This window comes from Spermophilus citellus, assembly GCF_964194105.1.
Source record: "Spermophilus citellus genome assembly, chromosome: 15".
Lineage (NCBI taxonomy): Eukaryota > Metazoa > Chordata > Mammalia > Rodentia > Sciuridae > Spermophilus > Spermophilus citellus.
Window position 1 is genome coordinate 5746402 of NC_138195.1, and position 288358 is coordinate 6034759.

Below are 288358 nucleotides of genomic sequence, written 5' to 3' on the forward strand. Positions count from 1 at the left end.
ATTTCTGGAGATTCGTAATTTTGGGAAACCTGGCAACCCCTTTCCATGAAAGTGTTTCTCGGCAGTCACTGCTTAGGGCTACATCAAGAGGAATCAAAACATAGAGATAGAACGTGAAACTACTTTATTGTGTCAAGTTTCAAGGAGCTAGCACAAACCGTGTTGGATTTAGAGTTCCAAATACATCTATCAATATAGGAGAAAACAGAGTGAAACCTAAAAATTCAAACTGTTACTGGAAACGAACGCTTCAACATAGAAGAAGGAAATTTGGGGAACCAAGTCGCCTTAGTGTCCTGATCATTACCTGAAAGTATCATCCAGTTTGGGTGAAAAAATATTTGCTGAGATTTCTGGAGATTCGTAATTTTGGGCAGCCTGGCAACCCCTTTCCATGAAAGTGTTTCTCGCCAGTCACTGCTTAGGGCTACATCAAGAGGAAACAAAACGTAGAGATAGAACGTGAAACTACTTTATTGTGTCAAGTTTCAAGAAGCTAGCACAAACCGTGTTGGATTTAGAGTTCCAAATACATCTATCAATATAGGAGAAAACAGAGTGAAACCTAAAAATTCAAACTGTTACTGGAAACGAACGCTTCAACATAGAAGAACGAAATTTGGGGAACCAAGTCGCCTTAGTGTACTTATCATTGCCTGAAAGTATCATCCAGTTTGGGTGAAAAAATATTTGCTGAGACTTCTGGAGATTCGTAATTTTGGGAAACCTGGCAACCCCTTTCCATGTAAGTGTTTCTCGCCAGTCACTGCTTAGGGCTATATCAAGAGGAAAAAAAAACGTAGAGATAGAACGTGAAACTACTTTATTGTGTCAAGTTTCAAGAAGCTAGCACAAACCGTGTTGGATTTAGTGTTCCAAATACATCTATCAATATAGGAGAAAACAGAGTGAAACCTAAAAATTCAAACTGTTACTGGAAACGAACGCTTCAACATAGAAGAAGGAAACTTGGGGAAGCAAGTCGCCTTAGTGTACTGATCATTACCTGAAAGTATCATCAAGTTTGGGTGAAAAAATATTTGCTGAGATTTCTGGAGATTCGTAATTTTGGGCAGCCTGGCAACCCCTTTCCATGAAAGTGTTTCTCGCCAGACACTGCTTAGGGCTACATCAAGAGGAAACAAAACATAGAGATAGAACGTGAAACTACTTTATTGTGTCAAGTTTCAAGAAGCTAGCACAAACCGTGTTGGATTTAGAGTTACAAATACATCTATCAATATAGGAGAAAACAGAGTGAAACCTAAAAATTCAAACTGTTACTGGAAACGAACGCTTCAACATACAAGAACGAAATTTGGGGAACCAAGTCGCCTTAGTGTACTGATCATTACCTGAAAGTATCATCCAGTTTGGGTGAAAAAATATTTGCTGAGATTTCTGGAGATTCGTAATTTTGGGCAGCCTGGCAACCCCTTTCCATGAAAGTGTTTCTCGCCTTCACTGCTTAGGGCTACATCAAGAGGAAACAAAACGGAGAGACAGAACGTGAAACTACTTTATTGTGTCAAGTTTCAAGAAGCTAGCACAAACCGTGTTGGATTTACAGTTCCAAATACATCTATCAATATAGGAGAAAACAGAGTGAAACCTAAAAATTCAAACTGTTACTGGAAACGAATGCTTCAACATAGAAGAACGAAATTTGGGGAACCAAGTCGCCTTAGTGTACTGATCATTACCTGAAAGTATCATCCAGTTTGGGTGAAAAAATATTTGCTGAGATTTCTGGAGATTCGTAATTTTGGGAAGCCTGGCAACCCCTTTCCATGAAAGTGTTTCTCGCCAGTCACTGCTTAGGGCTACATCAAGAGGAAACAAAACATAGAGATAGAACGTGAAACTACTTTATTGTGTCAAGTTTCAAGAAGCTAGCACAAACCGTGTTGGATTTAGAGTTCCAAATACATCTATCAATATAGGAGAAAACAGAGTGAAACCTAAAAATTCAAACTGTTACTGGAAATGAACGCTTCAACATAGAAGAAGGAAATTTGGGGAACCAAGTCGCCTTAGTGTACTGATCATTACCTGAAAGTATCATCAAGTTTGGGTGAAAAAATATTTCCTGAGATTTCTGGAGATTCGTAATTTTGGGCAGCCTGGCAACCCCTTTCCATGAAAGTGTTTCTCGCCAGTCACTGCAGAGGGCTGCATTAAGAGGAAACAAAACGGAGAGATAGAACGTGAAACTACTTTATTGTGTCAAGTTTCAAGAAGCTAGCACAAACCGTGTTGGATTTAGAGTTCCAAATACATCTATCAATATAGGAGAAAACAGAGTGAAACCTAAAAATTCAAACTGTTACTGGAAACGAACGCTTCAACATAGAAGAAGGAAATTTGGGGAACCAAGTCGCCTTAGTGTACTGATCATTACCTGAAAGTATCATCTAGTTTGGGTGAAAAAATATTTGCTGAGATTTCTGGAGATTCGTAATTTTGGGAAGCCTGGCAACCCCTTTCCATGAAAGTTTTTCTCGCCAGTCACTGCTTAGGGCTACATCAAGAGGAATCAAAACGTAGAGATAGAACGTGAAACTACTTTATTGTGTCAAGTTTCAAGAAGCTAGCACAAACCGTGTTGGATTTAGAGTTCCAAATACATCTATCAATATAGGAGAAAACAGAGTGAAACCTAAAAATTCAAACTGTTACTGGAAACGAACGCTTCAACATAGAAGAAGGAAATTTGGGGAACCAAGTCGCCTTAGTGTACTGATCATTACCTGAAAGTATCATCCAGTTTGGGTGAAAAAATATTTGCTGAGATTTCTGGAGATTCGTAATTTTGGGCAGCCTGGCAACCCCTTTCCATGAAAGTGTTTCTCGCCAGACACTGCTTAGGGCTACATCAAGAGGAAACAAAACATAGAGATAGAACGTGAAACTACTTTATTTTGTCAAGTTTCATGAAGCTAGCACAAACCGTGTTGGATTTAGAGTTCCAAATACATCTATCAATATAGGAGAAAACAGAGCGAAACCTAAAAATTCAAACTGTTACTGGAAACGAACGCTTCAACATACAAGAACGAAATTTGGGGAACCAAGTCGCCTTAGTGTACTGATCATTACCTGAAAGTATCATCCAGTTTGGGTGAAAAAATATTTGCTGAGATTTCTGGAGATTCGTAATTTTGGGCAGCCTGGCAACCCCTTTCCATGAAAGTGTTTCTCGCCTTCACTGCTTAGGGCTACATCAAGAGGAAACAAAACGGAGAGATAGAATGTGAAACTACTTTATTGTGTCAAGTTTCAAGAAGCTAGCACAAACCTTGTTGGATTTAGAGTTCCAAATACATCTATCAATATAGGAGAAAACAGAGTGAAACCTAAAAATTCAAACTGTTACTGGAAACGAACGCTTCAACATAGAAGAACGAAATTTGGGGAACCAAGTCGCCTTAGTGTACTGATCATTACCTGAAAGTATCATCCAGTTTGGGTGAAAAAATATTTGCTGAGATTTCTGGAGATTCGTAATTTTGGGCAGCCTGGCAACCCCTTTCCATGAAAGTGTTTCTCGCCAGACACTGCTTAGGGCTACATCAAGAGGAAACAAAACATAGAGATAGAACGTGAAACTACTTTATTGTGTCAAGTTTCAAGAAGCTAGCACAAACCGTGTTGGATTTAGAGTTCCAAATACATCTATCAATATAGGAGAAAACAGAGCGAAACCTAAAAATTCAAACTGTTACTGGAAACGAACGCTTCAACATAGAAGAAGGAAATTTGGGGAACCAAGTCGCCTTAGTGTACTGATCATTACCTGAAAGTATCATCCAGTTTGGGTGAAAAAATATTTCCTGAGATTTCTGGAGATTCGTAATTTTGGGCAGCCTGGCAACCCCTTTCCATGAAAGTGTTTCTCGCCAGTCACTGCTTAGGGCTACATTAAGAGGAAACAAAACGTAGACATAGAACGTGAAACTACTTTATTGTGTCAAGTTTCAAGAAGCTAGCACAAACCGTGTTGGATTTAGAGTTCCAAATACATCTATCAATATAGGAGAAAACAGAGTGAAACCTAAAAATTCAAACTGTTACTGGAAACGAACGCTTCATCATAGAAGAACGAAATTTGGGGAACCAAGTCGCCTTAGTGTACTGATCATTACCTGAAAGTATCATCCAGTTTGGGTGAAAAAATATTTGCTGAGATTTCTGGAGATTCGTAATTTTGGGCAGCCTGGCAACCCCTTTCCATGAAAGTGTTTCTCGCCAGTCACTGCTTAGGGCTACATCAAGAGGAAACAAAACATAGAGATAGAACGTGAAACTACTTTATTGTGTCAAGTTTCAAGAAGCTAGCACAAACCGTGTTGGATTTAGAGTTCCAAATACATCTATCAATATAGGAGAAAACAGAGTGAAACCTAAAAATTCAAACTGTTACTGGAAACGAACGCTTCAACATAGAAGAACGAAATTTGGGGAACCAAGTCGCCTTAATGTACTTATCATTACCTGAAAGTATCATCCAGTTTGGGTGAAAAAATATTTGCTGAGACTTCTGGAGATTCGTAATTTTGGGAAACCTGGCAACCCCTTTCCATGTAAGTGTTTCTCGCCAGTCACTGCTTAGGGCTATATCAAGAGGAAAAAAAAACGTAGAGATAGAACGTGAAACTACTTTATTGTGTCAAGTTTCAAGAAGCTAGCACAAACCGTGTTGGATTTAGTGTTCCAAATACATCTATCAATATAGGAGAAAACAGAGTGAAACCTAAAAATTCAAACTGTTACTGGAAACAAACGCTTCAACATAGAAGAAGGAAATTTGGGGAAGCAAGTCGCCTTAGTGTACTGATCATTACCTGAAAGTATCATCAAGTTTGGGTGAAAAAATATTTGCTGAGATTTCTGGAGATTCGTAATTTTGGGCAGCCTGGCAACCCCTTTCCATGAAAGTGTTTCTCGCCAGACACTGCTTAGGGCTACATCAAGAGGAAACAAAACATAGAGATAGAACGTGAAACTACTTTATTGTGTCAAGTTTCAAGAAGCTAGCACAAACCGTGTTGGATTTAGAGTTACAAATACATCTATCAATATAGGAGAAAACAGAGTGAAACCTAAAAATTCAAACTGTTACTGGAAACGAACGCTTCAACATACAAGAACGAAATTTGGGGAACCAAGTCGCCTTAGTGTACTGATCATTACCTGAAAGTATCATCCAGTTTGGGTGAAAAAATATTTGCTGAGATTTCTGGAGATTCGTAATTTTGGGCAGCCTGGCAACCCCTTTCCATGAAAGTGTTTCTCGCCTTCACTGCTTAGGGCTACATCAAGAGGAAACAAAACGGAGAGACAGAACGTGAAACTACTTTATTGTGTCAAGTTTCAAGAAGCTAGCACAAACCGTGTTGGATTTACAGTTCCAAATACATCTATCAATATAGGAGAAAACAGAGTGAAACCTAAAAATTCAAACTGTTACTGGAAACGAACGCTTCAACATAGAAGAACGAAATTTGGGGAACCAAGTCGCCTTAGTGTACTGATCATTACCTGAAAGTATCATCCAGTTTGGGTGAAAAAATATTTGCTGAGATTTCTGGAGATTCGTAATTTTGGGAAGCCTGGCAACCCCTTTCCATGAAAGTGTTTCTCGCCAGTCACTGCTTAGGGCTACATCAAGAGGAAACAAAACATAGAGATAGAACGTGAAACTACTTTATTGTGTCAAGTTTCAAGAAGCTAGCACAAACCGTGTTGGATTTAGAGGTCCAAATACATCTATCAATATAGCAGAAAACAGAGCGAAACCTAAAAATTCAAACTGTTACTGGAAACGAACGCTTCAACATAGAAGAACGAAATTTGGGGAACCAAGTCGCCTTAGTGTACTGATCATTACCTGAAAGTATCATCCAGTTTGGGTGAAAAAATATTTGCTGAGATTTCTGGAGATTCGTAATTTTGGGCAGCCTGGCAACCCCTTTCCATGAAAGTGTTTCGCGCCTTCATTGCTTAGGGCTACATTAAGAGAAAACAAAACGGAGAGATAGAACGTGAAACTACTTTATTGTGTCGAGTTTCAAGAAGCTAGCACAAACCGTGTTGGATTTAGAGTTCCAAATACATCTATCAATATAGGAGAAAACAGAGTGAAACCTAAAAATTCAAACTGTTACTGGAAACGAACGCTTCAACATAGAAGAACGAAATTTGGGGAACCAAGTCGCCTTAGTGTACTGATCATTACCTGAAAGTATCATCCAGTTTGGGTGAAAAAATATTTGCTGAGATTTCTGGAGATTCGTAATTTTGGGAAGCCTGGCAACCCCTTTCCATGAAAGTGTTTCTCGCCAGTCACTGCTTAGGGCTACATCAAGAGGAAACAAAACATAGAGATAGAACGTGAAACTACTTTATTGTGTCAAGTTTCAAGAAGCTAGCACAAACCATGTTGGATTTAGAGTTCCAAATACATCTATCAATATAGGAGAAAACAGAGTGAAACCTAAAAATTCAAACTGTTACTGGAAACGAACGCTTCAACATAGAAGAACGAAATTTGGGGAACCAAGTCGCCTTAGTGTACTTATCATTACCTGAAAGTATCATCCAGTTTGGGTGAAAAAATATTTGCTGAGATTTCTGGAGATTCGTAATTTTGGGAAACCTGGCAACCCCTTTCCATGAACGTGTTTCTCGCCAGTCACTGCTTAGGGCTACATCAAGAGGAATCAAAACATAGAGATAGAACGAGAAACTACTTTATTGTGTCAAGTTTCAAGAAGCTAGCACAAACCGTGTTGGATTTAGAGTTCCAAATACATCTATCAATATAGGAGAAAACAGAGTGAAACCTAAAAATTCAAACTGTTACTGGAAACGAACGCTTCAACATAGAAGAAGGAAATTTGGGGAACCAAGTCGCCTTAGTGTACTGATCATTACCTGAATGTATCATCAAGTTTGGGTGAAAAAATATTTGCTGAGATTTCTGGAGATTCGTAATTTTGGGCAGCCTGGCAACCCCTTTCCATGAAAGTGTTTCTCGCCAGACACTGCTTAGGGCTACATCAAGAGGAAACAAAACATAGAGATAGAACGTGAAACTACTTTATTGTGTCAAGTTTCAAGAAGCTAGCACAAACCGTGTTGGATTTAGAGTTCCAAATACATCTATCAATATAGGAGAAAACAGAGCGAAACCTAAAAATTCAAACTGTTACTGGAAACGAACGCTTCAACATAGAAGAACGAAATTTGGGGAACCAAGTCGCCTTAGTGTACTGATCATTACCTGAAAGTATCATCCAGTTTGGTTGAAAAAATATTTGCTGAGATTTCTGGAGATTCGTAATTATGGGCAGCCTGGGAACCCCTTTCCATGAAAGTGTTTCTCGCCTTCACTGCTTAGGGCTACATTAAGAGGAAACAAAACGGAGAGATAGAACGTGAAACTACTTTATTGTGTCAAGTTTCAAGAAGCTAGCACAAACCGTGTTGGATTTAGAGTTCCAAATACATCTATCAATATAGGAGAAAACAGAGTGAAACCTAAAAATTCAAACTGTTACTGGAAACGAACGCTTCAACATAGAAGAACGAAATTTGGGGAACCAAGTCGCCTTAGTGTACTGATCATTACCTGAAAGTATCATCCAGTTTGGGTGAAAAAATATTTGCTGAGATTTCTGGAGATTCGTAATTTTGGGAAACCTGGCAACCCCTTTCCATGAAAGTGTTTCTCGCCAGTCACTGCTTAGGGCTACATCAAGAGGAATCAAAACATAGAGATAGAACGTGAAACTACTTTATTGTGTCAAGTTTCAAGAAGCTAGCACAAACCGTGTTGGATTTAGAGTTCCAAATACATCTATCAATATAGGAGAAAACAGAGTGAAACCTAAAAATTCAAACTGTTACTGGAAACGAACGCTTCAACATAGAAGAACGAAATTTGGGGAACCAAGTCGCCTTAGTGTACTGATCATTACCTGAAAGTATCATCCAGTTTGGGTGAAAAAATATTTGCTGAGATTTCTGGAGATTTGTAATTTTGGGAAACCTGGCAACCCCTTTCCATGAAAGTGTTTCTCGCCAGTCACTGCTTAGGGCTATATCAAGAGGAAACAAAACATAGAGATAGAACGTGAAACTACTTTATTGTGTCAAGTTTCAAGAAGCTAGCACAAACCGTGTTGGATTTAGAGTTCCAAATACATCTATCAATATAGGAGAAAACAGAGTGAAACCTAAAAATTCAAACTGTTACAGGAAACGAACGCTTGAACATAGAAGAAGGAAATTTGGGGAACCAAGTCGCCTTAGTGTACTGATCATTACCTGAAAGTATCATCCAGTTTGGGTGAAAAAATATTTGCTGAGATTTCTGGAGATTCGTAATTTTGGGAAGCCTGGCAACCCCTTTCCATGAAAGTGTTTCTCGCCAGTCACTGCTTAGGGCTACATCAAGAGGAAACAAAACATAGAGATAGAACGTGAAACTACTTTATTGTGTCAAGTTTCAAGAAGCTAGCACAAACCGTGTTGGATTTAGAGTTCCAAATACATCTATCAATATAGGAGAAAACAGAGTGAAACCTAAAAATTCAAACTGTTACTGGAAACGAACGCTTCAACATAGAAGAACGAAATTTGGGGAACCAAGTCGCCTTAGTGTACTGATCATTACCTGAAAGTATCATCCAGTTTGGGTGAAAAAATATTTGCTGAGATTTCTGGAGATTCGTAATTTTGGGCAGCCTGGCAACCCCTTTCCATGAAAGTGTTTCTCGCCAGTCACTGCTTAGGGCTACATCAAGAGGAAACAAAACATAGAGATAGAACGTGAAACTACTTTATTGTGTCAAGTTTCAAGAAGCTAGCACAAACCATGTTGGATTTAGAGTTCCAAATACATCTATCAATATAGGAGAAAACAGAGTGAAACCTAAAAATTCAAACTGTTACTGGAAACGAACGCTTCAACATAGAAGAACGAAATTTGGGGAACCAAGTCGCCTTAGTGTACTTATCATTACCTGAAAGTATCATCCAGTTTGGGTGAAAAAATATTTGCTGAGATTTCTGGAGATTCGTAATTTTGGGCAGCCTGGCAACCCCTTTCCATGAAAGTGTTTCTCGCCAGTCACTGCTTAGGGCTACATCAAGAGGAATCAAAACATAGAGATAGAACGAGAAACTACTTTATTGTGTCAAGTTTCAAGAAGCTAGCACAAACCGTGTTGGATTTAGAGTTCCAAATACATCTATCAATATAGGAGGAAACAGAGTGAAACCTAAAAATTCAAACTGTTACTGGAAACGAACGCTTCAACATAGAAGAAGGAAATTTGGGGAACCAAGTCGCCTTAGTGTACTGATCATTACCTGAAAGTATCATCAAGTTTGGGTGAAAAAATATTTGCTGAGATTTCTGGAGATTCGTAATTTTGGGCAGCCTGGCAACCCCTTTCCATGAAAGTGTTTCTCGCCAGACACTGCTTAGGGCTACATCAAGAGGAAACAAAACATAGAGATAGAACGTGAAACTACTTTATTGTGTCAAGTTTCAGGAAGCTAGCACAAACCGTGTTGGATTTAGAGTTCCAAATACATCTATCAATATAGGAGAAAACAGAGCGAAACCTAAAAATTCAAACTGTTACTGGAAACGAACGCTTCAACATAGAAGAACGAAATTTGGGGAACCAAGTCGCCTTAGTGTACTGATCATTACCTGAAAGTATCATCCAGTTTGGGTGAAAAAATATTTGCTGAGATTTCTGGAGATTCGTAATTATGGGCAGCCTGGCAACCCCTTTCCATGAAAGTGTTTCTCGCCTTCACTGCTTAGGGCTACATTAAGAGGAAACAAAACGGAGAGATAGAACGTGAAACTACTTTATTGTGTCAAGTTTCAAGAAGCTAGCACAAACCGTGTTGGATTTAGAGTTCCAAATACATCTATCAATATAGGAGAAAACAGAGTGAAACCTAAAAATTCAAACTGTTACTGGAAACGAACGCTTCAACATAGAAGAACGAAATTTGGGGAACCAAGTCGCCTTAGTGTACTTATCATTACCTGAAAGTATCATCCAGTTTGGGTGAAAAAATATTTGCTGAGATTTCTGGAGATTCGTAATTTTAGGAAACCTGGCAACCCCTTTCCATGAAAGTGTTTCTCGCCAGTCACTGCTTAGGGCTACATCAAGAGGAAACAAAACATAGAGATAGAACGTGAAACTACTTTATTGTGTCAAGTTTCAAGAAGCTAGCACAAACCGTGTTGGATTTAGAGTTCCAAATACATCTATCAATATAGGAGAAAACAGAGTGAAACCTAAAAATTCAAACTGTTACTGGAAACGAACGCTTCAACATAGAAGAACGAAATTTGGGGAACCAAGTCGCCTTAGTGTACTGATCATTACCTGAAAGTATCATCCAGTTTGGGTGAAAAAATATTTGCTGAGATTTCTGGAGATTCGTTATTTTGGGAAACCTGGCAACCCCTTTCCTTGAAAGTGTTTCTCGGCAGTCACTGCTTAGGGCTACATCAAGAGGAATCAAAACATAGAGATAGAACGTGAAACTACTTTATTGTGTCAAGTTTCAAGAAGCTAGCACAAACCGTGTTGGATTTAGAGTTCCAAATACATCTATCAATATAGGAGAAAACAGAGTGAAACCTAAAAATTCAAACTGTTACTGGAAACGAACGCTTCAACATAGAAGAACGAAATTTGGGGAACCAAGTCGCCTTAGTGTACTTATCATTACCTGAAAGTATCATCCAGTTTGGGTGAAAAAATATTTGCTGAGATTTCTGGAGATTTGTAATTTTGGGAAACCTGGAAACCCCTTTCCATGAAAGTGTTTCTCGCCAGTCACTGCTTAGGGCTATATAAAGAGGAAACAAAACATAGAGATAGAACATGAAACTACTTTATTGTGTCAAGTTTCAAGAAGCTAGCACAAACCGTGTTGGATTTAGAGTTCCAAATACATCTATCAATATAGGAGAAAACAGAGTGAAACCTAAAAATTCAAACTGTTACTGGAAACGAACGCTTCAACATAGAAGAACGAAATTTGGGGAACCAAGTCGCCTTAGTGTACTTATCATTACCTGAAAGTATCATCAAGTTAGGGTGAAAAAATATTTGCTGAGATTTCTGGAGATTCGTAATTTTGGGCAGCCTGGCAACCCCTTTCCATGAAAGTGTTTCTCGCCAGACACTGCTTAGGGCTACATCAAGAGGAAACAAAACATAGAGATAGAACGTGAAACTACTTTATTGTGTCAAGTTTCAAGAAGCTAGCACAAACCGTGTTGGATTTAGAGTTCCAAATACATCTATCAATATAGGAGAAAACAGAGCGAAACCTAAAAATTCAAACTGTTACTGGAAACGAACACTTCAACATAGAAGAACAAAATTTGGGGAACCAAGTCGCCTTAGTGTACTGATCATTACCTGAAAGTATCATCCAGTTTGGGTGAAAAAATATTTGCTGAGATTTCTGGAGATTCGTAATTTTGGGAAGCCTGGCAACCCCTTTCCATGAAAGTGTTTCTCGCCAGTCACTGCTTAGGGCTACATCAAGAGGAAACAAAACGGAGAGATAGAACGTGAAACTACTTTATTGTGTCAAGTTTCAAGAAGCTAGCACAAACCGTGTTGGATTTAGAGTTCCAAATACATCTATCAATATAGGAGAAAACAGAGTGAAACCTAAAAATTCAAACTGTTACTGGAAACGAACGCTTCAACATAGAAGAACGAAATTTGGGGAACCAAGTCGCCTTAGTGTACTTATCATTACCTGAAAGTATCATCCAGTTTGGGTGAAAAAATATTTGCTGAGATTTCTGGAGATTCGTAATTTTGGGAAACCTGGCAACCCCTTTCCATGAAAGTGTTTCTCGCCAGTCACTGCTTAGGGCTATATCAAGAGGAAAAAAAACGTAGAGATAGAACGTGAAACTACTTTATTGTGTCAAGTTTCAAGAAGCTAGCACAAACCGTGTTGGATTTAGAGTTCCAAATACATCTATCAATGTAGGAGAAAACAGAGTGAAACCTAAAAATTCAAACTGTTACTGGAAACGAACGCTTCAACATAGAAGAACGAAATTTGGGGAACCAAGTCGCCTTAGTGTACTGATCATTACCTGAAAGTATCATCCAGTTTGGGTGAAAAAATATTTGCTGAGATTTCTGGAGATTCGTAATTTTGGGCAGCCTGGCAACCCCTTTCCATGAAAGTGTTTCTCGCCAGTCACTGCTTAGGGCTACATCAAGAGGAAACAAAACATAGAGATAGAACGTGAAACTACTTTATTGTGTCAAGTTCCAAGAAGCTAGCACAAACCATGTTGGATTTAGAGTTCCAAATACATGCTGAGATTTCTGGAGATTCGTAATTTTGGGAAGCCTGGCAACCCCTTTCCATGAAAGTGTTTCTCGCCAGTCACTGCTTAGGGCTACATCAAGAGGAATCAAAACATAGAGATAGAACGAGAAACTACTTTATTGTGTCAAGTTTCAAGAAGCTAGCACAAACCGTGTTGGATTTAGAGTTCCAAATACATCTATCAATATAGGAGAAAACAGAGTGAAACCTAAAAATTCAAACTGTTACTGGAAACGAACGCTTCAACATAGAAGAAGGAAATTTGGGGAACCAAGTCGCCTTAGTGTACTGATCATTTCCTGAAAGTATCATCAAGTTTGGGTGAAAAAATATTTGCTGAGATTTCTGGAGATTCGTAATTTTGGGCAGCCTGGCAACCCCTTTCCATGAAAGTGTTTCTCGCCAGACACTGCTTAGGGCTACATCAAGAGGAAACAAAACATAGAGATAGAACGTGAAACTACTTTATTGTGTCAAGTTTCAAGAAGCTAGCACAAACCGTGTTGGATTTAGAGTTCCAAATACATCTATCAATATAGGAGAAAACAGAGCGAAACCTAAAAATTCAAACTGTTACTGGAAACGAACGCTTCAACATAGAAGAAGGAAATTTGGGGAAGCAAGTCGCCTTAGTGTACTGATCATTACCTGAAAGTATCATCCAGTTTGGGTGAAAAAATATTTGCTGAGATTTCTGGAGATTCGTAATATGGGCAGCCTGGCAACCCCTTTCCATGAAAGTGTTTCTCGCCTTCACTGCTTAGGTCTACATTAAGAGGAAACAAAACGGAGAGATAGAACGTGAAACTACTTTATTGTGTCAAGTTTCAAGAAGCTAGCACAAACCGTGTTGGATTTAGAGTTCCAAATACATCTATCAATATAGGAGAAAACAGAGTGAAACCTAAAAATTCAAACTGTTACTGGAAACGAACGCTTCAACATAGAAGAACGAAATTTGGGGAACCAATTCGCCTTAGTGTACTGATCATTACCTGAAAGTATCATCCAGTTTGGGTGAAAAAATATTTGCTGAGATTTCTGGAGATTCGTAATTTTGGGAATCCTGGCAACCCCTTTCCTTGAAAGTGTTTCTCGGCAGTCACTGCTTAGGGCTACATCAAGAGGAATCAAAACATAGAGATAGAACGTGAAACTACTTTATTGTGTCAAGTTTCAAGAAGCTAGCACAAACCGTGTTTGATTTAGAGTTCCAAATACATCTATCAATATAGGAGAAAACAGAGTGAAACCTAAAAATTCAAACTGTTACTGGAAACGAACGCTTCAACATAGAAGAACGAAATTTGGGGAACCAAGTCGCCTTAGTGTACTGATCATTACCTGAAAGTATCATCCAGTTTGGGTGAAAAAATATTTGCTGAGATTTCTGGAGATTTGTAATTTTGGGAAACCTGGAAACCCCTTTCCATGAAAGTGTTTCTCGCCAGTCACTGCTTAGGGCTATATCAAGAGGAAACAAAACATAGAGATAGAACATGAAACTACTTTATTGTGTCAAGTTTCAAGAAGCTAGCACAAACCGTGTTGGATTTAGAGTTCCAAATACATCTATCAATATAGGAGAAAACAGAGCGAAACCTAAAAATTCAAACTGTTACTGGAAACGAACACTTCAACATAGAAGAACAAAATTTGGGGAACCAAGTCGCCTTAGTGTACTGATCATTACCTGAAAGTATCATCCAGTTTGGGTGAAAAAATATTTGCTGAGATTTCTGGAGATTCGTAATTTTGGGAAGCCTGGCAACCCCTTTCCATGAAAGTGTTTCTCGCCAGTCACTGCTTAGGGCTACATCAAGAGGAAACAAAACGGAGAGATAGAACGTGAAACTACTTTATTGTGTCAAGTTTCAAGAAGCTAGCACAAACCGTGTTGGATTTAGAGTTCCAAATACATCTATCAATATAGGAGAAAACAGAGTGAAACCTAAAAATTCAAACTGTTACTGGAAACGAACGCTTCAACATAGAAGAACGAAATTTGGGGAACCAAGTCGCCTTAGTGTACTTATCATTACCTGAAAGTATCATCCAGTTTGGGTGAAAAAATATTTGCTGAGATTTCTGGAGATTCGTAATTTTGGGAAACCTGGCAACCCCTTTCCATGAAAGTGTTTCTCGCCAGTCACTGCTTAGGGCTATATCAAGAGGAAAAAAAACGTAGAGATAGAACGTGAAACTACTTTATTGTGTCAAGTTTCAAGAAGCTAGCACAAACCGTGTTGGATTTAGAGTTCCAAATACATCTATCAATATAGGAGAAAACAGAGTGAAACCTAAAAATTCAAACTGTTACTGGAAACGAACGCTTCAACATAGAAGAACGAAATTTGGGGAACCAAGTCGCCTTAGTGTACTGATCATTACCTGAAAGTATCATCCAGTTTGGGTGAAAAAATATTTGCTGAGATTTCTGGAGATTCGTAATTTTGGGCAGCCTGGCAACCCCTTTCCATGAAAGTGTTTCTCGCCAGTCACTGCTTAGGGCTACATCAAGAGGAAACAAAACATAGAGATAGAACGTGAAACTACTTTATTGTGTCAAGTTCCAAGAAGCTAGCACAAACCATGTTGGATTTAGAGTTCCAAATACATGCTGAGATTTCTGGAGATTCGTAATTTTGGGAAGCCTGGCAACCCCTTTCCATGAAAGTGTTTCTCGCCAGTCACTGCTTAGGGCTACATCAAGAGGAATCAAAACATAGAGATAGAACGAGAAACTACTTTATTGTGTCAAGTTTCAAGAAGCTAGCACAAACCGTGTTGGATTTAGAGTTCCAAATACATCTATCAATATAGGAGAAAACAGAGTGAAACCTAAAAATTCAAACTGTTACTGGAAACGAACGCTTCAACATAGAAGAAGGAAATTTGGGGAACCAAGTCGCCTTAGTGTACTGATCATTTCCTGAAAGTATCATCAAGTTTGGGTGAAAAAATATTTGCTGAGATTTCTGGAGATTCGTAATTTTGGGCAGCCTGGCAACCCCTTTCCATGAAAGTGTTTCTCGCCAGACACTGCTTAGGGCTACATCAAGAGGAAACAAAACATAGAGATAGAACGTGAAACTACTTTATTGTGTCAAGTTTCAAGAAGCTAGCACAAACCGTGTTGGATTTAGAGTTCCAAATACATCTATCAATATAGGAGAAAACAGAGCGAAACCTAAAAATTCAAACTGTTACTGGAAACGAACGCTTCAACATAGAAGAAGGAAATTTGGGGAAGCAAGTCGCCTTAGTGTACTGATCATTACCTGAAAGTATCATCCAGTTTGGGTGAAAAAATATTTGCTGAGATTTCTGGAGATTCGTAATATGGGCAGCCTGGCAACCCCTTTCCATGAAAGTGTTTCTCGCCTTCACTGCTTAGGTCTACATTAAGAGGAAACAAAACGGAGAGATAGAACGTGAAACTACTTTATTGTGTCAAGTTTCAAGAAGCTAGCACAAACCGTGTTGGATTTAGAGTTCCAAATACATCTATCAATATAGGAGAAAACAGAGTGAAACCTAAAAATTCAAACTGTTACTGGAAACGAACGCTTCAACATAGAAGAACGAAATTTGGGGAACCAATTCGCCTTAGTGTACTGATCATTACCTGAAAGTATCATCCAGTTTGGGTGAAAAAATATTTGCTGAGATTTCTGGAGATTCGTAATTTTGGGAATCCTGGCAACCCCTTTCCTTGAAAGTGTTTCTCGGCAGTCACTGCTTAGGGCTACATCAAGAGGAATCAAAACATAGAGATAGAACGTGAAACTACTTTATTGTGTCAAGTTTCAAGAAGCTAGCACAAACCGTGTTTGATTTAGAGTTCCAAATACATCTATCAATATAGGAGAAAACAGAGTGAAACCTAAAAATTCAAACTGTTACTGGAAACGAACGCTTCAACATAGAAGAACGAAATTTGGGGAACCAAGTCGCCTTAGTGTACTGATCATTACCTGAAAGTATCATCCAGTTTGGGTGAAAAAATATTTGCTGAGATTTCTGGAGATTTGTAATTTTGGGAAACCTGGAAACCCCTTTCCATGAAAGTGTTTCTCGCCAGTCACTGCTTAGGGCTATATCAAGAGGAAACAAAACATAGAGATAGAACATGAAACTACTTTATTGTGTCAAGTTTCAAGAAGCTAGCACAAACCGTGTTGGATTTAGAGTTCCAAATACATCTATCAATATAGGAGAAAACAGAGTGAAACCTAAAAATTCAAACTGTTACTGGAAACGAACGCTTCAACATAGAAGAACGAAATTTGGGGAACCAAGTTGCCTTAGTGTACTTATCATTACCTGAAAGTATCATCAAGTTTGGGTGAAAAAATATTTGCTGAGATTTCTGGAGATTCGTAATTTTGGGCAGCCTGGCAACCCCTTTCCATGAAAGTGTTTCTCGCCAGACACTGCTTAGGGCTACATCAAGAGGAAACAAAACATAGAGATAGAACGTGAAACTACTTTATTGTGTCAAGTTTCAAGAAGCTAGCACAAACCGTGTTGGATTTAGAGTTCCAAATACATCTATCAATATAGGAGAAAACAGAGCGAAACCTAAAAATTCAAACTGTTACTGGAAACGAACGCTTCAACATAGAAGAACGAAATTTGGGGAACCAAGTCGCCTTAGTGTACTTATCATTACCTGAAAGTATCATCCAGTTTGGGTGAAAAAATATTTGCTGAGATTTCTGGAGATTCGTAATTTTGGGAAACCTGGCAACCCCTTTCCATGAAAGTGTTTCTCGCCAGTCACTGCTTAGGGCTACATCAAGAGGAATCAAAACATAGAGATAGAACGTGAAACTACTTTATTGTGTCAAGTTTCAAGAAGCTAGCACAAACCGTGTTGGATTTAGAGTTCCAAATACATCTATCAATATAGGAGAAAACAGAGTGAAACCTAAAAATTCAAACTGTTACTGGAAACGAACGCTTCAACATAGAAGAACGAAATTTGGGGAACCAAGTCGCCTTAGTGTACTGATCATTACCTGAAAGTATCATCCAGTTTGGGTGAAAAAATATTTGCTGAGATTTCTGGAGATTCGTAATTTTGGGCAGCCTGGCAACCCCTTTCCATGAAAGTGTTTCTCGCCTTCACTGCTAGGGCTACATTAAGAGGAAACAAAACGGAGAGATAGAACGTGAAACTACTTTATTGTGTCAAGTTTCAAGAAGCTAGCACAAACCGTGTTGGATTTAGAGTTCCAAATACATCTATCAATATAGGAGAAAACAGAGTGAAACCTAAAAATTCAAACTGTTACTGGAAACGAACGCTTCAACATAGAAGAACGAAATTTGGGGAACCAAGTCGCCTTAGTGTACTTATCATTACCTGAAAGTATCATCCAGTTTGGGTGAAAAAATATTTGCTGAGATTTCTGGAGATTCGTAATTTTGGGAAACCTGGCAACCCCTTTCCATGAAAGTGTTTCTCGCCAGTCACTGCTTAGGGCTATATCAAGAGGAAAAAAAACGTAGAGATAGAACGTGAAACTACTTTATTGTGTCAAGTTTCAAGAAGCTAGCACAAACCGTGTTGGATTTAGAGTTCCAAATACATCTATCATTATAGGAGAAAACAGAGTGAAACCTAAAAATTCAAACTGTTACAGGAAACGAACGCTTCAACATAGAAGAACGAAATTTGGGGAACCAAGTCGCCTTAGTGTACTTATCATTACCTGAAAGTATCATGCAGTTTGGGTGAAAAAATATTTGCTGAGATTTCTTGAGATTCGTAATTTTGGGAAACCTGGCAACCCCTTTCCATGAAAGTGTTTCTCGCCAGTCACTGCTTAGGGCTACATCAAGAGGAATCAAAACATAGAGATAGAACGAGAAACTACTTTATTGTGTCAAGTTTCAAGAAGGTAGCACAAACCGTGTTGGATTTAGAGTTCCAAATACATCTATCAATATAGGAGAAAACAGAGTGAAACCTAAAAATTCAAACTGTTACTGGAAACGAACGCTTCAACATAGAAGAAGGAAATTTGGGGAACCAAGTCGCCTTAGTGTACTGATCATTACCTGAAAGTATCATCAAGTTTGGGTGAAAAAATATTTGCTGAGATTTCTGGAGATTCGTAATTTTGGGCAGCCTGGCAACCCCTTTCCATGAAAGTGTTTCTCGCCAGACACTGCTTAGGGCTACATCAAGAGGAAACAAAACATAGAGATAGAACGTGAAACTACTTTATTGTGTCAAGTTTCAAGAAGCTAGCACAAACCGTGTTGGATTTAGAGTTCCAAATACATCTATCAATATAGGAGAAAACAGAGTGAAACCTAAAAATTCAAACTGTTACTGGAAACGAACGCTTCAACATAGAAGAAGGAAATTTGGGGAAGCAAGTCGCCTTAGTGTACTGATCATTACCTGAAAGTATCATCCAGTTTGGGTGAAAAAATATTTGCTGAGATTTCTGGAGATTCGTAATATGGGCAGCCTGGCAACCCCTTTCCATGAAAGTGTTTCTCGCCTTCACTGCTTAGGGCTACATTAAGAGGAAACAAAACGGAGAGATAGAACGTGAAACTACTTTATTGTGTCAAGTTTCAAGAAGCTAGCACAAACCGTGTTGGATTTAGAGTTCCAAATACATCTATCAATATAGGAGAAAACAGAGTGAAACCTAAAAATTCAAACTGTTACTGGAAACGAACGCTTCAACATAGAAGAACGAAATTTGGGGAACCAAGTCGCCTTAGTGTACTGATCATTACCTGAAAGTATCATCCAGTTTGGGTGAAAAAAATATTTGCTGAGATTTCTGGAGATTCGTAATTTTGGGAAACCTGGCAACCCCTTTCCTTGAAAGTGTTTCTCGGCAGTCACTGCTTTGGGCTACATCAAGAGGAATCAAAACATAGAGATAGAACGTGAAACTACTTTATTGTGTCAAGTTTCAAGAAGCTAGCACAAACCGTGTTTGATTTAGAGTTCCAAATACATCTATCAATATAGGAGAAAACAGAGTGAAACCTAAAAATTCAAACTGTTACTGGAAACGAACGCTTCAACATAGAAGAACGAAATTTGGGGAACCAAGTCGCCTTAGTGTACTTATCATTACCTGAAAGTATCATCCAGTTTGGGTGAAAAAATATTTGCTGAGATTTCTGGAGATTTGTAATTTTGGGAAACCTGGAAACCCCTTTCCATGAAAGTGTTTCTCGCCAGTCACTGCTTAGGGCTATATCAAGAGGAAACAAAACATAGAGATAGAACATGAAACTACTTTATTGTGTCAAGTTTCAAGAAGCTAGCACAAACCGTGTTGGATTTAGAGTTCCAAATACATCTATCAATATAGGAGAAAACAGAGTGAAACCTAAAAATTCAAACTGTTACTGGAAACGAACGCTTCAACATAGAAGAACGAAATTTGGGGAACCAAGTCGCCTTAGTGTACTTATCATTACCTGAAAGTATCATCAAGTTTGTGTGAAAAAATATTTGCTGAGATTTCTGGAGATTCGTAATTTTGGGCAGCCTGGCAACCCCTTTCCATGAAAGTGTTTCTCGCCAGACACTGCTTAGGGCTACATCAAGAGGAAACAAAACATAGAGATAGAACGTGAAACTACTTTATTGTGTCAAGTTTCAAGAAGCTAGCACAAACCGTGTTGGATTTAGAGTTCCAAATACATCTATCAATATAGGAGAAAACAGAGCGAAACCTAAAAATTCAAACTGTTACTGGAAACGAACGCTTCAACATAGAAGAACAAAATTTGGGGAACCAAGTCGCCTTAGTGTACTGATCATTACCTGAAACTATCATCCAGTTTGGGTGAAAAAATATTTGCTGAGATTTCTGGAGATTCGTAATTTTGGGAAGCCTGGCAACCCCTTTCCATGAAAGTGTTTCTCGCCAGTCACTGCTTAGGGCTACATCAAGAGGAAACAAAACGGAGAGATAGAACGTGAAACTACTTTATTGTGTCAAGTTTCAAGAAGCTAGCACAAACCGTGTTGGATTTAGAGTTCCAAATACATCTATCAATATAGGAGAAAACAGAGTGAAACCTAAAAATTCAAACTGTTACTGGAAACGAACGCTTCAACATAGAAGAACGAAATTTGGGGAACCAAGTCGCCTTAGTGTACTGATCATTACCTGAAAGTATCATCCAGATTGGGTGAAAAAATATTTGCTGAGATTTCTGGAGATTCGTAATTTTGGGAAACCTGGCAACCCCTTTCCATGAAAGTGTTTCTCGCCAGTCACTGCTTAGGGCTATATCAAGAGGAAAAAAAACGTAGAGATAGAACATGAAACTACTTTATTGTGTCAAGTTTCAAGAAGCTAGCACAAACCGTGTTGGATTTAGAGTTCCAAATACATCTATCAATATAGGAGAAAACAGAGTGAAACCTAAAAATTCAAACTGTTACTGGAAACGAACGCTTCAACATAGAAGAACGAAATTTGGGGAACCAAGTCGCCTTAGTGTACTTAACATTACCTGAAAGTATCATCCAGTTTGGGTGAAAAAATATTTGCTGAGATTTCTGGAGATTCGTAATTTTGGGAAACCTGGCAACCCCTTTCCATGAAAGTGTTTCTCGCCAGTCACTGCTTAGGGCTACATCAAGAGGAATCAAAACATAGAGATAGAACGTGAAACTACTTTATTGTGTCAAGTTTCAAGAAGCTAGCACAAACCGTGTTGGATTTAGAGTTCCAAATACATCTATCAATATAGGAGAAAACAGAGTGAAACCTAAAAATTCAAACTGTTACTGGAAACGAACGCTTCAACATAGAAGAACGAAATTTGGGGAACCAAGTCGCCTTAGTGTACTGATCATTACCTGAAAGTATCATCCAGTTTGGGTGAAAAAATATTTGCTGAGATTTCTGGAGATTCGTAATTTTGGGCAGCCTGGCAACCCCTTTCCATGAAAGTGTTTCTCGCCAGTCACTGCTTAGGGCTACATCAAGAGGAAACAAAACATAGATATAGAACGTGAAACTACTTTATTGTGTCAAGTTTCAAGAAGCTAGCACAAACCGTTTTGGATTTAGAGTTCCAAATACATCTATCAATATAGGTGAAAACAGAGTGAAACCTAAAAATTCAAACTGTTACTGGAAACGAACGCTTCAACATAGAAGAACGAAATTTGGGGAACCAAGTCGCCTTAGTGTACTTATCATTACCTGAAAGTATCATCCAGTTTGGGTGAAAAAATATTTGCTGAGATTTCTGGAGATTCGTAATTTTGGGAAACCTGGCAACCCCTTTCCATGAAAGTGTTTCTCGCCAGTCACTGCTTTGGGCTACATCAAGAGGAATCAAAACATAGAGATAGAACGTGAAACTACTTTATTGTGTCAAGTTTCAAGAAGCTAGCACAAACCGTGTTGGATTTAGAGTTCCAAATACATCTATCAATATAGGAGAAAACAGAGTGAAACCTAAAAATTCAAACTGTTACTGGAAACGAACGCTTCAACATAGAAGAACGAAATTTGGGGAACCAAGTCGCCTTAGTGTACTGATCATTACCTGAAAGTATCATCCAGTTTGGGTGAAAAAATATTTGCTGAGATTTCTGGAGATTCGTAATTTTGGGCAGCCTGGCAACCCCTTTCCATGAAAGTGTTTCTCGCCAGTCACTGCTTAGGGCTACATCAAGAGGAAACAAAACATATAGATAGAACGTGAAACTACTTTATTGTGTCAAGTTTCAAGAAGCTAGCACAAACCGTGTTGGATTTAGAGTTCCAAATACATCTATCAATATAGGAGAAAACAGAGTGAAACCTAAAAATTCAAACTGTTACTGGAAACGAACGCTTCAACATAGAAGAAGGAAATTTGGGGAACCAAGTCGCCTTAGTGTACTGATCATTACCTGAAAGTATCATCCAGTTTGGGTGAAAAAATATTTGCTGAGATTTCTGGAGATTCGTAATTTTGGGCAGCCTGGCAACCCCTTTCCATGAAAGTGTTTCTCGCCAGACACTGCTTAGGGCTACATCAAGAGGAAACAAAACATAGAGATAGAACGTGAAACTACTTTATTGTGTCAAGTTTCAAGAAGCTAGCACAAACCGTGTTGGATTTAGAGTTCCAAATACATCTATCAATATAGGAGAAAACAGAACGAAACCTAAAAATTCAAACTGTTACTGGAAACGAACGCTTCAACATAGAAGAACGAAATTTGGGGAACCAAGTCGCCTTAGTGTACTGATCATTACCTGAAAGTATCATCCAGTTTGGGTGAAAAAATATTTGCTGAGATTTCTGGAGATTCGTAATTTTGGGAAGCCTGGCAACCCCTTTCCATGAAAGTGTTTCTCGCCAGTCACTGCTTAGGGCTACATCAAGAGGAAACAAAACGGAGAGATAGAACGTGAAACTACTTTATTGTGTCAAGTTTCAAGAAGCTAGCACAAACCGTGTTGGATTTAGAGTTCCAAATACATCTATCAATATAGGAGAAAACAGAGTGAAACCTAAAAATTCAAACTGTTACTGGAAACGAACGCTTCAACATAGAAGAATGAAATTTGGGGAACCAAGTCGCCTTAGTGTACTGATCATTACCTGAAAGTATCATCCAGTTTGGGTGAAAAAATATTTGCTGAGATTTCTGGAGATTCGTAATTTTGGGAAACCTGGCAACCCCTTTCCATGAAAGTGTTTCTCGCCAGTCACTGCTTAGGGCTATATCAAGAGGAAAAAAAACGTAGAGATAGAACGTGAAACTACTTTATTGTGTCAAGTTTCAAGAAGCTAGCACAAACCGTGTTGGATTTAGAGTTCCAAATACATCTATCAATATAGGAGAAAACAGAGTGAAACCTAAAAATTCAAACTGTTACTGGAAACGAACGCTTCAACATAGAAGAACGAAATTTGGGGAACCAAGTCGCCTTAGTGTACTTATCATTACCTGAAAGTATCATCCAGTTTGGGTGAAAAAATATTTGCTGAGATTTCTGGAGATTCGTAATTTTGGGAAACCTGGCAACCCCTTTCCATGAAAGTGTTTCTCGCCAGTCACTGCTTAGGGCTACATCAAGAGGAATCAAAACATAGAGATAGAACGTGAAACTACTTTATTGTGTCAAGTTTCAAGAAGCTAGCACAAACCGTGTTGGATTTAGAGTTCCAAATACATCTATCAATATAGGAGAAAACAGAGTGAAACCTAAAAATTCAAACTGTTACTGGAAACGAACGCTTCAACATAGAAGAACGAAATTTGGGGAACCAAGTCGCCTTAGTGTACTGATCATTACCTGAAAGTATCATCCAGTTTGGGTGAAAAAATATTTGCTGAGATTTCTGGAGATTCGTAATTTTGGGCAGCCTGGCAACCCCTTTCCATGAAAGTGTTTCTCGCCAGTCACTGCTTAGGGCTACATCAAGAGGAAACAAAACATAGAGATAGAACGTGAAACTACTTTATTGTGTCAAGTTTCAAGAAGCTAGCACAAACCGTGTTGGATTTAGAGTTCCAAATACATCTATCAATATAGGAGAAAACAGAGTGAAACCTAAAAATTCAAACTGTTACTGGAAACGAACGCTTCAACATAGAAGAACGAAATTTGGGGAACCAAGTCGCCTTAGTGTACTTATCATTACCTGAAAGTATCATCCAGTTTGGGTGAAAAAATATTTGCTGAGATTTCTGGAGATTCGTAATTTTGGGAAACCTGGCAACCCCTTTCCATGAAAGTGTTTCTCGCCAGTCACTGCTTTGGGCTACATCAAGAGGAATCAAAACATAGAGATAGAACGTGAAACTACTTTATTGTGTCAAGTTTCAAGAAGCTAGCACAAACCGTGTTGGATTTAGAGTTCCAAATACATCTATCAATATAGGAGAAAACAGAGTGAAACCTAAAAATTCAAACTGTTACTGGAAACGAACTCTTCAACATAGAAGAAGGAAATTTGGGGAACCAAGTCGCCTTAGTGTACTGATCATTACCTGAAAGTATCATCAAGTTTGGGTGAAAAAATATTTGCTGAGATTTCTGGAGATTCGTAATTTTGGGCAGCCTGGCAACCCCTTTCCATGAAAGTGTTTCTTGCCAGACACTGCTTAGGGCTACATCAATAGGAAACAAAACATAGAGATAGAACGTGAAACTACTTTATTGTGTCAAGTTTCAAGAAGCTAGCACAAACCGTGTTGGATTTAGAGTTCCAAATACATCTATCAATATAGGAGAAAACAGAGCGAAACCTAAAAATTCAAACTGTTACTGGAAACGAACGCTTCAACATAGAAGAACGAAATTTGGGGAACCAAGTCGCCTTAGTGTACTGATCATTACCTGAAAGTATCATCCAGTTTGGGTGAAAAAATATTTGCTGAGATTTCTGGAGATTCGTAATTTTGGGAAACCTGGCAACCCCTTTCCATGAAAGTGTTACTCGGCAGTCACTGCTTAGGGCTACATCAAGAGGAATCAAAACATAGAGATAGAACGTGAAACTACTTTATTGTGTCAAGTTTCAAGAAGCTAGCACAAACCGTGTTGGATTTAGAGTTCCAAATACATCTATCAATATAGGAGAAAACAGAGTGAAACCTAAAAATTCAAACTGTTACTGGAAACGAACGCTTCAACATAGAAGAACGAAATTTGGGGAACCAAGTCGCCTTAGTGTACTGATCATTACCTGAAAGTATCATCCAGTTTGGGTGAAAAAATATTTGCTGAGATTTCTGGAGATTCGTAATTTTGGGCAGCCTGGCAACCCCTTTCCATGAAAGTGTTTCTCGCCTTCACTGCTAGGGCTACATTAAGAGGAAACAAAACGGAGAGATAGAACGTGAAACTACTTTATTGTGTCAAGTTTCAAGAAGCTAGCTCAAACCGTGTTGGATTTAGAGTTCCAAATACATCTATCAATATAGGAGAAAACAGAGTGAAACCTAAAAATTCAAACTGTTACTGGAAACGAACGCTTCAACATAGAAGAACGAAATTTGGGGAACCAAGTCGCCTTAGTGTACTGATCATTACCTGAAAGTATCATCCAGTTTGGGTGAAAAAATATTTGCTGAGATTTCTGGAGATTCGTAATTTTGGGAAACCTGGCAACCCCTTTCCATGAAAGTGTTTCTCGCCAGTCACTGCTTAGGGCTATATCAAGAGGAAAAAAAAACGTAGAGATAGAACGTGAAACTACTTTATTGTGTCAAGTTTCAAGAAGCTAGCACAAACCGTGTTGGATTTAGAGTTCCAAATACATCTATCAATATAGGAGAAAACAGAGTGAAACCTAAAAATTCAAACTGTTACTGGAAACGAACGCTTCAACATAGAAGAACGAAATTTGGGGAACCAAGTCGCCTTAGTGTACTGATCATTACCTGAAAGTATCATCCAGTTTGGGTGAAAAAATATTTGCTGAGATTTCTGGAGATTCGTAATTTTGGGCAGCCTGGCAACCCCTTTCCATGAAAGTGTTTCTCGCCAGTCACTGCTTAGGGCTACATCAAGAGGAAACAAAACATATAGATAGAACGTGAAACTACTTTATTGTGTCAAGTTTCAAGAAGCTAGCACAAACCGTGTTGGATTTAGAGTTCCAAATACATCTATCAATATAGGAGAAAACAGAGTGAAACCTAAAAATTCAAACTGTTACTGGAAACGAACGCTTCAACATAGAAGAAGGAAATTTGGGGAACCAAGTCGCCTTAGTATACTGATCATTACCTGAAAGTATCATCCAGTTTGGGTGAAAAAATATTTGCTGAGATTTCTGGAGATTAGTAATTTTGGGCAGCCTGGCAACCCCTTTCCATGAAAGTGTTTCTCGCCAGACACTGCTTAGGGCTACATCAAGAGGAAACAAAACATAGAGATAGAACGTGAAACTACTTTATTGTGTCAAGTTTCAAGAAGCTAGCACAAACCGTGTTGGATTTAGAGTTCCAAATACATCTATCAATATAGGAGAAAACAGAGTGAAACCTAAAAATTCAAACTGTTACTGGAAACAAACGCTTCAACATAGAAGAAGGAAATTTGGGGAACCAAGTCGCCTTAGTGTACTGATCATTACCTGAAAGTATCATCCAGTTTGGGTGAAAAAATATTTGCTGAGATTTCTGGAGATTCGTAATTTTGGGCAGCCTGGCAACCCCTTTCCATGAAAGTGTTTCTCGCCTTCACTGCTTAGGGCTACATTAAGAGGAAACAAAACGGAGAGATAGAACGTGAAACTACTTTATTGTGTCAAGTTTCAAGAAGCTAGCACAAACCGTGTTGGATTTAGAGTTCCAAATACATCTATCAATATAGGAGAAAACAGAGTGAAACCTAAAAATTCAAACTGTTACTGGAAACGAACGCTTCAACATAGAAGAACGAAATTTGGGGAACCAAGTCGCCTTAGTGTACTGATCATTACCTGAAAGTATCATCCAGTTTGGGTGAAAAAATATTTGCTGAGATTTCTGGAGATTCGTAATTTTGGGAAGCCTGGCAACCCCTTTCCATGAAAGTGTTTCTCGCCAGTCACTGCTTAGGGCTACATCAAGAGGAAACAAAACATAGAGATAGAACGTGAAACTACTTTATTGTGTCAAGTTTCAAGAAGCTAGCACAAACCGTGTTGGATTTAGAGTTCCAAATACATCTATCAATATAGGAGAAAACAGAGTGAAACCTAAAAATTCAAACTGTTACTGGAAACGAACGCTTCAACATAGAAGAAGGAAATTTGGGGAACCAAGTCGCCTTAGTGTACTTATCATTACCTGAAAGTATCATCCAGTTTGGGTGAAAAAATATTTGCTGAGATTTCTGGAGATTCGTAATTTTGGGCAGCCTGGCAACCCCTTTCCATGAAAGTGTTTCTCGCCAGTCACTGCTTAGGGCTACATCAAGAGGAAACAAAACATAGAGATAGAACGTGAAACTACTTTATTGTGTCAAGTTTCAAGAAGCTAGCACAAACCGTGTTGGATTTAGAGTTCCAAATACATCTATCAATATAGGAGAAAACAGAGTGAAACCTAAAAATTCAAACTGTTACTGGAAACGAACGCTTCAACATAGAAGAACGAAATTTGGGGAACCAAGTTGCCTTAGTGTACTTATCATTACCTGAAAGTATCATCCAGTTTGGGTGAAAAAATATTTGCTGAGATTTCTGGAGATTCGTAATTTTGGGAAACCTGGCAACCCCTTTCCATGAAAGTGTTTCTCGCCAGTCACTGCTTAGGGCTATATCAAGAGGAAAAAAAACGTAGAGATAGAACGTGAAACTACTTTATTGTGTCAAGTTTCAAGAAGCTAGCACAAACCGTGTTGGATTTAGAGTTCCAGATACATCTATCAATATAGGAGAAAACAGAGCGAAACCTAAAAATTCAAACTGTTACTGGAAACGAACGCTTCAACATAGAAGAACGAAATTTGGGGAACCAAGTCGCCTTAGTGTACTGATCATTACCTGAAAGTATCATCCAGTTTGGGTGAAAAAATATTTGCTGAGATTTCTGGAGATTCGTAATTTTGGGAAGCCTGGCAACCCCTTTCCATGAAAGTGTTTCTCGGCAGTCACTGCTTAGGGCTACATCAAGAGGAATCAAAACATAGAGATAGAACGTGAAACTACTTTATTGTGTGAAGTTTCAAGAAGCTAGCACAAACCGTGTTGGATTTAGAGTTCCAAATACATCTATCAATATAGGAGAAAACAGAGTGAAACCTAAAAATTCAAACTGTTACTGGAAACGAACGCTTCAACATAGAAGAACGAACTTTGGGGAACCAAGTCGCCTTAGTGTACTTATCATTACCTGAAAGTATCATCCAGTTTGGGTGAAAAAATATTTGCTGAGATTTCTGGAGATTCGTAATTTTGGGAAACCTGGCAACCCCTTTCCATGAAAGTGTTTCTCGGCAGTCACTGCTTAGGGCTACATCAAGAGGAATCAAAACATAGAGATAGAACGTGAAACTACTTTATTGTGTCAAGTTTCAAGAAGCTAGCACAAACCGTGTTGGATTTAGAGTTCCAAATACATCTATCAATATAGGAGAAAACAGAGTGAAACCTAAAAATTCAAACTGTTACAGGAAACGAACGCTTCAACATAGAAGAAGGAAATTTGGGGAACCAAGTCGCCTTAGTGTACTGATCATTACCTGAAAGTATCATCCAGTTTGGGTGAAAAAATATTTGCTGAGATTTCTGGAGATTCGTAATTTTGGGCAGCCTGGCAACCCCTTTCCATGAAAGTGTTTCTCGCCAGTCACTGCTTAGGGCTACATTAAGAGGAAAGAAAACGTAGAGATAGAACGTGAAACTACTTTATTGTGTCAAGTTTCAAGAAGCTAGCACAAACCGTGTTGGATTTAGAGTTCCAAATACATCTATCAATATAGGAGAAAACAGAGTGAAACCTAAAAATTCAAACTGTTACTGGAAACGAACGCTTCAACATAGAAGAACGAAATTTGGGGAACCAAGTCGCCTTAGTGTACTGATCATTACCTGAAAGTATCATCCAGTTTGGGTGAAAAAATATTTGCTGAGATTTCTGGAGATTCGTAATTTTGGGAAGCCTGGCAACCCCTTTCCATGAAAGTGTTTCTCGCCAGTCACTGCTTAGGGCTACATTAAGAGGAAAGAAAACGTAGAGATAGAACGTGAAACTACTTTATTGTGTCAAGTTTCAAGAAGCTAGCACAAACCATGTTGGATTTAGAGTTCCAAATACATCTATCAATATAGGAGAAAACAGAGTGAAACCTAAAAATTCAAACTGTTACTGGAAACGAACGCTTCAACATAGAAGAACGAAATTTGGGGAACCAAGTCGCCTTAGTGTACTTATCATTACCTGAAAGTATCATCCAGTTTGGGTGAAAAAATATTTGCTGAGATTTCTGGAGATTCGTAATTTTGGGAAACCTGGCAACCCCTTTCCATGAAAGTGTTTCTCGCCAGTCACTGCTTTGGGCTACATCAAGAGGAATCAAAACATAGAGATAGAACGTGAAACTACTTTATTGTGTCAAGTTTCAAGAAGCTAGCACAAACCGTGTTGGATTTAGAGTTCCAAATACATCTATCAATATAGGAGAAAACAGAGTGAAACCTAAAAATTCAAACTGTTACTGGAAACGAACTCTTCAACATAGAAGAAGGAAATTTGGGGAACCAAGTCGCCTTAGTGTACTGATCATTACCTGAAAGTATCATCAAGTTTGGGTGAAAAAATATTTGCTGAGATTTCTGGAGATTCGTAATTTTGGGCAGCCTGGCAACCCCTTTCCATGAAAGTGTTTCTTGCCAGACACTGCTTAGGGCTACATCAATAGGAAACAAAACATAGAGATAGAACGTGAAACTACTTTATTGTGTCAAGTTTCAAGAAGCTAGCACAAACCGTGTTGGATTTAGAGTTCCAAATACATCTATCAATATAGGAGAAAACAGAGCGAAACCTAAAAATTCAAACTGTTACTGGAAACGAACGCTTCAACATAGAAGAACGAAATTTGGGGAACCAAGTCGCCTTAGTGTACTGATCATTACCTGAAAGTATCATCCAGTTTGGGTGAAAAAATATTTGCTGAGATTTCTGGAGATTCGTAATTTTGGGAAACCTGGCAACCCCTTTCCATGAAAGTGTTACTCGGCAGTCACTGCTTAGGGCTACATCAAGAGGAATCAAAACATAGAGATAGAACGTGAAACTACTTTATTGTGTCAAGTTTCAAGAAGCTAGCACAAACCGTGTTGGATTTAGAGTTCCAAATACATCTATCAATATAGGAGAAAACAGAGTGAAACCTAAAAATTCAAACTGTTACTGGAAACGAACGCTTCAACATAGAAGAACGAAATTTGGGGAACCAAGTCGCCTTAGTGTACTGATCATTACCTGAAAGTATCATCCAGTTTGGGTGAAAAAATATTTGCTGAGATTTCTGGAGATTCGTAATTTTGGGCAGCCTGGCAACCCCTTTCCATGAAAGTGTTTCTCGCCTTCACTGCTAGGGCTACATTAAGAGGAAACAAAACGGAGAGATAGAACGTGAAACTACTTTATTGTGTCACGTTTCAAGAAGCTAGCTCAAACCGTGTTGGATTTAGAGTTCCAAATACATCTATCAATATAGGAGAAAACAGAGTGAAACCTAAAAATTCAAACTGTTACTGGAAACGAACGCTTCAACATAGAAGAACGAAATTTGGGGAACCAAGTCGCCTTAGTGTACTGATCATTACCTGAAAGTATCATCCAGTTTGGGTGAAAAAATATTTGCTGAGATTTCTGGAGATTCGTAATTTTGGGAAACCTGGCAACCCCTTTCCATGAAAGTGTTTCTCGCCAGTCACTGCTTAGGGCTATATCAAGAGGAAAAAAAAACGTAGAGATAGAACGTGAAACTACTTTATTGTGTCAAGTTTCAAGAAGCTAGCACAAACCGTGTTGGATTTAGAGTTCCAAATACATCTATCAATATAGGAGAAAACAGAGTGAAACCTAAAAATTCAAACTGTTACTGGAAACGAACGCTTCAACATAGAAGAACGAAATTTGGGGAACCAAGTCGCCTTAGTGTACTGATCATTACCTGAAAGTATCATCCAGTTTGGGTGAAAAAATATTTGCTGAGATTTCTGGAGATTCGTAATTTTGGGCAGCCTGGCAACCCCTTTCCATGAAAGTGTTTCTCGCCAGTCACTGCTTAGGGCTACATCAAGAGGAAACAAAACATATAGATAGAACGTGAAACTACTTTATTGTGTCAAGTTTCAAGAAGCTAGCACAAACCGTGTTGGATTTAGAGTTCCAAATACATCTATCAATATAGGAGAAAACAGAGTGAAACCTAAAAATTCAAACTGTTACTGGAAACGAACGCTTCAACATAGAAGAAGGAAATTTGGGGAACCAAGTCGCCTTAGTATACTGATCATTACCTGAAAGTATCATCCAGTTTGGGTGAAAAAATATTTGCTGAGATTTCTGGAGATTAGTAATTTTGGGCAGCCTGGCAACCCCTTTCCATGAAAGTGTTTCTCGCCAGACACTGCTTAGGGCTACATCAAGAGGAAACAAAACATAGAGATAGAACGTGAAACTACTTTATTGTGTCAAGTTTCAAGAAGCTAGCACAAACCGTGTTGGATTTAGAGTTCCAAATACATCTATCAATATAGGAGAAAACAGAGTGAAACCTAAAAATTCAAACTGTTACTGGAAACAAACGCTTCAACATAGAAGAAGGAAATTTGGGGAACCAAGTCGCCTTAGTGTACTGATCATTACCTGAAAGTATCATCCAGTTTGGGTGAAAAAATATTTGCTGAGATTTCTGGAGATTCGTAATTTTGGGCAGCCTGGCAACCCCTTTCCATGAAAGTGTTTCTCGCCTTCACTGCTTAGGGCTACATTAAGAGGAAACAAAACGGAGAGATAGAACGTGAAACTACTTTATTGTGTCAAGTTTCAAGAAGCTAGCACAAACCGTGTTGGATTTAGAGTTCCAAATACATCTATCAATATAGGAGAAAACAGAGTGAAACCTAAAAATTCAAACTGTTACTGGAAACGAACGCTTCAACATAGAAGAACGAAATTTGGGGAACCAAGTCGCCTTAGTGTACTGATCATTACCTGAAAGTATCATCCAGTTTGGGTGAAAAAATATTTGCTGAGATTTCTGGAGATTCGTAATTTTGGGAAGCCTGGCAACCCCTTTCCATGAAAGTGTTTCTCGCCAGTCACTGCTTAGGGCTACATCAAGAGGAAACAAAACATAGAGATAGAACGTGAAACTACTTTATTGTGTCAAGTTTCAAGAAGCTAGCACAAACCGTGTTGGATTTAGAGTTCCAAATACATCTATCAATATAGGAGAAAACAGAGTGAAACCTAAAAATTCAAACTGTTACTGGAAACGAACGCTTCAACATAGAAGAAGGAAATTTGGGGAACCAAGTCGCCTTAGTGTACTTATCATTACCTGAAAGTATCATCCAGTTTGGGTGAAAAAATATTTGCTGAGATTTCTGGAGATTCGTAATTTTGGGCAGCCTGGCAACCCCTTTCCATGAAAGTGTTTCTCGCCAGTCACTGCTTAGGGCTACATCAAGAGGAAACAAAACATAGAGATAGAACGTGAAACTACTTTATTGTGTCAAGTTTCAAGAAGCTAGCACAAACCGTGTTGGATTTAGAGTTCCAAATACATCTATCAATATAGGAGAAAACAGAGTGAAACCTAAAAATTCAAACTGTTACTGGAAACGAACGCTTCAACATAGAAGAACGAAATTTGGGGAACCAAGTTGCCTTAGTGTACTTATCATTACCTGAAAGTATCATCCAGTTTGGGTGAAAAAATATTTGCTGAGATTTCTGGAGATTCGTAATTTTGGGAAACCTGGCAACCCCTTTCCATGAAAGTGTTTCTCGCCAGTCACTGCTTAGGGCTATATCAAGAGGAAAAAAAACGTAGAGATAGAACGTGAAACTACTTTATTGTGTCAAGTTTCAAGAAGCTAGCACAAACCGTGTTGGATTTAGAGTTCCAGATACATCTATCAATATAGGAGAAAACAGAGCGAAACCTAAAAATTCAAACTGTTACTGGAAACGAACGCTTCAACATAGAAGAACGAAATTTGGGGAACCAAGTCGCCTTAGTGTACTGATCATTACCTGAAAGTATCATCCAGTTTGGGTGAAAAAATATTTGCTGAGATTTCTGGAGATTCGTAATTTTGGGAAGCCTGGCAACCCCTTTCCATGAAAGTGTTTCTCGGCAGTCACTGCTTAGGGCTACATCAAGAGGAATCAAAACATAGAGATAGAACGTGAAACTACTTTATTGTGTGAAGTTTCAAGAAGCTAGCACAAACCGTGTTGGATTTAGAGTTCCAAATACATCTATCAATATAGGAGAAAACAGAGTGAAACCTAAAAATTCAAACTGTTACTGGAAACGAACGCTTCAACATAGAAGAACGAACTTTGGGGAACCAAGTCGCCTTAGTGTACTTATCATTACCTGAAAGTATCATCCAGTTTGGGTGAAAAAATATTTGCTGAGATTTCTGGAGATTCGTAATTTTGGGAAACCTGGCAACCCCTTTCCATGAAAGTGTTTCTCGGCAGTCACTGCTTAGGGCTACATCAAGAGGAATCAAAACATAGAGATAGAACGTGAAACTACTTTATTGTGTCAAGTTTCAAGAAGCTAGCACAAACCGTGTTGGATTTAGAGTTCCAAATACATCTATCAATATAGGAGAAAACAGAGTGAAACCTAAAAATTCAAACTGTTACTGGAAACGAACGCTTCAACATAGAAGAACGAAATTTGGGGAACCAAGTCGCCTTAGTGTACTGATCATTACCTGAAAGTATCATCCAGTTTGGGTGAAAAAATATTTGCTGAGATTTCTGGAGATTCGTAATTTTGGGCTGCCTGGCAACCCCTTTCCATGAAAGTGTTTCTCGCCAGTCACTGCTTAGGGCTATATCAAGAGGAAACAAAACATAGAGATAGAACGTGAAACTACTTTATTGTGTCAAGTTTCAAGAAGCTAGCACAAACCGTGTTGGATGTAGAGTTCCAAATACATCTATCAATATAGGAGAAAACAGAGTGAAACCTAAAAATTCAAACTGTTACAGGAAACGAACGCTTCAACATAGAAGAAGGAAATTTGGGGAACCAAGTCGCCTTAGTGTACTGATCATTACCTGAAAGTATCATCCAGTTTGGGTGAAAAAATATTTGCTGAGATTTCTGGAGATTCGTAATTTTGGGCAGCCTGGCAACCCCTTTCCATGAAAGTGTTTCTCGCCAGTCACTGCTTAGGGCTACATTAAGAGGAAAGAAAACGTAGAGATAGAACGTGAAACTACTTTATTGTGTCAAGTTTCAAGAAGCTAGCACAAACCGTGTTGGATTTAGAGTTCCAAATACATCTATCAATATAGGAGAAAACAGAGTGAAACCTAAAAATTCAAACTGTTACTGGAAACGAACGCTTCAACATAGAAGAACGAAATTTGGGGAACCAAGTCGCCTTAGTGTACTGATCATTACCTGAAAGTATCATCCAGTTTGGGTGAAAAAATATTTGCTGAGATTTCTGGAGATTCGTAATTTTGGGAAGCCTGGCAACCCCTTTCCATGAAAGTGTTTCTCGCCAGTCACTGCTTAGGGCTACATTAAGAGGAAAGAAAACGTAGAGATAGAACGTGAAACTACTTTATTGTGTCAAGTTTCAAGAAGCTAGCACAAACCATGTTGGATTTAGAGTTCCAAATACATCTATCAATATAGGAGAAAACAGAGTGAAACCTAAAAATTCAAACTGTTACTGGAAACGAACGCTTCAACATAGAAGAACGAAATTTGGGGAACCAAGTCGCCTTAGTGTACTTATCATTACCTGAAACTATCATCCACTTTGGGTGAAAAAATATTTGCTGAGATTTCTGGAGATTTGTAATTTTGGGAAACCTGGCAACCCCTTTCCATGAAAGTGTTTCTCGCCAGTCACTGCTTAGGGCTATATCAAGAGGAAACAAAACATAGAGATAGAACATGAAACTACTTTATTGTGTCAAGTTTCAAGAAGCTAGGACAAACCGTGTTGGATTTAGAGTTCCAAATACATCTATCAATATAGGAGAAAACAGAGCGAAACCTAAAAAGTCAAACTGTTACTGGAAACGAACGCTTCAACATAGAAGAACGAAATTTGGGGAACCAAGTTGCCTTAGTGTACTGATCATTACCTGAAAGTATCATCCAGTTTGGGTGAAAAAATATTTGCTGAGATTTCTGGAGATTCGTAATTTTGGGAAGCCTGGCAACCCCTTTCCATGAAAGTGTTTCTCGCCAGTCACTGCTTAGGGCTACATCAAGAGGAATCAAAACATAGAGATAGAACGTGAAACTACTTTATTGTGTCAAGTTTCAAGAAGCTAGCACAAACCGTGTTGGATTTAGAGTTCCAAATACATCTATCAATATAGGAGAAAACAGAGTGAAACCTAAAAATTCAAACTGTTCCTGGAAACGAACGCTTCAACATAGAAGAACGAAATTTGGGGAACCAAGTCGCCTTAGTGTACTTATCATTACCTGAAAGTATCATCCAGTTTGGGTGAAAAAATATTTGCTGAGATTTCTGGAGATTCGTAATTTTGGGAAACCTGGCAACCCCTTTCCATGAAAGTGTTTCTCGCCAGACACTGCTTAGGGCTACATCAAGAGGAAACAAAACATAGAGATAGAACGTGAAACTACTTTATTGTGTCAAGTTTCAAGAAGCTAGCACAAACCGTGTTGGATTTAGGGTTCCAAATACATCTATCAATATAGGAGAAAACAGAGCGAAACCTAAAAAGTCAAACTGTTACTGGAAACGAACGCTTCAACATAGAAGAACGAAATTTGGGGAACCAAGTCGCCTTAGTGTACTGATCATTACCTGAAAGTATCATCCAGTTTGGGTGAAAAAATATTTGCTGAGATTTCTGGAGATTCGTAATTTTGGGAAGCCTGGCAACCCCTTTCCATGAAAGTGTTTCTCGACAGTCACTGCTTAGGGCTACATCAAGAGGAATCAAAACATAGAGATAGAACGTGAAACTACTTTATTGTGTCAAGTTTCAAGAAGCTAGCACAAACCGTGTTGGATTTAGAGTTCCAAATACATCTATCAATATAGGAGAAAACAGAGTGAAACCTAAAAATTCAAACTGTTCCTGGAAACGAACGCTTCAACATAGAAGAACGAAATTTGGGGAACCAAGTCGCCTTAGTGTACTTATCATTACCTGAGTGTATCATCCAGTTTGGGTGAAAAAATATTTGCTGAGATTTCTGGAGATTCGTAATTTTGGGAAACCTGGCAACCCCTTTCCATGAAAGTGTTTCTCGCCAGACACTGCTTAGGGCTACATCAAGAGGAAACAAAACATAGAGATAGAACGTGAAACTACTTTATTGTGTCAAGTTTCAAGAAGCTAGCACAAACCGTGTTGGATTTAGAGTTCCAAATACATCTATCAATATAGGAGAAAACAGAGCGAAACCTAAAAATTCAAACTGTTACTGGAAACGAACGCTTCAACATAGAAGAACGAAATTTGGGGAACCAAGTCGCCTTAGTGTACTGATCATTACCTGAAAGTATCATCCAGTTTGGGTGAAAAAATATTTGCTGAGATTTCTGGAGATTCGTAATTTTGGGAAGCATGGCAACCCCTTTCCATGAAAGTGTTTCTCGCCAGTCACTGCTTAGGGCTACATCAAGAGGAAACAAAACGGAGAGATAGAACGTGAAACTACTTTATTGTGTCAAGTTTCAAGAAGCTAGCACAAACCGTGTTGGATTTAGAGTTCCAAATACATCTATCAATATAGGAGAAAACAGAGTGAAACCTAAAAATTCAAACTGTTACTGGAAACGAACGCTTCAACATAGAAGAAGGAAATTTGGGGAACCAAGTCGCCTTAGTGTACTGATCATTACCTGAAAGTATCATCCAGTTTGGGTGAAAAAATATTTGCTGAGATTTCTGGAGATTCGTAATTTTGGGAAGCCTGGCAACCCCTTTCCATGAAAGTGTTTCTCGCCAGTCACTGCTTAGGGCTACATCAAGAGGAATCAAAACAAAGAGATAGAACGTGAAACTACTTTATTGTGTCAAGTTTCAAGAAGCTAGCACAAACCGTGTTGGATTTAGAGTTCCAAATACATCTATCAATATAGGAGAAAACAGAGCGAAACCTAAAAATTCAAACTGTTACTGGAAACGAACGCTTCAACATAGAAGAAGGAAATTTGGGGAACCAAGTCGCCTTAGTGTACTTATCATTACCTGAAAGTATCATCCAGTTTGGGTGAAAAAATATTTGCTGAGATTTCTGGAGATTCGTAATTTTGGGCAGCCTGGCAACCCCTTTCCATGAAAGTGTTTCTCGCCAGTCACTGCTTAGGGCTACATCAAGAGGAAACAAAACATAGAGATAGAATGTGAAACTACTTTATTGTGTCAAGTTTCAAGAAGCTAGCACAAACCGTGTTGGATTTAGAGTTCCAAATACATCTATCAATATAGGAGAAAACAGAGTGAAACCTAAAAATTCAAACTGTTACTGGAAACGAACGCTTCAACATAGAAGAACGAAATTTGGGGAACCAAGTTGCCTTAGTGTACTTATCATTACCTGAAAGTATCATCCAGTTTGGGTGAAAAAATATTTGCTGAGATTTCTGGAGATTCGTAATTTTGGGAAACCTGGCAACCCCTTTCCATGAAAGTGTTTCTCGCCAGTCACTGCTTAGGGCTATATCAAGAGGAAAAAAAACGTAGAGATAGAACGTGAAACTACTTTATTGTGTCAAGTTTCAAGAAGCTAGCACAAACCGTGTTGGATTTAGAGTTCCAGATACATCTATCAATATAGGAGAAAACAGAGCGAAACCTAAAAATTCAAACTGTTACTGGAAACGAACGCTTCAACATAGAAGAACGAAATTTGGGGAACCAAGTCGCCTTAGTGTACTGATCATTACCTGAAAGTATCATCCAGTTTGGGTGAAAAAATATTTGCTGAGATTTCTGGAGATTCGTAATTTTGGGAAGCCTGGCAACCCCTTTCCATGAAAGTGTTTCTCGGCAGTCACTGCTTAGGGCTACATCAAGAGGAATCAAAACATAGAGATAGAACGTGAAACTACTTTATTGTGTCAAGTTTCAAGAAGCTAGCACAAACCGTGTTGGATTTAGAGTTCCAAATACATCTATCAATATAGGAGAAAACAGAGTGAAACCTAAAAATTCAAACTGTTACTGGAAACGAACGCTTCAACATAGAAGAACGAAATTTGGGGAACCAAGTCGCCTTAGTGTACTTATCATTACCTGAAAGTATCATCCAGTTTGGGTGAAAAAATATTTGCTGAGATTTCTGGAGATTCGTAATTTTGGGAAACCTGGCAACCCCTTTCCATGAAAGTGTTTCTCGGCAGTCACTGCTTAGGGCTACATCAAGAGGAATCAAAACATAGAGATAGAACGTGAAACTACTTTATTGTGTCAAGTTTCAAGAAGCTAGCACAAACCGTGTTGGATTTAGAGTTCCAAATACATCTATCAATATAGGAGAAAACAGAGTGAAACCTAAAAATTCAAACTGTTACTGGAAACGAACGCTTCAACATAGAAGAACGAAATTTGGGGAACCAAGTCGCCTTAGTGTACTGATCATTACCTGAAAGTATCATCCAGTTTGGGTGAAAAAATATTTGCTGAGATTTCTGGAGATTCGTAATTTTGGGAAGCCTGGCAACCCCTTTCCATGAAAGTGTTTCTCGCCAGTCACTGCTTAGGGCTACATCAAGAGGAATCAAAACAATGAGATAGAACGTGAAACTACTTTATTGTGTCAAGTTTCAAGAAGCTAGCACAAACCGTGTTGGATTTAGAGTTCCAAATACATCTATCAATATAGGAGAAAACAGAGTGAAACCTAAAAATTCAAACTGTTACTGGAAACGAACGCTTCAACATAGAAGAACGAAATTTGGGGAACCAAGTCGCCTTAGTGTACTTATCATTACCTGAAAGTATCATCCAGTTTGGGTGAAAAAATATTTGCTGAGATTTCTGGAGATTCGTAATTTTGGGCAGCCTGGCAACCCCTTTTCATGAAAGTGTTTCTCGCCAGTCACTGCTTAGGGCTATATCAAGAGGAAACAAAACATAGAGATAGAACGTGAAACTACTTTATTGTGTCAAGTTTCAAGAAGCTAGCACAAACCGTGTTGGATGTAGAGTTCCAAATACATCTATCAATATAGGAGAAAACAGAGTGAAACCTAAAAATTCAAACTGTTACAGGAAACGAACGCTTCAACATAGAAGAAGGAAATTTGGGGAACCAAGTCGCCTTAGTGTACTGATCATTACCTGAAAGTATCATCCAGTTTGGGTGAAAAAATATTTGCTGAGATTTCTGGAGATTCGTAATTTTGGGCAGCCTGGCAACCCCTTTCCATGAAAGTGTTTCTCGCCAGTCACTGCTTAGGGCTACATTAAGAGGAAAGAAAACGTAGAGATAGAACGTGAAACTACTTTATTGTGTCAAGTTTCAAGAAGCTAGCACAAACCGTGTTGGATTTAGAGTTCCAAATACATCTATCAATATAGGAGAAAACAGAGTGAAACCTAAAAATTCAAACTGTTACTGGAAACGAACGCTTCAACATAGAAGAACGAAATTTGGGGAACCAAGTCGCCTTAGTGTACTGATCATTACCTGAAAGTATCATCCAGTTTGGGTGAAAAAATATTTGCTGAGATTTCTGGAGATTCGTAATTTTGGGAAGCCTGGCAACCCCTTTCCATGAAAGTGTTTCTCGCCAGTCACTGCTTAGGGCTACATCAAGAGGAATCAAAACATAGAGATAGAACGTGAAACTACTTTATTGTGTCAAGTTTCAAGAAGCTAGCACAAACCGTGTTGGATTTAGAGTTCCAAATACATCTATCAATATAGGAGAAAACAGAGTGAAACCTAAAAATTCAAACTGTTCCTGGAAACGAACGCTTCAACATAGAAGAACGAAATTTGGGGAACCAAGTCGCCTTAGTGTACTTATCATTACCTGAAAGTATCATCCAGTTTGGGTGAAAAAAATATTTGCTGAGATTTCTGGAGATTCGTAATTTTGGGAAACCTGGCAACCCCTTTCCATGAAAGTGTTTCTCGCCAGACACTGCTTAGGGCTACATCAAGAGGAAACAAAACATAGAGATAGAACGTGAAACTACTTTATTGTGTCAAGTTTCAAGAAGCTAGCACAAACCGTGTTGGATTTAGGGTTCCAAATACATCTATCAATATAGGAGAAAACAGAGCGAAACCTAAAAAGTCAAACTGTTACTGGAAACGAACGCTTCAACATAGAAGAACGAAATTTGGGGAACCAAGTCGCCTTAGTGTACTGATCATTACCTGAAAGTATCATCCAGTTTGGGTGAAAAAATATTTGCTGAGATTTCTGGAGATTCGTAATTTTGGGAAGCCTGGCAACCCCTTTCCATGAAAGTGTTTCTCGACAGTCACTGCTTAGGGCTACATCAAGAGGAATCAAAACATAGAGATAGAACGTGAAACTACTTTATTGTGTCAAGTTTCAAGAAGCTAGCACAAACCGTGTTGGATTTAGAGTTCCAAATACATCTATCAATATAGGAGAAAACAGAGTGAAACCTAAAAATTCAAACTGTTCCTGGAAACGAACGCTTCAACATAGAAGAACGAAATTTGGGGAACCAAGTCGCCTTAGTGTACTTATCATTACCTGAGTGTATCATCCAGTTTGGGTGAAAAAATATTTGCTGAGATTTCTGGAGATTCGTAATTTTGGGAAACCTGGCAACCCCTTTCCATGAAAGTGTTTCTCGCCAGACACTGCTTAGGGCTACATCAAGAGGAAACAAAACATAGAGATAGAACGTGAAACTACTTTATTGTGTCAAGTTTCAAGAAGCTAGCACAAACCGTGTTGGATTTAGAGTTCCAAATACATCTATCAATATAGGAGAAAACAGAGCGAAACCTAAAAATTCAAACTGTTACTGGAAACGAACGCTTCAACATAGAAGAACGAAATTTGGGGAACCAAGTCGCCTTAGTGTACTGATCATTACCTGAAAGTATCATCCAGTTTGGGTGAAAAAATATTTGCTGAGATTTCTGGAGATTCGTAATTTTGGGAAGCATGGCAACCCCTTTCCATGAAAGTGTTTCTCGCCAGTCACTGCTTAGGGCTACATCAAGAGGAAACAAAACGGAGAGATAGAACGTGAAACTACTTTATTGTGTCAAGTTTCAAGAAGCTAGCACAAACCGTGTTGGATTTAGAGTTCCAAATACATCTATCAATATAGGAGAAAACAGAGTGAAACCTAAAAATTCAAACTGTTACTGGAAACGAACGCTTCAACATAGAAGAACGAAATTTGGGGAACCAAGTCGCCTTAGTGTACTGATCATTACCTGAAAGTATCATCCAGTTTGGGTGAAAAAATATTTGCTGAGATTTCTGGAGATTCGTAATTTTGGGAAGCCTGGCAACCCCTTTCCATGAAAGTGTTTCTCGCCAGTCACTGCTTAGGGCTACATCAAGAGGAATCAAAACAAAGAGATAGAACGTGAAACTACTTTATTGTGTCAAGTTTCAAGAAGCTAGCACAAACCGTGTTGGATTTAGAGTTCCAAATACATCTATCAATATAGGAGAAAACAGAGTGAAACCTAAAAATTCAAACTGTTACTGGAAACGAACGCTTCAACATAGAAGAACGAAATTTGGGGAACCAAGTCGCCTTAGTGTACTTATCATTACCTGAAAGTATCATCCAGTTTGGGTGAAAAAATATTTGCTGAGATTTCTGGAGATTCGTAATTTTGGGAAACCTGGCAACCCCTTTCCATGAAAGTGTTTCTCGCCAGTCACTGCTTAGGGCTATATCAAGAGGAAAAAAAACGTAGAGATAGAACGTGAAACTACTTTATTGTGTCAAGTTTCAAGAAGCTAGCACAAACCGTGTTGGATTTAGAGTTCCAAATACATCTATCAATATAGGAGAAAACAGAGTGAAACCTAAAAATTCAAACTGTTACTGGAAACGAACGCTTCAACATAGAAGAAGGAAATTTGGGGAACCAAGTCGCCTTAGTGTACTGATCATGACCTGAAAGTATCATCCAGTTTGGGTGAAAAAATATTTCCTGAGATTTCTGGAGATTCGTAATTTTGGGAAACCTGGCAACCCCTTTCCATGAAAGTGTTTCTCGGCAGTCACTGCTTAGGGCTACATCAAGAGGAATCAAAACATAGAGACAGAACGTGAAACTACTTTATTGTGTCAAGTTTCAAGAAGCTAGCACAAACCGTGTTGGATTTAGAGTTCCAAATACATCTATCAATATAGGAGAAAACAGAGTGAAACCTAAAAATTCAAACTGTTACTGGAAACGAACGCTTCAACATAGAAGAACGAAATTTGGGGAACCAAGTCGCCTTAGTGTACTGATCATTACCTGAAAGTATCATCCAGTTTGGGTGAAAAAATATTTGCTGAGATTTCTGGAGATTCGTAATTTTGGGAAACCTGGCAACCCCTTTCCATGAAAGTGTTTCTCGCCAGTCACTACTTAGGGCTACATCAAGAGGAATCAAAACATAGAGATAGAACGTGAAACTACTTTATTGTGTCAAGTTTCAAGAAGCTAGCACAAACCGTGTTGGATTTAGAGTTCCAAATACATCTATCAATATAGGAGAAAACAGAGTGAAACCTAAAAATTCAAACTGTTAATGGAAACGAACGCTTCAACATAGAAGAACGAAATTTGGGGAACCAAGTCGCCTTAGTGTACTTATCATTACCTGAAACTATCATCCACTTTGGGTGAAAAAATATTTGCTGAGATTTCTGGAGATTTGTAATTTTGGGAAACCTGGCAACCCCTTTCCATGAAAGTGTTTCTCGCCAGTCACTGCTTAGGGCTATATCAAGAGGAAACAAAACATAGAGATAGAACATGAAACTACTTTATTGTGTCAAGTTTCAAGAAGCTAGCACAAACCGTGTTGGATTTAGAGTTCCAAATACATCTATCAATATAGGAGAAAACAGAGCGAAACCTAAAAAGTCAAACTGTTACTGGAAACGAACGCTTCAACATAGAAGAACGAAATTTGGGGAACCAAGTCGCCTTAGTGTACTGATCATTACCTGAAAGTATCATCCAGTTTGGGTGAAAAAATATTTGCTGAGATTTCTGGAGATTCGTAATTTTGGGAAGCCTGGCAACCCCTTTCCATGAAAGTGTTTCTCGCCAGTCACTGCTTAGGGCTACATCAAGAGGAATCAAAACATAGAGATAGAACGTGAAACTACTTTATTGTGTCAAGTTTCAAGAAGCTAGCACAAACCGTGTTGGATTTAGAGTTCCAAATACATCTATCAATATAGGAGAAAACAGAGTGAAACCTAAAAATTCAAACTGTTCCTGGAAACGAACGCTTCAACATAGAAGAACGAAATTTGGGGAACCAAGTCGCCTTAGTGTACTTATCATTACCTGAAAGTATCATCCAGTTTGGGTGAAAAAATATTTGCTGAGATTTCTGGAGATTTGTAATTTTGGGAAACCTGGCAACCCCTTTCCATGAAAGTGTTTCTCGCCAGTCACTGCTTAGGGCTATATCAAGAGGAAACAAAACATAGAGATAGAACGTGAAACTACTTTATTGTGTCAAGTTTCAAGAAGCTAGCACAAACCGTGTTGGATGTAGAGTTCCAAATACATCTATCAATATAGGAGAAAACAGAGTGAAACCTAAAAATTCAAACTGTTACAGGAAACGAACGCTTCAACATAGAAGAAGGAAATTTGGGGAACCAAGTCGCCTTAGTGTACTGATCATTACCTGAAAGTATCATCCAGTTTGGGTGAAAAAATATTTGCTGAGATTTCTGGAGATTCGTAATTTTGGGCAGCCTGGCAACCCCTTTCCATGAAAGTGTTTCTCGCCAGTCACTGCTTAGGGCTACATCAAGAGGAAACAAAACATAGAGATAGAACGTGAAACTACTTTATTGTGTCAAGTTTCAAGAAGCTAGCACAAACCGTGTTGGATTTAGAGTTCCAAATACATCTATCAATATAGGAGAAAACAGAGTGAAACCTAAAAATTCAAACTGTTACTGGAAACGAACGCTTCAACATAGAAGAACGAAATTTGGGGAACCAAGTCGCCTTAGTGTACTTATCATTACCTGAAAGTATCATCCAATTTGGGTGAAAAAATATTTGCTGAGATTTCTGGAGATTCGTAATTTTGGGAAACCTGGCAACCCCTTTCCATGAAAGTGTTTCTCGCCAGTCACTGCTTAGGGCTACATTAAGAGGAAACAAAACGGAGAGATAGAACGTGAAACTACTTTATTGTGTCAAGTTTCAAGAAGCTAGCACAAACCGTGTTGGATTTAGAGTTCCAAATACATCTATCAATATAGGAGAAAACAGAGTGAAACCTAAAAATTCAAACTGTTACTGGAAACGAACGCTTCAACATAGAAGAACGAAATTTGGGGAAGCAAGTCGCCTTAGTGTACTCATCATTACCTGAAAGTATCATCCAGTTTGGGTGAAAAAATATTTCCTGAGATTTCTGGAGATTCGTAATTTTGGGAAACCTGGCAACCCCTTTCCATGAAAGTGTTTCTCGGCAGTCACTGCTTAGGGCTACATCAAGAGGAATCAAAACATAGAGATAGAACGTGAAACTACTTTATTTTGTCAAGTTTCAAGAAGCTAGCACAAACCGTGTTGGATTTAGAGTTCCAAATACATCTATCAATATAGGAGAAAACAGAGCGAAACCTAAAAATTCAAACTGTTACTGGAAACGAACGCTTCAACATAGAAGAACGAAATTTGGGGAACCAAGTCGCCTTAGTGTACTGATCATTACCTGAAAGTATCATCCAGTTTGGGTGAAAAAATATTTGCTGAGATTTCTGGAGATTCGTAATTTTGGGAAACCTGGCAACCCCTTTCCATGAAAGTGTTTCTCGCCAGTCACTGCTTAGGGCTACATCAAGAGGAAACAAAACGGAGAGATAGAACGTGAAACTACTTTATTGTGTCAAGTTTCAAGAAGCTAGCACAAACCGTGTTGGATTTAGAGTTCCAAATACATCTATCAATATAGGAGAAAACAGAGTGAAACCTAAAAATTCAAACTGTTACTGGAAACGAACGCTTCAACATAGAAGAAGGAAATTTGGGGAACCAAGTCGCCTTAGTGTACTGATCATTACCTGAAAGTATCATCCAGTTTGGGTGAAAAAATATTTGCTGAGATTTCTGGAGATTCGTAATTTTGGGAAACCTGGCAACCCCTTTCCATGAAAGTGTTTCTCACCAGTCACTGCTTAGGGCTATATCAAGAGGAAAAAAAACGTAGAGATAGAACATGAAACTACTTTATTGTGTCAAGTTTCAAGAAGCTAGCACAAACCGTGTTGGATTTAGAGTTCCAAATACATCTATCAATATAGGAGAAAACAGAGTGAAACCTAAAAATTCAAACTGTTACTGGAAACGAACGCTTCAACATAGAAGAAGGAAATTTGGGGAAGCAAGTCGCCTTAGTGTACTGATCATTACCTGAAAGTATCATCCAGTTTGGGTGAAAAAATATTTCCTGAGATTTCTGGAGATTCGTAATTTTGGGAAACCTGGCAACCCCTTTCCACGAAAGTGTTTCTCGGCAGTCACTGCTTAGGGCTACATCAAGAGGAATCAAAACATAGAGATAGAACGTGAAACTACTTTATTGTGTCAAGTTTCAAGAAGCTAGCACAAACCGTGTTGGATTTAGAGTTCCAAATACATCTATCAATATAGGAGAAAACAGAGCGAAACCTAAAAATTCAAACTGTTACTGGAAACGAACGCTTCAACATAGAAGAACGAAATTTGGGGAACCAAGTCGCCTTAGTGTACTGATCATTACCTGAAAGTATCATCCAGTTTGGGTGAAAAAATATTTGCTGAGATTTCTGGAGATTCGTAATTTTGGGAAGCCTGGCAACCCCTTTCCATGAAAGTGTTTCTCGCCAGTCACTGCTTAGGGCTACATCAAGAGGAATCAAAACATAGAGATAGAACGTGAAACTACTTTATTGTGTCAAGTTTCAAGAAGCTAGCACAAACCGTGTTGGATTTAGAGTTCCAAATACATCTATCAATATAGGAGAAAACAGAGTGAAACCTAAAAATTCAAACTGTTACTGGAAACGAACGCTTCAACATAGAAGAACGAAATTTGGGGAACCAAGTCGCCTTAGTGTACTGATCATTACCTGAAAGTATCATCAAGTTTGGGTGAAAAAATATTTCCTGAGATTTCTGGAGATTCGTAATTTTGGGAAACCTGGCAACCCCTTTCCATGAAAGTGTTTCTCGGCAGTCACTGCTTAGGGCTACATCAAGAGGAATCAAAACATAGAGATAGAACGTGAAACTACTTTATTGTGTCAAGTTTCAAGAAGCTAGCACAAACCGTGTTGGATTTAGAGTTCCAAATACATCTATCAATATAGGAGAAAACAGAGCGAAACCTAAAAATTCAAACTGTTACTGGAAACGAACGCTTCAACATAGAAGAACGAAATTTGGGGAACCAAGTCGCCTTAGTGTACTGATCATTACCTGAAAGTATCATCCAGTTTGGGTGAAAAAATATTTGCTGAGATTTCTGGAGATTCGTAATTTTGGGAAGCCTGGCAACCCCTTTCCATGAAAGTGTTTCTCGCCAGTCACTGCTTAGGGCTACATCAAGAGGAATCAAAACATAGAGATAGAACGTGAAACTACTTTATTGTGTCAAGTTTCAAGAAGCTAGCACAAACCGTGTTGGATTTAGAGTTCCAAATACATCTATCAATATAGGAGAAAACAGAGTGAAACCTAAAAATTCAAACTGTTACTGGAAACGAACGCTTCAACATAGAAGAAGGAAATTTGGGGAACCAAGTCGCCTTAGTGTACTGATCATTACCTGAAAGTATCATCAAGTTTGGGTGAAAAAATATTTCCTGAGATTTCTGGAGATTCGTAATTTTGGGAAACCTGGCAACCCCTTTCCATGAAAGGGTTTCTCGGCAGTCACTGCTTAGGGCTACATCAAGAGGAATCAAAACATAGAGATAGAACGTGAAACTACTTTATTGTGTCAAGTTTCAAGAAGCTAGCACAAACCGTGTTGGATTTAGAGTTCCAAATACATCTATCAATATAGGAGAAAACAGAGTGAAACCTAAAAATTCAAACTGTTACTGGAAACGAACGCTTCAACATAGAAGAAGGAAATTTGGGGAACCAAGTCGCCTTAGTGTCCTGATCATTACCTGAAAGTATCATCCAGTTTGGGTGAAAAAATATTTGCTGAGATTTCTGGAGATTCGTAATTTTGGGCAGCCTGGCAACCCCTTTCCATGAAAGTGTTTCTCGCCAGTCACTGCTTAGGGCTACATTAAGAGGAAACAAAACGTAGAGATAGAACGTGAAACTACTTTATTGTGTCAAGTTTCAAGAAGCTAGCACAAACCGTGTTGGATTTAGAGTTCCAAATACATCTATCAATATAGGAGAAAACAGTGTGAAACCTAAAAATTCAAACTGTAACTGGAAACGAACGCTTCAACATAGAAGAACGAAATTTGGGGAACCAAGTCGCCTTAGTGTACTGATCATTACCTAAAAGTATCATCCAGTTTGGGTGAAAAAATATTTGCTGAGATTTCTGGAGATTCGTAATTTTGGGCAGCCTGGCAACCCCTTTCCATGAAAGTGTTTCTCGCCAGTCACTGCTTAGGGCTACATCAAGAGGAAACAAAACATAGAGATAGAACGTGAAACTACTTTATTGTGTCAAGTTTCAAGAAGCTAGCACAAACCGTGTTGGATTTAGAGTTCCAAATACATCTATCAATATAGGAGAAAACAGAGTGAAACCTAAAAATTCAAACTGTTACTGGAAACGAACGCTTCAACATAGAAGAACGAAATTTGGGGAAGCAAGTCGCCTTAGTGTACTCATCATTACCTGAAAGTATCATCCAGTTTGGGTGAAAAAATATTTCCTGAGATTTCTGGAGATTCGTAATTTTGGGAAACCTGGCAACCCCTTTCCATGAAAGTGTTTCTCGGCAGTCACTGCTTAGGGCTACATCAAGAGGAATCAAAACATAGAGATAGAACGTGAAACTACTTTATTTTGTCAAGTTTCAAGAAGCTAGCACAAACCGTGTTGGATTTAGAGTTCCAAATACATCTATCAATATAGGAGAAAACAGAGCGAAACCTAAAAATTCAAACTGTTACTGGAAACGAACGCTTCAACATAGAAGAACGAAATTTGGGGAACCAAGTCGCCTTAGTGTACTGATCATTACCTGAAAGTATCATCCAGTTTGGGTGAAAAAATATTTCCTGAGATTTCTGGAGATTCGTAATTTTGGGAAACCTGGCAACCCCTTTCCATGAAAGTGTTTCTCGCCAGTCACTGCTTAGGGCTACATCAAGAGGAATCAAAACATAGAGATAGAACGTGAAACTACTTTATTGTGTCAAGTTTCAAGAAGCTAGCACAAACCGTGTTGGATTTAGAGTTCCAAATACATCTATCAATATAGGAGAAAACAGAGTGAAACCTAAAAATTCAAACTGTTACTGGAAACGAACGCTTCAACATAGAAGAAGGAAATTTGGGGAACCAAGTCGCCTTAGTGTCCTGATCATTACCTGAAAGTATCATCCAGTTTGGGTGAAAAAATATTTGCTGAGATTTCTGGAGATTCGTAATTTTGGGCAGCCTGGCAACCCCTTTCCATGAAAGTGTTTCTCGCCAGTCACTGCTTAGGGCTACATTAAGAGGAAACAAAACGTAGAGATAGAACGTGAAACTACTTTATTGTGTCAAGTTTCAAGAAGCTAGCACAAACCGTGTTGGATTTAGAGTTCCAAATACATCTATCAATATAGGAGAAAACAGTGTGAAACCTAAAAATTCAAACTGTAACTGGAAACGAACGCTTCAACATAGAAGAACGAAATTTGGGGAACCAAGTCGCCTTAGTGTACTGATCATTACCTAAAAGTATCATCCAGTTTGGGTGAAAAAATATTTGCTGAGATTTCTGGAGATTCGTAATTTTGGGCAGCCTGGCAACCCCTTTCCATGAAAGTGTTTCTCGCCAGTCACTGCTTAGGGCTACATCAAGAGGAAACAAAACATAGAGATAGAACGTGAAACTACTTTATTGTGTCAAGTTTCAAGAAGCTAGCACAAACCGTGTTGGATTTAGAGTTCCAAATACATCTATCAATATAGGAGAAAACAGAGTGAAACCTAAAAATTCAAACTGTTACTGGAAACGAACGCTTCAACATAGAAGAACGAAATTTGGGGAAGCAAGTCGCCTTAGTGTACTCATCATTACCTGAAAGTATCATCCAGTTTGGGTGAAAAAATATTTCCTGAGATTTCTGGAGATTCGTAATTTTGGGAAACCTGGCAACCCCTTTCCATGAAAGTGTTTCTCGGCAGTCACTGCTTAGGGCTACATCAAGAGGAATCAAAACATAGAGATAGAACGTGAAACTACTTTATTTTGTCAAGTTTCAAGAAGCTAGCACAAACCGTGTTGGATTTAGAGTTCCAAATACATCTATCAATATAGGAGAAAACAGAGCGAAACCTAAAAATTCAAACTGTTACTGGAAACGAACGCTTCAACATAGAAGAACGAAATTTGGGGAACCAAGTCGCCTTAGTGTACTGATCATTACCTGAAAGTATCATCCAGTTTGGGTGAAAAAATATTTCCTGAGATTTCTGGAGATTCGTAATTTTGGGAAACCTGGCAACCCCTTTCCATGAAAGTGTTTCTCGCCAGTCACTGCTTAGGGCTACATCAAGAGGAATCAAAACATAGAGATAGAACGTGAAACTACTTTATTGTGTCAAGTTTCAAGAAGCTAGCACAAACCGTGTTGGATTTAGAGTTCCAAATACATCTATCAATATAGGAGAAAACAGAGTGAAACCTAAAAATTCAAACTGTTACTGGAAACGAACGCTTCAACATAGAAGAAGGAAATTTGGGGAACCAAGTCGCCTTAGTGTACTGATCATTACCTGAAAGTATCATCAAGTTTGGGTGAAAAAATATTTGCTGAGATTTCTGGAGATTCGTAATTTTGGGCAGCCTGGCAACCCCTTTCCATGAAAGTGTTTCTCGCCAGACACTGCTTAGGGCTACATCAAGAGGAAACAAAACATAGAGATAGAACGTGAAACTACTTTATTGTGTCAAGTTTCAAGAAGCTAGCACAAACCGTGTTGGATTTAGAGTTCCAAATACATCTATCAATATAGGAGAAAACAGAGCGAAACCTAAAAATTCAAACTGTTACTGGAAACGAACACTTCAACATACAAGAAGGAAATTTGGGGAACCAAGTCGCCTTAGTGTACTGATCATTACCTGAAAGTATCATCAAGTTTGGGTGAAAAAATATTTGCTGAGATTTCTGGAGATTCGTAATTTTGGGCAGCCTGGCAACCCCTTTCCATGAAAGTGTTTCTCGCCAGTCACTGCTTAGGGCTGCATCAAGAGGAAACAAAACATAGAGATAGAACGTGAAACTACTTTATTGTGTCAAGTTTCAAGAAGCTAGCACAAACCGTGTTGGATTTAGAGTTCCAAATACATCTATCAATATAGGAGAAAACAGAGTGAAACCTAAAAATTCAAACTGTTACTGGAAACGAACGCTTCAACATAGAAGAACGAAATTTGGGGAACCAAGTCGCCTTAGTGTACTGATCATTACCTGAAAGTATCATCCAGTTTGGGTGAAAAAATATTTGCTGAGATTTCTGGAGATTCGTAATTTTGGGAAGCCTGGCAACCCCTTTCCATGAAAGTGTTTCTCGCCAGTCACTGCTTAGGGCTACATCAAGAGGAATCAAAACATAGAGATAGAACGTGAAACTACTTTATTGTGTCAAGTTTCAAGAAGCTAGCACAAACCGTGTTGGATTTAGAGTTCCAAATACATCTATCAATATAGGAGAAAACAGAGTGAAACCTAAAAATTCAAACTGTTACTGGAAACGAACGCTTCAACATAGAAGAAGGAAATTTGGGGAACCAAGTCGCCTTAGTGTACTGATCATTACCTGAAAGTATCATCAAGTTTGGGTGAAAAAATATTTCCTGAGATTTCTGGAGATTCGTAATTTTGGGAAACCTGGCAACCCCTTTCCATGAAAGTGTTTCTCGGCAGTCACTGCTTAGGGCTACATCAAGAGGAATCAAAACATAGAGATAGAACGTGAAACTACTTTATTGTGTCAAGTTTCAAGAAGCTAGCACAAACCGTGTTGGATTTAGAGTTCCAAATACATCTATCAATATAGGATAAAACAGAGTGAAACCTAAAAATTCAAACTGTTACTGGAAACGAACGCTTCAACATAGAAGAACGAAATTTGGGGAACCAAGTCGCCTTAGTGTCCTGATCATTACCTGAAAGTATCATCCAGTTTGGGTGAAAAAATATTTGCTGAGATTTCTGGAGATTCGTAATTTTGGGCAGCCTGGCAACCCCTTTCCATGAAAGTGTTTCTCGCCAGTCACTGCTTAGGGCTACATTAAGAGGAAAGAAAACGTAGAGATAGAACGTGAAACTACTTTATTGTGTCAAGTTTCAAGAAGCTAGCACAAACCGTGTTGGATTTAGAGTTCCAAATACATCTATCAATATAGGAGAAAACAGTGTGAAACCTAAAAATTCAAACTGTAACTGGAAACGAACGCTTCAACATAGAAGAACGAAATTTGGGGAACCAAGTCGCCTTAGTGTACTGATCATTACCTGAAAGTATCATCCAGTTTGGGTGAAAAAATATTTGCTGAGATTTCTGGAGATTCGTAATTTTGGGCAGCCTGGCAACCCCTTTCCATGAAAGTGTTTCTTGCCAGTCACTGCTTAGGGCTACATCAAGAGGAAACAAAACATAGAGATAGAACGTGAAACTACTTTATTGTGTCAAGTTTCAAGAAGCTAGCACAAACCGTGTTGGATTTAGAGTTCCAAATACATCTATCAATATAGGAGAAAACAGAGTGAAACCTAAAAATTCAAACTGTTCCTGGAAACGAACGCTTCAACATAGAAGAACGAAATTTGGGGAACCAAGTCGCCTTAGTGTACTTATCATTACCTGAAAGTATCATCCAGTTTGGGTGAAAAAATATTTGCTGAGATTTCTGGAGATTCGTAATTTTGGGAAACCTGGCAACCCCTTTCCATGAAAGTGTTTCTCGCCAGTCACTGCTTAGGGCTATATCAAGAGGAAAAAAAACGTAGAGATAGAACGTGAAACTACTTTATTGTGTCAAGTTTCAAGAAGCTAGCACAAACCGTGTTGGATTTAGAGTTCCAAATACATCTATCAATATAGGAGAAAACAGAGTGAAACCTAAAAATTCAAACTGTTACTGGAAACGAACGCTTCAACATAGAAGAAGGAAACTTGGGGAAGCAAGTCGCCTTAGTGTACTGATCATTACCTGAAAGTATCATCCAGTTTGGGTGAAAAAATATTTCCTGAGATTTCTGGAGATTCGTAATTTTGGGAAACCTGGCAACCCCTTTCCATGAAAGTGTTTCTCGGCAGTCACTGCTTAGGGCTACATCAAGAGGAATCAAAACATAGACATAGAACGTGAAACTACTTTATTTTGTCAAGTTTCAAGAAGCTAGCACAAACCGTGTTGGATTTAGAGTTCCAAATACATCTATCAATATAGGAGAAAACAGAGCGAAAAATAAAAATTCAAACTGTTACTGGAAACGAACGCTTCAACATAGAAGAACGAAATTTGGGGAACCAAGTCGCCTTAGTGTACTGATCATTACCTGAAAGTATCATCCAGTTTGGGTGAAAAAATATTTGCTGAGATTTCTGGAGATTCGTAATTTTGGGAAACCTGGCAACCCCTTTCCATGAAAGTGTTTCTCGCCAGTCACTGCTTAGGGCTACATCAAGAGGAATCAAAACATAGAGATAGAACGTGAAACTACTTTATTGTGTCAAGTTTCAAGAAGCTAGCACAAACCGTGTTGGATTTAGAGTTCCAAATACATCTATCAATATAGGAGAAAACAGAGTGAAACCTAAAAATTCAAACTGTTACTGGAAACGAACGCTTCAACATAGAAGAAGGAAATTTGGGGAACCAAGTCGCCTTAGTGTACTGATCATTACCTGAAAGTATCATCAAGTTTGGGTGAAAAAATATTTGCTGAGATTTCTGGAGATTCGTAATTTTGGGCAGCCTGGCAACCCCTTTCAATGAAAGTGTTTCTCGCCAGTCACTGCATAGGGCTACATCAAGAGGAAACAAAACATAGAGATAGAACGTGAAACTACTTTATTGTGTCAAGTTTCAAGAAGCTAGCACAAACCGTGTTGGATTTAGAGTTCCAAATACATCTATCAATATAGGAGAAAACAGAGTGAAACCTAAAAATTCAAACTGTTACTGGAAACGAACGCTTCAACATAGAAGAACGAAATTTGGGGAACCAAGTCGCCTTAGTGTACTGATCATTACCTGAAAGTATCATCCAGTTTGGGTGAAAAAATATTTCCTGAGATTTCTGGAGATTCGTAATTTTGGGAAACCTGGCAACCCCTTTCCATGAAAGTGTTTCTCGCCAGTCACTGCTTAGGGCTACATCAAGAGGAATCAAAACATAGTGATAGAACGTGAAACTACTTTATTGTGTCAAGTTTCAAGAAGCTAGCACAAACCGTGTTGGATTTAGAGTTCCAAATACATCTATCAATATAGGAGAAAACAGAGTGAAACCTAAAAATTCAAACTGTTACTGGAAATGAACGCTTCAACATAGAAGAAGGAAATTTGGGGAACCAAGTCGCCTTAGTGTACTGATCATTACCTGAAAGTATCATCAAGTTTGGGTGAAAAAATATTTCCTGAGATTTCTGGAGATTCGTAATTTTGGGCAGCCTGGCAACCCCTTTCCATGAAAGTGTTTCTCGCCAGTCACTGCTTAGGGCTGCATCAAGAGGAAACAAAACATAGAGATAGAACGTGAAACTACTTTATTGTGTCAAGTTTCAAGAAGCTAGCACAAACCGTGTTGGATTTAGAGTTCCAAATACATCTATCAATATAGGAGAAAACAGAGTGAAACCTAAAAATTCAAACTGTTACTGGAAACGAACGCTTCAACATAGAAGAAGGAAATTTGGGGAACCAAGTCGCCTTAGTGTACTGATCATTACCTGAAAGTATCATCCAGTTTGGGTGAAAAAATATTTGCTGAGATTTCTGGAGATTCGTAATTTTGGGAAGCCTGGCAACCCCTTTCCATGAAAGTGTTTCTCGCCAGTCACTGCTTAGGGCTACATCAAGATGAATCAAAACGTAGAGATAGAACGTGAAACTACTTTATTGTGTCAAGTTTCAAGAAGCTAGCACAAACCGTGTTGGATTTAGAGTTCCAAATACATCTATCAATATAGGAGAAAACAGAGTGAAACCTAAAAATTCAAACTGTTACTGGAAACGAACGCTTCAACATAGAAGAAGGAAATTTGGGGAACCAAGTCGCCTTAGTGTACTGATCATTACCTGAAAGTATCATCAAGTTTGGGTGAAAAAATATTTGCTGAGATTTCTGGAGATTCGTAATTTTGGGCAGCCTGGCAACCCCTTTCCATGAAAGTGTTTCTCGCCAGACACTGCTTAGGGCTACATCAAGAGGAAACAAAACATAGAGATAGAACGTGAAACTACTTTATTGTGTCAAGTTTCAAGAAGCTAGCACAAACCGTGTTGGATTTAGAGTTCCAAATACATCTATCAATATAGGAGAAAACAGAGCGAAACCTAAAAATTCAAACTGTTACTGGAAACGAACACTTCAACATACAAGAAGGAAATTTGGGGAACCAAGTCGCCTTAGTGTACTGATCATTACCTGAAAGTATCATCAAGTTTGGGTGAAAAAATATTTGCTGAGATTTCTGGAGATTCGTAATTTTGGGCAGCCTGGCAACCCCTTTCCATGAAAGTGTTTCTCGCCAGTCACTGCTTAGGGCTGCATCAAGAGGAAACAAAACATAGAGATAGAACGTGAAACTACTTTATTGTGTCAAGTTTCAAGAAGCTAGCACAAACCGTGTTGGATTTAGAGTTCCAAATACATCTATCAATATAGGAGAAAACAGAGCGAAACCTAAAAATTCAAACTGTTACTGGAAACGAACGCTTCAACATAGAAGAACGAAATTTGGGGAACCAAGTCGCCTTAGTGTACTGATCATTACCTGAAAGTATCATCCAGTTTGGGTGAAAAAATATTTGCTGAGATTTCTGGAGATTCGTAATTTTGGGAAGCCTGGCAACCCCTTTCTATGAAAGTGTTTCTCGCCAGTCACTGCTTAGGGCTACATCAAGAGGAATCAAAACATAGAGATAGAACGTGAAACTACTTTATTGTGTCAAGTTTCAAGAAGCTAGCACAAACCGTGTTGGATTTAGAGTTCCAAATACATCTATCAATATAGGAGAAAACAGAGTGAAACCTAAAAATTCAAACTGTTCCTGGAAACGAACGCTTCAACATAGAAGAACGAAATTTGGGGAACCAAGTCGCCTTAGTGTACTTATCATTACCTGAAAGTATCATCCAGTTTGGGTGAAAAAATATTTGCTGAGATTTCTGGAGATTCGTAATTTTGGGAAACCTGGCAACCCCTTTCCATGAAAGTGTTTCTCGCCAGTCACTGCTTAGGGCTATATCAAGAGGAAAAAAAACGTAGAGATAGAACGTGAAACTACTTTATTGTGTCAAGTTTCAAGAAGCTAGCACAAACCGTGTTGGATTTAGAGTTCCAAATACATCTATCAATATAGGAGAAAACAGAGTGAAACCTAAAAATTCAAACTGTTACTGGAAACGAACGCTTCAACATAGAAGAAGGAAACTTGGGGAAGCAAGTCGCCTTAGTGTACTGATCATTACCTGAAAGTATCATCCAGTTTGGGTGAAAAAATATTTCCTGAGATTTCTGGAGATTCGTAATTTTGGGAAACCTGGCAACCCCTTTCCATGAAAGTGTTTCTCGGCAGTCACTGCTTAGGGCTACATCAAGAGGAATCAAAACATAGACATAGAACGTGAAACTACTTTATTTTGTCAAGTTTCAAGAAGCTAGCACAAACCGTGTTGGATTTAGAGTTCCAAATACATCTATCAATATAGGAGAAAACAGAGCGAAAAATAAAAATTCAAACTGTTACTGGAAACGAACGCTTCAACATAGAAGAACGAAATTTGGGGAACCAAGTCGCCTTAGTGTACTGATCATTACCTGAAAGTATCATCCAGTTTGGGTGAAAAAATATTTGCTGAGATTTCTGGAGATTCGTAATTTTGGGAAACCTGGCAACCCCTTTCCATGAAAGTGTTTCTCGCCAGTCACTGCTTAGGGCTACATCAAGAGGAATCAAAACATAGAGATAGAACGTGAAACTACTTTATTGTGTCAAGTTTCAAGAAGCTAGCACAAACCGTGTTGGATTTAGAGTTCCAAATACATCTATCAATATAGGAGAAAACAGAGTGAAACCTAAAAATTCAAACTGTTACTGGAAACGAACGCTTCAACATAGAAGAAGGAAATTTGGGGAACCAAGTCGCCTTAGTGTACTGATCATTACCTGAAAGTATCATCAAGTTTGGGTGAAAAAATATTTGCTGAGATTTCTGGAGATTCGTAATTTTGGGCAGCCTGGCAACCCCTTTCAATGAAAGTGTTTCTCGCCAGTCACTGCATAGGGCTACATCAAGAGGAAACAAAACATAGAGATAGAACGTGAAACTACTTTATTGTGTCAAGTTTCAAGAAGCTAGCACAAACCGTGTTGGATTTAGAGTTCCAAATACATCTATCAATATAGGAGAAAACAGAGTGAAACCTAAAAATTCAAACTGTTACTGGAAACGAACGCTTCAACATAGAAGAACGAAATTTGGGGAACCAAGTCGCCTTAGTGTACTGATCATTACCTGAAAGTATCATCCAGTTTGGGTGAAAAAATATTTCCTGAGATTTCTGGAGATTCGTAATTTTGGGAAACCTGGCAACCCCTTTCCATGAAAGTGTTTCTCGCCAGTCACTGCTTAGGGCTACATCAAGAGGAATCAAAACATAGTGATAGAACGTGAAACTACTTTATTGTGTCAAGTTTCAAGAAGCTAGCACAAACCGTGTTGGATTTAGAGTTCCAAATACATCTATCAATATAGGAGAAAACAGAGTGAAACCTAAAAATTCAAACTGTTACTGGAAATGAACGCTTCAACATAGAAGAAGGAAATTTGGGGAACCAAGTCGCCTTAGTGTACTGATCATTACCTGAAAGTATCATCAAGTTTGGGTGAAAAAATATTTCCTGAGATTTCTGGAGATTCGTAATTTTGGGCAGCCTGGCAACCCCTTTCCATGAAAGTGTTTCTCGCCAGTCACTGCTTAGGGCTGCATCAAGAGGAAACAAAACATAGAGATAGAACGTGAAACTACTTTATTGTGTCAAGTTTCAAGAAGCTAGCACAAACCGTGTTGGATTTAGAGTTCCAAATACATCTATCAATATAGGAGAAAACAGAGTGAAACCTAAAAATTCAAACTGTTACTGGAAACGAACGCTTCAACATAGAAGAAGGAAATTTGGGGAACCAAGTCGCCTTAGTGTACTGATCATTACCTGAAAGTATCATCCAGTTTGGGTGAAAAAATATTTGCTGAGATTTCTGGAGATTCGTAATTTTGGGAAGCCTGGCAACCCCTTTCCATGAAAGTGTTTCTCGCCAGTCACTGCTTAGGGCTACATCAAGAGGAATCAAAACGTAGAGATAGAACGTGAAACTACTTTATTGTGTCAAGTTTCAAGAAGCTAGCACAAACCGTGTTGGATTTAGAGTTCCAAATACATCTATCAATATAGGAGAAAACAGAGTGAAACCTAAAAATTCAAACTGTTACTGGAAACGAACGCTTCAACATAGAAGAAGGAAATTTGGGGAACCAAGTCGCCTTAGTGTACTGATCATTACCTGAAAGTATCATCAAGTTTGGGTGAAAAAATATTTGCTGAGATTTCTGGAGATTCGTAATTTTGGGCAGCCTGGCAACCCCTTTCCATGAAAGTGTTTCTCGCCAGACACTGCTTAGGGCTACATCAAGAGGAAACAAAACATAGAGATAGAACGTGAAACTACTTTATTGTGTCAAGTTTCAAGAAGCTAGCACAAACCGTGTTGGATTTAGAGTTCCAAATACATCTATCAATATAGGAGAAAACAGAGCGAAACCTAAAAATTCAAACTGTTACTGGAAACGAACACTTCAACATACAAGAAGGAAATTTGGGGAACCAAGTCGCCTTAGTGTACTGATCATTACCTGAAAGTATCATCAAGTTTGGGTGAAAAAATATTTGCTGAGATTTCTGGAGATTCGTAATTTTGGGCAGCCTGGCAACCCCTTTCCATGAAAGTGTTTCTCGCCAGTCACTGCTTAGGGCTGCATCAAGAGGAAACAAAACATAGAGATAGAACGTGAAACTACTTTATTGTGTCAAGTTTCAAGAAGCTAGCACAAACCGTGTTGGATTTAGAGTTCCAAATACATCTATCAATATAGGAGAAAACAGAGCGAAACCTAAAAATTCAAACTGTTACTGGAAACGAACGCTTCAACATAGAAGAACGAAATTTGGGGAACCAAGTCGCCTTAGTGTACTGATCATTACCTGAAAGTATCATCCAGTTTGGGTGAAAAAATATTTGCTGAGATTTCTGGAGATTCGTAATTTTGGGAAGCCTGGCAACCCCTTTCTATGAAAGTGTTTCTCGCCAGTCACTGCTTAGGGCTACATCAAGAGGAATCAAAACATAGAGATAGAACGTGAAACTACTTTATTGTGTCAAGTTTCAAGAAGCTAGCACAAACCGTGTTGGATTTAGAGTTCCAAATACATATATCAATATAGGAGAAAACAGAGTGAAACCTAAAAATTCAAACTGTTACTGGAAACGAACGCTTCAACATAGAAGAAGGAAATTTGGGGAACCAAGTCGCCTTAGTGTACTGATCATTACCTGAAAGTATCATCAAGTTTGGGTGAAAAAATATTTCCTGAGATTTCTGGAGATTCGTAATTTTGGGAAACCTGGCAACCCCTTTCCATGAAAGTGTTTCTCGGCAGTCACTGCTTAGGGCTACATCAAGAGGAAGCAAAACATAGAGATAGAACGTGAAACTACTTTATTGTGTCAAGTTTCAAGAAGCTAGCACAAACCGTGTTGGATTTAGAGTTCCAAATACATCTATCAATATAGGAGAAAACAGAGTGAAACCTAAAAATTCAAACTGTTACTGGAAACGAACGCTTCAACATAGAAGAAGGAAATTTGGGGAACCAAGTCGCCTTAGTGTCCTGATCATTACCTGAAAGTATCATCCAGTTTGGGTGAAAAAATATTTGCTGAGATTTCTGGAGATTCGTAATTTTGGGAAGCCTGGCAACCCCTTTCCATGAAAGTGTTTCTCGCCAGTCACTGCTTAGGGCTACATTAAGAGGAAAGAAAACGTAGAGATAGAACGGGAAACTACTTTATTGTGTCAAGTTTCAAGAAGCTAGCACAAACCGTGTTGGATTTAGAGTTCCAAATACATCTATCAATATAGGAGAAAACAGTGTGAAACCTAAAAATTCAAACTGTAACTGGAAACGAACGCTTCAACATAGAAGAACGAAATTTGGGGAACCAAGTCGCCTTAGTGTACTGATCATTACCTGAAAGTATCATCCAGTTTGGGTGAAAAAATATTTGCTGGGATTTCTGGAGATTCGTAATTTTGGGCAGCCTGGCAACCCCTTTCCATGAAAGTGTTTCTTGCCAGTCACTGCTTAGGGCTACATCAAGAGGAAACAAAACATAGAGTTAGAACGTGAAACTACTTTATTGTGTCAAGTTTCAAGAAGCTAGCACAAACCGTGTTGGATTTAGAGTTCCAAATACATCTATCAATATAGGAGAAAACAGAGCGAAACCTAAAAATTCAAACTGTTACTGGAAACGAACGCTTCAACATAGAAGAACGAAATTTGGGGAACCAAGTCGCCTTAGTGTACTTATCATTACCTGAAAGTATCATCCAGTTTGGGTGAAAAAATATTTGCTGATTTTCTGGAGATTCGTAATTTTGGGAAACCTGGCAACCCCTTTCCATGAAAGTGTTTCTCGCCAGTCACTGCTTAGGGCTATATCAAGAGGAAAAAAAACGTAGAGATAGAACGTGAAACTACTTTATTGTGTCAAGTTTCAAGAAGCTAGCACAAACCGTGTTGGATTTAGAGTTCCAAATACATCTATCAATATAGGAGAAAACAGAGTGAAACCTAAAAATTCAAACTGTTACTGGAAACGAACGCTTCAACATAGAAGAAGGAAACTTGGGGAAGCAAGTCGCCTTAGTGTACTGATCATTACCTGAAAGTATCATCCAGTTTGGGTGAAAAAATATTTCCTGAGATTTCTGGAGATTCGTAATTTTGGGAAACCTGGCAACCCCTTTCCATGAAAGTGTTTCTCGGCAGTCACTGCTTAGGGCTACATCAAGAGGAATCAAAACATAGACATAGAACGTGAAACTACTTTATTTTGTCAAGTTTCAAGAAGCTAGCACAAACCGTGTTGGATTTAGAGTTCCAAATACATCTATCAATATAGGAGAAAACAGAGCGAAAAATAAAAATTCAAACTGTTACTGGAAACGAACGCTTCAACATAGAAGAACGAAATTTGGGGAACCAAGTCGCCTTAGTGTACTGATCATTACCTGAAAGTATCATCCAGTTTGGGTGAAAAAATATTTGCTGAGATTTCTGGAGATTCGTAATTTTGGGAAACCTGGCAACCCCTTTCCTTGAAAGTGTTTCTCGCCAGTCACTGCTTAGGGCTACATCAAGAGGAATCAAAACATAGAGATAGAACGTGAAACGACTTTATTGTGTCAAGTTTCAAGAAGCTAGCACAAACCGTGTTGGATTTAGAGTTCCAAATACATATATCAATATAGGAGAAAACAGAGTGAAACCTAAAAATTCAAACTGTTACTGGAAACGAACGCTTCAACATAGAAGAAGGAAATTTGGGGAACCAAGTCGCCTTAGTGTACTGATCATTACCTGAAAGTATCATCAAGTTTGGGTGAAAAAATATTTGCTGAGATTTCTGGAGATTCGTAATTTTGGGCATCCTGGCAACCCCTTTCCATGAAAGTGTTTCTCGCCAGACACTGCTTAGGGCTACATCAAGAGGAAACAAAACATAGAGACAGAACGTGAAACTACTTTATTGTGTCAAGTTTCAAGAAGCTAGCACAAACCGTGTTGGATTTAGAGTTCCAAATACATCTATCAATATAGGAGAAAACAGAGCGAAACCTAAAAATTCAAACTGTTACTGGAAACGAACACTTCAACATACAAGAACGAAATTTGGGGAACCAAGTCGCCTTAGTGTACTGATCATTACCTGAAAGTATCATCCAGTTTGGGTGAAAAAATATTTGCTGAGATTTCTGGAGATTCGTAATTTTGGGCAGCCTGGCAACCCCTTTCCATGAAAGTGTTTCTCGCCTTCACTGCTTAGGGCTACATTAAGAGGAAACAAAACGGAGAGATAGAACGTGAAACTACTTTATTGTGTCAAGTTTCAAGAAGCTAGCACAAACCGTGTTGGATTTACAGTTCCAAATACATCTATCAATATAGGAGAAAACAGAGTGAAACCTAAAAATTCAAACTGTTACTGGAAACGAACGCTTCAACATAGAAGAACGAAATTTGGGGAACCAAGTCGCCTTAGTGTACTGATCATTACCTGAAAGTATCATCCAGTTTGGGTGAAAAAATATTTGCTGAGGTTTCTGGAGATTCGTAATTTTGGGCAGCCTGGCAACCCCTTTCCATGAAAGTGTTTCTCGCCGGTCACTGCTTAGGGCTACATCAAGAGGAAACAAAACATAGAGATAGAACGTGAGACTACTTTATTGTGTCAAGTTTCAAGAAGCTAGCACAAACCGTGTTGGATTTAGAGTTCCAAATACATCTATCAATATAGGAGAAACCAGAGTGAAACCTAAAAATTCAAACTGTTACTGGAAACGAACGCTTCAACATAGAAGAACGAAATTTGGGGAACCAAGTCGCCTTAGTGTACTGATCATTACCTGAAAGTATCATCCAGTTTGGGTGAAAAAATATTTCCTGAGATTTCTGGAGATTCGTAATTTTGGGAAACCTGGCAACCCCTTTCCATGAAAGTGTTTCTCGCCAGTCACTGCTTAGGGCTACATCAAGAGGAATCAAAACATAGAGATAGAACGTGAAACTACTTTATTGTGTCAAGTTTCAAGAAGCTAGCACAAACCGTGTTGGATTTAGAGTTCCAAATACATCTATCAATATAGGAGAAAACAGAGTGAAACCTAAAAATTCAAACTGTTACTGGAAATGAACGCTTCAACATAGAAGAAGGAAATTTGGGGAACCAAGTCGCCTTAGTGTACTGATCATTACCTGAAAGTATCATCAAGTTTGGGTGAAAAAATATTTGCTGAGATTTCTGGAGATTCGTAATTTTGGGCAGCCTGGCAACCCCTTTCCATGAAAGTGTTTCTCGCCAGTCACTGCTTAGGGCTGCATCAAGAGGAAACAAAACATAGAGATAGAACGTGAAACTACTTTATTGTGTCAAGTTTCAAAAAGCTAGCACAAACCGTGTTGGATTTAGAGTTCCAAATACATCTATCAATATAGGAGAAAACAGAGCGAAACCTAAAAATTCAAACTGTAACTGGAAACGAACGCTTCAACATAGAAGAACGAAATTTGGGGAACCAAGTCGCCTTAGTGTACTGATCATTACCTGAAAGTATCATCCAGTTTGGGTGAAAAAATATTTGCTGAGATTTCTGGAGATTCGTAATTTTGGGCAGCCTGGCAACCCCTTTCCATGAAAGTGTTTCTCGCCTTCACTGCTTAGGGCTACATTAAGAGGAAACAAAACGGAGAGATAGAACGTGAAACTACTTTATTGTGTCAAGTTTCAAGAAGCTAGCACAAACCGTGTTGGATTTACAGATCCAAATACATCTATCAATATAGGAGAAAACAGAGTGAAACCTAAAAATTCAAACTGTTACTGGAAACGAACGCTTCAACATAGAAGAACGAAATTTGGGGAACCAAGTCGCCTTAGTGTACTGATCATTACCTGAAAGTATCATCCAGTTTGGGTGAAAAAATATTTGCTGAGATTTCTGGAGATTCGTAATTTTGGGCAGCCTGGCAACCCCTTTCAATGAAAGTGTTTCTCGCAAGTCACTGCATAGGGCTACATCAAGAGGAAACAAAACATAGAGATAGAACGTGAAACTACTTTATTGTGTCAAGTTTCAAGAAGCTAGCACAAACCGTGTTGGATTTAGAGTTCCAAATACATCTATCAATATAGGAGAAAACAGAGTGAAACCTAAAAATTCAAACTGTTACTGGAAACGAACGCTTCAACATAGAAGAAGGAAACTTGGGGAAGCAAGTCGCCTTAGTGTACTGATCATTACCTGAAAGTATCATCCAGTTTGGGTGAAAAAATATTTCCTGAGATTTCTGGAGATTCGTAATTTTGGGAAACCTGGCAACCCCTTTCCATGAAAGTGTTCCTCGGCAGTCACTGCTTAGGGCTACATCAAGAGGAATCAAAACATAGACATAGAACGTGAAACTACTTTATTTTGTCAAGTTTCAAGAAGCTAGCACAAACCGTGTTGGATTTAGAGTTCCAAATACATCTATCAATATAGGAGAAAACAGAGCGAAAAATAAAAATTCAAACTGTTACTGGAAACGAACGCTTCAACATAGAAGAACGAAATTTGGGGAACCAAGTCGCCTTAGTGTACTGATCATTACCTGAAAGTATCATCCAGTTTGGGTGAAAAAATATTTGCTGAGATTTCTGGAGATTCGTAATTTTGGGAAACCTGGCAACCCCTTTCCATGAAAGTGTTTCTCGCCAGTCACTGCTTAGGGCTACATCAAGAGGAATCAAAACATAGAGATAGAACGTGAAACGACTTTATTGTGTCAAGTTTCAAGAAGCTAGCACAAACCGTGTTGGATTTAGAGTTCCAAATACATCTATCAATATAGGAGAAAACAGAGTGAAACCTAAAAATTCAAACTGTTACTGGAAACGAACGCTTCAACATAGAAGAAGGAAATTTGGGGAACCAAGTCGCCTTAGTGTACTGATCATTACCTGAAAGTATCATCAAGTTTGGGTGAAAAAATATTTGCTGAGATTTCTGGAGATTCGTAATTTTGGGCATCCTGGCAACCCCTTTCCATGAAAGTGTTTCTCGCCAGACACTGCTTAGGGCTACATCAAGAGGAAACAAAACATAGAGATAGAACGTGAAACTACTTTATTGTGTCAAGTTTCAAGAAGCTAGCACAAACCGTGTTGGATTTAGAGTTCCAAATACATCTATCAATATAGGAGAAAACAGAGCGAAACCTAAAAATTCAAACTGTTACTGGAAACGAACACTTCAACATACAAGAACGAAATTTGGGGAACCAAGTCGCCTTAGTGTACTGATCATTACCTGAAAGTATCATCCAGTTTGGGTGAAAAAATATTTGCTGAGATTTCTGGAGATTCGTAATTTTGGGCAGCCTGGCAACCCCTTTCCATGAAAGTGTTTCTCGCCTTCACTGCTTAGGGCTACATTAAGAGGAAACAAAACGGAGAGATAGAACGTGAAACTACTTTATTGTGTCAAGTTTCAAGAAGCTAGCACAAACCGTGTTGGATTTACAGTTCCAAATACATCTATCAATATAGGAGAAAACAGAGTGAAACCTAAAAATTCAAACTGTTACTGGAAACGAACGCTTCAACATAGAAGAACGAAATTTGGGGAACCAAGTCGCCTTAGTGTACTGATCATTACCTGAAAGTATCATCCAGTTTGGGTGAAAAAATATTTGCTGAGATTTCTGGAGATTCGTAATTTTGGGCAGCCTGGCAACCCCTTTCAATGAAAGTGTTTCTCGCCAGTCACTGCATAGGGCTACATCAAGAGGAAACAAAACATAGAGATAGAACGTGAAACTACTTTATTGTGTCAAGTTTCAAGAAGCTAGCACAAACCGTGTTGGATTTAGAGTTCCAAATACATCTATCAATATAGGAGAAAACAGTGTGAAACCTAAAAATTCAAACTGTAACTGGAAACGAACGCTTCAACATAGAAGAACGAAATTTGGGGAACCAAGTCGCCTTAGTGTACTGATCATTACCTGAAAGTATCATCCAGTTTGGGTGAAAAAATATTTGCTGAGATTTCTGGAGATTCGTAATTTTGGGCAGCCTGGCAACCCCTTTCCATGAAAGTGTTTCTCGCCAGTCACTGCTTAGGGCTACATCAAGAGGAAACAAAACATAGAGATAGAACGTGAAACTACTTTATTGTGTCAAGTTTCAAGAAGCTAGCACAAACCGTGTTGGATTTAGAGTTCCAAATACATCTATCAATATAGGAGAAAACAGAGCGAAACCTAAAAATTCAAACTGTTACTGGAAACGAACACTTCAACATACAAGAACGAAATTTGGGGAACCAAGTTGCCTTAGTGTACTGATCATTACCTGAAAGTATCATCCAGTTTGGGTGAAAAAATATTTGCTGAGATTTCTGGAGATTCGTAATTTTGGGCAGCCTGGCAACCCCTTTCCATGAAAGTGTTTCTCGCCTTCACTGCTTAGGGGTACATTAAGAGGAAACAAAACGGAGAGATAGAACGTGAAACTACTTTATTGTGTCAAGTTTCAAGAAGCTAGCACAAACCGTGTTGGATTTACAGATCCAAATACATCTATCAATATAGGAGAAAACAGAGTGAAACCTAAAAATTCAAACTGTTACTGGAAACGAACGCTTCAACATAGAAGAACGAAATTTGGGGAACCAAGTCGCCTTAGTGTACTGATCATTACCTGAAAGTATCATCCAGTTTGGGTGAAAAAATATTTGCTGAGATTTCTGGAGATTCGTAATTTTGGGCAGCCTGGCAACCCCTTTCAATGAAAGTGTTTCTCGCCAGTCACTGCATAGGGCTACATCAAGAGGAAACAAAACATAGAGATAGAACGTGAAACTACTTTATTGTGTCAAGTTTCAAGAAGCTAGCACAAACCGTGTTGGATTTAGAGTTCCAAATACATCTATCAATATAGGAGAAAACAGAGTGAAACCTAAAAATTCAAACTGTTACTGGAAACGAACGCTTCAACATAGAAGAACGAAATTTGGGGAACCAAGTCGCCTTAGTGTACTGATCATTACCTGAAAGTATCATCCAGTTTGGGTGAAAAAATATTTCCTGAGATTTCTGGAGATTCGTAATTTTGGGAAACCTGGCAACCCCTTTCCATGAAAGTGTTTCTCGCCAGTCACTGCTTAGGGCTACATCAAGAGGAATCAAAACGTAGAGATAGAACGTGAAACTACTTTATTGTGTCTAGTTTCAAGAAGCTAGCACAAACCGTGTTGGATTTAGAGTTCCAAATACATCTATCAATATAGGAGAAAACAGAGTGAAACCTAAAAATTCAAACTGTTACTGGAAACGAACGCTTCAACATAGAAGAAGGAAATTTGGGGAACCAAGTCGCCTTAGTGTACTGATCATTACCTGAAAGTATCATCAAGTTTGGGTGAAAAAATATTTGCTGAGATTTCTGGAGATTCGTAATTTTGGGCAGCCTGGCAACCCCTTTCCATGAAAGTGTTTCTCGCCAGACACTGCTTAGGGCTACATCAAGAGGAAACAAAACATAGAGATAGAACGTGAAACTACTTTATTTTGTCAAGTTTCAAGAAGCTAGCACAAACCGTGTTGGATTTAGAGTTCCAAATACATCTATCAATATAGGAGAAAACAGAGCGAAACCTAAAAATTCAAACTGTTACTGGAAACGAACGCTTCAACATACAAGAACGAAATTTGGGGAACCAAGTCGCCTTAGTGTACTGATCATTACCTGAAAGTATAATCCAGTTTGGGTGAAAAAATATTTGCTGAGATTTCTGGAGATTCGTAATTTTGGGCAGCCTGGCAACCCCTTTCCATGAAAGTGTTTCTCGCCTTCACTGCTTAGGGCTACATCAAGAGGAAACAAAACGGAGAGATAGAATGTGAAACTACTTTATTGTGTCAAGTTTCAAGAAGCTAGCACAAACCTTGTTGGATTTAGAGTTCCAAATACATCTATCAATATAGGAGAAAACAGAGTGAAACCTAAAAATTCAAACTGTTACTGGAAACGAACGCTTCAACATAGAAGAACGAAATTTGGGGAACCAAGTCGCCTTAGTGTACTGATCATTACCTGAAAGTATCATCCAGTTTGGGTGAAAAAATATTTGCTGAGATTTCTGGAGATTCGTAATTTTGGGCAGCCTGGCAACCCCTTTCCATGAAAGTGTTTCGCGCCTTCACTGCTTAGGGCTACATTAAGAGAAAACAAAACGGAGAGATAGAACGTGAAACTACTTTATTGTGTCAAGTTTCAAGAAGCTAGCACAAACCGTGTTGGATTTAGAGTTCCAAATACATCTATCAATATAGGAGAAAACAGAGTGAAACCTAAAAATTCAAACTGTTACTGGAAAGGAACGCTTCAACATAGAAGAACGAAATTTGGGGAACCAAGTCGCCTTAGTGTACTGATCATTACCTGAAAGTATCATCCAGTTTGGGTGAAAAAATATTTGCTGAGATTTCTGGAGATTCGTAATTTTGGGAAGCCTGGCAACCCCTTTCCATGAAAGTGTTTCTCGCCATTCACTGCTTAGGGCTACATCAAGAGGAAACAAAACATAGAGATAGAACGTGAAACTACTTTATTGTGTCAAGTTTCAAGAAGCTAGCACAAACCGTGTTGGATTTAGAGGTCCAAATACGTCTATCAATATAGGAGAAAACACAGTGAAACCTAAAAATTCAAACTGTTACTGGAAACGAATGCTTCAACATAGAAGAACGAAATTTGGGGAACCAAGTCGCCTTAGTGTACTGATCATTACCTGAAAGTATCATCAAGTTTGGGTGAAAAAATATTTCCTGAGATTTCTGGAGATTCGTAATTTTGGGAAACCTGGCAACCCCTTTCCATGAAAGTGTTTCTCGGCAGTCACTGCTTAGGGCTACATCAAGAGGAATCAAAACATAGAGATAGAACGTGAAACTACTTTATTGTGTCAAGTTTCAAGGAGCTAGCACAAACCGTGTTGGATTTAGAGTTCCAAATACATCTATCAATATAGGAGAAAACAGAGTGAAACCTAAAAATTCAAACTGTTACTGGAAACGAACGCTTCAACATAGAAGAAGGAAATTTGGGGAAGCAAGTCGCCTTAGTGTCCTGATCATTACCTGAAAGTATCATCCAGTTTGGGTGAAAAAATATTTGCTGAGATTTCTGGAGATTCGTAATTTTGGGCAGCCTGGCAACCCCTTTCCATGAAAGTGTTTCTCGCCAGTCACTGCTTAGGGCTACATCAAGAGGAAACAAAACGTAGAGATAGAACGTGAAACTACTTTATTGTGTCAAGTTTCAAGAAGCTAGCACAAACCGTGTTGGATTTAGAGTTCCAAATACATCTATCAATATAGGAGAAAACAAAGTGAAACCTAAAAATTCAAACTGTTACTGGAAACGAACGCTTCAACATAGAAGAACGAAATTTGGGGAACCAAGTCGCCTTAGTGTACTTATCATTGCCTGAAAGTATCATCCAGTTTGGGTGAAAAAATATTTGCTGAGACTTCTGGAGATTCGTAATTTTGGGAAACCTGGCAACCCCTTTCCATGTAAGTGTTTCTCGCCAGTCACTGCTTAGGGCTATATCAAGAGGAAAAAAAAACGTAGAGATAGAACGTGAAACTACTTTATTGTGTCAAGTTTCAAGAAGCTAGCACAAACCGTGTTGGATTTAGTGTTCCAAATACATCTATCAATATAGGAGAAAACAGAGTGAAACCTAAAAATTCAAACTGTTACTGGAAACGAACGCTTCAACATAGAAGAAGGAAATTTGGGGAAGCAAGTCGCCTTAGTGTACTGATCATTACCTGAAAGTATCATCAAGTTTGGGTGAAAAAATATTTGCTGAGATTTCTGGAGATTCGTAATTTTGGGCAGCCTGGCAACCCCTTTCCATGAAAGTGTTTCTCGCCAGACACTGCTTAGGGCTACATCAAGAGGAAACAAAACATAGAGATAGAACGTGAAACTACTTTATTGTGTCAAGTTTCAAGAAGCTAGCACAAACCGTGTTGGATTTAGAGTTACAAATACATCTATCAATATAGGAGAAAACAGAGTGAAACCTAAAAATTCAAACTGTTACTGGAAACGAACGCTTCAACATACAAGAACGAAATTTGGGGAACCAAGTCGCCTTAGTGTACTGATCATTACCTGAAAGTATCATCCAGTTTGGGTGAAAAAATATTTGCTGAGATTTCTGGAGATTCGTAATTTTGGGCAGCCTGGCAACCCCTTTCCATGAAAGTGTTTCTCGCCAGTCACTGCTTAGGGCTGCATCAAGAAGAAACAAAACATAGAGATAGAACGTGAAACTACTTTATTGTGTCAAGTTTCAAGAAGCTAGCACAAACCGTGTTGGATTTAGAGTTCCAAATACATCTATCAATATAGGAGAAAACAGAGTGAAACCTAAAAATTCAAACTGTTACTGGAAACGAACGCTTCAACATAGAAGAAGGAAATTTGGGGAACCAAGTCGCCTTAGTGTACTGATCATTACCTGAAAGTATCATCCAGTTTGGGTGAAAAAATATTTGCTGAGATTTCTGGAGATTCGTAATTTTGGGAAGCCTGGCAACCCCTTTCCATGAAAGTGTTTCTCGCCAGTCACTGCTTAGGGCTACATCAAGAGGAATCAAAACGTAGAGATAGAACGTGAAACTACTTTATTGTGTCAAGTTTCAAGAAGCTAGCACAAACCGTGTTGGATTTAGAGTTCCAAATACATCTATCAATATAGGAGAAAACAGAGTGAAACCTAAAAATTCAAACTGTTACTGGAAACGAACGCTTCAACATAGAAGAACGAAATTTGGGGAACCAAGTCGCCTTAGTGTACTGATCATTACCTGAAAGTATCATCCAGTTTGGGTGAAAAAATATTTGCTGAGATTTCTGGAGATTCGTAATTTTGGGCAGCCTGGCAACCCCTTTCAATGAAAGTGTTTCTCGCCAGTCACTGCATAGGGCTACATCAAGAGGAAACAAAACATAGAGATAGAACGTGAAACTACTTTATTGTGTCAAGTTTCAAGAAGCTAGCACAAACCGTGTTGGATTTAGAGTTCCAAATACATCTATCAATATAGGAGAAAACAGAGTGAAACCTAAAAATTCAAACTGTTACTGGAAACGAACGCTTCAACATAGAAGAACGAAATTTGGGGAACCAAGTCGCCTTAGTGTACTGATCATTACCTGAAAGTATCATCCAGTTTGGGTGAAAAAATATTTCCTGAGATTTCTGGAGATTCGTAATTTTGGGAAACCTGGCAACCCCTTTCCATGAAAGTGTTTCTCGCCAGTCACTGCTTAGGGCTACATCAAGAGGAATCAAAACATAGAGATAGAACGTGAAACTACTTTATTGTGTCAAGTTTCAAGAAGCTAGCACAAACCGTGTTGGATTTAGAGTTCCAAATACATCTATCAATATAGGAGAAAACAGAGTGAAACCTAAAAATTCAAACTGTTACTGGAAATGAACGCTTCAACATAGAAGAAGGAAATTTGGGGAACCAAGTCGCCTTAGTGTACTGATCATTACCTGAAAGTATCATCAAGTTTGGGTGAAAAAATATTTCCTGAGATTTCTGGAGATTCGTAATTTTGGGCAGCCTGGCAACCCCTTTCCATGAAAGTGTTTCTCGCCAGTCACTGCTTAGGGCTGCATCAAGAGGAAACAAAACATAGAGATAGAACGTGAAACTACTTTATTGTGTCAAGTTTCAAGAAGCTAGCACAAACCGTGTTGGATTTAGAGTTCCAAATACATCTATCAATATAGGAGAAAACAGAGTGAAACCTAAAAATTCAAACTGTTACTGGAAACGAACGCTTCAACATAGAAGAAGGAAATTTGGGGAACCAAGTCGCCTTAGTGTACTGATCATTACCTGAAAGTATCATCCAGTTTGGGTGAAAAAATATTTGCTGAGATTTCTGGAGATTCGTAATTTTGGGAAGCCTGGCAACCCCTTTCCATGAAAGTGTTTCTCGCCAGTCACTGCTTAGGGCTACATCAAGAGGAATCAAAACGTAGAGATAGAACGTGAAACTACTTTATTGTGTCAAGTTTCAAGAAGCTAGCACAAACCGTGTTGGATTTAGAGTTCCAAATATATCTATCAATATAGGAGAAAACAGAGTGAAACCTAAAAATTCAAACTGTTACTGGAAACGAACGCTTCAACATAGAAGAAGGAAATTTGGGGAACCAAGTCGCTTTAGTGTACTGATCATTACCTGAAAGTATCATCAAGTTTGGGTGAAAAAATATTTGCTGAGATTTCTGGAGATTCGTAATTTTGGGCAGCCTGGCAACCCCTTTCCATGAAAGTGTTTCTCGCCAGACACTGCTTAGGGCTACATCAAGAGGAAACAAAACATAGAGATAGAACGTGAAACTACTTTATTTTGTCAAGTTTCAAGAAGCTAGCACAAACCGTGTTGGATTTAGAGTTCCAAATACATCTATCAATATAGGAGAAAACAGAGCGAAACCTAAAAATTCAAACTGTTACTGGAAACGAACGCTTCAACATAGAAGAACAAAATTTGGGGAAGCAAGTCGCCTTAGTGTACTGATCATTACCTGAAAGTATAATCCAGTTTGGGTGAAAAAATATTTGCTGAGATTTCTGGAGATTCGTAATTTTGGGCAGCCTGGCAACCCCTTTCCATGAAAGTGTTTCTCGCCTTCACTGCTTAGGGCTACATCAAGAGGAAACAAAATGGAGAGATAGAATGTGAAACTACTTTATTGTGTCAAGTTTCAAGAAGCTAGCACAAACCTTGTTGGATTTAGAGTTCCAAATACATCTATCAATATAGGAGAAAACAGAGTGAAACCTAAAAATTCAAACTGTTACTGGAAACGAACGCTTCAACATAGAAGAACGAAATTTGGGGAACCAAGTCGCCTTAGTGTACTGATCATTACCTGAAAGTATCATCCAGTTTGGGTGAAAAAATATTTGCTGAGATTTCTGGAGATTCGTAATTTTGGGCAGCCTGGCAACCCCTTTCCATGAAAGTGTTTCGCGCCTTCACTGCTTAGGGCTACATTAAGAGAAAACAAAACGGAGAGATAGAACGTGAAACTACTTTATTGTGTCAAGTTTCAAGAAGCTAGCACAAACCGTGTTGGATTTAGAGTTCCAAATACATCTATCAATATAGGAGAAAACAGAGTGAAACCTAAAAATTCAAACTGTTACTGGAAAGGAACGCTTCAACATAGAAGAACGAAATTTGGGGAACCAAGTCGCCTTAGTGTACTGATCATTACCTGAAAGTATCATCCAGTTTGGGTGAAAAAATATTTGCTGAGATTTCTGGAGATTCGTAATTTTGGGAAGCCTGGCAACCCCTTTCCATGAAAGTGTTTCTCGCCATTCACTGCTTAGGGCTACATCAAGAGGAAACAAAACATAGAGATAGAACGTGAAACTACTTTATTGTGTCAAGTTTCAAGAAGCTAGCACAAACCGTGTTGGATTTAGAGGTCCAAATACGTCTATCAATATAGGAGAAAACACAGTGAAACCTAAAAATTCAAACTGTTACTGGAAACGAACGCTTCAACATAGAAGAACGAAATTTGGGGAACCAAGTCGCCTTAGTGTACTTACCATTGCCTGAAAGTATCATCCAGTTTGGGTGAAAAAATATTTGCTGAGACTTCTGGAGATTCGTAATTTTGGGAAACCTGGCAACCCCTTTCCATGTAAGTGTTTCTCGCCAGTCACTGCTTAGGGCTATATCAAGAGGAAAAAAAAACGTAGAGATAGAACGTGAAACTACTTTATTGTGTCAAGTTTCAAGAAGCTAGCACAAACCGTGTTGGATTTAGTGTTCCAAATACATCTATCAATATAGGAGAAAACAGAGTGAAACCTAAAAATTCAAACTGTTACTGGAAACGAACGCTTCAACATAGAAGAAGGAAACTTGGGGAAGCAAGTCGCCTTAGTGTACTGATCATTACCTGAAAGTATCATCAAGTTTGGGTGAAAAAATATTTGCTGAGATTTCTGGAGATTCGTAATTTTGGGCAGCCTGGCAACCCCTTTCCATGAAAGTGTTTCTCGCCAGACACTGCTTAGGGCTACATCAAGAGGAAACAAAACATAGAGATAGAACGTGAAACTACTTTATTGTGTCAAGTTTCAAGAAGCTTGCACAAACCGTGTTGGATTTAGAGTTACAAATACATCTATCAATATAGGAGAAAACAGAGTGAAACCTAAAAATTCAAACTGTTACTGGAAACGAACGCTTCAACATACAAGAACGAAATTTGGGGAACCAAGTCGCCTTAGTGTACTGATCATTACCTGAAAGTATCATCCAGTTTGGGTGAAAAAATATTTGCTGAGATTTCTGGAGATTCGTAATTTTGGGCAGCCTGGCAACCCCTTTCCATGAAAGTGTTTCTCGCCTTCACTGCTTAGGGCTACATCAAGAGGAAACAAAACGGAGAGACAGAACGTGAAACTACTTTATTGTGTCAAGTTTCAAGAAGCTAGCACAAACCGTGTTGGATTTACAGTTCCAAATACATCTATCAATATAGGAGAAAACAGAGTGAAACCTAAAAATTCAAACTGTTACTGGAAACGAACGCTTCAACATAGAAGAACGAAATTTGGGGAACCAAGTCGCCTTAGTGTACTGATCATTACCTGAAAGTATCATCCAGTTTGGGTGAAAAAATATTTGCTGAGATTTCTGGAGATTCGTAATTTTGGGAAGCCTGGCAACCCCTTTCCATGAAAGTGTTTCTCGCCAGTCACTGCTTAGGGCTACATCAAGAGGAAACAAAACATAGAGATAGAACGTGAAACTACTTTATTGTGTCAAGTTTCAAGAAGCTAGCACAAACCGTGTTGGATTTAGAGTTCCAAATGCATCTATCAATATAGGAGAAAACAGAGCGAAACCTAAAAATTCAAACTGTTACTGGAAACGAACGCTTCAACATAGAAGAACGAAATTTGGGGAACCAAGTCGCCTTAGTGTACTGATCATTACCTGAAAGTATCATCCAGTTTGGGTGAAAAAATATTTGCTGAGATTTCTGGAGATTCGTAATTTTGGGCAGCCTGGCAACCCCTTTCCATGAAAGTGTTTCGCGCCTTCACTGCTTAGGGCTACATTAAGAGAAAACAAAACGGAGAGATAGAACATGAAACTACTTTATTGTGTCAAGTTTCAAGAAGCTAGCACAAACCGTGTTGGATTTAGAGTTCCAAATACATCTATCAATATAGGAGAAAACAGAGTGAAACCTAAAAATTCAAACTGTTACTGGAAACGAACGCTTCAACATAGAAGAACGAAATTTGGGGAACCAAGTCGCCTTAGTGTACTGATCATTACCTGAAAGTATCATCCAGTTTGGGTGAAAAAATATTTGCTGAGATTTCTGGAGATTCGTAATTTTGGGAAGCCTGGCAACCCCTTTCCATGAAAGTGTTTCTCGCCAGTCACTGCTTAGGGCTACATCAAGAGGAAACAAAACATAGAGATAGAACGTGAAACTACTTTATTGTGTCAAGTTTCAAGAAGCTAGCACAAACCGTGTTGGATTTAGAGGTCCAAATACGTCTATCAATATAGGAGAAAACACAGTGAAACCTAAAAATTCAAACTGTTACTGGAAACGAACGCTTCAACATAGAAGAATGAAATTTGGGGAACCAAGTCGCCTTAGTGTACTGATCATTACCTGAAAGTATCATCAAGTTTGGGTGAAAAAATATTTCCTGAGATTTCTGGAGATTCGTAATTTTGGGAAACCTGGCAACCCCTTTCCATGAAAGTGTTTCTCGGCAGTCACTACTTAGGGCTACATCAAGAGGAATCAAAACATAGAGATAGAACGTGAAACTACTTTATTGTGTCAAGTTTCAAGAAGCTAGCACAAACCGTGTTGGATTTAGAGTTCCAAATACATCTATCAATATAGGAGAAAACAGAGCGAAACCTAAAAATTCAAACTGTTACTGGAAACGAACACTTCAACATACAAGAACGAAATTTGGGGAACCAAGTCGCCTTAGTGAACTGATCATTACCTGAAAGTATCATCCAGTTTGGGTGAAAAAATATTTGCTGAGATTTCTGGAGATTCGTAATTTTGGGCAGCCTGGCAACCCCTTTCCATGAAATTGTTTCTCGCCTTCACTGCTTAGGGCTACATTAAGAGGAAACAAAACGGAGAGATAGAACGTGAAACTACTTTATTGTGTAAAGTTTCAAGAAGCTAGCACAAACCGTGTTGGATTTACAGTTCCAAATACATCTATCAATATAGGAGAAAACAGAGTGAAACCTAAAAATTCAAACTGTTACTGGAAACGAACGCTTCAACATAGAAGAACGAAATTTGGGGAACCAAGTCGCCTTAGTGTACTGATCATTACCTGAAAGTATCATCCAGTTTGGGTGAAAAAATATTTGCTGAGATTTCTGGAGATTCGTAATTTTGGGCAGCCTGGCAACCCCTTTCAATGAAAGTGTTTCTCGCCAGTCACTGCATAGGGCTACATCAAGAGGAAACAAAACATAGAGATAGAACGTGAAACTACTTTATTGTGTCAAGTTTCAAGAAGCTGGCACAAACCGTGTTGGATTTAGAGTTCCAAATACATCTATCAATATAGGAGAAAACAGAGTGAAACCTAAAAATTCAAACTGTTACTGGAAACGAACGCTTCAACATAGAAGAACGAAATTTGGGGAACCAAGTCGCCTTAGTGTACTTATCATTACCTGAAAGTATCATCCAGTTTGGGTGAAAAAATATTTGCTGAGATTTCTGGAGATTCGTAATTTTGGGAAACCTGGCAACCCCTTTCCATGAAAGTGTTTCTCGCCAGTCACTGCTTAGGGCTACATCAAGAGGAAACAAAACATAGAGATAGAACGTGAAACTACTTTATTGTGTCAAGTTTCAAGAAGCTAGCACAAACCGTGTTGGATTTAGAGTTCCAAATACATCTATCAATATAGGAGAAAACAGAGTGAAACCTAAAAATTCAAACTGTTACTGGAAATGAACGCTTCAACATAGAAGAAGGAAATTTGGGGAACCAAGTCGCCTTAGTGTACTGATCATTACCTGAAAGTATCATCAAGTTTGGGTGAAAAAATATTTCCTGAGATTTCTGGAGATTCGTAATTTTGGGCAGCCTGGCTACCCCTTTCCATGAAAGTGTTTCTCGCCAGTCACTGCTTAGGGCTGCATCAAGAGGAAACAAAACATAGAGATAGAACGTGAAACTACTTTATTGTGTCAAGTTTCAAGAAGCTAGCACAAACCGTGTTGGATTTAGAGTTCCAAATACATCTATCAATATAGGAGAAAACAGAGTGAAACCTAAAAATTCAAACTGTTACTGGAAACGAACGCTTCAACATAGAAGAAGGAAATTTGGGGAACCAAGTCGCCTTAGTGTACTGATCATTACCTGAAAGTATCATCTAGTTTGGGTGAAAAAATATTTGCTGAGATTTCTGGAGATTCGTAATTTTGGGAAGCCTGGCAACCCCTTTCCATGAAAGTGTTTCTCGCCAGTCACTGCTTAGGGCTACATCAAGAGGAATCAAAACGTAGAGATAGAACGTGAAACTACTTTATTGTGTCAAGTTTCAAGAAGCTAGCACAAACCGTGTTGGATTTAGAGTTCCAAATACATCTATCAATATAGGAGAAAACAGAGTGAAACCTAAAAATTCAAACTGTTACTGGAAACGAACGCTTCAACATAGAAGAAGGAAATTTGGGGAACCAAGTCGCCTTAGTGTACTGATCATTACCTGAAAGTATCATCAAGTTTGGGTGAAAAAATATTTGCTGAGATTTCTGGAGATTCGTAATTTTGGGCAGCCTAGCAACCCCTTTCCATGAAAGTGTTTCTCGCCAGACACTGCTTAGGGCTACATCAAGAGGAAACAAAACATAGAGATAGAACGTGAAACTACTTTATTTTGTCAAGTTTCAAGAAGCTAGCACAAACCGTGTTGGATTTAGAGTTCCAAATACATCTATCAATATAGGAGAAAACAGAGTGAAACCTAAAAATTCAAACTGTTACTGGAAACGAACGCTTCAACATACAAGAACGAAATTTGGGGAACCAAGTCGCCTTAGTGTACTGATCATTACCTGAAAGTATCATCCAGTTTGGGTGAAAAAATATTTGCTGAGATTTCTGGAGATTCGTAATTTTGGGCAGCCTGGCAACCCCTTTCCATGAAAGTGTTTCTCGCCTTCACTGCTTAGGGCTACATCAAGAGGAAACAAAACGGAGAGATAGAATGTGAAACTACTTTATTGTGTCAAGTTTCAAGAAGCTAGCACAAACCTTGTTGGATTTAGAGTTCCAAATACATCTATCAATATAGGAGAAAACAGAGTGAAACCTAAAAATTCAAACTGTTACTGGAAACGAACGCTTCAACATAGAAGAACGAAATTTGGGGAACCAAGTCGCCTTAGTGTACTGATCATTACCTGAAAGTATCATCCAGTTTGGGTGAAAAAATATTTGCTGAGATTTCTGGAGATTCGTAATTTTGGGCAGCCTGGCAACCCCTTTCCATGAAAGTGTTTCTCGCCAGACACTGCTTAGGGCTACATCAAGAGGAAACAAAACATAGAGATAGAACGTGAAACTACTTTATTGTGTCAAGTTTCAAGAAGCTAGCACAAACCGTGTTGGATTTAGAGTTCCAAATACATCTATCAATATAGGAGAAAACAGAGTGAAACCTAAAAATTCAAACTGTTACTGGAAACGAACGCTTCAACATAGAAGAACGAAATTTGGGGAACCAAGTCGCCTTAATGTACTTATCATTACCTGAAAGTATCATCCAGTTTGGGTGAAAAAATATTTGCTGAGACTTCTGGAGATTCGTAATTTTGGGAAACCTGGCAACCCCTTTCCATGTAAGTGTTTCTCGCCAGTCACTGCTTAGGGCTATATCAAGAGGAAAAAAAAACGTAGAGATAGAACGTGAAACTACTTTATTGTGTCAAGTTTCAAGAAGCTAGCACAAACCGTGTTGGATTTAGTGTTCCAAATACATCTATCAATATAGGAGAAAACAGAGTGAAACCTAAAAATTCAAACTGTTACTGGAAACGAACGCTTCAACATAGAAGAAGGAAATTTGGGGAAGCAAGTCGCCTTAGTGTACTGATCATTACCTGAAAGTATCATCAAGTTTGGGTGAAAAAATATTTGCTGAGATTTCTGGAGATTCGTAATTTTGGGCAGCCTGGCAACCCCTTTCCATGAAAGTGTTTCTCGCCAGACACTGCTTAGGGCTACATCAAGAGGAAACAAAACATAGAGATAGAACGTGAAACTACTTTATTGTGTCAAGTTTCAGGAAGCTAGCACAAACCGTGTTGGATTTAGAGTTACAAATACATCTATCAATATAGGAGAAAACAGAGTGAAACCTAAAAATTCAAACTGTTACTGGAAACGAACGCTTCAACATACAAGAACGAAATTTGGGGAACCAAGTCGCCTTAGTTTCCTGATCATTACCTGAAAGTATCATCCAGTTTGGGTGAAAAAATATTTGCTGAGATTTCTGGAGATTCGTAATTTTGGGCAGCCTGGCAACCCCTTTCCATGAAAGTGTTTCTCGCCAGTCACTGCTTAGGGCTACATCAAGAGGAAACAAAACATAGAGATAGAACGTGAAACTACTTTATTGTGTCAAGTTTCAAGAAGCTAGCACAAACCGTGTTGGATTTAGAGTTCCAAATACATCTATCAATATAGGAGAAAACAGAGTGAAACCTAAAAATTCAAACTGTTACTGGAAACGAACGCTTCAACATAGAAGAAGGAAATTTGGGGAACCAAGTCGCCTTAGTGTACTGATCATTACCTGAAAGTATCATCAAGTTTGTGTGAAATAATATTTGCTGAGATTTCTGGAGATTCGTAATTTTGGGCAGCCTGGCAACCCCTTTCCATGAAAGTGTTTCTCGCCAGACACTGCTTAGGGCTACATCAAGAGGAAACAAAACATAGAGATAGAACGTGAAACTACTTTATTGTGTCAAGTTTCAAGAAGCTAGCACAAACCGTGTTGGATTTAGAGTTCCAAATACATCTATCAATATAGGAGAAAACAGAGCGAAACCTAAAAATTCAAACTGTTACTGGAAACGAACACTTCAACATACAAGAACGAAATTTGGGGAACCAAGTCGCCTTAGTGTACTGATCATTACCTGAAAGTATCATCCAGTTTGGGTGAAAAAATATTTCCTGAGATTTCTGGAGATTCGTAATTTTGGGCAGCCTGGCAACCCCTTTCCATGAAAGTGTTTCTCGCCTTCACTGCTTAGGGCTACATTAAGAGGAAACAAAACGGAGAGATAGAACGTGAAACTACTTTATTGTGTAAAGTTTCAAGAAGCTAGCACAAACCGTGTTGGATTTACAGTTCCAAATACATCTATCAATATAGGAGAAAACAGAGTGAAACCTAAAAATTCAAACTGTTACTGGAAACGAACGCTTCAACATAGAAGAACGAAATTTGGGGAACCAAGTCGCCTTAGTGTACTGATCATTACCTGAAAGTATCATCCAGTTTGGGTGAAAAAATATTTGCTGAGATTTCTGGAGATTCGTAATTTTGGGCAGCCTGGCAACCCCTTTCAATGAAAGTGTTTCTCGCCAGTCACTGCATAGGGCTACATCAAGAGGAAACAAAACATAGAGATAGAACGTGAAACTACTTTATTGTGTCAAGTTTCAAGAAGCTAGCACAAACCGTGTTGGATTTAGAGTTCCAAATACATCTATCAATATAGGAGAAAACAGAGTGAAACCTAAAAATTCAAACTGTTACTGGAAACGAACGCTTCAACATAGAAGAACGAAATTTGGGGAACCAAGTCGCCTTAGTGTACTTATCATTACCTGAAAGTATCATCCAGTTTGGGTGAAAAAATATTTGCTGAGATTTCTGGAGATTCGTAATTTTGGGAAACCTGGCAACCCCTTTCCATGAAAGTGTTTCTCGCCAGTCACTGCTTAGGGCTACATCAAGAGGAAACAAAACATAGAGATAGAACGTGAAACTACTTTATTGTGTCAAGTTTCAAGAAGCTAGCACAAACCGTGTTGGATTTAGAGTTCCAAATACATCTATCAATATAGGAGAAAACAGAGTGAAACCTAAAAATTCAAACTGTTACTGGAAATGAACGCTTCAACATAGAAGAACGAAATTTGGGGAACCAAGTCGCCTTAATGTACTTATCATTACCTGAAAGTATCATCCAGTTTGGGTGAAAAAATATTTGCTGAGACTTCTGGAGATTCGTAATTTTGGGAAACCTGGCAACCCCTTTCCATGTAAGTGTTTCTCGCCAGTCACTGCTTAGGGCTATATCAAGAGAAAAAAAAACGTAGAGATAGAACGTGAAACTACTTTATTGTGTCAAGTTTCAAGAAGCTAGCACAAACCGTGTTGGATTTAGTGTTCCAAATACATCTATCAATATAGGAGAAAACAGAGTGAAACCTAAAAATTCAAACTGTTACTGGAAACGAACGCTTCAACATAGAAGAAGGAAATTTGGGGAAGCAAGTCGCCTTAGTGTACTGATCATTACCTGAAAGTATCATCAAGTTTGGGTGAAAAAATATTTGCTGAGATTTCTGGAGATTCGTAATTTTGGGCAGCCTGGCAACCCCTTTCCATGAAAGTGTTTCTCGCCAGACACTGCTTAGGGCTACATCAAGAGGAAACAAAACATAGAGATAGAACGTGAAACTACTTTATTGTGTCAAGTTTCAGGAAGCTAGCACAAACCGTGTTGGATTTAGAGTTACAAATACATCTATCAATATAGGAGAAAACAGAGTGAAACCTAAAAATTCAAACTGTTACTGGAAACGAACGCTTCAACATACAAGAACGAAATTTGGGGAACCAAGTCGCCTTAGTGTCCTGATCATTACCTGAAAGTATCATCCAGTTTGGGTGAAAAAATATTTGCTGAGATTTCTGGAGATTCGTAATTTTGGGCAGCCTGGCAACCCCTTTCCATGAAAGTGTTTCTCGCCAGTCACTGCTTAGGGCTACATCAAGAGGAAACAAAACATAGAGATAGAACGTGAAACTACTTTATTGTGTCAAGTTTCAAGAAGCTAGCACAAACCGTGTTGGATTTAGAGTTCCAAATACATCTATCAATATAGGAGAAAACAGAGTGAAACCTAAAAATTCAAACTGTTACTGGAAACGAACGCTTCAACATAGAAGAAGGAAATTTGGGGAACCAAGTCGCCTTAGTGTACTGATCATTACCTGAAAGTATCATCAAGTTTGTGTGAAAAAATATTTGCTGAGATTTCTGGAGATTCGTAATTTTGGGCAGCCTGGCAACCCCTTTCCATGAAAGTGTTTCTCGCCAGACACTGCTTAGGGCTACATCAAGAGGAAACAAAACATAGAGATAGAACGTGAAACTACTTTATTGTGTCAAGTTTCAAGAAGCTAGCACAAACCGTGTTGGATTTAGAGTTCCAAATACATCTATCAATATAGGAGAAAACAGAGCGAAACCTAAAAATTCAAACTGTTACTGGAAACGAACACTTCAACATACAAGAACGAAATTTGGGGAACCAAGTCGCCTTAGTGTACTGATCATTACCTGAAAGTATCATCCAGTTTGGGTGAAAAAATATTTCCTGAGATTTCTGGAGATTCGTAATTTTGGGCAGCCTGGCAACCCCTTTCCATGAAAGTGTTTCTCGCCTTCACTGCTTAGGGCTACATTAAGAGGAAACAAAACGGAGAGATAGAACGTGAAACTACTTTATTGTGTAAAGTTTCAAGAAGCTAGCACAAACCGTGTTGGATTTACAGTTCCAAATACATCTATCAATATAGGAGAAAACAGAGTGAAACCTAAAAATTCAAACTGTTACTGGAAACGAACGCTTCAACATAGAAGAACGAAATTTGGGGAACCAAGTCGCCTTAGTGTACTGATCATTACCTGAAAGTATCATCCAGTTTGGGTGAAAAAATATTTGCTGAGATTTCTGGAGATTCGTAATTTTGGGCAGCCGGGCAACCCCTTTCAATGAAAGTGTTTCTCGCCAGTCACTGCATAGGGCTACATCAAGAGGAAACAAAACATAGAGATAGAACGTGAAACTACTTTATTGTGTCAAGTTTCAAGAAGCTAGCACAAACCGTGTTGGATTTAGAGTTCCAAATACATCTATCAATATAGGAGAAAACAGAGTGAAACCTAAAAATTCAAACTGTTACTGGAAACGAACGCTTCAACATAGAAGAACGAAATTTGGGGAACCAAGTCGCCTTAGTGTACTGATCATTACCTGAAAGTATCATCAAGTTTGGGTGAAAAAATATTTGCTGAGATTTCTGGAGATTCGTAATTTTGGGCAGCCTAGCAACCCCTTTCCATGAAAGTGTTTCTCGCCAGACACTGCTTAGGGCTACATCAAGAGGAAACAAAACATAGAGATAGAACGTGAAACTACTTTATTTTGTCAAGTTTCAAGAAGCTAGCACAAACCGTGTTGGATTTAGAGTTCCAAATACATCTATCAATATAGGAGAAAACAGAGTGAAACCTAAAAATTCAAACTGTTACTGGAAACGAACGCTTCAACATACAAGAACGAAATTTGGGGAACCAAGTCGCCTTAGTGTACTGATCATTACCTGAAAGTATCATCCAGTTTGGGTGAAAAAATATTTGCTGAGATTTCTGGAGATTCGTAATTTTGGGCAGCCTGGCAACCCCTTTCCATGAAAGTGTTTCTCGCCTTCACTGCTTAGGGCTACATCAAGAGGAAACAAAACGGAGAGATAGAATGTGAAACTACTTTATTGTGTCAAGTTTCAAGAAGCTAGCACAAACCTTGTTGGATTTAGAGTTCCAAATACATCTATCAATATAGGAGAAAACAGAGTGAAACCTAAAAATTCAAACTGTTACTGGAAACGAACGCTTCAACATAGAAGAACGAAATTTGGGGAACCAAGTCGCCTTAGTGTACTGATCATTACCTGAAAGTATCATCCAGTTTGGGTGAAAAAATATTTGCTGAGATTTCTGGAGATTCGTAATTTTGGGCAGCCTGGCAACCCCTTTCCATGAAAGTGTTTCTCGCCAGACACTGCTTAGGGCTACATCAAGAGGAAACAAAACATAGAGATAGAACGTGAAACTACTTTATTGTGTCAAGTTTCAAGAAGCTAGCACAAACCGTGTTGGATTTAGAGTTCCAAATACATCTATCAATATAGGAGAAAACAGAGCGAAACCTAAAAATTCAAACTGTTACTGGAAACGAACGCTTCAACATAGAAGAAGGAAATTTGGGGAACCAAGTCGCCTTAGTGTACTGATCATTACCTGAAAGTATCATCCAGTTTGGGTGAAAAAATATTTCTTGAGATTTCTGGAGATTCGTAATTTTGGGCAGCCTGGCAACCCCTTTCCATGAAAGTGTTTCTCGCCAGTCACTGCTTAGGGCTACATTAAGAGGAAACAAAACGTAGACACAGAACGTGAAACTACTTTATTGTGTCAAGTTTCAAGAAGCTAGCACAAACCGTGTTGGATTTAGAGTTCCAAATACATCTATCAATATAGGAGAAAACAGAGTGAAACCTAAAAATTCAAACTGTTACTGGAAACGAACGCTTCAACATAGAAGAACGAAATTTGGGGAACCAAGTCGCCTTAGTGTACTGATCATTACCTGAAAGTATCATCCAGTTTGGGTGAAAAAATATTTGCTGAGATTTCTGGAGATTCGTAATTTTGGGCAGCCTGGCAACCCCTTTCCATGAAAGTGTTTCTCGCCAGTCACTGCTTAGGGCTACATCAAGAGGAAACAAAACATAGAGATAGAACGTGAAACTACTTTATTGTGTCAAGTTTCAAGAAGCTAGCACAAACCGTGTTGGATTTAGAGTTCCAAATACATCTATCAATATAGGAGAAAACAGAGTGAAACCTAAAAATTCAAACTGTTACTGGAAACGAACGCTTCAACATAGAAGAACGAAATTTGGGGAACCAAGTCGCCTTAATGTACTTATCATTACCTGAAAGTATCATCCAGTTTGGGTGAAAAAATATTTGCTGAGACTTCTGGAGATTCGTAATTTTGGGAAACCTGGCAACCCCTTTCCATGTAAGTGTTTCTCGCCAGTCACTGCTTAGGGCTATATCAAGAGGAAAAAAAAACGTAGAGATAGAACGTGAAACTACTTTATTGTGTCAAGTTTCAAGAAGCTAGCACAAACCGTGTTGGATTTAGTGTTCCAAATACATCTATCAATATAGGAGAAAACAGAGTGAAACCTAAAAATTCAAACTGTTACTGGAAACGAACGCTTCAACATAGAAGAAGGAAATTTGGGGAAGCAAGTCGCCTTAGTGTACTGATCATTACCTGAAAGTATCATCAAGTTTGGGTGAAAAAATATTTGCTGAGATTTCTGGAGATTCGTAATTTTGGGCAGCCTGGCAACCCCTTTCCATGAAAGTGTTTCTCGCCAGACACTGCTTAGGGCTACATCAAGAGGAAACAAAACATAGAGATAGAACGTGAAACTACTTTATTGTGTCAAGTTTCAGGAAGCTAGCACAAACCGTGTTGGATTTAGAGTTACAAATACATCTATCAATATAGGAGAAAACAGAGTGAAACCTAAAAATTCAAACTGTTACTGGAAACGAACGCTTCAACATACAAGAACGAAATTTGGGGAACCAAGTCGCCTTAGTGTCCTGATCATTACCTGAAAGTATCATCCAGTTTGGGTGAAAAAATATTTGCTGAGATTTCTGGAGATTCGTAATTTTGGGCAGCCTGGCAACCCCTTTCCATGAAAGTGTTTCTCGCCAGTCACTGCTTAGGGCTACATCAAGAGGAAACAAAACATAGAGATAGAACGTGAAACTACTTTATTGTGTCAAGTTTCAAGAAGCTAGCACAAACCGTGTTGGATTTAGAGTTCCAAATACATCTATCAATATAGGAGAAAACAGAGTGAAACCTAAAAATTCAAACTGTTACTGGAAACGAACGCTTCAACATAGAAGAAGGAAATTTGGGGAACCAAGTCGCCTTAGTGTACTGATCATTACCTGAAAGTATCATCAAGTTTGTGTGAAATAATATTTGCTGAGATTTCTGGAGATTCGTAATTTTGGGCAGCCTGGCAACCCCTTTCCATGAAAGTGTTTCTCGCCAGACACTGCTTAGGGCTACATCAAGAGGAAACAAAACATAGAGATAGAACGTGAAACTACTTTATTGTGTCAAGTTTCAAGAAGCTAGCACAAACCGTGTTGGATTTAGAGTTCCAAATACATCTATCAATATAGGAGAAAACAGAGCGAAACCTAAAAATTCAAACTGTTACTGGAAACGAACACTTCAACATACAAGAACGAAATTTGGGGAACCAAGTCGCCTTAGTGTACTGATCATTACCTGAAAGTATCATCCAGTTTGGGTGAAAAAATATTTCCTGAGATTTCTGGAGATTCGTAATTTTGGGCAGCCTGGCAACCCCTTTCCATGAAAGTGTTTCTCGCCTTCACTGCTTAGGGCTACATTAAGAGGAAACAAAACGGAGAGATAGAACGTGAAACTACTTTATTGTGTAAAGTTTCAAGAAGCTAGCACAAACCGTGTTGGATTTACAGTTCCAAATACATCTATCAATATAGGAGAAAACAGAGTGAAACCTAAAAATTCAAACTGTTACTGGAAACGAACGCTTCAACATAGAAGAACGAAATTTGGGGAACCAAGTCGCCTTAGTGTACTGATCATTACCTGAAAGTATCATCCAGTTTGGGTGAAAAAATATTTGCTGAGATTTCTGGAGATTCGTAATTTTGGGCAGCCTGGCAACCCCTTTCAATGAAAGTGTTTCTCGCCAGTCACTGCATAGGGCTACATCAAGAGGAAACAAAACATAGAGATAGAACGTGAAACTACTTTATTGTGTCAAGTTTCAAGAAGCTAGCACAAACCGTGTTGGATTTAGAGTTCCAAATACATCTATCAATATAGGAGAAAACAGAGTGAAACCTAAAAATTCAAACTGTTACTGGAAACGAACGCTTCAACATAGAAGAACGAAATTTGGGGAACCAAGTCGCCTTAGTGTACTTATCATTACCTGAAAGTATCATCCAGTTTGGGTGAAAAAATATTTGCTGAGATTTCTGGAGATTCGTAATTTTGGGAAACCTGGCAACCCCTTTCCATGAAAGTGTTTCTCGCCAGTCACTGCTTAGGGCTACATCAAGAGGAAACAAAACATAGAGATAGAACGTGAAACTACTTTATTGTGTCAAGTTTCAAGAAGCTAGCACAAACCGTGTTGGATTTAGAGTTCCAAATACATCTATCAATATAGGAGAAAACAGAGTGAAACCTAAAAATTCAAACTGTTACTGGAAATGAACGCTTCAACATAGAAGAACGAAATTTGGGGAACCAAGTCGCCTTAATGTACTTATCATTACCTGAAAGTATCATCCAGTTTGGGTGAAAAAATATTTGCTGAGACTTCTGGAGATTCGTAATTTTGGGAAACCTGGCAACCCCTTTCCATGTAAGTGTTTCTCGCCAGTCACTGCTTAGGGCTATATCAAGAGGAAAAAAAAACGTAGAGATAGAACGTGAAACTACTTTATTGTGTCAAGTTTCAAGAAGCTAGCACAAACCGTGTTGGATTTAGTGTTCCAAATACATCTATCAATATAGGAGAAAACAGAGTGAAACCTAAAAATTCAAACTGTTACTGGAAACGAACGCTTCAACATAGAAGAAGGAAATTTGGGGAAGCAAGTCGCCTTAGTGTACTGATCATTACCTGAAAGTATCATCAAGTTTGGGTGAAAAAATATTTGCTGAGATTTCTGGAGATTCGTAATTTTGGGCAGCCTGGCAACCCCTTTCCATGAAAGTGTTTCTCGCCAGACACTGCTTAGGGCTACATCAAGAGGAAACAAAACATAGAGATAGAACGTGAAACTACTTTATTGTGTCAAGTTTCAGGAAGCTAGCACAAACCGTGTTGGATTTAGAGTTACAAATACATCTATCAATATAGGAGAAAACAGAGTGAAACCTAAAAATTCAAACTGTTACTGGAAACGAACGCTTCAACATACAAGAACGAAATTTGGGGAACCAAGTCGCCTTAGTGTCCTGATCATTACCTGAAAGTATCATCCAGTTTGGGTGAAAAAATATTTGCTGAGATTTCTGGAGATTCGTAATTTTGGGCAGCCTGGCAACCCCTTTCCATGAAAGTGTTTCTCGCCAGTCACTGCTTAGGGCTACATCAAGAGGAAACAAAACATAGAGATAGAACGTGAAACTACTTTATTGTGTCAAGTTTCAAGAAGCTAGCACAAACCGTGTTGGATTTAGAGTTCCAAATACATCTATCAATATAGGAGAAAACAGAGTGAAACCTAAAAATTCAAACTGTTACTGGAAACGAACGCTTCAACATAGAAGAAGGAAATTTGGGGAACCAAGTCGCCTTAGTGTACTGATCATTACCTGAAAGTATCATCAAGTTTGTGTGAAAAAATATTTGCTGAGATTTCTGGAGATTCGTAATTTTGGGCAGCCTGGCAACCCCTTTCCATGAAAGTGTTTCTCGCCAGACACTGCTTAGGGCTACATCAAGAGGAAACAAAACATAGAGATAGAACGTGAAACTACTTTATTGTGTCAAGTTTCAAGAAGCTAGCACAAACCGTGTTGGATTTAGAGTTCCAAATACATCTATCAATATAGGAGAAAACAGAGCGAAACCTAAAAATTCAAACTGTTACTGGAAACGAACACTTCAACATACAAGAACGAAATTTGGGGAACCAAGTCGCCTTAGTGTACTGATCATTACCTGAAAGTATCATCCAGTTTGGGTGAAAAAATATTTCCTGAGATTTCTGGAGATTCGTAATTTTGGGCAGCCTGGCAACCCCTTTCCATGAAAGTGTTTCTCGCCTTCACTGCTTAGGGCTACATTAAGAGGAAACAAAACGGAGAGATAGAACGTGAAACTACTTTATTGTGTAAAGTTTCAAGAAGCTAGCACAAACCGTGTTGGATTTACAGTTCCAAATACATCTATCAATATAGGAGAAAACAGAGTGAAACCTAAAAATTCAAACTGTTACTGGAAACGAACGCTTCAACATAGAAGAACGAAATTTGGGGAACCAAGTCGCCTTAGTGTACTGATCATTACCTGAAAGTATCATCCAGTTTGGGTGAAAAAATATTTGCTGAGATTTCTGGAGATTCGTAATTTTGGGCAGCCTGGCAACCCCTTTCAATGAAAGTGTTTCTCGCCAGTCACTGCATAGGGCTACATCAAGAGGAAACAAAACATAGAGATAGAACGTGAAACTACTTTATTGTGTCAAGTTTCAAGAAGCTAGCACAAACCGTGTTGGATTTAGAGTTCCAAATACATCTATCAATATAGGAGAAAACAGAGTGAAACCTAAAAATTCAAACTGTTACTGGAAACGAACGCTTCAACATAGAAGAACGAAATTTGGGGAACCAAGTCGCCTTAGTGTACTTATCATTACCTGAAAGTATCATCCAGTTTGGGTGAAAAAATATTTGCTGAGATTTCTGGAGATTCGTAATTTTGGGAAACCTGGCAACCCCTTTCCATGAAAGTGTTTCTCGCCAGTGACTGCTTAGGGCTACATCAAGAGGAAACAAAACATAGAGATAGAACGTGAAACTACTTTATTGTGTCAAGTTTCAAGAAGCTAGCACAAACCGTGTTGGATTTAGAGTTCCAAATACATCTATCAATATAGGAGAAAACAGAGTGAAACCTAAAAATTCAAACTGTTACTGGAAATGAACGCTTCAACATAGAAGAAGGAAATTTGGGGAACCAAGTCGCCTTAGTGTACTGATCATTACCTGAAAGTATCATCAAGTTTGGGTGAAAAAATATTTCCTGAGATTTCTGGAGATTCGTAATTTTGGGCAGCCTGGCAACCCCTTTCCATGAAAGTGTTTCTCGCCAGTCACTGCTTAGGGCTGCATCAAGAGGAAACAAAACATAGAGATAGAACGTGAAACTACTTTATTGTGTCAAGTTTCAAGAAGCTAGCACAAACCGTGTTGGATTTAGAGTTCCAAATACATCTATCAATATAGGAGAAAACAGAGTGAAACCTAAAAATTCAAACTGTTACTGGAAACGAACGCTTCAACATAGAAGAAGGAAATTTGGGGAACCAAGTCGCCTTAGTGTACTGATCATTACCTGAAAGTATCATCTAGTTTGGGTGAAAAAATATTTGCTGAGATTTCTGGAGATTCGTAATTTTGGGAAGCCTGGCAACCCCTTTCCATGAAAGTGTTTCTCGCCAGTCACTGCTTAGGGCTACATCAAGAGGAATCAAAACGTAGAGATAGAACGTGAAACTACTTTATTGTGTCAAGTTTCAAGAAGCTAGCACAAACCGTGTTGGATTTAGAGTTCCAAATACATCTATCAATATAGGAGAAAACAGAGTGAAACCTAAAAATTCAAACTGTTACTGGAAACGAACGCTTCAACATAGAAGAAGGAAATTTGGGGAACCAAGTCGCCTTAGTGTACTGATCATTACCTGAAAGTATCATCAAATTTGGGTGAAAAAATATTTGCTGAGATTTCTGGAGATTCGTAATTTTGGGCAGCCTAGCAACCCCTTTCCATGAAAGTGTTTCTCGCCAGACACTGCTTAGGGCTACATCAAGAGGAAACAAAACATAGAGATAGAACGTGAAACTACTTTATTTTGTCAAGTTTCAAGAAGCTAGCACAAACCGTGTTGGATTTAGAGTTCCAAATACATCTATCAATATAGGAGAAAACAGAGCGAAACCTAAAAATTCAAACTGTTACTGGAAACGAACGCTTCAACATACAAGAACGAAATTTGGGGAACCAAGTCGCCTTAGTGTACTGATCATTACCTGAAAGTATCATCCAGTTTGGGTGAAAAAATATTTGCTGAGATTTCTGGAGATTCGTAATTTTGGGCAGCCTGGCAACCCCTTTCCATGAAAGTGTTTCTCGCCTTCACTGCTTAGGGCTACATCAAGAGGAAACAAAACATAGAGATAGAACGTGAAACTACTTTATTGTGTCAAGTTTCAAGAAGCTAGCACAAACCTTGTTGGATTTAGAGTTCCAAATACATCTATCAATATAGGAGAAAACAGAGTGAAACCTAAAAATTCAAACTGTTACTGGAAACGAACGCTTCAACATAGAAGAACGAAATTTGGGGAACCAAGTCGCCTTAGTGTACTGATCATTACCTGAAAGTATCATCCAGTTTGGGTGAAAAAATATTTGCTGAGATTTCTGGAGATTCGTAATTTTGGGCAGCCTGGCAACCCCTTTCCATGAAAGTGTTTCTCGCCAGACACTGCTTAGGGCTACATCAAGAGGAAACAAAACATAGAGATAGAACGTGAAACTACTTTATTGTGTCAAGTTTCAAGAAGCTAGCACAAACCGTGTTGGATTTAGAGTTCCAAATACATCTATCAATATAGGAGAAAACAGAGCGAAACCTAAAAATTCAAACTGTTACTGGAAACGAACGCTTCAACATAGAAGAAGGAAATTTGGAGAACCAAGTCGCCTTAGTGTACTGATCATTACCTGAAAGTATCATCCAGTTTGGGTGAAAAAATATTTCCTGAGATTTCTGGAGATTCGTAATTTTGGGCAGCCTGGCAACCCCTTTCCATGAAAGTGTTTCTCGCCAGTCACTGCTTAGGGCTACATTAAGAGGAAACAAAACGTAGACATAGAACGTGAAACTACTTTATTGTGTCAAGTTTCAAGAAGCTAGCACAAACCGTGTTGGATTTAGAGTTCCAAATACATCTATCAATATAGGAGAAAACAGAGTGAAACCTAAAAATTCAAACTGTTACTGGAAACGAACGCTTCAACATAGAAGAACGAAATTTGGGGAACCAAGTCGCCTTAGTGTACTGATCATTACCTGAAAGTATCATCCAGTTTGGGTGAAAAAATATTTGCTGAGATTTCTGGAGATTCGTAATTTTGGGCAGACTGGCAACCCCTTTCCATGAAAGTGTTTCTCGCCAGTCACTGCTTAGGGCTACATCAAGAGGAAACAAAACATAGAGATAGAACATGAAACTACTTTATTGTGTCAAGTTTCAAGAAGCTAGCACAAACCGTGTTGGATTTAGAGTTCCAAATACATCTATCAATATAGGAGAAAACAGAGTGAAACCTAAAAATTCAAACTGTTACTGGAAACGAACGCTTCAACATAGAAGAACGAAATTTGGGGAACCAAGTCGCCTTAATGTACTTATCATTACCTGAAAGTATCATCCAGTTTGGGTGAAAAAATATTTGCTGAGACTTCTGGAGATTCGTAATTTTGGGAAACCTGGCAACCCCTTTCCATGTAAGTGTTTCTCGCCAGTCACTGCTTAGGGCTATAACAAGAGGAAAAAAAAACGTAGAGATAGAACGTGAAACTACTTTATTGTGTCAAGTTTCAAGAAGCTAGCACAAACCGTGTTGGATTTAGTGTTCCAAATACATCTATCAATATAGGAGAAAACAGAGTGAAACCTAAAAATTCAAACTGTTACTGGAAACGAACGCTTCAACATAGAAGAAGGAAATTTGGGGAAGCAAGTCGCCTTAGTGTACTGATCATTACCTGAAAGTATCATCAAGTTTGGGTGAAAAAATATTTGCTGAGATTTCTGGAGATTCGTAATTTTGGGCAGCCTGGCAACCCCTTTCCATGAAAGTGTTTCTCGCCAGACACTGCTTAGGGCTACATCAAGAGGAAACAAAACATAGAGATAGAACGTGAAACTACTTTATTGTGTCAAGTTTCAAGAAGCTAGCACAAACCGTGTTGGATTTAGAGTTACAAATACATCTATCAATATAGGAGAAAACAGAGTGAAACCTAAAAATTCAAACTGTTACTGGAAACGAACGCTTCAACATACAAGAACGAAATTTGGGGAACCAAGTCGCCTTAGTGTACTGATCATTACCTGAAAGTATCATCCAGTTTGGGTGAAAAAATATTTGCTGAGATTTCTGGAGATTCGTAATTTTGGGCAGCCTGGCAACCCCTTTCCATGAAAGTGTTTCTCGCCTTCACTGCTTAGGGCTACATCAAGAGGAAACAAAACGGAGAGACAGAACGTGAAACTACTTTATTGTGTCAAGTTTCAAGAAGCTAGCACAAACCGTGTTGGATTTATAGTTCCAAATACATCTATCAATATAGGAGAAAACAGAGTGAAACCTAAAAATTCAAACTGTTACTGGAAACGAACGCTTCAACATAGAAGAACGAAATTTGGGGAACCAAGTCGCCTTAGTGTACTGATCATTACCTGAAAGTATCATCCAGTTTGGGTGAAAAAATATTTGCTGAGATTTCTGGAGATTCGTAATTTTGGGCAGCCTGGCAACCCCTTTCCATGAAAGTGTTTCGCGCCTTCACTGCTTAGGGCTACATTAAGAGAAAACAAAACGGAGAGATAGAACGTGAAACTACTTTATTGTGTCAAGTTTCAAGAAGCTAGCACAAACCGTGTTGGATTTAGAGTTCCAAATACATCTATCAATATAGGAGAAAACAGAGTGAAACCTAAAAATTCAAACTGTTACTGGAAACGAACGCTTCAACATAGAAGAACGAAATTTGGGGAACCAAGTCGCCTTAGTGTACTGATCATTACCTGAAAGTATCATCCAGTTTGGGTGAAAAAATATTTGCTGAGATTTCTGGAGATTCGTAATTTTGGGAAGCCTGGCAACCCCTTTCCATGAAAGTGTTTCTCGCCAGTCACTGCTTAGGGCTACATCAAGAGGAAACAAAACATAGAGATAGAACGTGAAACTACTTTATTGTGTCACGTTTCAAGAAGCTAGCACAAACCGTGTTGGATTTAGAGGTCCAAATACGTCTATCAATATAGGAGAAAACACAGTGAAACCTAAAAATTCAAACTGTTACTGGAAACGAACGCTTCAACATAGAAGAACGAAATTTGGGGAACCAAGTCGCCTTAGTGTACTGATCATTACCTGAAAGTATCATCAAGTTTGGGTGAAAAAATATTTCCTGAGATTTCTGGAGATTCGTAATTTTGGGAAACCTGGCAACCCCTTTCCATGAAAGTGTTTCTCGCCAGTCACTGCTTAGGGCTACATTAAGAGGAATCAAAACATAGAGATAGAACGTGAAACTACTTTATTGTGTCAAGTTTCAAGAAGCTAGCACAAACCGTGTTGGATTTAGAGTTCCAAATACATCTATCAATATAGGAGAAAACAGAGTGAAACCTAAAAATTCAAACTGTTACTGGAAACGAACGCTTCAACATAGAAGAAGGAAATTTGGGGAACCAAGTCGCCTTAGTGTACTGATCATTACCTGAAAGTATCATCAAGTTTGGGTGAAAAAATATTTGCTGAGATTTCTGGAGATTCGTAATTTTGGGCAGCCTGGCAACCCCTTTCCATGAAAGTGTTTCTCGCCAGACACTGCTTAGGGCTACATCAAGAGGAAACAAAACATAGAGATAGAACGTGAAACTAAATTATTGTGTCAAGTTTCAAGAAGCTAGCACAAACCGTGTTGGATTTAGAGTTCCAAATACATCTATCAATATAGGAGAAAACAGTGTGAAACCTAAAAATTCAAACTGTTACTGGAAACGAACGCTTCAACATAGAAGAACGATATTTGGGGAACCAAGTCGCCTTAGTGTACAGATCATTACCTGAAAGTATCATCCAGTTTGGGTGAAAAAATATTTGCTGAGACTTCTGGAGATTCGTAATTTTGGGAAACCTGGCAACCCCTTTCCGTGAAAGTGTTTCTCGCCAGTCACTGCTTAGGGCTATATCAAGAGGAAAAAAAACGTAGAGATAGAACGTGAAACTACTTTATTGTGTAAAGTTTCAAGAAGCTAGCACAAACCGTGTTGGATTTAGTGTTCCAAATACATCTATCAATATAGGAGAAAACAGAGTGAAACCTAAAAATTCAAACTGTTACTGGAAACGAACGCTTCAACATAGAAAAAGGAAATTTGGGGAAGCAAGTCGCCTTAGTGTACTGATCATTACCTGAAAGTATCATCAAATTTGGGTGAAAAAATATTTGCTGAGATTTCTGGAGATTCGTAATTTTGGGCAGCCTGGCAACCCCTTTCCATGAAAGTGTTTCTCGCCAGTCACTGCTTAGGGCTACATCAAGAGGAAACAAAACATAGAGATAGAACGTGAAACTACTTTATTGTGTCAAGTTTCAAGAAGCTAGCACAAACCGTGTTGGATTTAGAGTTCCAAACACATCTATCAATATAGGAGAAAACAGAGCGAAACCTAAAAATTCAAACTGTTACTGGAAACGAACGCTTCAACATAGAAGAACGAAATTTGGGGATCCAAGTCGCCTTAATGTACTTATCATTACCTGAAAGTATCATCCAGTTTGGGTGAAAAAATATTTGCTGAGATTTCTGGAGATTCGTAATTTTGGGAAAACTGGCAACCCCTTTCCATGAAAGTGTTTCTCGCCAGTCACTGCTTAGGGCTATATCAAGAGGAAAAAAAAACGTAGAGATAGAACGTGAAACTACTTTATTGTGTCAAGTTTCAAGAAGCTAGCACAAACCGTGTTGGATTTAGTGTTCCAAATACATCTATCAATATAGGAGAAAACAGAGTGAAACCTAAAAATTCAAACTGTTACTGGAAACGAACGCTTCAACATAGAAGAAGGAAATTTGGGGAAGCAAGTCGCCTTAGTGTACTGATCATTACCTGAAAGTATCATCCAGTTTGGGTGAAAAAATATTTCCTGAGATTTCTGGAGATTCGTAATTTTGGGAAACCTGGCAACCCCTTTCCATGAAAGTGTTTCTCGGCAGTCACTGCTTAGGGCTACATCAAGAGGAATCAAAACATAGAGATAGAACGTGAAACTACTTTATTGTGTCAAGTTTCAAGAAGCTAGCACAAACCGTGTTGGATTTAGAGTTCCAAATACATCTATCAATATAGGAGAAAACAGAGCGAAACCTAAAAATTCAAACTGTTACTGGAAACGAACGCTTTAACATAGAAGAACGAAATTTGGGGAACCAAGTCGCCTTAGTGTACTGATCATTACCTGAAAGTATCATCCAGTTTGGGTGAAAAAATATTTGCTGAGATTTCTGGAGATTTGTAATTTTGGGGAACCTGGCAACCCCTTTCCATGAAAGTGTTTCTCGCCAGTCACTGCTTAGGGCTACATCAAGAGGAATCAAAACATAGAGATAGAACGTGAAACTACTTTATTGTGTCAAGTTTCAAGAAGCTAGCACAAACCGTGTTGGATTTAGAGTTCCAAATACATCTATCAATATAGGAGAAAACAGAGTGAAACCTAAAAATTCAAACTGTTACTGGAAACGAACGCTTCAACATAGAAGAAGGAAATTTGGGGAACCAAGTCGCCTTAGTGTACTGATCATTACCTGAGAGTATCATCAAGTTTGGGTGAAAAAATATTTGCTGAGATTTCTGGAGATTCGTAATTTTGGGCAGCCTGGCAACCACTTTCCATGAAAGTGTTTCTCGCCAGACACTGCTTAGGGCTACATCAAGAGGAAACAAAACATAGAGATAGAACGTGAAACTACTTTATTGTGTCAAGTTTCAAGAAGCTAGCACAAACCGTGTTGGATTTAGAGTTCCAACTACATCTATCAATATAGGAGAAAACAGAGTGAAACCTAAAAATTCAAACTGTTACTGGAAACGAATGCTTCAACATAGAAGAACGAAATTTGGGGAACCAAGTCGCCTTAGTGTACTGATCATTACCTGAAAGTATCATCCAGTTTGGGTGAAAAAATATTTGCTGAGATTTCTGGAGATTCGTAATTTTGGGCAGCCTGGCAACCCCTTTCCATGAAAGTGTTTCTCGCCTTCACTGCTTAGGGCTACATTAAGAGGAAACAAAACGGAGAGATAGAACGTGAAACTACTTTATTGTGTCAAGTTTCAAGAAGCTAGCACAAACCGTGTTGGATTTAGAGTTCCAAATACATCTATCAATATAGGAGAAAACAGAGTGAAACGTAAAAATTCAAACTGTTACTGGAAACGAACGCTTCAACATAGAAGAATGAAATTTGGGGAACCAAGTCGCCTTAGTGTACTGATCATTACCTGAAAGTATCATCCAGTTTGGGTGAAAAAATATTTGCTGAGATTTCTGGAGATTCGTAATTTTGGGCAGCCTGGCAACCCCTTTCCATGAAAGTGTTTCTCGGCAGTCACTGCTTAGGGCTACATTAAGAGGAAACAAAACGTAGAGATAGAACGTGAAACTACTTTATTGTGTCAAGTTTCAAGAAGCTAGCACAAACCGTGTTGGATTTAGAGTTCCAAATACATCTATCAATATAGGAGAAAACAGAGTGAAACCTAAAAATTCAAACTGTTACTGGAAACGAACGCTTCAACATACAAGAACGAAATTTGGGGAACCAAGTTGCCTTAGTGTACTGATCATTACCTGAAAGTATCATCCAGTTTGGGTGAAAAAATATTTGCTGAGATTTCTGGAGATTCGTAATTTTGGGCAGCCTGGCAACCCCTTTCCATGAAAGTTTTTCTCGCCTTCACTGCTTAGGGCTACATTAAGAGCAAAAAAAACGGAGAGATAGAACGTGAAACTACTTTATTGTGTCAAGTTTCAAGAAGCTAGCACAAACCGTGTTGGATTTAGAGTTCCAAATACATCTATCAATATAGGAGAAAACAGAGTGAAACCTAAAAATTCAAACTGTTACTGGAAACGAACGCTTCAACATAGAAGAGCGAAATTTGGGGAACCAAGTCGCCTTAGTGTACTGATCATTACCTGAAAGTATCATCCAGTTTGGGTGAAAAAATATTTGCTGAGATTTCTGGAGATTCGTAATTTTGGGCAGCCTGGCAACCCCTTTCCATGAAAGTGTTTCTCGCCAGTCACTGCTTAGGGCTACATCAAGAGGAAACAAAACATAGAGATAGAACGTGAAACTACTTTATTGTGTCAAGTTTCAAGAAGCTAGCACAAACCGTGTTGGATTTAGAGTTCCAAATACATCTATCAATATAGGAGAAAACAGAGTGAAACCTAAAAATTCAAACTGTTACTGGAAACGAACGCTTCAACATAGAAGAACGAAATTTGGGGAACCAAGTCGCCTTAGTGTACTTATCATTACCTGAAAGTATCATCCAGTTTGGGTGAAAAAATATTTGCTGAGATTTCTGGAGATTCGTAATTTTGGGAAACCTGGCAACCCCTTTCCATGAAAGTGTTTCTCGGCAGTCACTGCTTAGGGCTACATCAAGAGGAATCAAAACATAGAGATAGAACGTGAAACTAAATTATTGTGTCAAGTTTCAAGAAGCTAGCACAAACCGTGTTGGATTTAGAGTTCCAAATACATCTATCAATATAGGAGAAAACAGAGTGAAACCTAAAAATTCAAACTGTTACTGGAAACGAACGCTTCAACATAGAAGAAGGAAATTTGGGGAACCAAGTCGCCTTAGTGTACTGATCATTACCTGAAAGTATCATCCAGTTTGGGTGAAAAAATATTTGCTGAGATTTCTGGAGATTCGTAATTTTGGGAAACCTGGCAACCCCTTTCCATGAAAGTGTTTCTCGGCAGTCACTGCTTAGGGCTACATCAAGAGGAATCAAAACATAGAGATAGAACGTGAAACTAAATTATTGTGTCAAGTTTCAAGAAGCTAGCACAAACCGTGTTGGATTTAGAGTTCCAAATACATCTATCAATATAGGAGAAAACAGAGTGAAACCTAAAAATTCAAACTGTTACTGGAAACGAACGCTTCAACATAGAAGAAGGAAATTTGGGGAACCAAGTCCCCTTAGTGTACTGATCATTACCTGAAAGTATCATCCAGTTTGGGTGAAAAAATATTTGCTGAGATTTCTGGAGATTCGTAATTTTGGGCAGCCTGGCAACCCCTTTCCATGAAAGTGTTTCTCGCCAGTCACTGCTTAGGGCTACATTAAGAGGAAACAAAACGTAGAGATAGAACGTGAAACTACTTTATTGTGTCAAGTTTCAAGAAGCTAGCACAAACCGTGTTGGATTTAGAGTTCCAAATACATCTATCAATATAGGAGAAAACAGAGTGAAACCTAAAAATTCAAACTGTTACTGGAAACGAACGCTTCAACATAGAAGAACGAAATTTGGGGAACCAAGTCGCCTTAGTGTACTGATCATTACCTGAAAGTATCATCCAGTTTGGGTGAAAAAATATTTGCTGAGATTTCTGGAGATTCGTAATTTTGGGCAGCCTGGCAACCCCTTTCCATGAAAGTGTTTCTCGCCAGTCACTGCTTAGGGCTATATCAAGAGGAAACAAAACGTAGAGATAGAACGTGAAACTACTTTATTGTGTCAAGTTTCAAGAAGCTAGCACAAACCGTGTTGGATTTAGAGTTCCAAATACATCTATCAATATAGGAGAAAACAGAGTGAAACCTAAAAATTCAAACTGTTACTGGAAACGAACGCTTCAACATAGAAGAACGAAATTTGGGGAACCAAGTCGCCTTAGTGTACTTATCATTACCTGAAAGTATCATCCAGTTTGGGTGAAAAAATATTTGCTGAGATTTCTGGAGATTCGTAATTTTGGGAAACCTGGCAACCCCTTTCCATGAAAGTGTTTCTCGCCAGTCACTGCTTAGGGCTACATCAAGAGGAATCAAAACATAGAGATAGAACGTGAAACTACTTTATTGTGTCAAGTTTCAAGAAGCTAGCACAAACCGTGTTGGATTTAGAGTTCCACATACATCTATCAATATAGGAGAAAACAGAGTGAAACCTAAAAATTCAAACTGTTACTGGAAACGAACGCTTCAACATAGAAGAAGGAAATTTGGGGAACCAAGTCGCCTTAGTGTACTGATTATTACCTGAAAGTATCATCAAGTTTGGGTGAAAAAATATTTGCTGAGATATCTGGAGATTCGTAATTTTGGGCAGCCTGGCAACCCCTTTCCATGAAAGTGTTTCTCGCCAGACACTGCTTAGGGCTACATCAAGAGGAAACAAAACATAGAGATAGAACGTGAAACTACTTTATTGTGTCAAGTTTCAAGAAGCTAGCACAAACCGTGTTGGATTTAGAGTTCCAAATACATCTATCAATATAGGAGAAAACAGAGCGAAACCTAAAAATTCAAACTGTTACTGGAAACGAACGCTTCAACATAGAAGAAGGAAATTTGGGGAACCAAGTCGCCTTAGTGTACTGATCATTACCTGAAAGTATCATCCAGTTTGGGTGAAAAAATATTTGCTGAGATTTCTGGAGATTCGTAATTTTGGGCAGCCTGGCAACCCCTTTCCATGAAAGTGTTTCTCGCCAGTCACTGCTTAGGGCTACATTAAGAGGAAACAAAACGTAGAGATAGAACGTGAAACTACTTTATTGTGTCAAGTTTCAAGAAGCTAGCACAAACCGTGTTGGATTTAGAGTTCCAAATACATCTATCAATATAGGAGAAAACAGAGTGAAACCTAAAAATTCAAACTGTTACTGGAAACGAACGCTTCAACATAGAAGAACGAAATTTGGGGAACCAAGTCGCCTTAGTGTACTGATCATTACCTGAAAGTATCATCCAGTTTGGGTGAAAAAATATTTGCTGAGATTTCTGGAGATTCGTAATTTTGGGCAGCCTGGCAACCCCTTTCCATGAAAGTGTTTCTCGCCAGTCACTGCTTAGGGCTACATCAAGAGGAAACAAAACATAGAGACAGAACGTGAAACTACTTTATTGTGTCAAGTTTCAAGTAGCTAGCACAAACCGTGTTGGATTTAGAGTTCCAAATACATCTATCAATATAGGAGAAAACAGAGTGAAACCTAAAAATTCAAACTGTTACTGGAAACGAACGCTTCAACATAGAAGAACGAAATTTGGGGAACCAAGTCGCCTTAGTGTACTTATCATTACCTGAAAGTATCATCCAGTTTGGGTGAAAAAATATTTGCTGAGATTTCTGGAGATTCGTAATTTTGGGAAACCTGGCAACCCCTTTCCATGAAAGTGTTTCTCGCCAGTCACTGCTTAGGGCTACATCAAGAGGAATCAAAACATAGAGATAGAACGTGAAACTACTTTATTGTGTCAAGTTTCAAGAAGCTAGCACAAACCGTGTTGGATTTAGAGTTCCACATACATCTATCAATATAGGAGAAAACAGAGTGAAACCTAAAAATTCAAACTGTTACTGGAAACGAACGCTTCAACATAGAAGAAGGAAATTTGGGGAACCAAGTCGTCTTAGTGTACTGATTATTACCTGAAAGTATCATCAAGTTTGGGTGAAAAAATATTTGCTGAGATTTCTGGAGATTCGTAATTTTGGGCAGCCTGGCAACCCCTTTCCATGAAAGTGTTTCTCGCCAGACACTGCTTAGGGCTACATCAAGAGGAAACAAAACATAGAGATAGAACGTGAAACTACTTTATTGTGTCAAGTTTCAAGAAGCTAGCACAAACCGTGTTGGATTTAGAGTTCCAAATACATCTATCAATATAGGAGAAAACAGAGTGAAACCTAAAAATTCAAACTGTTACTGGAAACGAACGCTTCAACATAGAAGAACGAAATTTGGGGAACCAAGTCGCCTTAGTGTACTGATCATTACCTGAAAGTATCATCCAGTTTGGGTGAAAAAATATTTGCTGAGATTTCTGGAGATTCGTAATTTTGGGAAACCTGGCAACCCCTTTCCATGAAAGTGTTTCTCGGCAGTCACTGCTTAGGGCTACATCAAGAGGAATCAAAACATAGAGATAGAACGTGAAACTAAATTATTGTGTCAAGTTTCAAGAAGCTAGCACAAACCGTGTTGGATTTAGAGTTCCAAATACATCTATCAATATAGGAGAAAACAGAGTGAAACCTAAAAATTCAAACTGTTACTGGAAACGAACGCTTCAACATAGAAGAAGGAAATTTGGGGAACCAAGTCCCCTTAGTGTACTGATCATTACCTGAAAGTATCATCCAGTTTGGGTGAAAAAATATTTGCTGAGATTTCTGGAGATTCGTAATTTTGGGCAGCCTGGCAACCCCTTTCCATGAAAGTGTTTCTCGCCAGTCACTGCTTAGGGCTACATTAAGAGGAAACAAAACGTAGAGATAGAACGTGAAACTACTTTATTGTGTCAAGTTTCAAGAAGCTAGCACAAACCGTGTTGGATTTAGAGTTCCAAATACATCTATCAATATAGGAGAAAACAGAGTGAAACCTAAAAATTCAAACTGTTACTGGAAACGAACGCTTCAACATAGAAGAACGAAATTTGGGGAACCAAGTCGCCTTAGTGTACTGATCATTACCTGAAAGTATCATCCAGTTTGGGTGAAAAAATATTTGCTCAGATTTCTGGAGATTCGTAATTTTGGGCAGCCTGGCAACCCCTTTCCATGAAAGTGTTTCTCGCCAGTCACTGCTTAGGGCTATATCAAGAGGAAACAAAACGTAGAGATAGAACGTGAAACTACTTTATTGTGTCAAGTTTCAAGAAGCTAGCACAAACCGTGTTGGATTTAGAGTTCCAAATACATCTATCAATATAGGAGAAAACAGAGTGAAACCTAAAAATTCAAACTGTTACTGGAAACGAACGCTTCAACATAGAAGAACGAAATTTGGGGAACCAAGTCGCCTTAGTGTACTTATCATTACCTGAAAGTATCATCCAGTTTGGGTGAAAAAATATTTGCTGAGATTTCTGGAGATTCGTAATTTTGGGAAACCTGGCAACCCCTTTCCATGAAAGTGTTTCTCGCCAGTCACTGCTTAGGGCTACATCAAGAGGAATCAAAACATAGAGATAGAACGTGAAACTACTTTATTGTGTCAAGTTTCAAGAAGCTAGCACAAACCGTGTTGGATTTAGAGTTCCACATACATCTATCAATATAGGAGAAAACAGAGTGAAACCTAAAAATTCAAACTGTTACTGGAAACGAACGCTTCAACATAGAAGAAGGAAATTTGGGGAACCAAGTCACCTTAGTGTACTGATTATTACCTGAAAGTATCATCAAGTTTGGGTGAAAAAATATTTGCTGAGATATCTGGAGATTCGTAATTTTGGGCAGCCTGGCAACCCCTTTCCATGAAAGTGTTTCTCGCCAGACACTGCTTAGGGCTACATCAAGAGGAAACAAAACATAGAGATAGAACGTGAAACTACTTTATTGTGTCAAGTTTCAAGAAGCTAGCACAAACCGTGTTGGATTTAGAGTTCCAAATACATCTATCAATATAGGAGAAAACAGAGCGAAACCTAAAAATTCAAACTGTTACTGGAAACGAACGCTTCAACATAGAAGAAGGAAATTTGGGGAACCAAGTCGCCTTAGTGTACTGATCATTACCTGAAAGTATCATCCAGTTTGGGTGAAAAAATATTTGCTGAGATTTCTGGAGATTCGTAATTTTGGGCAGCCTGGCAACCCCTTTCCATGAAAGTGTTTCTCGCCAGTCACTGCTTAGGGCTACATTAAGAGGAAACAAAACGTAGAGATAGAACGTGAAACTACTTTATTGTGTCAAGTTTCAAGAAGCTAGCACAAACCGTGTTGGATTTAGAGTTCCAAATACATCTATCAATATAGGAGAAAACAGAGTGAAACCTAAAAATTCAAACTGTTACTGGAAACGAACGCTTCAACATAGAAGAACGAAATTTGGGGAACCAAGTCGCCTTAGTGTACTGATCATTACCTGAAAGTATCATCCAGTTTGGGTGAAAAAATATTTGCTGAGATTTCTGGAGATTCGTAATTTTGGGCAGCCTGGCAACCCCTTTCCATGAAAGTGTTTCTCGCCAGTCACTGCTTAGGGCTACATCAAGAGGAAACAAAACATAGAGACAGAACGTGAAACTACTTTATTGTGTCAAGTTTCAAGAAGCTAGCACAAACCGTGTTGGATTTAGAGTTCCAAATACATCTATCAATATAGGAGAAAACAGAGTGAAACCTAAAAATTCAAACTGTTACTGGAAACGAACGCTTCAACATAGAAGAACGAAATTTGGGGAACCAAGTCGCCTTAGTGTACTTATCATTACCTGAAAGTATCATCCAGTTTGGGTGAAAAAATATTTGCTGAGATTTCTGGAGATTCGTAATTTTGGGAAACCTGGCAACCCCTTTCCATGAAAGTGTTTCTCGCCAGTCACTGCTTAGGGCTACATCAAGAGGAATCAAAACATAGAGATAGAACATGAAACTACTTTATTGTGTCAAGTTTCAAGAAGCTAGCACAAACCGTGTTGGATTTAGAGTTCCACATACATCTATCAATATAGGAGAAAACAGAGTGAAACCTAAAAATTCAAACTGTTACTGGAAACGAACGCTTCAACATAGAAGAAGGAAATTTGGGGAACCAAGTCGTCTTAGTGTACTGATTATTACCTGAAAGTATCATCAAGTTTGGGTGAAAAAATATTTGCTGAGATTTCTGGAGATTCGTAATTTTGGGCAGCCTGGCAACCCCTTTCCATGAAAGTGTTTCTCGCCAGACACTGCTTAGGGCTACATCAAGAGGAAACAAAACATAGAGATAGAACGTGAAACTACTTTATTGTGTCAAGTTTCAAGAAGCTAGCACAAACCGTGTTGGATTTAGAGTTCCAAATACATCTATCAATATAGGAGAAAACAGAGTGAAACCTAAAAATTCAAACTGTTACTGGAAACGAACGCTTCAACATAGAAGAACGAAATTTGGGGAACCAAGTCGCCTTAGTGTACTGATCATTACCTGAAAGTATCATCCAGTTTGGGTGAAAAAATATTTGCTGAGATTTCTGGAGATTCGTAATTTTGGGCAGCCTGGCAACCCCTTTCCATGAAAGTGTTTCTCGCCAGTCACTGCTTAGGGCTACATCAAGAGGAAACAAAACATAGAGACAGAACGTGAAACTACTTTATTGTGTCAAGTTTCAAGAAGCTAGCACAAACCGTGTTGGATTTAGAGTTCCAAATACATCTATCAATATAGGAGAAAACAGAGTGAAACCTAAAAATTCAAACTGTTACTGGAAACGAACGCTTCAACATAGAAGAACGAAATTTGGGGAACCAAGTCGCCTTAGTGTACTTATCATTACCTGAAAGTATCATCCAGTTTGGGTGAAAAAATATTTGCTGAGATTTCTGGAGATTCGTAATTTTGGGAAACCTGGCAACCCCTTTCCATGAAAGTGTTTCTCGCCAGTCACTGCTTAGGGCTACATCAAGAGGAATCAAAACATAGAGATAGAACGTGAAACTACTTTATTGTGTCAAGTTTCAAGAAGCTAGCACAAACCGTGTTGGATTTAGAGTTCCACATACATCTATCAATATAGGAGAAAACAGAGTGAAACCTAAAAATTCAAACTGTTACTGGAAACGAACGCTTCAACATAGAAGAAGGAAATTTGGGGAACCAAGTCGTCTTAGTGTACTGATTATTACCTGAAAGTATCATCAAGTTTGGGTGAAAAAATATTTGCTGAGATTTCTGGAGATTCGTAATTTTGGGCAGCCTGGCAACCCCTTTCCATGAAAGTGTTTCTCGCCAGACACTGCTTAGGGCTACATCAAGAGGAAACAAAACATAGAGATAGAACGTGAAACTACTTTATTGTGTCAAGTTTCAAGAAGCTAGCACAAACCGTGTTGGATTTAGAGTTCCAAATACATCTATCAATATAGGAGAAAACAGAGCGAAACCTAAAAATTCAAACTGTTACTGGAAACGAACGCTTCAACATAGAAGAAGGAAATTTGGGGAACCAAGTCGCCTTAGTGTACTGATCATTACCTGAAAGTATCATCCAGTTTGGGTGAAAAAATATTTGCTGAGATTTCTGGAGATTCGTAATTTTGGGCAGCCTGGCAACCCCTTTCCATGAAAGTGTTTCTCGCCAGTCACTGCTTAGGGCTACATTAAGAGGAAACAAAACGTAGACATAGAACGTGAAACTACTTTATTGTGTCAAGTTTCAAGAAGCTAGCACAAACCGTGTTGGATTTAGAGTTCCAAATACATCTATCAATATAGGAGAAAACAGAGTGAAACCTAAAAATTCAAACTGTTACTGGAAACGAACGCTTCAACATAGAAGAACGAAATTTGGGGAACCAAGTCGCCTTAGTGTACTGATCATTACCTGAAAGTATCATCCAGTTTGGGTGAAAAAATATTTGCTGAGATTTCTGGAGATTCGTAATTTTGGGCAGCCTGGCAACCCCTTTCCATGAAAGTGTTTCTCGCCAGTCACTGCTTAGGGCTACATCAAGAGGAAACAAAACATAGAGATAGAACGTGAAACTACTTTATTGTGTCAAGTTTCAAGAAGCTAGCACAAACCGTGTTGGATTTAGAGTTCCAAATACATCTATCAATATAGGAGAAAACAGAGTGAAACCTAAAAATTCAAACTGTTACTGGAAACGAACGCTTCAACATAGAAGAACGAAATTTGGGGAACCAAGTCGCCTTAGTGTACTGATCATTACCTGAAAGTATCATCCAGTTTGGGTGAAAAAATATTTGCTGAGATTTCTGGAGATTCGTAATTTTGGGAAGCCTGGCAACCCCTTTCCATGAAAGTGTTTCTCGCCAGTCACTGCTTAGGGCTACATCAAGAGGAATCAAAACATAGATATAGAACGTGAAACTACTTTATTGTGTCAAGTTTCAAGAAGCTAGCACAAACCGTGTTGGATTTAGAGTTCCAAATACATCTATCAATATAGGAGAAAACAGAGTGAAACCTATAAATTCAAACTGTTACTGGAAACGAACGCTTCAACATAGAAGAACGAAATTTGGGGAACCAAGTCGCCTTAGTGTACTGATCATTACCTGAAAGTATCATCCAGTTTGGGTGAAAAAATATTTGCTGAGATTTCTGGAGATTCGTAATTTTGGGCAGCCTGGCAACCCCTTTCCATGAAAGTGTTTCTCGCCAGTCACTGCTTAGGGCTACATTAAGAGGAAAGAAAACGTAGAGATAGAACGTGAAACTACTTTATTGTGTCAAGTTTCAAGAAGCTAGCACAAACTGTGTTGGATTTAGAGTTCCAAATACATCTATCAATATAGGAGAAAACAGAGTGAAACCTAAAAATTCAAACTGTTACTGGAAACGAACGCTTCAACATAGAAGAACGATATTTGGGGAACCAAGTCGCCTTAGTATACTGATCATTACCTGAAAGTATCATCCAGTTTGGGTGAAAAAATATTTGCTGAGATTTCTGGAGATTCGTAATTTTGGGCAGCCTGGCAACCCCTTTCCATGAAAGTGTTTCTCGCCAGTCACTGCTTAGGGCTACATCAAGAGGAAACAAAACATAGAGATAGAACGTGAAACTACTTTATTGTGTCAAGTTTCAAGAAGCTAGCACAAACCGTGTTGGATTTAGAGTTCCAAATACATCTATCAATATAGGAGTAAACAGAGTGAAACCTAAAAATTCAAACTGTTACTGGAAACGAACGCTTCAACATAGAAGAACGAAATTTGGGGAACCAAGTCGCCTTAGTGTACTTATCATTACCTGAAAGTATCATCCAGTTTGGGTGAAAAAATATTTGCTGAGATTTCTGGAGATTCGTAATTTTGGGAAACCTGGCAACCCCTTTACATGAAAGTGTTTCTCGCCAGTCACTGCTTAGGGCTACATCAAGAGGAATCAAAACATAGAGATAGAACGTGAAACTACTTTATTGTGTCAAGTTTCAAGAAGCTAGCACAAACCGTGTTGGATTTAGAGTTCCAAATACATCTATCAATATAGGAGAAAACAGAGTGAAACCTAAAAATTCAAACTGTTACTGGAAACGAACGCTTCAACATAGAAGAAGGAAATTTGGGGAACCAAGTCGCCTTAGTGTACTGATCATTACCTGAAACTATCATCCAGTTTGGGTGAAAAAATATTTGCTGAGATTTCTGGAGATTCGTAATTTTGGGCAGCCTGGCAACCCCTTTCCATGAAAGTGTTTCTCGCCAGTCACTGCTTAGGGCTACATTAAGAGGAAACAAAACGTAGAGATAGAACGTGAAACTAATTTATTGTGTCAAGTTTCAAGAAGCTAGCACAAACCGTGTTGGATTTAGAGTTCCAAATACATCTATCAATATAGGAGAAAACAGAGTGAAACCTAAAAATTCAAACTGTTACTGGAAACGAACGCTTCAACATAGAAGAACGAAATTTGGGGAACCAAGTCGCCTTAGTGTACTGATCATTACCTGAAAGTATCATCCAGTTTGGGTGAAAAAATATTTGCTGAGATTTCTGGAGATTCGTAATTTTGGGCAGCCTGGCAACCCCTTTCCATGAAAGTGTTTCTCGCCAGTCACTGCTTAGGGCTACATCAAGAGGAAACAAAACATAGAGATAGAACGTGAAACTACTTTATTGTGTCAAGTTTCAAGAAGCTAGCACAAACCGTGTTGGATTTAGAGTTCCAAATACATCTATCAATATAGGAGAAAACAGAGTGAAACCTAAAAATTCAAACTGTTACTGGAAACGAAAGCTTCAACATAGAAGAACGAAATTTGGGGAACCAAGTCGACTTAGTGTACTTATCATTACCTGAAAGTATCATCCAGTTTGGGTGAAAAAATATTTGCTGAGATTTCTGGAGATACGTAAGTTTGGGAAACCTGGCAACCCCTTTCCATGAAAGTGTTTCTCGCCAGTCACTGCTTAGGGCTATATCAAGAGGAAAAAAAACATAGAGATAGAACGTGAAACTACTTTATTGTGTCAAGTTTCAAGAAGCTAGCACAAACCGTGTTGGATTTAGGGTTCCAAATACATCTATCAATATAGGAGAAAACAGAGTGAAACCTAAAAATTCAAACTGTTACTGGAAACGAACGCTTCAACATAGAAGAACGAAATTTGGGGAACCAAGTCGCCTTAGTGTACTTATCATTACCTGAAAGTATCATCCAGTTTGGGTGAAAAAATATTTGCTGAGATTTCTGGAGATTCGTAATTTAGGGAAACCTGGCAACCCCTTTCCATGAAAGTGTTTCTCGCCAGTCACTGCTTAGGGCTACATCAAGAGGAATCAAAACATAGAGATAGAACGTGAAACTACTTTATTGTGTCAAGTTTCAAGAAGCTAGCACAAACCGTGTTGGATTTAGAGTTCCACATACATCTATCAATATAGGAGAAAACAGAGTGAAACCTAAAAATTCAAACTGTTACTGGAAACGAACGCTTCAACATAGAAGAAGGAAATTTGGGGAACCAAGTCGCCTTAGTGTACTGATTATTACCTGAAAGTATCATCAAGTTTGGGTGAAAAAATATTTGCTGAGATATCTGGAGATTCGTAATTTTGGGCAGCCTGGCAACCCCTTTCCATGAAAGTGTTTCTCGCCAGACACTGCTTAGGGCTACATCAAGAGGAAACAAAACATAGAGATAGAACGTGAAACTACTTTATTGTGTCAAGTTTCAAGAAGCTAGCACAAACCGTGTTGGATTTAGAGTTCCAAATACATCTATCAATATAGGAGAAAACAGAGCGAAACCTAAAAATTCAAACTGTTACTGGAAACGAACGCTTCAACATAGAAGAAGGAAATTTGGGGAACCAAGTCGCCTTATTGTACTGATCATTACCTGAAAGTATCATCCAGTTTGGGTGAAAAAATATTTGCTGAGATTTCTGGAGATTCGTAATTTTGGGCAGCCTGGCAACCCCTTTCCATGAAAGTGTTTCTCGCCAGTCACTGCTTAGGGCTACATTAAGAGGAAACAAAACGTAGAGATAGAACGTGAAACTACTTTATTGTGTCAAGTTTCAAGAAGCTAGCACAAACCGTGTTGGATTTAGAGTTCCAAATACATCTATCAATATAGGAGAAAACAGAGTGAAACCTAAAAATTCAAACTGTTACTGGAAACGAACGCTTCAACATAGAAGAACGAAATTTGGGGAACCAAGTCGCCTTAGTGTACTGATCATTACCTGAAAGTATCATCCAGTTTGGGTGAAAAAATATTTGCTGAGATTTCTGGAGATTCGTAATTTTGGGCAGCCTGGCAACCCCTTTCCATGAAAGTGTTTCTCGCCAGTCACTGCTTAGGGCTACATCAAGAGGAAACAAAACATAGAGACAGAACGTGAAACTACTTTATTGTGTCAAGTTTCAAGAAGCTAGCACAAACCGTGTTGGATTTAGAGTTCCAAATACATCTATCAATATAGGAGAAAACAGAGTGAAACCTAAAAATTCAAACTGTTACTGGAAACGAACGCTTCAACATAGAAGAACGAAATTTGGGGAACCAAGTCGCCTTAGTGTACTTATCATTACCTGAAAGTATCATCCAGTTTGGGTGAAAAAATATTTGCTGAGATTTCTGGAGATTCGTAATTTTGGGAAACCTGGCAACCCCTTTCCATGAAAGTGTTTCTCGCCAGTCACTGCTTAGGGCTACATCAAGAGGAATCAAAACATAGAGATAGAACGTGAAACTACTTTATTGTGTCAAGTTTCAAGAAGCTAGCACAAACCGTGTTGGATTTAGAGTTCCACATACATCTATCAATATAGGAGAAAACAGAGTGAAACCTAAAAATTCAAACTGTTACTGGAAACGAACGCTTCAACATAGAAGAAGGAAATTTGGGGAACCAAGTCGTCTTAGTGTACTGATTATTACCTGAAAGTATCATCAAGTTTGGGTGAAAAAATATTTGCTGAGATTTCTGGAGATTCGTAATTTTGGGCAGCCTGGCAACCCCTTTCCATGAAAGTGTTTCTCGCCAGACACTGCTTAGGGCTACATCAAGAGGAAACAAAACATAGAGATAGAACGTGAAACTACTTTATTGTGTCAAGTTTCAAGAAGCTAGCACAAACCGTGTTGGATTTAGAGTTCCAAATACATCTATCAATATAGGAGAAAACAGAGCGAAACCTAAAAATTCAAACTGTTACTGGAAACGAACGCTTCAACATAGAAGAAGGAAATTTGGGGAACCAAGTCGCCTTAGTGTACTGATCATTACCTGAAAGTATCATCCAGTTTGGGTGAAAAAATATTTGCTGAGATTTCTGGAGATTCGTAATTTTGGGCAGCCTGGCAACCCCTTTCCATGAAAGTGTTTCTCGCCAGTCACTGCTTAGGGCTACATTAAGAGGAAACAAAACGTAGACATAGAACGTGAAACTACTTTATTGTGTCAAGTTTCAAGAAGCTAGCACAAACCGTGTTGGATTTAGAGTTCCAAATACATCTATCAATATAGGAGAAAACAGAGTGAAACCTAAAAATTCAAACTGTTACTGGAAACGAACGCTTCAACATAGAAGAACGAAATTTGGGGAACCAAGTCGCCTTAGTGTACTGATCATTACCTGAAAGTATCATCCAGTTTGGGTGAAAAAATATTTGCTGAGATTTCTGGAGATTCGTAATTTTGGGCAGCCTGGCAACCCCTTTCCATGAAAGTGTTTCTCGCCAGTCACTGCTTAGGGCTACATCAAGAGGAAACAAAACATAGAGATAGAACGTGAAACTACTTTATTGTGTCAAGTTTCAAGAAGCTAGCACAAACCGTGTTGGATTTAGAGTTCCAAATACATCTATCTATATAGGAGAAAACAGAGTGAAACCTAAAAATTCAAACTGTTACTGGAAACGAACGCTTCAACATAGAAGAACGAAATTTGGGGAACCAAGTCGCCTTAGTGTACTGATCATTACCTGAAAGTATCATCCAGTTTGGGTGAAAAAATATTTGCTGAGATTTCTGGAGATTCGTAATTTTGGGAAGCCTGGCAACCCCTTTCCATGAAAGTGTTTCTCGCCAGTCACTGCTTAGGGCTACATCAAGAGGAATCAAAACATAGATATAGAACGTGAAACTACTTTATTGTGTCAAGTTTCAAGAAGCTAGCACAAACCGTGTTGGATTTAGAGTTCCAAATACATCTATCAATATAGGAGAAAACAGAGTGAAACCTAAAAATTCAAACTGTTACTGGAAACGAACGCTTCAACATAGAAGAACGAAATTTGGGGAACCAAGTCGCCTTAGTGTACTGATCATTACCTGAAAGTATCATCCAGTTTGGGTGAAAAAATATTTGCTGAGATTTCTGGAGATTCGTAATTTTGGGAAGCCTGGCAACCCCTTTCCATGAAAGTGTTTCTCGCCAGTCACTGCTTAGGGCTACATTAAGAGGAAAGAAAACGTAGAGATAGAACGTGAAACTACTTTATTGTGTCAAGTTTCAAGAAGCTAGCATAAACTGTGTTGGATTTAGAGTTCCAAATACATCTATCAATATAGGAGAAAACAGAGTGAAACCTAAAAATTCAAACTGTTACTGGAAACGAACGCTTCAACATAGAAGAACGATATTTGGGGAACCAAGTCGCCTTAGTGTACTGATCATTACCTGAAAGTATCATCCAGTTTGGGTGAAAAAATATTTGCTGAGATTTCTGGAGATTCGTAATTTTGGGCAGCCTGGCAACCCCTTTCCATGAAAGTGTTTCTCGCCAGTCACTGCTTAGGGCTACATCAAGAGGAAACAAAACATAGAGATAGAACGTGAAACTACTTTATTGTGTCAAGTTTCAAGAAGCTAGCACAAACCGTGTTGGATTTAGAGTTCCAAATACATCTATCAATATAGGAGTAAACAGAGTGAAACCTAAAAATTCAAACTGTTACTGGAAACGAACGCTTCAACATAGAAGAACGAAATTTGGGGAACCAAGTCGCCTTAGTGTACTTATCATTACCTGAAAGTATCATCCAGTTTGGGTGAAAAAATATTTGCTGAGATTTCTGGAGATTCGTAATTTTGGGAAACCTGGCAACCCCTTTACATGAAAGTGTTTCTCGCCAGTCACTGCTTAGGGCTACATCAAGAGGAATCAAAACATAGAGATAGAACGTGAAACTACTTTATTGTGTCAAGTTTCAAGAAGCTAGCACAAACCGTGTTGGATTTAGAGTTCCAAATACATCTATCAATATAGGAGAAAACAGAGTGAAACCTAAAAATTCAAACTGTTACTGGAAACGAACGCTTCAACATAGAAGAAGGAAATTTGGGGAACCAAGTCGCCTTAGTGTACTGATCATTACCTGAAACTATCATCCAGTTTGGGTGAAAAAATATTTGCTGAGATTTCTGGAGATTCGTAATTTTGGGCAGCCTGGCAACCCCTTTCCATGAAAGTGTTTCTCGCCAGTCACTGCTTAGGGCTACATTAAGAGGAAACAAAACGTAGAGATAGAACGTGAAACTAATTTATTGTGTCAAGTTTCAAGAAGCTAGCACAAACCGTGTTGGATTTAGAGTTCCAAATACATCTATCAATATAGGAGAAAACAGAGTGAAACCTAAAAATTCAAACTGTTACTGGAAACGAACGCTTCAACATAGAAGAACGAAATTTGGGGAACCAAGTCGCCTTAGTGTACTGATCATTACCTGAAAGTATCATCCAGTTTGGGTGAAAAAATATTTGCTGAGATTTCTGGAGATTCGTAATTTTGGGCAGCCTGGCAACCCCTTTCCATGAAAGTGTTTCTCGCCAGTCACTGCTTAGGGCTACATCAAGAGGAAACAAAACATAGAGATAGAACGTGAAACTACTTTATTGTGTCAAGTTTCAAGAAGCTAGCACAAACCGTGTTGGATTTAGAGTTCCAAATACATCTATCAATATAGGAGAAAACAGAGTGAAACCTAAAAATTCAAACTGTTACTGGAAACGAAAGCTTCAACATAGAAGAACGAAATTTGGGGAACCAAGTCGACTTAGTGTACTTATCATTACCTGAAAGTATCATCCAGTTTGGGTGAAAAAATATTTGCTGAGATTTCTGGAGATACGTAAGTTTGGGAAACCTGGCAACCCCTTTCCATGAAAGTGTTTCTCGCCAGTCACTGCTTAGGGCTATATCAAGAGGAAAAAAAACGTAGAGATAGAACGTGAAACTACTTTATTGTGTCAAGTTTCAAGAAGCTAGCACAAACCGTGTTGGATTTAGGGTTCCAAATACATCTATCAATATAGGAGAAAACAGAGTGAAACCTAAAAATTCAAACTGTTACTGAAAACGAACGCTTCAACATAGAAGAAGGAAATTTGGGGAAGCAAGTCGCCTTAGTGTACTGATCATTACCTGAAAGTATCATCCAGTTTGGGTGAAAAAATATTTGCTGAGATTTCTGGAGATTCGTAATTTTGGGAAACTTGGCAACCCCTTTCTATGAAAGTGTTTCTCGGCAGTCACTGCTTAGGGCTACATCAAGAGGAATCAAAACATAGAGATAGAACGTGAAACTACTTTATTGTGTCAAGTTTCAAGAAGCTAGCACAAACCGTGTTGGATTTAGAGTTCCAAATACATCTATCAATATAGGAGAAAACAGAGCGAAAGCTAAAAATTCAAACTGTTACTGGAAACGAACGCTTCAACATAGAAGAACGAAATTTGGGGAACCAAGTCGCCTTAGTGTACTGATCATTACCTGAAAGTATCATCCAGTTTGGGTTAAAAAATATTTGCTGAGATTTCTGGAGATTCGTAATTTTGGGAAGCCTGGCAACCCCTTTCCATGAAAGTGTTTCTCGCCAGTCACTGCTTAGGGCTACATCAAGAGGAATCAAAACATAGAGATAGAACGTGAAACTACTTTATTGTGTCAAGTTTCAAGAAGCTAGCACAAACCGTGTTGGATTTAGAGTTCCAAATACATGTATCAATATAGGAGATAACAGAGTGAAACCTAAAAATTCAAACTGTTACTGGAAACGAACGCTTCAACATAGAAGAACGAAAGTTGGGGAACCAAGTCGCCTTAGTGTCCTTATCATTACCTGAAAGTATCATCCAGTTTGGGTGAAAAAATATTTGCTGAGATTTCTGGAGATTTGTAATTTTGGAAAACCTGGCAACCCCTTTCCATGAAAGTGTTTCTCGCCAGTCACTGCTTAGAGCTATATCAAGAGGAAACAAAACATAGAGATAGAACGTGAAACTACTTTATTGTGTCAAGTTTCAAGAAGCTAGCACAAACCGTGTTGGATTTAGAGTTCCAAATACATCTATCAATATAGGAGAAAACAGAGTGAAACCTAAAAATTCAAACTGTTACTGGAAACGAACGCTTCAACATAGAAGAACGAAATTTGGGGAACCAAGTCGCCTTAGTGTACTTATCATTACCTGAAAGTATCATCCAGTTTGGGTGAAAAAATATTTGCTGAGATTTCTGGAGATTTGTAATTTTGGGAAACCTGGCAACCCCTTTCCATGAAAGTGTTTCTCGCCAGTCACTGCTTAGGGCTATATCAAGAGGAAACAAAACATAGAGATAGAACGTGAAACTACTTTATTGTGTCAAGTTTCAAGAAGCTAGCACAAACCGTGTTGGATTTAGAGTTCCAAATACATCTATCAATATAGGAGAAAACAGAGTGAAACCTAAAAATTCAAACTGTTACTGGAAACGAACGCTTCAACATAGAAGAACGAAATTTGGGGAACCAAGTCGCCTTAGTGTACTTATCATTACCTGAAAGTATCATCCAGTTTGGGTGAAAAAATATTTGCTGAGATTTCTGGAGATTTGTAATTTTGGGAAACCTGGCAACCCCTTTCCATGAAAGTGTTTCTCGCCAGTCACTGCTTAGGGCTATATCAAGAGGAAACAAAACATAGAGATAGAACGTGAAACTACTTTATTGTGTCAAGTTTCAAGAAGCTAGCACAAACCGTGTTGGATTTAGAGTTCCAAATACATCTATCAATATAGGAGAAAACAGAGTGAAACCTAAAAATTCAAACTGTTACTGGAAACGAACGCTTCAACATAGAAGAAGGAAATTTGGGGAACCAAGTCGCCTTAGTGTACTGATCATTACCTGAAACTATCATCCAGTTTGGGTGAAAAAATATTTGCTGAGATTTCTGGAGATTCGTAATTTTGGGCAGCCTGGCAACCCCTTTCCATGAAAGTGTTTTTCGCCAGTCACTGCTTAGGGCTACATTAAGAGGAAAGAAAACGTAGAGATAGAACGTGAAACTACTTTATTGTGTCAAGTTTCAAGAAGCTAGCACAAACCGTGTTGGATTTAGAGTTCCAAATACATCTATCAATATAGGAGAAAACAGAGTGAAACCTAAAAATTCAAACTGTTACTGGAAACGAACGCTTCAACATAGAAGAACGAAATTTGGGGAACCAAGTCGCCTTAGTGTACTGATCATTACCTGAAAGTATCATCCAGTTTGGGTGAAAAAATATTTGCTGAGATTTCTGGAGATTCGTAATTTTGGGCAGCCTGGCAACCCCTTTCTATGAAAGTGTTTCTCGCCAGTCACTGCTTAGGGCTACATCAAGAGGAAACAAAACATAGAGATAGAACGTGAAACTACTTTATTGTGTCAAGTTTCAAGAAGCTAGCACAAACCGTGTTGGATTTAGAGTTCCAAATACATCTATCAATATAGGAGAAAACAGAGTGAAACCTAAAAATTCAAACTGTTACTGGAAACGAACGCTTCAACATAGAAGAAGGAAATTTGGGGAACCAAGTCGCCTTAGTGTACTGATCATTACCTGAAAGTATCATCCAGTTTGGGTGAAAAAATATTTGCTGAGATTTCTGGAGATTCGTAATTTTGGGCAGCCTGGCAACCCCTTTCCATGAAAGTGTTTCTCGCCAGTCACTGCTTAGGGCTACATTAAGAGGAAACAAAACGTAGAGATAGAACGTGAAACTACTTTATTGTGTCAAGTTTCAAGAAGCTAGCACAAACCGTGTTGGATTTAGAGTTCCAAATACATCTATCAATATAGGAGAAAACAGAGTGAAACCTAAAAATTCAAACTGTTACTGGAAACGAACGCTTCAACATAGAAGAACGAAATTTGGGGAACCAAGTCGCCTTAGTGTACTGATCATTACCTGAAAGTATCATCCAGTTTGGGTGAAAAAATATTTGCTGAGATTTCTGGAGATTCGTAATTTTGGGCAGCCTGGCAACCCCTTTCCATGAAAGTGTTTCTCGGCAGTCACTGCTTAGGGCTACATCAAGAGGAATCAAAACATAGAGATAGAACGTGAAACTACTTTATTGTGTCAAGTTTCAAGAAGCTAGCACAAACCGTGTTGGATTTAGAGTTCCAAATACATCTATCAATATAGGAGAAAACAGAGCGAAACCTAAAAATTCAAACTGTTACTGGAAACGAACGCTTCAACATAGAAGAACGAAATTTGGGGAACCAAGTCGCCTTAGTGTACTTATCATTACCTGAAAGTATCATCCAGTTTGGGTGAAAAAATATTTGCTGAGATTTCTGGAGATTCGTAATTTTGGGAAACCTGGCAACCCCTTTCCATGAAAGTGTTTCTCGCCAGTCACTGCTTAGGGCTACATCAAGAGGAAACAAAACATAGAGATAGAACGTGAAACTACTTTATTGTGTCAAGTTTCAAGAAGCTAGCACAAACCGTGTTGGATTTAGAGTTCCAAATACATCTATCAATATAGGAGAAAACAGAGTGAAACCTAAAAATTCAAACTGTTACTGGAAACGAACGCTTCAACATAGAAGAAGGAAATTTGGGGAACCAAGTCACCTTAGTGTACTGATCATTACCTGAAACTATCATCCAGTTTGGGTGAAAAAATATTTGCTGAGATTTCTGGAGTTTCGTAATTTTGGGCAGCCTGGCAACCCCTTTCCATGAAAGTGTTTCTCGCCAGTCACTGCTTAGGGCTACATTAAGAGGAAAGAAAACGTAGAGATAGAACGTGAAACTACTTTATTGTGTCAAGTTTCAAGAAGCTAGCACAAACCGTGTTGGATTTAGAGTTCCAAATACATCTATCAATATAGGAGAAAACAGAGTGAAACCTAAAAATTCAAACTGTTACTGGAAACGAACGCTTCAACATAGAAGAACGAAATTTGGGGAACCAAGTCGCCTTAGTGTACTGATCATTACCTGAAAGTATCATCCAGTTTGGGTGAAAAAATATTTGCTGAGATTTCTGGAGATTCGTAATTTTGGGCAGCCTGGCAACCCCTTTCCATGAAAGTGTTTCTCGCCAGTCACTGCTTAGGGCTACATCAAGAGGAAACAAAACATAGAGATAGAACGTGAAACTACTTTATTGTGTCAAGTTTCAAGAAGCTAGCACAAACCGTGTTGGATTTAGAGTTCCAAATACATCTATCAATATAGGAGAAAACAGAGTGAAACCTAAAAATTCAAACTGTTACTGGAAACGAACGCTTCAACATAGAAGAAGGAGATTTGGGGAACCAAGTCGCCTTAGTGTACTGATCATTACCTGAAAGTATCATCCACTTTGGTTGAAAAAATATTTGCTGAGATTTCTGGAGATTCGTAATTTTGGGCAGCCTGGCAACCCCATTCCATGAAAGTGTTTCTCGGCAGTCACTGCTTAGGGCTACATCAAGAGGAATCAAAACATAGAGATAGAACGTGAAACTACTTTATTGTGTCAAGTTTCAAGAAGCTAGCACAAACCGTGTTGGATTTAGAGTTCCAAATACATCTATCAATATAGGAGAAAACAGAGCGAAACCTAAAAATTCAAACTGTTACTGGAAACGAACGCTTCAACATAGAAGAACGAAATTTGGGGAACCAAGTCGCCTTAGTGTACTTATCATTACCTGAAAGTATCATCCAGTTTGGGTGAAAAAATATTTGCTGAGATTTCTGGAGATTCGTAATTTTGGGAAACCTGGCAACCCCTTTCCATGAAAGTGTTTCTCGCCAGTCACTGCTTAGGGCTACATCAAGAGGAAACAAAACATAGAGATAGAACGTGAAACTACTTTATTGTGTCAAGTTTCAAGAAGCTAGCACAAACCGTGTTGGATTTAGAGTTCCAAATACATCTATCAATATAGGAGAAAACAGAGTGAAACCTAAAATTTCAAACTGTTACTGGAAACGAACGCTTCAACATAGAAGAAGGAAATTTGGGGAACCAAGTCACCTTAGTGTACTGATCATTACCTGAAACTATCATCCAGTTTGGGTGAAAAAATATTTGCTGAGATTTCTGGAGATTCGTAATTTTGGGCAGCCTGGCAACCCCTTTCCATGAAAGTGTTTCTCGCAAGTCACTGCTTAGGGCTACATCAAGAGGAAACAAAACGTAGAGATAGAACGTGAAACTACTTTATTGTGTCAAGTTTCAAGAAGCTAGCACAAACCGTGTTGGATTTAGAGTTCCAAATACATCTATCAATATAGGAGAAAACAGAGTGAAACCTAAAAATTCAAACTGTTACTGGAAACGAACGCTTCAACATAGAAGAACGAAATTTGGGGAACCAAGTCGCCTTAGTGTACTGATCATTACCTGAAAGTATCATCCAGTTTGGGTGAAAAAATATTTGCTGAGATTTCTGGAGATTCGTAATTTTGGGCAGCCTGGCAACCCCTTTCCATGAAAGTGTTTCTCGCAAGTCACTGCTTAGGGCTACATCAAGAGGAAACAAAACATAGAGATAGAACGTGAAACTACTTTATTGTGTCAAGTTTCAAGAAGCTAGCACAAACCGTGTTGGATTTACAGTTCCAAATACATCTATCAATATAGGAGAAAACAGAGTGAAACCTAAAAATTCAAACTGTTACTGGAAACGAACGCTTCAACATAGAAGAAGGAGATTTGGGGAACCAAGTCGCCTTAGTGTACTGATCATTACCTGAAAGTATCATCCACTTTGGGTGAAAAAATATTTGCTGAGATTTCTGGAGATTCGTAATTTTGGGCAGCCTGGCAACCCCTTTCCATGAAAGTGTTTCTCGCCAGTCACTGCTTAGGGCTACATTAAGAGGAAACAAAACGTAGAGATAGAACGTGAAACTACTTTATTGTGTCAAGTTTCAAGAAGCTAGCACAAACCGTGTTGGATTTAGAGTTCCAAATACATCTATCAATATAGGAGAAAACAGAGTGAAACCTAAAAATTCAAACTGTTACTGGAAACAAACGCTTCAACATAGAAGAACGAAATTTGGGGAACCAAGTCGCCTTAGTGTACTGATCATTACCTGAAAGTATCATCCAGTTTGGGTGAAAAAATATTTGCTGAGATTTCTGGAGATTCGTAATTTTGGGCAGCCTGGCAACCCCTTTCCATGAAAGTGTTTCTCGCCAGTCACTGCTTAGGGCTACATCAAGAGGAAACAAAACATAGAGATAGAACGTGAAACTACTTTATTGTGTCAAGTTTCAAGAAGCTAGCACAAACCGTGTTGGATTTACAGTTCCAAATACATCTATCAATATAGGAGAAAACAGAGTGAAACCTAAAAATTCAAACTGTTACTGGAAACGAACGCTTCAACATAGAAGAACGAAATTTGGGTAACCAAGTCGCCTTAGTGTACTTATCATTACCTGAAAGTATCATCCAGTTTGGGTGAAAAAATATTTGCTGAGATTTCTGGAGATTCGTAATTTTGGGAAACCTGGCAACCCCTTTCCATGAAAGTGTTTCTCGCCAGTCACTGCTTAGGGCTATATCAAGAGGAAAAAAAACGTAGAGATAGAACGTGAAACTACTTTATTGTGTCAAGTTTCAAGAAGCTAGCACAAACCGTGTTGGATTTAGAGTTCCAAATACATCTATCAATATAGGAGAAAACAGAGTGAAACCTAAAAATTCAAACTGTTACTGGAAATGAACGCTTCAACATAGAAGAAGGAAATTTGGGGAAGCAAGTCGCCTTAGTGTACTGATCATTACCTGAAAGTATCATCCAGTTTGGGTGAAAAAATATTTCCTGAGATTTCTGGAGATTCGTAATTTTGGGAAACCTGGCAACCCCTTTCCATGAAAGTGTTTCTCGGCAGTCACTGCTTAGGGCTACATCAAGAGGAATCAAAACATAGAGATAGAACGTGAAACTACTTTATTGTGTCAAGTTTCAAGAAGCTAGCACAAACCGTGTTGGATTTAGAGTTCCAAATACATCTATCCATATAGGAAAAACAGAGTGAAACCTAAAAATTCAAACTGTTACTGGAAATGAACGCTTCAACATAGAAGAACGAAATTTGGGGAACCAAGTCGCCTTAGTGTACTGATCATTACCTGAAAGTATCATCCAGTTTGGGTGAAAAAATATTTGCTGAGATTTCTGGAGATTCGTAATTTTGGGCAGCCTGGCAACCCCTTTCCATGAAAGTGTTTCTCGCCAGTCACTGCTTAGGGCAACATTAAGAGGAAACAAAACGTAGAGATAGAACGTGAAACTACTTTATTGTGTCAAGTTTCAAGAAGCTAGCACAAACCGTGTTGGATTTAGAGTTCCAAATACATGTATCAATATAGGAGATAACAGAGTGAAACTTAAAAATTCAAACTGTTACTGGAAACGAACGCTTCAACATAGAAGAACGAAAGTTGGGGAACCAAGTCGCCTTAGTGTACTGATCATTACCTGAAAGTATCATCCAGTTTGGGTGAAAAAATATTTGCTGAGATTTCTGGAGATTTGTAATTTTGGGAAACCTGGCAACCCCTTTCCATGAAAGTGTTTCTCGCCAGTCACTGCTTAGAGCTATATCAAGAGGAAAGAAAACATAGAGATAGAACGTGAAACTACTTTATTGTGTCAAGTTTCAAGAAGCTAGCACAAACCGTGTTGGATTTAGAGTTCCAAATACATCTATCAATATAGGAGAAAACAGAGTGAAACCTAAAAATTCAAACTGTTACTGGAAACGAACGCTTCAACATAGAAGAACAAAATTTGGGGAACCAAGTCGCCTTAGTGTACTTATCATTACCTGAAAGTATCATCCAGTTTGGGTGAAAAAATATTTGCTGAGATTTCTGGAGATTCGTATTTTTGGGAAACCTGGCAACCCCTTTCCATGAAAGTGTTTCTCGGCAGTCACTGCTTAGGGCTACATCAAGAGGAATCAAAACATAGAGATAGAACGTGAAACTACTTTATTGTGTCAAGTTTCAAGAAGCTAGCACAAACCGTGTTGGATTTAGAGTTCCAAATACATCTATCAATATAGGAGAAAACAGAGCGAAACCTAAAAATTCAAACTGTTACTGGAAACGAACGCTTCAACATAGAAGAACGAAATTTGGGGAACCAAGTCGCCTTAGTGTACTGATCATTACCTGAAAGTATCATCCAGTTTGGGTGAAAAAATATTTGCTGAGATTTCTGGAGATTCGTAATTTTGGGAAGCCTGGCAACCCCTTTCCATGAAAGTGTTTCTCGCCAGTCACTGCTTAGGGCTACATTAAGAGGAAACAAAACGTAGAGATAGAACGTGAAACTACTTTATTGTGTCAAGTTTCAAGAAGCTAGCACAAACCGTGTTGGATTTAGAGTTCCAAATACATCTATCAATATAGGAGAAAACAGAGTGAAACCTAAAAATTCAAACTGTTACTGAAAACGAACGCTTCAACATAGAAGAACGAAATTTGGGGAACCAAGTCGCCTTAGTGTACTTATCATTACCTGAAAGTATCATCCAGTTTGGGTGAAAAAATATTTGCTGAGATTTCTGGAGATTTGTAATTTTGGGAAACCTGGCAACCCCTTTCCATGAAAGTGTTTCTGGCCAGTCACTGCTTAGGGCTATATCAAGAGGAAACAAAACATAGAGATAGAACGTGAAACTACTTTATTGTGTCAAGTTTCAAGAAGCTAGCACAAACCGTGTTGGATTTAGAGTTCCTAATACATCTATCAATATAGGAGAAAACAGAGTGAAACCTAAAAATTCAAACTGTTACAGGAAACGAACGCTTCAACATAGAAGAAGGAAATTTGGGGAACCAAGTCGCCTTAGTGTACTGATCATTACCTGAAAGTATCATCCAGTTTGGGTGAAAAAATATTTGCTGAGATTTCTGGAGATTCGTAATTTTGGGCAGCCTGGCAACCCCTTTCCATGAAAGTGTTTCTCGCCAGTCACTGCTTAGGGCTACATTAAGAGGAAAGAAAACGTAGAGATAGAACATGAAACTACTTTATTGTGTCAAGTTTCAAGAAGCTAGCACAAACCGTGTTGGATTTAGAGTTCCAAGTACATCTATCAATATAGGAGAAAACAGAGTGAAACCTAAAAATTCAAACTGTTACTGGAAACGAACGCTTCAACATAGAAGAACGAAATTTGGGGAACCAAGTCGCCTTAGTGTACTGATCATTACCTGAAAGTATCATCCAGTTTGGGTGAAAAAATATTTGCTGAGATTTCTGGAGATTCGTAATTTTGGGCAGCCTGGCAACCCCTTTCCATGAAAGTGATTCTCGCCAGTCACTGCTTAGGGCTACATGAAGAGGAAACAAAACATAGAGATAGAATGTGAAACTACTTTATTGTGTCAAGTTTCAAGAAGCTAGCACAAACTGTGTTGGATTTAGAGTTCCAAGTACATCTATCAATATAGGAGAAAACAGAGTGAAACCTAAAAATTCAAACTGTTACTGGAAACGAACGCTTCAACATAGAAGAACGAAATTTGGGGAACCAAGTCGCCTTAGTGTACTGATCATTACCTGAAAGTATCATCCAGTTTGGGTGAAAAAATATTTGCTGAGATTTCTGGAGATTCGTAATTTTGGGCAGCCTGGCAACCCCTTTCCATGAAAGTGTTTCTCGCCAGTCACTGCTTAGGGCTACATCAAGAGGAAACAAAACATAGAGATAGAACGTGAAACTACTTTATTGTGTCAAGTTTCAAGAAGCTAGCACAAACCGTGTTGGATTTAGAGTTCCAAATACATCTATCAATATAGGAGAAAACAGAGTGAAACCTAAAAATTCAAACTGTTACTGGAAACGAACTCTTCAACATAGAAGAACGAAATTTGGGGAACCAAGTCGCCTTAGTGTACTTATCATTACCTAAAAGTATCATCCAGTTTGGGTGAAAAAATATTTGCTGAGATTTCTGGAGATTCGTAATTTTGGGAAACCTGGCAACCCCTTTCCATGAAAGTGTTTCTCGCCAGTCACTGCTTAGGGCTATATCAAGAGGAAAAAAAACGTAGAGATAGAACGTGAAACTACTTTATTGTGTCAAGTTTCAAGAAGCTAGCACAAACCGTGTTGGATTTAGAGTTCCAAATACATCTATCAATATAGGAGAAAACAGAGCGAAACCTAAAAATTCAAACTGTTACTGGAAACGAACGCTTCAACATAGAAGAACGAAATTTGGGGAACCAAGTCGCCTTAGTGTACTTATCATTACCTGAAAGTATCATCCAGTTTGGGTGAAAAAATATTTGCTGAGATTTCTGGAGATTCGTAATTTTGGGAAACCTGGCAACCCCTTTCCATGAAAGTGTTTCTCGCCAGTCACTGCTTAGGGCTACATCAAGAGGAATCAAAACATAGAGATAGAACCTGAAACTACTTTATTGTGTCAAGTTTCAGGAAGCTAGCACAAACCGTGTTGGATTTAGAGTTCCAAATACATCTATCAATATAGGAGAAAACAGAGTGAAACCTAAAAATTCAAACTGTTACTGGAAACGAACGCTTCAACATAGAAGAAGGAAATTTGGGGAACCAAGTCGCCTTAGTGTACTGATCATTACCTGAAAGTATCATCAAGTTTGGGTGAAAAAATATTTGCTGAGATTTCTGGAGATTCGTAATTTTGGGCAGCCTGGCAACCCCTTTCCATGAAAGTGTTTCTCGCCAGACACTGCTTAGGGCTACATCAAGAGGAAACAAAACATAGAGATAGAACGTGAAACTACTTTATTGTGTCAAGTTTCAAGAAGCTAGCACAAACCGTGTTGGATTTAGAGTTCCAAATACATCTATCAATATAGGAGAAAACAGAGCGAAACCTAAAAATTCAAACTGTTACTGGAAAAGAACGCTTCAACATAGAAGAACGAAATTTGGGGAACCAAGTCGCCTTAGTGTACTGATCATTACCTGAAAGTATCATCCAGTTTGGGTGAAAAAATATTTGCTGAGATTTCTGGAGATTCGTAATTTTGGGCAGCCTGGCAACCCCTTTCCATGAAAGTGTTTCTCGCCTTCACTGCTTAGGGCTACATTAAGAGGAAAAAAAACGTAGAGATAGAACGTGAAACTATTTTATTGTGTCAAGTTTCAAGAAGCTAGCACAAACCGTGTTGGATTTAGAGTTCCAAATACATCTATCAATATAGGAGAAAACAGAGTGAAACCTAAAAATTCAAACTGTTACTGGAAACGAACGCTTCAACATAGAAGAACGAAATTTGGGGAACCAAGTCGCCTTAGTGTACTGATCATTACCTGAAAGTATCATCCAGTTTGGGTGAAAAAATATTTGCTGAGATTTCTGGAGATTCGTAATTTTGGGCAGCCTGGCAACCCCTTTCCATGAAAGTGTTTCTCGCCTTCACTGCTTAGGGCTACATTAAGAGGAAAAAAAACGTAGAGATAGAACGTGAAACTATTTTATTGTGTCAAGTTTCAAGAAGTTAGCACAAACCGTGTTGGATTTAGAGTTCCAAATACATCTATCAATATAGGAGAAAACAGAGTGAAACCTAAAAATTCAAACTGTTACTGGAAACGAACGCTTCAACATAGAAGAACGAAATTTGGGTAACGAAGTCGCCTTAGTGTACTTATCATTACCTGAAAGTATCATCCAGTTTGGGTGAAAAAATATTTGCTGAGATTTCTGGAGATTCGTAATTTTGGGAAACCTGGCAACCCCTTTCCATGAAAGTGTTTCTCGCCAGTCACTGCTTAGGGCTATATCAAGAGGAAAAAAAACGTAGAGATAGAACGTGAAACTACTTTATTGTGTCAAGTTTCAAGAAGCTAGCACAAACCGTGTTGGATTTAGAGTTCCAAATACATCTATCAATATAGGAGAAAACAGAGTGAAACCTAAAAATTCAAACTGTTACTGGAAATGAACGCTTCAACATAGAAGAAGGAAATTTGGGGAAGCAAGTCGCCTTAGTGTACTGATCATTACCTGAAAGTATCATCCAGTTTGGGTGAAAAAATATTTCCTGAGATTTCTGGAGATTCGTAATTTTGGGAAACCTGGCAACCCCTTTCCATGAAAGTGTTTCTCGGCAGTCACTGCTTAGGGCTACATCAAGAGGAATCAAAACATAGAGATAGAACGTGAAACTACTTTATTGTGTCAAGTTTCAAGAAGCTAGCACAAACCGTGTTGGATTTAGAGTTCCAAATACATCTATCAATATAGGAGAAAACAGAGTGAAACCTAAAAATTCAAACTGTTACTGGAAATGAACGCTTCAACATAGAAGAACGAAATTTGGGGAACCAAGTCGCCTTAGTGTACTGATCATTACCTGAAAGTATCATCCAGTTTGGGTGAAAAAATATTTGCTGAGATTTCTGGAGATTCGTAATTTTGGGCAGCCTGGCAACCCCTTTCCATGAAAGTGTTTCTCGCCAGTCACTGCTTAGGGCAACATTAAGAGGAAACAAAACGTAGAGATAGAACGTGAAACTACTTTATTGTGTCAAGTTTCAAGAAGCTAGCACAAACCGTGTTGGATTTAGAGTTCCAAATACATGTATCAATATAGGAGATAACAGAGTGAAACCTAAAAATTCAAACTGTTACTGGAAACGAACGCTTCAACATAGAAGAACGAAAGTTGGGGAACCAAGTCGCCTTAGTGTACTGATCATTACCTGAAAGTATCATCCAGTTTGGGTGAAAAAATATTTGCTGAGATTTCTGGAGATTTGTAATTTTGGGAAACCTGGCAACCCCTTTCCATGAAAGTGTTTCTCGCCAGTCACTGCTTAGAGCTATATCAAGAGGAAACAAAACATAGAGATAGAACGTGAAACTACTTTATTGTGTCAAGTTTCAAGAAGCTAGCACAAACCGTGTTGGATTTAGAGTTCCAAATACATCTATCAATATAGGAGAAAACAGAGTGAAACCTAAAAATTCAAACTGTTACTGGAAACGAACGCTTCAACATAGAAGAAGGAAATTTGGGGAACCAAGTCGCCTTAGTGTACTGATCATTACCTGAAAGTATCATCCAGTTTGGGTGAAAAAATATTTGCTGAGATTTCTGGAGATTCGTAATTTTGGGCAGCCTGGCAACCCCTTTCCATGAAAGTGTTTCTCGCCAGTCACTGCTTAGGGCTACATTAAGAGGAAACAAAACGTAGAGATAGAACGTGAAACTACTTTATTGTGTCAAGTTTCAAGAAGCTAGCACAAACCGTGTTGGATTTAGAGTTCCAAATACATCTATCAATATAGGAGAAAACAGAGTGAAACCTAAAAATTCAAACTGTTACTGGAAACGAACGCTTCAACATAGAAGAACGAAATTTGGGGAACCAAGTCGCCTTAGTGTACTGATCATTACCTGAAAGTATCATCCAGTTTGGGTGAAAAAATATTTGCTGAGATTTCTGGAGATTCGTAATTTTGGGCAGCCTGGCAACCCCTTTCCATGAAAGTGTTTCTCGCCAGTCACTGCTTAGGGCTACATCAAGAGGAATCAAAACATAGAGATAGAACGTGAAACTACTTTATTGTGTCAAGTTTCAAGAAGCTAGCACAAACCGTGTTGGATTTAGATTTCCAAATACATCTATCAATATAGGAGAAAACAGAGCGAAACCTAAAAATTCAAACTGTTACTGGAAACGAACGCTTCAACATAGAAGAACGAAATTTGGGGAACCAAGTCGCCTTAGTGTACTTATCATTACCTGAAAGTATCATCCAGTTTGGGTGAAAAAATATTTGCTGAGATTTCTGGAGATTCGTAATTTTGGGAAACCTGGCAACCCCTTTCCATGAAAGTGTTTCTCGCCAGTCACTGCTTAGGGCTACATCAAGAGGAAACAAAACATAGAGATAGAACGTGAAACTACTTTATTGTGTCAAGTTTCAAGAAGCTAGCACAAACCGTGTTGGATTTAGAGTTCCAAATACATCTATCAATATAGGAGAAAACAGAGTGAAACCTAAAAATTCAAACTGTTACTGGAAACGAACGCTTCAACATAGAAGAAGGAAATTTGGGGAACCAAGTCACCTTAGTGTACTGATCATTACCTGAAACTATCATCCAGTTTGGGTGAAAAAATATTTGCTGAGATTTCTGGAGATTCGTAATTTTGGGCAGCCTGGCAACCCCTTTCCATGAAAGTGTTTCTCGCCAGTCACTGCTTAGGGCTACATTAAGAGGAAAGAAAACGTAGAGATAGAACGTGAAACTACTTTATTGTGTCAAGTTTCAAGAAGCTAGCACAAACCGTGTTGGATTTAGAGTTCCAAATACATCTATCAATATAGGAGAAAACAGAGTGAAACCTAAAAATTCAAACTGTTACTGGAAACGAACGCTTCAACATAGAAGAACGAAATTTGGGGAACCAAGTCGCCTTAGTGTACTGATCATTACCTGAAAGTATCATCCAGTTTGGGTGAAAAAATATTTGCTGAGATTTCTGGAGATTCGTAATTTTGGGCAGCCTGGCAACCCCTTTCTATGAAAGTGTTTCTCGCCAGTCACTGCTTAGGGCTACATCAAGAGGAAACAAAACATAGAGATAGAACGTGAAACTACTTTATTGTGTCAAGTTTCAAGAAGCTAGCACAAACCGTGTTGGATTTAGAGTTCCAAATACATCTATCAATATAGGAGAAAACAGAGTGAAACCTAAAAATTCAAACTGTTACTGGAAACGAACGCTTTAACATAGAAGAAGGAGATTTGGGGAACCAAGTCGCCTTAGTGTACTGATCATTACCTGAAAGTATCATCCAGTTTGGGTGAAAAAATATTTGCTGAGATTTCTGGAGATTCGTAATTTTGGGCAGCCTGGCAACCCCTTTCCATGAAAGTGTTTCTCGCCAGTCACTGCTTAGGGCTACATTAAGAGGAAACAAAACGTAGAGATAGAACGTGAAACTACTTTATTGTGTCAAGTTTCAAGAAGCTAGCACAAACCGTGTTGGATTTAGAGTTCCAAATACATCTATCAATATAGGAGAAAACAGAGTGAAACCTAAAAATTCAAACTGTTACTGGAAACGAACGCTTCAACATAGAAGAACGAAATTTGGGGAACCAAGTCGCCTTAGTGTACTGATCATTACCTGAAAGTATCATCCAGTTTGGGTGAAAAAATATTTGCTGAGATTTCTGGAGATTCGTAATTTTGGGCAGCCTGGCAACCCCTTTCCATGAAAGTGTTTCTCGCCAGTCACTGCTTAGGGCTACATCAAGAGGAAACAAAACATAGAGATAGAACGTGAAACTACTTTATTGTGTCAAGTTTCAAGAAGCTAGCACAAACCGTGTTGGATTTAGAGTTCCAAATACATCTATCAATATAGGAGAAAACAGAGTGAAACCTAAAAATTCAAACTGTTACTGGAAACGAACGCTTCAACATAGAAGAACGAAATTTGGGTAACCAAGTCGCCTTAGTGTACTTATCATTACCTGAAAGTATCATCCAGTTTGGGTGAAAAAATATTTGCTGAGATTTCTGGAGATTCGTAATTTTGGGAAACCTGGCAACCCCTTTCCATGAAAGTGTTTCTCGCCAGTCACTGCTTAGGGCTATATCAAGAGGAAAAAAAACGTAGAGATAGAACGTGAAACTACTTTATTGTGTCAAGTTTCAAGAAGCTAGCACAAACCGTGTTGGATTTAGAGTTCCAAATACATCTATCAATATAGGAGAAAACAGAGTGAAACCTAAAAATTCAAACTGTTACTGGAAATGAACGCTTCAACATAGAAGAAGGAAATTTGGGGAAGCAAGTCGCCTTAGTGTACTGATCATTACCTGAAAGTATCATCCAGTTTGGGTGAAAAAATATTTCCTGAGATTTCTGGAGATTCGTAATTTTGGAAAACCTGGCAACCCCTTTCCATGAAAGTGTTTCTCGGTAGTCACTGCTGAGGGCTACATCAAGAGGAATCAAAACATAGAGATAGAACGTGAAACTACTTTATTGTGTCAAGTTTCAAGAAGCTAGCACAAACCGTGTTGGATTTAGAGTTCCAAATACATCTATCAATATAGGAGAAAACAGAGTGAAACCTAAAAATTCAAACTGTTACTGGAAATGAACGCTTCAACATAGAAGAACGAAATTTGGGGAACCAAGTCGCCTTAGTGTACTGATCATTACCTGAAAGTATCATCCAGTTTGGGTGAAAAAATATTTGCTGAGATTTCTGGAGATTCGTAATTTTGGGCAGCCTGGCAACCCCTTTCCATGAAAGTGTTTCTCGGCAGTCACTGCTGAGGGCTACATCAAGAGGAAACAAAACGTAGAGATAGAACGTGAAACTACTTTATTGTGTCAAGTTTCAAGAAGCTAGCACAAACCGTGTTGGATTTAGAGTTCCAAATACATCTATCAATATAGGAGAAAACAGAGTGAAACCTAAAAATTCAAACTGTTACTGGAAACGAACGCTTCAACATAGAAGAACGAAATTTGGGGAACCAAGTCGCCTTAGTGTACTGATCATTACCTGAAAGTATCATCCAGTTTGGGTGAAAAAATATTTGCTGAGATTTCTGGAGATTCGTAATTTTGGGCAGCATGGCAACCCCTTTCCATGAAAGTGTTTCTCGCCAGTCACTGCTTAGGGCTACATCAAGAGGAAACAAAACATAGAGATAGAACGTGAAACTACTTTATTGTGTCAAGTTTCAAGAAGCTAGCACAAACCGTGTTGGATTTAGAGTTCCAAATACATCTATCCATATAGGAAAAACAGAGTGAAACCTAAAAATTCAAACTGTTACTGGAAACGAACGCTTCAACATAGAAGAAGGAAATTTGGGGAAGCAAGTCGCCTTAGTGTACTGATCATTACCTGAAAGTATCATCCAGTTTGGGTGAAAAAATATTTCCTGAGATTTCTGGAGATTCGTAATTTTGGGAAACCTAGCAACCCCTTTCCATGAAAGTGTTTCTCGGCAGTCACTGCTTAGGGCTACATCAAGAGGAATCAAAACATAGAGATAGAACGTGAAACTACTTTATTGTGTCAAGTTTCAAGAAGCTAGCACAAACCGTGTTGGATTTAGAGTTCCAAATACATCTATCAATATAGGAGAAAACAGAGTGAAACCTAAAAATTCAAACTGTTACTGGAAACGAACGCTTCAACATAGAAGAAGGAAATTTGGGGAACCAAGTCGCCTTAGTGTACTGATCATTACCTGAAAGTATCATCCAGTTTGGGTGAAAAAATATTTGCTGAGATTTCTGGAGATTCGTAATTTTGGGCAGCCTGGCAACCCCTTTCCATGAAAGTGTTTCTCGCCAGTCACTGCTTAGGGCTACATTAAGAGGAAACAAAACGTAGAGATAGAACGTGAAACTACTTTATTGTGTCAAGTTTCAAGAAGCTAGCACAAACCGTGTTGGATTTAGAGTTCCAAATACATCTATCAATATAGGAGAAAACAGAGTGAAACCTAAAAATTCAAACTGTTACTGGAAACGAACGCTTCAACATAGAAGAACGAAATTTGGGGAACCAAGTCGCCTTAGTGTACTGATCATTACCTGAAAGTATCATCCAGTTTGGGTGAAAAAATATTTGCTGAGATTTCTGGAGATTCGTAATTTTGGGCAGCCTGGCAACCCCTTTCCATGAAAGTGTTTCTCGGCAGTCACTGCTTAGGGCTACATCAAGAGGAATCAAAACATAGAGATAGAACGTGAAACTACTTTATTGTGTCAAGTTTCAAGAAGCTAGCACAAACCGTGTTGGATTTAGATTTCCAAATACATCTATCAATATAGGAGAAAACAGAGTGAAACCTAAAAATTCAAACTGTTACTGGAAACGAACGCTTCAACATAGAAGAACGAAATTTGGGGAACCAAGTCGCCTTAGTGTACTTATCATTACCTGAAAGTATCATCCAGTTTGGGTGAAAAAATATTTGCTGAGATTTCTGGAGATTCGTAATTTTGGGAAACCTGGCAACCCCTTTCCATGAAAGTGTTTCTCGCCAGTCACTGCTTAGGGCTACATCAAGAGGAAACAAAACATAGAGATAGAACGTGAAACTACTTTATTGTGTCAAGTTTCAAGAAGCTAGCACAAACCGTGTTGGATTTAGAGTTCCAAATACATCTATCAATATAGGAGAAAACAGAGTGAAACCTAAAAATTCAAACTGTTACTGGAAACGAACGCTTCAACATAGAAGAAGGAAATTTGGGGAACCAAGTCACCTTAGTGTACTGATCATTACCTGAAACTATCATCCAGTTTGGGTGAAAAAATATTTGCTGAGATTTCTGGAGATTCGTAATTTTGGGCAGCCTGGCAACCCCTTTCCATGAAAGTGTTTCTCGCCAGTCACTGCTTAGGGCTACATTAAGAGGAAAGAAAACGTAGAGATAGAACGTGAAACTACTTTATTGTGTCAAGTTTCAAGAAGCTAGCACAAACCGTGTTGGATTTAGAGTTCCAAATACATCTATCAATATAGGAGAAAACAGAGTGAAACCTAAAAATTCAAACTGTTACTGGAAACGAACGCTTCAACATAGAAGAACGAAATTTGGGGAACCAAGTCGCCTTAGTGTACTGATCATTACCTGAAAGTATCATCCAGTTTGGGTGAAAAAATATTTGCTGAGATTTCTGGAGATTCGTAATTTTGGGCAGCCTGGCAACCCCTTTCTATGAAAGTGTTTCTCGCCAGTCACTGCTTAGGGCTACATCAAGAGGAAACAAAACATAGAGATAGAACGTGAAACTACTTTATTGTGTCAAGTTTCAAGAAGCTAGCACAAACCGTGTTGGATTTAGAGTTCCAAATACATCTATCAATATAGGAGAAAACAGAGTGAAACCTAAAAATTCAAACTGTTACTGGAAACGAACGCTTTAACATAGAAGAAGGAGATTTGGGGAACCAAGTCGCCTTAGTGTACTGATCATTACCTGAAAGTATCATCCAGTTTGGGTGAAAAAATATTTGCTGAGATTTGTGGAGATTCGTAATTTTGGGCAGCCTGGCAACCCCTTTCCATGAAAGTGTTTCTCGCCAGTCACTGCTTAGGGCTACATTAAGAGGAAACAAAACGTAGAGATAGAACGTGAAACTACTTTATTGTGTCAAGTTTCAAGAAGCTAGCACAAACCGTGTTGGATTTAGAGTTCCAAATACATCTATCAATATAGGAGAAAACAGAGTGAAACCTAAAAATTCAAACTGTTACTGGAAACAAACGCTTCAACATAGAAGAACGAAATTTGGGGAACCAAGTCGCCTTAGTGTACTGATCATTACCTGAAAGTATCATCCAGTTTGGGTGAAAAAATATTTGCTGAGATTTCTGGAGATTCGTAATTTTGGGCAGCCTGGCAACCCCTTTCCATGAAAGTGTTTCTCGCCAGTCACTGCTTAGGGCTACATCAAGAGGAAACAAAACATAGAGATAGAACGTGAAACTACTTTATTGTGTCAAGTTTCAAGAAGCTAGCACAAACCGTGTTGGATTTTGAGTTCCAAATACATCTATCAATATAGGAGAAAACAGAGTGAAACCTAAAAATTCAAACTGTTACTGGAAACGAACGCTTCAACATAGAAGAACGAAATTTGGGTAACCAAGTCGCCTTAGTGTACTTATCATTACCTGAAAGTATCATCCAGTTTGGGTGAAAAAATATTTGCTGAGATTTCTGGAGATTCGTAATTTTGGGAAACCTGGCAACCCCTTTCCATGAAAGTGTTTCTCGCCAGTCACTGCTTAGGGCTATATCAAGAGGAAAAAAAACGTAGAGATAGAACGTGAAACTACTTTATTGTGTCAAGTTTCAAGAAGCTAGCACAAACCGTGTTGGATTTAGAGTTCCAAATACATCTATCAATATAGGAGAAAACAGAGTGAAACCTAAAAATTCAAACTGTTACTGGAAATGAACGCTTCAACATAGAAGAAGGAAATTTGGGGAAGCAAGTCGCCTTAGTGTACTGATCATTACCTGAAAGTATCATCCAGTTTGGGTGAAAAAATATTTCCTGAGATTTCTGGAGATTCGTAATTTTGGGAAACCTGGCAACCCCTTTCCATGAAAGTGTTTCTCGGCAGTCACTGCTGAGGGCTACATCAAGAGGAATCAAAACATAGAGATAGAACGTGAAACTACTTTATTGTGTCAAGTTTCAAGAAGCTAGCACAAACCGTGTTGGATTTAGAGTTCCAAATACATCTATCAATATAGGAGAAAACAGAGTGAAACCTAAAAATTCAAACTGTTACTGGAAATGAACGCTTCAACATAGAAGAACGAAATTTGGGGAACCAAGTCGCCTTAGTGTACTGATCATTACCTGAAAGTATCATCCAGTTTGGGTGAAAAAATATTTGCTGAGATTTCTGGAGATTCGTAATTTTGGGCAGCCTGGCAACCCCTTTCCATGAAAGTGTTTCTCGCCAGTCACTGCTTAGGGCTACATTAAGAGGAAACAAAACGTAGAGATAGAACGTGAAACTACTTTATTGTGTCAAGTTTCAAGAAGCTAGCACAAACCGTGTTGGATTTAGAGTTCCAAATACATCTATCAATATAGGAGAAAACAGAGTGAAACCTAAAAATTCAAACTGTTACTGGAAATGAACGCTTCAACATAGAAGAAGGAAATTTGGGGAAGCAAGTCGCCTTAGTGTACTGATCATTACCTGAAAGTATCATCCAGTTTGGGTGAAAAAATATTTCCTGAGATTTCTGGAGATTCGTAATTTTGGGAAACCTGGCAACCCCTTTCCATGAAAGTGTTTCTCGGCAGTCACTGCTTAGGGCTACATCAAGAGGAATCAAAACATAGAGATAGAACGTGAAACTACTTTATTGTGTCAAGTTTCAAGAAGCTAGCACAAACCGTGTTGGATTTAGAGTTCCAAATACATCTATCCATATAGGAAAAACAGAGTGAAACCTAAAAATTCAAACTGTTACTGGAAATGAACGCTTCAACATAGAAGAACGAAATTTGGGGAACCAAGTCGCCTTAGTGTACTGATCATTACCTGAAAGTATCATCCAGTTTGGGTGAAAAAATATTTGCTGAGATTTCTGGAGATTCGTAATTTTGGGCAGCCTGGCAACCCCTTTCCATGAAAGTGTTTCTCGCCAGTCACTGCTTAGGGCAACATTAAGAGGAAACAAAACGTAGAGATAGAACGTGAAACTACTTTATTGTGTCAAGTTTCAAGAAGCTAGCACAAACCGTGTTGGATTTAGAGTTCCAAATACATGTATCAATATAGGAGATAACAGAGTGAAACTTAAAAATTCAAACTGTTACTGGAAACGAACGCTTCAACATAGAAGAACGAAAGTTGGGGAACCAAGTCGCCTTAGTGTACTGATCATTACCTGAAAGTATCATCCAGTTTGGGTGAAAAAATATTTGCTGAGATTTCTGGAGATTTGTAATTTTGGGAAACCTGGCAACCCCTTTCCATGAAAGTGTTTCTCGCCAGTCACTGCTTAGAGCTATATCAAGAGGAAAGAAAACATAGAGATAGAACGTGAAACTACTTTATTGTGTCAAGTTTCAAGAAGCTAGCACAAACCGTGTTGGATTTAGAGTTCCAAATACATCTATCAATATAGGAGAAAACAGAGTGAAACCTAAAAATTCAAACTGTTACTGGAAACGAACGCTTCAACATAGAAGAACAAAATTTGGGGAACCAAGTCGCCTTAGTGTACTTATCATTACCTGAAAGTATCATCCAGTTTGGGTGAAAAAATATTTGCTGAGATTTCTGGAGATTCGTATTTTTGGGAAACCTGGCAACCCCTTTCCATGAAAGTGTTTCTCGGCAGTCACTGCTTAGGGCTACATCAAGAGGAATCAAAACATAGAGATAGAACGTGAAACTACTTTATTGTGTCAAGTTTCAAGAAGCTAGCACAAACCGTGTTGGATTTAGAGTTCCAAATACATCTATCAATATAGGAGAAAACAGAGCGAAACCTAAAAATTCAAACTGTTACTGGAAACGAACGCTTCAACATAGAAGAACGAAATTTGGGGAACCAAGTCGCCTTAGTGTACTGATCATTACCTGAAAGTATCATCCAGTTTGGGTGAAAAAATATTTGCTGAGATTTCTGGAGATTCGTAATTTTGGGAAGCCTGGCAACCCCTTTCCATGAAAGTGTTTCTCGCCAGTCACTGCTTAGGGCTACATTAAGAGGAAACAAAACGTAGAGATAGAACGTGAAACTACTTTATTGTGTCAAGTTTCAAGAAGCTAGCACAAACCGTGTTGGATTTAGAGTTCCAAATACATCTATCAATATAGGAGAAAACAGAGTGAAACCTAAAAATTCAAACTGTTACTGAAAACGAACGCTTCAACATAGAAGAACAAAATTTGGGGAACCAAGTCGCCTTAGTGTACTTATCATTACCTGAAAGTATCATCCAGTTTGGGTGAAAAAATATTTGCTGAGATTTCTGGAGATTTGTAATTTTGGGAAACCTGGCAACCCCTTTCCATGAAAGTGTTTCTGGCCAGTCACTGCTTAGGGCTATATCAAGAGGAAACAAAACATAGAGATAGAACGTGAAACTACTTTATTGTGTCAAGTTTCAAGAAGCTAGCACAAACCGTGTTGGATTTAGAGTTCCTAATACATCTATCAATATAGGAGAAAACAGAGTGAAACCTAAAAATTCAAACTGTTACAGGAAACGAACGCTTCAACATAGAAGAAGGAAATTTGGGGAACCAAGTCGCCTTAGTGTACTGATCATTACCTGAAAGTATCATCCAGTTTGGGTGAAAAAATATTTGCTGAGATTTCTGGAGATTCGTAATTTTGGGCAGCCTGGCAACCCCTTTCCATGAAAGTGTTTCTCGCCAGTCACTGCTTAGGGCTACATTAAGAGGAAAGAAAACGTAGAGATAGAACATGAAACTACTTTATTGTGTCAAGTTTCAAGAAGCTAGCACAAACCGTGTTGGATTTAGAGTTCCAAGTACATCTATCAATATAGGAGAAAACAGAGTGAAACCTAAAAATTCAAACTGTTACTGGAAACGAACGCTTCAACATAGAAGAACGAAATTTGGGGAACCAAGTCGCCTTAGTGTACTGATCATTACCTGAAAGTATCATCCAGTTTGGGTGAAAAAATATTTGCTGAGATTTCTGGAGATTCGTAATTTTGGGCAGCCTGGCAACCCCTTTCCATGAAAGTGATTCTCGCCAGTCACTGCTTAGGGCTACATGAAGAGGAAACAAAACGTAGAGATAGAATGTGAAACTACTTTATTGTGTCAAGTTTCAAGAAGCTAGCACAAACTGTGTTGGATTTAGAGTTCCAAGTACATCTATCAATATAGGAGAAAACAGAGTGAAACCTAAAAATTCAAACTGTTACTGGAAACGAACGCTTCAACATAGAAGAAGGAAATTTGGGGAAGCAAGTCGCCTTAGTGTACTGATCATTACCTGAAAGTATCATCCAGTTTGGGTGAAAAAATATTTCCTGAGATTTCTGGAGATTCGTAATTTTGGGAAACCTGGCAACCCCTTTCCATGAAAGTGTTTCTCGGCAGTCACTGCTTAGGGCTACATCAAGAGGAATCAAAACATAGAGATAGAACGTGAAACTACTTTATTGTGTCAAGTTTCAAGAAGCTAGCACAAACCGTGTTGGATTTAGAGTTCCAAATACATCTATCAATATAGGAGAAAACAGAGTGAAACCTAAAAATTCAAACTGTTACTGGAAACGAACGCTTCAACATAGAAGAACGAAATTTGGGGAACCAAGTCGCCTTAGTGTACTGATCATTACCTGAAAGTATCATCCAGTTTGGGTGAAAAAATATTTGCTGAGATTTCTGGAGATTCGTAATTTTGGGAAGCCTGGCAACCCCTTTCCATGAAAGTGTTTCTCGCCAGTCACTGCTTAGGGCTACATTAAGAGGAAACAAAACGTAGAGATATAACGTGAAACTACTTTATTGTGTCAAGTTTCAAGAAGCTAGCACAAACCGTGTTGGATTTAGAGTTCCAAATACATCTATCAATATAGGAGAAAACAGAGTGAAACCTAAAAATTCAAACTGTTACTGGAAACGAACGCTTCAACATAGAAGAACGAAATTTGGGGAACCAAGTCGCCTTAGTGTACTGATCATTACCTGAAAGTATCATCCAGTTTGGGTGAAAAATTATTTGCTGAGATTTCTGGAGATTTGTAATTTTGGGAAACCTGGCAACCCCTTTCCATGAAAGTGTTTCTCGCCAGTCACTGCTTAGGGCTATATGAAGAGGAAACAAAACATACAGATAGAACGTGAAACTACTTTATTGTGTCAAGTTTCAAGAAGCTAGCACAAACCGTGTTGGATTTAGAGTTCCAAATACATCTATCAATATAGGAGAAAACAGAGTGAAACCTAAAAATTCAAACTGTTACAGGAAACGAACGCTTCAACATAGAAGAAGGAAATTTGGGGAACCAAGTCGCCTTAGTGTACTGATCATTACCTAAAAGTATCATCCAGTTTGGGTGAAAAAATATTTGCTGAGATTTCTGGAGATTCGTAATTTTGGGCAGCCTGGCAACCCCTTTCCATGAAAGTGTTTCTCGCCAGTCACTGCTTAGGGCTACATTAAGAGGAAAGAAAACGTAGAGATAGAACATGAAACTACTTTATTGTGTCAAGTTTCAAGAAGCTAGCACAAACCGTGTTGGATTTAGAGTTCCAAATACATCTATCAATATAGGAGAAAACAGAGTGAAACCTAAAAATTCAAACTGTTACTGGAAACGAACGCTTCAACATAGAAGAACGAAATTTGGGGAACCAAGTCGCCTTAGTGTACTGATCATTACCTGAAAGTATCATCCAGTTTGGGTGAAAAAATATTTGCTGAGATTTCTGGAGATTCGTATTTTTGGGAAACCTGGCAACCCCTTTCCATGAAAGTGTTTCTGGCCAGTCACTGCTTAGGGCTATATCAAGAGGAAACAAAACATAGAGATAGAACGTGAAACTACTTTATTGTGTCAAGTTTCAAGAAGCTAGCACAAACCGTGTTGGATTTAGAGTTCCAAATACATCTATCAATATAGGAGAAAACAGAGTGAAACCTAAAAATTCAAACTGTTACAGGAAACGAACGCTTCAACATAGAAGAAGGAAATTTGGGGAACCAAGTCGCCTTAGTGTACTGATCATTACCTGAAAGTATCATCCAGTTTGGGTGAAAAAATATTTCCTGAGATTTCTGGAGATTCTTAATTTTGGGCAGCCTGGCAACCCCTTTCCATGAAAGTGATTCTCGCCAGTCACTGCTTAGGGCTACATGAAGAGGAAACAAAACATAGAGATAGAATGTGAAACTACTTTATTGTGTCAAGTTTCAAGAAGCTAGCACAAACTGTGTTGGATTTAGAGTTCCAAGTACATCTATCAATATAGGAGAAAACAGAGTGAAACCTAAAAATTCAAACTGTTACTGGAAACGAACGCTTCAACATAGAAGAACGAAATTTGGGGAACCAAGTCGCCTTAGTGTACTGATCATTACCTGAAAGTATCATCCAGTTTGGGTGAAAAAATATTTGCTGAGATTTCTGGAGATTCGTAATTTTGGGCAGCCTGGCAACCCCTTTCCATGAAAGTGTTTCTCGCCAGTCACTGCTTAGGGCTACATCAAGAGGAAACAAAACATAGAGATAGAACGTGAAACTACTTTATTGTGTCAAGTTTCAAGAAGCTAGCACAAACCGTGTTGGATTTAGAGTTCCAAATACATCTATCAATATAGGAGAAAACAGAGTGAAACCTAAAAATTCAAACTGTTACTGGAAACGAACTCTTCAACATAGAAGAACGAAATTTGGGGAACCAAGTCGCCTTAGTGTACTTATCATTACCTAAAAGTATCATCCAGTTTGGGTGAAAAAATATTTGCTGAGATTTCTGGAGATTCGTAATTTTGGGAAACCTGGCAACCCCTTTCCATGAAAGTGTTTCTCGCCAGTCACTGCTTAGGGCTATATCAAGAGGAAAAGAAACGTAGAGATAGAACGTGAAACTACTTTATTGTGTCAAGTTTCAAGAAGCTAGCACAAACCGTGTTGGATTTAGAGTTCCAAATACATCTATCAATATAGGAGAAAACAGAGCGAAACCTAAAAATTCAAACTGTTACTGGAAACGAACGCTTCAACATAGAAGAACGAAATTTGGGGAACCAAGTCGCCTTAGTGTACTTATCATTACCTGAAAGTATCATCCAGTTTGGGTGAAAAAATATTTGCTGAGATTTCTGGAGATTCGTAATTTTGGGAAACCTGGCAACCCCTTTCCATGAAAGTGTTTCTCGCCAGTCACTGCTTAGGGCTACATCAAGAGGAATCAAAACATAGAGATAGAACGTGAAACTACTTTATTGTGTCAAGTTTCAGGAAGCTAGCACAAACCGTGTTGGATTTAGAGTTCCAAATACATCTATCAATATAGGAGAAAACAGAGCGAAACCTAAAAATTCAAACTGTTACTGGAAAAGAACGCTTCAACATAGAAGAACGAAATTTGGGGAACCAAGTCGCCTTAGTGTACTGATCATTACCTGAAAGTATCATCCAGTTTGGGTGAAAAAATATTTGCTGAGATTTCTGGAGATTCGTAATTTTGGGCAGCCTGGCAACCCCTTTCCATGAAAGTGTTTCTCGCCTTCACTGCTTAGGGCTACATTAAGAGGAAAAAAAACGTAGAGATAGAACGTGAAACTATTTTATTGTGTCAAGTTTCAAGAAGCTAGCACAAACCGTGTTGGATTTAGAGTTCCAAATACATCTATCAATATAGGAGAAAACAGAGTGAAACCTAAAAATTCAAACTGTTACTGGAAACGAACGCTTCAACATAGAAGAACGAAATTTGGGGAACCAAGTCGCCTTAGTGTACTGATCATTACCTGAAAGTATCATCCAGTTTGGGTGAAAAAATATTTGCTGAGATTTCTGGAGATTCGTAATTTTGGGCAGCCTGGCAACCCCTTTCCATGAAAGTGTTTCTCGCCAGTCACTGCTTAGGGCTACATCAAGAGGAAACAAAACATAGAGATAGAACGTGAAACTACTTTATTGTGTCAAGTTTCAAGAAGCTAGCACAAACCGTGTTGGATTTAGAGTTCCAAATACATCTATCAATATAGGAGAAAACAGAGTGAAACCTAAAAATTCAAACTGTTACTGGAAACGAACGCTTCAACATAGAAGAACGAAATTTGGGTAACGAAGTCGCCTTAGTGTACTTATCATTACCTGAAAGTATCATCCAGTTTGGGTGAAAAAATATTTGCTGAGATTTCTGGAGATTCGTAATTTTGGGAAACCTGGCAACCCCTTTCCATGAAAGTGTTTCTCGCCAGTCACTGCTTAGGGCTATATCAAGAGGAAAAAAAACGTAGAGATAGAACGTGAAACTACTTTATTGTGTCAAGTTTCAAGAAGCTAGCACAAACCGTGTTGGATTTAGAGTTCCAAATACATCTATCAATATAGGAGAAAACAGAGTGAAACCTAAAAATTCAAACTGTTACTGGAAATGAACGCTTCAACATAGAAGAAGGAAATTTGGGGAAGCAAGTCGCCTTAGTGTACTGATCATTACCTGAAAGTATCATCCAGTTTGGGTGAAAAAATATTTCCTGAGATTTCTGGAGATTCGTAATTTTGGGAAACCTGGCAACCCCTTTCCATGAAAGTGTTTCTCGGCAGTCACTGCTTAGGGCTACATCAAGAGGAATCAAAACATAGAGATAGAACGTGAAACTACTTTATTGTGTCAAGTTTCAAGAAGCTAGCACAAACCGTGTTGGATTTAGAGTTCCAAATGCATCTATCAATATAGGAGAAAACAGAGTGAAACCTAAAAATTCAAACTGTTACTGGAAATGAACGCTTCAACATAGAAGAACGAAATTTGGGGAACCAAGTCGCCTTAGTGTACTGATCATTACCTGAAAGTATCATCCAGTTTGGGTGAAAAAATATTTGCTGAGATTTCTGGAGATTCGTAATTTTGGGCAGCCTGGCAACCCCTTTCCATGAAAGTGTTTCTCGCCAGTCACTGCTTAGGGCAACATTAAGAGGAAACAAAACGTAGAGATAGAACGTGAAACTACTTTATTGTGTCAAGTTTCAAGAAGCTAGCACAAACCGTGTTGGATTTAGAGTTCCAAATACATGTATCAATATAGGAGATAACAGAGTGAAACCTAAAAATTCAAACTGTTACTGGAAACGAACGCTTCAACATAGAAGAACGAAAGTTGGGGAACCAAGTCGCCTTAGTGTACTGATCATTACCTGAAAGTATCATCCAGTTTGGGTGAAAAAATATTTGCTGAGATTTCTGGAGATTTGTAATTTTGGGAAACCTGGCAACCCCTTTCCATGAAAGTGTTTCTCGCCAGTCACTGCTTAGAGCTATATCAAGAGGAAACAAAACATAGAGATAGAACGTGAAACTACTTTATTGTGTCAAGTTTCAAGAAGCTAGCACAAACCGTGTTGGATTTAGAGTTCCAAATACATCTATCAATATAGGAGAAAACAGAGTGAAACCTAAAAATTCAAACTGTTACTGGAAACGAACGCTTCAACATAGAAGAACGAAATTTGGGGAACCAAGTCGCCTTAGTGTACTTATCATTACCTGAAAGTATCATCCAGTTTGGGTGAAAAAATATTTGCTGAGATTTCTGGAGATTTGTAATTTTGGGAAACCTGGCAACCCCTTTCCATGAAAGTGTTTCTCGCCAGTCACTGCTTAGGGCTATATCAAGAGGAAACAAAACATAGAGATAGAACGTGAAACTACTTTATTGTGTCAAGTTTCAAGAAGCTAGCACAAACCGTGTTGGATTTAGAGTTCCAAATACATCTATCAATATAGGAGAAAACAGAGTGAAACCTAAAAATTCAAACTGTTACTGGAAACGAACGCTTCAACATAGAAGAAGGAAATTTGGGGAACCAAGTCGCCTTAGTGTACTGATCATTACCTGAAACTATCATCCAGTTTGGGTGAAAAAATATTTGATGAGATTTCTGGAGATTCGTAATTTTGGGCAGCCTGGCAACCCCTTTCCATGAAAGTGTTTTTCGCCAGTCACTGCTTAGGGCTACATTAAGAGGAAAGAAAACGTAGAGATAGAACGTGAAACTACTTTATTGTGTCAAGTTTCAAGAAGCTAGCACAAACCGTGTTGGATTTAGAGTTCCAAATACATCTATCAATATAGGAGAAAACAGAGTGAAACCTAAAAATTCAAACTGTTACTGGAAACGAACGCTTCAACATAGAAGAACGAAATTTGGGGAACCAAGTCGCCTTAGTGTACTGATCATTACCTGAAAGTATCATCCAGTTTGGGTGAAAAAATATTTGCTGAGATTTCTGGAGATTCGTAATTTTGGGCAGCCTGGCAACCCCTTTCTATGAAAGTGTTTCTCGCCAGTCACTGCTTAGGGCTACATCAAGAGGAAACAAAACATAGAGATAGAACGTGAAACTACTTTATTGTGTCAAGTTTCAAGAAGCTAGCACAAACCGTGTTGGATTTAGAGTTCCAAATACATCTATCAATATAGGAGAAAACAGAGTGAAACCTAAAAATTCAAACTGTTACTGGAAACGAACGCTTCAACATAGAAGAAGGAAATTTGGGGAACCAAGTCGCCTTAGTGTACTGATCATTACCTGAAAGTATCATCCAGTTTGGGTGAAAAAATATTTGCTGAGATTTCTGGAGATTCGTAATTTTGGGCAGCCTGGCAACCCCTTTCCATGAAAGTGTTTCTCGCCAGTCACTGCTTAGGGCTACATTAAGAGGAAACAAAACGTAGAGATAGAACGTGAAACTACTTTATTGTGTCAAGTTTCAAGAAGCTAGCACAAACCGTGTTGGATTTAGAGTTCCAAATACATCTATCAATATAGGAGAAAACAGAGTGAAACCTAAAAATTCAAACTGTTACTGGAAACGAACGCTTCAACATAGAAGAACGAAATTTGGGGAACCAAGTCGCCTTAGTGTACTGATCATTACCTGAAAGTATCATCCAGTTTGGGTGAAAAAATATTTGCTGAGATTTCTGGAGATTCGTAATTTTGGGCAGCCTGGCAACCCCTTTCCATGAAAGTGTTTCTCGGCAGTCACTGCTTAGGGCTACATCAAGAGGAATCAAAACATAGAGATAGAACGTGAAACTACTTTATTGTGTCAAGTTTCAAGAAGCTAGCACAAACCGTGTTGGATTTAGATTTCCAAATACATCTATCAATATAGGAGAAAACAGAGCGAAACCTAAAAATTCAAACTGTTACTGGAAACGAACGCTTCAACATAGAAGAACGAAATTTGGGGAACCAAGTCGCCTTAGTGTACTTATCATTACCTGAAAGTATCATCCAGTTTGGGTGAAAAAATATTTGCTGAGATTTCTGGAGATTCGTAATTTTGGGAAACCTGGCAACCCCTTTCCATGAAAGTGTTTCTCGCCAGTCACTGCTTAGGGCTACATCAAGAGGAAACAAAACATAGAGATAGAACGTGAAACTACTTTATTGTGTCAAGTTTCAAGAAGCTAGCACAAACCGTGTTGGATTTAGAGTTCCAAATACATCTATCAATATAGGAGAAAACAGAGTGAAACCTAAAAATTCAAACTGTTACTGGAAACGAACGCTTCAACATAGAAGAAGGAAATTTGGGGAACCAAGTCACCTTAGTGTACTGATCATTACCTGAAACTATCATCCAGTTTGGGTGAAAAAATATTTGCTGAGATTTCTGGAGATTCGTAATTTTGGGCAGCCTGGCAACCCCTTTCCATGAAAGTGTTTCTCGCCAGTCACTGCTTAGGGCTACATTAAGAGGAAAGAAAACGTAGAGATAGAACGTGAAACTACTTTATTGTGTCAAGTTTCAAGAAGCTAGCACAAACCGTGTTGGATTTAGAGTTCCAAATACATCTATCAATATAGGAGAAAACAGAGTGAAACCTAAAAATTCAAACTGTTACTGGAAACGAACGCTTCAACATAGAAGAACGAAATTTGGGGAACCAAGTCGCCTTAGTGTACTGATCATTACCTGAAAGTATCATCCAGTTTGGGTGAAAAAATATTTGCTGAGATTTCTGGAGATTCGTAATTTTGGGCAGCCTGGCAACCCCTTTCCATGAAAGTGTTTCTCGCCAGTCACTGCTTAGGGCTACATCAAGAGGAAACAAAACATAGAGATAGAACGTGAAACTACTTTATTGTGTCAAGTTTCAAGAAGCTAGCACAAACCGTGTTGGATTTAGAGTTCCAAATACATCTATCAATATAGGAGAAAACAGAGTGAAACCTAAAAATTCAAACTGTTACTGGAAACGAACGCTTTAACATAGAAGAAGGAGATTTGGGGAACCAAGTCGCCTTAGTGTACTGATCATTACCTGAAAGTATCATCCAGTTTGGGTGAAAAAATATTTGCTGAGATTTCTGGAGATTCGTAATTTTGGGAAGCCTGGCAACCCCTTTCCATGAAAGTGTTTCTCGCCAGTCACTGCTTAGGGCTACATTAAGAGGAAACAAAACGTAGAGATAGAACGTGAAACTACTTTATTGTGTCAAGTTTCAAGAAGCTAGCACAAACCGTGTTGGATTTAGAGTTCCAAATACATCTATCAATATAGGAGAAAACAGAGTGAAACCTAAAAATTCAAACTGTTACTGGAAACAAACGCTTCAACATAGAAGAACGAAATTTGGGGAACCAAGTCGCCTTAGTGTACTGATCATTACCTGAAAGTATCATCCAGTTTGGGTGAAAAAATATTTGCTGAGATTTCTGGAGATTCGTAATTTTGGGCAGCCTGGCAACCCCTTTCCATGAAAGTGTTTCACGCCAGTCACTGCTTAGGGCTACATCAAGAGGAAACAAAACATAGAGATAGAACGTGAAACTACTTTATTGTGTCAAGTTTCAAGAAGCTAGCACAAACCGTGTTGGATTTAGAGTTCCAAATACATCTATCAATATAGGAGAAAACAGAGTGAAACCTAAAAATTCAAACTGTTACTAGAAACGAACGCTTCAACATAGAAGAACGAAATTTGGGTAACCAAGTCGCCTTAGTGTACTTATCATTACCTGAAAGTATCATCCAGTTTGGGTGAAAAAATATTTGCTGAGATTTCTGGAGATTCGTAATTTTGGGAAACCTGGCAACCCCTTTCCATGAAAGTGTTTCTCGCCAGTCACTGCTTAGGGCTATATCAAGAGGAAAAAAAACGTAGAGATAGAATGTGAAACTACTTTATTGTGTCAAGTTTCAAGAAGCTAGCACAAACCGTGTTGGATTTAGAGTTCCAAATACATCTATCAATATAGGAGAAAACAGAGTGAAACCTAAAAATTCAAACTGTTACTGGAAATGAACGCTTCAACATAGAAGAAGGAAATTTGGGGAAGCAAGTCGCCTTAGTGTACTGATCATTACCTGAAAGTATCATCCAGTTTGGGTGAAAAAATATTTCCTGAGATTTCTGGAGATTCGTAATTTTGGGAAACCTGGCAACCCCTTTCCATGAAAGTGTTTCTCGGCAGTCACTGCTTAGGGCTACATCAAGAGGAATCAAAACTTAGAGATAGAACGTGAAACTACTTTATTGTGTCAAGTTTCAAGAAGCTAGCACAAACCGTGTTGGATTTAGAGTTCCAAATACATCTATCAATATAGGAGAAAACAGAGTGAAACCTAAAAATTCAAACTGTTACTGGAAATGAACGCTTCAACATAGAAGAACGAAATTTGGGGAACCAAGTCGCCTTAGTGTACTGATCATTACCTGAAAGTATCATCCAGTTTGGGTGAAAAAATATTTGCTGAGATTTCTGGAGATTCGTAATTTTGGGCAGCCTGGCAACCCCTTTCCATGAAAGTGTTTCTCGCCAGTCACTGCTTAGGGCTACATTAAGAGGAAACAAAACGTAGAGATAGAACGTGAAACTACTTTATTGTGTCAAGTTTCAAGAAGCTAGCACAAACCGTGTTGGATTTAGAGTTCCAAATACATCTATCAATATAGGAGAAAACAGAGTGAAACCTAAAAATTCAAACTGTTACTGGAAACGAACGCTTCAACATAGAAGAACGAAATTTGGGGAACCAAGTCGCCTTAGTGTACTGATCATTACCTGAAAGTATCATCCAGTTTGGGTGAAAAATTATTTGCTGAGATTTTTGGAGATTTGTAATTTTGGGAAACCTGGCAACCCCTTTCCATGAAAGTGTTTCTCGCCAGTCACTGCTTAGGGCTATATGAAGAGGAAACAAAACATAGAGATAGAACGTGATACTACTTTATTGTGTCAAGTTTCAAGAAGCTAGCACAAACCGTGTTGGATTTAGAGTTCCAAATACATCTATCAATATAGGAGAAAACAGAGTGAAACCTAAAAATTCAAACTGTTACAGGAAACGAACGCTTCAACATAGAAGAAGGAAATTTGGGGAACCAAGTTGCCTTAGTGTACTGATCATTACCTAAAAGTATCATCCAGTTTGGGTGAAAAAATATTTGCTGAGATTTCTGGAGATTCGTAATTTTGGGCAGCCTGGCAACCCCTTTCCATGAAAGTGTTTCTCGCCAGTCACTGCTTAGGGCTACATTAAGAGGAAAGAAAACGTAGAGATAGAACATGAAACTACTTTATTGTGTCAAGTTTCAAGAAGCTAGCACAAACCGTGTTGGATTTAGAGTTCCAAATACATCTATCAATATAGGAGAAAACAGAGTGAAACCTAAAAATTCAAACTGTTACTGGAAACGAACGCTTCAACATAGAAGAACGAAATTTGGGGAACCAAGTCGCCTTAGTGTACTGATCATTACCTGAAAGTATCAACCAGTTTGGGTGAAAAAATATTTGCTGAGATTTCTGGAGATTCGTATTTTTGGGAAACCTGGCAACCCCTTTCCATGAAAGTGTTTCTCGGCAGTCACTGCTTAGGGCTACATCAAGAGGAATCAAAACATAGAGATAGAACGTGAAACTACTTTATTGTGTCAAGTTTCAAGAAGCTAGCACAAACCGTGTTGGATTTAGAGTTCCAAATACATCTATCAATATAGGAGAAAACAGAGCGAAACCTAAAAATTCAAACTGTTACTGGAAACGAACGCTTCAACATAGAAGAACGAAATTTGGGGAACCAGGTCGCCTTAGTGTACTGATCATTACCTGAAAGTATCATCCAGTTTGGGTGAAAAAATATTTGCTGAGATTTCTGGAGATTCGTAATTTTGGGAAGCCTGGCAACCCCTTTCCATGAAAGTGTTTCTAGCCAGTCACTGCTTAGGGCTATATCAAGAGGAAAAAAAACGTAGAGATAGAACGTGAAACTACTTTATTGTGTCAAGTTTCAAGAAGCTAGCACAAACCGTGTTGGATTTAGAGTTCCAAATACATCTATCAATATAGGAGAAAACAGAGTGAAACCTAAAAATTCAAACTGTTACTGGAAACGAACGCTTCAACATAGAAGAAGGAAATTTGGGGAAGCAAGTCGCCTTAGTGTACTGATCATTACCTGAAAGTATCATCCAGTTTGGGTGAAAAAATATTTCCTGAGATTTCTGGAGATTCGTAATTTTGGGAAACCTGGCAACCCCTTTCCATGAAAGTGTTTCTCGGCAGTCACTGCTTAGGGCTACATCAAGAGGAATCAAAACATAGAGATAGAACGTGAAACTACTTTATTGTGTCAAGTTTCAAGAAGCTAGCACAAACCGTGTTGGATTTAGAGTTCCAAATACATCTATCAATATAGGAGAAAACAGAGTGAAACCTAAAAATTCAAACTGTTACTGGAAACGAACGCTTCAACATAGAAGAACGAAATTTGGGTAACGAAGTCGCCTTAGTGTACTTATCATTACCTGAAAGTATCATCCAGTTTGGGTGAAAAAATATTTGCTGAGATTTCTGGAGATTCGTAATTTTGGGAAACCTGGCAACCCCTTTCCATGAAAGTGTTTCTCGCCAGTCACTGCTTAGGGCTATATCAAGAGGAAAAAAAACGTAGAGATAGAACGTGAAACTACTTTATTGTGTCAAGTTTCAAGAAGCTAGCACAAACCGTGTTGGATTTAGAGTTCCAAATACATCTATCAATATAGGAGAAAACAGAGTGAAACCTAAAAATTCAAACTGTTACTGGAAATGAACGCTTCAACATAGAAGAAGGAAATTTGGGGAAGCAAGTCGCCTTAGTGTACTGATCATTACCTGAAAGTATCATCCAGTTTGGGTGAAAAAATATTTGCTGAGATTTCTGGAGATTCGTAATTTTGGGAAACCTGGCAACCCCTTTCCATGAAAGTGTTTCTCGGCAGTCACTGCTTAGGGCTACATCAAGAGGAATCAAAACATAGAGATAGAACGTGAAACTACTTTATTGTGTCAAGTTTCAAGAAGCTAGCACAAACCGTGTTGGATTTAGAGTTCCAAATACATCTATCAATATAGGAGAAAACAGAGTGAAACCTAAAAATTCAAACTGTTACTGGAAATGAACGCTTCAACATAGAAGAACGAAATTTGGGGAACCAAGTCGCCTTAGTGTACTGATCATTACCTGAAAGTATCATCCAGTTTGGGTGAAAAAATATTTGCTGAGATTTCTGGAGATTCGTAATTTTGGGCAGCCTGGCAACCCCTTTCCATGAAAGTGTTTCTCGCCAGTCACTGCTTAGGGCAACATTAAGAGGAAACAAAACGTAGAGATAGAACGTGAAACTACTTTATTGTGTCAAGTTTCAAGAAGCTAGCACAAACCGTGTTGGATTTAGAGTTCCAAATACATGTATCAATATAGGAGATAACAGAGTGAAACCTAAAAATTCAAACTGTTACTGGAAACGAACGCTTCAACATAGAAGAACGAAAGATGGGGAACCAAGTCGCCTTAGTGTACTGATCATTACCTGAAAGTATCATCCAGTTTGGGTGAAAAAATATTTGCTGAGATTTCTGGAGATTTGTAATTTTGGGAAACCTGGCAACCCCTTTCCATGAAAGTGTTTCTCGCCAGTCACTGCTTAGAGCTATATCAAGAGGAAACAAAACATAGAGATAGAACGTGAAACTACTTTATTGTGTCAAGTTTCAAGAAGCTAGCACAAACCGTGTTGGATTTAGAGTTCCAAATACATCTATCAATATAGGAGAAAACAGAGTGAAACCTAAAAATTCAAACTGTTACTGGAAACGAACGCTTCAACATAGAAGAACGAAATTTGGGGAACCAAGTCGCCTTAGTGTACTTATCATTACCTGAAAGTATCAACCAGTTTGGGTGAAAAAATATTTGCTGAGATTTCTGGAGATTTGTAATTTTGGGAAACCTGGCAACCCCTTTCCATGAAAGTGTTTCTCGCCAGTCACTGCTTAGGGCTATATCAAGAGGAAACAAAACATAGAGATAGAACGTGAAACTACTTTATTGTGTCAAGTTTCAAGAAGCTAGCACAAACCGTGTTGGATTTAGAGTTCCAAATACATCTATCAATATAGGAGAAAACAGAGTGAAACCTAAAAATTCAAACTGTTACTGGAAACGAACGCTTCAACATAGAAGAAGGAAATTTGGGGAACCAAGTCGCCTTAGTGTACTGATCATTACCTGAAACTATCATCCAGTTTGGGTGAAAAAATATTTGCTGAGATTTCTGGAGATTCGTAATTTTGGGCAGCCTGGCAACCCCTTTCCATGAAAGTGTTTTTCGCCAGTCACTGCTTAGGGCTACATTAAGAGGAAAGAAAACGTAGAGATAGAACGTGAAACTACTTTATTGTGTCAAGTTTCAAGAAGCTAGCACAAACCGTGTTGGATTTAGAGTTCCAAATACATCTATCAATATAGGAGAAAACAGAGTGAAACCTAAAAATTCAAACTGTTACTGGAAACGAACGCTTCAACATAGAAGAACGAAATTTGGGGAACCAAGTCGCCTTAGTGTACTGATCATTACCTGAAAGTATCATCCAGTTTGGGTGAAAAAATATTTGCTGAGATTTCTGGAGATTCGTAATTTTGGGCAGCCTGGCAACCCCTTTCTATGAAAGTGTTTCTCGCCAGTCACTGCTTAGGGCTACATCAAGAGGAAACAAAACATAGAGATAGAACGTGAAACTACTTTATTGTGTCAAGTTTCAAGAAGCTAGCACAAACCGTGTTGGATTTAGAGTTCCAAATACATCTATCAATATAGGAGAAAACAGAGTGAAACCTAAAAATTCAAACTGTTACTGGAAACGAACGCTTCAACATAGAAGAAGGAAATTTGGGGAACCAAGTCGCCTTAGTGTACTGATCATTACCTGAAAGTATCATCCAGTTTGGGTGAAAAAATATTTGCTGAGATTTCTGGAGATTCGTAATTTTGGGCAGCCTGGCAACCCCTTTCCATGAAAGTGTTTCTCGCCAGTCACTGCTTAGGGCTACATTAAGAGGAAACAAAACGTAGAGATAGAACGTGAAACTACTTTATTGTGTCAAGTTTCAAGAAGCTAGCACAAACCGTGTTGGATTTAGAGTTCCAAATACATCTATCAATATAGGAGAAAACAGAGTGAAACCTAAAAATTCAAACTGTTACTGGAAACGAACGCTTCAACATAGAAGAACGAAATTTGGGGAACCAAGTCGCCTTAGTGTACTGATCATTACCTGAAAGTATCATCCAGTTTGGGTGAAAAAATATTTGCTGAGATTTCTGGAGATTCGTAATTTTGGGCAGCCTGGCAACCCCTTTCCATGAAAGTGTTTCTCGGCAGTCACTGCTTAGGGCTACATCAAGAGGAATCAAAACATAGAGATAGAACGTGAAACTACTTTATTGTGTCAAGTTTCAAGAAGCTAGCACAAACCGTGTTGGATTTAGATTTCCAAATACATCTATCAATATAGGAGAAAACAGAGCGAAACCTAAAAATTCAAACTGTTACTGGAAACGAACGCTTCAACATAGAAGAACGAAATTTGGGGAACCAAGTCGCCTTAGTGTACTTATCATTACCTGAAAGTATCATCCAGTTTGGGTGAAAAAATATTTGCTGAGATTTCTGGAGATTCGTAATTTTGGGAAACCTGGCAACCCCTTTCCATGAAAGTGTTTCTCGCCAGTCACTGCTTAGGGCTACATCAAGAGGAAACAAAACATAGAGATAGAACGTGAAACTACTTTATTGTGTCAAGTTTCAAGAAGCTAGCACAAACCGTGTTGGATTTAGAGTTCCAAATACATCTATCAATATAGGAGAAAACAGAGTGAAACCTAAAAATTCAAACTGTTACTGGAAACGAACGCTTCAACATAGAAGAACGAAATTTGGGGAACCAAGTCGCCTTAGTGTACTGATCATTACCTGAAAGTATCATCCAGTTTGGGTGAAAAAATATTTGCTGAGATTTCTGGAGATTCGTAATTTTGGGCAGCCTGGCAACCCCTTTCCATGAAAGTGTTTCTCGCCAGTCACTGCTTAGGGCTACATCAAGAGGAAACAAAACATAGAGATAGAACGTGAAACTACTTTATTGTGTCAAGTTTCAAGAAGCTAGCACAAACCGTGTTGGATTTAGAGTTCCAAATACATCTATCAATATAGGAGAAAACAGAGTGAAACCTAAAAATTCAAACTGTTACTGGAAACGAACGCTTTAACATAGAAGAAGGAGATTTGGGGAACCAAGTCGCCTTAGTGTACTGATCATTACCTGAAAGTATCATCCAGTTTGGGTGAAAAAATATTTGCTGAGATTTCTGGAGATTCGTAATTTTGGGCAGCCTGGCAACCCCTTTCCATGAAAGTGTTTCTCGCCAGTCACTGCTTAGGGCTACATTAAGAGGAAACAAAACGTAGAGATAGAACGTGAAACTACTTTATTGTGTCAAGTTTCAAGAAGCTAGCACAAACCGTGTTGGATTTAGAGTTCCAAATACATCTATCAATATAGGAGAAAACAGAGTGAAACCTAAAAATTCAAACTGTTACTGGAAACAAACGCTTCAACATAGAAGAACGAAATTTGGGGAACCAAGTCGCCTTAGTGTACTGATCATTACCTGAAAGTATCATCCAGTTTGGGTGAAAAAATATTTGCTGAGATTTCTGGAGATTCGTAATTTTGGGCAGCCTGGCAACCCCTTTCCATGAAAGTGTTTCTCGCCAGTCACTGCTTAGGGCTACATCAAGAGGAAACAAAACATAGAGATAGAACGTGAAACTACTTTATTGTGTCAAGTTTCAAGAAGCTAGCACAAACCGTGTTGGATTTAGAGTTCCAAATACATCTATCAATATAGGAGAAAACAGAGTGAAACCTAAAAATTCAAACTGTTACTGGAAACGAACGCTTCAACATAGAAGAACGAAATTTGGGTAACCAAGTCGCCTTAGTGTACTTATCATTACCTGAAAGTATCATCCAGTTTGGGTGAAAAAATATTTGCTGAGATTTCTGGAGATTCGTAATTTTGGGAAACCTGGCAACCCCTTTCCATGAAAGTGTTTCTCGCCAGTCACTGCTTAGGGCTATATCAAGAGGAAAAAAAACGTAGAGATAGAACGTGAAACTACTTTATTGTGTCAAGTTTCAAGAAGCTAGCACAAACCGTGTTGGATTTAGAGTTCCAAATACATCTATCAATATAGGAGAAAACAGAGTGAAACCTAAAAATTCAAACTGTTACTGGAAATGAACGCTTCAACATAGAAGAAGGAAATTTGGGGAAGCAAGTCGCCTTAGTGTACTGATCATTACCTGAAAGTATCATCCAGTTTGGGTGAAAAAATATTTCCTGAGATTTCTGGAGATTCGTAATTTTGGGAAACCTGGCAACCCCTTTCCATGAAAGTGTTTCTCGGCAGTCACTGCTTAGGGCTACATCAAGAGGAATCAAAACTTAGAGATAGAACGTGAAACTACTTTATTGTGTCAAGTTTCAAGAAGCTAGCACAAACCGTGTTGGATTTAGAGTTCCAAATACATCTATCAATATAGGAGAAAACAGAGTGAAACCTAAAAATTCAAACTGTTACTGGAAATGAACGCTTCAACATAGAAGAAGGAAATTTGGGGAACCAAGTCGCCTTAGTGTACTGATCATTACCTGAAAGTATCATCCAGTTTGGGTGAAAAAATATTTGCTGAGATTTCTGGAGATTCGTAATTTTGGGCAGCCTGGCAACCCCTTTCCATGAAAGTGTTTCTCGCCAGTCACTGCTTAGGGCTACATTAAGAGGAAACAAAACGTAGAGATAGAACGTGAAACTACTTTATTGTGTCAAGTTTCAAGAAGCTAGCACAAACCGTGTTGGATTTAGAGTTCCAAATACATCTATCAATATAGGAGAAAACAGAGTGAAACCTAAAAATTCAAACTGTTACTGGAAACGAACGCTTCAACATAGAAGAACGAAATTTGGGGAACCAAGTCGCCTTAGTGTACTGATCATTACCTGAAAGTATCATCCAGTTTGGGTGAAAAAATATTTGCTGAGATTTCTGGAGATTCGTAATTTTGGGCAGCATGGCAACCCCTTTCAATGAAAGTGTTTCTCGCCAGTCACTGCTTAGGGCTACATCAAGAGGAAACAAAACATAGAGATAGAACGTGAAACTACTTTATTGTGTCAAGTTTCAAGAAGCTAGCACAAACCGTGTTGGATTTAGAGTTCCAAATACATCTATCCATATAGGAAAAACAGAGTGAAACCTAAAAATTCAAACTGTTACTGGAAACGAACGCTTCAACATAGAAGAAGGAAATTTGGGGAAGCAAGTCGCCTTAGTGTACTGATCATTACCTGAAAGTATCATCCAGTTTGGGTGAAAAAATATTTCCTGAGATTTCTGGAGATTCGTAATTTTGGGAAACCTGGCAACCCCTTTCCATGAAAGTGTTTCTCGGCAGTCACTGCTTAGGGCTACATCAAGAGGAATCAAAACATAGAGATAGAACGTGAAACTACTTTATTGTGTCAAGTTTCAAGAAGCTAGCACAAACCGTGTTGGATTTAGAGTTCCAAATACATCTATCAATATAGGAGAAAACAGAGTGAAACCTAAAAATTCAAACTGTTACTGGAAACGAACGCTTCAACATAGAAGAACGAAATTTGGGGAACCAAGTCGCCTTAGTGTACTGATCATTACCTGAAAGTATCATCCAGTTTGGGTGAAAAAATATTTGCTGAGATTTCTGGAGATTCGTAATTTTGGGAAGCCTGGCAACCCCTTTCCATGAAAGTGTTTCTCGCCAGTCACTGCTTAGGGCTACATTAAGAGGAAACAAAACGTAGAGATATAACGTGAAACTACTTTATTGTGTCAAGTTTCAAGAAGCTAGCACAAACCGTGTTGGATTTAGAGTTCCAAATACATCTATCAATATAGGAGAAAACAGAGTGAAACCTAAAAATTCAAACTGTTACTGGAAACGAACGCTTCAACATAGAAGAACGAAATTTGGGGAACCAAGTCGCCTTAGTGTACTGATCATTACCTGAAAGTATCATCCAGTTTGGGTGAAAAATTATTTGCTGAGATTTCTGGAGATTTGTAATTTTGGGAAACCTGGCAACCCCTTTCCATGAAAGTGTTTCTCGCCAGTCACTGCTTAGGGCTATATGAAGAGGAAACAAAACATAGAGATAGAACGTGAAACTACTTTATTGTGTCAAGTTTCAAGAAGCTAGCACAAACCGTGTTGGATTTAGAGTTCCAAATACATCTATCAATATAGGAGAAAACAGAGTGAAACCTAAAAATTCAAACTGTTACAGGAAACGAACGCTTCAACATAGAAGAAGGAAATTTGGGGAACCAAGTCGCCTTAGTGTACTGATCATTACCTAAAAGTATCATCCAGTTTGGGTGAAAAAATATTTGCTGAGATTTCTGGAGATTCGTAATTTTGGGCAGCCTGGCAACCCCTTTCCATGAAAGTGTTTCTCGCCAGTCACTGCTTAGGGCTACATTAAGAGGAAAGAAAACGTAGAGATAGAACATGAAACTACTTTATTGTGTCAAGTTTCAAGAAGCTAGCACAAACCGTGTTGGATTTAGAGTTCCAAATACATCTATCAATATAGGAGAAAACAGAGTGAAACCTAAAAATTCAAACTGTTACTGGAAACGAACGCTTCAACATAGAAGAACGAAATTTGGGGAACCAAGTCGCCTTAGTGTACTGATCATTACCTGAAAGTATCATCCAGTTTGGGTGAAAAAATATTTGCTGAGATTTCTGGAGATTCGTATTTTTGGGAAACCTGGCAACCCCTTTCCATGAAAGTGTTTCTCGGCAGTCACTGCTTAGGGCTACATCAAGAGGAATCAAAACATAGAGATAGAACGTGAAACTACTTTATTGTGTCAAGTTTCAAGAAGCTAGCACAAACCGTGTTGGATTTAGAGTTCCAAATACATCTATCAATATAGGAGAAAACAGAGCGAAACCTAAAAATTCAAACTGTTACTGGAAACGAACGCTTCAACATAGAAGAACGAAATTTGGGGAACCAAGTCGCCTTAGTGTACTGATCATTACCTGAAAGTATCATCCAGTTTGGGTGAAAAAATATTTGCTGAGATTTCTGGAGATTCGTAATTTTGGGAAGCCTGGCAACCCCTTTCCATGAAAGTGTTTCTAGCCAGTCACTGCTTAGGGCTATATCAAGAGGAAAAAAAACGTAGAGATAGAACGTGAAACTACTTTATTGTGTCAAGTTTCAAGAAGCTAGCACAAACCGTGTTGGATTTAGAGTTCCAAATACATCTATCAATATAGGAGAAAACAGAGTGAAACCTAAAAATTCAAACTGTTACTGGAAACGAACGCTTCAACATAGAAGAAGGAAATTTGGGGAAGCAAGTCGCCTTAGTGTACTGATCATTACCTGAAAGTATCATCCAGTTTGGGTGAAAAAATATTTCCTGAGATTTCTGGAGATTCGTAATTTTGGGAAACCTGGCAACCCCTTTCCATGAAAGTGTTTCTCGGCAGTCACTGCTTAGGGCTACATCAAGAGGAATCAAAACATAGAGATAGAACGTGAAACTACTTTATTGTGTCAAGTTTCAAGAAGCTAGCACAAACCGTGTTGGATTTAGAGTTCCAAATACATCTATCAATATAGGAGAAAACAGAGTGAAACCTAAAAATTCAAACTGTTACTGGAAACGAACGCTTCAACATAGAAGAACGAAATTTGGGGAACCAAGTCGCCTTAGTGTACTGATCATTACCTGAAAGTATCATCCAGTTTGGGTGAAAAAATATTTGCTGAGATTTCTGGAGATTCGTAATTTTGGGAAGCCTGGCAACCCCTTTCCATGAAAGTGTTTCTCGCCAGTCACTGCTTAGGGCTACATTAAGAGGAAACAAAACGTAGAGATAGAACGTGAAACTACTTTATTGTGTCAAGTTTCAAGAAGCTAGCACAAACCGTGTTGGATTTAGAGTTCCAAATACATCTATCAATATAGGAGAAAACAGAGTGAAACCTAAAAATTCAAACTGTTACTGGAAACGAACGCTTCAACATAGAAGAACGAAATTTGGGGAACCAAGTCGCCTTAGTGTACTTATCATTACCTGAAAGTATCATCCAGTTTGGGTGAAAAAATATTTGCTGAGATTTCTGGAGATTCGTAATTTTGGGAAGCCTGGCAACCCCTTTCCATGAAAGTGTTTCTCGCCAGTCACTGCTTAGGGCTATATCAAGAGGAAACAAAACATAGAGATAGAACGTGAAACTACTTTATTGTGTCAAGTTTCAAGAAGCTAGCACAAACCGTGTTGGATTTAGAGTTCCAAATACATCTATCAATATAGGAGAAAACAGAGTGAAACCTAAAAATTCAAACTGTTACAGGAAACGAACGCTTCAACATAGAAGAACGAAATTTGGGGAACCAAGTCGCCTTAGTGTACTGATCATTACCTGAAAGTATCATCCAGTTTGGGTGAAAAAATATTTCCTGAGATTTCTGGAGATTCGTAATTTTGGGCAGCCTGGCAACCCCTTTCCATGAAAGTGTTTCTCGCCAGTCACTGCTTAGGGCTACATTAAGAGGAAAGAAAACGTAGAGATAGAACATGAAACTACTTTATTGTGTCAAGTTTCAAGAAGCTAGCACAAACCGTGTTGGATTTAGAGTTCCAAATACATCTATCAATATAGGAGAAAACAGAGTGAAACCTAAAAATTCAAACTGTTACTGGAAACGAACGCTTCAACATAGAAGAAGGAAATTTGGGGAAGCAAGTCGCCTTAGTGTACTGATCATTACCTGAAAGTATCATCCAGTTTGGGTGAAAAAATATTTGCTGAGATTTCTGGAGATTCGTAATTTTGGGAAGCCTGGCAACCCCTTTCCATGAAAGTGTTTCTCGCCAGTCACTGCTTAGGGCTATATCAAGAGGAAAAAAAACGTAGAGATAGAACGTGAAACTACTTTATTGTGTCAAGTTTCAAGAAGCTAGCACAAACCGTGTTGGATTTAGAGTTCCAAATACATCTATCAATATAGGAGAAAACAGAGTGAAACCTAAAAATTCAAACTGTTACTGGAAACGAACGCTTCAACATAGAAGAAGGAAATTTGGGGAAGCAAGTCGCCTTAGTGTACTGATCATTACCTGAAAGTATCATCCAGTTTGGGTGAAAAAATATTTCCTGAGATTTCTGGAGATTCGTAATTTTGGGAAACCTGGCAACCCCTTTCCATGAAAGTGTTTCTCGGCAGTCACTGCTTAGGGCTACATCAAGAGGAATCAAAACATAGAGATAGAACGTGAAACTACTTTATTGTGTCAAGTTTCAAGAAGCTAGCACAAACCGTGTTGGATTTAGAGTTCCAAATACATCTATCAATATAGGAGAAAACAGAGTGAAACCTAAAAATTCAAACTGTTACTGGAAACGAATGCTTCAACATAGAAGAACGAAATTTGGGGAACCAAGTCGCCTTAGTGTACTGATCATTACCTGAAAGTATCATCCAGTTTGGGTGAAAAAATATTTGCTGAGATTTCTGGAGATTCGTAATTTTGGGAAGCCTGGCAACCCCTTTCCATGAAAGTGTTTCTCGCCAGTCACTGCTTAGGGCTACATTAATAGGAAACAAAACGTAGAGATAGAACGTGAAACTACTTTATTGTGTCAAGTTTCAAGAAGCTAGCACAAACCGTGTTGGATTTAGAGTTCCAAATACATCTATCAATATAGGAGAAAACAGAGTGAAACCTAAAAATTCAAACTGTTACTGGAAACGAACGCTTCAACATAGAAGAACAAAATTTGGGGAACCAAGTCGCCTTAGTGTACTTATCATTACCTGAAAGTATCATCCAGTTTGGGTGAAAAAATATTTGCTGAGATTTCTGGAGATTTGTAATTTTGGGAAACCTGGCAACCCCTTTCCATGAAAGTGTTTCTCGCCAGTCACTGCTTAGGGCTATATCAAGAGGAAACAAAACATAGAGATAGAACGTGAAACTACTTTATTGTGTCAAGTTTCAAGAAGCTAGCACAAACCGTGTTGGATTTAGAGTTCCAAATACATCTATCAATATAGGAGAAAACAGAGTGAAACCTAAAAATTCAAACTATTACAGGAAACGAACGCTTCAACATAGAAGAAGGAAATTTGGGGAACCAAGTCGCCTTAGTGTACTGATCATTACCTGAAAGTATCATCCAGTTTGGGTGAAAAAATATTTCCTGAGATTTCTGGAGATTCGTAATTTTGGGCAGCCTGGCAACCCCTTTCCATGAAAGTGTTTCTCGCCAGTCACTGCTTAGGGCTACATTAAGAGGAAAGAAAACGTAGAGATAGAACATGAAACTACTTTATTGTGTCAAGTTTCAAGAAGCTAGCACAAACCGTGTTGGATTTAGAGTTCCAAATACATCTATCAATATAGGAGAAAACAGAGTGAAACCTAAAAATTCAAACTGTTACTGGAAACGAACGCTTCAACATAGAAGAACGAAATTTGGGGAACCAAGTCGCCTTAGTGTACTGATCATTACCTGAAAGTATCATCCAGTTTGGGTGAAAAAATATTTGCTGAGATTATTGGAGATTCGTAATTTTGGGCAGCCTGGCAACCCCTTTCCATGAAAGTGTTTCTCGCCAGTCACTGCTTAGGGCTGCATCAAGAGGAAACAAAACATAGAGATAGAACGTGAAACTACTTTATTGTGTCAAGTTTCAAGAAGCTAGCACAAACCGTGTTGGATTTAGAGTTCCAAATACATCTATCAATATAGGAGAAAACAGAGTGAAACCTAAAAATTCAAACTGTTACTGGAAACGAACGCTTCAACATAGAAGAAGGAAATTTGGGGAACCAAGTCGCCTTAGTGTACTGATCATTACCTGAAAGTATCATCCAGTTTGGGTGAAAAAATATTTGCTGAGATTTCTGGAGATTCGTAATTTTGGGAAGCCTGGCAACCCCTTTCCATGAAAGTGTTTCTCGCCAGTCACTGCTTAGGGCTACATCAAGAGGAATCAAAACGTAGAGATAGAACGTGAAACTACTTTATTGTGTCAAGTTTCAAGAAGCTAGCACAAACCGTGTTGGATTTAGAGTTCCAAATACATCTATCAATATAGGAGAAAACAGAGTGAAACCTAAAAATTCAAACTGTTACTGGAAACGAACGCTTCAACATAGAAGAAGGAAATTTGGGGAACCAAGTCGCTTTAGTGTACTGATCATTACCTGAAAGTATCATCAAGTTTGGGTGAAAAAATATTTGCTGAGATTTCTGGAGATTCGTAATTTTGGGCAGCCTGGCAACCCCTTTCCATGAAAGTGTTTCTCGCCAGACACTGCTTAGGGCTACATCAAGAGGAAACAAAACATAGAGATAGAACGTGAAACTACTTTATTTTGTCAAGTTTCAAGAAGCTAGCACAAACCGTGTTGGATTTAGAGTTCCAAATACATCTATCAATATAGGAGAAAACAGAGCGAAACCTAAAAATTCAAACTGTTACTGGAAACGAACGCTTCAACATACAAGAACGAAATTTGGGGAATCAAGTCGCCTTAGTGTACTGATCATTACCTGAAAGTATAATCCAGTTTGGGTGAAAAAATATTTGCTGAGATTTCTGGAGATTCGTAATTTTGGGCAGCCTGGCAACCCCTTTCCATGAAAGTGTTTCTCGCCTTCACTGCTTAGGGCTACATCAAGAGGAAACAAAACGGAGAGATAGAATGTGAAACTACTTTATTGTGTCAAGTTTCAAGAAGCTAGCACAAACCTTGTTGGATTTAGAGTTCCAAATACATCTATCAATATAGGAGAAAACAGAGTGAAACCTAAAAATTCAAACTGTTACTGGAAACGAACGCTTCAACATAGAAGAACGAAATTTGGGGAACCAAGTCGCCTTAGTGTACTGATCATTACCTGAAAGTATCATCCAGTTTGGGTGAAAAAATATTTGCTGAGATTTCTGGAGATTCGTAATTTTGGGCAGCCTGGCAACCCCTTTCCATGAAAGTGTTTCGCGCCTTCACTGCTTAGGGCTACATTAAGAGAAAACAAAACGGAGAGATAGAACGTGAAACTACTTTATTGTGTCAAGTTTCAAGAAGCTAGCACAAACTGTGTTGGATTTAGAGTTCCAAATACATCTATCAATATAGGAGAAAACAGAGTGAAACCTAAAAATTCAAACTGTTACTGGAAAGGAACGCTTCAACATAGAAGAACGAAATTTGGGGAACCAAGTCGCCTTAGTGTACTGATCATTACCTGAAAGTATCATCCAGTTTGGGTGAAAAAATATTTGCTGAGATTTCTGGAGATTCGTAATTTTGGGAAGCCTGGCAACCCCTTTCCATGAAAGTGTTTCTCGCCATTCACTGCTTAGGGCTACATCAAGAGGAAACAAAACATAGAGATAGAACGTGAAACTACTTTATTGTGTCAAGTTTCAAGAAGCTAGCACAAACCGTGTTGGATTTAGAGGTCCAAATACGTCTATCAATATAGGAGAAAACACAGTGAAACCTAAAAATTCAAACTGTTACTGGAAACGAACGCTTCAACATAGAAGAACGAAATTTGGGGAACCAAGTCGCCTTAGTGTACTGATCATTACCTGAAAGTATCATCAAGTTTGGGTGAAAAAATATTTCCTGAGATTTCTGGAGATTCGTAATTTTGGGAAACCTGGCAACCCCTTTCCATGAAAGTGTTTCTCGGCAGTCACTGCTTAGGGCTACATCAAGAGGAATCAAAACATAGAGATAGAACGTGAAACTACTTTATTGTGTCAAGTTTCAAGGAGCTAGCACAAACCGTGTTGGATTTAGAGTTCCAAATACATCTATCAATATAGGAGAAAACAGAGTGAAACCTAAAAATTCAAACTGTTACTGGAAACGAACGCTTCAACATAGAAGAAGGAAATTTGGGGAACCAAGTCGCCTTAGTGTCCTGATCATTACCTGAAAGTATCATCCAGTTTGGGTGAAAAAATATTTGCTGAGATTTCTGGAGATTCGTAATTTTGGGCAGCCTGGCAACCCCTTTCCATGAAAGTGTTTCTCGCCAGTCACTGCTTAGGGCTACATCAAGAGGAAACAAAACGTAGAGATAGAACGTGAAACTACTTTATTGTGTCAAGTTTCAAGAAGCTAGCACAAACCGTGTTGGATTTAGAGTTCCAAATACATCTATCAATATAGGAGAAAACAGAGTGAAACCTAAAAATTCAAACTGTTACTGGAAACGAACGCTTCAACATAGAAGAACGAAATTTGGGGAACCAAGTCGCCTTAGTGTACTTATCATTGCCTGAAAGTATCATCCAGTTTGGGTGAAAAAATATTTGCTGAGACTTCTGGAGATTCGTAATTTTGGGAAACCTGGCAACCCCTTTCCATGTAAGTGTTTCTCGCCAGTCACTGCTTAGGGCTATATCAAGAGGAAAAAAAACGTAGAGATAGAACGTGAAACTACTTTATTGTGTCAAGTTTCAAGAAGCTAGCACAAACCGTGTTGGATTTAGTGTTCCAAATACATCTATCAATATAGGAGAAAACAGAGTGAAACCTAAAAATTCAAACTGTTACTGGAAACGAACGCTTCAACATAGAAGAAGGAAACTTGGGGAAGCAAGTCGCCTTAGTGTACTGATCATTACCTGAAAGTATCATCAAGTTTGGGTGAAAAAATATTTGCTGAGATTTCTGGAGATTCGTAATTTTGGGCAGCCTGGCAACCCCTTTCCATGAAAGTGTTTCTCGCCAGACACTGCTTAGGGCTACATCAAGAGGAAACAAAACATAGAGATAGAACGTGAAACTACTTTATTGTGTCAAGTTTCAAGAAGCTAGCACAAACCGTGTTGGATTTAGAGTTACAAATACATCTATCAATATAGGAGAAAACAGAGTGAAACCTAAAAATTCAAACTGTTATTGGAAACGAACGCTTCAACATACAAGAACGAAATTTGGGGAACCAAGTCGCCTTAGTGTACTGATCATTACCTGAAAGTATCATCCAGTTTGGGTGAAAAAATATTTGCTGAGATTTCTGGAGATTCGTAATTTTGGGCAGCCTGGCAACCCCTTTCCATGAAAGTGTTTCTCGCCTTCACTGCTTAGGGCTACATCAAGAGGAAACAAAACGGAGAGACAGAACGTGAAACTACTTTATTGTGTCAAGTTTCAAGAAGCTAGCACAAACCGTGTTGGATTTACAGTTCCAAATACATCTATCAATATAGGAGAAAACAGAGTGAAACCTAAAAATTCAAACTGTTACTGGAAACGAACGCTTCAACATAGAAGAACGAAATTTGGGGAACCAAGTCGCCTTAGTGTACTGATCATTACCTGAAAGTATCATCCAGTTTGGGTGAAAAAATATTTGCTGAGATTTCTGGAGATTCGTAATTTTGGGAAGCCTGGCAACCCCTTTCCATGAAAGTGTTTCTCGCCAGTCACTGCTTAGGGCTACATCAAGAGGAAACAAAACGTAGAGATAGAACGTGAAACTACTTTATTGTGTCAAGTTTCAAGAAGCTAGCACAAACCGTGTTGGATTTAGAGGTCCAAATACGTCTATCAATATAGGAGAAAACACAGTGAAACCTAAAAATTCAAACTGTTACTGGAAACGAACGCTTCAACATAGAAGAACGAAATTTGGGGAACCAAGTCGCCTTAGTGTACTGATCATTACCTGAATGTATCATCCAGTTTGGGTGAAAAAATATTTGCTGAGATTTCTGGAGATTCGTAATTTTAGGCAGCCTGGCAACCCCTTTCCATGAAAGTGTTTCGCGCCTTCACTGCTTAGGGCTACATCAAGAGAAAACAAAACGGAGAGATAGAACGTGAAACTACTTTATTGTGTCAAGTTTCAAGAAGCTAGCACAAACCGTGTTGGATTTAGAGTTCCAAATACATCTATCAATATAGGAGAAAACAGAGCGAAACCTAAAAATTCAAACTGTTACTGGAAACGAACGCTTCAACATAGAAGAACGAAATTTGGGGAACCAAGTCGCCTTAGTGTACTGATCATTACCTGAAAGTATCATCCAGTTTGGGTGAAAAAATATTTGCTGAGATTTCTGGAGATTCGTAATTTTGGGCAGCCTGGCAACCCCTTTCCATGAAAGTGTTTCTCGCCTTCACTGCTTAGGGCTACATTAAGAGGAAACAAAACGGAGAGATAGAACGTGAAACTACTTTATTGTGTAAAGTTTCAAGAAGCTAGCACAAACCGTGTTGGATTTACAGTTCCAAATACATCTATCAATATAGGAGAAAACAGAGTGAAACCTAAAAATTCAAACTGTTACTGGAAACGAACGCTTCAACATAGAAGAACGAAATTTGGGGAACCAAGTCGCCTTAGTGTACTGATCATTACCTGAAAGTATCATCCAGTTTGGGTGAAAAAATATTTGCTGAGATTTCTGGAGATTCGTAATTTTGGCAGCCTGGCAACCCCTTTCAATGAAAGTGTTTCTCGCCAGTCACTGCATAGGGCTACATCAAGAGGAAACAAAACATAGAGATAGAACGTGAAACTACTTTATTGTGTCAAGTTTCAAGAAGCTAGCACAAACCGTGTTGGATTTAGAGTTCCAAATACATCTATCAATATAGGAGAAAACAGAGTGAAACCTAAAAATTCAAACTGTTACTGGAAACGAACGCTTCAACATAGAAGAACGAAATTTGGGGAACCAAGTCGCCTTAGTGTACTTATCATTACCTGAAAGTATCATCCAGTTTGGGTGAAAAAATATTTGCTGAGATTTCTGGAGATTCGTAATTTTGGGAAACCTGGCAACCCCTTTCCATGAAAGTGTTTCTCGCCAGTCACTGCTTAGGGCTGCATCAAGAGGAAACAAAACATAGAGATAGAACGTGAAACTACTTTATTGTGTCAAGTTTCAAGAAGCTAGCACAAACCGTGTTGGATTTAGAGTTCCAAATACATCTATCAATATAGGAGAAAACAGAGTGAAACCTAAAAATTCAAACTGTTACTGGAAACGAACGCTTCAACATAGAAGAAGGAAATTTGGGGAACCAAGTCGCCTTAGTGTACTGATCATTACCTGAAAGTATCATCTAGTTTGGGTGAAAAAATATTTGCTGAGATTTCTGGAGATTCGTAATTTTGGGAAGCCTGGCAACCCCTTTCCATGAAAGTGTTTCTCGCCAGTCACCTCTTAGGGCTACATCAAGAGGAATCAAAACGTAGAGATAGAACGTGAAACTACTTTATTGTGTCAAGTTTCAAGAAGCTAGCACAAACCGTGTTGGATTTAGAGTTCCAAATACATCTATCAATATAGGAGAAAACAGAGTGAAACCTAAAAATTCAAACTGTTACTGGAAACGAACGCTTCAACATAGAAGAAGGAAATTTGGGGAACCAAGTCGCCTTAGTGTACTGATCATTACCTGAAAGTATCATCAAGTTTGGGTGAAAAAATATTTGCTGAGATTTCTGGAGATTCGTAATTTTGGGCAGCCTAGCAACCCCTTTCCATGAAAGTGTTTCTCGCCAGACACTGCTTAGGGCTACATCAAGAGGAAACAAAACATAGAGATAGAACGTGAAACTACTTTATTGTGTCAAGTTTCAAGAAGCTAGCACAAACCGTGTTGGATTTAGAGTTCCAAATACATCTATCAATATAGGAGAAAACAGAGCGAAACCTAAAAATTCAAACTGTTACTGGAAACGAACGCTTCAACATACAAGAACGAAATTTGGGGAACCAAGTCGCCTTAGTGTACTGATCATTACCTGAAAGTATCATCCAGTTTGGGTGAAAAAATATTTGCTGAGATTTCTGGAGATTCGTAATTTTGGGCAGCCTGGCAACCCCTTTCCATGAAAGTGTTTCTCGCCAGACACTGCTTAGGGCTACATCAAGAGGAAACAAAACATAGAGATAGAACGTGAAACTACTTTATTGTGTCAAGTTTCAAGAAGCTAGCACAAACCGTGTTGGATTTAGAGTTCCAAATACATCTATCAATATAGGAGAAAACAGAGCGAAACCTAAAAATTCAAACTGTTACTGGAAACGAACGCTTCAACATAGAAGAAGGAAATTTGGGGAACCAAGTCGCCTTAGTGTACTGATCATTACCTGAAAGTATCATCCAGTTTGGGTGAAAAAATATTTCCTGAGATTTCTGGAGATTCGTAATTTTGGGCAGCCTGGCAACCCCTTTCCATGAAAGTGTTTCTCGCCAGTCACTGCTTAGGGCTACATTAAGAGGAAACAAAACGTAGACATAGAACGTGAAACTACTTTATTGTGTCAAGTTTCAAGAAGCTAGCACAAACCGTGTTGGATTTAGAGTTCCAAATACATCTATCAATATAGGAGAAAACAGAGGGAAACCTAAAAATTCAAACTGTTACTGGAAACGAACGCTTCAACATAGAAGAACGAAATTTGGGGAACCAAGTCGCCTTAGTGTACTGATCATTACCTGAAAGTATCATCCAGTTTGGGTGAAAAAATATTTGCTGAGATTTCTGGAGATTCGTAATTTTGGGCAGCCTGGCAACCCCTTTCCATGAAAGTGTTTCTCGCCAGTCACTGCTTAGGGCTACATCAAGAGGAAACAAAACATAGAGATAGAACGTGAAACTACTTTATTGTGTCAAGTTTCAAGAAGCTAGCACAAACCGTGTTGGATTTAGAGTTCCAAATACATCTATCAATATAGGAGAAAACAGAGTGAAACCTAAAAATTCAAACTGTTACTGGAAACGAACGCTTCAACATAGAAGAACGAAATTTGGGGAACCAAGTCGCCTTAATGTACTTATCATTACCTGAAATTATCATCCAGTTTGGGTGAAAAAATATTTGCTGAGACTTCTGGAGATTCGTAATTTTGGGAAACCTGGCAACCCCTTTCCATGTAAGTGTTTCTCGCCAGTCACTGCTTAGGGCTATATCAAGAGGAAAAAAAAACGTAGAGATAGAACGTGAAACTACTTTATTGTGTCAAGTTTCAAGAAGCTAGCACAAACCGTGTTGGATTTAGTGTTCCAAATACATCTATCAATATAGGAGAAAACAGAGTGAAACCTAAAAATTCAAACTGTTACTGGAAACGAACGCTTCAACATAGAAGAAGGAAATTTGGGGAAGCAAGTCGCCTTAGTGTACTGATCATTACCTGAAAGTATCATCAAGTTTGGGTGAAAAAATATTTGCTGAGATTTCTGGAGATTCGTAATTTTGGGCAGCCTGGCAACCCCTTTCCATGAAAGTGTTTCTCGCCAGACACTGCTTAGGGCTACATCAAGAGGAAACAAAACATAGAGATAGAACGTGAAACTACTTTATTGTGTCAAGTTTCAAGAAGCTAGCACAAACCGTGTTGGATTTAGAGTTACAAATACATCTATCAATATAGGAGAAAACAGAGTGAAACCTAAAAATTCAAACTGTTACTGGAAACGAACGCTTCAACATAGAAGAAGGAAATTTGGGGAACCAAGTCGCCTTAGTGTACTGATCATTACCTGAAAGTATCATCCAGTTTGGGTGAAAAAATATTTGCTGAGATTTCTGGAGATTCGTAATTTTGGGCAGCCTGGCAACCCCTTTCCATGAAAGTGTTTCTCGCCTTCACTGCTTAGGGCTACATCAAGAGGAAACAAAACGGAGAGACAGAACGTGAAACTACTTTATTGTGTCAAGTTTCAAGAAGCTAGCACAAACCGTGTTGGATTTACAGTTCCAAATACATCTATCAATATAGGAGAAAACAGAGTGAAACCTAAAAATTCAAACTGTTACTGGAAACGAACGCTTCAACATAGAAGAACGAAATTTGGGGAACCAAGTCGCCTTAGTGTACTGATCATTACCTGAAAGTATCATCCAGTTTGGGTGAAAAAATATTTGCTGAGATTTCTGGAGATTCGTAATTTTGGGAAGCCTGGCAACCCCTTTCCATGAAAGTGTTTCTCGCCAGTCACTGCTTAGGGCTACATCAAGAGGAAACAAAACATAGAGATAGAACGTGAAACTACTTTATTGTGTCAAGTTTCAAGAAGCTAGCACAAACCGTGTTGGATTTAGAGGTCCAAATACATCTATCAATATAGGAGAAAACAGAGCGAAACCTAAAAATTCAAACTGTTACTGGAAACGAACGCTTCAACATAGAAGAACGAAATTTGGGGAACCAAGTCGCCTTAGTGTACTGATCATTACCTGAAAGTATCATCCAGTTTGGGTGAAAAAATATTTGCTGAGATTTCTGGAGATTCGTAATTTTGGGCAGCCTGGCAACCCCTTTCCATGAAAGTGTTTCGCGCCTTCACTGCTTAGGGCTACATTAAGAGAAAACAAAACGGAGAGATAGAACGTGAAACTACTTTATTGTGTCAAGTTTCAAGAAGCTAGCACAAACCGTGTTGGATTTAGAGTTCCAAATACATCTATCAATATAGGAGAAAACAGAGTGAAACCTAAAAATTCAAACTGTTACTGGAAACGAACGCTTCAACATAGAAGAACGAAATTTGGGGAACCAAGTCGCCTTAATGTACTTATCATTACCTGAAATTATCATCCAGTTTGGATGAAAAAATATTTGCTGAGACTTCTGGAGATTCGTAATTTTGGGAAACCTGGCAACCCCTTTCCATGAAAGTGTTTCTCGGCAGTCACTGCTTAGGGCTACATCAAGAGGAATCAAAACATAGAGACAGAACTTGAAACTACTTTATTGTGTCAAGTTTCAAGAAGCTAGCACAAACCGTGTTGGATTTAGAGTTCCAAATACATCTATCAATATAGGAGAAAACAGAGCGAAACCTAAAAATTCAAACTGTTAATGGAAACGAACGCTTCAACATAGAAGAACGAAATTTGGGGAACAAAGTCACCTTAGTGTACTGATCATTACCTGAAAGTATCATCCAGTTTGGGTGAAAAAATATTTGCTGAGATTTCTGGAGATTCGTAATTTTGGGAAACCTGGCAACCCCTTTCCATGAAAGTGTTTCTCGCCAGTCACTGCTTAGGGCTACATTAAGAGGAATCAAAACATAGAGATAGAACGTGAAACTACTTTATTGTGTCAAGTTTCAAGAAGCTAGCACAAACCGTGTTGGATTTAGAGTTCCAAATACATCTATCAATATAGGAGAAAACAGAGTGAAACCTAAAAATTCAAACTGTTACTGGAAACGAACGCTTCAACATAGAAGAAGGAAATTTGGGGAACCAAGTCGCCTTAGTGTACTGATCATTACCTGAAAGTATCATCAAGTTTGGGTGAAAAAATATTTGCTGAGATTTCTGGAGATTCGTAATTTTGGGCAGCCTGGCAACCCCTTTCCATGAAAGTGTTTCTCGCCAGACACTGCTTAGGGCTACATCAAGAGGAAACAAAACATAGAGATAGAACGTGAAACTACTTTATTGTGTCAAGTTTCAAGAAGCTAGCACAAACTGTGTTGGATTTAGAGTTCCAAATACATCTATCAATATAGGAGAAAACAGTGTGAAACCTAAAAATTCAAACTGTTACTGGAAACGAACGCTTCAACATAGAAGAACGAAATTTGGGGAACCAAGTCGCCTTAGTGTACTGATCATTACCTGAAAGTATCATCCAGTTTGGGTGAAAAAATATTTGCTGAGACTTCTGGAGATTCGTAATTTTGGGAAACCTGGCAACCCCTTTCCGTGAAAGTGTTTCTCGCCAGTCACTGCTTAGGGCTATATCAAGAGGAAAAAAAACGTAGAGATAGAACGTGAAACTACTTTATTGTGTAAAGTTTCAAGAAGCTAGCACAAACCGTGTTGGATTTAGTGTTCCAAATACATCTATCAATATAGGAGAAAACAGAGTGAAACCTAAAAATTCAAACTGTTACTGGAAACGAACGCTTCAACATAGAAAAAGGAAATTTGGGGAAGCAAGTCGCCTTAGTGTACTGATCATTACCTGAAAGTATCATCAAATTTGGGTGAAAAAATATTTGCTGAGATTTCTGGAGATTCGTAATTTTGGGCAGCCTGGCAACCCCTTTCCATGAAAGTGTTTCTCGCCAGTCACTGCTTAGGGCTACATCAAGAGGAAACAAAACATAGAGATAGAACGTGAAACTACTTTATTGTGTCAAGTTTCAAGAAGCTAGCACAAACCGTGTTGGATTTAGAGTTCCAAACACATCTATCAATATAGGAGAAAACAGAGCGAAACCTAAAAATTCAAACTGTTACTGGAAACGAACACTTCAACATAGAAGAACGAAATTTGGGGATCCAAGTCGCCTTAATGTACTTATCATTACCTGAAAGTATCATCCAGTTTGGGTGAAAAAATATTTGCTGAGATTTCTGGAGATTCGTAATTTTGGGAAACCTGGCAACCCCTTTCCATGAAAGTGTTTCTCGCCAGTCACTGCTTAGGGCTATATCAAGAGGAAAAAAAAACGTAGAGATAGAACGTGAAACTACTTTATTGTGTCAAGTTTCAAGAAGCTAGCACAAACCGTGTTGGATTTAGTGTTCCAAATACATCTATCAATATAGGAGAAAACAGAGTGAAACCTAAAAATTCAAACTGTTACTGGAAACGAACGCTTCAACATAGAAGAAGGAAATTTGGGGAAGCAAGTCGCCTTAGTGTACTGATCATTACCTGAAAGTATCATCCAGTTTGGGTGAAAAAATATTTCCTGAGATTTCTGGAGATTCGTAATTTTGGGAAACCTGGCAACCCCTTTCCATGAAAGTGTTTCTCGGCAGTCACTGCTTAGGGCTACATCAAGAGGAATCAAAACATAGAGATAGAACGTGAAACTACTTTATTGTGTCAAGTTTCAAGAAGCTAGCACAAACCGTGTTGGATTTAGAGTTCCAAATACATCTATCAATATAGGAGAAAACAGAGCGAAACCTAAAAATTCAAACTGTTACTGGAAACGAACGCTTCAACATAGAAGAAGGAAATTTGGGGAACCAAGTCGCCTTAGTGTACTGATCATTACCTGAAAGTATCATCCAGTTTGGGTGAAAAAATATTTGCTGAGATTTCTGGAGATTCGTAATTTTGGGGAACCTGGCAACCCCTTTCCATGAAAGTGTTTCTCGCCAGTCACTGCTTAGGGCTACATTAAGAGGAAAGAAAACGTAGAGATAGAACGTGAAACTACTTTATTGTGTCAAGTTTCAAGAAGCTAGCACAAACCGTGTTGGATTTAGAGTTCCAAATACATCTATCAATATAGGAGAAAACAGAGTGAAACCTAAAAATTCAAACTGTTACTGGAAACGAACGCTTCAACATAGAAGAAGGAAATTTGGGGAACCAAGTCGCCTTAGTGTACTGATCATTACCTGAAAGTATCATCCAGTTTGGGTGAAAAAATATTTGCTGAGATTTCTGGAGATTCGTAATTTTGGGCAGCCTGGCAACCCCTTTCCATGAAAGTGTTTCTCGCCAGTCACTGCTTAGGGCTACATTAAGAGGAAACAAAACGTAGAGATAGAACGTGAAACTACTTTATTGTGTCAAGTTTCAAGAAGCTAGCACAAACCGTGTTGGATTTAGAGTTCCAAACATCTATCAATATAGGAGAAAACAGAGTGAAACCTAAAAATTCAAACTGTTACTGGAAACGAACGCTTCAACATAGAAGAACGAAATTTGGGGAACCAAGTCGCCTTAGTGTACTGATCATTACCTGAAAGTATCATCCAGTTTGGGTGAAAAAATATTTGCTCAGATTTCTGGAGATTCGTAATTTTGGGCAGCCTGGCAACCCCTTTCCATGAAAGTGTTTCTCGCCAGTCACTGCTTAGGGCTATATCAAGAGGAAACAAAACGTAGAGATAGAACGTGAAACTACTTTATTGTGTCAAGTTTCAAGAAGCTAGCACAAACCGTGTTGGATTTAGAGTTCCAAATACATCTATCAATATAGGAGAAAACAGAGTGAAACCTAAAAATTCAAACTGTTACTGGAAACGAACGCTTCAACATAGAAGAACGAAATTTGGGGAACCAAGTCGCCTTAGTGTACTTATCATTACCTGAAAGTATCATCCAGTTTGGGTGAAAAAATATTTGCTGAGATTTCTGGAGATTCGTAATTTTGGGAAACCTGGCAACCCCTTTCCATGAAAGTGTTTCTCGCCAGTCACTGCTTAGGGCTACATCAAGAGGAATCAAAACATAGAGATAGAACTTGAAACTACTTTATTGTGTCAAGTTTCAAGAAGCTAGCACAAACCGTGTTGGATTTAGAGTTCCACATACATCTATCAATATAGGAGAAAACAGAGTGAAACCTAAAAATTCAAACTGTTACTGGAAACGAACGCTTCAACATAGAAGAAGGAAATTTGGGGAACCAAGTCGCCTTAGTGTACTGATTATTACCTGAAAGTATCATCAAGTTTGGGTGAAAAAATATTTGCTGAGATATCTGGAGATTCGTAATTTTGGGCAGCCTGGCAACCCCTTTCCATGAAAGTGTTTCTCGCCAGACACTGCTTAGGGCTACATCAAGAGGAAACAAAACATAGAGATAGAACGTGAAACTACTTTATTGTGTCAAGTTTCAAGAAGCTAGCACAAACCGTGTTGGATTTAGAGTTCCAAATACATCTATCAATATAGGAGAAAACAGAGCGAAACCTAAAAATTCAAACTGTTACTGGAAACGAACGCTTCAACATAGAAGAAGGAAATTTGGGGAACCAAGTCGCCTTAGTGTACTGATCATTACCTGAAAGTATCATCCAGTTTGGGTGAAAAAATATTTGCTGAGATTTCTGGAGATTCGTAATTTTGGGCAGCCTGGCAACCCCTTTCCATGAAAGTGTTTCTCGCCAGTCACTGCTTAGGGCTACATTAAGAGGAAACAAAACGTAGAGATAGAACGTGAAACTCCTTTATTGTGTCAAGTTTCAAGAAGCTAGCACAAACCGTGTTGGATTTAGAGTTCCAAATACATCTATCAATATAGGAGAAAACAGAGTGAAACCTAAAAATTCAAACTGTTACTGGAAACGAACGCTTCAACATAGAAGAACGAAATTTGGGGAACCAAGTCGCCTTAGTGTACTGATCATTACCTGAAAGTATCATCCAGTTTGGGTGAAAAAATATTTGCTGAGATTTCTGGAGATTCGTAATTTTGGGCAGCCTGGCAACCCCTTTCCATGAAAGTGTTTCTCGCCAGTCACTGCTTAGGGCTACATCAAGAGGAAACAAAACATAGAGACAGAACGTGAAACTACTTTATTGTGTCAAGTTTCAAGAAGCTAGCACAAACCGTGTTGGATTTAGAGTTCCAAATACATCTATCAATATAGGAGAAAACAGAGTGAAACCTAAAAATTCAAACTGTTACTGGAAACGAACGCTTCAACATAGAAGAACGAAATTTGGGGAACCAAGTCGCCTTAGTGTACTTATCATTACCTGAAAGTATCATCCAGTTTGGGTGAAAAAATATTTGCTGAGATTTCTGGAGATTCGTAATTTTGGGAAACCTGGCAACCCCTTTCCATGAAAGTGTTTCTCGCCAGTCACTGCTTAGGGCTACATCAAGAGGAATCAAAACATAGAGATAGAACGTGAAACTACTTTATTGTGTCAAGTTTCAAGAAGCTAGCACAAACCGTGTTGGATTTAGAGTTCCACATACATCTATCAATATAGGAGAAAACAGAGTGAAACCTAAAAATTCAAACTGTTACTGGAAACGAACGCTTCAACATAGAAGAAGGAAATTTGGGGAACCAAGTCGCCTTAGTGTACTGATCATTACCTGAAAGTATCATCAAGTTTGGGTGAAAAAATATTTGCTGAGATTTCTGGAGATTCGTAATTTTGGGCAGCCTGGCAACCCCTTTCCATGAAAGTGTTTCTCGCCAGACACTGCTTAGGGCTACATCAAGAGGAAACAAAACATAGAGATAGAACGTGAAACTACTTTATTGTGTCAAGTTTCAAGAAGCTAGCACAAACCGTGTTGGATTTAGAGTTCCAAATACATCTATCAATATAGGAGAAAACAGAGCGAAACCTAAAAATTCAAACTGTTACTGGAAACGAACGCTTCAACATAGAAGAAGGAAATTTGGGGAACCAAGTCGCCTTAGTGTACTGATCATTACCTGAAAGTATCATCCAGTTTGGGTGAAAAAATATTTGCTGAGATTTCTGGAGATTCGTAATTTTGGGAAACCTGGCAACCCCTTTCCATGAAAGTGTTTCTCGCCAGTCACTGCTTAGGGCTACATTAAGAGGAAACAAAACGTAGACATAGAACGTGAAACTACTTTATTGTGTCAAGTTTCAAGAAGCTAGCACAAACCGTGTTGGATTTAGAGTTCCAAATACATCTATCAATATAGGAGAAAACAGAGTGAAACCTAAAAATTCAAACTGTTACTGGAAACGAACGCTTCAACATAGAAGAACGAAATTTGGGGAACCAAGTCGCCTTAGTGTACTGATCATTACCTGAAAGTATCATCCAGTTTGGGTGAAAAAATATTTGCTGAGATTTCTGGATATTCGTAATTTTGGGCAGCCTGGCAACCCCTTTCCATGAAAGTGTTTCTCGCCAGTCACTGCTTAGGGCTACATCAAGAGGAAACAAAACATAGAGATAGAACGTGAAACTACTTTATTGTGTCAAGTTTCAAGAAGCTAGCACAAACCGTGTTGGATTTAGAGTTCCAAATACATCTATCAATATAGGAGAAAACAGAGCGAAACCTAAAAATTCAAACTGTTACTGGAAACGAACGCTTCAACATAGAAGAACGAAATTTGGGGAACCAAGTCGCCTTAGTGTACTGATCATTACCTGAAAGTATCATCCAGTTTGGGTGAAAAAATATTTGCTGAGATTTCTGGAGATTCGTAATTTTGGGAAGCCTGGCAACCCCTTTGCATGAAAGTGTTTCTCGCCAGTCACTGCTTAGGGCTACATCAAGAGGAATCAAAACATAGACATAGAACGTGAAACTACTTTATTGTGTCAAGTTTCAAGAAGCTAGCACAAACCGTGTTGGATTTAGAGTTCCAAATACATCTATCAATATAGGAGAAAACAGAGTGAAACCTAAAAATTCAAACTGTTACTGGAAACGAACGCTTCAACATAGAAGAACGAAATTTGGGGAACCAAATCGCCTTAGTGTACTGATCATTACCTGAAAGTATCATCCAGTTTGGGTGAAAAAATATTTGCTGAGATTTCTGGAGATTCGTAATTTTGGGAAGCCTGGCAACCCCTTTCCATGAAAGTGTTTCTCGCCAGTCACTGCTTAGGGATACATTAAGAGGAAAGAAAACGTAGAGATAGAACGTGAAACTACTTTATTGTGTCAAGTTTCAAGAAGCTAGCACAAACCGTGTTGGATTTAGAGTTCCAAATACATCTATCAATATAGGAGAAAACAGAGTGAAACCTAAAAATTCAAACTGTTACTGGAAACGAACGCTTCAACATAGAAGAACGATATTTGGGGAACCAAGTCGCCTTAGTGTACTGATCATTACCTGAAAGTATCATCCAGTTTGGGTGAAAAAATATTTGCTGAGATTTCTGGAGATTCGTAATTTTGGGCAGCCTGGCAACCCCTTTCCATGAAAGTGTTTCTCGCCAGTCACTGCTTAGGGCTACATCAAGAGGAAACAAAACATAGAGATAGAACGTGAAACTACTTTATTGTGTCAAGTTTCAAGAAGCTAGCACAAACCGTGTTGGATTTAGAGTTCCAAATACATCTATCAATATAGGAGTAAACAGAGTGAAACCTAAAAATTCAAACTGTTACTGGAAACGAACGATTCAACATAGAAGAACGAAATTTGGGGAACCAAGTCGCCTTAGTGTACTTATCATTACCTGAAAGTATCATCCAGTTTGGGTGAAAAAATATTTGCTGAGATTTCTGGAGATTCGTAATTTTGGGAAGCCTGGCAACCCCTTTACATGAAAGTGTTTCTCGCCAGTCACTGCTTAGGGATACATTAAGAGGAAAGAAAACGTAGAGATAGAACGTGAAACTACTTTATTGTGTCAAGTTTCAAGAAGCTAGCACAAACCGTGTTGGATTTAGAGTTCCAAATACATCTATCAATATAGGAGAAAACAGAGTGAAACCTAAAAATTCAAACTGTTACTGGAAACGAACGCTTCAACATAGAAGAACGATATTTGGGGAACCAAGTCGCCTTAGTGTACTGATCATTACCTGAAAGTATCATCCAGTTTGGGTGAAAAAATATTTGCTGAGATTTCTGGAGATTCGTAATTTTGGGAAGCCTGGCAACCCCTTTCCATGAAAGTGTTTCTCGCCAGTCACTGCTTAGGGCTACATCAAGAGGAAACAAAACGTAGAGATAGAACGTGAAACTACTTTATTGTGTCAAGTTTCAAGAAGCTAGCACAAACTGTGTTGGATTTAGAGTTCCAAATACATCTATCAATATAGGAGAAAACAGAGTGAAACCTAAAAATTCAAACTGTTACTGGAAACGAACGCTTCAACATAGAAGAACGAAATTTGGGGAACCAAGTCGCCTTAGTGTACTGATCATTACCTGAAAGTATCATCCAGTTTGGGTGAAAAAATATTTGCTGAGATTTCTGGAGATTCGTAATTTTGGGAAACCTGGCAACCCCTTTACATGAAAGTGTTTCTCGCCAGTCACTGCTTAGGGCTACATCAAGAGGAAACAAAACATAGAGATAGAACGTGAAACTACTTTATTGTGTCAAGTTTCAAGAAGCTAGCACAAACCGTGTTGGATTTAGAGTTCCAAATACATCTATCATAATAGGAGAAAACAGAGTGAAACCTAAAAATTCAAACTGTTACTGGAAACGAACGCTTCAACATAGAAGAAGGAAATTTGGGGAACCAAGTCGCCTTAGTGTACTGATCATTACCTGAAAGTATCATCCAGTTTGGGTGAAAAAATATTTGCTGAGATTTCTGGAGATTCGTAATTTTGGGAAGCCTGGCAACCCCTTTCCATGAAAGTGTTTCTCGCCAGTCACTGCTTAGGGATACATTAAGAGGAAAGAAAACGTAGAGATAGAACGTGAAACTACTTTATTGTGTCAAGTTTCAAGAAGCTAGCACAAACTGTGTTGGATTTAGAGTTCCAAATACATCTATCAATATAGGAGAAAACAGAGTGAAACCTAAAAATTCAAACTGTTACTGGAAACGAACGCTTCAACATAGAAGAACGATATTTGGGGAACCAAGTCGCCTTAGTGTACTGATCATTACCTGAAAGTATCATCCAGTTTGGGTGAAAAAATATTTGCTGAGATTTCTGGAGATTCGTAATTTTGGGCAGCCTGGCAACCCCTTTCCATGAAAGTGTTTCTCGCCAGTCACTGCTTAGGGCTACATCAAGAGGAAACAAAACATAGAGATAGAACGTGAAACTACTTTATTGTGTCAAGTTTCAAGAAGCTAGCACAAACCGTGTTGGATTTAGAGTTCCAAATACATCTATCAATATAGGAGTAAACAGAGTGAAACCTAAAAATTCAAACTGTTACTGGAAACGAACGATTCAACATAGAAGAACGAAATTTGGGGAACCAAGTCGCCTTAGTGTACTTATCATTACCTGAAAGTATCATCCAGTTTGGGTGAAAAAATATTTGCTGAGATTTCTGGAGATTCGTAATTTTGGGAAACCTGGCAACCCCTTTACATGAAAGTGTTTCTCGCCAGTCACTGCTTAGGGCTACATCAAGAGGAATCAAAACATAGAGATAGAACGTGAAACTACTTTATTGTGTCAAGTTTCAAGAAGCTAGCACAAACCGTGTTGGATTTAGAGTTCCAAATACATCTATCAATATAGGAGAAAACAGAGTGAAACCTAAAAATTCAAACTGTTACTGGAAACGAACGCTTCAACATAGAAGAAGGAAATTTGGGGAACCAAGTCGCCTTAGTGTACTGATCATTACCTGAAACTATCATCCAGTTTGGGTGAAAAAATATTTGCTGAGATTTCTGGAGATTCGTAATTTTGGGCAGCCTGGCAACCCCTTTCCATGAAAGTGTTTCTCGCCAGTCACTGCTTAGGGCTACATTAAGAGGAAACAAAACGTAGAGATAGAACGTGAAACTAATTTATTGTGTCAAGTTTCAAGAAGCTAGCACAAACCGTGTTGGATTTAGAGTTCCAAATACATCTATCAATATAGGAGAAAACAGAGTGAAACCTAAAAATTCAAACTGTTACTGGAAACGAACGCTTCAACATAGAAGAACGAAATTTGGGGAACCAAGTCGCCTTAGTGTACTGATCATTACCTGAAAGTATCATCCAGTTTGGGTGAAAAAATATTTGCTGAGATTTCTGGAGATTCGTAATTTTGGGCAGCCTGGCAACCCCTTTCCATGAAAGTGTTTCTCGCCAGTCACTGCTTAGGGCTACATCAAGAGGAAACAAAACATAGAGATAGAACGTGAAACTACTTTATTGTGTCAAGTTTCAAGAAGCTAGCACAAACCGTGTTGGATTTAGAGTTCCAAATACATCTATCAATATAGGAGAAAACAGAGTGAAACCTAAAAATTCAAACTGTTACTGGAAACGAAAGCTTCAACATAGAAGAACGAAATTTGGGGAACCAAGTCGACTTAGTGTACTTATCATTACCTGAAAGTATCATCCAGTTTGGGTGAAAAAATATTTGCTGAGATTTCTGGAGATACGTAAGTTTGGGAAACCTGGCAACCCCTTTCCATGAAAGTGTTTCTCGCCAGTCACTGCTTAGGGCTATATCAAGAGGAAAAAAAACGTAGAGATAGAACGTGAAACTACTTTATTGTGTCAAGTTTCAAGAAGCTAGCACAAACCGTGTTGGATTTAGGGTTCCAAATACATCTATCAATATAGGAGAAAACAGAGTGAAACCTAAAAATTCAAACTGTTACTGAAAACGAACGCTTCAACATAGAAGAAGGAAATTTGGGGAAGCAAGTCGCCTTAGTGTACTGATCATTACCTGAAAGTATCATCCAGTTTGGGTGAAAAAATATTTGCTGAGATTTCTGGAGATTCGTAATTTTGGGAAACTTGGCAACCCCTTTCTATGAAAGTGTTTCTCGGCAGTCACTGCTTAGGGCTACATCAAGAGGAATCAAAACATAGAGATAGAACGTGAAACTACGTTATTGTGTCAAGTTTCAAGAAGCTAGCACAAACCGTGTTGGATTTAGAGTTCCAAATACATCTATCAATATAGGAGAAAACAGAGCGAAAGCTAAAAATTCAAACTGTTACTGGAAACGAACGCTTCAACATAGAAGAACGAAATTTGGGGAACCAAGTCGCCTTAGTGTACTGATCATTACCTGAAAGTATCATCCAGTTTGGGTGAAAAAATATTTGCTGAGATTTCTGGAGATTCGTAATTTTGGGAAGCCTGGCAACCCCTTTCCATGAAAGTGTTTCTCGCCAGTCACTGCTTAGGGCTACATCAAGAGGAATCAAAACATAGAGATAGAACGTGAAACTACTTTATTGTGTCAAGTTTCAAGAAGCTAGCACAAACCGTGTTGGATTTAGAGTTCCAAATACATGTATCAATATAGGAGATAACAGAGTGAAACCTAAAAATTCAAACTGTTACTGGAAACGAACGCTTCAACATAGAAGAACGAAAGTTGGGGAACCAAGTCGCCTTAGTGTACTTATCATTACCTGAAAGTATCATCCAGTTTGGGTGAAAAAATATTTGCTGAGATTACTGGAGATTTGTAATTTTGGGAAACCTGGCAACCCCTTTCCATGAAAGTGTTTCTCGCCAGTCACTGCTTAGAGCTATATCAAGAGGAAACAAAACATAGAGATAGAACGTGAAACTACTTTATTGTGTCAAGTTTCAAGAAGCTAGCACAAACCGTGTTGGATTTAGAGTTCCAAATACATCTATCAATATAGGAGAAAACAGAGTGAAACCTAAAAATTCAAACTGTTACTGGAAACGAACGCTTCAACATAGAAGAACGAAATTTGGGGAACCAAGTCGCCTTAGTGTACTTATCATTACCTGAAAGTATCATCCAGTTTGGGTGAAAAAATATTTGCTGAGATTTCTGGAGATTTGTAATTTTGGGAAACCTGGCAACCCCTTTCCATGAAAGTGTTTCTCGCCAGTCACTGCTTAGGCCTATATCAAGAGGAAACAAAACATAGAGATAGAACGTGAAACTACTTTATTGTGTCAAGTTTCAAGAAGCTAGCACAAACCGTGTTGGATTTAGAGTTCCAAATACATCTATCAATATAGGAGAAAACAGAGTGAAACCTAAAAATTCAAACTGTTACTGGAAACGAACGCTTCAACATAGAAGAAGGAAATTTGGGGAACCAAGTCGCCTTAGTGTACTGATCATTACCTGAAACTATCATCCAGTTTGGGTGAAAAAATATTTGCTGAGATTTCTGGAGATTCGTAATTTTGGGCAGCCTGGCAACCCCTTTCCATGAAAGTGTTTCTCGCCAGTCACTGCTTAGGGCTACATTAAGAGGAAAGAAAACGGAGAGATAGAACGTGAAACTACTTTATTGTGTCAAGTTTCAAGAAGCTAGCACAAACCGTGTTGGATTTAGAGTTCCAAATACATCTATCAATATAGGAGAAAACAGAGTGAAACCTAAAAATTCAAACTGTTACTGGAAACGAACGCTTCAACATAGAAGAACGAAATTTGGGGAACCAAGTCGCCTTAGTGTACTGATCATTACCTGAAAGTATCATCCAGTTTGGGTGAAAAAATATTTGCTGAGATTTCTGGAGATTCGTAATTTTGGGCAGCCTGGCAACCCCTTTCCATGAAAGTGTTTCTCGCCAGTCACTGCTTAGGGCTACATTAAGAGGAAACAAAACGTAGAGATAGAACGTGAAACTACTTTATTGTGTCAAGTTTCAAGAAGCTAGCACAAACCGTGTTGGATTTAGAGTTCCAAATACATCTATCAATATAGGAGAAAACAGAGTGAAACCTAAAAATTCAAACTGTTACTGGAAACGAACGCTTCAACATAGAAGAACGAAATTTGGGGAACCAAGTCGCCTTAGTGTACTGATCATTACCTGAAAGTATCATCCAGTTTGGGTGAAAAAATATTTGCTCAGATTTCTGGAGATTCGTAATTTTGGGCAGCCTGGCAACCCCTTTCCATGAAAGTGTTTCTCGCCAGTCACTGCTTAGGGCTATATCAAGAGGAAACAAAACGTAGAGATAGAACGTGAAACTACTTTATTGTGTCAAGTTTCAAGAAGCTAGCACAAACCGTGTTGGATTTAGAGTTCCAAATACATCTATCAATATAGGAGAAAACAGAGTGAAACCTAAAAATTCAAACTGTTACTGGAAACGAACGCTTCAACATAGAAGAACGAAATTTGGGGAACCAAGTCGCCTTAGTGTACTTATCATTACCTGAAAGTATCATCCAGTTTGGGTGAAAAAATATTTGCTGAGATTTCTGGAGATTCGTAATTTTGGGAAACCTGGCAACCCCTTTCCATGAAAGTGTTTCTCGCCAGTCACTGCTTAGGGCTACATCAAGAGGAATCAAAACATAGAGATAGAACGTGAAACTACTTTATTGTGTCAAGTTTCAAGAAGCTAGCACAAACCGTGTTGGATTTAGAGTTCCACATACATCTATCAATATAGGAGAAAACAGAGTGAAACCTAAAAATTCAAACTGTTATGGAAACGAACGCTTCAACATAGAAGAAGGAAATTTGGGGAACCAAGTCGCCTTAGTGTACTGATTATTACCTGAAAGTATCATCAAGTTTGGGTGAAAAAATATTTGCTGAGATATCTGGAGATTCGTAATTTTGGGCAGCCTGGCAACCCCTTTCAATGAAAGTGTTTCTCGCCAGACACTGCTTAGGGCTACATCAAGAGGAAACAAAACATAGAGATAGAACGTGAAACTACTTTATTGTGTCAAGTTTCAAGAAGCTAGCACAAACCGTGTTGGATTTAGAGTTCCAAATACATCTATCAATATAGGAGAAAACAGAGCGAAACCTAAAAATTCAAACTGTTACTGGAAACGAACGCTTCAACATAGAAGAAGGAAATTTGGGGAACCAAGTCGCCTTAGTGTACTGATCATTACCTGAAAGTATCATCCAGTTTGGGTGAAAAAATATTTGCTGAGATTTCTGGAGATTCGTAATTTTGGGCAGCCTGGCAACCCCTTTCCATGAAAGTGTTTCTCGCCAGTCACTGCTTAGGGCTACATTAAGAGGAAACAAAACGTAGAGATAGAACGTGAAACTCCTTTATTGTGTCAAGTTTCAAGAAGCTAGCACAAACCGTGTTGGATTTAGAGTTCCAAATACATCTATCAATATAGGAGAAAACAGAGTGAAACCTAAAAATTCAAACTGTTACTGGAAACGAACGCTTCAACATAGAAGAACGAAATTTGGGGAACCAAGTCGCCTTAGTGTACTGATCATTACCTGAAAGTATCATCCAGTTTGGGTGAAAAAATATTTGCTGAGATTTCTGGAGATTCGTAATTTTGGGCAGCCTGGCAACCCCTTTCCATGAAAGTGTTTCTCGCCAGTCACTGCTTAGGGCTACATCAAGAGGAAACAAAACATAGAGACAGAACGTGAAACTACTTTATTGTGTCAAGTTTCAAGAAGCTAGCACAAACCGTGTTGGATTTAGAGTTCCAAATACATCTATCAATATAGGAGAAAACAGAGTGAAACCTAAAAATTCAAACTGTTACTGGAAACGAACGCTTCAACATAGAAGAACGAAATTTGGGGAACCAAGTCGCCTTAGTGTACTTATCATTACCTGAAAGTATCATCCAGTTTGGGTGAAAAAATATTTGCTGAGATTTCTGGAGATTCGTAATTTTGGGAAACCTGGCAACCCCTTTCCATGAAAGTGTTTCTCGCCAGTCACTGCTTAGGGCTACATCAAGAGGAATCAAAACATAGAGATAGAACGTGAAACTACTTTATTGTGTCAAGTTTCAAGAAGCTAGCACAAACCGTGTTGGATTTAGAGTTCCACATACATCTATCAATATAGGAGAAAACAGAGTGAAACCTAAAAATTCAAACTGTTACTGGAAACGAACGCTTCAACATAGAAGAAGGAAATTTGGGGAACCAAGTCGCCTTAGTGTACTGATCATTACCTGAAAGTATCATCCAGTTTGGGTGAAAAAATATTTGCTGAGATTTCTGGAGATTCGTAATTTTGGGCAGCCTGGCAACCCCTTTCCATGAAAGTGTTTCTCGCCAGTCACTGCTTAGGGCTACATTAAGAGGAAACAAAACGTAGAGATAGAACGTGAAACTCCTTTATTGTGTCAAGTTTCAAGAAGCTAGCACAAACCGTGTTGGATTTAGAGTTCCAAATACATCTATCAATATAGGAGAAAACAGAGTGAAACCTAAAAATTCAAACTGTTACTGGAAACGAACGCTTCAACATAGAAGAACGAAATTTGGGGAACCAAGTCGCCTTAGTGTACTGATCATTACCTGAAAGTATCATCCAGTTTGGGTGAAAAAATATTTGCTGAGATTTCTGGAGATTCGTAATTTTGGGCAGCCTGGCAACCCCTTTCCATGAAAGTGTTTCTCGCCAGTCACTGCTTAGGGCTACATCAAGAGGAAACAAAACATAGAGACAGAACGTGAAACTACTTTATTGTGTCAAGTTTCAAGAAGCTAGCACAAACCGTGTTGGATTTAGAGTTCCAAATACATCTATCAATATAGGAGAAAACAGAGTGAAACCTAAAAATTCAAACTGTTACTGGAAACGAACGCTTCAACATAGAAGAACGAAATTTGGGGAACCAAGTCGCCTTAGTGTACTTATCATTACCTGAAAGTATCATCCAGTTTGGGTGAAAAAATATTTGCTGAGATTTCTGGAGATTCGTAATTTTGGGAAACCTGGCAACCCCTTTCCATGAAAGTGTTTCTCGCCAGTCACTGCTTAGGGCTACATCAAGAGGAATCAAAACATAGAGATAGAACGTGAAACTACTTTATTGTGTCAAGTTTCAAGAAGCTAGCACAAACCGTGTTGGATTTAGAGTTCCACATACATCTATCAATATAGGAGAAAACAGAGTGAAACCTAAAAATTCAAACTGTTACTGGAAACGAACGCTTCAACATAGAAGAAGGAAATTTGGGGAACCAAGTCGCCTTAGTGTACTGATTATTACCTGAAAGTATCATCAAGTTTGGGTGAAAAAATATTTGCTGAGATTTCTGGAGATTCGTAATTTTGGGCAGCCTGGCAACCCCTTTCCATGAAAGTGTTTCTCGCCAGACACTGCTTAGGGCTACATCAAGAGGAAACAAAACATAGAGATAGAACGTGAAACTACTTTATTGTGTCAAGTTTCAAGAAGCTAGCACAAACCGTGTTGGATTTAGAGTTCCAAATACATCTATCAATATAGGAGAAAACAGAGCGAAACCTAAAAATTCAAACTGTTACTGGAAACGAACGCTTGAACATAGAAGAAGGAAATTTGGGGAACCAAGTCGCCTTAGTGTACTGATCATTACCTGAAAGTATCATCCAGTTTGGGTGAAAAAATATTTGCTGAGATTTCTGGAGATTCGTAATTTTGGGCAGCCTGGCAACCCCTTTCCATGAAAGTGTTTCTCGCCAGTCACTGCTTAGGGCTACATTAAGAGGAAACAAAACGTAGACATAGAACGTGAAACTACTTTATTGTGTCAAGTTTCAAGAAGCTAGCACAAACCGTGTTGGATTTAGAGTTCCAAATACATCTATCAATATAGGAGAAAACAGAGTGAAACCTAAAAATTCAAACTGTTACTGGAAACGAACGCTTCAACATAGAAGAACGAAATTTGGGGAACCAAGTCGCCTTAGTGTACTGATCATTACCTGAAAGTATCATCCAGTTTGGGTGAAAAAATATTTGCTGAGATTTCTGGAGATTCGTAATTTTGGGCAGCCTGGCAACCCCTTTCCATGAAAGTGTTTCTCGCCAGTCACTGCTTAGGGCTACATCAAGAGGAAACAAAACATAGAGATAGAACGTGAAACTACTTTATTGTGTCAAGTTTCAAGAAGCTAGCACAAACCGTGTTGGATTTAGAGTTCCAAATACATCTATCAATATAGGAGAAAACAGAGTGAAACCTAAAAATTCAAACTGTTACTGGAAACGAACGCTTCAACATAGAAGAACGAAATTTGGGGAACCAAGTCGCCTTAGTGTACTGATCATTACCTGAAAGTATCATCCAGTTTGGGTGAAAAAATATTTGCTGAGATTTCTGGAGATTCGTAATTTTGGGAAGCCTGGCAACCCCTTTCCATGAAAGTGTTTCTCGCCAGTCACTGCTTAGGGCTACATCAAGAGGAATCAAAACATAGATATAGAACGTGAAACTACTTTATTGTGTCAAGTTTCAAGAAGCTAGCACAAACCGTGTTGGATTTAGAGTTCCAAATACATCTATCAATATAGGAGAAAACAGAGTGAAACCTAAAAATTCAAACTGTTACTGGAAACGAACGCTTCAACATAGAAGAACGAAATTTGGGGAACCAAGTCGCCTTAGTGTACTGATCATTACCTGAAAGTATCATCCAGTTTGGGTGAAAAAATATTTGCTGAGATTTCTGGAGATTCGTAATTTTGGGAAGCCTGGCAACCCCTTTCCATGAAAGTGTTTCTCGCCAGTCACTGCTTAGGGCTATATCAAGAGGAAAAAAAACGTAGAGATAGAACGTGAAACTACTTTATTGTGTCAAGTTTCAAGAAGCTAGCACAAACCGTGTTGGATTTAGGGTTCCAAATACATCTATCAATATAGGAGAAAACAGAGTGAAACCTAAAAATTCAAACTGTTACTGAAAACGAACGCTTCAACATAGAAGAAGGAAATTTGGGGAAGCAAGTCGCCTTAGTGTACTGATCATTACCTGAAAGTATCATCCAGTTTGGGTGAAAAAATATTTGCTGAGATTTCTGGAGATTCGTAATTTTGGGAAACTTGGCAACCCCTTTCTATGAAAGTGTTTCTCGGCAGTCACTGCTTAGGGCTACATCAAGAGGAATCAAAACATAGAGATAGAACGTGAAACTACGTTATTGTGTCAAGTTTCAAGAAGCTAGCACAAACCGTGTTGGATTTAGAGTTCCAAATACATCTATCAATATAGGAGAAAACAGAGCGAAAGCTAAAAATTCAAACTGTTACTGGAAACGAACGCTTCAACATAGAAGAACGAAATTTGGGGAACCAAGTCGCCTTAGTGTACTGATCATTACCTGAAAGTATCATCCAGTTTGGGTGAAAAAATATTTGCTGAGATTTCTGGAGATTCGTAATTTTGGGAAGCCTGGCAACCCCTTTCCATGAAAGTGTTTCTCGCCAGTCACTGCTTAGGGCTACATCAAGAGGAATCAAAACATAGAGATAGAACGTGAAACTACTTTATTGTGTCAAGTTTCAAGAAGCTAGCACAAACCGTGTTGGATTTAGAGTTCCAAATACATGTATCAATATAGGAGATAACAGAGTGAAACCTAAAAATTCAAACTGTTACTGGAAACGAACGCTTCAACATAGAAGAACGAAAGTTGGGGAACCAAGTCGCCTTAGTGTACTTATCATTACCTGAAAGTATCATCCAGTTTGGGTGAAAAAATATTTGCTGAGATTACTGGAGATTTGTAATTTTGGGAAACCTGGCAACCCCTTTCCATGAAAGTGTTTCTCGCCAGTCACTGCTTAGAGCTATATCAAGAGGAAACAAAACATAGAGATAGAACGTGAAACTACTTTATTGTGTCAAGTTTCAAGAAGCTAGCACAAACCGTGTTGGATTTAGAGTTCCAAATACATCTATCAATATAGGAGAAAACAGAGTGAAACCTAAAAATTCAAACTGTTACTGGAAACGAACGCTTCAACATAGAAGAACGAAATTTGGGGAACCAAGTCGCCTTAGTGTACTTATCATTACCTGAAAGTATCATCCAGTTTGGGTGAAAAAATATTTGCTGAGATTTCTGGAGATTTGTAATTTTGGGAAACCTGGCAACCCCTTTCCATGAAAGTGTTTCTCGCCAGTCACTGCTTAGGCCTATATCAAGAGGAAACAAAACATAGAGATAGAACGTGAAACTACTTTATTGTGTCAAGTTTCAAGAAGCTAGCACAAACCGTGTTGGATTTAGAGTTCCAAATACATCTATCAATATAGGAGAAAACAGAGTGAAACCTAAAAATTCAAACTGTTACTGGAAACGAACGCTTCAACATAGAAGAACGAAATTTGGGGAACCAAGTCGCCTTAGTGTACTGATCATTACCTGAAACTATCATCCAGTTTGGGTGAAAAAATATTTGCTGAGATTTCTGGAGATTCGTAATTTTGGGCAGCCTGGCAATCCCTTTCCATGAAAGTGTTTCTCGCCAGTCACTGCTTAGGGCTACATTAAGAGGAAAGAAAACGTAGAGATAGAACGTGAAACTACTTTATTGTGTCAAGTTTCAAGAAGCTAGCACAAACCGTGTTGGATTTAGAGTTCCAAATACATCTATCAATATAGGAGAAAACAGAGTGAAACCTAAAAATTCAAACTGTTACTGGAAACGAACGCTTCAACATAGAAGAACGAAATTTGGGGAACCAAGTCGCCTTAGTGTACTGATCATTACCTGAAAGTATCATCCAGTTTGGGTGAAAAAATATTTGCTGAGATTTCTGGAGATTCGTAATTTTGGGCAGCCTGGCAACCCCTTTCTATGAAAGTGTTTCTCGCCAGTCACTGCTTAGGGCTACATCAAGAGGAAACAAAACATAGAGATAGAACGTGAAACTACTTTATTGTGTCAAGTTTCAAGAAGCTAGCACAAACCGTGTTGGATTTAGAGTTCCAAATACATCTATCAATATAGGAGAAAACAGAGCGAAAGCTAAAAATTCAAACTGTTACTGGAAACGAACGCTTCAACATAGAAGAACGAAATTTGGGGAACCAAGTCGCCTTAGTGTACTGATCATTACCTGAAAGTATCATCCAGTTTGGGTGAAAAAATATTTGCTGAGATTTCTGGAGATTCGTAATTTTGGGAAGCCTGGCAACCCCTTTCCATGAAAGTGTTTCTCGCCAGTCACTGCTTAGGGCTACATCAAGAGGAAACAAAACATAGAGATAGAACGTGAAACTACTTTATTGTGTCAAGTTTCAAGAAGCTAGCACAAACCGTGTTGGATTTAGAGTTCCAAATACATCTATCAATATAGGAGAAAACAGAGTGAAACCTAAAAATTCAAACTGTTACTGGAAACGAACGCTTCAACATAGAAGAAGGAAATTTGGGGAACCAAGTCGCCTTAGTGTACTGATCATTACCTGAAAGTATCATCCAGTTTGGGTGAAAAAATATTTGCTGAGATTTCTGGAGATTCGTAATTTTGGGCAGCCTGGCAACCCCTTTCCATGAAAGTGTTTCTCGCCAGTCACTGCTTAGGGCTACATTAAGAGGAAACAAAACGTAGAGATAGAACGTGAAACTACTTTATTGTGTCAAGTTTCAAGAAGCTAGCACAAACCGTGTTGGATTTAGAGTTCCAAATACATCTATCAATATAGGAGAAAACAGAGTGAAACCTAAAAATTCAAACTATTACTGGAAACGAACGCTTCAACATAGAAGAACGAAATTTGGGGAACCAAGTCGCCTTAGTGTACTGATCATTACCTGAAAGTATCATCCAGTTTGGGTGAAAAAATATTTGCTGAGATTTCTGGAGATTCGTAATTTTGGGCAGCCTGGCAACCCCTTTCCATGAAAGTGTTTCTCGGCAGTCACTGCTTAGGGCTACATCAAGAGGAATCAAAACATAGAGATAGAACGTGAAACTACTTTATTGTGTCAAGTTTCAAGAAGCTAGCACAAACCGTGTTGGATTTAGAGTTCCAAATACATCTATCAATATAGGAGAAAACAGAGCGAAACCTAAAAATTCAAACTGTTACTGGAAACGAACGCTTCAACATAGAAGAACGAAATTTGGGGAACCAAGTCGCCTTAGTGTACTTATCATTACCTGAAAGTATCATCCAGTTTGGGTGAAAAAATATTTGCTGAGATTTCTGGAGATTCGTAATTTTGGGAAACCTGGCAACCCCTTTCCATGAAAGTGTTTCTCGCCAGTCACTGCTTAGGGCTACATCAAGAGGAAACAAAACATAGAGATAGAACGTGAAACTACTTTATTGTGTCAAGTTTCAAGAAGCTAGCACAAACCGTGTTGGATTTAGAGTTCCAAATACATCTATCAATATAGGAGAAAACAGAGTGAAACCTAAAAATTCAAACTGTTACTGGAAACGAACGCTTCAACATAGAAGAAGGAAATTTGGGGAACCAAGTCACCTTAGTGTACTGATCATTACCTGAAACTATCATCCAGTTTGGGTGAAAAAATATTTGCTGAGATTTCTGGAGATTCGTAATTTTGGGCAGCCTGGCAACCCCTTTCCATGAAAGTGTTTCTCGCCAGTCACTGCTTAGGGCTACATTAAGAGGAAAGAAAACGTAGAGATAGAACGTGAAACTACTTTATTGTGTCAAGTTTCAAGAAGCTAGCACAAACCGTGTTGGATTTAGAGTTCCAAATACATCTATCAATATAGGAGAAAACAGAGTGAAACCTAAAAATTCAAACTGTTACTGGAAACGAACGCTTCAACATAGAAGAACGAAATTTGGGGAACCAAGTCGCCTTAGTGTACTGATCATTACCTGAAAGTATCATCCAGTTTGGGTGAAAAAATATTTGCTGAGATTTCTGGAGATTCGTAATTTTGGGCAGCCTGGCAACCCCTTTCCATGAAAGTGTTTCTCGCCAGTCACTGCTTAGGGCTACATCAAGAGGAAACAAAACATAGAGATAGAACGTGAAACTACTTTATTGTGTCAAGTTTCAAGAAGCTAGCACAAACCGTGTTGGATTTAGAGTTCCAAATACATCTATCAATATAGGAGAAAACAGAGTGAAACCTAAAAATTCAAACTGTTACTGGAAACGAACGCTTCAACATAGAAGAAGGAGATTTGGGGAACCAAGTCGCCTTAGTGTACTGATCATTACCTGAAAGTATCATCCACTTTGGGTGAAAAAATATTTGCTGAGATTTCTGGAGATTCGTAATTTTGGGCAGCCTGGCAACCCCTTTCCATGAAAGTGTTTCTCGCCAGTCACTGCTTAGGGCTACATTAAGAGGAAACAAAACGTAGAGATAGAACGTGAAACTACTTTATTGTGTCAAGTTTCAAGAAGCTAGCACAAACCGTGTTGGATTTAGAGTTCCAAATACATCTATCAATATAGGAGAAAACAGAGTGAAACCTAAAAATTCAAACTGTTACTGGAAACAAACGCTTCAACATAGAAGAACGAAATTTGGGGAACCAAGTCGCCTTAGTGTACTGATCATTACCTGAAAGTATCATCCAGTTTGGGTGAAAAAATATTTGCTGAGATTTCTGGAGATTCGTAATTTTGGGCAGCCTGGCAACCCCTTTCCATGAAAGTGTTTCTCGCCAGTCACTGCTTAGGGCTACATCAAGAGGAAACAAAACATAGAGATAGAACGTGAAACTACTTTATTGTGTCAAGTTTCAAGAAGCTAGCACAAACCGTGTTGGATTTACAGTTCCAAATACATCTATCAATATAGGAGAAAACAGAGTGAAACCTAAAAATTCAAACTGTTACTGGAAACGAACGCTTCAACATAGAAGAACGAAATTTGGGTAACCAAGTCGCCTTAGTGTACTTATCATTACCTGAAAGTATCATCCAGTTTGGGTGAAAAAATATTTGCTGAGATTTCTGGAGATTCGTAATTTTGGGAAACCTGGCAACCCCTTTCCATGAAAGTGTTTCTCGCCAGTCACTGCTTAGGGCTATATCAAGAGGAAAAAAAACGTAGAGATAGAACGTGAAACTACTTTATTGTGTCAAGTTTCAAGAAGCTAGCACAAACCGTGTTGGATTTAGAGTTCCAAATACATCTATCAATATAGGAGAAAACAGAGTGAAACCTAAAAATTCAAACTGTTACTGGAAATGAACGCTTCAACATAGAAGAAGGAAATTTGGGGAAGCAAGTCGCCTTAGTGTACTGATCATTACCTGAAAGTATCATCCAGTTTGGGTGAAAAAATATTTCCTGAGATTTCTGGAGATTCGTAATTTTGGGAAACCTGGCAACCCCTTTCCATGAAAGTGTTTCTCGGCAGTCACTGCTTAGGGCTACATCAAGAGGAATCAAAACATAGAGATAGAACGTGAAACTACTTTATTGTGTCAAGTTTCAAGAAGCTAGCACAAACCGTGTTGGATTTAGAGTTCCAAATACATCTATCAATATAGGAGAAAACAGAGTGAAACCTAAAAATTCAAACTGTTACTGGAAATGAACGCTTCAACATAGAAGAACGAAATTTGGGGAACCAAGTCGCCTTAGTGTACTGATCATTACCTGAAAGTATCATCCAGTTTGGGTGAAAAAATATTTGCTGAGATTTCTGGAGATTCGTAATTTTGGGAAGCCTGGCAACCCCTTTCCATGAAAGTGTTTCTCGCCAGTCACTGCTTAGGGCTACATTAAGAGGAAACAAAACGTAGAGATAGAACGTGAAACTACTTTATTGTGGCAAGTTTCAAGAAGCTAGCACAAACCGTGTTGGATTTAGAGTTCCAAATACATCTATCAATATAGGAGAAAACAGAGTGAAACCTAAAAATTCAAACTGTTACTGGAAACAAACGCTTCAACATAGAAGAACGAAATTTGGGGAACCAAGTCGCCTTAGTGTACTGATCATTACCTGAAAGTATCATCCAGTTTGGGTGAAAAAATATTTGCTGAGATTTCTGGAGATTCGTAATTTTGGGCAGCATGGCAACCCCTTTCCATGAAAGTGTTTCTCGCCAGTCACTGCTTAGGGCTACATCAAGAGGAAACAAAACATAGAGATAGAACGTGAAACTACTTTATTGTGTCAAGTTTCAAGAAGCTAGCACAAACCGTGTTGGATTTAGAGTTCCAAATACATCTATCCATATAGGAAAAACAGAGTGAAACCTAAAAATTAAAACTGTTACTGGAAACGAACGCTTCAACATAGAAGAAGGAAATTTGGGGAAGCAAGTCGCCTTAGTGTACTGATCATTACCTGAAAGTATCATCCAGTTTGGGTGAAAAAATATTTCCTGAGATTTCTGGAGATTCGTAATTTTGGGAAACCTGGCAACCCCTTTCCATGAAAGTGTTTCTCGGCAGTCACTGCTTAGGGCTACATCAAGAGGAATCAAAACATAGAGATAGAACGTGAAACTACTTTATTGTGTCAAGTTTCAAGAAGCTAGCACAAACCGTGTTGGATTTAGAGTTCCAAATACATCTATCAATATAGGAGAAAACAGAGTGAAACCTAAAAATTCAAACTGTTACTGGAAACGAACGCTTCAACATAGAAGAAGGAAATTTGGGGAACCAAGTCGCCTTAGTGTACTGATCATTACCTGAAAGTATCATCCAGTTTGGGTGAAAAAATATTTGCTGAGATTTCTGGAGATTCGTAATTTTGGGCAGCCTGGCAACCCCTTTCCATGAAAGTGTTTCTCGCCAGTCACTGCTTAGGGCTACATTAAGAGGAAACAAAACGTAGAGATAGAACGTGAAACTACTTTATTGTGTCAAGTTTCAAGAAGCTAGCACAAACCGTGTTGGATTTAGAGTTCCAAATACATCTATCAATATAGGAGAAAACAGAGTGAAACCTAAAAATTCAAACTGTTACTGGAAACGAACGCTTCAACATAGAAGAACGAAATTTGGGGAACCAAGTCGCCTTAGTGTACTGATCATTACCTGAAAGTATCATCCAGTTTGGGTGAAAAATTATTTGCTGAGATTTCTGGAGATTTGTAATTTTGGGAAACCTGGCAACCCCTTTCCATGAAAGTGTTTCTCGCCAGTCACTGCTTAGGGCTATATGAAGAGGAAACAAAACATAGAGATAGAACGTGAAACTACTTTATTGTGTCAAGTTTCAAGAAGCTAGCACAAACCGTGTTGGATTTAGAGTTCCAAATACATCTATCAATATAGGAGAAAACAGAGTGAAACCTAAAAATTCAAACTGTTACAGGAAACGAACGCTTCAACATAGAAGAAGGAAATTTGGGGAACCAAGTCGCCTTAGTGTACTGATCATTACCTAAAAGTATCATCCAGTTTGGGTGAAAAAATATTTGCTGAGATTTCTGGAGATTCGTAATTTTGGGCAGCCTGGCAACCCCTTTCCATGAAAGTGTTTCTCGCCAGTCACTGCTTAGGGCTACATTAAGAGGAAAGAAAACGTAGAGATAGAACATGAAACTACTTTATTGTGTCAAGTTTCAAGAAGCTAGCACAAACCGTGTTGGATTTAGAGTTCCAAACACATCTATCAATATAGGAGAAAACAGAGTGAAACCTAAAAATTCAAACTGTTACTGGAAACGAACGCTTCAACATAGAAGAACGAAATTTGGGGAACCAAGTCGCCTTAGTGTACTGATCATTACCTGAAAGTATCATCCAGTTTGGGTGAAAAAATATTTGCTGAGATTTCTGGAGATTCGTAATTTTGGGCAGCCTGGCAACCCCTTTCCATGAAAGTGATTCTCACCAGTCACTGCTTAGGGCTACATCAAGAGGAAACAAAACATAGAGATAGAACGTGAAACTACTTTATTGTGTCAAGTTTCAAGAAGCTAGCACAAACCGTGTTGGATTTAGAGTTCCAAATACATCTATCAATATAGGAGAAAACAGAGTGAAACCTAAAAATTCAAACTGTTACTGGAAACGAACTCTTCAACATAGAAGAACAAAATTTGGGGAACCAAGTCGCCTTAGTGTACTTATCATTACCTAAAAGTATCATCCAGTTTGGGTGAAAAAATATTTGCTGAGATTTCTGGAGATTCGTAATTTTGGGAAACCTGGCAACCCCTTTCCATGAAAGTGTTTCTCGCCAGTCACTGCTTAGGGCTACATCAAGAGGAATCAAAACATAGAGATAGAACGTGAAACTACTTTATTGTGTCAAGTTTCAGGAAGCTAGCACAAACCGTGTTGGATTTAGAGTTCCAAATACATCTATCAATATAGGAGAAAACAGAGTGAAACCTAAAAATTCAAACTGTTACTGGAAACGAACGCTTCAACATAGAAGAAGGAAATTTGGGGAACCAAGTCGCCTTAGTGTACTGATCATTACCTGAAAGTATCATCAAGTTTGGGTGAAAAAATATTTGCTGAGATTTCTGGAGATTCGTAATTTTGGGCAGCCTGGCAACCCCTTTCCATGAAAGTGTTTCTCGCCAGACACTGCTTAGGGCTACATCAAGAGGAAACAAAACATAGAGATAGAACATGAAACTACTTTATTGTGTCAAGTTTCAAGAAGCTAGCACAAACCGTGTTGGATTTAGAGTTCCAAATACATCTATCAATATAGGAGAAAACAGAGCGAAACCTAAAAATTCAAACTGTTACTGGAAACGAACGCTTCAACATAGAAGAACGAAATTTGGGGAACCAAGTCGCCTTAGTGTACTGATCATTACCTGAAAGTATCATCCAGTTTGGGTGAAAAAATATTTGCTGAGATTTCTGGAGATTCGTAATTTTGGGCAGCCTGGCAACCCCTTTCCATGAAAGTGTTTCTCGCCAGTCACTGCTTAGGGCTACATCAAGAGGAAACAAAACATAGAGATAGAACGTGAAACTACTTTATTGTGTCAAGTTTCAAGAAGCTAGCACAAACCGTGTTGGATTTAGAGTTCCAAATACATCTATCAATATAGGAGAAAACAGAGTGAAACCTAAAAATTCAAACTGTTACTGGAAACGAACGCTTCAACATAGAAGAACGAAATTTGGGTAACAAAGTCGCCTTAGTGTACTTATCATTACCTGAAAGTATCATCCAGTTTGGGTGAAAAAATATTTGCTGAGATTTCTGGAGATTCGTAATTTTGGGAAACCTGGCAACCCCTTTCCATGAAAGTGTTTCTCGCCAGTCACTGCTTAGGGCTATATCAAGAGGAAAAAAAACGTAGAGATAGAACGTGAAACTACTTTATTGTGTCAAGTTTCAAGAAGCTAGCACAAACCGTGTTGGATTTAGAGTTCCAAATACATCTATCAATATAGGAGAAAACAGAGTGAAACCTAAAAATTCAAACTGTTACTGGAAATGAACGCTTCAACATAGAAGAAGGAAATTTGGGGAAGCAAGTCGCCTTAGTGTACTGATCATTACCTGAAAGTATCATCCAGTTTGGGTGAAAAAATATTTCCTGAGATTTCTGGAGATTCGTAATTTTGGGAAACCTGGCAACCCCTTTCCATGAAAGTGTTTCTCGGCAGTCACTGCATAGGGCTACATCAAGAGGAATCAAAACATAGAGATAGAACGTGAAACTACTTTATTGTGTCAAGTTTCAAGAAGCTAGCACAAACCGTGTTGGATGTAGAGTTCCAAATACATCTATCAATATAGGAGAAAACAGAGTGAAACCTAAAAATTCAAACTGTTACTGGAAATGAACGCTTCAACATAGAAGAACGAAATTTGGGGAACCAAGTCGCCTTAGTGTACTGATCATTACCTGAAAGTATCATCCAGTTTGGGTGAAAAAATATTTGCTGAGATTTCTGGAGATTCGTAATTTTGGGCAGCCTGGCAACCCCTTTCCATGAAAGTGTTTCTCGCCAGTCACTGCTTAGGGCTACATTAAGAGGAAACAAAACGTAGAGATAGAACGTGAAACTACTTTATTGTGTCAAGTTTCAAGAAGCTAGCACAAACCGTGTTGGATTTAGAGTTCCAAATACATGTATCAATATAGGAGATAACAGAGTGAAACCTAAAAATTCAAACTGTTACTGGAAACGAACGCTTCAACATAGAAGAACGAAAGTTGGGGAACCAAGTCGCCTTAGTGTACTGATCATTACCTGAAAGTATCATCCAGTTTGGGTGAAAAAATATTTGCTGAGATTTCTGGAGATTTGTAATTTTGGGAAACCTGGCAACCCCTTTCCATGAAAGTGTTTCTCGCCAGTCACTGCTTAGAGCTATATCAAGAGGAAACAAAACATAGAGATAGAACGTGAAACTACTTTATTGTGTCAAGTTTCAAGAAGCTAGCACAAACCGTGTTGGATTTAGAGTTCCAAATACATCTATCAATATAGGAGAAAACAGAGTGAAACCTAAAAATTCAAACTGTTACTGGAAACGAACGCTTCAACATAGAAGAACGAAATTTGGGGAACCAAGTCGCCTTAGTGTACTTATCATTACCTGAAAGTATCATCCAGTTTGGGTGAAAAAATATTTGCTGAGATTTCTGGAGATTTGTAATTTTGGGAAACCTGGCAACCCCTTTCCATGAAAGTGTTTCTCGCCAGTCACTGCTTAGGGCTATATCAAGAGGAAACAAAACATAGAGATAGAACGTGAAACTACTTTATTGTGTCAAGTTTCAAGAAGCTAGCACAAACCGTGTTGGATTTAGAGTTCCAAATACATCTATCAATATAGGAGAAAACAGAGTGAAACCTAAAAATTCAAACTGTTACTGGAAACGAACGCTTCAACATAGAAGAAGGAAATTTGGGGAACCAAGTCGCCTTAGTGTACTGATCATTACCTGAAACTATCATCCAGTTTGGGTGAAAAAATATTTGCTGAGATTTCTGGAGATTCGTAATTTTGGGCAGCCTGGCAACCCCTTTCCATGAAAGTGTTTTTCGCCAGTCACTGCTTAGGGCTACATTAAGAGGAAAGAAAACGTAGAGATAGAACGTGAAACTACTTTATTGTGTCAAGTTTCAAGAAGCTAGCACAAACCGTGTTGGATTTAGAGTTCCAAATACATCTATCAATATAGGAGAAAACAGAGTGAAACCTAAAAATTCAAACTGTTACTGGAAACGAACGCTTCAACATAGAAGAACGAAATTTGGGGAACCAAGTCGCCTTAGTGTACTGATCATTACCTGAAAGTATCATCCAGTTTGGGTGAAAAAATATTTGCTGAGATTTCTGGAGATTCGTAATTTTGGGCAGCCTGGCAACCCCTTTCTATGAAAGTGTTTCTCGCCAGTCACTGCTTAGGGCTACATCAAGAGGAAACAAAACATAGAGATAGAACGTGAAACTACTTTATTGTGTCAAGTTTCAAGAAGCTAGCACAAACCGTGTTGGATTTAGAGTTCCAAATACATCTATCAATATAGGAGAAAACAGAGTGAAACCTAAAAATTCAAACTGTTACTGGAAACGAACGCTTCAACATAGAAGAAGGAAATTTGGGGAACCAAGTCGCCTTAGTGTACTGATCATTACCTGAAAGTATCATCCAGTTTGGGTGAAAAAATATTTGCTGAGATTTCTGGAGATTCGTAATTTTGGGCAGCCTGGCAACCCCTTTCCATGAAAGTGTTTCTCGCCAGTCACTGCTTAGGGCTACATTAAGAGGAAACAAAACGTAGAGATAGAACGTGAAACTACTTTATTGTGTCAAGTTTCAAGAAGCTAGCACAAACCGTGTTGGATTTAGAGTTCCAAATACATCTATCAATATAGGAGAAAACAGAGTGAAACCTAAAAATTCAAACTGTTACTGGAAACGAACGCTTCAACATGGAAGAACGAAATTTGGGGAACCAAGTCGCCTTAGTGTACTGATCATTACCTGAAAGTATCATCCAGTTTGGGTGAAAAAATATTTGCTGAGATTTCTGGAGATTCGTAATTTTGGGCAGCCTGGCAACCCCTTTCCATGAAAGTGTTTCTCGGCAGTCACTGCTTAGGGCTACATCAAGAGGAATCAAAACATAGAGATAGAACGTGAAACTACTTTATTGTGTCAAGTTTCAAGAAGCTAGCACAAACCGTGTTGGATTTAGATTTCCAAATACATCTATCAATATAGGAGAAAACAGAGCGAAACCTAAAAATTCAAACTGTTACTGGAAACGAACGCTTCAACATAGAAGAACGAAATTTGGGGAACCAAGTCGCCTTAGTGTACTTATCATTACCTGAAAGTATCATCCAGTTTGGGTGAAAAAATATTTGCTGAGATTTCTGGAGATTCGTAATTTTGGGAAACCTGGCAACCCCTTTCCATGAAAGTGTTTCTCGCCAGTCACTGCTTAGGGCTACATCAAGAGGAAACAAAACATAGAGATAGAACGTGAAACTACTTTATTGTGTCAAGTTTCAAGAAGCTAGCACAAACCGTGTTGGATTTAGAGTTCCAAATACATCTATCAATATAGGAGAAAACAGAGTGAAACCTAAAAATTCAAACTGTTACTGGAAACGAACGCTTCAACATAGAAGAAGGAAATTTGGGGAACCAAGTCACCTTAGTGTACTGATCATTACCTGAAACTATCATCCAGTTTGGGTGAAAAAATATTTGCTGAGATTTCTGGAGATTCGTAATTTTGGGCAGCCTGGCAACCCCTTTCCATGAAAGTGTTTCTCGCCAGTCACTGCTTAGGGCTACATTAAGAGGAAAGAAAACGTAGAGATAGAACGTGAAACTACTTTATTGTGTGAAGTTTCAAGAAGCTAGCACAAACCGTGTTGGATTTAGAGTTCCAAATACATCTATCAATATAGGAGAAAACAGAGTGAAACCTAAAAATTCAAACTGTTACTGGAAACGAACGCTTCAACATAGAAGAACGAAATTTGGGGAACCAAGTCGCCTTAGTGTACTGATCATTACCTGAAAGTATCATCCAGTTTGGGTGAAAAAATATTTGCTGAGATTTCTGGAGATTCGTAATTTTGGGCAGCCTGGCAACCCCTTTCTATGAAAGTGTTTCTCGCCAGTCACTGCTTAGGGCTACATCAAGAGGAAACAAAACATAGAGATAGAACGTGAAACTACTTTATTGTGTCAAGTTTCAAGAAGCTAGCACAAACCGTGTTGGATTTAGAGTTCCAAATACATCTATCAATATAGGAGAAAACAGAGTGAAACCTAAAAATTCAAACTGTTACTGGAAACGAACGCTTTAACATAGAAGAAGGAGATTTGGGGAACCAAGTCGCCTTAGTGTACTGATCATTACCTGAAAGTATCATCCAGTTTGGGTGAAAAAATATTTGCTGAGATTTCTGGAGATTCGTAATTTTGGGCAGCCTGGCAACCCCTTTCCATGAAAGTGTTTCTCGCCAGTCACTGCTTAGGGCTACATTAAGAGGAAACAAAACGTAGAGATAGAACGTGAAACTACTTTATTGTGTCAAGTTTCAAGAAGCTAGCACAAACCGTGTTGGATTTAGAGTTCCAAATACATCTATCAATATAGGAGAAAACAGAGCGAAAGCTAAAAATTCAAACTGTTACTGGAAACGAACGCTTCAACATAGAAGAACGAAATTTGGGGAACCAAGTCGCCTTAGTGTACTTATCATTACCTGAAAGTATCATCCAGTTTGGGTGAAAAAATATTTGCTGAGATTTCTGGAGATTCGTAATTTTGGGAAACCTGGCAACCCCTTTCCATGAAAGTGTTTCTCGCCAGTCACTGCTTAGGGCTACATCAAGAGGAATCAAAACATAGAGATAGAACGTGAAACTACTTTATTGTGTCAAGTTTCAAGAAGCTAGCACAAACCGTGTTGGATTTAGAGTTCCACATACATCTATCAATATAGGAGAAAACAGAGTGAAACCTAAAAATTCAAACTGTTACTGGAAACGAACGCTTCAACATAGAAGAAGGAAATTTGGGGAACCAAGTCGCCTTAGTGTACTGATTATTACCTGAAAGTATCATCAAGTTTGGGTGAAAAAATATTTGCTGAGATTTCTGGAGATTCGTAATTTTGGGCAGCCTGGCAACCCCTTTCCATGAAAGTGTTTCTCGCCAGACACTGCTTAGGGCTACATCAAGAGGAAACAAAACATAGAGATAGAACGTGAAACTACTTTATTGTGTCAAGTTTCAAGAAGCTAGCACAAACCGTGTTGGATTTAGAGTTCCAAATACATCTATCAATATAGGAGAAAACAGAGCGAAACCTAAAAATTCAAACTGTTACTGGAAACGAACGCTTCAACATAGAAGAAGGAAATTTGGGGAACCAAGTCGCCTTAGTGTACTGATCATTACCTGAAAGTATCATCCAGTTTGGGTGAAAAAATATTTGCTGAGATTTCTGGAGATTCGTAATTTTGGGCAGCCTGGCAACCCCTTTCCATGAAAGTGTTTCTCGCCAGTCACTGCTTAGGGCTACATTAAGAGGAAACAAAACGTAGACATAGAACGTGAAACTACTTTATTGTGTCAAGTTTCAAGAAGCTAGCACAAACCGTGTTGGATTTAGAGTTCCAAATACATCTATCAATATAGGAGAAAACAGAGTGAAACCTAAAAATTCAAACTGTTACTGGAAACGAACGCTTCAACATAGAAGAACGAAATTTGGGGAACCAAGTCGCCTTAGTGTACTGATCATTACCTGAAAGTATCATCCAGTTTGGGTGAAAAAATATTTGCTGAGATTTCTGGAGATTCGTAATTTTGGGCAGCCTGGCAACCCCTTTCCATGAAAGTGTTTCTCGCCAGTCACTGCTTAGGGCTACATCAAGAGGAAACAAAACATAGAGATAGAACGTGAAACTACTTTATTGTGTCAAGTTTCAAGAAGCTAGCACAAACCGTGTTGGATTTAGAGTTCCAAATACATCTATCAATATAGGAGAAAACAGAGTGAAACCTAAAAATTCAAACTGTTACTGGAAACGAACGCTTCAACATAGAAGAACGAAATTTGGGGAACCAAGTCGCCTTAGTGTACTGATCATTACCTGAAAGTATCATCCAGTTTGGGTGAAAAAATATTTGCTGAGATTTCTGGAGATTCGTAATTTTGGGAAGCCTGGCAACCCCTTTCCATGAAAGTGTTTCTCGCCAGTCACTGCTTAGGGCTACATCAAGAGGAATCAAAACATAGATATAGAACGTGAAACTACTTTATTGTGTCAAGTTTCAAGAAGCTAGCACAAACCGTGTTGGATTTAGAGTTCCAAATACATCTATCAATATAGGAGAAAACAGAGTGAAACCTAAAAATTCAAACTGTTACTGGAAACGAACGCTTCAACATAGAAGAACGAAATTTGGGGAACCAAGTCGCCTTAGTGTACTGATCATTACCTGAAAGTATCATCCAGTTTGGGTGAAAAAATATTTGCTGAGATTTCTGGAGATTCGTAATTTTGGGAAGCCTGGCAACCCCTTTCCATGAAAGTGTTTCTCGCCAGTCACTGCTTAGGGCTATATCAAGAGGAAAAAAAACGTAGAGATAGAACGTGAAACTACTTTATTGTGTCAAGTTTCAAGAAGCTAGCACAAACCGTGTTGGATTTAGGGTTCCAAATACATCTATCAATATAGGAGAAAACAGAGTGAAACCTAAAAATTCAAACTGTTACTGAAAACGAACGCTTCAACATAGAAGAAGGAAATTTGGGGAAGCAAGTCGCCTTAGTGTACTGATCATTACCTGAAAGTATCATCCAGTTTGGGTGAAAAAATATTTGCTGAGATTTCTGGAGATTCGTAATTTTGGGAAACTTGGCAACCCCTTTCTATGAAAGTGTTTCTCGGCAGTCACTGCTTAGGGCTACATCAAGAGGAATCAAAACATAGAGATAGAACGTGAAACTACGTTATTGTGTCAAGTTTCAAGAAGCTAGCACAAACCGTGTTGGATTTAGAGTTCCAAATACATCTATCAATATAGGAGAAAACAGAGCGAAAGCTAAAAATTCAAACTGTTACTGGAAACGAACGCTTCAACATAGAAGAACGAAATTTGGGGAACCAAGTCGCCTTAGTGTACTGATCATTACCTGAAAGTATCATCCAGTTTGGGTGAAAAAATATTTGCTGAGATTTCTGGAGATTCGTAATTTTGGGAAGCCTGGCAACCCCTTTCCATGAAAGTGTTTCTCGCCAGTCACTGCTTAGGGCTACATCAAGAGGAATCAAAACATAGAGATAGAACGTGAAACTACTTTATTGTGTCAAGTTTCAAGAAGCTAGCACAAACCGTGTTGGATTTAGAGTTCCAAATACATGTATCAATATAGGAGATAACAGAGTGAAACCTAAAAATTCAAACTGTTACTGGAAACGAACGCTTCAACATAGAAGAACGAAAGTTGGGGAACCAAGTCGCCTTAGTGTACTTATCATTACCTGAAAGTATCATCCAGTTTGGGTGAAAAAATATTTGCTGAGATTACTGGAGATTTGTAATTTTGGGAAACCTGGCAACCCCTTTCCATGAAAGTGTTTCTCGCCAGTCACTGCTTAGAGCTATATCAAGAGGAAACAAAACATAGAGATAGAACGTGAAACTACTTTATTGTGTCAAGTTTCAAGAAGCTAGCACAAACCGTGTTGGATTTAGAGTTCCAAATACATCTATCAATATAGGAGAAAACAGAGTGAAACCTAAAAATTCAAACTGTTACTGGAAACGAACGCTTCAACATAGAAGAACGAAATTTGGGGAACCAAGTCGCCTTAGTGTACTTATCATTACCTGAAAGTATCATCCAGTTTGGGTGAAAAAATATTTGCTGAGATTTCTGGAGATTTGTAATTTTGGGAAACCTGGCAACCCCTTTCCATGAAAGTGTTTCTCGCCAGTCACTGCTTAGGCCTATATCAAGAGGAAACAAAACATAGAGATAGAACGTGAAACTACTTTATTGTGTCAAGTTTCAAGAAGCTAGCACAAACCGTGTTGGATTTAGAGTTCCAAATACATCTATCAATATAGGAGAAAACAGAGTGAAACCTAAAAATTCAAACTGTTACTGGAAACGAACGCTTCAACATAGAAGAAGGAAATTTGGGGAACCAAGTCGCCTTAGTGTACTGATCATTACCTGAAACTATCATCCAGTTTGGGTGAAAAAATATTTGCTGAGATTTCTGGAGATTCGTAATTTTGGGCAGCCTGGCAACCCCTTTCCATGAAAGTGTTTCTCGCCAGTCACTGCTTAGGGCTACATTAAGAGGAAAGAAAACGTAGAGATAGAACGTGAAACTACTTTATTGTGTCAAGTTTCAAGAAGCTAGCACAAACCGTGTTGGATTTAGAGTTCCAAATACATCTATCAATATAGGAGAAAACAGAGTGAAACCTAAAAATTCAAACTGTTACTGGAAACGAACGCTTCAACATAGAAGAACGAAATTTGGGGAACCAAGTCGCCTTAGTGTACTGATCATTACCTGAAACTATCATCCAGTTTGGGTGAAAAAATATTTGCTGAGATTTCTGGAGATTCGTAATTTTGGGCAGCCTGGCAACCCCTTTCTATGAAAGTGTTTCTCGCCAGTCACTGCTTAGGGCTACATCAAGAGGAAACAAAACATAGAGATAGAACGTGAAACTACTTTATTGTGTCAAGTTTCAAGAAGCTAGCACAAACCGTGTTGGATTTAGAGTTCCAAATACATCTATCAATATAGGAGAAAACAGAGCGAAAGCTAAAAATTCAAACTGTTACTGGAAACGAACGCTTCAACATAGAAGAACGAAATTTGGGGAACCAAGTCGCCTTAGTGTACTGATCATTACCTGAAAGTATCATCCAGTTTGGGTGAAAAAATATTTGCTGAGATTTCTGGAGATTCGTAATTTTGGGAAGCCTGGCAACCCCTTTCCATGAAAGTGTTTCTCGCCAGTCACTGCTTAGGGCTACATCAAGAGGAAACAAAACATAGAGATAGAACGTGAAACTACTTTATTGTGTCAAGTTTCAAGAAGCTAGCACAAACCGTGTTGGATTTAGAGTTCCAAATACATCTATCAATATAGGAGAAAACAGAGTGAAACCTAAAAATTCAAACTGTTACTGGAAACGAACGCTTCAACATAGAAGAAGGAAATTTGGGGAACCAAGTCGCCTTAGTGTACTGATCATTACCTGAAAGTATCATCCAGTTTGGGTGAAAAAATATTTGCTGAGATTTCTGGAGATTCGTAATTTTGGGCAGCCTGGCAACCCCTTTCCATGAAAGTGTTTCTCGCCAGTCACTGCTTAGGGCTACATTAAGAGGAAACAAAACGTAGAGATAGAACGTGAAACTACTTTATTGTGTCAAGTTTCAAGAAGCTAGCACAAACCGTGTTGGATTTAGAGTTCCAAATACATCTATCAATATAGGAGAAAACAGAGTGAAACCTAAAAATTCAAACTATTACTGGAAACGAACGCTTCAACATAGAAGAACGAAATTTGGGGAACCAAGTCGCCTTAGTGTACTGATCATTACCTGAAAGTATCATCCAGTTTGGGTGAAAAAATATTTGCTGAGATTTCTGGAGATTCGTAATTTTGGGCAGCCTGGCAACCCCTTTCCATGAAAGTGTTTCTCGGCAGTCACTGCTTAGGGCTACATCAAGAGGAATCAAAACATAGAGATAGAACGTGAAACTACTTTATTGTGTCAAGTTTCAAGAAGCTAGCACAAACCGTGTTGGATTTAGAGTTCCAAATACATCTATCAATATAGGAGAAAACAGAGCGAAACCTAAAAATTCAAACTGTTACTGGAAACGAACGCTTCAACATAGAAGAACGAAATTTGGGGAACCAAGTCGCCTTAGTGTACTTATCATTACCTGAAAGTATCATCCAGTTTGGGTGAAAAAATATTTGCTGAGATTTCTGGAGATTCGTAATTTTGGGAAACCTGGCAACCCCTTTCCATGAAAGTGTTTCTCGCCAGTCACTGCTTAGGGCTACATCAAGAGGAAACAAAACATAGAGATAGAACGTGAAACTACTTTATTGTGTCAAGTTTCAAGAAGCTAGCACAAACCGTGTTGGATTTAGAGTTCCAAATACATCTATCAATATAGGAGAAAACAGAGTGAAACCTAAAAATTCAAACTGTTACTGGAAACGAACGCTTCAACATAGAAGAAGGAAATTTGGGGAACCAAGTCACCTTAGTGTACTGATCATTACCTGAAACTATCATCCAGTTTGGGTGAAAAAATATTTGCTGAGATTTCTGGAGATTCGTAATTTTGGGCAGCCTGGCAACCCCTTTCCATGAAAGTGTTTCTCGCCAGTCACTGCTTAGGGCTACATTAAGAGGAAAGAAAACGTAGAGATAGAACGTGAAACTACTTTATTGTGTCAAGTTTCAAGAAGCTAGCACAAACCGTGTTGGATTTAGAGTTCCAAATACATCTATCAATATAGGAGAAAACAGAGTGAAACCTAAAAATTCAAACTGTTACTGGAAACGAACGCTTCAACATAGAAGAACGAAATTTGGGGAACCAAGTCGCCTTAGTGTACTGATCATTACCTGAAAGTATCATCCAGTTTGGGTGAAAAAATATTTGCTGAGATTTCTGGAGATTCGTAATTTTGGGCAGCCTGGCAACCCCTTTCCATGAAAGTGTTTCTCGCCAGTCACTGCTTAGGGCTACATCAAGAGGAAACAAAACATAGAGATAGAACGTGAAACTACTTTATTGTGTCAAGTTTCAAGAAGCTAGCACAAACCGTGTTGGATTTAGAGTTCCAAATACATCTATCAATATAGGAGAAAACAGAGTGAAACCTAAAAATTCAAACTGTTACTGGAAACGAACGCTTCAACATAGAAGAAGGAGATTTGGGGAACCAAGTCGCCTTAGTGTACTGATCATTACCTGAAAGTATCATCCACTTTGGGTGAAAAAATATTTGCTGAGATTTCTGGAGATTCGTAATTTTGGGCAGCCTGGCAACCCCTTTCCATGAAAGTGTTTCTCGCCAGTCACTGCTTAGGGCTACATTAAGAGGAAACAAAACGTAGAGATAGAACGTGAAACTACTTTATTGTGTCAAGTTTCAAGAAGCTAGCACAAACCGTGTTGGATTTAGAGTTCCAAATACATCTATCAATATAGGAGAAAACAGAGTGAAACCTAAAAATTCAAACTGTTACTGGAAACAAACGCTTCAACATAGAAGAACGAAATTTGGGGAACCAAGTCGCCTTAGTGTACTGATCATTACCTGAAAGTATCATCCAGTTTGGGTGAAAAAATATTTGCTGAGATTTCTGGAGATTCGTAATTTTGGGCAGCCTGGCAACCCCTTTCCATGAAAGTGTTTCTCGCCAGTCACTGCTTAGGGCTACATCAAGAGGAAACAAAACATAGAGATAGAACGTGAAACTACTTTATTGTGTCAAGTTTCAAGAAGCTAGCACAAACCGTGTTGGATTTACAGTTCCAAATACATCTATCAATATAGGAGAAAACAGAGTGAAACCTAAAAATTCAAACTGTTACTGGAAACGAACGCTTCAACATAGAAGAACGAAATTTGGGTAACCAAGTCGCCTTAGTGTACTTATCATTACCTGAAAGTATCATCCAGTTTGGGTGAAAAAATATTTGCTGAGATTTCTGGAGATTCGTAATTTTGGGAAACCTGGCAACCCCTTTCCATGAAAGTGTTTCTCGCCAGTCACTGCTTAGGGCTATATCAAGAGGAAAAAAAACGTAGAGATAGAACGTGAAACTACTTTATTGTGTCAAGTTTCAAGAAGCTAGCACAAACCGTGTTGGATTTAGAGTTCCAAATACATCTATCAATATAGGAGAAAACAGAGTGAAACCTAAAAATTCAAACTGTTACTGGAAATGAACGCTTCAACATAGAAGAAGGAAATTTGGGGAAGCAAGTCGCCTTAGTGTACTGATCATTACCTGAAAGTATCATCCAGTTTGGGTGAAAAAATATTTCCTGAGATTTCTGGAGATTCGTAATTTTGGGAAACCTGGCAACCCCTTTCCATGAAAGTGTTTCTCGGCAGTCACTGCTTAGGGCTACATCAAGAGGAATCAAAACATAGAGATAGAACGTGAAACTACTTTATTGTGTCAAGTTTCAAGAAGCTAGCACAAACCGTGTTGGATTTAGAGTTCCAAATACATCTATCAATATAGGAGAAAACAGAGTGAAACCTAAAAATTCAAACTGTTACTGGAAATGAACGCTTCAACATAGAAGAACGAAATTTGGGGAACCAAGTCGCCTTAGTGTACTGATCATTACCTGAAAGTATCATCCAGTTTGGGTGAAAAAATATTTGCTGAGATTTCTGGAGATTCGTAATTTTGGGAAGCCTGGCAACCCCTTTCCATGAAAGTGTTTCTCGCCAGTCACTGCTTAGGGCTACATTAAGAGGAAACAAAACGTAGAGATAGAACGTGAAACTACTTTATTGTGTCAAGTTTCAAGAAGCTAGCACAAACCGTGTTGGATTTAGAGTTCCAAATACATCTATCAATATAGGAGAAAACAGAGTGAAACCTAAAAATTCAAACTGTTACTGGAAACAAACGCTTCAACATAGAAGAACGAAATTTGGGGAACCAAGTCGCCTTAGTGTACTGATCATTACCTGAAAGTATCATCCAGTTTGGGTGAAAAAATATTTGCTGAGATTTCTGGAGATTCGTAATTTTGGGCAGCATGGCAACCCCTTTCCATGAAAGTGTTTCTCGCCAGTCACTGCTTAGGGCTACATCAAGAGGAAACAAAACATAGAGATAGAACGTGAAACTACTTTATTGTGTCAAGTTTCAAGAAGCTAGCACAAACCGTGTTGGATTTAGAGTTCCAAATACATCTATCCATATAGGAAAAACAGAGTGAAACCTAAAAATTAAAACTGTTACTGGAAACGAACGCTTCAACATAGAAGAAGGAAATTTGGGGAAGCAAGTCGCCTTAGTGTACTGATCATTACCTGAAAGTATCATCCAGTTTGGGTGAAAAAATATTTCCTGAGATTTCTGGAGATTCGTAATTTTGGGAAACCTGGCAACCCCTTTCCATGAAAGTGTTTCTCGGCAGTCACTGCTTAGGGCTACATCAAGAGGAATCAAAACATAGAGATAGAACGTGAAACTACTTTATTGTGTCAAGTTTCAAGAAGCTAGCACAAACCGTGTTGGATTTAGAGTTCCAAATACATCTATCAATATAGGAGAAAACAGAGTGAAACCTAAAAATTCAAACTGTTACTGGAAACGAACGCTTCAACATAGAAGAAGGAAATTTGGGGAACCAAGTCGCCTTAGTGTACTGATCATTACCTGAAAGTATCATCCAGTTTGGGTGAAAAAATATTTGCTGAGATTTCTGGAGATTCGTAATTTTGGGCAGCCTGGCAACCCCTTTCCATGAAAGTGTTTCTCGCCAGTCACTGCTTAGGGCTACATTAAGAGGAAACAAAACGTAGAGATAGAACGTGAAACTACTTTATTGTGTCAAGTTTCAAGAAGCTAGCACAAACCGTGTTGGATTTAGAGTTCCAAATACATCTATCAATATAGGAGAAAACAGAGTGAAACCTAAAAATTCAAACTGTTACTGGAAACGAACGCTTCAACATAGAAGAACGAAATTTGGGGAACCAAGTCGCCTTAGTGTACTGATCATTACCTGAAAGTATCATCCAGTTTGGGTGAAAAATTATTTGCTGAGATTTCTGGAGATTTGTAATTTTGGGAAACCTGGCAACCCCTTTCCATGAAAGTGTTTCTCGCCAGTCACTGCTTAGGGCTATATGAAGAGGAAACAAAACATAGAGATAGAACGTGAAACTACTTTATTGTGTCAAGTTTCAAGAAGCTAGCACAAACCGTGTTGGATTTAGAGTTCCAAATACATCTATCAATATAGGAGAAAACAGAGTGAAACCTAAAAATTCAAACTGTTACAGGAAACGAACGCTTCAACATAGAAGAAGGAAATTTGGGGAACCAAGTCGCCTTAGTGTACTGATCATTACCTAAAAGTATCATCCAGTTTGGGTGAAAAAATATTTGCTGAGATTTCTGGAGATTCGTAATTTTGGGCAGCCTGGCAACCCCTTTCCATGAAAGTGTTTCTCGCCAGTCACTGCTTAGGGCTACATTAAGAGGAAAGAAAACGTAGAGATAGAACATGAAACTACTTTATTGTGTCAAGTTTCAAGAAGCTAGCACAAACCGTGTTGGATTTAGAGTTCCAAACACATCTATCAATATAGGAGAAAACAGAGTGAAACCTAAAAATTCAAACTGTTACTGGAAACGAACGCTTCAACATAGAAGAACGAAATTTGGGGAACCAAGTCGCCTTAGTGTACTGATCATTACCTGAAAGTATCATCCAGTTTGGGTGAAAAAATATTTGCTGAGATTTCTGGAGATTCGTAATTTTGGGCAGCCTGGCAACCCCTTTCCATGAAAGTGATTCTCGCCAGTCACTGCTTAGGGCTACATCTAGAGGAAACAAAACATAGAGATAGAACGTGAAACTACTTTATTGTGTCAAGTTTCAAGAAGCTAGCACAAACCGTGTTGGATTTAGAGTTCCAAATACATCTATCAATATAGGAGAAAACAGAGTGAAACCTAAAAATTCAAACTGTTACTGGAAACGAACTCTTCAACATAGAAGAACGAAATTTGGGGAACCAAGTCGCCTTAGTGTACTTATCATTACCTAAAAGTATCATCCAGTTTGGGTGAAAAAATATTTGCTGAGATTTCTGGAGATTCGTAATTTTGGGAAACCTGGCAACCCCTTTCCATGAAAGTGTTTCTCGCCAGTCACTGCTTAGGGCTATATCAAGAGAAAAAAAAACGTAGAGATAGAACGTGAAACTACTTTATTGTGTCAAGTTTCAAGAAGCTAGCACAAACCGTGTTGGATTTAGAGTTCCAAATACATCTATCAATATAGGAGAAAACAGAGTGAAACCTAAAAATTCAAACTGTTACTGGAAACGAACGCTTCAACATAGAAGAACGAAATTTGGGGAACCAAGTCGCCTTAGTGTACTTATCATTACCTGAAAGTATCATCCAGTTTGGGTGAAAAAATATTTGCTGAGATTTCTGGAGATTCGTAATTTTGGGAAACCTGGCAACCCCTTTCCATGAAAGTGTTTCTCGCCAGTCACTGCTTAGGGCTACATCAAGAGGAATCAAAACATAGAGATAGAACGTGAAACTACTTTATTGTGTCAAGTTTCAGGAAGCTAGCACAAACCGTGTTGGATTTAGAGTTCCAAATACATCTATCAATATAGGAGAAAACAGAGTGAAACCTAAAAATTCAAACTGTTACTGGAAACGAACGCTTCAACATAGAAGAAGGAAATTTGGGGAACCAAGTCGCCTTAGTGTACTGATCATTACCTGAAAGTATCATCAAGTTTGGGTGAAAAAATATTTGCTGAGATTTCTGGAGATTCGTAATTTTGGGCAGCCTGGCAACCCCTTTCCATGAAAGTGTTTCTCGCCAGTCACTGCTTAGGGCTACATTAAGAGGAAAGAAAACGTAGAGATAGAACATGAAACTACTTTATTGTGTCAAGTTTCAAGAAGCTAGCACAAACCGTGTTGGATTTAGAGTTCCAAACACATCTATCAATATAGGAGAAAACAGAGTGAAACCTAAAAATTCAAACTGTTACTGGAAACGAACGCTTCAACATAGAAGAACGAAATTTGGGGAACCAAGTCGCCTTAGTGTACTGATCATTACCTGGAAGTATCATCCAGTTTGGGTGAAAAAATATTTGCTGAGATTTCTGGAGATTCGTAATTTTGGGCAGCCTGGCAACCCCTTTCCATGAAAGTGATTCTCGCCAGTCACTGCTTAGGGCTACATCAAGAGGAAACAAAACATAGAGATAGAACGTGAAACTACTTTATTGTGTCAAGTTTCAAGAAGCTAGCACAAACCGTGTTGGATTTAGAGTTCCAAATACATCTATCAATATAGGAGAAAACAGAGTGAAACCTAAAAATTCAAACTGTTACTGGAAACGAACTCTTCAACATAGAAGAACGAAATTTGGGGAACCAAGTCGCCTTAGTGTACTTATCATTACCTAAAAGTATCATCCAGTTTGGGTGAAAAAATATTTGCTGAGATTTCTGGAGATTCGTAATTTTGGGAAACCTGGCAACCCCTTTCCATGAAAGTGTTTCTCGCCAGTCACTGCTTAGGGCTATATCAAGAGAAAAAAAAACGTAGAGATAGAACGTGAAACTACTTTATTGTGTCAAGTTTCAAGAAGCTAGCACAAACCGTGTTGGATTTAGAGTTCCAAATACATCTATCAATATAGGAGAAAACAGAGTGAAACCTAAAAATTCAAACTGTTACTGGAAACGAACGCTTCAACATAGAAGAACGAAATTTGGGGAACCAAGTCGCCTTAGTGTACTTATCATTACCTGAAAGTATCATCCAGTTTGGGTGAAAAAATATTTGCTGAGATTTCTGGAGATTCGTAATTTTGGGAAACCTGGCAACCCCTTTCCATGAAAGTGTTTCTCGCCAGTCACTGCTTAGGGCTACATCAAGAGGAATCAAAACATAGAGATAGAACGTGAAACTACTTTATTGTGTCAAGTTTCAGGAAGCTAGCACAAACCGTGTTGGATTTAGAGTTCCAAATACATCTATCAATATAGGAGAAAACAGAGTGAAACCTAAAAATTCAAACTGTTACTGGAAACGAACGCTTCAACATAGAAGAAGGAAATTTGGGGAACCAAGTCGCCTTAGTGTACTGATCATTACCTGAAAGTATCATCAAGTTTGGGTGAAAAAATATTTGCTGAGATTTCTGGAGATTCGTAATTTTGGGCAGCCTGGCAACCCCTTTCCATGAAAGTGTTTCTCGCCAGACACTGCTTAGGGCTACATCAAGAGGAAACAAAACATAGAGATAGAACGTGAAACTACTTTATTGTGTCAAGTTTCAAGAAGCTAGCACAAACCGTGTTGGATTTAGAGTTCCAAATACATCTATCAATATAGGAGAAAACAGAGCGAAACCTAAAAATTCAAACTGTTACTGGAAACGAACGCTTCAACATAGAAGAACGAAATTTGGGGAACCAAGTCGCCTTAGTGTACTGATCATTACCTGAAAGTATCATCCAGTTTGGGTGAAAAAATATTTGCTGAGATTTCTGGAGATTCTTAATTTTGGGCAGCCTGGCAACCCCTTTCCATGAAAGTGTTTCTCGCCAGTCACTGCTTAGGGCTACATCAAGAGGAAACAAAACATAGAGATAGAACGTGAAACTACTTTATTGTGTCAAGTTTCAAGAAGCTAGCACAAACCGTGTTGGATTTAGAGTTCCAAATACATCTATCAATATAGGAGAAAACAGAGTGAAACCTAAAAATTCAAACTGTTACTGGAAACGAACGCTTCAACATAGAAGAACGAAATTTGGGTAACAAAGTCGCCTTAGTGTACTTATCATTACCTGAAAGTATCATCCAGTTTGGGTGAAAAAATATTTGCTGAGATTTCTGGAGATTCGTAATTTTGGGAAACCTGGCAACCCCTTTCCATGAAAGTGTTTCTCGCCAGTCACTGCTTAGGGCTATATCAAGAGGAAAAAAAACGTAGAGATAGAACGTGAAACTACTTTATTGTGTCAAGTTTCAAGAAGCTAGCACAAACCGTGTTGGATTTAGAGTTCCAAATACATCTATCAATATAGGAGAAAACAGAGTGAAACCTAAAAATTCAAACTGTTACTGGAAATGAACGCTTCAACATAGAAGAAGGAAATTTGGGGAAGCAAGTCGCCTTAGTGTACTGATCATTACCTGAAAGTATCATCCAGTTTGGGTGAAAAAATATTTCCTGAGATTTCTGGAGATTCGTAATTTTGGGAAACCTGGCAACCCCTTTCCATGAAAGTGTTTCTCGGCAGTCACTGCATAGGGCTACATCAAGAGGAATCAAAACATAGAGATAGAACGTGAAACTACTTTATTGTGTCAAGTTTCAAGAAGCTAGCACAAACCGTGTTGGATGTAGAGTTCCAAATACATCTATCAATATAGGAGAAAACAGAGTGAAACCTAAAAATTCAAACTGTTACTGGAAATGAACGCTTCAACATAGAAGAACGAAATTTGGGGAACCAAGTCGCCTTAGTGTACTGATCATTACCTGAAAGTATCATCCAGTTTGGGTGAAAAAATATTTGCTGAGATTTCTGGAGATTCGTAATTTTGGGCAGCCTGGCAACCCCTTTCCATGAAAGTGTTTCTCGCCAGTCACTGCTTAGGGCTACATTAAGAGGAAACAAAACGTAGAGATAGAACGTGAAACTACTTTATTGTGTCAAGTTTCAAGAAGCTAGCACAAACCGTGTTGGATTTAGAGTTCCAAATACATGTATCAATATAGGAGATAACAGAGTGAAACCTAAAAATTCAAACTGTTACTGGAAACGAACGCTTCAACATAGAAGAACGAAAGTTGGGGAACCAAGTCGCCTTAGTGTACTGATCATTACCTGAAAGTATCATCCAGTTTGGGTGAAAAAATATTTGCTGAGATTTCTGGAGATTTGTAATTTTGGGAAACCTGGCAACCCCTTTCCATGAAAGTGTTTCTCGCCAGTCACTGCTTAGAGCTATATCAAGAGGAAACAAAACATAGAGATAGAACGTGAAACTACTTTATTGTGTCAAGTTTCAAGAAGCTAGCACAAACCGTGTTGGATTTAGAGTTCCAAATACATCTATCAATATAGGAGAAAACAGAGTGAAACCTAAAAATTCAAACTGTTACTGGAAACGAACGCTTCAACATAGAAGAACGAAATTTGGGGAACCAAGTCGCCTTAGTGTACTTATCATTACCTGAAAGTATCATCCAGTTTGGGTGAAAAAATATTTGCTGAGATTTCTGGAGATTCGTAATTTTGGGCAGCCTGGCAACCCCTTTCCATGAAAGTGTTTTTCGCCAGTCACTGCTTAGGGCTACATTAAGAGGAAAGAAAACGTAGAGATAGAACGTGAAACTACTTTATTGTGTCAAGTTTCAAGAAGCTAGCACAAACCGTGTTGGATTTAGAGTTCCAAATACATCTATCAATATAGGAGAAAACAGAGTGAAACCTAAAAATTCAAACTGTTACTGGAAACGAACGCTTCAACATAGAAGAACGAAATTTGGGGAACCATGTCGCCTTAGTGTACTGATCATTACCTGAAAGTATCATCCAGTTTGGGTGAAAAAATATTTGCTGAGATTTCTGGAGATTCGTAATTTTGGGCAGCCTGGCAACCCCTTTCTATGAAAGTGTTTCTCGCCAGTCACTGCTTAGGGCTACATCAAGAGGAAACAAAACATAGAGATAGAACGTGAAACTACTTTATTGTGTCAAGTTTCAAGAAGCTAGCACAAACCGTGTTGGATTTAGAGTTCCAAATACATCTATCAATATAGGAGAAAACAGAGTGAAACCTAAAAATTCAAACTGTTACTGGAAACGAACGCTTCAACATAGAAGAAGGAAATTTGGGGAACCAAGTCGCCTTAGTGTACTGATCATTACCTGAAAGTATCATCCAGTTTGGGTGAAAAAATATTTGCTGAGATTTCTGGAGATTCGTAATTTTGGGCAGCCTGGCAACCCCTTTCCATGAAAGTGTTTCTCGCCAGTCACTGCTTAGGGCTACATTAAGAGGAAACAAAACGTAGAGATAGAACGTGAAACTACTTTATTGTGTCAAGTTTCAAGAAGCTAGCACAAACCGTGTTGGATTTAGAGTTCCAAATACATCTATCAATATAGGAGAAAACAGAGTGAAACCTAAAAATTCAAACTGTTACTGGAAACGAACGCTTCAACATGGAAGAACGAAATTTGGGGAACCAAGTCGCCTTAGTGTACTGATCATTACCTGAAAGTATCATCCAGTTTGGGTGAAAAAATATTTGCTGAGATTTCTGGAGATTCGTAATTTTGGGCAGCCTGGCAACCCCTTTCCATGAAAGTGTTTCTCGGCAGTCACTGCTTAGGGCTACATCAAGAGGAATCAAAACATAGAGATAGAACGTGAAACTACTTTATTGTGTCAAGTTTCAAGAAGCTAGCACAAACCGTGTTGGATTTAGATTTCCAAATACATCTATCAATATAGGAGAAAACAGAGCGAAACCTAAAAATTCAAACTGTTACTGGAAACGAACGCTTCAACATAGAAGAACGAAATTTGGGGAACCAAGTCGCCTTAGTGTACTTATCATTACCTGAAAGTATCATCCAGTTTGGGTGAAAAAATATTTGCTGAGATTTCTGGAGATTCGTAATTTTGGGAAACCTGGCAACCCCTTTCCATGAAAGTGTTTCTCGCCAGTCACTGCTTAGGGCTACATCAAGAGGAAACAAAACATAGAGATAGAACGTGAAACTACTTTATTGTGTCAAGTTTCAAGAAGCTAGCACAAACCGTGTTGGATTTAGAGTTCCAAATACATCTATCAATATAGGAGAAAACAGAGTGAAACCTAAAAATTCAAACTGTTACTGGAAACGAACGCTTCAACATAGAAGAAGGAAATTTGGGGAACCAAGTCACCTTAGTGTACTGATCATTACCTGAAACTATCATCCAGTTTGGGTGAAAAAATATTTGCTGAGATTTCTGGAGATTCGTAATTTTGGGCAGCCTGGCAACCCCTTTCCATGAAAGTGTTTCTCGCCAGTCACTGCTTAGGGCTACATTAAGAGGAAAGAAAACGTAGAGATAGAACGTGAAACTACTTTATTGTGTGAAGTTTCAAGAAGCTAGCACAAACCGTGTTGGATTTAGAGTTCCAAATACATCTATCAATATAGGAGAAAACAGAGTGAAACCTAAAAATTCAAACTGTTACTGGAAACGAACGCTTCAACATAGAAGAACGAAATTTGGGGAACCAAGTCGCCTTAGTGTACTGATCATTACCTGAAAGTATCATCCAGTTTGGGTGAAAAAATATTTGCTGAGATTTCTGGAGATTCGTAATTTTGGGCAGCCTGGCAACCCCTTTCTATGAAAGTGTTTCTCGCCAGTCACTGCTTAGGGCTACATCAAGAGGAAACAAAACATAGAGATAGAACGTGAAACTACTTTATTGTGTCAAGTTTCAAGAAGCTAGCACAAACCGTGTTGGATTTAGAGTTCCAAATACATCTATCAATATAGGAGAAAACAGAGTGAAACCTAAAAATTCAAACTGTTACTGGAAACGAACGCTTTAACATAGAAGAAGGAGATTTGGGGAACCAAGTCGCCTTAGTGTACTGATCATTACCTGAAAGTATCATCCAGTTTGGGTGAAAAAATATTTGCTGAGATTTCTGGAGATTCGTAATTTTGGGCAGCCTGGCAACCCCTTTCCATGAAAGTGTTTCTCGCCAGTCACTGCTTAGGGCTACATTAAGAGGAAACAAAACGTAGAGATAGAACGTGAAACTACTTTATTGTGTCAAGTTTCAAGAAGCTAGCACAAACCGTGTTGGATTTAGAGTTCCAAATACATCTATCAATATAGGAGAAAACAGAGTGAAACCTAAAAATTCAAACTGTTACTGGAAACAAACGCTTCAACATAGAAGAACGAAATTTGGGGAACCAAGTCGCCTTAGTGTACTGATCATTACCTGAAAGTATCATCCAGTTTGGGTGAAAAAATATTTGCTGAGATTTCTGGAGATTCGTAATTTTGGGCAGCCTGGCAACCCCTTTCCATGAAAGTGTTTCTCGCCAGTCACTGCTTAGGGCTACATCAAGAGGAAACAAAACATAGAGATAGAACGTGAAACTACTTTATTGTGTCAAGTTTCAAGAAGCTAGCACAAACCGTGTTGGATTTAGAGTTCCAAATACATCTATCAATATAGGAGAAAACAGAGTGAAACCTAAAAATTCAAACTGTTACTGGAAACGAACGCTTCAACATAGAAGAACGAAATTTGGGTAACCAAGTCGCCTTAGTGTACTTATCATTACCTGAAAGTATCATCCAGTTTGGGTGAAAAAATATTTGCTGAGATTTCTGGAGATTCGTAATTTTGGGAAACCTGGCAACCCCTTTCCATGAAAGTGTTTCTCGCCAGTCACTGCTTAGGGCTATATCAAGAGGAAAAAAAACGTAGAGATAGAACGTGAAACTACTTTATTGTGTCAAGTTTCAAGAAGCTAGCACAAACCGTGTTGGATTTAGAGTTCCAAATACATCTATCAATATAGGAGAAAACAGAGTGAAACCTAAAAATTCAAACTGTTACTGGAAATGAACGCTTCAACATAGAAGAAGGAAATTTGGGGAAGCAAGTCGCCTTAGTGTACTGATCATTACCTGAAAGTATCATCCAGTTTGGGTGAAAAAATATTTCCTGAGATTTCTGGAGATTCGTAATTTTGGGAAACCTGGCAACCCCTTTCCATGAAAGTGTTTCTCGGCAGTCACTGCTTAGGGCTACATCAAGAGGAATCAAAACATAGAGATAGAACGTGAAACTACTTTATTGTGTCAAGTTTCAAGAAGCTAGCACAAACCGTGTTGGATTTAGAGTTCCAAATACATCTATCAATATAGGAGAAAACAGAGTGAAACCTAAAAATTCAAACTGTTACTGGAAATGAACGCTTCAACATAGAAGAACGAAATTTGGGGAACCAAGTCGCCTTAGTGTACTGATCATTACCTGAAAGTATCATCCAGTTTGGGTGAAAAAATATTTGCTGAGATTTCTGGAGATTCGTAATTTTGGGAAGCCTGGCAACCCCTTTCCATGAAAGTGTTTCTCGCCAGTCACTGCTTAGGGCTATATCAAGAGGAAACAAAACGTAGAGATAGAACGTGAAACTACTTTATTGTGTCAAGTTTCAAGAAGCTAGCACAAACCGTGTTGGATTTAGAGTTCCAAATACATCTATCAATATAGGAGAAAACAGAGTGAAACCTAAAAATTCAAACTGTTACTGGAAACGAACGCTTCAACATAGAGAAGGAAATTTGGGGAAGCAAGTCGCCTTAGTGTACTGATCATTACCTGAAAGTATCATCCAGTTTGGCTGAAAAAATATTTCCTGAGATTTCTGGAGATTCGTAATTTTGGGAAACCTGGCAACCCCTTTCCATGAAAGTGTTTCTCGGCAGTCACTGCTTAGGGCTACATCAAGAGGAATCAAAACATAGAGATAGAACGTGAAACTACTTTATTGTGTCAAGTTTCAAGAAGCTAGCACAAACCGTGTTGGATTTAGAGTTCCAAATACATCTATCAATATAGGAGAAAACAGAGTGAAACCTAAAAATTCAAACTGTTACTGGAAACGAACGCTTCAACATAGAAGAACGAAATTTGGGGAACCAAGTCGCCTTAGTGTACTGATCATTACCTGAAAGTATCATCCAGTTTGGGTGAAAAAATATTTGCTGAGATTTCTGGAATTCGTAATTTTGGGAAACCTGGCAACCCCTTTCCATGAAAGTGTTTCTCGCCAGTCACTGCTTAGGGCTACATTAAGAGGAAACAAAACGTAGAGATAGAACGTGAAACTACTTTATTGTGTCAAGTTTCAAGAAGCTAGCACAAACCGTGTTGGATTTAGAGTTCCAAATACATCTATCAATATAGGAGAAAACAGAGTGAAACCTAAAAATTCAAACTGTTACTGGAAACGAACGCTTCAACATAGAAGAACAAAATTTGGGGAACCAAGTCGCCTTAGTGTACTTATCATTACCTGAAAGTATCATCCAGTTTGGGTGAAAAAATATTTGCTGAGATTTCTGGAGATTTGTAATTTTGGGAAACCTGGCAACCCCTTTCCATGAAAGTGTTTCTCGCCAGTCACTGCTTAGGGCTATATCAAGAGGAAACAAAACATAGAGATAGAACGTGAAACTACTTTATTTTGTCAAGTTTCAAGAAGCTAGCACAAACCGTGTTGGATTTAGAGTTCCAAATACATCTATCAATATAGGAGAAAACAGAGTGAAACCTAAAAATTCAAACTGTTACAGGAAACGAACGCTTCAACATAGAAGAAGGAAATTTGGGGAACCAAGTCGCCTTAGTGTACTGATCATTACCTGAAAGTATCATCCAGTTTGGGTGAAAAAATATTTCCTGAGATTTCTGGAGATTCGTAATTTTGGGCAGCCTGGCAACCCCTTTCCATGAAAGTGTTTCTCGCCAGTCACTGCTTAGGGCTACATTAAGAGGAAAGAAAACGTAGAGATAGAACATGAAACTACTTTATTGTGTCAAGTTTCAAGAAGCTAGCACAAACCGTGTTGGATTTAGAGTTCCAAATACATCTATCAATATAGGAGAAAACAGAGTGAAACCTAAAAATTCAAACTGTTACTGGAAACGAACGCTTCAACATAGAAGAACGAAATTTGGGGAACCAAGTCGCCTTAGTGTACTGATCATTACCTGAAAGTATCATCCAGTTTGGGTGAAAAAATATTTGCTGAGATTTCTGGAGATTCGTAATTTTGGGCAGCCTGGCAACCCCTTTCCATGAAAGTGATTCTCGCCAGTCACTGCTTAGGGCTACATGAAGAGGAAACAAAACACAGAGATAGAATGTGAAACTACTTTATTGTGTAAAGTTTCAAGAAGCTAGCACAAACTGTGTTGGATTTAGAGTTCCAAATACATCTATCAATATAGGAGAAAACAGAGTGAAACCTAAAAATTCAAACTGTTACTGGAAACGAACGCTTCAACATAGAAGAACGAAATTTGGGGAACCAAGTCGCCTTAGTGTACTGATCATTACCTGAAAGTATCATCCAGTTTGGGTGAAAAAATATTTGCTGAGATTTCTGGAGATTCGTAATTTTGGGCAGCCTGGCAACCCCTTTCCATGAAAGTGATTCTCGCCAGTCACTGCTTAGGTCTACATGAAGAGGAAACAAAACATAGAGATAGAATGTGAAACTACTTTATTGTGTCAAGTTTCAAGAAGCTAGCACAAACTGTGTTGGATTTAGAGTTCCAAATACATCTATCAATATAGGAGAAAACAGAGTGAAACCTAAAAATTCAAACTGTTACTGGAAACGAACGCTTCAACATAGAAGAACGAAATTTGGGGAACCAAGTCGCCTTAGTGTACTGATCATTACCTGAAAGTATCATCCAGTTTGGGTGAAAAAATATTTGCTGAGATTTCTGGAGATTCGTAATTTTGGGCAGCCTGGCAACCCCTTTCCATGAAAGTGTTTCTCGCCAGTCACTGCTTAGGGCTACATTAAGAGGAAAGAAAACGTAGAGATAGAACATGAAACTACTTTATTGTGTCAAGTTTCAAGAAGCTAGCACAAACCGTGTTGGATTTAGAGTTCCAAATACATCTATCAATATAGGAGAAAACAGAGTGAAACCTAAAAATTCAAACTGTTACTGGAAACGAACGCTTCAACATAGAAGAACGAAATTTGGGGAACCAAGTCGCCTTAGTGTACTGATCATTACCTGAAAGTATCATCCAGTTTGGGTGAAAAAATATTTGCTGAGATTTCTGGAGATTCGTAATTTTGGGAAGCCTGGCAACCCCTTTCCTTGAAAGTGTTTCTCGCCAGTCACTGCTTAGGGCTATATCAAGAGGAAAAAAAACATAGAGATAGAACGTGAAACTACTTTATTGTGTCAAGTTTCAAGAAGCTAGCACAAACCGTGTTGGATTTAGAGTTCCAAATACATCTATCAATATAGGAGAAAACAGAGCGAAACCTAAAAATTCAAACTGTTACTGGAAACGAACGCTTCAACATAGAAGAACGAAATTTGGGGAAGCAAGTCGCCTTAGTGTACTGATCATTACCTGAAAGTATCATCCAGTTTGGGTGAAAAAATATTTCCTGAGATTTCTGGAGATTCGTAATTTTGGGAAACCTGGCAACCCCTTTCCATGAAAGTGTTTCTCGGCAGTCACTGCTTAGGGCTACATCAAGAGGAATCAAAACATAGAGATAGAACGTGAAACTACTTTATTGTGTCAAGTTTCAAGAAGCTAGCACAAACCGTGTTGGATTTAGAGTTCCAAATACATCTATCAATATAGGAGAAAACAGAGTGAAACCTAAAAATTCAAACTGTTACTGGAAACGAACGCTTCAACATAGAAGAACGAAATTTGGGGAACCAAGTCGCCTTAGTGTACTGATCATTACCTGAAAGTATCATCCAGTTTGGGTGAAAAAATATTTGCTGAGATTTCTGGAGATTCGTAATTTTGGGAAACCTGGCAACCCCTTTCCATGAAAGTGTTTCTCGCCAGTCACTGCTTAGGGCTACATTAAGAGGAAACAAAACGTAGAGATAGAACGTGAAACTACTTTATTGTGTCAAGTTTCAAGAAGCTAGCACAAACCGTGTTGGATTTAGAGTTCCAAATACATCTATCAATATAGGAGAAAACAGAGTGAAACCTAAAAATTCAAACTGTTACTGGAAACGAACGCTTCAACATAGAAGAACAAAATTTGGGGAACCAAGTCGCCTTAGTGTACTTATCATTACCTGAAAGTATCATCCAGTTTGGGTGAAAAAATATTTGCTGAGATTTCTGGAGATTTGTAATTTTGGGAAACCTGGCAACCCCTTTCCATGAAAGTGTTTCTCGCCAGTCACTGCTTAGGGCTATATCAAGAGGAAACAAAACATAGAGATAGAACGTGAAACTACTTTATTGTGTCAAGTTTCAAGAAGCTAGCACAAACCGTGTTGGATTTAGAGTTCCAAATACATCTATCAATATAGGAGAAAACAGAGTGAAACCTAAAAATTCAAACTGTTACAGGAAACGAACGCTTCAACATAGAAGAAGGAAATTTGGGGAACCAAGTCGCCTTAGTGTACTGATCATTACCTGAAAGTATCATCCAGTTTGGGTGAAAAAATATTTCCTGAGATTTCTGGAGATTCGTAATTTTGGGCAGCCTGGCAACCCCTTTCCATGAAAGTGTTTCTCACCAGTCACTGCTTAGGGCTACATTAAGAGGAAAGAAAACGTAGAGATAGAAAATGAAACTACTTTATTGTGTCAAGTTTCAAGAAGCTAGCACAAACCGTGTTGGATTTAGAGTTCCAAATACATCTATCAATATAGGAGAAAACAGAGTGAAACCTAAAAATTCAAAATGTTACTGGAAACGAACGCTTCAACATAGAAGAACGAAATTTGGGGAACCAAGTCGCCTTAGTGTACTGATCATTACCTGAAAGTATCATCCAGTTTGGGTGAAAAAATATTTGCTGAGATTTCTGGAGATTCGTAATTTTGGGCAGCCTGGCAACCCCTTTCCATGAAAGTGATTCTCGCCAGTCACTGCTTAGGGCTACATGAAGAGGAAACAAAACACAGAGATAGAATGTGAAACTACTTTATTGTGTAAAGTTTCAAGAAGCTAGCACAAACTGTGTTGGATTTAGAGTTCCAAATACATCTATCAATATAGGAGAAAACAGAGTGAAACCTAAAAATTCAAACTGTTACTGGAAACGAACGCTTCAACATAGAAGAACGAAATTTGGGGAACCAAGTCGCCTTAGTGTACTGATCATTACCTGAAAGTATCATCCAGTTTGGGTGAAAAAATATTTGCTGAGATTTCTGGAGATTCGTAATTTTGGGCAGCCTGGCAACCCCTTTCCATGAAAGTGATTCTCGCCAGTCACTGCTTAGGGCTACATGAAGAGGAAACAAAACATAGAGATAGAATGTGAAACTACTTTATTGTGTCAAGTTTCAAGAAGCTAGCACAAACTGTGTTGGATTTAGAGTTCCAAATACATCTATCAATATAGGAGAAAACAGAGTGAAACCTAAAAATTCAAACTGTTACTGGAAACGAACGCTTCAACATAGAAGAACGAAATTTGGGGAACCAAGTCGCCTTAGTGTACTGATCATTACCTGAAAGTATCATCCAGTTTGGGTGAAAAAATATTTGCTGAGATTTCTGGAGATTCGTAATTTTGGGCAGCCTGGCAACCCCTTTCCATGAAAGTGTTTCTCGCCAGTCACTGCTTAGGGCTACATCAAGAGGAAACAAAACATAGAGATAGAACGTGAAACTACTTTATTGTGTCAAGTTTCAAGAAGCTAGCACAAACCGTGTTGGATTTAGAGTTCCAAATACATCTATCAATATAGGAGAAAACAGAGTGAAACCTAAAAATTCAAACTGTTACTGGAAACGAACTCTTCAACATAGAAGAACGAAATTTGGGGAACCAAGTCGCCTTAGTGTACTTATCATTTCCTAAAAGTATCATCCAGTTTGGGTGAAAAAATATTTGCTGAGATTTCTGGAGATTCGTAATTTTGGGAAACCTGGCAACCCCTTTCCATGAAAGTGTTTCTCGCCAGTCACTGCTTAGGGCTATATCAAGAGGAAAAAAAACGTAGAGATAGAACGTGAAACTACTTTATTGTGTCAAGTTTCAAGAAGCTAGCACAAACCGTGTTGGATTTAGAGTTCCAAATACATCTATCAATATAGGAGAAAACAGAGCGAAACCTAAAAATTCAAACTGTTACTGGAAACGAACGCTTCAACATAGAAGAACGAAATTTGGGGAACCAAGTCGCCTTAGTGTACTTATCATTACCTGAAAGTATCATCCAGTTTGGGTGAAAAAATATTTGCTGAGATTTCTGGAGATTCGTAATTTTGGGAAACCTGGAAACCCCTTTCCATGAAAGTGTTTCTCGCCAGTCACTGCTTAGGGCTACATCAAGAGGAATCAAAACATAGAGATAGAACGTGAAACTACTTTATTGTGTCAAGTTTCAGGAAGCTAGCACAAACCGTGTTGGATTTAGAGTTCCAAATACATCTATCAATATAGGAGAAAACAGAGTGAAACCTAAAAATTCAAACTGTTACTGGAAACGAACGCTTCAACATAGAAGAAGGAAATTTGGGGAACCAAGTCGCCTTAGTGTACTGATCATTACCTGAAAGTATCATCAAGTTTGGGTGAAAAAATATTTGCTGAGATTTCTGGAGATTCGTAATTTTGGGCAGCCTGGCAACCCCTTTCCATGAAAGTGTTTCTCGCCAGACACTGCTTAGGGCTACATCAAGAGGAAACAAAACATAGAGAGAGAACGTGAAACTACTTTATTGTGTCAAGTTTCAAGAAGCTAGCACAAACCGTGTTGGATTTAGATTTCCAAATACATCTATCAATATAGGAGAAAACAGAGTGAAACCTAAAAATTCAAACTTACTGGAAACGAACGCTTCAACATAGAAGAACGAAATTTGGGTAACGAAGTCGCCTTAGTGTACTTATCATTACCTGAAAGTATCATCCAGTTTGGGTGAAAAAATATTTGCTGAGATTTCTGGAGATTCGTAATTTTGGGAAACCTGGCAACCCCTTTCCATGAAAGTGTTTCTCGCCAGTCACTGCTTAGGGCTATATCAAGAGGAAAAAAAACGTAGAGATAGAACGTGAAACTACTTTATTGTGTCAAGTTTCAAGAAGCTAGCACAAACCGTGTTGGATTTAGAGTTCCAAATACATCTATCAATATAGGAGAAAACAGAGTGAAACCTAAAAATTCAAACTGTTACTGGAAATGAACGCTTCAACATAGAAGAAGGAAATTTGGGGAAGCAAGTCGCCTTAGTGTACTGATCATTACCTGAAAGTATCATCCAGTTTGGGTGAAAAAATATTTCCTGAGATTTCTGGAGATTCGTAATTTTGGGAAACCTGGCAACTTCTTTCCATGAAAGTGTTTCTCGGCAGTCACTGCTTAGGGCTACATCAAGAGGAATCAAAACATAGAGATAGAACGTGAAACTACTTTATTGTGTCAAGTTTCAAGAAGCTAGCACAAACCGTGTTGGATTTAGAGTTCCAAATACATCTATCAATATAGGAGAAAACAGAGTGAAACCTAAAAATTCAAACTGTTACTGGAAAGGAACGCTTCAACATAGAAGAACGAAATTTGGGGAACCAAGTCGCCTTAGTGTACTGATCATTACCTGAAAGTATCATCCAGTTTGGGTGAAAAAATATTTGCTGAGATTTCTGGAGATTCGTAATTTTGGGCAGCATGGCAACCCCTTTCCATGAAAGTGTTTCTCGCCAGTCACTGCTTAGGGCTACATCAAGAGGAAACAAAACATAGAGATAGAACGTGAAACTACTTTATTGTGTCAAGTTTCAAGAAGCTAGCACAAACCGTGTTGGATTTAGAGTTCCAAATACATCTATCAATATAGGAGAAAACAGAGTGAAACCTAAAAATTCAAACTGTTACTGGAAACGAACGCTTCAACATAGAAGAACGAAATTTGGGGAACCAAGTCGCCTTAGTGTACTTATCATTACCTGAAAGTATCATCCAGTTTGGGTGAAAAAACATTTGCTGAGATTTCTGGAGATTCGTAATTTTGGGAAACCTGGCAACCCCTTTCCATGAAAGTGTTTCTCGCCAGTCACTGCTTAGGGCTACATCAAGGGGAAACAAAACATAGAGATAGAACGTGAAACTACTTTATTGTGTCAAGTTTCAAGAAGCTAGCACAAACCGTGTTGGATTTAGAGTTCCAAATACATCTATCAATATAGGAGAAAACAGAGTGAAACCTAAAAATTCAAACTGTTACTGGAAACGAACGCTTCAACATAGAAGAACGAAATTTGGGGAAGCAAGTCGCCTTAGTGTACTGATCATTACCTGAAAGTATCATCCAGTTTGGGTGAAAAAATATTTCCTGAGATTTCTGGAGATTCGTAATTTTGGGAAACCTGGCAACCCCTTTCCATGAAAGTGTTTCTCGGCAGTCACTGCTTAGGGCTACATCAAGAGGAATCAAAACATAGAGATAGAACGTGAAACTACTTTATTGTGTCAAGTTTCAAGAAGCTAGCACAAACCGTGTTGGATTTAGAGTTCCAAATACATCTATCAATATAGGAGAAAACAGAGTGAAACCTAAAGATTCAAACTGTTACAGGAAACGAACGCTTCAACATAGAAGAAGGAAATTTGGGGAACCAAGTCGCCTTAGTGTACTGATCATTACCTGAAAGTAACATCCAGTTTGGGTGAAAAAATATTTGCTGAGATTTCTGGAGATTCGTAATTTTGGGCAGCCTGGCAACCCCTTTCCATGAAAGTGTTTCTCGCCAGTCACTGCTTAGGGCTACATTAAGAGGAAAGAAAACGTAGAGATAGAACATGAAACTACTTTATTGTGTCAAGTTTCAAGAAGCTAGCACAAACCGTGTTGGATTTAGAGTTCCAAATACATCTATCAATATAGGAGAAAACAGAGTGAAACCTAAAAATTCAAACTGTTACTGGAAACGAACGCTTCAACATAGAAGAACGAAATTTGGGGAACCAAGTCGCCTTAGTGTACTGATCATTACCTGAAAGTATCATCCAGTTTGGGTGAAAAAATATTTGCTGAGATTTCTGGAGATTCGTAATTTTGGGCAGCCTGGCAACCCCTTTCCATGAAAGTGATTCTCGCCAGTCACTGCTTAGGGCTACATGAAGAGGAAACAAAACATAGAGATAGAATGTGAAACTACTTTATTGTGTCAAGTTTCAAGAAGCTAGCACAAACTGTGTTGGATTTAGAGTTCCAAATACATCTATCAATATAGGAGAAAACAGAGTGAAACCTAAAAATTCAAACTGTTACTGGAAACGAACGCTTCAACATAGAAGAACGAAATTTGGGGAACCAAGTCGCCTTAGTGTACTGATCATTACCTGAAAGTATCATCCAGTTTGGGTGAAAAAATATTTGCTGAGATTTCTGGAGATTCGTAATTTTGGGCAGCCTGGCAACCCCTTTCCATGAAAGTGATTCTCGCCAGTCACTGCTTAGGGCTACATGAAGAGGAAACAAAACATAGAGATAGAATGTGAAACTACTTTATTGTGTCAAGTTTCAAGAAGCTAGCACAAACTGTGTTGGATTTAGAGTTCCAAATACATCTATCAATATAGGAGAAAACAGAGTGAAACCTAAAAATTCAAACTGTTACTGGAAACGAACGCTTCAACATAGAAGAACGAAATTTGGGGAACCAAGTCGCCTTAGTGTACTGATCATTACCTGAAAGTATCATCCAGTTTGGGTGAAAAAATATTTGCTGAGATTTCTGGAGATTCGTAATTTTGGGCAGCCTGGCAACCCCTTTCCATGAAAGTGTTTCTCGCCAGTCACTGCTTAGGGCTACATCAAGAGGAAACAAAACAGAGATAGAACGTGAAACTACTTTATTGTGTCAAGTTTCAAGAAGCTAGCACAAACCGTGTTGGATTTAGAGTTCCAAATACATCTATCAATATAGGAGAAAACAGAGTGAAAACTAAAAATTCAAACTGTTACTGGAAACGAACTCTTCAACATAGAAGAAGGAAATTTGGGGAACCAAGTCGCCTTAGTGTACTTATCATTACCTAAAAGTATCATCCAGTTTGGGTGAAAAAATATTTGCTGAGATTTCTGGAGATTCGTAATTTTGGGAAACCTGGCAACCCCTTTCCATGAAAGTGTTTCTCGCCAGTCACTGCTTAGGGCTATATCAAGAGGAAAAAAAACGTAGAGATAGAACGTGAAACTACTTTATTGTGTCAAGTTTCAAGAAGCTAGCACAAACCGTGTTGGATTTAGAGTTCCAAATACATCTATCAATATAGGAGAAAACAGAGTGAAACCTAAAAATTCAAACTGTTACTGGAAACGAACGCTTCAACATAGAAGAAGGAAATTTGGGGAAGCAAGTCGCCTTAGTGTACTGATCATTACCTGAAAGTATCATCCAGTTTGGGTGAAAAAATATTTCCTGAGATTTCTGGAGATTCGTAATTTTGGGAAACCTGGCAACCCCTTTCCATATAAGTGTTTCTCGGCAGTCACTGCTTAGGGCTACATCAAGAGGAATCAAAACATAGAGATAGAACGTGAAACTACTTTATTGTGTCAAGTTTCAAGAAGCTAGCACAAACCGTGTTGGATTTAGAGTTCCAAATACCTCTATCAATATAGGAGAAAACAGAGCGAAACCTAAAAATTCAAACTGTTACTGGAAACGAACGCTTCAACATAGAAGAACGAAATTTGGGGAACCAAGTCGCCTTAGTGTACTGATCATTACCTGAAAGTATCATCCAGTTTGGGTGAAAAAATATTTGCTGAGATTTCTGGAGATTCGTAATTTTGGGCAGCCTGGCAACCCCTTTCCATGAAAGTGTTTCTCGCCTTCACTGCTTAGGGCTACATTAAGAGGAAAAAAAACGTAGAGATAGAACGTGAAACTATTTTATTGTGTCAAGTTTCAAGAAGCTAGCACAAACCGTGTTGGATTTAGAGTTCCAAATACATCTATCAATATAGGAGAAAACAGAGTGAAACCTAAAAATTCAAACTGTTACTGGAAACGAACGCTTCAACATAGAAGAACGAAATTTGGGGAACCAAGTCGCCTTAGTGTACTGATCATTACCTGAAAGTATCATCCAGTTTGGGTGAAAAAATATTTGCTGAGATTTCTGGAGATACGTAATTTTGGGCAGCCTGGCAACCCCTTTCCATGAAAGTGTTTCTCGCCAGTCACTGCTTAGGGCTACATCAAGAGGAAACAAAACATAGAGATACAACGTGAAACTACTTTATTGTGTCAAGTTTCAAGAAGCTAGCACAAACCGTGTTGCATTTAGAGTTCCAAATACATCTATCAATATAGGAGAAAACAGAGTGAAACCTAAAAATTCAAACTGTTACTGGAAACGAACGCTTCAACATAGAAGAACGAAATTTGGGGAACCAAGTCGCCTTAGTGTACTGATCATTACCTGAAAGTATCATCCAGTTTGGGTGAAAAAATATTTGCTGAGATTTCTGGAGATACGTAATTTTGGGCAGCCTGGCAACCCCTTTCCATGAAAGTGTTTCTCGCCAGTCACTGCTTAGGGCTACATCAAGAGGAAACAAAACATAGAGATACAACGTGAAACTACTTTATTGTGTCAAGTTTCAAGAAGCTAGCACAAACCGTGTTGCATTTAGAGTTCCAAATACATCTATCAATATAGGAGAAAACAGAGTGAAACCTAAAAATTCAAACTGTTACTGGAAACGAACGCTTCAACATAGAAGAACGAAATTTGGGTAACGAAGTCGCCTTAGTGTACTTATCATTACCTGAAAGTATCATCCAGTTTGGGTGAAAAAATATTTGCTGAGATTTCTGGAGATTCGTAATTTTGGGAAACCTGGCAACCCCTTTCCATGAAAGTGTTTCTCGCCAGTCACTGCTTAGGGCTATATCAAGAGGAAAAAAAACGTAGAGATAGAACGTGAAACTACTTTATTGTGTCAAGTTTCAAGAAGCTAGCACAAACCGTGTTGGATTTAGAGTTCCAAATACATCTATCAATATAGGAGAAAACAGAGTGAAACCTAAAAATTCAAACTGTTACTGGAAATGAACGCTTCAACATAGAAGAAGGAAATTTGGGGAAGCAAGTCGCCTTAGTGTACTGATCATTACCTGAAAGTATCATCCAGTTTGGGTGAAAAAATATTTGCTGAGATTTCTGGAGATTCGTAATTTTGGGAAACCTGGCAACCCCTTTCCATGAAAGTGTTTCTCGGCAGTCACTGCTTAGGGCTACATCAAGAGGAATCAAAACATAGAGATAGAACGTGAAACTACTTTATTGTGTCAAGTTTCAAGAAGCTAGCACAAACCGTGTTGGATTTAGAGTTCCAAATACATCTATCAATAGGAGAAAACAGAGTGAAACCTAAAAATTCAAACTGTTACTGGAAACGAACGCTTCAACATAGAAGAACGAAATTTGGGGAACCAAGTCGCCTTAGTGTACTTATCATTACCTGAAACTATCATCCACTTTGGGTGAAAAAATATTTGCTGAGATTTCTGGAGATTCGTAATTTTGGGAAACCTGGCAACCCCTTTCCATGAAAGTGTTTCTCGCCAGTCACTGCTTAGGGCTACATCAAGAGGAATCAAAACATAGAGATAGAACGTGAAACTACTTTATTGTGTCAAGTTTCAAGAAGCTAGCACAAACCGTGTTGGATTTAGAGTTCCAAATACATCTATCAATATAGGAGAAAACAGAGTGAAACCTACAAATTCAAACTGTTACTGGAAACGAACGCTTCAACATAGAAGAAGGAAATTTGGGGAACCAAGTCGCCTTAGTGTACTGATCATTACCTGAAAGTATCATCAAGTTTGGGTGAAAAAATATTTGCTGAGATTTCTGGAGATTCGTAATTATGGGCAGCCTGGCAACCCCTTTCCATGAAAGTGTTTCTCGCCTTCACTGCTTAGGGCTACATTAAGAGGAAACAAAACGGAGAGATAGAACGTGAAACTACTTTATTGTGTCAAGTTTCAAGAAGCTAGCACAAACCGTGTTGGATTTAGAGTTCCAAATACATCTATCAATATAGGAGAAAACAGAGTGAAACCTAAAAATTCAAACTGTTACTGGAAACGAACGCTTCAACATAGAAGAACGAAATTTGGGGAACCAAGTCGCCTTAGTGTACTTATCATTACCTGAAACTATCATCCACTTTGGGTGAAAAAATATTTGCTGAGATTTCTGGAGATTCGTAATTTTGGGAAACCTGGCAACCCCTTTCCATGAAAGTGTTTCTCGCCAGTCACTGCTTAGGGCTACATCAAGAGGAATCAAAACATAGAGATAGAACGTGAAACTACTTTATTGTGTCAAGTTTCAAGAAGCTAGCACAAACCGTGTTGGATTTAGAGTTCCAAATACATCTATCAATATAGGAGAAAACAGAGTGAAACCTAAAAATTCAAACTGTTACTGGAAACGAACGCTTCAACATAGAAGAAGGAAATTTGGGGAACCAAGTCGCCTTAGTGTACTGATCATTACCTGAAAGTATCATCAAGTTTGGGTGAAAAAATATTTGCTGAGATTTCTGGAGATTCGTAATTATGGGCAGCCTGGCAACCCCTTTCCATGAAAGTGTTTCTCGCCTTCACTGCTTAGGGCTACATTAAGAGGAAACAAAACGGAGAGATAGAACGTGAAACTACTTTATTGTGTCAAGTTTCAAGAAGCTAGCACAAACCGTGTTGGATTTAGAGTTCCAAATACATCTATCAATATAGGAGAAAACAGAGTGAAACCTAAAAATTCAAACTGTTACTGGAAACGAACGCTTCAACATAGAAGAACGAAATTTGGGGAACCCAGTCGCCTTAGTGTACTGATCATTACCTGAAAGTATCATCCAGTTTGGGTGAAAAAATATTTCCTGAGATTTCTGGAGATTCGTAATTTTGGGAAACCTGGCAACCCCTTTCCATGAAAGTGTTTCTCGGCAGTCACTGCTTAGGGCTACATCAAGAGGAATCAAAACATAGAGATAGAATGTGAAACTACTTTATTGTGTCAAGTTTCAAGAAGCTAGCACAAACCGTGTTGGATTTAGAGTTCCAAATACATCTATCAATATAGGAGAAAACAGAGTGAAACCTAAAAATTCAAACTGTTACTGGAAACGAACGCTTCAACATAGAAGAACGAAATTTGGGGAACCAAGTCGCCTTAGTGTACTGATCATTACCTGAAAGTATCATCCAGTTTGGGTGAAAAAATATTTGCTGAGATTTCTGGAGATTCGTAATTTTGGGAAACCTGGCAACCCCTTTCCATGAAAGTGTTTCTCGGCAGTCACTGCTTAGGGCTACATCAAGAGGAATCAAAACATAGAGATAGAACGTGAAACTACTTTATTGTGTCAAGTTTCAAGAAGCTAGCACAAACCGTGTTGGATTTAGAGTTCCAAATACATCTATCAATATAGGAGAAAACAGAGTGAAACCTAAAAATTCAAACTGTTACTGGAAACGAACGCTTCAACATAGAAGAACGAAATTTGGGGAACCAAGTCGCCTTAGTGTACTTATCATTACCTGAAAGTATCATCCAGTTTGGGTGAAAAAATATTTCCTGAGATATCTGGAGATTTGTAATTTTGGGAAACCTGGCAACCCCTTTCCATGAAAGTGTTTCTCGCCAGTCACTGCTTAGGGCTACATCAAGAGGAAACAAAACATAGAGATAGAACGTGAAACTACTTTATTGTGTCAAGTTTCAAGAAGCTAGCACAAACCGTGTTGGATTTAGAGTTCCAAATACATCTATCAATATAGGAGAAAACAGAGTGAAACCTAAAAATTCAAACTGTTACTGGAAACGAACGCTTCAACATAGAAGAACGAAATTTGGGGAACCAAGTCGCCTTAGTGTACTTATCATTACCTGAAACTATCATCCACTTTGGGTGAAAAAATATTTGCTGAGATTTCTGGAGATTCGTAATTTTGGGAAACCTGGCAACCCCTTTCCATGAAAGTGTTTCTCGCCAGTCACTGCTTAGGGCTATATCAAGAGGAAACAAAACATAGAGATAGAACATGAAACTACTTTATTGTGTCAAGTTTCAAGAAGCTAGCACAAACCGTGTTGGATTTAGAGTTCCAAATACATCTATCAATATAGGAGAAAACAGAGTGAAACCTAAAAATTCAAACTGTTACTGGAAACGAACGCTTCAACATAGAAGAACGAAATTTGTGGAACCAAGTCGCCTTAGTGTACTTATCATTACCTGAAAGTATCATCCAGTTTGGGTGAAAAAATATTTGCTGAGATTTCTGGAGATTCGTAATTTTGGGAAACCTGGCAACCCCTTTCCATGAAAGTGTTTCTCACCAGTCACTGCTTAGGGCTATATCAAGAGGAAAAAAAACGTAGATATAGAACGTGAAACTACTTTATTGTGTCAAGTTTCAAGAAGCTAGCACAAACCGTGTTGGATTTAGAGTTCCAAATACATCTATCAATATAGGAGAAAACAGAGTGAAACCTAAAAATTCAAACTGTTACTGGAAACGAACTCTTCAACATAGAAGAACGAAATTTGGGGAACCAAGTCGCCTTAGTGTACTTATCATTTCCTAAAAGTATCATCCAGTTTGGGTGAAAAAATATTTGCTGAGATTTCTGGAGATTCGTAATTTTGGGAAACCTGGCAACCCCTTTCCATGAAAGTGTTTCTCGCCAGTCACTGCTTAGGGCTATATCAAGAGGAAAAAAAACGTAGAGATAGAACGTGAAACTACTTTATTGTGTCAAGTTTCAAGAAGCTAGCACAAACCGTGTTGGATTTAGAGTTCCAAATACATCTATCAATATAGGAGAAAACAGAGCGAAACCTAAAAATTCAAACTGTTACTGGAAACGAACGCTTCAACATAGAAGAACGAAATTTGGGGAACCAAGTCGCCTTAGTGTACTTATCATTACCTGAAAGTATCATCCAGTTTGGGTGAAAAAATATTTGCTGAGTTTTCTGGAGATTCGTAATTTTGGGAAACCTGGCAACCCCTTTCCATGAAAGTGTTTCTCGCCAGTCACTGCTTAGGGCTACATCAAGAGGAATCAAAACATAGAGATAGAACGTGAAACTACTTTATTGTGTCAAGTTTCAGGAAGCTAGCACAAACCGTGTTGGATTTAGAGTTCCAAATACATCTATCAATATAGGAGAAAACAGAGTGAAACCTAAAAATTCAAACTGTTACTGGAAACGAACGCTTCAACATAGAAGAAGGAAATTTAGGGAACCAAGTCGCCTTAGTGTACTGATCATTACCTGAAAGTATCATCAAGTTTGGGTGAAAAAATATTTGCTGAGATTTCTGGAGATTCGTAATTTTGGGCAGCCTGGCAACCCCTTTCCATGAAAGTGTTTCTCGCCAGACACTGCTTAGGGCTACATCAAGAGGAAACAAAACATAGAGAGAGAACATGAAACTACTTTATTGTGTCAAGTTTCAAGAAGCTAGCACAAACCGTGTTGGATTTAGAGTTCCAAATACATCTATCAATATAGGAGAAAACAGAGTGAAACCTAAAAATTCAAACTGTTACTGGAAACGAACGCTTCAACATAGAAGAACGAAATTTGGGTAACAAAGTCGCCTTAGTGTACTTATCATTACCTGAAAGTATCATCCAGTTTGGGTGAAAAAATATTTTCTGAGATTTCTGGAGATTCGTAATTTTGGGAAACCTGGCAACCCCTTTCCATGAAAGTGTTTCTCGCCAGTCACTGCTTAGGGCTATATCAAGAGGAAAAAAAACGTAGAGATAGAACGTGAAACAACTTTATTGTGTCAAGTTTCAAGAAGCTAGCACAAACCGTGTTGGATTTAGAGTTCCAAATACATCTATCAATATGGGAGAAAACAGAGTGAAACCTAAAAATTCAAACTGTTACTGGAAATGAACGCTTCAACATAGAAGAAGGAAATTTGGGGAAGCAAGTCGCCTTAGTGTACTGATCATTACCTGAAAGTATCATCCAGTTTGGGTGAAAAAATATTTCCTGAGATTTCTGGAGATTCGTAATTTTGGGAAACCTGGCAACTTCTTTCCATGAAAGTGTTTCTCGGCAGTCACTGCTTAGGGCTACATCAAGAGGAATCAAAACATAGAGATAGAACGTGAAACTACTTTATTGTGTCAAGTTTCAAGAAGCTAGCACAAACCGTGTTGGATTTAGAGTTCCAAATACATCTATCAATATAGGAGAAAACAGAGTGAAACCTAAAAATTCAAACTGTTACTGGAAATGAACGCTTCAACATAGAAGAACGAAATTTGGGGAACCAAGTCGCCTTAGTGTACTGATCATTACCTGAAAGTATCATCCAGTTTGGGTGAAAAAATATTTGCTGAGATTTCTGGAGATTCGTAATTTTGGGCAGCATGGCAACCCCTTTCCATGAAAGTGTTTCTCGCCAGTCACTGCTTAGGGCTACATCAAGAGGAAACAAAACATAGAGATAGAACGTGAAACTACTTTATTGTGTCAAGTTTCAAGAAGCTAGCACAAACCGTGTTGGATTTAGAGTTCCAAATACATCTATCAATATAGGAGAAAACAGAGTGAAACCTAAAAATTCAAACTGTTACTGGAAACGAACGCTTCAACATAGAAGAACGAAATTTGGGGAAGCAAGTCGCCTTAGTGTACTGATCATTACCTGAAAGTATCATCCAGTTTGGGTGAAAAAATATTTCCTGAGATTTCTGGAGATTCGTAATTTTGGGAAACCTGGCAACCCCTTTCCATGACAGTGTTTCTCGGCAGTCACTGCTTAGGGCTACATCAAGAGGAATCAAAACATAGAGATAGAACGTGAAACTACTTTATTGTGTCAAGTTTCAAGAAGCTAGCACAAACCGTGTTGGATTTAGAGTTCCAAATACATCTATCAATATAGGAGAAAACAGAGTGAAACCTAAAAATTCAAACTGTTACAGGAAACGAACGCTTCAACATAGAAGAAGGAAATTTGGGGAACCAAGTCGCCTTAGTGTACTGATCATTACCTGAAAGTAACATCCAGTTTGGGTGAAAAAATATTTGCTGAGATTTCTGGAGATTCGTAATTTTGGGCAGCCTGGCAACCCCTTTCCATGAAAGTGTTTCTCGCCAGTCACTGCTTAGGGCTACATTAAGAGGAAAGAAAACGTAGAGATAGAACATGAAACTACTTTATTGTGTCAAGTTTCAAGAAGCTAGCACAAACCGTGTTGGATTTAGAGTTCCAAATACATCTATCAATATAGGAGAAAACAGAGTGAAACCTAAAAATTCAAACTGTTACTGGAAACGAACGCTTCAACATAGAAGAACGAAATTTGGGGAACCAAGTCGCCTTAGTGTACTGATCATTACCTGAAAGTATCATCCAGTTTGGGTGAAAAAATATTTCCTGAGATTTCTGGAGATTCGTAATTTTGGGAAACCTGGCAACCCCTTTCCATGAAAGTGTTTCTCGGCAGTCACTGCTTAGGGCTACATCAAGAGGAATCAAAACATAGAGATAGAACGTGAAACTACTTTATTGTGTCAAGTTTCAAGAAGCTAGCACAAACCGTGTTGGATTTAGAGTTCCAAATACATCTATCAATATAGGAGAAAACAGAGTGAAACCTAAAAATTCAAACTGTTACTGGAAACGAACGCTTCAACATAGAAGAACGAAATTTGGGGAACCAAGTCGCCTTAGTGTACTGATCATTACCTGAAAGTATCATCCAGTTTGGGTGAAAAAATATTTGCTGAGATTTCTGGAGATTCGTAATTTTGGGAAACCTGGCAACCCCTTTCCATGAAAGTGTTTCTCGCCAGTCACTGCTTAGGGCTACATCAAGAGGAATCAAAACATAGAGATAGAACGTGAAACTACTTTATTGTGTCAAGTTTCAAGAAGCTAGCACAAACCGTGTTGGATTTAGAGTTCCAAATACATCTATCAATATAGGAGAAAACAGAGTGAAACCTAAAAATTCAAACTGTTACTGGAAACGAACGCTTCAACATAGAAGAAGGAAATTTGGGGAACCAAGTCGCCTTAGTGTACTGATCATTACCTGAAAGTATCATCAAGTTTGGGTGAAAAAATATTTGCTGAGATTTCTGGAGATTCGTAATTATGGGCAGCCTGGCAACCCCTTTCCATGAAAGTGTTTCTCGCCTTCACTGCTTAGGGCTACATTAAGAGGAAACAAAACGGAGAGATAGAACGTGAAACTACTTTATTGTGTCAAGTTTCAAGAAGCTAGCACAAACCGTGTTGGATTTAGAGTTCCAAATACATCTATCAATATAGGAGAAAACAGAGTGAAACCTAAAAATTCAAACTGTTACTGGAAACGAACGCTTCAACATAGAAGAACGAAATTTGGGGAACCCAGTCGCCTTAGTGTACTGATCATTACCTGAAAGTATCATCCAGTTTGGGTGAAAAAATATTTCCTGAGATTTCTGGAGATTCGTAATTTTGGGAAACCTGGCAACCCCTTTCCATGAAAGTGTTTCTCGGCAGTCACTGCTTAGGGCTACATCAAGAGGAATCAAAACATAGAGATAGAATGTGAAACTACTTTATTGTGTCAAGTTTCAAGAAGCTAGCACAAACCGTGTTGGATTTAGAGTTCCAAATACATCTATCAATATAGGAGAAAACAGAGTGAAACCTAAAAATTCAAACTGTTACTGGAAACGAACGCTTCAACATAGAAGAACGAAATTTGGGGAACCAAGTCGCCTTAGTGTACTGATCATTACCTGAAAGTATCATCCAGTTTGGGTGAAAAAATATTTGCTGAGATTTCTGGAGATTCGTAATTTTGGAAACCTGGCAACCCCTTTCCATGAAAGTGTTTCTCGGCAGTCACTGCTTAGGGCTACATCAAGAGGAATCAAAACATAGAGATAGAACGTGAAACTACTTTATTGTGTCAAGTTTCAAGAAGCTAGCACAAACCGTGTTGGATTTAGAGTTCCAAATACATCTATCAATATAGGAGAAAACAGAGTGAAACCTAAAAATTCAAACTGTTACTGGAAACGAACGCTTCAACATAGAAGAACGAAATTTGGGGAACCAAGTCGCCTTAGTGTACTTATCATTACCTGAAAGTATCATCCAGTTTGGGTGAAAAAATATTTCCTGAGATATCTGGAGATTTGTAATTTTGGGAAACCTGGCAACCCCTTTCCATGAAAGTGTTTCTCGCCAGTCACTGCTTAGGGCTACATCAAGAGGAAACAAAACATAGAGATAGAACGTGAAACTACTTTATTGTGTCAAGTTTCAAGAAGCTAGCACAAACCGTGTTGGATTTAGAGTTCCAAATACATCTATCAATATAGGAGAAAACAGAGTGAAACCTAAAAATTCAAACTGTTACTGGAAACGAACGCTTCAACATAGAAGAACGAAATTTGGGGAACCAAGTCGCCTTAGTGTACTTATCATTACCTGAAACTATCATCCACTTTGGGTGAAAAAATATTTGCTGAGATTTCTGGAGATTCGTAATTTTGGGAAACCTGGCAACCCCTTTCCATGAAAGTGTTTCTCGCCAGTCACTGCTTAGGGCTATATCAAGAGGAAACAAAACATAGAGATAGAACATGAAACTACTTTATTGTGTCAAGTTTCAAGAAGCTAGCACAAACCGTGTTGGATTTAGAGTTCCAAATACATCTATCAATATAGGAGAAAACAGAGTGAAACCTAAAAATTCAAACTGTTACTGGAAACGAACGCTTCAACATAGAAGAACGAAATTTGTGGAACCAAGTCGCCTTAGTGTACTTATCATTACCTGAAAGTATCATCCAGTTTGGGTGAAAAAATATTTGCTGAGATTTCTGGAGATTCGTAATTTTGGGCAGCCTGGCAACCCCTTTCCATGAAAGTGTTTCTCGCCAGACACTGCTTAGGGCTACATCAAGAGGAAACAAAACATAGAGATAGAACGTGAAACTACTTTATTGTGTCAAGTTTCAAGAAGCTAGCACAAACCGTGTTGGATTTAGTGTTCCAAATACATCTATCAATATAGGAGAAAACAGAGAGAAACCTAAAAATTCAAACTGTTACTGGAAACGAACGCTTCAACATAGAAGAACGAAATTTGGGGAACCAAGTCGCACTAGTGTACTGATCATTACCTGAAAGTATCATCCAGTTTGGGTGAAAAAATATTTGCTGAGATTTCGGGAGATTCGTAATTTTGGGAAGCCTGGCAACCCCTTTCCATGAAAGTGTTTCTCGCCAGTCACTGCTTAGGGCTACATCAAGAGGAAAAAAAACGGAGAGATAGAACGTGAAACTACTTTATTGTGTCAAGTTTCAAGAAGCTAGCACAAACCGTGTTGGATTTAGAGTTCCAAATACATCTATCAATATAGGAGAAAACAGAGTGAAACCTAAAAATTCAAACTGTTACTGGAAACGAACGCTTCAACATAGAAGAACGAAATTTGGGGAACCAAGTCGCCTTAGTGTACTGATCATTACCTGAAAGTATCATCCAGTTTGGGTGAAAAAATATTTCCTGAGATTTCTGGAGATTCGTAATTTTGGGAAACCTGGCAACCCCTTTCAATGAAAGTGTTTCTCGGCAGTCACTGCTTAGGGCTACATCAAGAGGAATCAAAACATAGAGATAGAACGTGAAACTACTTTATTGTGTCAAGTTTCAAGAAGCTAGCACAAACCGTGTTGGATTTAGAGTTCCAAATACATCTATCAATATAGGAGAAAACAGAGTGAAACCTAAAAATTCAAACTGTTACTGGAAACGAACGCTTCAACATAGAAGAATGAAATTTGGGGAACCAAGTCGCCTTAGTGTACTTATCATTACCTGAAACTATCATCCACTTTGGGTGAAAAAATATTTGCTGAGATTTCTGGAGATTCGTAATTTTGGGCAGCCTGGCAACCCCTTTCCATGAAAGTGTTTCTCGCCAGTCACTGCTTAGGGCTACATTAAGATGAAAGAAAACGTAGAGATAGAACGTGAAACTACTTTATTGTGTCAAGTTTCAAGAAGCTAGCACAAACCGTGTTGGATTTAGAGTTCCAAATACATCTATCAATATAGGAGAAAACAGAGTGAAACCTAAAAATTCAAACTGTTACTGGAAACGAACGCTTCAACATAGAAGAACGAAATTTGGGGAACCAAGTCGCCTTAGTGTACTGATCATTACCTGAAAGTATCATCCAGTTTGGGTGAAAAAATATTTGCTGAGATTTCTGGAGATTCGTAATTTTGGGCAGCCTGGCAACCCCTTTCCATGAAAGTGTTTCTCGCCAGTCACTGCTTAGGGCTACATCAAGAGGAAACAAAACATAGAGATAGAACGTGAAACTACTTTATTGTGTCAAGTTTCAAGAAGCTAGCACAAACCGTGTTGGATTTAGAGTTCCAAATACATCTATCAATATAGGAGAAAACAGAGTGAAACCTAAAAATTCAAACTGTTACTGGAAACGAACGCTTCAACATAGAAGAACGAAATTTGGGGAACCAAGTCGCCTTAGTGTACTTATCATTACCTGAAACTATGATCCACTTTGGGTGAAAAAATATTTGCTGAGATTTCTGGAGATTCGTAATTTTGGGAAACCTGGCAACCCCTTTCCATGAAAGTGTTTCTCGCCAGTCACTGCTTAGGGCTACATCAAGAGGAATCAAAACATAGAGATAGAACGTGAAACTACTTTATTGTGTCAAGTTTCAAGAAGCTAGCACAAACCGTGTTGGATTTAGAGTTCCAAATACATCTATCAATATAGGAGAAAACAGAGTGAAACCTAAAAATTCAAACTGTTACTGGAAACGAACGCTTCAACATAGAAGAAGGAAATTTGGGGAACCAAGTTGCCTTAGTGTACTGATCATTACCTGAAAGTATCATCAAGTTTGGGTGAAAAAATATTTGCTGAGATTTCTGGAGATTCGTAATTTTGGGCAGCCTGGCAACCCCTTTCCATGAAAGTGTTTCTCGCCAGACACTGCTTAGGGCTACATCAAGAGGAAACAAAACATAGAGATAGAACGTGAAACTACTTTATTGTGTCAAGTTTCAAGAAGCTAGCACAAACCGTGTTGGATTTAGAGTTCCAAATACATCTATCAATATAGGAGAAAACAGAGCGAAACCTAAAAATTCAAACTGTTACTGGAAACGAACGCTTCAACATAGAAGAACGAAATTTGGGGAACCAAGTCGCCTTAGTGTACTGATCATTACCTGAAAGTATCATCCAGTTTGGGTGAAAAAATATTTGCTGAGATTTCTGGAGATTTGTAATTTTGGGCAGCCTGGCAACCCCTTTCCATGAAAGTGTTTCTCACCTTCACTGCTAGGGCTACATTAAGAGGAAACAAAACGGAGAGATAGAACGTGAAACTACTTTATTGTGTCAAGTTTCAAGAAGCTAGCACAAACCGTGTTGGATTTAGAGTTCAAAATACATCTATCAATATAGGAGAAAACAGAGTGAAACCTAAAAATTCAAACTGTTACTGGAAACGAACGCTTCAACATAGAAGAACGAAATTTGGGGAACCAAGTCGCCTTAGTGTACTTATCATTACCTGAAAGTATCATCCAGTTTGGGTGAAAAAATATTTGCTGAGATTTCTGGAGATTCGTAATTTTGGGAAACCTGGCAACCCCTTTCCATGAAAGTGTTTCTCGCCAGTCACTGCTTAGGGCTATATCAAGAGGAAAAAAAACGTAGAGATAGAACGTGAAACTACTTTATTGTGTCAAGTTTCAAGAAGCTAGCACAAACCGTGTTGGATTTAGAGTTCCAAATACATCTATCAATATAGGAGAAAACAGAGCGAAACCTAAAAATTCAAACTGTTACTGGAAACGAACGCTTCAACATAGAAGAACGAAATTTGGGGAACCAAGTCGCCCTAGTGTACTGATCATTACCTGAAAGTATCATCCAGTTTGGGTGAAAAAATATTTGCTGAGATTTCTGGAGATTCGTAATTTTGGGAAGCCTGGCAACCCCTTTCCATGAAAGTGTTTCTCGCCAGTCACTGCTTAGGGCTACATCAAGAGGAATCAAAACATAGAGATAGAATGTGAAACTACTTTATTGTGTCAAGTTTCAAGAAGCTAGGACAAACCGTGTTGGATTTAGAGTTCCAAATACATCTATCAATATAGGAGAAAACAGAGTGAAACCTAAAAATTCAAACTGTTACTGGAAACGAACGCTTCAACATAGAAGAACGAAATTTGGGGAACCAAGTCGCCTTAGTGTACTTATCATTACCTGAAAGTATCATCCAGTTTGGGTGAAAAAATATTTGCTGAGATTTCTGGAGATTTGTAATTTTGGGAAACCTGGCAACCCCTTTCCATGAAAGTGTTTCTCGCCAGTCACTGCTTAGGGCTATATCAAGAGGAAACAAAACATAGAGATAGAACGTGAAACTACTTTATTGTGTCAAGTTTCAAGAAGCTAGCACAAACCGTGTTGGATTTAGAGTTCCAAATACATCTATCAATATAGGAGAAAACAGAGTGAAACCTAAAAATTCAAACTGTTACAGGAAATGAACGCTTCAACATAGAAGAAGGAAATTTGGGGAACCAAGTCGCCTAAGTGTACTGATCATTACCTGAAAGTATCATCCAGTTTGGGTGAAAAAATATTTGCTGAGATTTCTGGCGATTCGTAATTTTGGGCAGCCTGGCAACCCCTTTCCATGAAAGTGTTTCTCGCCAGTCACTGCTTAGGGCTACATTAAGAGGAAAGAAAACGTAGAGATAGAACGTGAAACTACTTTATTGTGTCAAGTTTCAAGAAGCTAGCACAAACCGTGTTGGATTTAGAGTTCCAAATACATCTATCAATATAGGAGAAAACAGAGTGAAACCTAAAAATTCAAACTGTTACTGGAAACGAACGCTTCAACATAGAAGAACGAAATTTGGGGAACCAAGTCGCCTTAGTGTACTGATCATTACCTGAAAGTATCATCCAGTTTGGGTGAAAAAATATTTGCTGAGATTTCTGGAGATTCGTAATTTTGGGCAGCCTGGCAACCCCTTTCCATGAAAGTGTTTCTCGCCAGTCACTGCTTAGGGCTACATCAAGAGGAAACAAAACATAGAGATAGAACGTGAAACTACTTTATTGTGTCAAGTTTCAAGAAGCTAGCACAAACCGTGTTGGATTTAGAGTTCCAAATACATCTATCAATATAGGAGAAAACAGAGTGAAACCTAAAAATTCAAACTGTTACTGGAAACGAACGCTTCAACATAGAAGAACGAAATTTGGGGAACCAAGTCGCCTTAGTGTACTTATCATTACCTGAAACTATGATCCACTTTGGGTGAAAAAATATTTGCTGAGATTTCTGGAGATTCGTAATTTTGGGAAACCTGGCAACCCCTTTCCATGAAAGTGTTTCTCGCCAGTCACTGCTTAGGGCTACATCAAGAGGAATCAAAACATAGAGATAGAACGTGAAACTACTTTATTGTGTCAAGTTTCAAGAAGCTAGCACAAACCGTGTTGGATTTAGAGTTCCAAATACATCTATCAATATAGGAGAAAACAGAGTGAAACCTAAAAATTCAAACTGTTACTGGAAACGAACGCTTCAACATAGAAGAAGGAAATTTGGGGAACCAAGTCGCCTTCGTGTACTGATCATTACCTGAAAGTATCATCCAGTTTGGGTGAAAAAATATTTGCTGAGATTTCTGGAGATTCGTAATTATGGGCAGCCTGGCAACCCCTTTCCATGAAAGTGTTTCTCGCCTTCACTGCTTAGGGCTACATTAAGAGGAAACAAATCGGAGAGATAGAACGTGAAACTACTTTATTGTGTCAAGTTTCAAGAAGCTAGCACAAACCGTGTTGGATTTAGAGTTCCAAATACATCTATCAATATAGGAGAAAACAGAGTGAAACCTAAAAATTCAAACTGTTACTGGAAACGAACGCTTCAACATAGAAGAAGGAAATTTGGGGAAGCAAGTCGCCTTAGTGTACTGATCATTACCTGAAAGTATCATCCAGTTTGGGTGAAAAAATATTTCCTGAGATTTCTGGAGATTTGTAATTTTGGGAAACCTGGCAACCCCTTTCCATGAAAGTGTTTCTCGGCAGTCACTGCTTAGGGCTACATCAAGAGGAATCAAAACATAGAGATAGAACGTGAAACTACTTTATTGTGTCAAGTTTCAAGAAGCTAGCACAAACCGTGTTGGATTTAGAGTTCCAAATACATCTATCAATATAGGAGAAAACAGAGTGAAACCTAAAAATTCAAACTGTTACTGGAAACGAACGCTTCAACATAGAAGAACGAAATTTGGGGAACCAAGTCGCCTTAGTGTACTGATCATTACCTGAAAGTATCATCCAGTTTGGGTGAAAAAATATTTGCTGAGATTTCTGGAGATTCGTAATTTTGGGAAACCTGGCAACCCCTTTCCATGAAAGTGTTTCTCGGCAGTCACTGCTTAGGGCTACATCAAGAGGAATCAAAACATGGAGATAGAACGTGAAACTACTTTATTGTGTCAAGTTTCAAGAAGCTAGCACAAACCGTGTTGGATTTAGAGTTCCAAATACATCTATCAATATAGGAGAAAACAGAGTGAAACCTAAAAATTCAAACTGTTACTGGAAACGAACGCTTCAACATAGAAGAACGAAATTTGGGGAACCAAGTCGCCTTAGTGTACTTATCATTACCTGAAAGTATCATCCAGTTTGGGTGAAAAAATATTTGCTGAGATATCTGGAGATTTGTAATTTTGGGAAACCTGGCAACCCCTTTCCATGAAAGTGTTTCTCGCCAGTCACTGCTTAGGGCTATATCAAGAGGAAACAAAACATAGAGATAGAACATGAAACTACTTTATTGTGTCAAGTTTCAAGAAGCTAGCACAAACCGTGTTGGATTTAGAGTTCCAAATACATCTATCAATATACGAGAAAACAGAGTGAAACCTAAAAATTCAAACTGTTACTGGAAACGAACGCTTCAACATAGAAGAATGAAATTTGGGGAACCAAGTCGCCTTAGTGTACTTATCATTACCTGAAAGTATCATCCAGTTTGGGTGAAAAAATATTTGCTGAGATTTCTGGAGATTCGTAATTTTGGGCAGCCTGGCAACCCCTTTCCATGAAAGTGTTTCTCGCCAGACACTGCTTAGGGCTACATCAAGAGGAAACAAAACATAGAGATAGAACGTGAAACTACTTTATTGTGTCAAGTTTCAAGAAGCTAGCACAAACCGTGTTGGATTTAGAGTTCCAAATACATCTATCAATATAGGAGAAAACAGAGTGAAACCTAAAAATTCAAACTGTTACTGGAAACGAACGCTTCAACATAGAAGAACGAAATTTGGGGAACCAAGTCGCCTTAGTGTACTTATCATTACCTGAAAGTATCATCCAGTTTGGGTGAAAAAATATTTGCTGAGATTTCTGGAGATTCGTAATTTTGGGAAACCTGGCAACCCCTTTCCATGAAAGTGTTTCTCGCCAGTCACTGCTTAGGGCTATATCAAGAGGAAAAAAAACGTAGAGATAGAACGTGAAACTACTTTATTGTGTCAAGTTTCAAGAAGCTAGCACAAACCGTGTTGGATTTAGAGTTCCAAATACATCTATCAATATAGGAGAAAACAGAGCGAAACCTAAAAATTCAAACTGTTACTGGAAACGAACGCTTCAACATAGAAGAACGAAATTTGGGGAACCAAGTCGCCCTAGTGTACTGATCATTACCTGAAAGTATCATCCAGTTTGGGTGAAAAAATATTTGCTGAGATTTCTGGAGATTCGTAATTTTGGGAAGCCTGGCAACCCCTTTCCATGAAAGTGTTTCTCGCCAGTCACTGCTTAGGGCTACATCAAGAGGAATCAAAACATAGAGATAGAATGTGAAACTACTTTATTGTGTCAAGTTTCAAGAAGCTAGGACAAACCGTGTTGGATTTAGAGTTCCAAATACATCTATCAATATAGGAGAAAACAGAGTGAAACCTAAAAATTCAAACTGTTACTGGAAACGAACGCTTCAACATAGAAGAACGAAATTTGGGGAACCAAGTCGCCTTAGTGTACTTATCATTACCTGAAAGTATCATCCAGTTTGGGTGAAAAAATATTTGCTGAGATTTCTGGAGATTTGTAATTTTGGGAAACCTGGCAACCCCTTTCCATGAAAGTGTTTCTCGCCAGTCACTGCTTAGGGCTATATCAAGAGGAAACAAAACATAGAGATAGAACGTGAAACTACTTTATTGTGTCAAGTTTCAAGAAGCTAGCACAAACCGTGTTGGATTTAGAGTTCCAAATACATCTATCAATATAGGAGAAAACAGAGTGAAACCTAAAAATTCAAACTGTTACAGGAAACGAACGCTTCAACATTGAAGAAGGAAATTTGGGGAACCAAGTCGCCTAAGTGTACTGATCATTACCTGAAAGTATCATCCAGTTTGGGTGAAAAAATATTTGCTGAGATTTCTGGCGATTCGTAATTTTGGGCAGCCTGGCAACCCCTTTCCATGAAAGTGTTTCTCGCCAGTCACTGCTTAGGGCTACATTAAGAGGAAAGAAAACGTAGAGATAGAACGTGAAACTACTTTATTGTGTCAAGTTTCAAGAAGCTAGCACAAACCGTGTTGGATTTAGAGTTCCAAATACATCTATCAATATAGGAGAAAACAGAGTGAAACCTAAAAATTCAAACTGTTACTGGAAACGAACGCTTCAACATAGAAGAACGAAATTTGGGGAACCAAGTCGCCTTAGTGTACTGATCATTACCTGAAAGTATCATCCAGTTTGGGTGAAAAAATATTTGCTGAGATTTCTGGAGATTCGTAATTTTGGGCAGCCTGGCAACCCCTTTCCATGAAAGTGTTTCTCGCCAGTCACTGCTTAGGGCTACATCAAGAGGAAACAAAACATAGAGATAGAACGTGAAACTACTTTATTGTGTCAAGTTTCAAGAAGCTAGCACAAACCGTGTTGGATTTAGAGTTCCAAATACATCTATCTATATAGGAGAAAACAGAGTGAAACCTAAAATTCAAACTGTTACTGGAAACGAACGCTTCAACATAGAAGAACGAAATTTGGGGAACCAAGTCGCCTTAGTGTACTTATCATTACCTGAAACTATGATCCACTTTGGGTGAAAAAATATTTGCTGAGATTTCTGGAGATTCGTAATTTTGGGAAACCTGGCAACCCCTTTCCATGAAAGTGTTTCTCGCCAGTCACTGCTTAGGGCTACATCAAGAGGAATCAAAACATAGAGATAGAACGTGAAACTACTTTATTGTGTCAAGTTTCAAGAAGCTAGCACAAACCGTGTTGGATTTAGAGTTCCAAATACATCTATCAATATAGGAGAAAACAGAGTGAAACCTAAAAATTCAAACTGTTACTGGAAACGAACGCTTCAACATAGAAGAAGGAAATTTGGGGAAGCAAGTCGCCTTCGTGTACTGATCATTACCTGAAAGTATCATCCAGTTTGGGTGAAAAAATATTTGCTGAGATTTCTGGAGATTCGTAATTATGGGCAGCCTGGCAACCCCTTTCCATGAAAGTGTTTCTCGCCTTCACTGCTTAGGGCTACATTAAGAGGAAACAAAACGGAGAGATAGAACGTGAAACTACTTTATTGTGTCAAGTTTCAAGAAGCTAGCACAAACCGTGTTGGATTTAGAGTTCCAAATACATCTATCAATATAGGAGAAAACAGAGTGAAACCTAAAAATTCAAACTGTTACTGGAAACGAACGCTTCAACATAGAAGAACGAAATTTGGGGAACCCAGTCGCCTTAGTGTACTGATCATTACCTGAAAGTATCATCCAGTTTGGGTGAAAAAATATTTCCTGAGATTTCTGGAGATTCGTAATTTTGGGAAACCTGGCAACCCCTTTCCATGAAAGTGTTTCTCGGCAGTCACTGCTTAGGGCTACATCAAGAGGAATCAAAACATAGAGATAGAACGTGAAACTACTTTATTGTGTCAAGTTTCAAGAAGCTAGCACAAACCGTGTTGGATTTAGAGTTCCAAATACATCTATCAATATAGGAGAAAACAGAGTGAAACCTAAAACTTCAAACTGTTACTGGAAACGAACGCTTCAACATAGAAGAACGAAATTTGGGGAACCAAGTCGCCTTAGTGTACTGATCATTACCTGAAAGTATCATCCAGTTTGGGTGAAAAAATATTTGCTGAGATTTCTGGAGATTCGTAATTTTGGGAAACCTGGCAACCCCTTTCCATGAAAGTGTTTCTCGGCAGTCACTGCTTAGGGCTACATCAAGAGGAATCAAAACATAGAGATAGAACGTGAAACTACTTTATTGTGTCAAGTTTCAAGAAGCTAGCACAAACCGTGTTGGATTTAGAGTTCCAAATACATCTATCAATATAGGAGAAAACAGAGTGAAACCTAAAAATTCAAACTGTTACTGGAAACGAACGCTTCAACATAGAAGAACGAAATTTGGGGAACCAAGTCGCCTTAGTGTACTGATCATTACCTGAAAGTATCATCCAGTTTGGGTGAAAAAATATTTCCTGAGATTTCTGGAGATTCGTAATTTTGGGAAACCTGGCAACCCCTTTCCATGAAAGTGTTTCTCGGCAGTCACTGCTTAGGGCTACATCAAGAGGAATCAAAACATAGAGATAGAACGTGAAACTACTTTATTGTGTCAAGTTTCAAGAAGCTAGCACAAACCGTGTTGGATTTAGAGTTCCAAATACATCTATCAATATAGGAGAAAACAGAGTGAAACCTAAAAATTCAAACTGTTACTGGAAACGAACGCTTCAACATAGAAGAATGAAATTTGGGGAACCAAGTCGCCTTAGTGTACTTATCATTACCTGAAACTATCATCCACTTTGGGTGAAAAAATATTTGCTGAGATTTCTGGAGATTCGTAATTTTGGGAAACCTGGCAACCCCTTTCCATGAAAGTGTTTCTCGCCAGTCACTGCTTAGGGCTACATCAAGAGGAATCAAAACATAAAGATAGAACGTGAAACTACTTTATTGTGTCAAGTTTCAAGAAGCTAGCACAAACCGTGTTGGATTTAGAGTTCCAAATACATCTATCAATATAGGAGAAAACAGAGTGAAACCTAAAAATTCAAACTGTTACTGGAAACGAACGCTTCAACATAGAAGAAGGAAATTTGGGGAACCAAGTCGCCTTAGTGTACTGATCATTACCTGAAAGTATCATCCAGTTTGGGTGAAAAAATATTTGCTGAGATTTCTGGAGATTCGTAATTATGGGCAGCCTGGCAACCCCTTTCCATGAAAGTGTTTCTCGCCTTCACTGCTTAGGGCTACATTAAGAGGAAACAAATCGGAGAGATAGAACGTGAAACTACTTTATTGTGTCAAGTTTCAAGAAGCTAGCACAAACCGTGTTGGATTTAGAGTTCCAAATACATCTATCAATATAGGAGAAAACAGAGTGAAACCTAAAAATTCAAACTGTTACTGGAAACGAACGCTTCAACATAGAAGAAGGAAATTTGGGGAAGCAAGTCGCCTTAGTGTACTGATCATTACCTGAAAGTATCATCCAGTTTGGGTGAAAAAATATTTCCTGAGATTTCTGGAGATTCGTAATTTTGGGAAACCTGGCAACCCCTTTCCATGAAAGTGTTTCTCGGCAGTCACTGCTTAGGGCTACATCAAGAGGAATCAAAACATAGAGATAGAACGTGAAACTACTTTATTGTGTCAAGTTTCAAGAAGCTAGCACAAACCGTGTTGGATTTAGAGTTCCAAATACATCTATCAATATAGGAGAAAACAGAGTGAAACCTAAAAATTCAAACTGTTACTGGAAACGAACGCTTCAACATAGAAGAACGAAATTTGGGGAACCAAGTCGCCTTAGTGTACTGATCATTACCTGAAAGTATCATCCAGTTTGGGTGAAAAAATATTTGCTGAGATTTCTGGAGATTCGTAATTTTGGGAAACCTGGCAACCCCTTTCCATGAAAGTGTTTCTCGGCAGTCACTGCTTAGGGCTACATCAAGAGGAATCAAAACATGGAGATAGAACGTGAAACTACTTTATTGTGTCAAGTTTCAAGAAGCTAGCACAAACCGTGTTGGATTTAGAGTTCCAAATACATCTATCAATATAGGAGAAAACAGAGTGAAACCTAAAAATTCAAACTGTTACTGGAAACGAACGCTTCAACATAGAAGAACGAAATTTGGGGAACCAAGTCGCCTTAGTGTACTTATCATTACCTGAAAGTATCATCCAGTTTGGGTGAAAAAATATTTGCTGAGATATCTGGAGATTTGTAATTTTGGGAAACCTGGCAACCCCTTTCCATGAAAGTGTTTCTCGCCAGTCACTGCTTAGGGCTATATCAAGAGGAAACAAAACATAGAGATAGAACATGAAACTACTTTATTGTGTCAAGTTTCAAGAAGCTAGCACAAACCGTGTTGGATTTAGAGTTCCAAATACATCTATCAATATACGAGAAAACAGAGTGAAACCTAAAAATTCAAACTGTTACTGGAAACGAACGCTTCAACATAGAAGAATGAAATTTGGGGAACCAAGTCGCCTTAGTGTACTTATCATTACCTGAAAGTATCATCCAGTTTGGGTGAAAAAATATTTGCTGAGATTTCTGGAGATTCGTAATTTTGGGCAGCCTGGCAACCCCTTTCCATGAAAGTGTTTCTCGCCAGACACTGCTTAGGGCTACATCAAGAGGAAACAAAACATAGAGATAGAACGTGAAACTACTTTATTGTGTCAAGTTTCAAGAAGCTAGCACAAACCGTGTTGGATTTAGAGTTCCAAATACATCTATCAATATAGGAGAAAACAGAGCGAAACCTAAAAATTCAAACTGTTACTGGAAACGAACGCTTCAACATAGAAGACCGAAATTTGGGGAACCAAGTCGCCTTAGTGTACTGATCATTACCTAAAAGTATCATCCAGTTTGGGTGAAAAAATATTTGCTGAGATTTCTGGAGATTCGTAATTTTGGGAAGCCTGGCAACCCCTTTCCATGAAAGTGTTTCTCGCCAGTCACTGCTTAGGGCTACATCAAGAGGAAACAAAACGGAGAGATAGAACGTGAAACTACTTTATTGTGTCAAGTTTCAAGAAGCTAGCACAAACCGTGTTGGATTTAGAGTTCCAAATACATCTATCAATATAGGAGAAAACAGAGTGAAACCTAAAAATTCAAACTGTTACTGGAAACGAACGCTTCAACATAGAAGAACGAAATTTGGGGAATCAAGTCGCCTTAGTGTACTGATCATTACCTGAAAGTATCATCCAGTTTGGGTGAAAAAATATTTCCTGAGATTTCTGGAGATTCGTAATTTTGGGAAACCTGGCAACCCCTTTCCATGAAAGTGTTTCTCGGCAGTCACTGCTTAGGGCTACATCAAGAGGAATCAAAACATAGAGATAGAACGTGAAACTACTTTATTGTGTCAAGTTTCAAGAAGCTAGCACAAACCGTGTTGGATTTAGAGTTCCAAATACATCTATCAATATAGGAGAAAACAGAGTGAAACCTAAAAATTCAAACTGTTACTGGAAACGAACGCTTCAACATAGAAGAACGAAATTTGGGGAACCAAGTCGCCTTAGTGTACTGATCATTACCTGAAAGTATCATCCAGTTTGGGTGAAAAAATATTTGCTGAGATTTCTGGAGATTCGTAATTTTGGGAAACCTGGCAACCCCTTTCCATGAAAGTGTTTCTCGGCAGTCACTGCTTAGGGCTACATCTAGAGGAATCAAAACATAGAGATAGAACGTGAAACTACTTTATTGTGTCAAGTTTCAAGAAGCTAGCACAAACCGTGTTGGATTTAGAGTTCCAAATACATCTATCAATATAGGAGAAAACAGAGTGAAACCTAAAAATTCAAACTGTTACTGGAAACGAACGCTTCAACATAGAAGAACGAAATTTGGGGAACCAAGTCGCCTTAGTGTACTTATCATTACCTGAAAGTATCATCCAGTTTGGGTGAAAAAATATTTGCTGAGATATCTGGAGATTTGTAATTTTGGGAAACCTGGCAACCCCTTTCCATGAAAGTGTTTCTCGCCAGTCACTGCTTAGGGCTATATCAAGAGGAAACAAAACATAGAGATAGAACGTGAAACTACTTTATTGTGTCAAGTTTCAAGAAGCTAGCACAAACCGTGTTGGATTTAGAGTTCCAAATACATCTATCAATATAGGAGAAAACAGAGTGAAACCTAAAAATTCAAACTGTTACTGGAAACGAACGCTTCAACATAGAAGAACGAAATTTGGGGAACCAAGTCGCCTTAGTGTACTTATCATTACCTGAAAGTATCATCCAGTTTGGGTGAAAAAATATTTGCTGAGATTTCTGGAGATTCGTAATTTTGGGCAGCCTGGCAACCCCTTTCCATGAAAGTGTTTCTCGCCAGACACTGCTTAGGGCTACATCAAGAGGAATCAAAACATAGAGATAGAATGTGAAACTACTTTATTGTGTCAAGTTTCAAGAAGCTAGCACAAACCGTGTTGGATTTAGAGTTCCAAATACATCTATCAATATAGGAGAAAACAGAGCGAAACCTAAAAATTCAAACTGTTACTGGAAACGAACGCTTCAACATAGAAGAACGAAATTTGGGGAACCAAGTCGCCTTAGTGTACTGATCATTACCTGAAAGTATCATCCAGTTTGGGTGAAAAAATATTTGCTGAGATTTCTGGAGATTCGTAATTTTGGGAAGCCTGGCAACCCCTTTCCATGAAAGTGTTTCTCGCCAGTCACTGCTTAGGGCTACATTAAGAGGAAACAAAACGGAGAGATAGAACGTGAAACTACTTTATTGTGTCAAGTTTCAAGAAGCTAGCACAAACCGTGTTGGATTTAGAGTTCCAAATACATCTATCAATATAGGAGAAAACAGAGTGAAACCTAAAAATTCAAACTGTTACTGGAAACGAACGCTTCAACATAGAAGAACGAAATTTGGGGAACCAAGTCGCCTTAGTGTACTGATCATTACCTGAAAGTATCATCCAGTTTGGGTGAAAAAATATTTGCTGAGATTTCTGGAGATTCGTAATTTTGGGAAACCTGGCAACCCCTTTCCATGAAAGTGTTTCTCGGCTGTCACTGCTTAGGGCTACATCAAGAGGAATCAAAACATAGAGATAGAACGTGAAACTACTTTATTGTGTCAAGTTTCAAGAAGCTAGCACAAACCGTGTTGGATTTAGAGTTCCAAATACATCTATCAATATAGGAGAAAACAGAGTGAAACCTAAAAATTCAAACTGTTACTGGAAACGAACGCTTCAACATAGAAGAACGAAATTTGGGGAACCAAGTCGCCTTAGTGTACTTATCATTACCTGAAAGTATCATCCAGTTTGGGTGAAAAAATATTTGCTGAGATTTCTGGAGATTCGTAATTTTGGGCAGCCTGGCAACCCCTTTCCATGAAAGTGTTTCTCGCCAGACACTGCTTAGGGCTACATCAAGAGGAATCAAAACATAGAGATAGAATGTGAAACTACTTTATTGTGTCAAGTTTCAAGAAGCTAGCACAAACCGTGTTGGATTTAGAGTTCCAAATACATCTATCAATATAGGAGAAAACAGAGCGAAACCTAAAAATTCAAACTGTTACTGGAAACGAACGCTTCAACATAGAAGAACGAAATTTGGGGAACCAAGTCGCCTTAGTGTACTGATCATTACCTGAAAGTATCATCCAGTTTGGGTGAAAAAATATTTGCTGAGATTTCTGGAGATTCGTAATTTTGGGAAGCCTGGCAACCCCTTTCCATGAAAGTGTTTCTCGCCAGTCACTGCTTAGGGCTACATTAAGAGGAAACAAAACGGAGAGATAGAACGTGAAACTACTTTATTGTGTCAAGTTTCAAGAAGCTAGCACAAACCGTGTTGGATTTAGAGTTCCAAATACATCTATCAATATAGGAGAAAACAGAGTGAAACCTAAAAATTCAAACTGTTACTGGAAACGAACGCTTCAACATAGAAGAACGAAATTTGGGGAACCAAGTCGCCTTAGTGTACTGATCATTACCTGATAGTATCATCCAGTTTGGGTGAAAAAATATTTGCTGAGATTTCTGGAGATTCGTAATTTTGGGAAACCTGGCAACCCCTTTCCATGAAAGTGTTTCTCGGCTGTCACTGCTTAGGGCTATATCAAGAGGAAACAAAACATAGAGATAGAACATGAAACTACTTTATTGTGTCAAGTTTCAAGAAGCTAGCACAAACCGTGTTGGATTTAGAGTTCCAAATACATCTATCAATATACGAGAAAACAGAGTGAAACCTAAAAATTCAAACTGTTACTGGAAACGAACGCTTCAACATAGAAGAATGAAATTTGGGGAACCAAGTCGCCTTAGTGTACTTATCATTACCTGAAAGTATCATCCAGTTTGGGTGAAAAAATATTTGCTGAGATTTCTGGAGATTCGTAATTTTGGGCAGCCTGGCAACCCCTTTCCATGAAAGTGTTTCTCGCCAGACACTGCTTAGGGCTACATCAAGAGGAAACAAAACATAGAGATAGAACGTGAAACTACTTTATTGTGTCAAGTTTCAAGAAGCTAGCACAAACCGTGTTGGATTTAGAGTTCCAAATACATCTATCAATATAGGAGAAAACAGAGCGAAACCTAAAAATTCAAACTGTTACTGGAAACGAACGCTTCAACATAGAAGACCGAAATTTGGGGAACCAAGTCGCCTTAGTGTACTGATCATTACCTAAAAGTATCATCCAGTTTGGGTGAAAAAATATTTGCTGAGATTTCTGGAGATTCGTAATTTTGGGAAGCCTGGCAACCCCTTTCCATGAAAGTGTTTCTCGCCAGTCACTGCTTAGGGCTACATCAAGAGGAAACAAAACGGAGAGATAGAACGTGAAACTACTTTATTGTGTCAAGTTTCAAGAAGCTAGCACAAACCGTGTTGGATTTAGAGTTCCAAATACATCTATCAATATAGGAGAAAACAGAGTGAAACCTAAAAATTCAAACTGTTACTGGAAACGAACGCTTCAACATAGAAGAACGAAATTTGGGGAATCAAGTCGCCTTAGTGTACTGATCATTACCTGAAAGTATCATCCAGTTTGGGTGAAAAAATATTTCCTGAGATTTCTGGAGATTCGTAATTTTGGGAAACCTGGCAACCCCTTTCCATGAAAGTGTTTCTCGGCAGTCACTGCTTAGGGCTACATCAAGAGGAATCAAAACATAGAGATAGAACGTGAAACTACTTTATTGTGTCAAGTTTCAAGAAGCTAGCACAAACCGTGTTGGATTTAGAGTTCCAAATACATCTATCAATATAGGAGAAAACAGAGTGAAACCTAAAAATTCAAACTGTTACTGGAAACGAACGCTTCAACATAGAAGAACGAAATTTGGGGAACCAAGTCGCCTTAGTGTACTGATCATTACCTGAAAGTATCATCCAGTTTGGGTGAAAAAATATTTGCTGAGATTTCTGGAGATTCGTAATTTTGGGAAACCTGGCAACCCCTTTCCATGAAAGTGTTTCTCGGCAGTCACTGCTTAGGGCTACATCTAGAGGAATCAAAACATAGAGATAGAACGTGAAACTACTTTATTGTGTCAAGTTTCAAGAAGCTAGCACAAACCGTGTTGGATTTAGAGTTCCAAATACATCTATCAATATAGGAGAAAACAGAGCGAAACCTAAAAATTCAAACTGTTACTGGAAACGAACGCTTCAACATAGAAGAACGAAATTTGGGGAACCAAGTCGCCTTAGTGTACTGATCATTACCTGAAAGTATCATCCAGTTTGGGTGAAAAAATATTTGCTGAGATTTCTGGAGATTCGTAATTTTGGGAAGCCTGGCAACCCCTTTCCATGAAAGTGTTTCTCGCCAGTCACTGCTTAGGGCTACATTAAGAGGAAACAAAACGGAGAGATAGAACGTGAAACTACTTTATTGTGTCAAGTTTCAAGAAGCTAGCACAAACCGTGTTGGATTTAGAGTTCCAAATACATCTATCAATATAGGAGAAAACAGAGTGAAACCTAAAAATTCAAACTGTTACTGGAAACGAACGCTTCAACATAGAAGAACGAAATTTGGGGAACCAAGTCGCCTTAGTGTACTGATCATTACCTGAAAGTATCATCCAGTTTGGGTGAAAAAATATTTGCTGAGATTTCTGGAGATTCGTAATTTTGGGAAACCTGGCAACCCCTTTCCATGAAAGTGTTTCTCGGCTGTCACTGCTTAGGGCTACATCAAGAGGAATCAAAACATAGAGATAGAACGTGAAACTACTTTATTGTGTCAAGTTTCAAGAAGCTAGCACAAACCGTGTTGGATTTAGAGTTCCAAATACATCTATCAATATAGGAGAAAACAGAGTGAAACCTAAAAATTCAAACTGTTACTGGAAACGAACGCTTCAACATAGAAGAACGAAATTTGGGGAACCAAGTCGCCTTAGTGTACTTATCATTACCTGAAAGTATCATCCAGTTTGGGTGAAAAAATATTTGCTGAGATTTCTGGAGATTCGTAATTTTGGGCAGCCTGGCAACCCCTTTCCATGAAAGTGTTTCTCGCCAGACACTGCTTAGGGCTACATCAAGAGGAATCAAAACATAGAGATAGAATGTGAAACTACTTTATTGTGTCAAGTTTCAAGAAGCTAGCACAAACCGTGTTGGATTTAGAGTTCCAAATACATCTATCAATATAGGAGAAAACAGAGCGAAACCTAAAAATTCAAACTGTTACTGGAAACGAACGCTTCAACATAGAAGAACGAAATTTGGGGAACCAAGTCGCCTTAGTGTACTGATCATTACCTGAAAGTATCATCCAGTTTGGGTGAAAAAATATTTGCTGAGATTTCTGGAGATTCGTAATTTTGGGAAGCCTGGCAACCCCTTTCCATGAAAGTGTTTCTCGCCAGTCACTGCTTAGGGCTACATTAAGAGGAAACAAAACGGAGAGATAGAACGTGAAACTACTTTATTGTGTCAAGTTTCAAGAAGCTAGCACAAACCGTGTTGGATTTAGAGTTCCAAATACATCTATCAATATAGGAGAAAACAGAGTGAAACCTAAAAATTCAAACTGTTACTGGAAACGAACGCTTCAACATAGAAGAACGAAATTTGGGGAACCAAGTCGCCTTAGTGTACTGATCATTACCTGATAGTATCATCCAGTTTGGGTGAAAAAATATTTGCTGAGATTTCTGGAGATTCGTAATTTTGGGAAACCTGGCAACCCCTTTCCATGAAAGTGTTTCTCGGCTGTCACTGCTTAGGGCTACATCAAGAGGAATCAAAACATAGAGATAGAACGTGAAACTACTTTATTGTGTCAAGTTTCAAGAAGCTAGCACAAACCGTGTTGGATTTAGAGTTCCAAATACATCTATCAATATAGGAGAAAACAGAGGGAAACCTAAAAATTCAAACTGTTACTGGAAACGAACGCTTCAACATAGAAGAACGAAATTTGGGGAACCAAGTCGCCTTAGTGTACTTATCATTACCTGAAAGTATCATCCAGTTTGGGTGAAAAAATATTTGCTGAGATTTCTGGAGATTCGTAATTTTGGGAAACCTGGCAACCCCTTTCCATGAAAGTGTTTCTCGCCAGTCACTGCTTAGGGCTATATCAAGAGGAAAAAAAAACGTAGAGATAGAACGTGAAACTACTTTATTGTGTCAAGTTTCAAGAAGCTAGCACAAACCGTGTTGGATTTAGAGTTCCAAATACATCTATCAATATAGGAGAAAACAGAGCGAAACCTAAAAATTCAAACTGTTACTGGAAACGAACGCTTCAACATAGAAGAACGAAATTTGGGGAACCAAGTCGCCCTAGTGTACTGATCATTACCTGAAAGTATCATCCAGTTTGGGTGAAAAAATATTTGCTGAGATTTCTGGAGATTCGTAATTTTGGGAAGCCTGGCAACCCCTTTCCATGAAAGTGTTTCTCGCCAGTCACTGCTTAGGGCTACATCAAGAGGAATCAAAACATAGAGATAGAACGTGAAACTACTTTATTGTGTCAAGTTTCAAGAAGCTAGCACAAACCGTGTTGGATTTAGAGTTCCAAATACATCTATCAATATAGGAGAAAACAGAGTGAAACCTAAAAATTCAAACTGTTACTGGAAACGAACGCTTCAACATAGAAGAACGAAATTTGGGGAACCAAGTCGCCTTAGTGTACTTATCATTACCTGAAAGTATCATCCAGTTTGGGTGAAAAAATATTTGCTGAGATTTCTGGAGATTTGTAATTTTGGGAAACCTGGCAACCCCTTTCCATGAAAGTGTTTCTCGCCAGTCACTGCTTAGGGCTATATCAAGAGGAAACAAAACATAGAGATAGAACGTGAAACTACTTTATTGTGTCAAGTTTCAAGAAGCTAGCACAAACCGTGTTGGATTTAGAGTTCCAAATACATCTATCAATATAGGAGAAAACAGAGTGAAACCTAAAAATTCAAACTGTTACAGGAAACGAACGCTTCAACATAGAAGAAGGAAATTTGGGGAACCAAGTCGCCTTAGTGTACTGATCATTACCTGAAAGTATCATCCAGTTTGGGTGAAAAAATATTTGCTGAGATTTTTGGAGATTCGTAATTTTGGGCAGCCTGGCAACCCCTTTCCATGAAAGTGTTTCTCGCCAGTCACTGCTTAGGGCTACATTAAGAGGAAAGAAAACGTAGAGATAGAACGTGAAACTACTTTATTGTGTCAAGTTTCAAGAAGCTAGCACAAACCGTGTTGGATTTAGAGTTCCAAATACATCTATCAATATAGGAGAAAACAGAGTGAAACCTAAAAATTCAAACTGTTACTGGAAACGAACGCTTCAACATAGAAGAACGAAATTTGGGGAACCAAGTCGCCTTAGTGTACTTATCATTACCTGAAACTATCATCCACTTTGGGTGAAAAAATATTTGCTGAGATTTCTGGAGATTCGTAATTTTGGGAAACCTGGCAACCCCTTTCCATGAAAGTGTTTCTCGCCAGTCACTGCTTAGGGCTACATCAAGAGGAATCAAAACATAGAGATAGAACGTGAAACTACTTTATTGTGTCAAGTTTCAAGAAGCTAGCACAAACCGTGTTGGATTTAGAGTTCCAAATACATCTATCAATATAGGAGAAAACAGAGTGAAACCTAAAAATTCAAACTGTTACTGGAAACGAACGCTTCAACATAGAAGAAGGAAATTTGGGGAACCAAGTCGCCTTCGTGTACTGATCATTACCTGAAAGTATCATCCAGTTTGGGTGAAAAAATATTTGCTGAGATTTCTGGAGATTCGTAATTATGGGCAGCCTGGCAACCCCTTTCCATGAAAGTGTTTCTCGCCTTCACTGCTTAGGGCTACATTAAGAGGAAACAAAACGGAGAGATAGAACGTGAAACTACTTTATTGTGTCAAGTTTCAAGAAGCTAGCACAAACCGTGTTGGATTTAGAGTTCCAAATACATCTATCAATATAGGAGAAAACAGAGTGAAACCTAAAAATTCAAACTGTTACTGGAAACGAACGCTTCAACATAGAAGAAGGAAATTTGGGGAACCCAGTCGCCTTAGTGTACTGATCATTACCTGAAAGTATCATCCAGTTTGGGTGAAAAAATATTTCCTGAGATTTCTGGAGATTCGTAATTTTGGGAAACCTGGCAACCCCTTTCCATGAAAGTGTTTCTCGGCAGTCACTGCTTAGGGCTACATCAAGAGGAATCAAAACATAGAGATAGAACGTGAAACTACTTTATTGTGTCAAGTTTCAAGAAGCTAGCACAAACCGTGTTGGATTTAGAGTTCCAAATACATCTATCAATATAGGAGAAAACAGAGTGAAACCTAAAAATTCAAACTGTTACTGGAAACGAACGCTTCAACATAGAAGAACGAAATTTGGGGAACCAAGTCGCCTTAGTGTACTGATCATTACCTGAAAGTATCATCCAGTTTGGGTGAAAAAATATTTGCTGAGATTTCTGGAGATTCGTAATTTTGGGAAACCTGGCAACCCCTTTCCATGAAAGTGTTTCTCGGCAGTCACTGCTTAGGGCTACATCAAGAGGAATCAAAACATAGAGATAGAACGTGAAACTACTTTATTGTGTCAAGTTTCAAGAAGCTAGCACAAACCGTGTTGGATTTAGAGTTCCAAATACATCTATCAATATAGGAGAAAACAGAGTGAAACCTAAAAATTCAAACTGTTACTGGAAACGAACGCTTCAACATAGAAGAACGAAATTTGGGGAACCAAGTCGCCTTAGTGTACTTATCATTACCTGAAAGTATCATCCAGTTTGGGTGAAAAAATATTTCCTGAGATATCTGGAGATTTGTAATTTTGGGAAACCTGGCAACCCCTTTCCATGAAAGTGTTTCTCGCCAGTCACTGCTTAGGGCTATATCAAGAGGAAACAAAACATAGAGATAGAACATGAAACTACTTTATTGTGTCAAGTTTCAAGAAGCTAGCACAAACCGTGTTGGATTTAGAGTTCCAAATACATCTATGAATATAGGAGAAAACAGAGTGAAACCTAAAAATTCAAACTGTTACTGGAAACGAACGCTTCAACATAGAAGAACGAAATTTGGGGAACCAAGTCGCCTTAGTGTACTTATCATTACCTGAAAGTATCATCCAGTTTTGGTGAAAAAATATTTGCTGAGATTTCTGGAGATTCGTAATTTTGGGCAGCCTGGCAACCCCTTTCCATGAAAGTGTTTCTCGCCAGACACTGCTTAGGGCTACATCAAGAGGAAACAAAACATAGAGATAGAACGTGAAACTACTTTATTGTGTCAAGTTTCAAGAAGCTAGCACAAACCGTGTTGGATTCAGAGTTCCAAATACATCTATCAATATAGGAGAAAACAGAGCGAAACCTAAAAATTCAAACTGTTACTGGAAACGAACGCTTCAACATAGAAGAACGAAATTTGGGGAACCAAGTCGCCTTAGTGTACTGATCATTACCTGAAAGTATCATCCAGTTTGGGTGAAAAAATATTTGCTGAGATTTGTGGAGATTCGTAATTTTGGGAAGCCTGGCAACCCCTTTCCATGAAAGTGTTTCTCGCCAGTCACTGCTTAGGGCTACATCAAGAGGAAACAAAACGGAGAGATAGAACGTGAAACTACTTTATTGTGTCAAGTTTCAAGAAGCTAGCACAAACCGTGTTGGATTTAGAGTTCCAAATACATCTATCAATATAGGAGAAAACAGAGTGAAACCTAAAAATTCAAACTGTTACTGGAAACGAACGCTTCAACATAGAAGAACGAAATTTGGGGAACCAAGTCGCCTTAGTGTACTGATGATTACCTGAAAGTATCATCCAGTTTGGGTGAAAAAATATTTCCTGAGATTTCTGGAGATTCGTAATTTTGGGAAACCTGGCAACCCCTTTCCATGAAAGTGTTTCTCGGCAGTCACTGCTTAGGGCTACATCAAGAGGAATCAAAACATAGAGATAGAACGTGAAACTACTTTATTGTGTCAAGTTTCAAGAAGCTAGCACAAACCGTGTTGGATTTAGAGTTCCAAATACATCTATCAATATAGGAGAAAACAGAGTGAAACCTAAAAATTCAAACTGTTACTGGAAACGAACGCTTCAACATAGAAGAATGAAATTTGGGGAACCAAGTCGCCTTAGTGTACTTATCATTACCTGAAACTATCATCCACTTTGGGTGAAAAAATATTTGCTGAGATTTCTGGAGATTCGTAATTTTGGGAAACCTGGCAACCCCTTTCCATGAAAGTGTTTCTCGCCAGTCACTGCTTAGGGCTACATCAAGAGGAATCAAAACATAGAGATAGAACGTGAAACTACTTTATTGTGTCAAGTTTCAAGAAGCTAGCACAAACCGTGTTGGATTTAGAGTTCCAAATACATCTATCAATATAGGAGAAAACAGAGTGAAACCTAAAAATTCAAACTGTTACTGGAAACGAACGCTTCAACATAGAAGAAGGAAATTTGGGGAACCAAGTCGCCTTAGTGTACTGATCATTACCTGAAAGTATCATCCAGTTTGGGTGAAAAAATATTTGCTGAGATTTCTGGAGATTCGTAATTATGGGCAGCCTGGCAACCCCTTTCCATGAAAGTGTTTCTCGCCTTCACTGCTTAGGGCTACATTAAGAGGAAACAAATCGGAGAGATAGAACGTGAAACTACTTTATTGTGTCAAGTTTCAAGAAGCTAGCACAAACCGTGTTGGATTTAGAGTTCCAAATACATCTATCAATATAGGAGAAAACAGAGTGAAACCTAAAAATTCAAACTGTTACTGGAAACGAACGCTTCAACATAGAAGAACGAAATTTGGGGAACCAAGTCGCCTTAGTGTACTGATCATTACCTGAAGTATCATCCAGTTTGGGTGAAAAAATATTTGCTGAGATTTCTGGAGATTCGTAATTTTGGGAAACCTGGCAACCCCTTTCCATGAAAGTGTTTCTCGGCAGTCACTGCTTAGGGCTACATCAAGAGGAATCAAAACATGGAGATAGAACGTGAAACTACTTTATTGTGTCAAGTTTCAAGAAGCTAGCACAAACCGTGTTGGGTTTAGAGTTCCAAATACATCTATCAATATAGGAGAAAACAGAGTGAAACCTAAAAATTCAAACTGTTACTGGAAACGAACGCTTCAACATAGAAGAACGAAATTTGGGGAACCAAGTCTCCTTAGTGTACTTATCATTACCTGAAAGTATCATCCAGTTTGGGTGAAAAAATATTTGCTGAGATATCTGGAGATTTGTAATTTTGGGAAACCTGGCAACCCCTTTCCATGAAAGTGTTTCTCGCCAGTCACTGCTTAGAGCTATATCAAGAGGAAACAAAACATAGAGATAGAACATGAAACTACTTTATTGTGTCAAGTTTCAAGAAGCTAGCACAAACCGTGTTGGATTTAGAGTTCCAAATACATCTATCAATATAGGAGAAAACAGAGTGAAACCTAAAAATTCAAACTGTTACTGGAAACGAACGCTTCAACATAGAAGAATGAAATTTGGGGAACCAAGTCGCCTTAGTGTACTTATCATTACCTGAAAGTATCATCCAGTTTGGGTGAAAAAATATTTGCTGAGATTTCTGGAGATTCGTAATTTTGGGCAGCCTGGCAACCCCTTTCCATGAAAGTGTTTCTCGCCAGACACTGCTTAGGGCTACATCAAGAGGAAACAAAACATAGAGATAGAACGTGAAACTACTTTATTGTGTCAAGTTTCAAGAAGCTAGCACAAACCGTGTTGGATTTAGAGTTCCAAATACATCTATCAATATAGGAGAAAACAGAGCGAAACCTAAAAATTCAAACTGTTACTGGAAACGAACGCTTCAACATAGAAGACCGAAATTTGGGGAACCAAGTCGCCTTAGTGTACTGATCATTACCTGAAAGTATCATCCAGTTTGGGTGAAAAAATATTTGCTGAGATTTCTGGAGATTCGTAATTTTGGGAAGCCTGGCAACCCCTTTCCATGAAAGTGTTTCTCGCCAGTCACTGCTTAGGGCTACATCAAGAGGAAACAAAACGGAGAGATAGAACGTGAAACTACTTTATTGTGTCAAGTTTCAAGAAGCTAGCACAAACCGTGTTGGATTTAGAGTTCCAAATACATCTATCAATATAGGAGAAAACAGAGTGAAACCTAAAAATTCAAACTGTTACTGGAAACGAACGCTTCAACATAGAAGAACGAAATTTGGGGAATCAAGTCGCCTTAGTGTACTGATCATTACCTGAAAGTATCATCCAGTTTGGGTGAAAAAATATTTCCTGAGATTTCTGGAGATTCGTAATTTTGGGAAACCTGGCAACCCCTTTCCATGAAAGTGTTTCTCGGCAGTCACTGCTTAGGGCTACATCAAGAGGAATCAAAACATAGAGATAGAACGTGAAACTACTTTATTGTGTCAAGTTTCAAGAAGCTAGCACAAACCGTGTTGGATTTAGAGTTCCAAATACATCTATCAATATAGGAGAAAACAGAGTGAAACCTAAAAATTCAAACTGTTACTGGAAACGAACGCTTCAACATAGAAGAACGAAATTTGGGGAACCAAGTCGCCTTAGTGTACTGATCATTACCTGAAAGTATCATCCAGTTTGGGTGAAAAAATATTTGCTGAGATTTCTGGAGATTCGTAATTTTGGGAAACCTGGCAACCCCTTTCCATGAAAGTGTTTCTCGGCAGTCACTGCTTAGGGCTACATCTAGAGGAATCAAAACATAGAGATAGAACGTGAAACTACTTTATTGTGTCAAGTTTCAAGAAGCTAGCACAAACCGTGTTGGATTTAGAGTTCCAAATACATCTATCCATATAGGAGAAAACAGAGTGAAACCTAAAAATTCAAACTGTTACTGGAAACGAACGCTTCAACATAGAAGAACGAAATTTGGGGAACCAAGTCGCCTTAGTGTACTTATCATTACCTGAAAGTATCATCCAGTTTGGGTGAAAAAATATTTGCTGAGATATCTGGAGAATTGTAATTTTGGGAAACCTGGCAACCCCTTTCCATGAAAGTGTTTCTCGCCAGTCACTGCTTAGGGCTATATCAAGAGGAAACAAAACATAGAGATAGAACGTGAAACTACTTTATTGTGTCAAGTTTCAAGAAGCTAGCACAAACCGTGTTGGATTTAGAGTTCCAAATACATCTATCAATATAGGAGAAAACAGAGTGAAACCTAAAAATTCAAACTGTTACTGGAAACGAACGCTTCAACATAGAAGAACGAAATTTGGGGAACCAAGTCGCCTTAGTGTACTTATCATTACCTGAAAGTATCATCCAGTTTGGGTGAAAAAATATTTGCTGAGATTTCTGGAGATTCGTAATTTTGGGCAGCCTGGCAACCCCTTTCCATGAAAGTGTTTCTCGCCAGACACTGCTTAGGGCTACATCAAGAGGAAACAAAACATAGAGATAGAATGTGAAACTACTTTATTGTGTCAAGTTTCAAGAAGCTAGCACAAACCGTGTTGGATTTAGAGTTCCAAATACATCTATCAATATAGGAGAAAACAGAGTGAAACCTAAAAATTCAAACTGTTACTGGAAACGAACGCTTCAACATAGAAGAACGAAATTTGGGGAACCAAGTCGCCTTAGTGTACTGATCATTACCTGAAAGTATCATCCAGTTTGGGTGAAAAAATATTTGCTGAGATTTCTGGAGATTCGTAATTTTGGGAAGCCTGGCAACCCCTTTCCATGAAAGTGTTTCTCGCCAGTCACTGCTTAGGGCTATATCAAGAGGAAAAAAAACGTAGAGATAGAACGTGAAACTACTTTATTGTGTCAAGTTTCAAGAAGCTAGCACAAACCGTGTTGGATTTAGAGTTCCAAATACATCTATCAATATAGGAGAAAACAGAGTGAAACCTAAAAATTCAAACTGTTACTGGAAACGAACGCTTCAACATAGAAGAAGGAAATTTGGGGAAGCAAGTCGCCTTAGTGTACTGATCATTACCTGAAAGTATCATCCAGTTTGGGTGAAAAAATATTTCCTGAGATTTCTGGAGATTCGTAATTTTGGGAAACCTGGCAACCCCTTTCCATGAAAGTGTTTCTCGGCAGTCACTGCTTAGGGCTACATCAAGAGGAATCAAAACATAGAGATAGAACGTGAAACTACTTTATTGTGTCAAGTTTCAAGAAGCTAGCACAAACCGTGTTGGATTTAGAGTTCCAAATACATCTATCAATATAGGAGAAAACAGAGTGAAACCTAAAAATTCAAACTGTTACTGGAAACGAACGCTTCAACATAGAAGAACGAAATTTGGGGAACCAAGTCACCTTAGTGTACTGATCATTACCTGAAAGTATCATCCAGTTTGGGTGAAAAAATATTTGCTGAGATTTCTGGAGATTCGTAATTTTGGGAAGCCTGGCAACCCCTTTCCATGAAAGTGTTTCTCGCCAGTCACTGCTTAGGGCTACATCAAGAGGAATCAAAACATGGAGATAGAACGTGAAACTACTTTATTGTGTCAAGTTTCAAGAAGCTAGCACAAACCGTGTTGGGTTTAGAGTTCCAAATACATCTATCAATATAGGAGAAAACAGAGTGAAACCTAAAAATTCAAACTGTTACTGGAAACGAACGCTTCAACATAGAAGAACGAAATTTGGGGAACCAAGTCTCCTTAGTGTACTTATCATTACCTGAAAGTATCATCCAGTTTGGGTGAAAAAATATTTGCTGAGATATCTGGAGATTTGTAATTTTGGGAAACCTGGCAACCCCTTTCCATGAAAGTGTTTCTCGCCAGTCACTGCTTAGAGCTATATCAAGAGGAAACAAAACATAGAGATAGAACATGAAACTACTTTATTGTGTCAAGTTTCAAGAAGCTAGCACAAACCTTGTTGGATTTAGAGTTCCAAATACATCTATCAATATAGGAGAAAACAGAGTGAAACCTAAAAATTCAAACTGTTACTGGAAACGAACGCTTCAACATAGAAGAATGAAATTTGGGGAACCAAGTCGCCTTAGTGTACTTATCATTACCTGAAAGTATCATCCAGTTTGGGTGAAAAAATATTTGCTGAGATTTCTGGAGATTCGTAATTTTGGGCAGCCTGGCAACCCCTTTCCATGAAAGTGTTTCTCGCCAGACACTGCTTAGGGCTACATCAAGAGGAAACAAAACATAGAGATAGAACGTGAAACTACTTTATTGTGTCAAGTTTCAAGAAGCTAGCACAAACCGTGTTGGATTTAGAGTTCCAAATACATCTATCAATATAGGAGAAAACAGAGCGAAACCTAAAAATTCAAACTGTTACTGGAAACGAACGCTTCAACATAGAAGACCGAAATTTGGGGAACCAAGTCGCCTTAGTGTACTGATCATTACCTGAAAGTATCATCCAGTTTGGGTGAAAAAATATTTGCTGAGATTTCTGGAGATTCGTAATTTTGGGAAGCCTGGCAACCCCTTTCCATGAAAGTGTTTCTCGCCAGTCACTGCTTAGGGCTACATCAAGAGGAAACAAAACGGAGAGATAGAACGTGAAACTACTTTATTGTGTCAAGTTTCAAGAAGCTAGCACAAACCGTGTTGGATTTAGAGTTCCAAATACATCTATCAATATAGGAGAAAACAGAGTGAAACCTAAAAATTCAAACTGTTACTGGAAACGAACGCTTCAACATAGAAGAACGAAATTTGGGGAATCAAGTCGCCTTAGTGTACTGATCATTACCTGAAAGTATCATCCAGTTTGGGTGAAAAAATATTTCCTGAGATTTCTGGAGATTCGTAATTTTGGGAAACCTGGCAACCCCTTTCCATGAAAGTGTTTCTCGGCAGTCACTGCTTAGGGCTACATCAAGAGGAATCAAAACATAGAGATAGAACGTGAAACTACTTTATTGTGTCAAGTTTCAAGAAGCTAGCACAAACCGTGTTGGATTTAGAGTTCCAAATACATCTATCAATATAGGAGAAAACAGAGTGAAACCTAAAAATTCAAACTGTTACTGGAAACGAACGCTTCAACATAGAAGAACGAAATTTGGGGAACCAAGTCGCCTTAGTGTACTGATCATTACCTGAAAGTATCATCCAGTTTGGGTGAAAAAATATTTGCTGAGATTTCTGGAGATTCGTAATTTTGGGAAACCTGGCAACCCCTTTCCATGAAAGTGTTTCTCGGCAGTCACTGCTTAGGGCTACATCTAGAGGAATCAAAACATAGAGATAGAACGTGAAACTACTTTATTGTGTCAAGTTTCAAGAAGCTAGCACAAACCGTGTTGGATTTAGAGTTCCAAATACATCTATCCATATAGGAGAAAACAGAGTGAAACCTAAAAATTCAAACTGTTACTGGAAACGAACGCTTCAACATAGAAGACCGAAATTTGGGGAACCAAGTCGCCTTAGTGTACTGATCATTACCTGAAAGTATCATCCAGTTTGGGTGAAAAAATATTTGCTGAGATTTCTGGAGATTCGTAATTTTGGGAAGCCTGGCAACCCCTTTCCATGAAAGTGTTTCTCGCCAGTCACTGCTTAGGGCTACATCAAGAGGAAACAAAACGGAGAGATAGAACGTGAAACTACTTTATTGTGTCAAGTTTCAAGAAGCTAGCACAAACCGTGTTGGATTTAGAGTTCCAAATACATCTATCAATATAGGAGAAAACAGAGTGAAACCTAAAAATTCAAACTGTTACTGGAAACGAACGCTTCAACATAGAAGAACGAAATTTGGGGAATCAAGTCGCCTTAGTGTACTGATCATTACCTGAAAGTATCATCCAGTTTGGGTGAAAAAATATTTCCTGAGATTTCTGGAGATTCGTAATTTTGGGAAACCTGGCAACCCCTTTCCATGAAAGTGTTTCTCGGCAGTCACTGCTTAGGGCTACATCAAGAGGAATCAAAACATAGAGATAGAACGTGAAACTACTTTATTGTGTCAAGTTTCAAGAAGCTAGCACAAACCGTGTTGGATTTAGAGTTCCAAATACATCTATCAATATAGGAGAAAACAGAGTGAAACCTAAAAATTCAAACTGTTACTGGAAACGAACGCTTCAACATAGAAGAACGAAATTTGGGGAACCAAGTCGCCTTAGTGTACTGATCATTACCTGAAAGTATCATCCAGTTTGGGTGAAAAAATATTTGCTGAGATTTCTGGAGATTCGTAATTTTGGGAAACCTGGCAACCCCTTTCCATGAAAGTGTTTCTCGGCAGTCACTGCTTAGGGCTACATCTAGAGGAATCAAAACATAGAGATAGAACGTGAAACTACTTTATTGTGTCAAGTTTCAAGAAGCTAGCACAAACCGTGTTGGATTTAGAGTTCCAAATACATCTATCCATATAGGAGAAAACAGAGTGAAACCTAAAAATTCAAACTGTTACTGGAAACGAACGCTTCAACATAGAAGAACGAAATTTGGGGAACCAAGTCGCCTTAGTGTACTTATCATTACCTGAAAGTATCATCCAGTTTGGGTGAAAAAATATTTGCTGAGATATCTGGAGAATTGTAATTTTGGGAAACCTGGCAACCCCTTTCCATGAAAGTGTTTCTCGCCAGTCACTGCTTAGGGCTATATCAAGAGGAAACAAAACATAGAGATAGAACGTGAAACTACTTTATTGTGTCAAGTTTCAAGAAGCTAGCACAAACCGTGTTGGATTTAGAGTTCCAAATACATCTATCAATATAGGAGAAAACAGAGTGAAACCTAAAAATTCAAACTGTTACTGGAAACGAACGCTTCAACATAGAAGAACGAAATTTGGGGAACCAAGTCGCCTTAGTGTACTTATCATTACCTGAAAGTATCATCCAGTTTGGGTGAAAAAATATTTGCTGAGATTTCTGGAGATTCGTAATTTTGGGCAGCCTGGCAACCCCTTTCCATGAAAGTGTTTCTCGCCAGACACTGCTTAGGGCTACATCAAGAGGAAACAAAACATAGAGATAGAATGTGAAACTACTTTATTGTGTCAAGTTTCAAGAAGCTAGCACAAACCGTGTTGGATTTAGAGTTCCAAATACATCTATCAATATAGGAGAAAACAGAGTGAAACCTAAAAATTCAAACTGTTACTGGAAACGAACGCTTCAACATAGAAGAACGAAATTTGGGGAACCAAGTCGCCTTAGTGTACTGATCATTACCTGAAAGTATCATCCAGTTTGGGTGAAAAAATATTTGCTGAGATTTCTGGAGATTCGTAATTTTGGGAAGCCTGGCAACCCCTTTCCATGAAAGTGTTTCTCGCCAGTCACTGCTTAGGGCTATATCAAGAGGAAAAAAAACGTAGAGATAGAACGTGAAACTACTTTATTGTGTCAAGTTTCAAGAAGCTAGCACAAACCGTGTTGGATTTAGAGTTCCAAATACATCTATCAATATAGGAGAAAACAGAGTGAAACCTAAAAATTCAAACTGTTACTGGAAACGAACGCTTCAACATAGAAGAAGGAAATTTGGGGAAGCAAGTCGCCTTAGTGTACTGATCATTACCTGAAAGTATCATCCAGTTTGGGTGAAAAAATATTTCCTGAGATTTCTGGAGATTCGTAATTTTGGGAAACCTGGCAACCCCTTTCCATGAAAGTGTTTCTCGGCAGTCACTGCTTAGGGCTACATCAAGAGGAATCAAAACATAGAGATAGAACGTGAAACTACTTTATTGTGTCAAGTTTCAAGAAGCTAGCACAAACCGTGTTGGATTTAGAGTTCCAAATACATCTATCAATATAGGAGAAAACAGAGTGAAACCTAAAAATTCAAACTGTTACTGGAAACGAACGCTTCAACATAGAAGAACGAAATTTGGGGAACCAAGTCACCTTAGTGTACTGATCATTACCTGAAAGTATCATCCAGTTTGGGTGAAAAAATATTTGCTGAGATTTCTGGAGATTCGTAATTTTGGGAAGCCTGGCAACCCCTTTCCATGAAAGTGTTTCTCGCCAGTCACTGCTTAGGGCTACATCAAGAGGAATCAAAACATGGAGATAGAACGTGAAACTACTTTATTGTGTCAAGTTTCAAGAAGCTAGCACAAACCGTGTTGGGTTTAGAGTTCCAAATACATCTATCAATATAGGAGAAAACAGAGTGAAACCTAAAAATTCAAACTGTTACTGGAAACGAACGCTTCAACATAGAAGAACGAAATTTGGGGAACCAAGTCTCCTTAGTGTACTTATCATTACCTGAAAGTATCATCCAGTTTGGGTGAAAAAATATTTGCTGAGATATCTGGAGATTTGTAATTTTGGGAAACCTGGCAACCCCTTTCCATGAAAGTGTTTCTCGCCAGTCACTGCTTAGAGCTATATCAAGAGGAAACAAAACATAGAGATAGAACATGAAACTACTTTATTGTGTCAAGTTTCAAGAAGCTAGCACAAACCTTGTTGGATTTAGAGTTCCAAATACATCTATCAATATAGGAGAAAACAGAGTGAAACCTAAAAATTCAAACTGTTACTGGAAACGAACGCTTCAACATAGAAGAATGAAATTTGGGGAACCAAGTCGCCTTAGTGTACTTATCATTACCTGAAAGTATCATCCAGTTTGGGTGAAAAAATATTTGCTGAGATTTCTGGAGATTCGTAATTTTGGGCAGCCTGGCAACCCCTTTCCATGAAAGTGTTTCTCGCCAGACACTGCTTAGGGCTACATCAAGAGGAAACAAAACATAGAGATAGAACGTGAAACTACTTTATTGTGTCAAGTTTCAAGAAGCTAGCACAAACCGTGTTGGATTTAGAGTTCCAAATACATCTATCAATATAGGAGAAAACAGAGCGAAACCTAAAAATTCAAACTGTTACTGGAAACGAACGCTTCAACATAGAAGACCGAAATTTGGGGAACCAAGTCGCCTTAGTGTACTGATCATTACCTGAAAGTATCATCCAGTTTGGGTGAAAAAATATTTGCTGAGATTTCTGGAGATTCGTAATTTTGGGAAGCCTGGCAACCCCTTTCCATGAAAGTGTTTCTCGCCAGTCACTGCTTAGGGCTACATCAAGAGGAAACAAAACGGAGAGATAGAACGTGAAACTACTTTATTGTGTCAAGTTTCAAGAAGCTAGCACAAACCGTGTTGGATTTAGAGTTCCAAATACATCTATCAATATAGGAGAAAACAGAGTGAAACCTAAAAATTCAAACTGTTACTGGAAACGAACGCTTCAACATAGAAGAACGAAATTTGGGGAATCAAGTCGCCTTAGTGTACTGATCATTACCTGAAAGTATCATCCAGTTTGGGTGAAAAAATATTTCCTGAGATTTCTGGAGATTCGTAATTTTGGGAAACCTGGCAACCCCTTTCCATGAAAGTGTTTCTCGGCAGTCACTGCTTAGGGCTACATCAAGAGGAATCAAAACATAGAGATAGAACGTGAAACTACTTTATTGTGTCAAGTTTCAAGAAGCTAGCACAAACCGTGTTGGATTTAGAGTTCCAAATACATCTATCAATATAGGAGAAAACAGAGTGAAACCTAAAAATTCAAACTGTTACTGGAAACGAACGCTTCAACATAGAAGAACGAAATTTGGGGAACCAAGTCGCCTTAGTGTACTGATCATTACCTGAAAGTATCATCCAGTTTGGGTGAAAAAATATTTGCTGAGATTTCTGGAGATTCGTAATTTTGGGAAACCTGGCAACCCCTTTCCATGAAAGTGTTTCTCGGCAGTCACTGCTTAGGGCTACATCTAGAGGAATCAAAACATAGAGATAGAACGTGAAACTACTTTATTGTGTCAAGTTTCAAGAAGCTAGCACAAACCGTGTTGGATTTAGAGTTCCAAATACATCTATCCATATAGGAGAAAACAGAGTGAAACCTAAAAATTCAAACTGTTACTGGAAACGAACGCTTCAACATAGAAGAACGAAATTTGGGGAACCAAGTCGCCTTAGTGTACTTATCATTACCTGAAAGTATCATCCAGTTTGGGTGAAAAAATATTTGCTGAGATATCTGGAGAATTGTAATTTTGGGAAACCTGGCAACCCCTTTCCATGAAAGTGTTTCTCGCCAGTCACTGCTTAGGGCTATATCAAGAGGAAACAAAACATAGAGATAGAACGTGAAACTACTTTATTGTGTCAAGTTTCAAGAAGCTAGCACAAACCGTGTTGGATTTAGAGTTCCAAATACATCTATCAATATAGGAGAAAACAGAGTGAAACCTAAAAATTCAAACTGTTACTGGAAACGAACGCTTCAACATAGAAGAACGAAATTTGGGGAACCAAGTCGCCTTAGTGTACTTATCATTACCTGAAAGTATCATCCAGTTTGGGTGAAAAAATATTTGCTGAGATTTCTGGAGATTCGTAATTTTGGGCAGCCTGGCAACCCCTTTCCATGAAAGTGTTTCTCGCCAGACACTGCTTAGGGCTACATCAAGAGGAAACAAAACATAGAGATAGAATGTGAAACTACTTTATTGTGTCAAGTTTCAAGAAGCTAGCACAAACCGTGTTGGATTTAGAGTTCCAAATACATCTATCAATATAGGAGAAAACAGAGTGAAACCTAAAAATTCAAACTGTTACTGGAAACGAACGCTTCAACATAGAAGAACGAAATTTGGGGAACCAAGTCGCCTTAGTGTACTGATCATTACCTGAAAGTATCATCCAGTTTGGGTGAAAAAATATTTGCTGAGATTTCTGGAGATTCGTAATTTTGGGAAGCCTGGCAACCCCTTTCCATGAAAGTGTTTCTCGCCAGTCACTGCTTAGGGCTATATCAAGAGGAAAAAAAACGTAGAGATAGAACGTGAAACTACTTTATTGTGTCAAGTTTCAAGAAGCTAGCACAAACCGTGTTGGATTTAGAGTTCCAAATACATCTATCAATATAGGAGAAAACAGAGTGAAACCTAAAAATTCAAACTGTTACTGGAAACGAACGCTTCAACATAGAAGAAGGAAATTTGGGGAAGCAAGTCGCCTTAGTGTACTGATCATTACCTGAAAGTATCATCCAGTTTGGGTGAAAAAATATTTCCTGAGATTTCTGGAGATTCGTAATTTTGGGAAACCTGGCAACCCCTTTCCATGAAAGTGTTTCTCGGCAGTCACTGCTTAGGGCTACATCAAGAGGAATCAAAACATAGAGATAGAACGTGAAACTACTTTATTGTGTCAAGTTTCAAGAAGCTAGCACAAACCGTGTTGGATTTAGAGTTCCAAATACATCTATCAATATAGGAGAAAACAGAGTGAAACCTAAAAATTCAAACTGTTACTGGAAACGAACGCTTCAACATAGAAGAACGAAATTTGGGGAACCAAGTCACCTTAGTGTACTGATCATTACCTGAAAGTATCATCCAGTTTGGGTGAAAAAATATTTGCTGAGATTTCTGGAGATTCGTAATTTTGGGAAGCCTGGCAACCCCTTTCCATGAAAGTGTTTCTCGCCAGTCACTGCTTAGGGCTACATCAAGAGGAATCAAAACATAGAGATAGAACGTGAAACTACTTTATTGTGTCAAGTTTCAAGAAGCTAGCACAAACCGTGTTGGATTTAGAGTTCCAAATACATCTATCAATATAGGAGAAAACAGAGTGAAACCTAAAAATTCAAACTGTTACTGGAAACGAACGCTTCAACATAGAAGAACGAAATTTGGGGAACCAAGTCGCCTTAGTGTACTTATCATTACCTGAAAGTATCATCCAGTTTGGGTGAAAAAATATTTGCTGAGATTTCTGGAGATTTGTAATTTTGGGAAACCTGGCAACCCCTTTCCATGAAAGTGTTTCTCGCCAGTCACTGCTTAGGGCTATATCAAGAGGAAACAAAACATAGAGATAGAACGTGAAACTACTTTATTGTGTCAAGTTTCAAGAAGCTAGCACAAACCGTGTTGGATGTAGAGTTCCAAATACATCTATCAATATAGGAGAAAACAGAGTGAAACCTAAAAATTCAAACTGTTACAGGAAACGAACGCTTCAACATAGAAGAAGGAAATTTGGGGAACCAAGTCGCCTTAGTGTACTGATCATTACCTGAAAGTATCATCCAGTTTGGGTGAAAAAATATTTGCTGAGATTTCTGGAGATTCGTAATTTTGGGCAGCCTGGCAACCCCTTTCCATGAAAGTGTTTCTCGCCAGTCACTGCTTAGGGCTACATTAAGAGGAAAGAAAACGTAGAGATAGAACGTGAAACTACTTTATTGTGTCAAGTTTCAAGAAGCTAGCACAAACCGTGTTGGATTTAGAGTTCCAAATACATCTATCAATATAGGAGAAAACAGAGTGAAACCTAAAAATTCAAACTGTTACTGGAAACGAACGCTTCAACATAGAAGAACGAAATTTGGGGAACCAAGTCGCCTTAGTGTACTGATCATTACCTGAAAGTATCATCCAGTTTGGGTGAAAAAATATTTGCTGAGATTTCTGGAGATTCGTAATTTTGGGAAACCTGGCAACCCCTTTCCATGAAAGTGTTTCTCGGCAGTCACTGCTTAGGGCTACATCAAGAGGAATCAAAACATAGAGATAGAACGTGAAACTACTTTATTGTGTCAAGTTTCAAGAAGCTAGCACAAACCGTGTTGGATTTAGAGTTCCAAATACATCTATCAATATAGGAGAAAACAGAGTGAAACCTAAAAATTCAAACTGTTACTGGAAACGAACGCTTCAACATAGAAGAACGAAATTTGGGGAACCAAGTCGCCTTAGTGTACTTATCATTACCTGAAAGTATCATCCAGTTTGGGTGAAAAAATATTTGCTGAGATTTCTGGAGATTTGTAATTTTGGGAAACCTGGCAACCCCTTTCCATGAAAGTGTTTCTCGCCAGTCACTGCTTAGGGCTATATCAAGAGGAAACAAAACATAGAGATAGAACATGAAACTACTTTATTGTGTCAAGTTTCAAGAAGCTAGCACAAACCGTGTTGGATTTAGAGTTCCAAATACATCTATCAATATAGGAGAAAACAGAGTGAAACCTAAAAATTCAAACTGTTACTGGAAACGAACGCTTCAACATAGAAGAACGAAATTTGGGGAACCAAGTCGCCTTAGTGTACTTATCATTACCTGAAAGTATCATCCAGTTTGGGTGAAAAAATATTTGCTGAGATTTCTGGAGATTCGTAATTTTGGGAAGCCTGGCAACCCCTTTCCATGAAAGTGTTTCTCGCCAGTCACTGCTTAGGGCTACATTAAGAGGAAACAAAACGGAGAGATAGAACGTGAAACTACTTTATTGTGTCAAGTTTCAAGAAGCTAGCACAAACCGTGTTGGATTTAGAGTTCCAAATACATCTATCAATATAGGAGAAAACAGAGTGAAACCTAAAAATTCAAACTGTTACTGGAAACGAACGCTTCAACATAGAAGAACGAAATTTGGGGAACCAAGTCGCCTTAGTGTACTTATCATTACCTGAAAGTATCATCCAGTTTGGGTGAAAAAATATTTGCTGAGATTTCTGGAGATTCGTAATTTTGGGAAACCTGGCAACCCCTTTCCATGAAAGTGTTTCTCGCCAGTCACTGCTTAGGGCTATATCAAGAGGAAAAAAAACGTAGAGATAGAACGTGAAACTACTTTATTGTGTCAAGTTTCAAGAAGCTAGCACAAACCGTGTTGGATTTAGAGTTCCAAATACATCTATCAATATAGGAGAAAACAGAGTGAAACCTAAAAATTCAAACTGTTACTGGAAACGAACGCTTCAACATAGAAGAAGGAAATTTGGGGAAGCAAGTCGCCTTAGTGTACTGATCATTACCTGAAAGTATCATCCAGTTTGGGTGAAAAAATATTTGCTGAGATTTCTGGAGATTCGTAATTTTGGGAAGCCTGGCAACCCCTTTCCATGAAAGTGTTTCTCGCCAGTCACTGCTTAGGGCTACATCAAGAGGAAACAAAACGGAGAGATAGAACGTGAAACTACTTTATTGTGTCAAGTTTCAAGAAGCTAGCACAAACCGTGTTGGATTTAGAGTTCCAAATACATCTATCAATATAGGAGAAAACAGAGTGAAACCTAAAAATTCAAACTGTTACTGGAAACGAACGCTTCAACATAGAAGAACGAAATTTGGGGAACCAAGTCGCCTTAGTGTACTTATCATTACCTGAAAGTATCATCCAGTTTGGGTGAAAAAATATTTGCTGAGATTTCTGGATATTCGTAATTTTGGGAAACCTGGCAACCCCTTTCCATGAAAGTGTTTCTCGCCTTAGGGCTATATCAAGAGAAAAAAAAATGTAGAGATAGAACGTGAAACTACTTTATTGTGTCAAGTTTCAAGAAGCTAGCACAAACCGTGTTGGATTTAGAGTTCCAAATACATCTATCAATATAGGAGAAAACAGAGTGAAACCTAAAAATTCAAACTGTTACTGGAAACGAACGCTTCAACATAGAAGAACGAAATTTGGGGAACCAAGTCGCCTTAGTGTACTTATCATTACCTGAAAGTATCATCCAGTTTGGGTGAAAAAATATTTGCTGAGATTTCTGGAGATTCGTAATTTTGGGAAGCCTGGCAACCCCTTTCCATGAAAGTGTTTCTCGCCAGTCACTGCTTAGGGCTACATTAAGAGGAAACAAAACGGAGAGATAGAACGTGAAACTACTTTATTGTGTCAAGTTTCAAGAAGCTAGCACAAACCGTGTTGGATTTAGAGTTCCAAATACATCTATCAATATAGGAGAAAACAGAGTGAAACCTAAAAATTCAAACTGTTACTGGAAACGAACGCTTCAACATAGAAGAACGAAATTTGGGGAACCAAGTCGCCTTAGTGTACTTATCATTACCTGAAAGTATCATCCAGTTTGGGTGAAAAAATATTTGCTGAGATTTCTGGAGATTCGTAATTTTGGGAAACCTGGCAACCCCTTTCCATGAAAGTGTTTCTCGCCAGTCACTGCTTAGGGCTATATCAAGAGGAAAAAAAACGTAGAGATAGAACGTGAAACTACTTTATTGTGTCAAGTTTCAAGAAGCTAGCACAAACCGTGTTGGATTTAGAGTTCCAAATACATCTATCAATATAGGAGAAAACAGAGTGAAACCTAAAAATTCAAACTGTTACTGGAAACGAACGCTTCAACATAGAAGAAGGAAATTTGGGGAAGCAAGTCGCCTTAGTGTACTGATCATTACCTGAAAGTATCATCCAGTTTGGGTGAAAAAATATTTCCTGAGATTTCTGGAGATTCGTAATTTTGGGAAACCTGGCAACCCCTTTCCATGAAAGTGTTTCTCGGCAGTCACTGCTTAGGGCTACATCAAGAGGAATCAAAACATAGAGATAGAACGTGAAACTACTTTATTGTGTCAAGTTTCAAGAAGCTAGCACAAACCGTGTTGGATTTAGAGTTCCAAATACATCTATCAATATAGGAGAAAACAGAGTGAAACCTAAAAATTCAAACTGTTACTGGAAACGAACGCTTCAACATAGAAGAACGAAATTTGGGGAACCAAGTCACCTTAGTGTACTGATCATTACCTGAAAGTATCATCCAGTTTGGGTGAAAAAATATTTGCTGAGATTTCTGGAGATTCGTAATTTTGGGAAGCCTGGCAACCCCTTTCCATGAAAGTGTTTCTCGCCAGTCACTGCTTAGGGCTACATCAAGAGGAATCAAAACATAGAGATAGAACGTGAAACTACTTTATTGTGTCAAGTTTCAAGAAGCTAGCACAAACCGTGTTGGATTTAGAGTTCCAAATACATCTATCAATATAGGAGAAAACAGAGTGAAACCTAAAAATTCAAACTGTTACTGGAAACGAACGCTTCAACATAGAAGAACGAAATTTGGGGAACCAAGTCGCCTTAGTGTACTTATCATTACCTGAAAGTATCATCCAGTTTGGGTGAAAAAATATTTGCTGAGATTTCTGGAGATTTGTAATTTTGGGAAACCTGGCAACCCCTTTCCATGAAAGTGTTTCTCGCCAGTCACTGCTTAGGGCTATATCAAGAGGAAACAAAACATAGAGATAGAACGTGAAACTACTTTATTGTGTCAAGTTTCAAGAAGCTAGCACAAACCGTGTTGGATGTAGAGTTCCAAATACATCTATCAATATAGGAGAAAACAGAGTGAAACCTAAAAATTCAAACTGTTACAGGAAACGAACGCTTCAACATAGAAGAAGGAAATTTGGGGAACCAAGTCGCCTTAGTGTACTGATCATTACCTGAAAGTATCATCCAGTTTGGGTGAAAAAATATTTGCTGAGATTTCTGGAGATTCGTAATTTTGGGCAGCCTGGCAACCCCTTTCCATGAAAGTGTTTCTCGCCAGTCACTGCTTAGGGCTACATTAAGAGGAAAGAAAACGTAGAGATAGAACGTGAAACTACTTTATTGTGTCAAGTTTCAAGAAGCTAGCACAAACCGTGTTGGATTTAGAGTTCCAAATACATCTATCAATATAGGAGAAAACAGAGTGAAACCTAAAAATTCAAACTGTTACTGGAAACGAACGCTTCAACATAGAAGAACGAAATTTGGGGAACCAAGTCGCCTTAGTGTACTGATCATTACCTGAAAGTATCATCCAGTTTGGGTGAAAAAATATTTGCTGAGATTTCTGGAGATTCGTAATTTTGGGAAACCTGGCAACCCCTTTCCATGAAAGTGTTTCTCGGCAGTCACTGCTTAGGGCTACATCAAGAGGAATCAAAACATAGAGATAGAACGTGAAACTACTTTATTGTGTCAAGTTTCAAGAAGCTAGCACAAACCGTGTTGGATTTAGAGTTCCAAATACATCTATCAATATACGAGAAAACAGAGTGAAACCTAAAAATTCAAACTGTTACTGGAAACGAACGCTTCAACATAGAAGAACGAAATTTGGGGAACCAAGTCGCCTTAGTGTACTTATCATTACCTGAAAGTATCATCCAGTTTGGGTGAAAAAATATTTGCTGAGATTTCTGGAGATTTGTAATTTTGGGAAACCTGGCAACCCCTTTCCATGAAAGTGTTTCTCGCCAGTCACTGCTTAGGGCTATATCAAGAGGAAACAAAACATAGAGATAGAACATGAAACTACTTTATTGTGTCAAGTTTCAAGAAGCTAGCACAAACCGTGTTGGATTTAGAGTTCCAAATACATCTATCAATATAGGAGAAAACAGAGTGAAACCTAAAAATTCAAACTGTTACTGGAAACGAACGCTTCAACATAGAAGAACGAAATTTGGGGAACCAAGTCGCCTTAGTGTACTTATCATTACCTGAAAGTATCATCCAGTTTGGGTGAAAAAATATTTGCTGAGACTTCTGGAGATTCGTAATTTTGGGCAGCCTGGCAACCCCTTTCCATGAAAGTGTTTCTCGCCAGACACTGCTTAGGGCTACATCAAGAGGAAACAAAACATAGAGATAGAACGTGAAACTACTTTATTGTGTCAAGTTTCAAGAAGCTAGCACAAACCGTGTTGGATTTAGAGTTCCAAATACATCTATCAATATAGGAGAAAACAGAGCGAAACCTAAAAATTCAAACAGTTACTGGAAACGAACGCTTCAACATAGAAGAACGAAATTTGGGGAACCAAGTCGCCTTAATGTACTGATCATTACCTGAAAGTATCATCCAGTTTGGGGGAAAAAATATTTGCTGAGATTTCTGGAGATTCGTAATTTTGGGAAGCCTGGCAACCCCTTTCCATGAAAGTGTTTCTCGCCAGTCACTGCTTAGGGCTACATCAAGAGGAAACAAAACGGAGAGATAGAACGTGAAACTACTTTATTGTGTCAAGTTTCAAGAAGCTAGCACAAACCGTGTTGGATTTAGAGTTCCAAATACATCTATCAATATAGGAGAAAACAGAGTGAAACCTAAAAATTCAAACTGTTACTGGAAACGAACGCTTCAACATAGAAGAACGAAGTTTGGGGAACCAAGTCGCCTTAGTGTACTTATCATTACCTGAAAGTATCATCCAGTTTGGGTGAAAAAATATTTGCTGAGATTTCTGGATATTCGTAATTTTGGGAAACCTGGCAAACCCTTTCCATGAAAGTGTTTCTCGCCTTAGGGCTATATCAAGAGAAAAAAAAATGTAGAGATAGAACGTGAAACTACTTTATTGTGTCAAGTTTCAAGAAGCTAGCACAAACCGTGTTGGATTTAGAGTTCCAAATACATCTATCAATATAGGAGAAAACAGAGTGAAACCTAAAAATTCAAACTGTTACTGGAAACGAACGCTTCAACATAGAAGAACGAAATTTGGGGAACCAAGTCGCCTTAGTGTACTTATCATTACCTGAAAGTATCATCCAGTTTGGGTGAAAAAATATTTGCTGAGATTTCTGGAGATTCGTAATTTTGGGAAGCCTGGCAACCCCTTTCCATGAAAGTGTTTCTCGCCAGTCACTGCTTAGGGCTACATTAAGAGGAAACAAAACGGAGAGATAGAACGTGAAACTACTTTATTGTGTCAAGTTTCAAGAAGCTAGCACAAACCGTGTTGGATTTAGAGTTCCAAATACATCTATCAATATAGGAGAAAACAGAGTGAAACCTAAAAATTCAAACTGTTACTGGAAACGAACGCTTCAACATAGAAGAACGAAATTTGGGGAACCAAGTCGCCTTAGTGTACTTATCATTACCTGAAAGTATCATCCAGTTTGGGTGAAAAAATATTTGCTGAGATTTCTGGAGATTCGTAATTTTGGGAAACCTGGCAACCCCTTTCCATGAAAGTGTTTCTCGCCAGTCACTGCTTAGGGCTATATCAAGAGGAAAAAAAACGTAGAGATAGAACGTGAAACTACTTTATTGTGTCAAGTTTCAAGAAGCTAGCACAAACCGTGTTGGATTTAGAGTTCCAAATACATCTATCAATATAGGAGAAAACAGAGTGAAACCTAAAAATTCAAACTGTTACTGGAAACGAACGCTTCAACATAGAAGAAGGAAATTTGGGGAAGCAAGTCGCCTTAGTGTACTGATCATTACCTGAAAGTATCATCCAGTTTGGGTGAAAAAATATTTCCTGAGATTTCTGGAGATTCGTAATTTTGGGAAACCTGGCAACCCCTTTCCATGAAAGTGTTTCTGGGCAGTCACTGCTTAGGGCTACATCAAGAGGAATCAAAACATAGAGATAGAACGTGAAACTACTTTATTGTGTCAAGTTTCAAGAAGCTAGCACAAACCGTGTTGGATTTAGAGTTCCAAATACATCTATCAATATAGGAGAAAACAGAGTGAAACCTAAAAATTCAAACTCTTACTGGAAACGAACGCTTCAACATAGAAGAACGAAATTTGGGGAACCAAGTCACCTTAGTGTACTGATCATTACCTGAAAGTATCATCCAGTTTGGGTGAAAAAATATTTGCTGAGATTTCTGGAGATTCGTAATTTTGGGAAGCCTGGCAACCCCTTTCCATGAAAGTGTTTCTCGCCAGTCACTGCTTAGGGCTACATCAAGAGGAATCAAAACATAGAGATAGAACGTGAAACTACTTTATTGTGTCAAGTTTCAAGAAGCTAGCACAAACCGTGTTGGATTTAGAGTTCCAAATACATCTATCAATATAGGAGAAAACAGAGTGAAACCTAAAAATTCAAACTGTTACTGGAAACGAACGCTTCAACATAGAAGAACGAAATTTGGGGAACCAAGTCGCCTTAGTGTACTTATCATTACCTGAAAGTATCATCCAGTTTGGGTGAAAAAATATTTGCTGAGATTTCTGGAGATTTGTAATTTTGGGAAACCTGGCAACCCCTTTCCATGAAAGTGTTTCTCGCCAGTCACTGCTTAGGGCTATATCAAGAGGAAACAAAACATAGAGATAGAACGTGAAACTACTTTATTGTGTCAAGTTTCAAGAAGCTAGCACAAACCGTGTTGGATGTAGAGTTCCAAATACATCTATCAATATAGGAGAAAACAGAGTGAAACCTAAAAATTCAAACTGTTACAGGAAACGAACGCTTCAACATAGAAGAAGGAAATTTGGGGAACCAAGTCGCCTTAGTGTACTGATCATTACCTGAAAGTATCATCCAGTTTGGGTGAAAAAATATTTGCTGAGATTTCTGGAGATTCGTAATTTTGGGCAGCCTGGCAACCCCTTTCCATGAAAGTGTTTCTCGCCAGTCACTGCTTAGGGCTACATTAAGAGGAAAGAAAACGTAGAGATAGAACGTGAAACTACTTTATTGTGTCAAGTTTCAAGAAGCTAGCACAAACCGTGTTGGATTTAGAGTTCCAAATACATCTATCAATATAGGAGAAAACAGAGTGAAACCTAAAAATTCAAACTGTTACTGGAAACGAACGCTTCAACATAGAAGAACGAAATTTGGGGAACCAAGTCGCCTTAGTGTACTGATCATTACCTGAAAGTATCATCCAGTTTGGGTGAAAAAATATTTGCTGAGATTTCTGGAGATTCGTAATTTTGGGAAACCTGGCAACCCCTTTCCATGAAAGTGTTTCTCGGCAGTCACTGCTTAGGGCTACATCAAGAGGAATCAAAACATAGAGATAGAACGTGAAACTACTTTATTGTGTCAAGTTTCAAGAAGCTAGCACAAACCGTGTTGGATTTAGAGTTCCAAATACATCTATCAATATAGGAGAAAACAGAGTGAAACCTAAAAATTCAAACAGTTACTGGAAACGAACGCTTCAACATAGAAGAACGAAATTTGGGGAACCAAGTCGCCTTAGTGTACTTATCATTACCTGAAAGTATCATCCAGTTTGGGGGAAAAAATATTTGCTGAGATTTCTGGAGATTCGTAATTTTGGGAAGCCTGGCAACCCCTTTCCATGAAAGTGTTTCTCGCCAGTCACTGCTTAGGGCTACATCAAGAGGAAACAAAACGGAGAGATAGAACGTGAAACTACTTTATTGTGTCAAGTTTCAAGAAGCTAGCACAAACCGTGTTGGATTTAGAGTTCCAAATACATCTATCAATATAGGAGAAAACAGAGTGAAACCTAAAAATTCAAACTGTTACTGGAAACGAACGCTTCAACATAGAAGAACGAAATTTGGGGAACCAAGTCGCCTTAGTGTACTTATCATTACCTGAAAGTATCATCCAGTTTGGGTGAAAAAATATTTGCTGAGATTTCTGGAGATTCGTAATTTTGGGAAGCCTGGCAACCCCTTTCCATGAAAGTGTTTCTCGCCAGTCACTGCTTAGGGCTACATTAAGAGGAAACAAAACGGAGAGATAGAACGTGAAACTACTTTATTGTGTCAAGTTTCAAGAAGCTAGCACAAACCGTGTTGGATTTAGAGTTCCAAATACATCTATCAATATAGGAGAAAACAGAGTGAAACCTAAAAATTCAAACTGTTACTGGAAACGAACGCTTCAACATAGAAGAACGAAATTTGGGGAACCAAGTCGCCTTAGTGTACTTATCATTACCTGAAAGTATCATCCAGTTTGGGTGAAAAAATATTTGCTGAGATTTCTGGAGATTCGTAATTTTGGGAAGCCTGGCAACCCCTTTCCATGAAAGTGTTTCTCGCCAGTCACTGCTTAGGGCTACATTAAGAGGAAACAAAACGGAGAGATAGAACGTGAAACTACTTTATTGTGTCAAGTTTCAAGAAGCTAGCACAAACCGTGTTGGATTTAGAGTTCCAAATACATCTATCAATATAGGAGAAAACAGAGTGAAACCTAAAAATTCAAACTGTTACTGGAAACGAACGCTTCAACATAGAAGAACGAAATTTGGGGAACCAAGTCGCCTTAGTGTACTTATCATTACCTGAAAGTATCATCCAGTTTGGGTGAAAAAATATTTGCTGAGATTTCTGGAGATTCGTAATTTTGGGAAACCTGGCAACCCCTTTCCATGAAAGTGTTTCTCGCCAGTCACTGCTTAGGGCTATATCAAGAGGAAAAAAAACGTAGAGATAGAACGTGAAACTACTTTATTGTGTCAAGTTTCAAGAAGCTAGCACAAACCGTGTTGGATTTAGAGTTCCAAATACATCTATCAATATAGGAGAAAACAGAGTGAAACCTAAAAATTCAAACTGTTACTGGAAACGAACGCTTCAACATAGAAGAAGGAAATTTGGGGAAGCAAGTCGCCTTAGTGTACTGATCATTACCTGAAAGTATCATCCAGTTTGGGTGAAAAAATATTTCCTGAGATTTCTGGAGATTCGTAATTTTGGGAAACCTGGCAACCCCTTTCCATGAAAGTGTTTCTCGGCAGTCACTGCTTAGGGCTACATCAAGAGGAATCAAAACATAGAGATAGAACGTGAAACTACTTTATTGTGTCAAGTTTCAAGAAGCTAGCACAAACCGTGTTGGATTTAGAGTTCCAAATACATCTATCAATATAGGAGAAAACAGAGTGAAACCTAAAAATTCAAACTCTTACTGGAAACGAACGCTTCAACATAGAAGAACGAAATTTGGGGAACCAAGTCACCTTAGTGTACTGATCATTACCTGAAAGTATCATCCAGTTTGGGTGAAAAAATATTTGCTGAGATTTCTGGAGATTCGTAATTTTGGGAAGCCTGGCAACCCCTTTCCATGAAAGTGTTTCTCGCCAGTCACTGCTTAGGGCTACATCAAGAGGAATCAAAACATAGAGATAGAACGTGAAACTACTTTATTGTGTCAAGTTTCAAGAAGCTAGCACAAACCGTGTTGGATTTAGAGTTCCAAATACATCTATCAATATAGGAGAAAACAGAGTGAAACCTAAAAATTCAAACTGTTACTGGAAACGAACGCTTCAACATAGAAGAACGAAATTTGGGGAACCAAGTCGCCTTAGTGTACTTATCATTACCTGAAAGTATCATCCAGTTTGGGTGAAAAAATATTTGCTGAGATTTCTGGAGATTTGTAATTTTGGGAAACCTGGCAACCCCTTTCCATGAAAGTGTTTCTCGCCAGTCACTGCTTAGGGCTATATCAAGAGGAAACAAAACATAGAGATAGAACGTGAAACTACTTTATTGTGTCAAGTTTCAAGAAGCTAGCACAAACCGTGTTGGATGTAGAGTTCCAAATACATCTATCAATATAGGAGAAAACAGAGTGAAACCTAAAAATTCAAACTGTTACAGGAAACGAACGCTTCAACATAGAAGAAGGAAATTTGGGGAACCAAGTCGCCTTAGTGTACTGATCATTACCTGAAAGTATCATCCAGTTTGGGTGAAAAAATATTTGCTGAGATTTCTGGAGATTCGTAATTTTGGGCAGCCTGGCAACCCCTTTCCATGAAAGTGTTTCTCGCCAGTCACTGCTTAGGGCTACATTAAGAGGAAAGAAAACGTAGAGATAGAACGTGAAACTACTTTATTGTGTCAAGTTTCAAGAAGCTAGCACAAACCGTGTTGGATTTAGAGTTCCAAATACATCTATCAATATAGGAGAAAACAGAGTGAAACCTAAAAATTCAAACTGTTACTGGAAACGAACGCTTCAACATAGAAGAACGAAATTTGGGGAACCAAGTCGCCTTAGTGTACTGATCATTACCTGAAAGTATCATCCAGTTTGGGTGAAAAAATATTTGCTGAGATTTCTGGAGATTCGTAATTTTGGGAAACCTGGCAACCCCTTTCCATGAAAGTGTTTCTCGGCAGTCACTGCTTAGGGCTACATCAAGAGGAATCAAAACATAGAGATAGAACGTGAAACTACTTTATTGTGTCAAGTTTCAAGAAGCTAGCACAAACCGTGTTGGATTTAGAGTTCCAAATACATCTATCAATATAGGAGAAAACAGAGTGAAACCTAAAAATTCAAACTGTTACTGGAAACGAACGCTTCAACATAGAAGAACGAAATTTGGGGAACCAAGTCGCCTTAGTGTACTTATCATTACCTGAAAGTATCATCCAGTTTGGGTGAAAAAATATTTGCTGAGATTTCTGGAGATTTGTAATTTTGGGAAACCTGGCAACCCCTTTCCATGAAAGTGTTTCTCGCCAGTCACTGCTTAGGGCTATATCAAGAGGAAACAAAACATAGAGATAGAACATGAAACTACTTTATTGTGTCAAGTTTCAAGAAGCTAGCACAAACCGTGTTGGATTTAGAGTTCCAAATACATCTATCAATATAGGAGAAAACAGAGTGAAACCTAAAAATTCAAACTGTTACTGGAAACGAACGCTTCAACATAGAAGAACGAAATTTGGGGAACCAAGTCGCCTTAGTGTACTTATCATTACCTGAAAGTATCATCCAGTTTGGGTGAACAAATATTTGCTGAGACTTCTGGAGATTCGTAATTTTGGGCAGCCTGGCAACCCCTTTCCATGAAAGTGTTTCTCGCCAGACACTGCTTAGGGCTACATCAAGAGGAAACAAAACATAGAGATAGAACGTGAAACTACTTTATTGTGTCAAGTTTCAAGAAGCTAGCACAAACCGTGTTGGATTTAGAGTTCCAAATACATCTATCAATATAGGAGAAAACAGAGCGAAACCTAAAAATTCAAACAGTTACTGGAAACGAACGCTTCAACATAGAAGAACGAAATTTGGGGAACCAAGTCGCCTTAATGTACTGATCATTACCTGAAAGTATCATCCAGTTTGGGGGAAAAAATATTTGCTGAGATTTCTGGAGATTCGTAATTTTGGGAAGCCTGGCAACCCCTTTCCATGAAAGTGTTTCTCGCCAGTCACTGCTTAGGGCTACATCAAGAGGAAACAAAACGGAGAGATAGAACGTGAAACTACTTTATTGTGTCAAGTTTCAAGAAGCTAGCACAAACCGTGTTGGATTTAGAGTTCCAAATACATCTATCAATATAGGAGAAAACAGAGTGAAACCTAAAAATTCAAACTGTTACTGGAAACGAACGCTTCAACATAGAAGAACGAAATTTGGGGAACCAAGTCGCCTTAGTGTACTTATCATTACCTGAAAGTATCATCCAGTTTGGGTGAAAAAATATTTGCTGAGATTTCTGGATATTCGTAATTTTGGGAAACCTGGCAACCCCTTTCCATGAAAGTGTTTCTCGCCAGTCACTGCTTAGGGCTATATCAAGAGAAAAAAAAATGTAGAGATAGAACGTGAAACTACTTTATTGTGTCAAGTTTCAAGAAGCTAGCACAAACCGTGTTGGATTTAGAGTTCCAAATACATCTATCAATATAGGAGAAAACAGAGTGAAACCTAAAAATTCAAACTGTTACTGGGAACGAACGCTTCAACATAGAAGAACGAAATTTGGGGAACCAAGTCGCCTTAGTGTACTTATCATTACCTGAAAGTATCATCCAGTTTGGGTGAAAAAATATTTGCTGAGATTTCTGGAGATTCGTAATTTTGGGAAGCCTGGCAACCCCTTTCCATGAAAGTGTTTCTCGCCAGTCACTGCTTAGGGCTACATTAAGAGGAAACAAAACGGAGAGATAGAACGTGAAACTACTTTATTGTGTCAA